General features: G+C 38.5%; 7 protein-coding genes across 11 annotated transcripts; 4 read left to right on the top strand and 3 right to left on the bottom strand.

Moving 5' to 3' along the window:
• Positions 1–41,632: 41,632 nt before the first annotated feature.
• LOC115430768 (DM7 family protein GE17491-like) lies at positions 41,633–51,629 on the bottom strand. Of its 2 annotated transcripts, none has more exons than XR_003936981.1 (2): positions 51,142–51,629; positions 41,633–43,128 (listed from the first exon to the last, which is right to left on the bottom strand). XR_003936981.1 is itself a non-coding variant. In XM_030150960.1 (2 exons), the coding sequence occupies exons 1-2, from the start codon at positions 51,552–51,554 to the stop codon at positions 43,015–43,017; spliced, it is 414 nt and encodes a 137-aa protein (XP_030006820.1). In that variant the 5' UTR covers positions 51,555–51,629; the 3' UTR covers positions 41,633–43,014. The 2 variants fall into 2 exon arrangements, 1 of the variants encoding a protein (XP_030006820.1); XM_030150960.1 differs by having other exon boundaries at positions 51,255–51,629.
• A 4,287-nt stretch (positions 51,630–55,916) lies between these two features.
• On the top strand, positions 55,917–80,613 carry mkln1 (muskelin 1, intracellular mediator containing kelch motifs). 2 transcript variants are annotated; one of them, XM_030148774.1, is made up of 18 exons: positions 55,917–56,037; positions 57,059–57,128; positions 59,806–59,948; positions 61,020–61,108; positions 61,207–61,316; positions 62,463–62,655; positions 62,781–62,858; positions 63,132–63,197; positions 65,525–65,637; positions 66,005–66,217; positions 68,542–68,763; positions 68,856–68,985; positions 72,141–72,288; positions 72,932–73,046; positions 74,396–74,535; positions 75,698–75,800; positions 76,237–76,291; positions 79,305–80,613. In XM_030148774.1, exons 1-18 carry the CDS (start codon positions 55,958–55,960, stop codon positions 79,424–79,426), a joined length of 2,190 nt encoding a protein of 729 aa, XP_030004634.1. In that variant the 5' UTR covers positions 55,917–55,957; the 3' UTR covers positions 79,427–80,613. The 2 variants fall into 2 exon arrangements, with proteins under 2 accessions (XP_030004634.1, XP_030004633.1); XM_030148773.1 differs by having other exon boundaries at positions 62,781–62,897.
• Positions 80,614–83,764: 3,151 nt separating this feature from the next.
• Positions 83,765–115,050, bottom strand: podxl (podocalyxin-like). The gene is made up of 8 exons (XM_030148775.1): positions 114,539–115,050; positions 94,872–95,558; positions 91,076–91,293; positions 90,947–90,970; positions 87,727–87,859; positions 87,562–87,605; positions 87,349–87,468; positions 83,765–85,868 (listed from the first exon to the last, which is right to left on the bottom strand). The coding sequence occupies exons 1-8, from the start codon at positions 114,579–114,581 to the stop codon at positions 85,674–85,676; spliced, it is 1,464 nt and encodes a 487-aa protein (XP_030004635.1). The 5' UTR covers positions 114,582–115,050; the 3' UTR covers positions 83,765–85,673.
• A 14,305-nt stretch (positions 115,051–129,355) lies between these two features.
• Positions 129,356–141,263, top strand: LOC115430532 (histidine ammonia-lyase-like). Its single transcript, XM_030150605.1, has 20 exons — positions 129,356–129,504; positions 129,592–129,640; positions 130,648–130,675; positions 130,784–130,858; positions 130,936–131,008; positions 131,089–131,155; positions 132,251–132,288; positions 132,532–132,657; positions 133,391–133,530; positions 133,772–133,819; positions 134,230–134,377; positions 135,060–135,155; positions 135,282–135,340; positions 135,457–135,537; positions 137,042–137,107; positions 137,632–137,797; positions 138,729–138,863; positions 138,953–139,061; positions 140,833–140,902; positions 141,179–141,263. Exons 1-20 carry the CDS (start codon positions 129,408–129,410, stop codon positions 141,233–141,235), a joined length of 1,728 nt encoding a protein of 575 aa, XP_030006465.1. The 5' UTR covers positions 129,356–129,407; the 3' UTR covers positions 141,236–141,263.
• A 20-nt stretch (positions 141,264–141,283) lies between these two features.
• Positions 141,284–145,575, bottom strand: nfyba (nuclear transcription factor Y, beta a). Of its 2 annotated transcripts, none has more exons than XM_030150606.1 (7): positions 145,478–145,575; positions 143,600–143,684; positions 143,388–143,518; positions 142,844–143,041; positions 142,140–142,218; positions 141,912–141,991; positions 141,284–141,835 (listed from the first exon to the last, which is right to left on the bottom strand). In XM_030150606.1, exons 2-7 carry the CDS (start codon positions 143,682–143,684, stop codon positions 141,803–141,805), a joined length of 606 nt encoding a protein of 201 aa, XP_030006466.1. In that variant the 5' UTR covers positions 145,478–145,575; the 3' UTR covers positions 141,284–141,802. The 2 variants fall into 2 exon arrangements, with proteins under 2 accessions (XP_030006466.1, XP_030006467.1); XM_030150607.1 differs by lacking the exon at positions 145,478–145,575 and adding an exon at positions 145,176–145,441.
• A 477-nt stretch (positions 145,576–146,052) lies between these two features.
• On the top strand, positions 146,053–161,015 carry LOC115429045 (thioredoxin reductase 1, cytoplasmic-like). Its single transcript, XM_030148280.1, has 15 exons — positions 146,053–146,211; positions 146,568–146,690; positions 147,162–147,234; positions 147,340–147,456; positions 149,650–149,792; positions 150,542–150,657; positions 150,754–150,979; positions 151,469–151,508; positions 153,188–153,285; positions 153,379–153,455; positions 153,551–153,707; positions 153,824–153,931; positions 154,017–154,112; positions 156,429–156,563; positions 159,101–161,015. Exons 2-15 carry the CDS (start codon positions 146,601–146,603, stop codon positions 159,164–159,166), a joined length of 1,542 nt encoding a protein of 513 aa, XP_030004140.1. The 5' UTR covers positions 146,053–146,211; positions 146,568–146,600; the 3' UTR covers positions 159,167–161,015.
• Positions 161,016–162,592: 1,577 nt separating this feature from the next.
• On the top strand, positions 162,593–258,952 carry chst11 (carbohydrate (chondroitin 4) sulfotransferase 11). Of its 2 annotated transcripts, none has more exons than XM_030150513.1 (4): positions 162,593–162,761; positions 227,565–227,650; positions 251,858–252,087; positions 252,231–258,952. In XM_030150513.1, exons 1-4 carry the CDS (start codon positions 162,659–162,661, stop codon positions 252,853–252,855), a joined length of 1,044 nt encoding a protein of 347 aa, XP_030006373.1. In that variant the 5' UTR covers positions 162,593–162,658; the 3' UTR covers positions 252,856–258,952. The 2 variants fall into 2 exon arrangements, with proteins under 2 accessions (XP_030006373.1, XP_030006371.1); XM_030150511.1 differs by having other exon boundaries at positions 162,593–162,776.
• The last annotated feature ends 5,482 nt before the right edge of the window (positions 258,953–264,434 follow it).

Below are 264,434 nucleotides of genomic sequence, written 5' to 3'. Positions count from 1 at the left end.
TGCTGTAGGTGGTGAATCACTGACTAGTCACCACAGAACCGCTGTTATCAATTAAATCAATAATGCCCAGCTCATCCCCATGAACACTAACACTGTACTCCTGGAGGAGTTTTTCTCTTTTACTTCTTGGGAGCGGAGAGTGAAAGTTGGCACAAGACCAGTCATTTATGGCTTGGATTTCAGCCAGACCTACAGGTGCCTGCAATAAGATATGCATGTGGTAGTGGAGAATATGTGAGTGTATGCATGTGTGCGTTTCACGTGCTGCTTTATACAGTGGTTTTACAAGCAGTAAGGTCCTTTATCAAATGACAACCCCCCATAAATGGTGTGCGACTTGATGAAAAAGAGGTTAGATTAACAGTAATGCCTTACAGAATGAGCACACATAGATAAGTCATACTGTATAATAATCTGAATGACACTTTATTGCCTTGCATAGGACGCTCACCACTGCACACATTTTGTTTAAGTTAACCATGAGACTGTTACTTTGGCCATGCACAGTGTGGTATAATAATGAAGTAATAATACTGCACTACTATACTCAAGTATGTTTTGGAAGAATTTGTACTTAACTGAGTATTTTTTATTCTGTATGACATGGTTGAACACACATTAATTGTCTCGCCTCAGGAAGTTTGACGGCATCAATGGTTCATTAACAAATGTGTGAGTATTGCCGAGATACAGATTTTATGACATTTGTTACAGACAATACAGTTTCTTGACTTTAGGGGGACCCCGCGAGCAAAAGTTCCACGGCGTTGCATTTACTTGTACTTTTGATTTCATTACTTGAGTACATTTAATTGTAGATTACCTGATATACTTAAGTACAGTAAACACTAGATACTTAAAGACTTTAACTTGAGTAGTATTTCCGTTGGTGACTTGAACTTCTACCAAAGTAATTTTTTGGTAGGGTACCTGTACTTCTACTCAAGTGGGACTTTCCAGTAGGGGTGTGCGATATGACCATATTAGATCGTGAAAGATTAGAATGTATCAACAATCCGACAAAGCAGAGACATCTTGGAATATCTATAATATGATGTAGTGAGAGCGATACAGTATTCAACGGCTCTGGATGTAGTTATATGCTGACGCACAGACACATCACGTCAGTTCACGTCCACGTCACGTGGATTTCACGTTGTGTAATGGGAGTCATGGCTGACAGCAAAACAGATAAGTTGCTTTTCCCCAAACGACAAAGCACAAACAACACTAATGTGCATAATTTGCACAGATATGGTTCACACATCGGATGGCAACACTATGAACCTGTTCAATCACCTGGCAACGTGATATCATGACTCTTGTAAATATACACAACACTTTTAATTGGTGTGTTGTCTGTACGCATTGTAAACTTTCTGTGTGTATGTTCACGCTGTTCTCAGCCCCCTGTCCAACCTGAATCAATGCGTGCCCAAACAGTATGAGAGCCAAACTGCTAGAAGACCAGCCACACCACAGCCAGAGGCAACAGGTAGAGTTAAACAAAAGCAAACAACTTTAACGCAAGCATTTAGTAAAGGCACTCTGTATGAGAAGAGTAGCAAACGGTGGAAAGATGTAACAGAAGCAGTGACTTTTACCTGGAAAAAGATGTCCAATTTAGTCTCAAAGATCAATGTAAAGAATCATGATAAAATCAACATCACGATTAAAAAAAAAAAAAAAATTGCAATATGATATTTTTTGCCATATTGCCCACCCCTACTTTCCAGTACTTGATATGACACTGGCCATGCAACACTCTTATGGCTTAAAAACATGTTGTCAATATGTACATACCATAGACCCACACTGTGATGTACAGTACATGAATCACTGCAGATAAATGCAAATCTCTCCAGCAGACGATGACTACAGGGGGCTATGTTAGTATTAGCCAGTGTCTTGATTTATGGATAAATGTCAGGCCCTGACACAGACCACTGCTGTTTATCTCATCAGAAACATTACCATGAAGCACCTCTTGCTGTAGTAGTGTGTATAGCCTTGGGCTCGTGTGTGTGTTAATGTGCGTCACTGGTGTAGTTCAGACGGAGGTCATGCAGTGTAAAGGCCCGGAGGAGGCAGACATGAACCCCAGAGTGCAGAGTTATGGTAATGGGAGCGGCGCTGAAGCTGGCAGCAGAGCGCATCAATCTCAGCTAAAGAGCATGACCATACTTTAAGTCAGTGAGGCTTCTGTATTACACCGCACCACACGTTTTTTTCACAACTGACACGTGGCTGGTAAACACACTACATAAACAGAGATGCACTTAAGTGGGATATTTTAGAATGTACTGCAGTGTGTGTTCTATGTTTCATGCACTAAGTAGATTTTCTTAACTCAACACTTATGTAGCTTGTAATTAACTGCTGCTACGACAAACAACGACACACCAGAGAAGATGACATACATGTGAATATCAGTTGTGTAATGCTTTGTACTTTTTATGGATCGTTTTCTTGGGGTGACTTTCATTTTTTTCTGTAGATGTCAGCTGATTGACAGGAGGCAGAGATTAAAGTAGAGCAGCACTGATATGAAAACACTTAACTCTGGTACGATAAAATCAGGATAAAAACGAAGACAAATGAAGGCTTCAGTTCTGAGAGAGGAGCCACAAGAAAGTCATCAGACAAATGAGCTAAAATGTTATTATTATTAATATTACGATTATGATGACGAAACTGATAGGTGAAGGTTGCTCAACAGGATGTTTTGTCAAGTTTGAAGCTGAAGTTGGTCACTGAAACCATAACAAAACAAGCTCAAAGGACCGTGAATTTCAGCAAAGATGATGATGCTCATTCTAATGATCACTCGTCAAAGTATTATGTACTCAGTGAATCGGACAACTGCTCCAACTACAAGTTAGGGGTGAATGGCCGCACAATGCTTGCCCTAAAAGAGGGTAAAGCCACACAGTCCTTTCATTTTTAGCACACAAACAAGTCTGACGTAATCCTCCTCACCCTATTTTCCACCCTGGAAAAGAGAAAGGACAAAACAAAACCTCTCCTTCTTGAGAATTTCAAACATCTGGCTTTGTTTGGGCTCAGTTCCGGGAACAGATCACAACTCTAGTCCGCTCTGAGCACCACAGCGGCCGGCTGCCCTGGACGACAGACCTTCCTCCCTGGACACAGATAAACAATCTTAACAGGCCAATTTGACGCTGGAGTAAAAATAGAAACTTGTGGATCTGAATTTCACTGGAAAACAGGCATTAAAGGTGGAGGGGGAAGGGGAAGCTTTTTACTTGTTATTCAGCGTGGATGCGTGATGCCAGTAAGTCAGGCAGAGAGGGTGAAGGAGGGGGAGAGCAAAAGCTGGAGGTCAGGGCTTATATCAGATGGATGGATAGATGAGATGATGTGATATAGGGTGACCCTGCAGGTAGGGTTGGGTCGTCATGACAACAGGCTGACTCATTCAGTGCGCAATATGGCCTGATATGGGGCTTGAAGCTTCAGCCTTCTGCGACTTGGGTTTAGGAGACAGCATGGTGGTGGTGGGGGTGGGGGGGGTGGGGTAAAAGGGAAATGAGTCATGACACAATCCTGACACATCACCCACTTACAGTAAATGAGATATTTTACAATTTTTTCATTTTGACCAAAAACACCGCCTACTAATTTCCCCCTACCAAAAAAACCCACGACAACACACAAATGTAACACATACACTCAGATAAGACACCCCTGAGACTGTTCTGGATTATACTGCAGTTGTTTTTAAGTCTGACACACTTTTCCTAAAATCTACAAAGCAATGACTCACAACACACACACACACACATACACACACACATGTACTTGGATTACAACGAGCAGCTTTCATTGGTGCCAAAAGCATCTCGTCACGTAACACAAACATTCTGGCCTCTTCGCCGGGCAGACACACAGCAGCAGCAGCAGCATGATGAATACATTAGACTACACTTAACACACACACACACAAGTTAGTCAGCAAAAGCTCTAACCACAAGCCAACTTATAAATCTTCAACTGCCCTGCTGCTTCCTTCTTGGCTTTGTGTCAAGACAGATTCCCAAAATGAGCGGCGTGTTACGGTAAGAGCAGTTACGTTCCTGGAATCTCCGGTCTGCCGACACAACGCAACTATGACTTTACAAAATCTACTCATCTGAAGCCAAATATTGCCCCATTTCATTCAGAGGGTTGCTGTGACATCTGATTGTGCTGTGGACATGTGGGTGGTTTATTTGAAAGTGTAGGTGAATTGAATATGAGTGAAAGATTCACGTCAAGGTCTGCTGGCAAGCATGTAAACACTCTGTGTGCAAATGAAGAGTCCTCTTTCAAAAGGAGTTGGCAGCGGTTCAGCGTTCAATATCTCTTTTACAGAGAATCGGATGTGTGAATGTGTGTTTCTGTGTGTACAGCGAACAGTCAGAGGGCTGATTTAGAAGACATCACTGCTCTGCTGTAATTACACTCTTCATGGTCATTTGACTCAATTTTACTAAATCAACCAATAAGATATGGAAGTTTTTGTTAAGTTGTCACTGGAGTAAAGTGTGATGGATTAGTTGAAATTATTGGGTTATTTGTTCAAACAAAAACAGCTGCATATGAGCATCTGCCCAAACTGCCAAGACTGGCCCGAGTTTATTTCATTACTTAATAAAGTGTTTCATGTATGAGGTCATTTTTTTTTTTTTTTTTATCGCTTTGCAATTTCCTGTGCTTTCTTTTGATTATGATGATTTTCAGCCTCCAAGTACAAAGACCCAACTAAAAAATACATCAGATTTATTAGATTTTCAAATTAAACCCCCTTTCACCACATTATGCGAGTTGTATGGTACACTACTTCAGTGTTTTGGTTGACTCTCACTGCTTTCATCAGTTGTTTCCAGCAGCATGAGGCAGCAGTTTTCAGGGATAAATCACTGACTAGGTGATAATGCCACCCCAGGATCAAAAAATAAATGAGCAATTTGTAATTTGTCATATTGGAACATTTGTGCAATAAAGGTCCAGATACTTCATTCAGTTGTCAAGTGAACATATGCACTAAAAACCAAGTAGTGCCAGGGACAACAAACCCCGCCCCTCGCACGTATTGGAGCTTATTTTGGCATCAGTCCAGCTGATGTCATCATGTCTATGCGTGTGGTGATGTCAGCATATTAATTGCCTCTATATATGTGCCAAGTTTGAAGGAAATTGAAACAAAATTTACATTTTTATAGACATGTGAAATTTCCCCCATTGTAAGTAAAATTTGGTAAATAAATATAATAAAAATTCATTAAAAATTTGAACTTTGACCCAAATTTCCCCAAAATGTAACTGCATCTATTCTGGGTCACTGGCAATCTATAAACCCAATTTGATATGAATTCAACCAATAGTTTTGCAGCTAAAGACATCTGAAATTTCATCCTTTGTAAGTAAATGAAAAAAAAAAGATTTTAAAAATTCATTTAAAAAAAAAAAATTAAGTTTGACCTACTTTTCCCAAAATGTAACTGCATCAATTCTGGGTCGATAAACTGAATTTGGTATGAATTCAATGGATAGTTCTGTTGCAAGAGTGTTAACAAACAAACAAATCGAACCTAAAACAATACCACTTGCCTCACCTTTGGGGGGGGGGGCAGCGTAATAAATGCTCAAGTGAACAACAGCAGATACAAACTGCTCTTATGTTTAGAGCTTTTTCTGACTCAGAGTTGTCAATATGGACTATATATTTTTTCAAGTGGATTGAACTGTTTAAGCGTTTCCTGTCTAAAATATATTCTGAAGTTGTGAAGATGAACAAAACAATGTCCACACAGCCTCTTTAGTTTTAAAAACCAGATCAGGCCCTTTATAGAGGATACCAAAGGTATCTGGTGAAACATGTCTGCACAGAGAACAGCCCAGTGTCCTGAGGTATGAATACATAAGGTCCACACATTTCTTCCTCGCTGTCTGTCCTTCACTCTCCACAGAAGTGCAGGTTTCCATCGAAGCTCAGCAGCATTTGTTCAGTAACAGCTAAGGACTCTCATGAGCCCCAATGTCAACTCTCTCTGCCTTGTAAGAATCGATTGGCTCAACAGGAGCAGAACATTCCCAGGCCATTTCCCTCCAGAAAAAAAATCAATAACCACTGACTGTCATGCGTGTCGAAGTAAAAATCTGTCATTCTTATGTTAGCAGGTTACAACACTGAATCACTGGGAGGAGATGATACCAATCAGGCTGCAATAACACGTGTACTGTTCTCTTTCAAGGCCCTTCACTTCAGAAGACAGAAAGGGCCTGCACCTGCACCTGCACTTATTTATTAATAATTAACATTGACAGCCTGGCAGGGATGTTTGGGACTGAGATGTGATATGATGATCTGTAGATCTAAGTATATCTCAACTTTAAAGCTTTCCAATCTCAACAGCAGAGCCCTGCATAGAATTTGTGAAAAAATATTGCTTTAACAGCACTTATTTTTACTGTGTTTTCAATCCTTTATTTAAATAATCTTTCTTATGCACATCATACATACACAAATGAACTAGCAGTGCCTATCAGGTATATAGCAATAAGGCAAGAAAGAAACTAAAGATCACATATAACTGAGGTCAAAAAACAGAGAACTCTCTATTCATTATAAGAACAAAATCACAGAGCAAATATAAACTCAGTTTCAGCAGTAATCCATCTGTCAGTAATTGATAGTACTTAAAATAGAGGCACTTTCCTGATCTCATTCTAAGCATCATGTGGCCTCTTGCACGCCACTGTGGTCCGCTACAGACTGACATGATGAGGAGGATTTAATGTCTAAAACAAGCAAGGTCTTAAAATCTGCTTGAAGGTTAAGGTAGGCTGTTTCAATTCAGGTGTGTCTTAATTAACCAATGTTTAAAACTACCTTCCTGCAACGCCACAGGCAACAGGCCTGAGTCTAATCCCAGACAAACAGTGTGGACATGATAAGATGGTAAATTAGTTCAGTGCTTTTCTGCATTGTTCATGTTTCATACAGATGAGTGTGACACCTTCAGTGCAAGATATAACACGTACAATAATTAATACAATGGTATGATGAGTTTGCACTTTGTACAATGTATGATCAATCACTCATGCTGAGCATAAGTTGTTGCTTCAGGATTTAAGTAAAAATACATGAAAACGTATGAGAAAAGCAGCACTTGGACTGTGAAACTGAGCCTTTTTGGTCTATTTACAGTCTTGTTAACCTCAGTTTTAAGGCCGTTTCTATTCAGTGTTTTTTTGGTGGGATCCTGATACGTAGATGTTCTTAATTTTTTTTATTTTTTTTTTTTACATTAAAATTGTAACAAAAAGAGCAAAAATGTTGCTCCCTTGTGCTATTTTTTTAAAGTTATGACAAGACAAGGACAACAAAGCAGATTAAACCAAACACTCACTTTAACACTAACACTTGGCTGATTTATCCTGAAACTTGGAACAATTACTGTGACCTTTAATGGTAATAACTACACTTAAAGAAAAAGACCAAACAAGGCAACAGTAATGAGAAACTATTGTGGGTGTGATGCCAGTCACAGTACCCTCTGTACTTCTCTTGCTGAGTCACATTTTACAGTCAGATGTCCAGATACATACACACATAGTTTAGACTGACACACTAATATCATGCACTGAGATGTTGATTTCACTTTCTAATGCCATGCCTTCGCTCTGCATACAGGAGTATTATAATAAATGAGGAAGTCATGTCAAACGTCACAGCTCCGTGTCTAATTTAAGATGTGAGGGTGTGTCAGTAAAACAAAAGACCTTCTCTTCTTGCACGGAAACAGGAACTATGAGTTTACTAACCCGCGTCATGCTGTGAACTCTGTAGACAACAATGGCAGCGAGGCAGTGATGACGGAATGATAGGCTCCGAGGGAGGTCATGATAGGCAGGCCAGTTTCAGTAAGACCATTTTCTATTATTTAACTGAACAATTATGGACTGGGCAGTTAACATGAACAAAAAGAGAATTAAAGCACTAAACGGTGCACTACATTTCCCATCAAGCCTCTGGAAAGGGAAGCAGCTTCCCCCAAATGTAAGGCTGATTAACCCTTTCATGCATTGTGGTCACTACAGTGGACAGTTATTCTCCAGCTGTTCTTTTGTATATTCATGGATTTTATTGTTTTAGTTCCATATCAGCCAACACAGTGGATCATCCCATACACTGACATTCATAACATTACTGTAACTTTGCTGTTCTTCATATACCTGATCTGCACTAACATGTTTGAGTGTACATTAATTACTTGTTATTATTATTAGACCGTAATTAACAGTTTTTAAACTTTTTTTTTTTTTGCATATTATCTCCATAAAGTGAGCAATAACTAGCATTAGAGTATGTTAAAATGACAAAACATCAGATTAGCAGCATTAAAAAAAAAAGATAGTTTTCACACAGTATGTCAGTAAATACATGTTTCGTTGTCAGGTCCGGCATCGAAATGTGATTCAACAAAACTCATTATAAAGACAGTAGAATATCAAGGGGAGCCTTGAAGTTTCCCTTGGCAAAGCAAATTTGTTCAGCACAAAAAGGCAGCCAGACTACCATTCTGCTGTTATGATGCTAGACAAGACAGGTTAAAAAAAAAAAAAAGTTATTCCATAGTTTTCACACAGTATGTCAGTAAATACATGTTTCTTTGCTTCAAAAATTAAATGCATGGTGTCCAGCTAAGTGGACATTTTTGCAACTCCATGAAAAATAGGTTCATTAAAAAAATTTCAATGGCATTGTTTTGTTCATGCCAAAAGAGGAATAAAAACACTCAGGAAAAAAATCTTGATTAAGGTTCTCATAACTCATGCATGAAAGGGTTAAACCTGAATAATAAATTAACCATCCGATCAGATTTTACTAAGTTCATTATAACATAGTACTTATAGAGCATGTTAAATAGTTTTGTTAAACAGTGTTTTTAACTTAAAGTACTGTTGTCTAAATCAAATAGCTCATTCACACGTTATTAAATGTCACAATGATGTGGCATAAAATGTTCTTATGCGGGTAGTCCATTAAACACCAACATGAATATAACATACAACACTTTAAAAACAAAAATGATGTGCGTTATCAGTGCACAGAGGACAAAGCCTTTGACTTTAATAATGAAATGCTACAACTCGCTAAAAAAACAGTTACAACGTGACAAGAAAATGTATTTCTCTGTATTTTCAACACATATTATTCACATCATTCAGTCAGAATATCGCATCATCTTAGTAATACCACAGTTTGTGTTGTCGTTCAGTATGATTCAGTAGAATTAAGATGTTGTGAGACCTGAAAGAGTCCTGTTCCTGACCTTTGCCATCTGAGGCCACTCCCCAGTCACACCCATGTTCAACTGGGTTAAACATACATTACAAGGTTATTTTACATAATCATTACAAAAATCTACAACATTGTTCTTCCAGTGACCTCAGTAATAACTCAGACATTTTGATCAAAGCCCCCACTGTGACCACACACACACACACACACACACACACACACACACACACACACACACACACACAGATCAAACTACAGGATGAGATCACAGCTCTTGCTCCTCAGTTGCGTTTGTGCTTCCACTGAGAGTTGCAGAGTCAGAGCTTCTCTCACAGTATGTTAACGCCCGCAACGGCACATAAACACACCCCACTGTGACACGGGCCCTCCGCCACCACTTCCAACTCAAACAAAGTGCTTGGCGTGGCTGCTGCCAGCTCCCACTCCGGTAGGAAATGACGGAAGACAAGCCTGCATCACAACTCTGGCTCCTGCCTAAGGGCGCTACTTTGACGCCTGTTAATGGTCAGGTGTCAAATTTTACTGGAATTGGTGAAACCATGTTTTTTGCGCTGATCTCTTTCCTTGGAGAAGCTGAGCAGGTAGAGACAATGAAATTGAGATCAGACCATTAGACAAGTACTGAACTGAGTCAGTCACTAAAGGAAATCCCCTGATGGGTTTTCAACTGAAAAAGACAAAATCATTGTCTCAGTTAAAGTTTCAATGTATCATCCAAGATCCAAGATATGAAATGATCACTGATGATGAACAACTGAATCATCAGCAACAAAACAGTGTGAAAATATGCACAGTCACTGGAGGAAGGAGGTGCATACAGACAAAGTCACTACACACAAATCATGCCAGTTAATATGGTAGCTAATACTGAAAGTGTATAATAATAATATATAACATATAACTCATCCACCTGCTGCTATGGGGTAAAATGTAACAAGAGAAAAACCTACAATGTCAGGGGACAGACATACAGGACAGATTTAACGGTCATCTGAGGATATAATGAAAAACAAGTGGTTCCAGGCACAACAAACCCCACCCCTCGTACATACTGTAACTTATTCTGGCATCAATTCAGCTGATGTCATCATGTCTATGCGTGTGGTGATGTCAATTATATCAATTGCTTCTATATATGAGCCAAGTTGGAAGTAAGTTGAAACAAAATTGATGTTTTTATAGACATTTGAAATTTCGCCCATTATAAGTAAATGGGAGAAGAAAAAAGATCTACAAGATTCATAAAAAGTTTGAACTCTGACCTACTTCTCCCAAAATGTAATAACATCTATTCTGGGTCACTGGCAATATCTAAACCCAATTTGGTATGAATTCAACCAATAGTTTTGCCGCTAAAGACATGAAATTTTACCCATTAAAAGTAAAGGGGGAAAAAAAGACTTTGAAAATTCATAAAAAGTTTGAACTTTGACCTACTTTTCCCAAAATGTAATAACATCTGTTCTAGGTCACTGGCAATCTCTAAACCCAATTTGGTATGAATTCAACCAATAATTTGCTGCTACAGACATTTGAAATTTCGCCCAGTACAAGTAAATGGGGGAAAAAAAGATTTTAAAAATTCATTAAAAAAATTTGAACTTTGACCTACTACCAATCTATAAACCCAATTTGATATGAATTCAATGAATAGTTTTGCTGCTAGAGTGTTAACAAACAAAACAAACCACCCCCCTACCCCCCGAATTAACTCAGAACAGATCTGCCTGAAGCTGCAGTCCCTTTGATGACCACTACATGCTAACTTAAAAAAAAAAAAAAAAAACTACACTGTTGAGACAGGAAATACTGCATGTCCAACTTTTCCAACAAAATAGTCACTATATTTCCTCTACACACAAGTTAAAGTATTCTCATGCAATTTCAACACTTTATGTGTCGTGGTGCCAAATATTCTACCTCTGTTAAGAAGATGTTAAGCCAATAACCAAATATTTGTGGCAGCATCATTCTGACTGACAAACTATGTATCGACAGGAAAAAAGTCATCTCAGCCTCCACCATGTTCATATGAAATCTATCAAACTAATACACAGAATCTAACATGACTAAAGGATGTCACAGAAAAGTCAATTCATTCAACACTTTGGTTTATTCTGGAAATCATTCAGTTGTACTTTTTTTTAGCCTTTTTCTTTACTATGCAAGAACATTAGACTAAGACAGTGAAACTAACATACTAGGTATTATTATTATTATGAGTATAGTAATCACTAGAACAGTAAAACCAAAAGCATGTGCAAAAATTTAAAACATTTGGAAAGTACATTTTGGAAAGTCCAGCTTATTAAAAACACACTCCAAATTTCAGAACACTAAGTACTTTTGCATTAATCAGTACTTTTGCATTAATCAGCCTTATCAGCCTTATTCATCAGCCATACAAATATCTGAGTTACACAGGAAAGAAGTGAGCTTTCTGAGGTTTACTGGACATGACGTTTGACCTTGACAGTAATTACCTGGTGTTTACTTAAAAGGTTACCAAATCTGTACTCTAAATAAATGTTAAAGTTCATTTAAGTGCAGTTTATGTTAGCTTTTCTCACTGCCTCCTGTCTTAAAAACTTCACCGACTCAATTTCAAGTGGAAAAAAAAACCCACTGGAGGATGTTCCGCTCCCTTTTGACATTTGGCAACTCATCAGTACTCCCAGCCTTTCATTTTCCCTCTTCACCTCTGCCTGAATGACAGCCACTTTGTGTTTTTATCTGCTGTTTTGCTCTGTGACAGCCAGGCATTACTTAATGCTACTGTTTACAGCAGGAGGAGGAGAGGGTCAGAACCCAGAAGCTCCCGTTACCATCCACCGCTCAAATGGGAAAGCATTCAGACAGGTAAACAAACCAGGGCAGGTACGGGGCAGTCGTGAGCACTCATACACACACCCACTTCCATATCTACACAAGCCAGTAGACACAGAAACATCACTGGTATCTGATCTGCATTATATAAACACACAAAAATAAGTGTTCTACTCACCGTCTCCTGTGGCATGGTGTGTGTAGGTGAGTGTTTTAGCCTCTGTCCTCTTCCCTAGTCTCCTCCCATTTTCCCTCCTGACTAATATCTCAGAGTAAATCCTTCCTTTTCCTTAGAAACCGCCACAATGACACCACCCGTTTCATCAGAGGAATGAGTTTCTTCTCTTCTGCTGGTACTTTGTCCGGTCTTACACCATCCTCTACCCTCTGTGTAGTTCCTGACTCTCTCTCTCTACATCCAGTCGCTGACAGAGCTACACACTCCTCTCCCTCTCGCTCTCTCTTTTTTAGTGTGTGTGTCCTGTCCTACAAAGCAAAGTGGGTGTGTCTCCTTGAAACAAGCCAAAAAATGTGAGTAAAGAGGAGGAAGAACACACCCACGTGTGAGCAGACCATGGATCTGCTCTGAGCGTGTGAGCATAAGTCTGACTGGAAGACTGGCATCCTGGCATAGGGTATTTTTAAAGGAGAACCACTTTCCATCTTTCCCTCTTTCTCTGTCAGCACTTCCTTGACTCCAGGATGGCAGACACACTTGATGCTCAATGACAACTGAGTGTGTATGATTGTGTGAGTGTTATGCCAAGTGTTCCGTTTTCCCAGAGAGCTGGACGAGATCCCAGCAAAGTCACAAGAATGACATGGAATACCAGGAGAAGGTGGAAAAAGTGAATGTTGCACTCATGTACATAATGTTACTGTACATTGACTGAACTGACAACCCTGATCATGTGACTGCCTTTCTCTGTCTGCTAAGCTACACAGCAGGACCACACACAAACCATCACTGTACTGTAGTCAAACAGGGGGAAAAAGCCCAGTTCCTCCTCTAAATTGCGCTCCGTTAGCCTCCAACATATGAACTGAATGGTAAACAGTCGGAGAATGAGAGCAGCCAGGGAACTCTATAAAAAGAGCCCCCGTCTCCATGGCAATGCCAAAGGCAAAGAGCGGTTCTGTCCGACTGGCCCCCCTCGCCTCCACCTCTTCTCTGTGCACACAGGGCATTGTGGGAAAGCGGACGCAGTTCACATGCCCTCCCTGTGGGGTATCAGACTTGTTCACAGTCACACTCCCAGCCACACAGATGAGGAGACACACTGCTGATTGAGTGTCACTACTAGGAGGAGATATTTATCCTCTTGGCAACCTACCAACGTGGAGGTTAAAGGTCAAGGACGGTCCAGATACCAAGCCCCCAGGACCGGAGCAAATTTGGCATACTTTTATGACAGTTTATGGGGTCATCACATGGGGCCAACTGACCCAAAAAAAAGGCTTTTCACATTCACAAACATGGGTAAAAAAGTTAAAAAAAAAAAAAAAATCATTGAATATTTTTTTTTATAAGTGTCAAAAATTCTCTGTCTTTATTTGTCAGAATTTGATTCATCTGGGCCAATAACATTTGAAACCCTAGATGAGCCTAGATTTATTTTTATTCCATTCATGTGTGCAACATCTTTTGCCAATGAGCAACTGCCATGGTGTTAAGTAGTCTTAAATCTTAGCAGAGATCCTGTTGTCAACCCCAGGGATCAGCTGTGGTATTTAGGAGTAATTTGTCATGTGTTTGTGATTTAGTGACCTTTGATGAAGCTGTTTTCTAAAAGATGTGGGTTAAGTAAATAGCCGAATATCAAGTACTGATAAAATGTATTTGTGAGTCATACCTGTCACTAGTTGGAAAAGAAACAGAGCTGATAACTACAGCCCTCAGCAATTCCAAATGAGCTCCCAGGCAAACTAAGATTTTTTGTGTTTTTGGGTGAACTGTCCCTTTCCAGTGGGTAGCGGCGGTATCTGGGTCACAGCAGTAAACATAAATACAGCTGCTCAGAGAAGGTGAGCGCAGAAGAATGGGAGCTGTGTCTCCAATTAGAGAGCATGATCCATAGCCACAAACACATGCACACAGCTGGGTCGGACATTTCCGAGCGTGTGTGAGGGAGACACACACATTTACACGCAGATACACACTCGCACAGAAGGACTGCACACGTGCGACCTGTGGGTTGAGTAGGTTTCTCACTAATGAGGCCGAACTCTGGTTTACCCCCCGCAGAGATTCACCTTCTGACGGAATGAGGCCTCTGTTTATACACATGCACAAACAGACACACTCATACTCTGGTATATTACACCCTTATAATACAAGATAAACACAACCACACGCATGCATACATACAACAACAACAATGCAGCTTGTACCTGTCAGCCTGTGAATATGTGTGATATCCGACTGCTCCTATTCCATTGTTCAGACTCATTTTTGGGTTGTGGTTAAAATGAGGGAGCAGGAAATGCATTTTTGTCAATAATCACTTTCATAACAATCTGTCTCTGTACATGTGGAAAATGAGATAAAGGTTTTATAGATGTTGTGTTGTTGCAGTGTGGGGTAAAAGTACAACCACTCTGCAACAACAGGCCACACCCAGTAAATCCATTCACAAACACTGGTCAGATTCCAGGAACACCAGTAAAATGTGCTGAGTCAAAAGCATTTGTAGACTATGTAATTGGAAAACAAACTGAAGCAAATAAATAGTAGTCAAGTGTGGATGTGTGCTTCCAGAAAAATGAGAGTGAGATGGCTGGAGAGATTTAGTGTGTGTGTAAGACAAATACTGTGCGAGGAGGTCAGTGTCTTTTATTGATTCTAACCCATGGTAACCTCTTCTGTTCAGGTGTATACTATTCCACAAATGAGCGTCTGAAAAAACAAAATGTGTTTTTGGAGTTTAGTATTCAAGACAAGCTAACCATCAACAGGGAACAGTGACAACAACAAAATAGAAAGCAAACAGAACCTGAAACCTTTATAGATTAAAAAAAAAGAAAAAGTTAAACCACAAAGTATTTTCAGCGTCCAAAAGCTACAGCTGATATTTTTCAGAGCAGCAACAAACACATCATACAGCACTCACTGTTTAACAGTGTTTTGCAGATCTCAATTTCCAGTTTCAATTTGTCTCCTTGTTAACGTTCAGTTTGCCAGCTAGTCAAAGCTGCCAAATAATTTAATTGAACATGATCTAGTCCGCTTGATAATGCTACATGACTTTATTGGCCCCACATCACACACTGCATGTGTCATGCATACAGTATATGCAGCAACAAATAAATCCTTAAAAAAGCACTGTCAAAACAGTATGACAGTGCAAGATATCACAGAGAATGTTAAGCTTGTGCAGCTCCCTTTGGAGCTCTAAAGTCACCTTTGTATGATTTGTTGTCTCGCTTTCTTTCATCTCTGCTCTTTCTCTTCACTCTCACTATCCTTATAGTCCCTTGGACAGCAGTTTGCAAAGAAAAACTCAAGAAATCCACTGTGCACTTCATGGTCTGGGCAGAAAGATAGTGTCAGACAGATACCAGCTGCTAAACCTAGTGGAGCCATTTATGAGCTAAACAACTTATGTCCCACAGGACTGCAAACCCAAAACAAAGCTAAAAGAGAATGGTGTTAAGAAGCACAACTTCAGATCAGGGCTAATTTACTCTATCAGAAGGCTGTTTTGTTTTTGTTTTTTTGTTTTTTTACAGTTAACAAGCTTCTCTACATATAACAGCACAAGCCTTTATTTTACAACAGCTCTTGTACTGATACTTGTGTAAACCTGGACGTGTGTGTATAAAACATTACACAAACTGCATGAAAAAAAAACTCCTACTTACACATGCTTATTAGAAAAACTGGAGGCTGTGATTAAAGACAAATGAAAACCATGTCAGAGTCAGTTCACTATAGTCTCTAAACAGTGAATACTTGTGGGTCTATCAGAGAGAAACCAACTGGAGGACCATGTGCAGTGGCATTCATACTGTAATAATACCATTAGAAGTGTTCACATTATGCTCTGACTCAACAAGACGCAAAAAAAATAAAAGACCAGGTGTAGAGAAAGTCTTCAGGATGTATGTGTGAAAGAGGAAGAGAAAGCAGGAGAAAGAAAGTCAGAGATGAAGAGATATCCAAACCAGTTGTTACAACCCATAAATCATAAATATCACTACAGAACCACAGAGCTCTACACTATAACACACACATAAAACAAAACAAAACAAAACAAAACACACACACACACACACACACACACACACATACACACACACACAAAAAAAAAACATGCCTGTGGTTTACCCACACACACACTGTGGCTGTTGTGTGAACATGAGTATATTTATGTGTGGGTGTTGGTGCACAATACAACGACAGTGAATTAGAGATCAGGAATGCAGAGAAATGCCCAGAGGTTAAAACGAACAACTCGAATGAAAAACAACAGAGACCATTTGCATGAACACATCGACCACACAACATACCCATCATCATACATCATAGCCATCTCTGTGTCCTGTTTGTGCATGTGTGCATTTGTTGAACTTTCACCTAATTCATCACTGAATTTTTTATCTGTGGCCACAGTGTACCCACAACTGCAAACTAACATCGTTCTTCACTTCTTACTTCCATCTCTGTCTCATTATATTATAATATACATATTGCATATACTATATGTGCATTGCCTGTGAAAAGTCATTTAGTGTGAAACACGTGCATATTCTTCTTGTTTATGTGCTACAAATTACATCATTTAACAGTACACAAATTCATTTTGACCAAAGTTTCCAGATATATTGTACAGACAATACAATACATTTTGGATGAGATACATGTTACTATGACTCTGCTTCACAGGTTTCTGTTCACATCAGGTTTGGAAAACATGCTAACTCATATTATACATGTAAGGACACTATGGGATGAAAAACATATATGGCATTTGCATATCTTTGCAAAACTGTAAGAAAGAGCCATGTCTTATTATTGCAATATTAAGTACCATAATGCGCTACTACAAATAATTCAGGTAAAATACAGTTTGTCACCTTTTTAACTGCATCAGATTTGTCTTATTTGGATGTTCAGAGACTCATAGTGAATGTGGAAACATTGGTATTTTCTTTAAAATTGATTTGCCAGTAAAACCTGTGTAGTCTGATAAATAACAGTGGTTATAGACACTTATGCAGATGCTTTATGTTCACTTAATGATACAATTGGCCTAAAAAGTAACCTTTTCTTTAGTTCTCAGTGTTTTGTTATATTAACCTTTTTAAATGTGCAGAAAATTAATTTGGATTCATCATAAAAATAGTTTTTAAGGCTTAAGTAGTTCTGCTGCTGTTTTACTGGTTTTGCTTAATTGGCATGACTATTAACTCACTGTGGCTAATGTGAGGAGAAATATACTGCTGTGAAACTGACACTACAGATCACTTACTTTATGACTCTGACGTTGTTTTGATCATACTAAAAAGAAAAATAGAAAGCAGCTGTTATCTGACAGCTTCAACTGAAGGCTTTGAAGCTATCCAACATTATTATATTTATATAGGTATATTCTGGTAAAATGAAGTCCTTTGGTTCTGTATTGTAACTTATGCTATAATACATTTGCATTAAGTACTTGAGTAAATGGTTGAGTGTGGACACTCAGATGCTCCACTAACTGAAAGCCACAGAAACTGAAATTTCCATTTATGACACTGTGCCATGAAGTTAATGACTTCCGTTCCTTTCATCAGATATGATCATTAACACACATAATGAAACCACACTTTACAAAAGCACAACAGTCGTCATTGTCTTCATTTCCTGTTATCACTCATGTCCCCTTTCTGTTGACTTTGTATATTCTGCTTGTGTGTCCACCAACATACGTGATTGTCAGGTCACAGTAGGAAAAAACCTTCTCCACACCTAGATGGAAATGTAAGGCCATACAATGCATTTAAGAGTCAAAGTTCACAGTGAGAAGGAGCGGCATGGTGTATAAAGGCCAGAGACACACATGCGTACTGCTATTCACAGCAGGTAGGGTCACGTAATTCGCCCACACACACACATTCTTCTCGTTCCACAGCCAGGTAAACAATTTAGCTCGAAAGGAAGAAGATACCTAAAAAGGCATTAATCACAGCACATGCAAACACACACCTACAAGTTTCAACTTTAAACTTAATATGCTTTGTGCTTATAACCTGGATTTCCCCAGAACAGAAGATTAAAAATTCCTCACAGATTCATCACTTACTCACATAACAAGTACACACCCACTGATACACACCAGTGGCTTTAGTTCATTACCCTAACCTTAACCTTAAATCCACATCTGAACCCTCAATTAGACATTTATAATCATAAAGCAGAGTACTGCAAAAAGAAAAACAACATGTCTTCACACAGAAACTCACACAAAACAGAAGAGATCCAAACCTTTTTGCCAGTTGTGTGTCAGATATGAGCCCTGTAGGTATCTTCAACATACATTAACATCCAGCAAAGCCTGTATTGAGAGAGAGAAAGAGAGAGAGACCACATGGTTACATAAGACATCGCTGTGAGACGGACAGCATCTCTACTGCCTGCTCTCTGTGATCAACAGCCCCTGAGCCTCTCAGTCCCAGAGGAAAAAATAAACAACCATAGACAGAGATGTTACATAAACCACTGAACATAAATAAAAACACACAAGTCAAAATAAAGCCATGAATTACGGACCTGCTGTGCACACATTCACACATTCACAGAATATTTCACCTGCCTCTCGTCTTATACTGGTGATTTGTATCTCCTTTCTCGGAGTGCTGCTCTCTTTCAAGTTCCATCTCATCTTGGAGGAATGTGATGATCAGTTTTGACCTTTACCCTCTTTACTGCTAGCTGTTTACATTGCTCATAAAAGCACTGTAATGTACCTGGTTGTTTCAGATAAGAACACACACTGATGATGGAAATGAAATGAGATAAAGAGTTAGAAGACAGTATGATGGTGGCTTTTGAACAGCAGGGGAGGACTGACTGGCAGGTTAGGAGCCGAACTTCAGAAAGGATCAATCACTTGAAATAGAATTATTTATTTTTATTCATTTATCATCGACTGACTAACCAGCAATCCCTGGGCTCCATACTAGCACATCCACTAGGGAAAAACAGTTTAATCGTTTGCACTAATATGCTGAGAAGAACCAATAGGTTAAATTAGATAAATGAAGGGAGGATAGAAGTGATTGTGATAAATATCACATGACAAAAAAAAACAATTTCTATTTTAAAATATTTTAAAAAATGACTGAAAATTATCATCAGAATGCTGAAAATAAAGAGATATGAATTCATGCCCAAAATGTCAGTTGTGCCAATGAATGGATTGTAGTAATATGAACTGATTATATTCTGACAGTCTGCGTATGTAACCACTAGAGGGAGTAGTGAGTCACTCTGCAGGTCTCCCAGCTCATCCAGGCCTTTGACCAGTGTCAGAAAAAGACAAGATGGGATGAGAACCACCAAGTAACAACTTCTAGAGTCAAACAAAATGACAAAGCAATTAAAATAAAAATAAAAGCACTATTGTTGTTTTGATCACTGGACACAGCTCTAAATAAAAACAATGGAGTTTGATTATGAGGCTAATGAAGGTATAAAGTTATTATGTGATGTTAGTATCTTCGCTAAATTCATCATGTGTTGGTCCATGGTTCAAACAAAAACTGTGACAGTTCTGACCTTTTTTGGATGATTCCATACAGATCTTCATTGACAACGCAAACTGCACAGAAAACAGTGTGGATTTGTGGTTTTTGTGTGTCTGTTTTCAGTCTAAAAACAGACCTATGATGTAAACTATCAGCTGACCATCGGCTTGACTGACTGTCAACATAACAGGCTTAACACCATGTACAGATGTGTAAAAGCTATGATATTTATACTTTATTCAGTGTGTGATAGACTCTGTGGGTACATAGTGTTGATTTATTAGTGGTTTTGAGTGAATGTCAACACTACATAGACCATCTTTAATATTCAAAATCTAAATAGCTACATATGTAGAAAAAAAAAAAAAAAAGCATGAATTTGAAAATTAAAACTGTAAGTATCATTCTTTAAAAGCAACACATCATTATAGTTGAACAAGAGCAATTCTACATAAACGTACCGTCAGTGTGATGTGTTATGTCACTTGCACACTCAAAAAAGTCATTTTTCTGTTATAAATCACTTACATACTCAAGAAAGCAGTTTCCTTGTGATAAATGAGCTGTCCTGACATTTAAGACAGGATAGTTCATTTGGCTTCTCCATTCAGTGGTCAAATATTCACATGAGACTTCCAGAGCAGAATTTACACAGCAATTTATTACCAGTATGCCTTAGAGCTCTAACAGAGATGACTTAAATAATGTCACAACTTCACAAAGGCTGTTTTGAGCTACAGGACACATGACCGAGTACGAATCCACAAAACAAGAGTAATATTGGTGTCTGTAGTTTACAACAAAGATAATGTGGTGGTTTATAGTCACATCACTCTCATGTATGGAAACAGACACAGATACTGGTTTTGTCTGCAGATTAATTGACATAGAAGGTAATAAAGAACAGACCAAAAACCAAAAAGACAGCAAAAACATAGATATTTTTTAGCGTTCACTGTCAATAATATAACCTGATATTTTCTATCTACTGGTTTTTGAAGCATAATTGAAACAGCAGTTAATCACCGCAGTTTTACATTTGCCTCCAAGCTCAGACACTGACAACTCAAGTAATTTTCTCATACTTCACAAAGGTTCTAAATAAAAATACTGCAGCAGACAAAAAAAATTGAAGTGGGAAATGAATGGATTCATAGTCTCATCACTCTCCTGTCAGCTCAGAGACAGACAGGTAGACGAAGCCATCGGGTTTTCCATCAGTGATGTACTAATGGATGCGCTTCGGTCTGCTTCAGATACTGTGAGACAGACTGGCAGAACATATCAGCAGGGCAACGTCACATTCACATGACAGATACAGCCTGATTTATCTGCCTAGATTTCTCCTGATTAGTGTGTGAGGGCAGTTATATTAATGTCAAACGCCTGCCTATGTCAGTCAAATACCCATCACACGCACACACTTTTACTGTCAAGTGATCTTAACCCATAAAGACCCAAACATCTACAGGCAACCAACAGCATCTACTGATCTGAACTGTTTAATATCTGTTGACCCACTAATCCTATCAATACATGTAAATAGTTGGTATAAAATGCAGTTTATCATCTTTTCATGGTCATCAGATATGACCCATTTGGATGTTCAGAGGCTCCATAGTGAACGTGGAAACACCATCATCTTCTACAACATTGATTCACCAGTAAAACCCATGGGAGTTGGATCAGTGACAGTAGATGGAGACACATGGTTTATGTTCACTTCATGAAATCTTTGCTGAAAATGTCACTTTTTCTACAATTTTCTCTGTTTTAATATAATACCCCCTGAATTTACTGAGTTTTCATGAACATCTAAATTAAGTATAGGAAATTAGATATAGGAAAACACAGTATTTACAGTGAAAAATGTAAAATACACTCCAGACCCAAAAACAATAATGTTCAGTGTGGAAGCAACAGGAGTGGACCTTAGTAGTAAACAAAGTGTTGTTTTGAAGTTTGGGACACTACTGGCCAGACGCCTTATTCTGTTAAACTGGAAGAACAAAAATCCTCCAACTCATCAGGCGCTGTTGAAAGATATTATGCAACACTTACATTTGGAGAAAATCCAAATTTCACTAAAATATAACGTAAAGGTATTTTATTGAGTTTGGCAGCCCTTTATAGATTACTTCAATATTAAGAGAGTAGGCAGACCCCCCCCCCCACCCCTTTTTTTTTTTTCTGTGTGTGTGTGTGTATATACATGTGAGTGCAAGTGTAGTATTCCTGTTCTGACATCACATATATCGGATACTGTATATGACTTTTTTTTATATTGTCATTGTTATAATAAAAAGAGTTTAAAAAAAAAAGTAAAATACAGTTGATAATATTGTAATAAATCATGATAAATCACATAAAGGGAAAAATTCATTTGGGAACTGACACAAAATTAGCACTGGGTCTTTATGGGTTAAGGAACAGTCATGGAGGTAAAGTCACTTCGACCACATGGAGTTCATCTGTGGATTCACGGAAACATCACCCCCATGTGGACAAAGCAAAAGGAACATACAGGTAATTTTAGTTTCCACATGTACACACCTTCAAAGCCACACCCCTAGTTTTACAGTAGGGGTCCATTTTATATAAATATAACCTAATTCTAAGAGCAAACATGCTGTAGTTTCCTTCTCCTGGAGCTAGAGGCCAGCACTGTGTGGTTTCCTCATGCAGCTTTAAGTATCGTGCTTACAAGCGCTTTCAGTTTTGTTTCCCGATCTGATTTAATTTAATTTGAATCAAAACCCTTTCACTTACAAAGCTGCTTCTCTTACCATCACATCTTAGTCATATATCTACTATGAGTGGGCTGACAGACTTTTATGGCCGTATGTCTAAGTTATTGTGAGCAAGTAATTTGTGCACAGAGCTCAAAGGGCCTGAGTGTTTAGTGTGCAATTCCCCTTAGTGGTGCAATCTGAGGAGTGCTTAGGGGAATTGGGGTAAGCACAGTTTGAGCATCTGCATAATGAAAACACAGTGTGGGTACTTACAGTCCAAATGGTTGAATCTACATAACATGCAATAAATGTAAGGTACAGATTTAAAACAACATCACTGTATAAACAAAGGTAATACACTCCATTATAGTTTTACAGTTTCTTACAGATCTTATTTTTGAAGTATTTCATCGTGCTGCATCAGCCAAGTCCTGAAACTGCAATGGTCTACAATGTTTTACAAATGATCTGCCTCAGAGATTAAATGTGCTAAATCTTACACGTTTTAATAAGATGAACTGGAAAACAAGCACATGTGAGAAATTATAAATATTCTGCTTGCCTCAAAAGCCACAAAATGAAAGAATTACTGAAAAGCAGACTGCAAATCTGTAAAGGTAAAAGAGAGGCCAAGTAGCATCTGTATCAAAAATGATTAAATATACAATACGTTATATGTATGTAACAATAATATTATTTCTAATTCTTAGTTTTTGTGGTTTTGTTACATGTCATTCACTCTTTTTTTTATATTTATCCATTGAAAACACATATATATGCTTATATCTAATAAATATCAGTATAAAACCACTCAAGGGTACATACAGTAAAGTTTTCCTGTGCAGGTCTAATGCTCTAAAATACTGTTTCACTCTCAAAATGCTCACTCGACATAGAAACAGACAGCCCCCTTTTAAGATTACTGGCCTGGGAATGAACCACTTTCTATTTGTTTATTTGTGAAATGTCACCTATCTAGTTGCTGCCCTCAGTCAGTCCTTTAGAAGCATCCTAACACCGTGTCTACATGACACAGATAGGACAGAGTTGTGGACAGCAGCAGCTCATTTGCATTTAAAGCTACAGACACTGAAACAGGGTTGAAAAGCAAGAATGTGGAGATACAATGAATAATCTGGCACACATTTTAAGATTAATTTGTGAAATCAAAGTTAATATATCCACTGTGATGTTAATGACTAAGCAACTAAAGCAACAACAAAACTGTATTCCAGTTGTAATATGTGTATTCAGAGCTCTCCATTCAGACTGACTGAAGTAGCTGAATTTAATAATACTGACGTGGTAATGCCTTTAAGTCTATGAATAAAGTCTGAACAAAATGATGGGGGATCTGAAATACAATGGGTCAGCTTTTACTTTAAAGTCCAGAACTTTACTTTAGCCTCAGTGTCTAATTGATATAAATCACTCATTGGGCTATTGACAAGTGAAATATTAAAATGGGTAAATATTCACCCATCTCGGCCCACCGCTGCTCGCTGGGATCCCACACTGAAGCACTGAGCCTGCAGACTGTGACTGACAGACAGCCGCTGAAGTGGGGCCAGGATGCAGAGTGGCACAGGGGCGGCGTTGTTTCTGCTGCCCTTGGACTCTGAGCAGAGACACATTATCCACTGAATTTGACACATGACGACTACGGCCGGGCTTCGGGAACTGTCACTGCCTCGCCGACTCTGGAGTATTAATGTAATATAACAACTGCAGTGTTTACACGACCGCAGCCTGGAGGGCAAAGCCAGCGCGGCTCCTACTGGCTGGAGGGAAATGCCAATCACAGTCAGTGCCAAATAAGACAGTACTGCGTCCTTAATGATGTAACCGGGGGGCTACGACAATACTGCGTTACTGCCAGTCACCTCAGCAGCATCACTGTGTGTGTGGTTAGATCTGTGGTTTTGCTGCATGCAGAATACTGTACGTTTTGTTCCAGAGCGGCGTCTGAGAGGGGACACTGCATTCAGCCAAAGAATGTGCTTTTTGGCATCAGCTTGAACTTTCAACTGCTGTGTACACACACACACACACACACACACACACACACACACACACACACACACACACACACACACACACACACACACACACTGGGCTCATTCTGAAGTCCCTGCCTCTTCACCTTTGTGGTATTGTAAGTAGTGCTGGCAGGCAAATCCGGACATCTCAGTATTTCATACATACAAACACCCGTATCAGTCCCTCTTCAGATGCTCATCTGCTGTTGCCCATTCATCATTTATTACTGGATTTTCCTTTATTCATTTTTTTTTGTTTCTTACTTTAACCCTTCAGTGCATTTCAATAAATAAAACTGAATTGCAGTATGTCTTTACCGCATTAAAATGGACTGACTTATGCCAATATGGCAGCCTGTGACCATCCACCATAAAGAAGCCCAGTGATGTCATAAACCGGCACAGCTTTTAATCAGGTAAATTATCACTGAACAATATTTGAGTACAACAATATTACCACTCTCATTAAATGTTTTTTTTTTGTTCTCCTAAAAGCATCAAGATGAAAATGACAAATATGAGCAGTCTTCACTAGTTTTCATATCTACATGTAGACATCTTCCATATTGACATCAAGCAGAGTGAGGACACATATTCGCAGTTTCAGAACTGTGACTACAAGTACAATTTCATGAGTACTTCACAGGTAGATGATTCCTATGAAATGAATATGGATGTGTGTGCAGTTCTAGATTATTGGATTACTTCTTCTGGGGTAAAAACCTTAGAGGTGGCAAAGCATAAAACCCACTATATGCTCAGAGTTGACTCATAACACAACAGATAAACTCTAAATGTCGTCAGAGATATTCCTGTAGAGATGTTTGACTGCTGATGAATGTTCCTCCTACTGATAGGTGCTAAATACTAGAAATGACTGGTTTGAAATCATTTATAGATGTCAGACAGTTTGATGAAGTAGCAGATTTCTGTATAATAGTGATGTCTGATTCACTTTTTAAAAGAGGGGAATTCAGAGAACGTACATCTCAGCCAAAACCCCGCCCACCCAAGCCCCAATGAACAAAGCAAAATGGCTCCAAGATTTAAGCTATTTCTCCTTGGCTTATGCCTTACCCCTCTATCAAGTTTCAAGAAAACCGACACATTATTTTTTACATAATCCTGCACACAGAGAGACTGATAGGCAGAGAGACTATAACAAAAACATAACCACTTTGGCTAAAACAATAATCACTGTGACCCGCTGTTGGCTGCACTCTTACATAGTTCTATCTGGAAAGCTTAATTAAAGGGAAAAAAAGGCCAGATACTGCATCATATTTGGTTACAAATCAGAAAAAGAGAATTCAGAGATGCATAACCTTCTGCATATTTAATAAAACTATTTCCTTTATTAATACTGTGCATAAAAAGTGTACTTCTGTATTGCTCTAGTGTTTTGCAGGCAGGATATTTTTTTTTTTAAATTTCTTTCCCAAATTGTATTTACCACAGTGGAAGGTTTTATGTGGTTCTTTTTCACATCCACTACTTTTAACTGGATGATGAATCAGAGCACAGATGTTGTTCTCCATGTTCTCTTCTATATTAAACTTCAGTGATGCTGTGATGCGGTTTCAGATCAGTCTGATCAGCTGTGGTTTCCAATCACTGATTTTAGATTTCCAGTAAAAGGGCGTGTGATAAAAAAATCTGTGTAAGATGGTCTGTGTGACCTCAACTCTCACTGACCAGACCACAAATAAGAACCTTGGAATGGACTTTAAGATGGTTGACCAGAACGATTTTAGGTCACACCAAGATGAAGGAGCAAGGAATGAGGAGCAATGACGTACTTTAACTGTGACAACCAGGAAAAGATTCGGAGCAAACTGAGACGGATAATGTCTGCCCTTGAATCTCCGTCTCTTTCGCTTTAAATTAAGAAACATCACTAGTCTCATAATGACAGGACCTAATATCACCTATAGGTGCTGTTTTTTAATTGAATGACAGTTTAGGGGGCGCTACACACGCATTTATTCCTCTCCCACACTCACATCCTGTCTTGATTAGCATGAAAAAATCATGCAAAGGTAGAGATATGAAACTGTGCTGCTTCATTTACTTTATTTATCTGAATGAACAAATGCAAAACACCAAAAAAGGTTACAATAAAGACAATAATTTTGGATTGCTCTCCACAGTGAAAACACTCGATAACTACTATCATCTGAAAAAAAAAAAGTCGTCATAATGTTGCAACTTCCTGCTTCATGCACTTCACCAAAAGAGGTGAAAGCAGATTGCAAATATGTATGACTCACTCTGCAGAACATTTATTTACCTCCTTACTTGTGGTACACGAAAATAAATCACATCAAAATTGAAGGTCTCTTCCAAACTCACATATGCACTTTGACCTCGAACTCCTGCTCCCATCACTCCCAGTTCCACCAGCCTGAGAGGCAACAGGGGCAGAAACCCCCTCTCCAGTGCAGGACAAGACACTTTGATCTTAAAATAACAGGCTCACAAACAGCCACTAAACAGACTTTGTGATCTCAGTGTACTTACGGCTATGTTTTTACCCAGCATGCAGCAGACGGAGCGCGAGCAACAGGAATAACTCTTCCAACAGCCTGTGATGTTCTCCTTGTTTTCTCCAGTCTTGTCCTCTATCAATCTGCTTTTCTCACCACTTTTCACATTACACTGCTCGCTCTGCCTCATGCGATCATGAATGAAAAGAGGAACATGACTCACAGATGTCAGTCCCACTCACAGACCACAAATATACACAAAAGGAGTTCTTAGTAATCCAGAGTGCTTACGTATACATGCATACTGTATGTGTGTTGATGCATTGAAGTGCTGCATTCACCCCTGCACGACTGGATCAGTAGCTGGGTTTCCGTTACCCTCAGAAATGTACACAATGTAAACTGCACAATAGAAAACTAGCAATGGAAACCAAAATGTCGCAAAAACTGTCAAAGATCGCAAAAAAGTTTTTACGCTCTCATGAGGTGGTTTTTGAGACATTTCAATATACAAGTATAATGTACAAGTGTTGTGGAAATATATTTTGTGCATTTTCACACGTCTGTGCACGGCTCAGGCCAAACTTTTCACCTATGACCCTGTACTCAGAACAGGTGGTTCTAGTTTGTTTCAGGCAATAGACACTGGCTTTAGTGGAGGAATTGCTTCCTGAGTGCATGACAAGACTGGTGCCTCGAGAGGTTCAATAACATCCCACAGTTCATTAAACTTTGCCTGGGTCACTCGGAAATTCTGGATCCACAACTCGTTGGTGAATTCCTGATGTACAATTCTCTTCCAGAAATCCATTCTGCATGGCTGCTGCCATAAATAAGAACTTTGCCTTTGGGCAATTATATGTACGTTCCTTTCTTCTTCTACTTAAGACAGTCATTGCAATAGCAGTAGAGGAACTGACACTACAGTGACAACACCATGGAAGTTTGGTATGACACTCAGTGCATTCGTTTTCCTTAAAACAATGTGTTACGAGAACTATACAGTATTTTACGAGAATTACGACGAGTTGCGGGACAGGACTTTACTAGAATCTCACATCAGAAGCCAAATACTCTTCAATGGAAAAACCTACAAGTAGTGTCGAAATTGAAGAAATATCGCTTTTATTTTGTGGAAAACTGTAATGGAAACCCAGCTATTCATAGCAAAGATGCTGAGGAAAGGGATGGGATCTGAGGTCACAGTTTACTTCGCTGCTGTCCTCTCCCTCAACTTCCCACACCTAATCAGCAACATCAGTTTCACGGACCAGCCTTTTGTCAGATCTGCCTTTGAGAATTCTGTTTTTCATCTGCCTGTGACGACGTGGAGGTTTCCAGCCCCGGCTTCATCGAGCTCTGTCAACGTTTGTGTTTCCAGTCCGTGTTCCTGTCTGTCCTTTTACCTGAGTGTGTTGCATTTGGGTCCTCTAAATACACTACCCGTTACAACCATGCTTTATAACAAACACACACACACACACTTTCACATTTCAAGACAAACAGCAAATGGAGGGAAGGAAAGGAAGGGAAAATATAATTACCTGCTCTGTCTGATTGATGCCCCCTCAACCCCTTATCATCGATAATACAAAAAACACTTTAATTGCAAAGTCAACTCAAGTTTGTGAATTCTGAAAAAAACTAAAGTGTATGGTGGAAAGTCCTACACATTGTCATCTGTAACTACAAATCTACACAACTGTAGTAGAACTGCAGTCATATCCTATTGGTTCAAGTTGAGAACCAATAACCTGTAGTCATACTGATCTGATTGTTCCTGGTGGACTCCTCCCATCATGTGGTGTTCAGTGGGTGTGTCCAGCATCATAACCAAACAACACCTAAATACCACAGGAGCATAACTGATCTAACAGTCCACGTCAAAGCAGGGGTCATATCTTGATCACTTTATGACTGATGAAAGTCTGGTCTTATCTTTCTCATAAGACAACTTGACCTGAAATGAAAATCAAGCTGAACTTTCTACCCCCTGTTGTCTTCCTATGTCCATTTGCATCTTAATTCCTATAAATTACCTTCAGTGTGATTTCTGTCAACTCCTGTAGAGCTTCATCACCTCTGCACTTGGAGAATGTCAGTGCTGAATACAGACCATTCAGGGGATAAGTTCTTTAACTTTTAATTATGTTGTACTTCACAGCAAAAAAATATTTAAAGATGATCGCCCATGATATTATGTGGTTGCTCTATTCTTTCTTTTAAGAAAAATGTTGATATTTTACAAATTAAACTATCAATATAATGATTATGTGTCAAATTATTACATAAGTACTGAATAAAGGTTTTACATTCATGCCTCTGGTCTTCAGTAATTACTGAGCTGGCAATTACCTTGGAAAGCATGATTTTGTTACCCTGCAGTTTTCATGTAAATCATTTTTATACAGCTCTTTCATCTAATTTTGGCTGAACTTGTCCAACAAAAACTATGTGGGCAAAAGTATTGGGACACATTGAATTTAGGTGTTTCATTGCTGAATTGCATGGCTGCACTACAAATTGATTATTAATAATGTCAAAATACAATTAATAAAATGTCATTGCATTTTTATTTTGGCTTTAAGATTAATTTTCTTTATATTGCAGACCCTCCTTACTCCTTTTTTTACTCAATATTGATTTTTTTCCTAGCTGTTTTTAATGTTCTACTTCTAGACTTCTGAAATATTTGCCACAGTCTGACCATAAAAATCACTTTAAACCATAAGTAACCATCTGGTTCCTTCAACTTTCACTCAGGGAAAAAAAAACGTTTTCACTGACATTTATCTTATTGGTTATTAATGACATTTTTATTATGATAATCTTTCAAATCAGTGAGAAAGGGAAGTCGTCCAAGCTGTGAGTATACTTTTGAACACATGGTGTATTTCCATCAACAGACAACTTGTGTATTTCATGTCATAGGGGCGTGAGATGATTTGATTAATGATGATTTGATTCAATGTCAGTCCGTGCATCTCTGTCTGCATGAGTCTTTGTGCGTGTTGCTTCAGTACTGACTGAGACTGAAACACCTCATGTGATGTCTCAGTCTTGATCCTCGCTGAGTGAAACATTATCTGCAACCACTGTCCCACGAATCAAAACCAGAACCTATTTACATATTAGAGATAAGAGATACTACAGACAGTAAAGGCCTGTGGATGACACATTAGTGGAAAAAGAAAAAAAAGAGAGGTTAATAATGAGGTGTTATTTTTGACACATCAGCCACTCAGGTACTTTTCTGTCTCAGCAGCATCAGTGAACAGAGAGCCAGATGTCTGCTCCGCTGGTGTGGTTTAACCAGTAATTACCAGCTCAGCGAGAAGGGGTGAGCCCGGTCAGCCGTTAGAAATACTTTGAGGGCAGGTTTCTAACTGACTGCAATGAGAGACACACTTTCAGATTAAAACACTCTGCAGTGTTATCACAAAGGCCTATTGTGTCAGTCATTTCTCTCAGTCCCTTATAGGCTTCAGCATCCTACAAAAGTAATAGGATTTCAATAAAACCATTGATATATTACACAGGCACATTGCAGTTATAAAATAAAGAAAATACATTAATGGATCTTCTGTAATTCTCAAATAAAACCTAAGTGAGTTAATCCGAAATTTCAAAATTAAGATTGATTATGCTACTCAACTAATTGACCAAAGCAATATAAGGCTCTATATTTGGCCAGTTTACAACTGTCAGTTCTCCAATGCTTATAGGCAATTTTGAAAGTGTACACTCTCTGTGTGTTGTGATTACATTTACAAAGATTGCAACTCCAGCAAAAAGTTAACCACATGAAGCAACGGTGATTTGAGGATCAGAACTTTTCCCCTGAGCATGAGACATGTTTACAGAGATTTGCAACAGTAGTCACTTTTCCATTGATCCTCAAATTGTGCAAATATAACTTGCGCATAATAATTTGCCTAACGTGAAAAACGACAATTTCGCCAAAACTCTCATTTTTTTAATGAAAAGTTTTTGTGCTTGCAGGAGGTGGTTTTTCAGGTGTAGATAAATTGATATATCATGCAAAACTGCAATGGAAAGACCTTTTTGTGCAACTAGAGTCACATGAAAAAATAAAACCCGGATGTTGATGGATGTTACAACAAGCAAAAAAGAAGAAGACACACGAGGAAACCAAATCATTTCTGAATTTAGTGCGGGATAGAGGGGTAACGAGCATTCTAGATTCAAAACAATAGATATTTATGTTCGTTGCCATGTTTATGGAATGACTTCTTTTGACATCTAATAAATAAATAAATAATAAATTAACAAATCATCACATTTGTGATTTAATGGATTACGCACATCTGTTTTTGTTCTCGATGTTTAGTAAATATCAGTAAAGTTTTGCACATATGTCCAATGGAAAAGCAACAAGTATTTAAACCCCAGAAAATGTACTCACTTCACAACCAATGAATACAATAAGAGTTTCCTTATTTGATCTATAATTTAAAATATATTATCTAATTTGTGGCAGATTCCTGTGAAGCTCAACAGTTATATTGCTAAGATTTTTGCAGTTTTTTGGCCATACTCTCATCATCCCCATTTGTCACTAGAAAAAAATCTAAAATGTTGGTAAAATAAAGGTCTTCCTGACGTCAAAATACTGCTGCAGATTGCCTATAGAGAGGCTGGTTCAGAGGGGTCTAAGGCTGCAAAGTTCAAGTCTAGAATCACCAATGACTTGGGGGGGGGACAAAAATTTAATCAAGACAAGATTTTGCTTCCGCAGTAGGCTATGTAGGATGCAATGAATCAAATATGCATTAACCACAAAATCCCTACTGTTTTATATATATTCCAAGTATAACAGCACACTCGATAAAAAATGTTCAAATAAATAATCTTTATTTACTCAGAGCCTCTATTTGCTAGTCCGTGAGCCAGTACAGCTGCAAAGACAACCACTGTATTTATCTGGTAGCATGTTCGTATGGCCAATCTAACACGCCATCGAGTGTTACTGTTTTTTAAGTTTTTTGTCTTTATGTTTTTAGCACATTAGTTTGACAGCTACAGTTGAGTTACACAGGAAAGACAAACGGACGGAGAGGGGGAATTCAGGTTATTTCCTGTTAAATGGCTACATCAGTGTGAAGTGATCTGAACTGTCAAGTTGGTTTTACATCAAGCTGAAGATAACACACCAGACTACAAGTTTAGCAAAGACTGACTCATGCACAATAAATCAGCTAACTCATATGATTTTGCAGTTTTAACATATGAACGGGATTAATAATAATTAATAATAATAATAATAATAATAATAATAATAATAATAATAATAATAATAATAATAATAATAATAATTTAAAATACGAACAGGATTTTATGAACTTATTTTTAATGCTAGAGAAATTTGTAAATAAAAAAACATGCAGTTATTGACTTTCCCCTTGGGAATTAATAAAGTTTATGCCTGTAAATTTTGCCAGTAACATTCTAAATATCCTTGCTCTGAATACTTTCATTCTCTGTAAAGTTCACAACAAATTTCCTTCAGTGTTTAACATTACAATCAGAAGTCTTTATTACAATCAGAAGTCTTTATTTACAGTATTGTACAGGAAGCTCTTTTAGAAGTAGTTCTTTAGCAAGTGTCTTTTAGAGTATATTTACTAACCTTAATGTCAACCTTGTTACTAACCCACTGTTTTGTTTTTGTTTTTTGTCTTCTTGTGCTGTATGCAAAGCTCTGGATTAATAAAGTCTAAAACTATAAAGTCATATAGTGGGCCATGGGCAATAACTTTGTGCAATTATTTTGCACAGTCTGAATCGCTCTTGCACTTTATATGACCTTTTTAACATATTTTTAAATATTTTTTATATCTTTGCACTTTTTAATTGCCATGTGTATATTTAATTCTGTTTGTCTTTTTATTCTCCTCTGCAACGAGAAGTACTGCGTCCTTATTCTGTTGCATTTTATACTGTGTATGATTGCGTAATGACAATAAAGACTTATCTATCTATCTATCTATCTATCTATCTATCTATCTATCTATCTATCTATCTATCTATCTATCTATCTATCTATCTATCTATCTATCTATCTATCTATCTATCTATCTATCTATCATAGTTGTGCCTTAGGTTGCCCATTACATTACAGGAAAGCATCTAATACAGTTGCAAGAAGGAAATGAGGCAGAGGGGAAAAGTGGACGACAAAACAATTCATTCAACAGTTGATCCGTGACACTTCACATACACCTGCATTAAAAACTTTGTCGTTTTTTCCGGAAACTTGTTGTGGTCACTGGTGGGAAGGCCAGTAATGAGTCAGTGCTGTTCACAATATGTGCACGTACCAATTATTCAGAATACTTTTGAAACCTATTTCTCCGGTACAACTAAATTCACAAGCCTCCTTCCAAGCTCCAGCAGCTTTTTTTTTTTTTTTACTTATTCTGAAACTGCAAGACACACTATTAATATTTAAAGAAATAGAAAACGGACGTAGATAGAGCTTCACAGACAACACCTGCCATATAATAGTGAGCCTGATGGATGGTCAAGCCTAGGCTGAGAGCAAAATGAGGTCAGGTCAATTAGACAGATAACAACTCAGATAAAGTTACCCGGTCAACTCAACAACTCTAATGATTAGTGCACTGACAAATCTGTGACAGGGTTCAAGGTTGGTAGTGTTATGTTCATGAAGAAAGTATGAGCAGGTTAGCACAGCAGCCAACAGGACTCCTATACAAGCACATTAACACACACACACACACGCCTTCATCTTGGACAAACACAGAAGCTGTTGCCTTGCCACTGATTTCAGTCTCAGTTTTTTGTTTCAGTTGGAAGTTTAGTGTTGCAACATTGACCAACACTGCCTGAATCCTATCATTGAGCCTGTTTACATGCACACCAACACTCTGATCCTTAACGATTTCTGAAGTTGTCAGATTACGTAAGTGATCATGTAAACAGGATAATCTGATGTGTTTTATCAGATAACAGCAGTAATCTGATTATGCGAAATCCAATTAACACACCTGGATTTCTCCCCAATACTCTAATATCCTCCAGCATATATACAGGTTAATCTCAGTTATTTCATTCTTTTACGTCTGCGCATGTTAAACACAATTAAAAATGTAGCGAACAGAAGTGACGTATCAAACGTTATGTGGAAGACAAGAACAGGAAGTTTAACTCTACCACCATTATGTAGTATGAACATACGCACTCTGAAATAAATCCGATAATGGACTGGAGCGTCTAAACCAGGGTTTATTGATTATCATATTTCTTCAGTGCGTGTAAATGCGTCTGATTATTACAATTATTCGATTACTTGCAGTTATTGAACTTTTCTGGTTTTGTAACCAGGCTCAGTGTAGAAACCTGTAAAGGACTGAATCAGATGCTGCTCATGCTACAAGCAAAGCAGTAAAAGTGGTCTTCTTCCTTTTCGAGATATTTTTTGTAAAAAAAAAAAATCAGGTAGAAAGAACATGTACTTGAAGTAGATGAATGGAAGTATAAACATATCACAGCACTATCTCTGTAACCTCTTGAACCATCCAGTCAGGCTCCAGCTTTGGAGGAATTTTTACAAATGAATAAGAGGCTCACAGATCATGACAGTGTCAATTTCCAGTAGACCTGAAAATCACCAGAGCGAGATGGTCCATCTGTCAAATTTCTGTTTTCTCATTATTTCATCCTGCCTGCTGTTGACTGTTTTCGTATCAGAAATGAGTTATGTTACGCTCTACTTCCTGTCAATCGCCTGATATCTACAGCATGAAATGGAAGATTTTTGTGGGATGTAATCCTTTAAAACATGAGGGAAAAAAAGAAAATTGGATATTTGCACTTTAATGGCAAAAACAATTTAAGACTTGCCAACATTTGGACAAATATAAAACATTGCTTCAAGGCACAAAAAAATTAAATTACCAGTTTGCTTCAGTGGCTTATCTCAAAATAACACTTAAACAGAAAAGGAGAGATTACATTTTGTTTAATTTTTCATTCATGACATAACTACTTATTTTACATCATTGGGTAATGGTCCTGTGAGGCACTGAGCCACTTAACTAGAGCTCAGACCCGGGATTCTGGACTTGTGTTAAAAGATTTTACTAATACTGTATTTTCATTTCTGAATACAGAATATGTCACAAACTGTACAATATTTGTAAAGCACTACACCTGGACTGTATAATGCAGGGGTGTCAAACTCATTTTAGTTCAGGGTCCATATTCAACTAAATTGGATCTGAAGTGGGCCGGACCAGAAAAATAATAACATAATAACCTATAATAACCTATAATGACAACTCCAAATTTTTGTCTTTGTTTTAGTGTGAAAAACCCCCATTAAATTATGAAAATACTTACTTTTATGAACTATCCAAAAAAAAAAAAAACCTGAAAAAACTGAAATTTTAATTAAAAAATGTAAGAAAATTTAGTGCAATTTTAACAATATTCTGCCTCCACTTCTCATTTGTCCATGTGCATTATGGATCAGATCTACAAAGACACTAAACACTGAGGAAAAGGCAGAAAAGAGTTCAAATTGTGCTGAATTTTCTTTAGACATTTCAGGTTGTTCATATTTGTTCAGGTTATTCACATTTTATTGTTACAGGATAGTTTGTAAATGTCAATATTTTCATAACTTAATGTTATTTTTTGCACTAAAACAAAGAAAAAAATTGAAGTTGTTAGTTCTAGATTTTTTTTTGGCTGAATTCAAGATTCTTTTTTTACTTAATTGAAGATTTTTTTTTTTTTTTTGGCTGAATTCAAGATTTTTTTTACTTAATTGAAGATTTTTTTGGCTTCATTCAAGTTTTTTTTTTTTTTACTTAATTGAAGTTTTTTTTTTTTTTGGCTTAGTTCAAGATTTTTTGCTACATTTCAGAATTTTTTTTTTGTCTTAATTCAAGATTTTTTCCTTAATTCAAGTAAAAAAATTTTTGTTGATTCAATTCAAGACTGTGGAATTTTTGCACTTGGCAAAAACATCCCAGGGGCCGAACTGGACCCTTTGGCGGGCTGCATTTGGCCCCCGAGCCGCATGTTTGACACCCCTGGTATAATGTGCTTAGCATAATATGACATTAATTCTAAAACGTGGAATTTCAAAAAAGTCTACAGACAGATAATCAGTCCCTCCAGAAAAGTGCGGGCAAAACTTTTTGATTATGTGATGGAATACGGAGGGCTTTATGTGACTTCATGAAATTGCAGTAATTTGCAAAAAAAATACGCCAAGGTGCGAAAATATGTGGGAACTGGAAAAACATGCATTTCAATGAAAAAAACAGATTCTTCTCCCACACTCTGTTCTAATTAGGCTACTACTAAATGAAAAATGTCTAATTCCATCCTATGATAAGCAAACATACAAGAAGTAAGCATACACTACATCCCAGAAAGTGCAGGTTATGTATTAGTTCTTTATTTTCTAAACATGGCTCAAATATGGCTTTAACATTCCTGAGTCACAAACGTCAAAAATAAAATAATGCTTCCTGCTTCACAAAAGTGAGGTAAAAAAGATTGTCTGTTTTAAGGCAATTGTAGCCTTTATGCTCATGTGATTGTCGCTCATGTGATTGTTGCTGCAGCAGAAACTGTGCTGGATCCTTGCTGGAAAAGTGGCTCCAGCGTCGATTTCCTCTTATGTTCCAACATACAGCTGCAAGGGGTGCAAAATAGTATGAACCTGATTTCGTGTAGGGCATCGGGGCACTGGTTTTCTCAGTCTTTTGCAGATATTTCTGTCAGCAAATGAGCTGCACATTTCATCATCTTGCAATATTTTTTCTGAGGTTCGTGGTTAGTTTACCTCCAGGTGACGCAGGAGCTGATGACGTAGCGTGTCGCATATTACATCACTACCCGTGTCAAGTTACAATAAAATATTTTTTAAACTTTATTCGGAAAAATGTGAGGATTATGAAATCATGCAAGCCCAGCATATTCTGCGTATGTTGCATGAAGATATGTTATTATTGCGATGAATGTGCGCCCTTTTTGCAAAAATCCAGACCCTTGCATAATGTGTACGATTTGCTTGATTATGCATTGAATTGTGCGATCAGATAATCACCTTTTTCTGGGCCGGGACTGGATTATATACAGAAGCCCCAGAAAGCCTTAAAAAACTTTGGTATGTGATCAGTGAGTAACGTTTATAGCAATAAATGAGGCACTACCTTGAACTACATCCATGCTTGGATGGATTTTGCTTGGGTTCCTGAAAAATCTGCCTGACTGAACAGCTTTAATACACACAGATGGTCATGTTTGTTTGGCTCATTTTCTTTAATACCATCCAACAATACGTTCAGTCTTCTTGGATTGTAAGCCAAATGTAGAAGCACACATTTGTTTACATTGTGTCTCATCTCACTTACTGGCTAAGCTGACAGACCCTTCTTTGCTTTTATTCAATACTTTAATCTATTACTGCAGAAAAGCTGTCACTCTGAAGCTCTCTGATTTCAGATTTCTTGAACTTCTTGTTGTCATAAAACATTATTTCCAGTCAGTTAGTTCTTAGCAGAGCAGCATGAATAGAGTACCTTCTCCAGTGTACACTTTAATGATACTTCACACGCATACGTGGTCTGTGGACAGTGGGGTCAAGGATAGCGGTCCACTCATAAACTCGAGGACAGTGAAAGTAACACGTGTGAACGAGAAAGTAAAGCCACTTTAAACGGTCAAACTTCAGCCTCTAGTGTCGTGTACAGTCTCTTCTGCTTCTGCCTTAGTTTAAGGCGTGTTTACATTTCACAGGAGAAAACAGTCAGACAGACAATAAAGCAGTTTATTAGGAAATGGTTTCTGTGTGCTTCACGGGCGCCTGACCCCACCCCATCCCCCCGGTTGGTTGCTATGGAAACACGCCATAAGAGCCAGTGCTTCTAAGTCTCTGAGTGGACTGAGTCACTGAGAAAACCTGTGGATCCAGGCCAATCACAGGCTGCCAGAGGGACGGAAGGCCAGTTTAGAGCCAGTCAGATTTCACACAATCTGAGAGATAAGACATTAACGTCTCATACATTTTGCTTTCCTATTGACTAAGCATTTCCGGGATATATTCATCTATTAACTCCACCTTTTTTTTGTTTGTTTAGCTTTTGGTTTTTTTTTTTTTCAGTTACCACTCTCCTCACGCCACTTCATGCAGTGTCACCATGACTCAGGTTAAACGGTCCTGACAGAAGGTTATTACAGCTCACAGGTCATTGCCACCTATAACTAAGTGCAATGAGGAAGTGATATAAAATACACGGCTCTTAGACACACACTGCCTGTGACACATGAAATGTCACACTAGGACATACGAGACAACTATGTTATTTATTTATTACAGACTGTTCAACTTAACTCTCAGGCTCCTTTGTAATGTTGTAATAAGAATGGCAGAATCTCAAGTACAATATGGTGTTTTTGTGTTATCCCTTTAAATACGTATGTTGTATTTTTAGATTTATCACATATTTTGCAGCCAGCTACTGCAACTCATTTCTTGCTGCAGATCCATTGATCACAGGAAGCCATTTGCAGCTTGTATTATTTGTGTTATCAATATTCTCCTTCTATTTGTCAAAATATGTTCTCATGATGTACTGGCAGAGTTCTTGTGGCTACCTCTAGAGGAAATAAGAATAACTGTGTAAAAAAAAAAAATAAAAAAAAAAAAGAACAAGAAAAATAATACTGGTATTATTATGATCATTATTACAGCAACAGATGTTAAAATTCTTTTTTTCAGTTAAACATTTCATTGGGGGCTGCTTTAATGTTTTAATATTTTAATGATTTATTGTCTTGAACACTTCTCACTACACATATCAGTAATACTACTGTAGTAAACAAGTGATAAGCAGGTGATTCACCAACAGAATCCCACTAACAACATGTTAGAAGACTTACTGGCAATTATTTATTATTATTCCTAATGTCCATGTACGCTGTGAAGAGATACCTTGTTTAACATACATTTGAGAAATATGAAGGAAATTCCAGTTATCAAAATTTTGTCTAAATTTATATAAGAACGCAGCATTCTGCAAAATACTACTTAAATTCTTTCAACTTGCAAGTTGCATTTCCTGCCCATATCTATGTGGACATATCTGTTCATGTCAGCCCAGTCCAGAGAAACACAACAAGGGAGCAGCCTCTGAAAAAGGCAATGTTTAAAGGTTGACCATTCAAAACTGCATGCAGCAACGTTTTCACAATAGGGTCTGATGTTGTTTCTTTGATGCACATCAAATTTGGCTTCACCGCTCTGACCTTTAAAATGTTTGATATATAACATGAGTGGGAGAGGCTTTGCTTTATAGTCAATGTAGAGCAACAATTTAGGGCAGACAGACTCTCCTGTCACATTGCACAGTTACACAACTGCTTAAGGGTAAGACAGTGGTGCATATGGACTGCAGTCCATCTCTGCATCTTTAAACTGTCATAATAACTTTTTTTTCCAAACAGATATACTTGTTAACATTGTCAATCAATCAGTCAATCAGTCAATCAGTCAATCAATCAATCAATCAATCAATCAATCAATCAATCACATTTTATTTACATAGGGCCAAATTATAACAAAAGTTATTTCATGACACTTTACATATAGAGCTGGTCAAAACCAGACTCTCTTCTTTTGTCTGGCCAAAAGAAGTGAAATACTGTTGTACTGTCTTCATTCTGAGTTCAACATAAACCTCCATCTTTAGTTTTACTAAACCTAATTTGAGCAGATGAATCGACTGATTGAAAAACAAACTCCAAATATCTGACTTTTGCTATTCTACTGGAAACTTCGATAAGAAAAAATCAGCTGAAAGCAAGCGGTGAGTAAGAGGTTAAGGATATAGTATGATATGCACTTAATGCTGGATTTATCAAGCGTAAGCATATCAAGCATTTGGCAGCACAAGGAGATCCTGCCGACATGACAGATGCAGCACAGGTCATAAAGATAAGCCTGCTTCAAATAATGGCTTTTACTGCCTCGCTGCATAGTCCAATACTGTATATCTAGCTCCTCTTCTGAGGCCCCGAGGGCTCGGAAGAACTGAGCTCAGTTACTGCAGGTGTACAGGCACACACAAGCATCAGTCGCTAATGCAAATAAACTCCCACCGTTTCCGGGGAAAACACTTAAGCGAAGGAGCAGGCAAATATGTCATCTTTTTCCTCATTTTTCCAAGCATGAGTAAGCACATGCACAAGCCACACACAAGCTAATATATCCCTACATAAGCCCACTGCATCCATTAGAATCATATATTTTAACAGTGCTCAGTGAAAGTGCCCCTCAGGGAGTAGCAGAGAGGAGTGTTTATGTATTACTTGCGTTTCTTCCTCATAAATATGAAATGAGCTTAATTAGGGTGAACATGCTGCGTGGGATCGCTCCTTGACATGGCCCTAATTGAAATGAACAGCAGCTTGGCCTCCCCTGCCGAGGCCTGCCTAATGTCATTAGAGGGGATCTGAGAGTACGGTTCTGTGTGTGTGTGTGTGTGTGTGTGTGTGTGTGTGTGTGTGTGTGTGTGTGTGTGTGTGTGGTTCTTCAGACCCTCCCACACACATTCACCGCAATATTTAATCACACACTAATACTTATTCACACCTACAACAACAGCAAGGACACTCACTGAATGAAGCTGCACATTCAGTACATACTGTGTAGGAGGAACTGTATAAAATATTTAAAAGGAACAAAAGGAGTGAGACGTGTGCTCTCAGCACCTTGGACAGACGCTCTACCTATAATCCATCACTCATCTAACACCTCATTGAATTGATGTGAGCCATAATGAGCCCCAGCGACAAGCACAAATTCAGTCAAACTGTTACTTGCACATTGTTCCCATCTAGTGGAGGTCGGGCAGACTGCACAAACAGGTACACTGAAAACGCACGTACACGACAGGATGTGTTTATGCTCTGGGTGCAGGCAGTGTTAACACTATCATTAATGCACTTGCATGAGCCTGAAGGCTAACAAGACCTGAAAACCACATGCTTTATGTGTTTGATTTCCCAAGCCCAGGGGCAGCCACAGACACAGACACACACACTCACACATATGCACACACACTGTAAGCGGCACTGTTATGTAACCAATAACCACGTGTTGCCGTGGGAACGGGAAAAAGAGCATAGTGGAGCGACAGAGATCAGACAGAGACAGACAGGCTAAGCGAGACAGTATCAGATCAATAGTATGACACTGCAATATTTTGTGAAATGAACCCACACCGTCTGCCCACCCTCATCTAAAAGCATCACACACATTAAATATGATCATTTGTTTGACATGTTCATATAGGCTAAAGGCAGAAAGAGAGATCTAAACCTGACTCACCATGAATCTTAGATGTAGATGTTTCGGATTGAAAAATGAAAATGTACAGTAACATTTGTAAATTCCAACTTGCTTTTTGCCAACAGGTAACATTAAAATTTTTTTAAATCATCTCGACAAAGTGATGATGATGTTGTCGTTCTTCCACTAACAAGAAAAGGCCAAGGAATACTAATTTATCTAAATGTATTTAAAACTGTGATATATTTACTAATGTGTAACTTGTCAGGAGTCTGTGTTGAGAAAGCACTAAACTAATAGTAACTCTGCTTCAAAATTATGCTGCACAGATACAATATTAATAATTTTATGTTAAAACAGCCCATATTAATATCATGGTATTAAAAGTCTTGTTAGGAGAAAGTGTTAGTTTAAGATTAATAATAGGCTAACATTGACTATACCATTGTATTCTAACAAAACAAAACATTTCAGTATTTTTAATCCTTTTGTGTATATTTTATAACGGTTCACAGTGAACAAAGTTAGTCTCTGTTCATGTCTACTTTCTGGCACCACAAGGATGCTGGATGCATTGAGTTGGTGTGTGTGAGTGAGTCCGTCTGTAGAGTCAAGCTTTTTTTGTTTCACTGTAAAAGGTTTTGTTATTCTACACTGGCCCACATATGACTGTGACAGTCAGAACTAACTTTTGCTTTTGGTGATGGCCAAGAACTGGTCTGTTCTGTGAGTATCATCCCTGTTTCTGATTCCATTGTTCAGCATTTAGGAAAGGGCAGCAGATTTTTTTTTTAAATTTTTTTGGGAAAGTCGTGCTCTGCTGTTACATCAGGGAGAGGTAGAGGAAAGGCTATAAACGGCAAGTGTTCCAGGGCCATTTTCAACAATCTAGGCCAGTCACACTGACGTAAAAGCCAGCAAAGAAGAGGGGAGCTGTTGCACTGCTTATCAATGTGTAGAGGTGGTTGTGGTTGATGATAGATGAAGGAAACGCATGTGTATAAAAACACAACAAAGTCAGCAGCGTCACCAAGTCCTGCCCACATCAAGAGGCTTTCTCAGAAATCAAGAGGCTTGTTTATGCTGTTTTGTGGATGCACTAGAACATGGGACATTATAAAATCACCACATAACTCTGTCATTTCTTCCTGCAGAGTGTGTTGGTAGTGCTGGTCACTGGGGTAACTGGTTCTGCGGAAAGAGTGTTCCCTCCTTCGTCTGCTGGACAAAGGCAGACTACAGACCAAAGAAACTCTCCCAGCCAGGACCCAGAAAAGGATGTACAAACAGACCGGATAAATCCACAAGCAAATACAACCATGTCAATAGCAGGGGCCTGAAAATGGGTAGCATCGATTGGTTTGTCTGTTTTTGTTCCTGGTTCCTTCTTCTTTATTCATCACTCTGACCTCGCAACTGTTTCTATAACCCACCCTGCCTCTTCACATTTTTTCACTCATCTCTCTCACTCCCTTCAGGGCCAGTGTCGCCATCGCTTCTGTTGCCTTGGGGATGTATCTCACTTTGGTGGACTTGCAGGGTGATGGGTGTGAGAGTGTGTCAAGGGAAGAGGAGGAGGAGGAAGAGGAGAAGGAGGTGGTGGTGGTGGCGGGAGCTGGCCGAGCATGCCAAGCTGTAAACAGAAGATGATAGGCTGGTCAGAGTTGTGTTGCCATGGACTTGTGTGACACAGAGCAGGAGGCCAGACTTCCTGTGGCTCCCATGACCCCAGATACGCGCTGGACACAAGTTTGGCTCAAGAAATTCCCTGGGTTTGCTGACCTTCAGAGCTGGTTACACTGGTTAAGGAAAAGGTCAGTGCGGTCTCCGGGCCGATGGAAACAAGCACTTCCCCTTTTCAGCAATGTGGTTTTGGGTGTCATGCTCAGACGTCAAGTAGCATGGGATACATGACGCATGCTAAGCGCTGTCTCTCCCTCCCTGCATCTCTCTTCCCATCTGTGGCTGAACAAGACACTAGAGAATGGCTAACATAGCAGCGCTGGTTCATGTGACACTCCCCTGTGCCTTTGGCCTACTTAACAGAGCTGAAGCAGTTTGCACCTCCCATAGCACGATCTCCTGTTGAACTCCTTTCCACTGACTAAAATGTCATAAATGTAAACTTTATCACTCCATATTAAGATATCTACTTCACAGCTTAACAGCAGAACATGTCTAAATCACTGTGTTAGCAGATTAGCTCAGTAATCTATGCTATATGGTAATATCTAGCTAATATGTGCTAACATTAATCTGAAACACTGCTAAAACTATGTCCTAAATAACACCTCTCGACTTTATTTCCCCATCACTGTTAAAACTCAGTTGTAAATTCAACAATCTCTCATTTTATCTGTTATTTTACATAATAAAATCACTGAAGAAACAACCGAACATGTTTAAGTAGTCAGTAAACATCTTCAGTTAGCCACACACAGCAAAATCTAGCTTAAATAGGCTAACAAAACTAGCATTAGCAAACCTCAGTATGGTCATACTGGACCCATAGAAAACACTAAATGCATAAAATCAAGCAAGGGTGGGTTTTATTGCTTATAAATAAAAGTATTCTGTGTTTAAATATTTTCACTTCTAATTTCAAGAATAACAAATAAAAAGAAATCTGGGTGAAAGAAGTATTCTTTTTTTTTTTTTTTTTTTTTTTTTAATAAAAAATGCTATTTATTTTACCCCAAGCAAAAAAGATTACCTTATTGTAAACTTTATTATTCTTTAAATAATCTTTTAATTTATGTTGTTTTTAATTTAATAATTGTTTTAATTATTAATATAAATAGCAGAACCCTATTCATAATAAATTCCTGATATATCATCTGCTGTTGCATGTTTATCAAAATGAAATATTAAAAATTACATGCAAAAATTGACAAAGCCTTTTTAGATGTTAAACTAACAGTATCCAGTTAATACAGTATTTTCTCCATCTATCTCTTTAATACATTTCCCTGGAAAAAAGTTTGCTCTTCAGTCTAATATTTTATCTCAATACTCACAGTAGCAGTAATTTTGTCTTAATAATTCATTGCAATTTCACCAAATATCTTCTTTTTCCTTGTAATTTGTTTTTGAGTAACTCCTTTCTCTTATGTGATTTCTGTCATTCTTTTACTTTTTTCTACTTAGTATTTACTCCCTCAGCTTGTTTTTTTCTTAACAATCTCATTTACTACTCACTCCTCTTGCATTTCTCTGTGTTCACTATCTTGTCCACCCAATATCTCCCAGTCACTGTCAGGCTCTTTTGTCAACTTACTCATGTAAACATCTCCATTAGACTAAACCAAACCTCTATACTCCTACTAAATACTTTTCCACTACCTCTTCTGAAACTGCATCCTTTCAGATTATATCGTGTAAACTGACTCTTGTGTTCAAGTATCTCCTCTCCTCTCTGACTCCCTCCATTCTTCTCCTGTGACTACTTCCTGGTGGCGAACTGCTCTTGGTCATGCTCTGCAATGCGAACGGCTTGTTCTGGATTTGAGTCAAAGCAAACAAGGAGCGCGTGCATGTATGTTTTTTATGTGTACACGAAGAAAGAAAGGGGAGAGCAGCAAGGGAAAAACACACAGCTATCAAGATCTTGCTGTATCTCCTAACTAAACCATGGATACGACCCAGACTATCACTTTTTCTTCTTTCTCTTGTAACATTTCCATGTTGATATCTCACCCCCACAGCCCATTCTCTTCCCCCTTCTTAAAGTTTAATTGCCGTGACCAGCAGACATATGGACAGTGGGCTGCAGCCAGAAAATATTACATCTTTATTTAAGTCAGTCGTCAGGTCCCTGTGGAATAACAGCTTTGCTAAATTACAACGTAGAGTAAGTAGTAGCAGAAATGCTAAATAAACTTGGAGAAATACTGCAGTGTTAACTCATTTTTTTCCCTTAATCCCATTATGTATGTCTGCCTCTGCCTTTCCCTCCTCCTCTCCTCTCTAATAAAGATGTGGGCAGTTTTCTCCTCCATTACCCCGTGCCCTGCTGAGGTTTCATTTCACGTCCTCCCCAGGCCAGTTGTGTGCCAAACAGTTCTGTGCCAGGCCAGACTCCCTCTGCCAAGTCACCCTCCATCCTGCAGGCTGCTTAACAATGCAATCTGCCTCACCCCTGACCAAAGCCCATTCACAGTTTTAACACAACATCTTGAAAAAGGCACGCAACTTTTTTATAAGTTCATACCATAGAAAGTAAAGTCATGTCTTGAAAAAAGGACTTTTTACGTAGTGATTTGCCAGCTGAGTGAATGAAAAATTGTGTGTAAGGTTTTAGATACAGATTTGAACTGAAACTCAAACTACTATATTATTGATATTCATGATCATTTCTGTGCTTTCCTGATATTACTGTCACCAATACAAAAACATTACCTCATTACTGACATTTTAGTACATGACAAACTATCATCTCAAGATACATATTTTATCATAATGTAGATCTCAGGATAGTCACGGTTCCCTTGGGGTTAATTCTGCTGATTTATATAACTGATCTGTTATTGTAGGGGATAGTTTCTTATTATTCATGCTTTACATTTACTGTAACTTTCTATTTCAGCCTCTCAATAAGTTTTACTTAAGTATCAAGGCATTAAAAAAATTACCTTTAGACAGAGTATATAAGTTAACTTCCTTGAAACTTATTGAGAACATTTATTCTCCCAAGGTAAGGGGAGAATAGAGTAAGGAACTTTTTCTAAATTTGGACACAAGCTGCCTTCTGTCAGTGCCATATTATAACTGGATGAAATAAATAGGAAAAAATGATGCTTACTATATAAAAATGCTTATGCTCCTCACTGTTCTAAGTTTTGAGCCCAGAGAGCAGGCACACTACAGACATCTGCTGCTTGTGTTGATGGAATTCTGGTCAGCCTCACACACACATGAATCACTGGGTCAAAATAAAATACTCTTTCTGGCTACTACGATGGTATGTTACTGCCCACATAAATTCAGTTCTGAAAATAAATAGCACTTCTGCAGGATGTTAAAAACTTTTTAAGATGTATCCACCATTTTACAGGTGTCTATTTCTCAGTCAGAGGGTCTTTTGGAACTGTAGGCATTATGTGATGAAACTGTAAATTGCAGTACTGCGGTTTGGCCCATTTTGCTGTGCAGCCCAACTCCAATCCAGGCTTGGCCCACACCCACAGGCAAACATCAACTATGTTAACAATGGCCAAAAAATATCTCACGGACATGATTCTATTAACTTAAGTGAACATTTTCATATTCAAGAGAGAAACCAAATTCAGTTTTTTCACCACAGCTCAAAGGGTCGTAAAAACAACGTTCTATAACACAACACATCAAGCTAAAAATTCTGTACTTTGAAATGTGTTGTGCATATTTACATTCCTATGAGTTGTTTATCATTGTCCTTTTAGTACCAGTTCTTAACTTTTGACGACAGTCATGGAAAAAATTATTAGACCACCCCTTGTTTTCGTCAATTTCTTGTTCATTTTAATGCCTGGTACAACTAAACGTACATTTGTTTTGACAAATATAATGATAACAAAAATAGCTCGTAAGAGTTTCATTTCAGAGCTGATATCTATCCATTTTTCATGGTTTTCTTGATAATAACCAAAATCACTTCAGTTCTTATATCAATAGTTATGGAATTGTATTAATTCCATGTTTTCTTTTCTGTCTGTTTTAGTCACATGATACACACAGGAGTTAGTACTTGATTGTATACTCATTGTTTTTGATGACTTTTGATGGTCTAATCATTTTTTCTATGACTGTAAATATATCTCAAAACCTAAAAGATTACAATTCAATTCATGGAGCACATTCATTTTGATTATAATGACCCTAAGGTTTTTGCTCACAAGTCAAAGTTTTACATTTTTACTAGTTAAGACACTTTGGATAGCATAAGCAGTGATTCTTCTGTATTTGTGGCACTTAGGGGTGTAACGAATATTACACCTTCCCGGAAATCCTAGAAGGGCTTTACAGTGTTATGCTAAACAGTTCCCACTTTCATTGTTGCTGTCAGCCTGAGAAGGTGAGCACTGTCTAAACCTAATCATTGGGTAAACTGATTTTCAGCTGATTTCCTGTCACTTCTTTTTTGGATAATATATTGTGTCAGGGGCTCATTTAGCCTTTCATGATCTGTTTACTGAACCTTCTTCCCATGTCCACTTCCCATCCCTTACAAACCCTTGCATTTGCTAAAGAAATATTTGAAGAGTGTCCATTACTGAAGCTGTTATGAAAGTCTTCTAACGCCCAAGAAAGTTCGAGTCTGCTCCAGTCTGGGAGGGCGGTCAGCCATAGAGATGATGAGGTGAACAGCAACAGGGGAAGTTGGCTCAGAGCTAGAACAGGCAACGCTTTGGACAAACAAAGCCTGTGTCACTACTTTTATAGTGAGTGGAGGGTAAACACATTTCATAATCAAATGCGTACTTGCCCAACCTATGCGGACACTGACTCATTTTTACTGCTTGTTTGCATTTGTTTGTGGGTCTGGCAGCAGAGGTGTGGTGGTGATCCTGCAGTCGACGGCAGTGATGAAAAAAGTGATCGCTCATTAGTTTCTTTGTTCCTGTCTCTTTCTTTTATCTGTCTGTGGTTTTCCTGCCCCTTCCTTTGCCTTCTCTCTCCCCCTCTGCAGCAGTGTAATGTCTGCAGCTCTCGTCCCTCCGCTGCCTCCTGCGTCACTTCCCTTCATGGTCGGCTGTCATGTAAACACAAGCACACCCCTGCTCACAGGCGTGTTCTCACATGCAGACACAAACACATACACACACACACACACAAAAACATACACCCAGTCACATGGGAGCTGCTAATTATGACCACATAAACCCAGCGGAAATACAACTTTCACAGCTGGCTGTTTCAGCTACGCACACATTGAGGCACATAATTCACCGACCAAAAAATGCACCATTTACTTCAATTATTCAGCAAAGGCTCACCAGAGAAAAAAAAGTAATAGGCTCATTTCTCAGATTAGCCTCCGATGCACAGGCTACAAATAGCAAGAATTCTTCTCTTGCACTGCAAGTGACGAGAAAGGAGTGAGAGCCAGTGCCAGAGATTTTGTGAAAAAGAACAGATGGAGGAAGGTTTAGCTGCATAATTTGGGACAGAGAAAGAACAAGTAAAATTGGTTTCAACTCTGGCTATTTGCACAAGGTAGTGAAGGAACTGAGGGACGAAAACCACACATGTTCATTTATATCCGAATGAAACGGATCTATTTGTTGTAACAAAGCAAGAATAAACATCTGACAGACGTCATGCACAGTCTGTGACGCAGATGGGAAAGTCTGTCCTCACTAAGCACAAGCATGCAGCCACAAAAACACAGATAAACAGGAACACGCATAAACAGGCTGCACAGGCCATGTCATCACCACTGGACTCCTATGACACACTGTAGCCATTTCAAACATGTCACTAGTATGAACCTCGGCTCACTGATGGAATTCTGTGCATATACTGTAGGTCTGCCAAGTAATGCTCTCAAGGGCGGAAATAACAGCTTACAGCTCAGAAAGTTTGCTTCAAAAGGGTGATGGATTTGTTCACAGCTAATAAGGCCAAACACAGCAGGATTAATGCTGGTTAATGGTTAATGCTGCTGGATTATTGCAAATTTCATTATCATGCAAGTGCTGGAGGACAGCAGAGCTCATGTTCTGCCTTGACCACAGTTGTCAGGCACATTTGTTGATTTGTTTACTAGGAAATGAAAGAATTTTTAGCAATTCAAAGCAAAATCTTTGGTCGGATTTAAGGGTGGTTGCAGAGGCGGAAGTGTGATTTCAAACCTGTAAGTTTCTACAGAACAAGGAACCAGCACTGACATGACACACTCACAGATACAAACCTTCATGTTTCTTCACCTAATTCATACTGAGAAGCCATGATATTCAGAGGCTTGTTATTGGCTCATTATACATTCCACAGACAGCTTCTTACATAATATTTGTCCTGGATTCTTAATCTCATATCTCATATGGTACGGTTCAGAAACAGTTTATATGCATACATATCCATAACTACCATACAGAGCACAAGAATGAGAGAAACTGTTAATCTTTCATTGAGAGCTGAATCTTTAATATGCCAATAATGTGGATGTTGAATGGCCCTTCGACAGCTCTTTGGCTTTAACATGATCTACAGAATAAGAGGTTGACCTCCTCTACTGTTACTGTGGCTATGTTTCATGATTGATTAATCAGTCAATAATTTTATGATGAATGGATAAAAAAATGTAGTCAGTTAAAACAATTCACCTTTCTAAAGTGAGGGCTGTACTGAAATTGAATTGAATATTGATTTAACTGTCGGCAATTTAATGACTAAAAGATCAAATATTTGGTGAATTGTTTAAAAAATACACAAACAAATGCAACATATTATTCAGGGGGAAAAAGGAAAAACAGCAAATGTATTATTATTTCATTAGATTTTAATCAGATGCTAAGGATAACTAATTTAATAAACAACTAAAATAGTTAGATACTTAGAAAGTGGATTTTGTGCCACTGAAATAGTTTATTAAATAATGATTTTAGACCTGTGCGGTTCTTCATTATGATTTAGAGATTTTGACACTAACATCTAAATAGTCAGACAATATTTCTATCAAGATGCAGTGGATATAACCAAGTCATAAAGAGACTTTTTTTTTTCTCTACATCATGTGGATCAGGTTCCTAGATGTGTGGACAGACTTCTGCGTCAACCGGTGCTTCCTCCCAGTGGCTGCTGGGAAGCCTCTACGGAAGAACTACTTATATTAACAGGTTGAATTATTTCCCCTCACTGCTTAAGACCGAAACTGTGGTCAGAATTAGGCACAGATGTGACCGACCTGTTATGAATCAGCAATTTTTTTTTAGTGTGTGTGTGTGTGTGTGTGTGTGTGTGTGTGTGTGTGTGTGTGTGTTTGCGCAATAGTCGGAGCAGCAGGCAGGTGGTTTTCTTGTTTTCACCACTGACGAGTATTGAGATGTTGAATCGCTGACGGCACCTCAAAGGCATGTATCTAAACATCCCGCAGGAAAATGTGAAGGCTTAACTTAAGCGTAAAAATATAAAACTTCCTCACTCCATTTAACGCAGTAGTTTTTCTTTCTTTTTTTTTTTTTTTTAACCTTTATCCCTACTTTACAGCATGACCTTTAAAATAAGAAACTGCATTAACATTTGAAGACACAATATTAAAACGGTATTAAACCTATTAGCCTAATTGTAAATGTTTGTATTTGCTGCTGTCAGGTTAAGTTGTGTCACACAAATGCATCAACAACTTCACTTGTTCTTGGAACATGAAGCTACGCAGCTTCAGGATGGGCTTGTGAAAGAGGGGCGGGATGTTCCTTGTGAAGCCTGGAGCGCCGTGCTGAAGATCAAAACACTGTTTTCAAGCTCCAGAGCGAGGCCTTATTCCCACTTGTTTACTTCAACTTCGATTTCTATGTGCGCAACACCACCTGGAATGCGGACACTGGCGAACACAGAGTGCAAGAAAACACACATGGCACATGACCAAGAATTTCTCCTTCAATAACACATTGCGTTAACTTCAAGAACACACTTTCATAAAGAAAAGCTGAAAGATGCGGCTCCTCACCAGAATACAGCAAACACCCAGGCACAACACAAGCGCGCAAACGCACCTGCGGCAGCACACGCAGCGCCGATCCCACATCAGCCATCAGAGCATTTAGAAATAACTTCACTCACGCTGAATCCGCTCTTCCTCCTCCTCCTCTTCCTCCTCCTCCCCCTCCTCCTCCTCCTCGGGACCAAAGACGCGCACTCACAGGCGACATTTTCCTCCTCTTTAAAAGTGCGTGTCATAGCTGGCAGGTGCAACTGCAAATAGAGAGGTCCTGTCCGATGAGGCGCAGTGAGTCCGGCTCGGTCCGCCCCGGCCAGGATCGGCTCGGCTCGGCTCGGCTCGGCCCGTCCCCGCTGTCCCTTTCCCTGCAGGGCTGCCGGCTGTCGGCGGACGGCTGCGTAGATCTTTAGTCTCCTCTCCATCAGGCAAAAGCTCAGCGCACTCTGGGTCTATGTTCCTGCCTTTTCATTATATCATGTCCATGTGACACGCTCAGGCCTCTGTCAATGGAAACTTAAAGGGACCTCCCACGTGATGGCGCTCCGTGCGCGCTCACGTCTGGAAGTGCGCGTCCGGGAAATAAGATGCTGCGCTCTCAGTCCTAAAATCACTCCGGGTGGTTTTAATGATTTCTTACCGGACTGATGACCGTGACGGTAACTGCTGATGGTTGTAATCATGAAGATTCTGTCTGATGATGAGGATTATTCAAGTGGTGGTGACAAAGATAACTGGGATGTTAATTACAGTGATGGCTGTGGGATGGTGTGAGGATAATGAATATGTAGTGATGGTGCTGATGAAAGTAGTTATGATGATGATTACTTTGAACATAAAATATACTGTAACTGATCATTCAAGGGTCAAGGACAATGAGGACGATGGTCCTGATGCAGATGAAGCTGATGATGATGATGCCAGTTCTTTCTATCACAGTGAGATCACGCAGTAGCCTATGTGATATCATCAAATGGTGAGTAACACTGTGTTTGGGAAACCTGACCTCATATCAGAGACAAAGAAAAACAAAGCCCTCCCCTCACTTCACAGGTTTATATCCTTCCCAAAGTATGTGAGTAATATCACACTTACTTAAATTTAAAAAATAAAAGAAATTGAGGGTGATACACTTTCTGCATTTGTCCTTGCTGTCAACTTTATCTTGTTTACATTCACACCATCTGCCCACGAGACCTGGTAGAAATTAAGACATTTGTTCCATCTTTATAAAAACACATCCGTATGTGTTAAGATCTAATAATAATAGTAATAATACCAAGTATTTCTTAAAAAGGATAAAGCCCATGGTCTTAGTAGAAGCTGCGCAAGCAAAAGGCTCAGTGCACACAAGGAAAACCAACTGAGAGGTGAATGTAGGATTTACATAAATCAGAACAGAAACAAAACCCAAAATGTCTGGTTCTTCCCGAGTATTAAAAACATTATTGTTTGCAATTGAGTTATATTAACTTTAAATAGAGAAAATATATCAGTATTTTAATCACAGGTTTTGCTGAGGTGCTTAAAAATCATTAAATGTTATTTAAAGTGTGGACATCATTAGGAGCACTGACAGCTTTGTTCAGATATTGTACTCTGATAATGATCCATTTAGGTCTATTGTCATTTTACTGTGTTATAGGTTTAAAATGCATAGTTTATTGTAAGTGATGCGCTACCGATTAACGACAACAGCAATACTTGAAGCTATTCTCGGTAAAAACAAAGGATCCAATATGGATCCATGCTGTACTCAAGCAAAACCTAATAGCTTACAGGGTACACTGTGGAAAGAAGTACAGATTTGTATTGTACTGACCATAGTCACTCATGTCAATGTTGCTCAATAATGCAACCATTCTCACTTATGCTCCCACTGTCTGGGTTTACATCCATACAAATGAAACTTGACCAGTGTCCTCCTATTTGCAGTAAGTGGAAGCAAGGCTCTGTGAAGTGCTGGACATGCACTTAGAAGAAACACCATTATCATGCACTTCACATCATCAAGCCTGGAAAAGGTCCACTTGCAGATGATTCATCAAAACACTTTCTCTGGGAGTTTATAAAAATAGATGAATCATATCCAAACTAAAGCTTAGGTGTGCTGGAAAGTCTTTCTCTTTACTAGTCATTTAACTTGCTAAAATTTTATTTTACATTTTATTAAAATCATAGTCATGTATGAATCAATTTCCAGTATTCTGCTATGATTTTCCTCATGGTTTTACACGTCTACTTATCTCATAGGTATATTTTTAAATAATTGTTTGATGTATGTGCAAATTGAAGATGGACACCCCAATAACCCACCCTATACCCTCGAAAGATTTGGACTTGAATCTGTCCTCCTCAGTCAGAATAACGGAGGGTCTGGCAGCCAGGACCGTGTGAACATACCAGAGGTCCGGGGGTTTCTGAGGCTTGCAGACCCCCTGTGGTTTGAATTAGAGCGGATTACAATTCTCACCAACAAAAGACACATCTCCACTCCCCGCCACCTTTTTTGTGCTATTTGCTCCTCTCATTCCCCCCATCAGAGCCAACTGGATGAACAAGTGGCAAATAATAGTGGCTCTTTTTGTTCTGTCAGCCAAATGAAAGGTATAAAACAGACAGTGACCACCTGCTCGGAAAGATTCTATTAAAAGGAAACTAACAATTGCCCGTCCACTTTAAATTACATGAATCAGTTATTAAAAATGAGGTATGATAATTCTATGTCAACATTAATAGAAATGGATGAATGTATGAGGGATGGAGGACAAGGAAGAGCATTAAAATAAGTTACACTAAAGGAAGCCCAGTTTCCTGGAATACAGCCATGTTCATATTACTCATCACTAGATGACTCAGTCACTCTGTAAACTACCAAGGACTTGTCATATCATAAAACAATGACATCACACAGACAGTTGCTTACTTTAAAAGATTAGGGTCCAATTTGAGCTATATTTTTACCAGACAGCAATCATTATTTCATTTTAGGTAGGTAAACTATGTGACAAAAATAATTCAGTACATAAAATACTGTTACTCAGGTATGACAGGTGACAATTCAAAGGGAAAAAAAGTGTCTTTGTAACATTTTGACCATAATATGCAGTTGGAAGAGCTTCCATAGGCCTTGGCATTGTCAATACTGTGAAATTAATCAAAATTTCCAATGATCTGTAGAAAAAAATAGTGGTAGAGGCAGGTTTCTAGTCAGTTCAGGACTACGGAGTTGTAGTTTACATTCATGTATACTCAATGGCAGTCAAACTGTCTGGACCCTGAATACCATTCGGTTTTGAGATTTATCACCATCGATGCCTATGGTTATGTATCATTCCATTTTATATGATAAGGTAGGATGGCTGTGTCTTCAAGGCAGGCATGATAGACACTGGCATCTCTCTATATATAAAGCTCTTATTGGAAAAGTGCCTCATGACTTATCAGATCTGCTTCATCATGCTTGTGGATTTTGTCTGACCTGCTCAAATGATCCGCTCTTGGTTGATGTTCTACAGGTTCAGTCTGAACTTTGTGAATCTGCTTTTATTTTTAGCACACCTGCTTCATGGAAAACAAAACAGCATCTTCTTAAAATGAATATGTCTGTACCTTTTAGTCCTTTAAAAACTCTGATGTATTTTATTTTATTGGATGTTTTATTTATTTATTAATGCATTTCAACTGGATTTTACACTGCTAATTTATATTATTTCTTGTTTGTGAGAATTATTGCTTGTTTTATTTTTGGCGCGCTATTGTTGCAAATGGGGGCTACCCCTCAATGATTTCTGGAGTATAAATAAAGGTTGATGATAAACTTTTCTGGATAGTGGAAAGTGGGTGTTTCAGTGATGATGGTGCAGAGACACTTAAAGCCAAGGTTGCATTCACACTGCAGGTCTGAATCCTCAATTCAGATTTTTTTTTGCTGAAATTGGATTTTTTTTTTTTTGCATGTCACATTAAAATTTAAATGCAACTGCCATCAGATAATACATATGGGAACAGTTTACAGCCCTGAACTGACCCGCATGTACAGAAGAAGATCTGACATCACACACCGCATACTGTGTTTATGGAAGTAAATATGGAATTGTACTGTCACATCTGTCACAGTTCACTGATGTAAGTCAGATGAAATGTGACATGATGGTTCAGAGTGAAGCTGCATTGCAAAATATCACATATGTATCTGAGTTAGGACCACATACGAAAGTGGTCTCGGTCTGATGTGAAAAAATGATTGGATTTGTGCTGTTCAGACTGTCATAACAAATCAGGTATAAGTCACACATGGGCAAAAATGTCAGATTTGGGCCACTTTTGCCTGCAGTGTGGACATAGCCTAACCTTCCCCCATTGGTGCTCAGTTGAGATGTGGTGATTGAGAAGGCCACAGCATTTGATTATTATTAATTATCAGTTTCCTATCCATCAAACCTCACTGTCTTCAGACGTCTATGGATGGTATGGCTCTATACGCTACCTAATCTACATTCTATATTCGACAGATTCATATGTAGGATAAAATGTTAGTGTGTCTACTGTAGTTCATCAATACACAAATGCTGAGCTTCTATAATAACTAAAAAAAAAAAAAAAAAAAAAGCAATGTTTTCAAAGGTAAGTTTCTACCCATTTTTTAATTAAGCGCTTTTTTTCATTCAAACATCTTTATATACTCGACATTGTAAAGTAAAGTTGTATTATACAGAATTACAACTTGCTCCAGACAAACCCAAATGGGTGTACTGTCTCTTTAAGAGCTGTCAGTACTCCGCTACATTCTGCTAGCCTCCCGCTGCTTGTTATTTTCTGCAACAAGATGGCTGTCGTTCCCGAAAGCAGGGTCCTTACTTTCAGCGTTTTTAAATGGAGCTCGTACTCCTCTACTTATTTACCTGAGTGAGTATTGCACGCAGTATCCGCCTGAACTATTGCACTTGGTTTTGTAGTAACAGGTGGTCTTTTACCGCCTCGGTGCAGCTGTGTTTCCTAATTTGGCCTGGTTGGCCTAGCTCGTCTGCGATCCCAGCCAGCTACTGTTAGCTTTATCAATAGCGAGAGGAGCGTTTGATTTTGTAGCCGGCGCTGCATGGTTCACAGGATGCTCTGATTTGATTCAAGTGGTTTTTGAAAATGTCATCACTGGAATTGAGGAGGGATGTAACAATTTGTCAAATGTATATTTAATTGAAGCATATAATTAATTGACAGTGGTGTAACTGGCATTCGGTCTGTTGTAATGTAGTATCTCCCTGTTTACCTCAACGACACAGTACCTTATCTCTGTTTCTTCTCTAAACAGTTAATTGGACGTAGAGTATTTGCTTTTAAATATTAATAAGTAGTTGAATTCGGTAAATTTCAATCAAGTTAACTTTTTCTCTCCTCAAATCGATTCACCAATGTTCTTTCCGGTACATTGTTGTGTAAAAAACGAACGTCCACAGTGGCTAACTTAAAGCCAAAGAGGGTACTAGCTACTGTTATCTAACCAAAGAGCTCTGCCTTAGCTACAGTGGCTTATCAGCTTGTTTACTGACTGCTTTAAACACGTGTTATGAAACGAACGGTCACACACAATGACTCAATTCCCTCACCCTTAGTGTTCACAAGTGAAATGAATACATTTATAAGTAAAACTGTGTGAGAGCATTCGCCTGTTGCTGTATGAGCAGTCCACATACAGTTTAGCTGAAGCTAACGATACCTAGCTAAAAACATTAGCTATGCTACAGCGTCAGTAAATTACTAGTGTCATTGTACCAGCTGAGACAGTCTGGCCGTCATATTGCTTTAATAATTAATCTGTAGAATATTCACGTACTCATATTTTGTTTGTGATTGCCGTTTGATATACATAGCGGTATGTTTTGACAGGATCACATTACACAGGTATTAATTATTTTTGTGTGTTTGCTAGGAACATCTTGGTGGACAAACCCAATGATCAGTCTTCCAGGTGGTCTTCTGAGAGCAACTACCCTCCACAGGTAAGTCCACTGCTCTTCAGACAACCTGTTCTCACTATACCAGCTGCAGGTTGGGATCACAGTGAGGAGTCTGCCATAATTGCTGGCTGTGCCTTGGTTTGTACAATAAAATTATCTGGAGGCTAGAGCATTTAGACAGTATCATAAAAGGTGTAGTGTCATTCGTGTAAACAGTAGTTGTACAGTATGACAGTCCTCCGTGCAAGTATCCATATGCATAACTTTGATAGTACACACTTCTTCATCACATGTATGCAGACCCTCACAATTGGGCAGAAGAAGATGATGATGATGATGATGATGAAGGTTGCACCACACATTTGTATTTGTAATCATTATGTGGAAAATAGAGTTCAGGATGAATACAGTACTCATTGACATCAGATTCTAAGGAGGATCCGTTGGTGCATTCTTACTAAAAGTTATATCTGTGTTGTAGCAACTTAAGATGTGGCTTATGGAACATCATCATATCTTGTAGTTCTTCAGACACAACAGTATGTAACCTTTTGAGTTTATTTTATGTGTATTATTCAGACACGACAAGACACATGCTCACGTGAGGGAGTGATCCTCTGGATGCTTATTTATTTTAATTGATGACATGTTTTATTGATGATTTAATGGCTACTACTTAATTCCTTGGAGTACTTTCCATGAAATGAAAGTTTTTCGTTCAAAAATGTAAACAAATGATCCACTTATTTTGAGTCTTTGAGTACCTAGAAAAGTGCTATATGAAACTGATATTATTATTATTATATTATATTATCTTATTATTATTTTGTTTTTGATGTACCCATGAAGAGCAGCCTAGTTTTTGTTTTTGACTGAACTGACATGCATATGAAAGTAGTTTATAGTGGTATATGGAAGTGGTATTTTATTTGTTTATTTTTTCCTATGTTAGACTGTCAGAATTCAATTGTTAAAGCAGTGATATTCAGACAGTTTATTTTCATGCAATGTTTGCTTGTGTCTTACAAAAAAAAAATGTTTTGGAACTTGAATGAAATGATTTCTCTTTTCTTTTGGGCTTTGAAAACTTTTCCATTTGCTTTAAAACCAAATGTCACCACACCAGTGCTGTGGGTTTGGCTCTATAACTAAATCCTGCAACTAGATGTCTGTGAGATAGGCACTGTCAGGTAGCTATCTGAAGTCAGTATGTTTTTTTCTCATTGTGTCTCCTGAACTCAGTGACTGACTATAACAGCATCGTGGCAGCGGAGGTTGAGGTTGAATCTGAAAGATAGTGTTGTATGGCAGAAGGAAATGAAACCCTTCAAAACAATGGTTAACCACTCACCAGTTGACTTGAACACACAAGTAACAACATTTTCACAATGTTTACATAAAATCAAACAGTAGTGAGGCATAGTAGGGCTATACAGGGACAAGATTAGTCAAACATTATGTAAATCACAAGTGGCTCAAGCTACTGTTAAGTTTGTAATTCAGTTTTGTTCTGATTGAAGAGATGTCTTTGAAAGAGCTGTTGTCTTTGAAAGTGTCAAACATAGTTCTCTGAAGGAATCTAATAGGCCTTGACTGAATCCGAGTTCGGGGCTGCATGGTTTGGTCAAAAAAAGTAATTGCATGATCTGTTTTCTTGTTCAGTAACGAAACCGTACAGATGAATGTTTCTGATGCAAATTAATTGTCTTGCCACACTCTGTAGTTTGGATATGTACATGTAGACATTAGCTCATCCCTGCATGTAGTACACTTATTCATGCAATTAAATAACAGCATTTTTTGGTTGCATAAACAACAATGTAAATGCTGACTTTGTGAATGCAAGTGCATGGATGTGTAACATTTCACTTACTGGTAGCCAGAAGTTAGAGCTTACTTAGGGAAGGTACTTGCATGTAAAATCAGTGTCTTTCACAATGAAAGAATGCATGGAAACAGCTCACATCTCAAAGGGAAACTCCCATTGTGTGTTTCATTTATATCAAATGGTACAGTAATACAATAGCTTTGTAGCCTTCTTCACATCATGTCACTGCCCAGACATGAAAATCAGATGGCTTGTTGTCACCGGTGGATTAATAGGAGTCAGTGCTCTATTACAGGCAAGTGTCTGTAAAGGCTGTCCTTGAACTTAAAGTATGAGTCACTGCAAGAGCTTGATTAGGGGATCAGACTATATTTTTGCATAATGATTCATTATGAACCAGCTCTCATCTAGACAGAAGCGCCAGAAGTCATTAGAGCTGCTTTGACAAAGATGTTGAGCATGTGAATTGATCAGATGCATTGAATACTGATAGAGCAGGACCAGATTTTATTTGTGGGTGTCAACAGTCCTGCTGTTTAAACAGTGCACCTCATTTCCATTGACACCTTTAGTCAGTGTTGTTCTGTGGTTTCCTCTCACCCTGGCCTGTTGACCACTGCAGATTTGTCATTAGTTGTCCCAGCTTGTTGAAGCAGCAGTGACATGTGGATGTGGCTCATAGATTGTATTGAAGCCACTTACCTGAAGTAGTGGATTGACCCTGCTGCAGACATTTAGATAATGAGCAAATCTTTTTACAGTGGTTGACCTGCGACAAGCAGGCAATCTCTCCTCAGTCCTCCACACACAGACATACTAATAGCATCATTTTTCTCTTCTGCTCTCTCTGTTTCATGTTTTTGCTGTCCTTCTGCTACTCTGTTACTTTAGTTCTTAATCTTGAAATTGGAAAGGCCGGCAATTGTCCAGAGTATTACCTTCGGAAAGTATGAGAAGACTCATGTCTGCAACCTGAAGAAATTTAAAGTGTTCGGTGGGATGAGCGAAGAGAACATGACAGAGCTTTTGTCCAGGTGAGATGTAGCTGCTGACAGCTTGTGTGTATGAAGTAGCACTGCAGGATTTGGTGAAAAAGTAATGTAGTGATGATTATTATGATTGCAATAAATATGTTATCATGAGTTTCCTTCCTTGATTATCATGGAAAAAAAATATCACTGATTATTTTCCAACTTAAACATAAAAACTTCATGTAAGACAAGAAACAAAAGAGCAACTTCTATTTTGCATGTTTTATACAGTGCCTTTCTCTTCTCAGTGTCACAGAATCCAAAATATCAATGAATGGAGGTTATAGTTCATCTGGTCATTGACAACCATTTCATTAAATCCAAATACTGTAAAATCATGTATAATCATGTAAAATTTCTTGTGACCCTACACAGGATGATAAACAGACGTGCACATCTTTATTTAATTAAGACATGTTTTCATTGAATCACAGCCTTTTGTGTCATGTAATTACACAGACTGACCCTGCAGTTTAATAAATCCTGCAGCACAGATTGAATACACAGTGAATACAAGGAACTTCTTAGTTTTTCTTGAATCTTTTAAAAATTTTGGAAATGACACACTACAGATCTGTGTTTTGTTTTTCTGCTTTACAAAAGACAAAACCTCAAGCATTATTAGTGAACATTTGTAATGCAGTTTTAGGACTATGAACATTTTTGCATTGCTGTTTTTTGGTTGCATTTTGTTTACTAAAATATTGTTGGATTGAAAACGTTCGTTAGTAAATTAAAGCACAGTGAACGTATGTATTCCAGTACTTCCTCAGAATATTTCATGCTTAAAATGTAAGAAAAAATATATATACCAGGTGTACTTTCAATTGTTAAAAAAAAAAAAACATGATAAGCACTCAGCGTAGGAAACATTTTCACTTATCCTCTTTCTCTATGTAACTAGACAGCCTGTTTGTTAAAGATGAGGACAAATGGCAGCTGCTACAGTGACAAATTAAGTTTGCTTAATATAAAAAATTTTACCAGCATATGGATACAGTTGGCACCTCAGCTTGGTAATACACTATGTGAGACATTTTAATGTCCTATATTTTCTTTTCTCCCCTTTTCTAGTGGCCTTAAGAATGACTACAACAAGGAAACGTTCACCTTAAAGCACAAGATTGATGAGCAGATGTTTCCCTGCAGATTTGTCAAAATAGGTAAGAACTTGTTTACAATGACAAATGACTGATTTGTGGTGTTTACGTCTCTGTTTGGATGCCTTTTATTTATTGTATTTGTTCCTTTTATTCCGCAGTGCCTCTGATGTCTTGGGGTCCTAGTTTTAACTTCAGCATCTGGTACATTGAGCTGCATGGTATTGAAGACCCTGATGTGGTTCAGCCCTGCCTTAACTGGTACAGCAAGGTAAAAACTGGCTGCCTGAAGAGTTCATTGAATGTGTCATTAGGTGGATTAATCAGGTGGGAGGAGAACTTCACTTCTACAACAAATACCTCTGATGCGTTCACTCAGACAAATGTGGTAAAGACTGAGGCAAGGATTTGATCACAGCTCCAGTTTGTTTCTGCTGCTCTTTGCACAGTGTAAATATGGAATTTATTAGCTTCACACTGGTAGCTTATATTCACACAGTGTAAAATGAACCCCACATCTCACATTACAGATGTTTTCATTAACTTGTCATCCAGTTTTTTTTTTGTTTTTTTTTTTTAATGTTAGTATCTTTTCACTCCCTTTGTTCGTGATGAACTTAGTATGAACTCCTCCAGTATTCTCAGCTGATCATTAGGCTACACTTTCCAGAGCAAGAAAAGTAAACATCAAAGCTTGTTATGGCAGTAACTAATCATTATTTTGATTCCAGATTAATCTGCCAATTACTGTGATGAGTAATTAATCCACCCACAATGATGTAAATAAATTCCTTTATAATTTAGCAGCAACCCAGAATACAAAGATATTCAGCCTAAATGTGATAAAGAAAAGCATCAAATTGTCATATGTGAGAACTGCAATGTTCAGAATGTAGGGAATTTTATTGGAAAAAGATAAATGAGTTATTGATTACCAAAATTATTGCAAATAACACATGAAACAAAGAGTCTCATGGAGTCAGTGAAAGAGTGCCAGCAGGCCTATGACTGTTCTTTAAAATATTGATTACCCTACAGGACCTCTTTTCAGCTGTAATCCCCTGAATATTAAGGTTGTTCTTGAAAAAAACAACCATCGTATTTTATTAAGTTTTATCAGTGTTTCTTATGAATACAAATCCAGTTTATGAGGAGTTTAGTCAGTAATCGTATAATTGTTCTCAATATGTTAACAGTTCGACTGCCTGGATTCATGTTCACCTGAGATGTAATATATTAGAAGTATATATCTGAAGAAGTAATTGTGTGCAGTGAGCTAATTTATAACATATGCTGACTAAATATATATGTATTTTTCGACTTCATCATAATAACAGGCCTGTTGTGTCTGGCTGTGGTTTTATGTTTTGTGCTGATTTGAGCCTTTGTCTGTTTCCTCACCATCGTGTTTTTGCAGTATAGAGAACAGGAAGCCATTCGCCTTTGCCTCAAACATTTTCGGCAACACAACTACACAGAGGCCTTCGAGTCACTGCAGAAGAAGACTCGGATAGCGCTGGAGCACCCCATGCTCACTCACCTGCATGACCGGCTGGTGCTCCAAGGAGATTTTGATGCCTGTGAGGAACTCATCGATAAAGCTGTGAGAGGTATCGTACTAAGCAAAATGCAATCTCATCCTGTTTAAAATGGGAGGTTTATACAAGGATTTGAGCTTTTCTTCCTTGTTCTAATGGTAGTTTCACCGTATCCCATCCACTTTTCTCCTGGTCAGATGGCTTGTTTAACCAGTATATCAGCCAGCAGGAGTACAAGCCCAGGTGGAGTCAGATCATCCCGAAATGCAACAAAGGTACAAGCGCCCAAGAAATCAACCGAGACGACATGAACAGTGAGACCAACTATTTATGCGGGAAATCCTCCCTTACTCATACATTTTCGTACAGTGTATAAGCTCTGTGGCCTTGTAGCTAAAATGAAGCCGCCTCCCTTCTTGTTTGTTGCTTCCCTTTTCCCTCCATTTCACCCGTTCCATGTTGTCCTCTCTTTCTCTTTCCACTTTTCTCTGCATCATCCCCCATCTCCACACTCATCCCCTCTTTCGTCCTCCCTCTCCTTTTTGCAGGTGACGGTGACGACAACAGGCCAGGCATGAGGGGAGGACATCAAATGGTCATTGACGTCCAGACTGGTGAGACCCATGCAACCAGTGTTATGACTCTGCTGTTTTACTGACACTATGACTCACATCCTCCCACACAGACTCAGAACACGACGCTCTATTGCCGTTTAATCAAATTAACCCTCCCGCCCACGTCCTCTCCGCCTTCAGCCTTTTTCCTCCAAAACAAAACTGTCCTGAGGGCCTTTCTCTTCTGTAGCACATAAATCAGAGCTTTTGTTTTGACAGAGACACACAACTATTGTTTTTTTTATTTTCTGTATCTGGTGAGGTTGGCAGTGTACTTTCCCGCCGGCCATCCGAAAGACAAAAGCCTGTATTGTATGAGTGTGAGAGTGATGCAGTGTCTGCAGCTTGTGTCGGAGCGGAGAGAAGGTATTGCATCCCTATGGTCTGTGTCTCAGGCCGTACACACTGGCGCCAGTGTCTTTGGAAAACTGTAGTAGAAGGAGATACAAAAATTAGACCACCTTCTATTTGACCTCCTTGCAAGTTAATCTTTTTAGTTTTAATATCCCGTCTTTTGTTGATGCTTTTACTTTTGCTCCCGATCCCATTTAAACTGTCAGTAATGCATTTCTTTTTGGACTCAGGGTTAGATATGAGAGACGTATGTCTTATGTTAAAATTTTTAAACTTCTGCAATATATTTTGTATAATGTAAAAAGTGATTAGAATAAAACTTTCCTGTAATTAGCCACTTAGACTGACTGTTGCTCAGGTCTGACAGTGCACAACTAAATTAAAGTTCTAAATGACCTTACAAGTGAGTAACCATTCTACTTCAGTTCTCCGCACATGTTGTTTTTGGACCAGAAAGAAAACGTATTTTCATTGACCCCGGGAATAAGCCCTCTTTATATAAACATTTCACACTGCAGGATTCAGAGGGATTAAGACAGACTTCTGAAAGATACTGTACTGTATATTAGATCATCTCTTTGCACTGGTCAGTTTTTTCATGTGCTAACCTTTTTTTTTCTTTAAAGAGGGGGGATTTAAAGTTTCTAAGACTCTTGATCACTTCAGTTAATCTGTCTTTAACTTGTAAAAATAGATTTTTGAGGAGCTGATTTTTGTATAGAGACAGTAATTATTTGCCTTGACTCCATGCAGAAACAGTAAAAGAGTCTGGTTTAGACCAGCTGTAAATGTAAAGTATCATGAGATAACTTTTGTTGCGATGTGACACTATATAAATAAATTAGATTTTTTTTTTAAAACTCTGCCTTTTCAGGGTATTTCCTGTCCCATCCCAGCCTATCAGTACAGTCCTCTTTAATCTAATTTTAAAAATGCACTAAATACATTTTTATATAACATATTTTGCTCATGTAAATCTATTAGGAATCATTTAATTCCTTGAATACTTTACAACTCACTTGCTGTTTTGGGATTTTAGCTGTAATTGCACAAATTATTTCCTCCTACACAAGTCTCTGATACAGTCACAACTTCCCACAACTCCCATCTGCTTGAGCCACAGTGGTCTGTATCTGACCCAGACAGTGATGTTTCCACAGCAGACAAGAGTAAGCTTGTGCTGTAAAGAAGCTTCTCTTTTGCCCTTTGTTGAAGCATTTTATTTGTAATTAATAGCACAGTGAGGGCTTTATTGGACTGGGACTTTTTTTTTTTCACCAAGTGTCAACAGGTGCAACACACCTTTTAAAAGTGACTTTTTTCCGACCATTGTTGGACACAGGACGTGATAATTGAAAATATCACTGTCAGCTGTATGACTTCAGTGCAAAGCTATTTTATCTGTAAACAGCTGACGACTTTGTAGTTGTGTTATGTCAACAAAATGAGGTAAGAATCTAATAAATCAAAAAACTGGATCATGTGTTCACTCATGGACGGTATGAAAGGGTTCTGATCAGAGGCCAAAAAGGAACTGGGACATGTCACAGAAATCCAGTCCAGTAATCCCTGTCAGCTAAGTATATGCAGGCAATCTGGCATCATTAGCTTCGTTACTGACTAACAACCTAAAGCTCTTTGTAAAAACCTCAACTGTTTACATTCATCTTTACCATGATGTGCATATGTGTTTACATTGTGTACTTAAAGTTTGTGTGTGTTCTGCATGTTGGATCTTACCGTATGAAGCACCTTGTGTTTTAAAAACATATTCATAAAAAGTGTCTCACTGTAAATCCACTTAACCCAAGACTTTAAGGGTTTGTAACCACATAACCTTAATCTGTTTGTTCACTCAGTCAATAAGAAGAGCAGACGGTTTTATGTGTTACTGTTGATGTTTTTCAAAACCTCTGAAGAGAGGAGCTTTACAATCAAGTACATGAAGTTTTCCTACTGCTTTTGTCTTGCAGAGACTGTGTACCTATTTGGGGGCTGGGATGGCACACAGGACCTGGCAGACTTTTGGGCTTACAGCGTTCAGGAGAACCAGTGGGCCTGTATCTCAAGAGATACTGAAAAAGAGGTGAGAACAAACACATAGATTTACATTTTGTGTCAATGGAAAGAGGTGTAAAAGTGTTTGCTTGTTCCTGGATGATCTTTTCACTTTTGAGCACTGTTAATAAATATGTATTTTTTAAATATTGTGTTAAGGAAACCAGGCAAACACAATAGTCTTTCACTCACACTACAATCTGTTTTCATTTAATAACGACAACTTTTAGTCACAATGAGTGCTTTGTTCTATGATTCATGGTCGATATGCTTTAGATCCTTTATATTCTATGCACTTTAACATTATTACAGCAAAAATATATATATATATATGTGTTTTATTAAGACACTAAATAAATTCAAACCTGCATGTCTGTCTCCCTATATAACATCAGAGTGGTCCAAGTGCTCGTTCTTGTCACAAGATGTGCATCGACTCCCAGCGGCGTCAGATCTACACACTGGGGCGTTATCTCGACTCCAGCGTCAGAAACAGCAAATCTCTGAAGAGCGACTTCTACCGTTATGACATAGATGCAAACACCTGGACACTACTCAGTGAGGACACGTCAGCTGACGGAGGGCCGAAGTTGGTGTTTGACCACCAGGTAAGTGGGATGCCCCTCACTTTGTCTTTCACGCTAACACAGCAGGTGTTTTTCCAGAGTTGGCATCTCTGACATAGCATCTTCCTTTGTAGGTGATCAGTCATCATAAAGCAACTCTTACAAATTTTTTGTGCTTGGCTCATAAAATACTTGAAGCCAAGGTTTAGGTCACTATCATTGAATTGGGTGCAGAAAGTAATAGAAGGACTCGGCACAGTTCCACCAGCCACAAAGTGTACACCCCCACCCACAGTCAGTCTCAGATTTACTGACATCATCTCCCGGATTTGATGTCAAGGTTCACTATTAATAGTCTTCCACAGTATAACTGTAAAGGCTGTTAAAAGACAGAAAATGGTCGTAACTGCATACTGTCAAATGTGTTGCATTTCGTCGTCTGACAAGATTTCTATGATAGATTTGGGCCCAATCCCAATTCACCCCTTAGCCCTCCCCCTTACCCCTACCCCTTGGCCTTTGCACCTGACACTACCCCTTGAAACGAAGCGGCAAGGGGTAGGGGTTGAAACATTCCCCTATGAAATGGGACAACCCTTCCAGACCTGTTACATCATCAGCAGTCATCGATGCTGCTATTAACAGATACGAAAACTTTGTTTCTGAAAGTATTCCCTATGCCGTCAGTAGCTGTAACTATCTCTATTACATGGGCTTTGGTCATCTTTTTGTGGCTATCAACTATAAACTGCAGAAATGCGATCTATAATACATTGAAACAGCATTAATTAGTCGATCAAATGATTTAGTTGTATACAAGGAAAATACGTACATTTGTGTGTTTCTTTCATCACACTTGCATCACACTTTTTTGCTGTGTTTGCCTCCATCTGGCTGATGATTCAAACACAATTATGGGAAATTTCTCCTACCCCTCTGTTCGTAGTGTGGTCCTGGTAAATCTCCATTTCCAGGGCTTTACATCCCTCCACCTTAGCCCTTCCCCTCCGTGTAATTTAGAATCGGGACAATACTACCCCTTCATGTGTATGCCCAAAATGGAGGCACTGCAAAAATCAAAATCTTTCCAAGTATTTTTTTTTTTTGCTTAATTCAAGCAAAAAAATCAGCCAATGGAACAAGTGAAAATGATCTTGGTAAGATTTCTTGAAATAAGATTTTCAAGCTCTGTTGTCTAAAAATAAGTTCTTATATCTCACTGAAAAGTTACTCTTTAGGTGATTATGTCTTATTTTAAGTGTGATGAGATATTTTGACTAGAAATGAGAAAAATACTCTTGGTAAGATTTAGATTTTTGCAGTAGGGGTGGGGGTAGGGGTAAGGGAGAGGACCAAGGCGTGAATTGGGATTCAGCCTTGAACTTACTCTTTCCGTGAGTGAGAAAATCAGAATGAAGACGCAAAGAAAGCAAAAACGTTGGAATCACTGAGTTGTTGATTCCTACCAGACTAATATTATCATAGGACTTTTGTTTGGGGAAGTATAGTAATTTAAATTGATGGCAATTCGGGGTGGATTTTTCAGTTTGCAAATTAAAACCATTGGAGATTCACGTAGGATTATGATCCTAAACATCACCACAATTATATAACAAATTACAAGAGGTCTTAAGATCATATTACTTCTGTGTGAGTAGAGCTTTGCAAACACTGTTTTGAATAATAATTAGATTCTGACGACAACAAACCAAAAGTTCACTGACCTCATTAAAAGCTGTTAAAACAGCTTCAGGATCTGTGATTATGCAAATATGGTTAATTTCAAGGTTAACTGATGACTATTAGATGATTCCTGCTCTTCCATAGTCCATTTTCAGAGCAGTGTCAGCTTCAGGTGTTCACAATGCATGGTCTGATTACATGAAGACGTCATAAACTCCAATTCGACATAAGAAGAACCCAGGGCTCTGTATACAAAGTCTGAAGGACAGATATTAAAACACACCGATGATTAAGTAGAAAGAGACCATTACACTGAGAATTACATTTGAATTTTCATTATATATTTGTGATTGTTTGCTGAAGTCGTTTTAACCTTCTTTATCCAGAACATCAGATAACTGTTCTAAGTGGATTTTCTGTGAATGTAAGATTATTGACATTCGGAAAAGTATAACATTGAATACTCATTAAACGGTCATTATACGGTCATTAAATGTAAGGATTTTACTTTTTTATGCAGGTTGCATGTAATGTAAAGTACAAATTTCCCTAGTAATGGCATACTATTCTATATAAATAGCGGAAACCAGAAGTCATCATGCTGGCTTTTGCCTCTAACCTCCGTCTGAACTTCCTGTTTGCCCTGTGTCTTTTTTCTACTTTTTCCCCTGCTTATCATGTAGATGTGCATGGACTCAGAGAAGCACATGATCTACACATTTGGTGGTCGCATCCTGACATGTAACGGCAGCGTGGAGGACAGTCGGACCTCAGAGCCTCAGTTCAGCGGACTCTATGCCTACCATTGTCAGGCTGGGACATGGAGCCTCCTGCGGGAAGACTCGTGTAACGCTGGGCCAGAAGACGTCCAGTCCCGTATTGGACACTGCATGCTGTTCCACACCGTGAGTCTGGATGTGGATACTGGGTCGAAGCCTTTTACCTTATGCCCTTATTTCTTTTTTTTTTTTTAACTGTCTTTTTTTTGTGTCCACAGAGAAACCGCTGTCTCTACGTGTTTGGAGGTCAGAGGTCAAAGACGTATCTCAATGATTTCTTCAGCTATGATGTTGATGGAGATCATGTAGAGATTATATCTGATGGCACCAAGAAGGACTCGGGCATGGGTAAGATCTGGCATGGAGTTGTTTTTGATGCAGTAGGAAGTTATTTAATATGGCGTTGATTAATTTTTCAAACTTGTATCAACACCAGCACAAAAAACTGGTTTAAATTGTTCCATACAAAATAAACAGGGAAGTTTTGATGCACAGGGAAGTTGGTTTGTAAAACTTTAACTCAGCCTGCATTTCCTTGAAGAGTGTTTCCTTGTTTGGTTTTTCCTTGTTCATATTTATGGAAAACTCAGATAAAGCTTTTTAATACATAACAGCTAAATGACCATTGCTGTGGTGAGCTTTGGAAAAATTAAAAACTATATTATAGTATTTATAATAACGGTAACAATGACCTTTGGTTTGATCCAACGTCGATTGAAACTTGGTTGACTACTTTTCTCATAGACCTTGTTTGTGTGACTGTGGCATGTAGGGGTCTCGTGCTCTTTTCACCATCAGACATATGCTAAGCTTCATTTAAAAAAAAACAAAAAAACAAGTGGTGCCAGGCACAACAAACCCCACCCCTCACATGTATTGTAGCATATTTTGGCATCGATTCAGCTGATGTCGTCATGTTTATGCGTGTGGTGATGTCAGCATATCAATTGCCTCTATATATGTGACAAGTTTGAAGTAAATTGAAACAACAATGATGTTTTTATAGACGTGAAATTTCACCCATTACAAGTAAATGAGGAAAAAAAAAAGATTTAAAAAAATTCATCGAAAATTTGAACTTTGACGTATTGTTCCCAAAATGTAATCAGATCTGTTCTTGGTCACTGGCAATTTACAAACCCAGTTTGGTATGAATTCAACCAATAGTTTTGCTGCTAGAGTGTTAACAAACAAACAAACCGAAACAAAAACAATACCCCTTGCCTCCCCTTCAAGGGGCGGGGTAAAAAGAAAATAAAAAAATCACAAATCCAAACTAAACTTATATACATCAGGGTTAAAAGTCATTATTGGTTTTTAACATCATGGTTTCAGTTTTAAAATTGATCAAAATATAAAATCAGAAACTAATTGAAGTTTTAAGTCCCCCCTTAGTTTATTGTGGGGGAATTTAATTATACAGTCTTATACATTTTTTTAAGTGCTTTTCTGCTCTACCTCATTTTTCACATCCTTTTGTTAATTTTCAAACCCACTGCCGACACAGTTCAAGTCACTAGGGGACACAAGTTTTCTTCCAAAGCCGGTCTGTATGGGTAAACAGGCTTTGAACTGGGGTTTTTGCCCTCTAGCCTCATCGTAATGGCACACACCTAACTGTAGGTTTTGAGGTCATCTGACATCCTGAGTTTTTAAAGCTCTGACTGATTGAGCTCGACCTTAAATACTGTATAAATGGTTCTGTGTGGTGACTGCTCACCCAGTTGGAGCCAGAGACAGAGAATGTGGACACAGCGATAACGTGATGAAGAGAGACTGAAATATTCAAATGGGTGTGCAAGTGAAACAGAGTAAGAAAGAACAGAATGTGTTCTGGCAGGAAGGAAGCAGCAAGCCCAAACAGTTCTCTCTTTCTCATAATCGGTCTCACATGCTGGTGTGTGTTCTGGCTCCGGTCAGGCTCAGCTCTGCAGCAGCAACACCATTCAGACTGCTGTTCATGAGCAGCCAGAGCCGCAGTTTAGTCCAAGTTAATTTATATTACACCTCAGCTGAGCAGATGTTGTCAGTGTTGCCCAGGGATTAACTGACTGATGATGAATCACAATTTAAAGTTTACTTGAATTATTCCAGAAACTTAATTTTGTCCTTACTGAGAAACAGTTTAACATCACGCCTGAACAGGCAGTACCTAACATGCAAGTCAAACAAAACTTACAAATACAGAACAAAAGATAGATTCTTACATTTTTATACCAATAAGCATGTCATCAACTTTATAAAACTTTTCTAACCCACTAAATTGAGGTTAAAATTGAGATAAATATTTTTTGTCATAATCAATAAGTAATTTCCTGTTGAAGTACCGGTATATTACTTGTCAGGGCCTTAAACAATAATTGAAGTAGTAAAATAAATATGACAACTATCTAAATATATGTCTATATAACATGTGATTTTTGTCTGGTTAATGCTGTAATATTTCTGATCAGTGTTTGCTGTCTTATTGTGTTTTTATGCTCGTATAGGATGAACCATTTTCATGTAATTTTTTGATAATATATCAAATGCTCTAAGAGGTGAATACTCTTCAGTATGGAGGCTGAAGGAGCTATAAACTGTCACTAAAGTTCTGTCAAATACTTTAAACTGCACTATAAATATGCACAGTGAAAAAGTGGTAGTTAAGTAAAAGAGATAAAACATTTACAGTCAACACAAACTAGTTGCTAATCCTAGTCTGTCAAACCCAACTGGTAAAGACACTGTTTACCTCAACAGCTCTAATGCTGACTTGGTTGAGTGCCATGTAGCTTATCATGAATTTCATGCTTCTTGTGCCGCTTCCTCTGCACTATTCATGGAGAGAAATGCTTTATGAAGCGCTGCACTTGGACCCATAAACCTGTTGGTTTTGTGCTGAGCTACAGTATCTATCACAGATTATGCATTTGATTTATCTGTTAGTAAACAGATTGCGGTTCTGAGTTCAGTTATCTGCTCTGGTGATCTTCAACTTTATTCACATGAAATACATATCAAACAGCAGCAGCTTTTCATGCTTGGAAATGGTTTAGACTTCACCAAACCTGCATGAATAATAAATCCTGTTTTGAAGTTTACAGCTGCTGTAATGCACCACTGTTGCAAATACGGTTTGTGTCTGATGCCCACAGCAGATCACAGACTTGCCACAATCACAGTAAAACAAGTGTGTGTCAGTATCTTTTCACTACACCGACTCAATTTGCATGCAGTTCACTCTGCCTCTGCTGGGCCTTGTTGCCATGGTGGCGTGTTGCTATGTTATCAAGTAGTTTTCTTTGATAGCCTCTAATACTGCTGCTCTCGCTGGTTTATTTTTCTATTTATTTCAGTGAAAAAAGTTCTGTTATTAATGGAGCTTGTCAACTGCTGACCTGAATAAATTCTAACATTGTCATTTTCATCTCAGCTTAGTCAGGTCAGCTGGAATAGCAAATACTATTATTTCTGAGTTGACCTCCCCATGTTTGACACTGTTGATTTATCTGCTTCTGCAGTGCCAATGACGGGCTTCACCCAAAGGGCCACTATTGACCCAGAACTCAATGAGATCCACGTCTTGTCAGGCCTCAGTAAAGACAAGGACAAACGCGAGGAGAACGTCCGCAACTCCTTCTGGATCTACGACATCGCCCGGAACAACTGGTAGGAAGCCACATGAAGTATAAACAATTTCTCTGCAGCAGAGATGTTTCTGTGATTATCACTGCAGCTACACACAGTCAGCAGTGTGACGACGGGCAGGAAACACTTTCACACACCAGCTCTTTCTAGTCACCACAACAGATAGCAGAGAGCGTACATGCAAACAAGCTCAACACTTTTGATACAAATATTTAAAAAAAAACAGGGCAACATAATTAGAGCCACCTCTTGGCCTCTGCACATAGATCTGGTAATCCCTCAGTACTCCACCAGAGATCTACCCGTTCCCACTGTGAATTTGTATACGTGTTTGTGTGTGTGTACACGCATGTATGTGCACGCATCTTCCTCTGTTTGGATCAGTGCTTGTGAAAGGAGAGCCTGTCAGTCTGCAGCCCTTACTGTTCCAGGACATTGATTTCAGCTGCTGTTCTTGTACTAAATGTCCAGTGAAATCAGTCAGTGAGACACTTCAACCATTATGTGGACGTGTGCTTGTTCCTTTCTACAAAGTCTGAGTGTCTCTGTTTGTGCATAACAAAGTTGTTGTACAGCTAAGTCCTGAGGTCCTTGGGGGGGTTCAGGAAGGGGTCCAGTTTTGGCTGATTTAAATGTCCCATTTTCTCTTTGTGCTTCTGCTTAGGTCATGTGTTTATAAGAACGACCAGGCAGTGAAAGAAAACCCGAGCAAGGCTCTGCAGGAGGAGGAGCCATGTCCACGCTTTGCACATCAGTTGGTCTATGACGAGATGCACAAAGTAACAATGTTTACCCACACACACTTATTTAGTACACTTTCCACACAATTTTCACAACAAATCATGATACTCACACACTTTTTGGAATGTGAGCTGCAGTCCAGTTTTATCAGGGTTTCATTAAACCCTGCCCTGGGGTTATATAGATATACCAGAAATTCCATCTATCCTTCTCTGTCTGTCTGAGATTTTTGTCCAGTCCATTTCTTGGACATGATTCACCTGATTTTTTTTCAAATTTCACACGTTCTTTACATATGCCCTTCTCTCAATTTTTGCATTTTTTTTTACAAAGTTTTTGGGAAGATTGAAAGTTCAGACTCAAATTTTTCTTCAAACTCTTCAGAGTTTGAAAGTGTTTTCAGAAATGTGCCATGATTTTAGTCTGAAGTAATGGTACATAGTGATACATTGTCTTCAATCTAATAAAACAGATGAATAGTCAAGTTTTGAAATGCACAAAAGTCCCAGAATAGCAATTTTCCAAAGTTCTAAGTTAAAGTACCAGGATGTCTGAATCATTTTCAGTTTGGTAGTTTTTACCTTTTGCATTGATTATATATTTTGGTTAATATTGCTTTGACAGTGCCAGTGTGTCCTGACATTATCATCTTTACGTCCTATGTTTCCCTGGAACTGACAGTGATTGGTTTATTGATGGGCCAGTCATTTTTAATTTCTTCCATTTTCATAACTTCCATAATATCCCACGTCTTCACCTTGTACATGAACTAAACCATGGTTCAGTTTGATCTAGTGTAAAGGACAGTTATTTAGTGTAATCTAGTTTATAATTATCTTTAATTTTAAATTCAGAATTAATCCCTAGGTAGGCAGGGTATCAGGAGCAGGAGGGGTAAAGGGTTGTGTGAAGGGGTGGGGGTATTTGTTAGCACCGCGTACTGTTGCACTTGCTGCTGGATTTAAGTTGCTTGTATTATTGGAGAACTAGTTTAGATGAAGGATATAACTTCGTTTTGACTGATGGCATATGGTGATGTAAAATATCATCTTAATCACTGACAAAAAATGCACAGCCCAATATACCACTGAGTAAAGACACTGCAGTGTGCTATTTATTTGTGAATGTATTTATTTAATCAGTGTGGAGGTTTTATTCTGCATCAGTTTAAAATAATGCTTGACCTGTCCTGACAATGCCAGTACCTGTTGTGTATATAATCAAACCTGAACATTAATATTGGCGATTGATTACAGTTTATTTTTCTATCTATTTTATATTTCTTATATAAAACCACTGCATATATTTTTGGTTTATAGGTTTTGTTTCATGTGTGTAAACAGAGCATTGAACATTGATAATATGTTACTTGTACGTATGTTGGCAGGTGCATTACCTGTTTGGTGGAAACCCGGGGAAGTCTTGCTCTCCAAAGATGCGTCTGGATGACTTCTGGTCCCTTAAACTGTGTCGGCCCTCTAAGGAGTACCTGCTCCGCCACTGCAGATACCTCATCAGGAAATACAGGTCTGCAACTCCACCACTGCTGTGTTACAAAAAAACTGTCGTGGTGTCCCAGAGATACTTCTGTACTGATGCTTATGTGCTTATTAAGCAGTTGTATCATCCACTAGTCACTATTTCCACTAAATATTTAGTACTTATGAAATGGTCACACAATCAAACTAATTTCAGATATAGGATGCATTGCTGCTCATTCTAGTTGTTAATGACAGTTTTCTTCTTGTCAAACGTGTCACTTTTAAGAGAAATGCTCATGATTTCATTCAGACATGAGACAACATTTATGTAAATGTTTCAGTTCCTGCTGATCATACATGATCTGATTGCATTCAGATGAGGAAGAAGGAGCACAGTTCACAATGTTATCATCAGGTGGAAGGAGTGTGTATTTGTTGACTCTGTCTGCACACTATTTTAGTTAATTTGCCGTTAAAGATTTTATCAAAGAACATCATGTGCATGATTGGGGGTCTGTTGTTTGCTTGTTGATTGCTACAGACATAACACTTCCTTCTGATTTATTTTATTCTGATAAATCACAATAATTTTAATATGTCACTCAGTACATAGAATATTTTAATAAATCCAATCCAACTTTATTTATAAAGCACTTTAAAACAACCACAGTTGACCAAAGTCCTGTACAGTTTAAAAGCACAGTAAATAAAATTAATCAAAAGCATTAAAAATGGTGCAGTTGGTGTGAAAATATAAGAAATTTAAAAAATAAAATATAAGAATTTTTTATTTATTCACGTTTTTCAACTAATTGAACAGGCTTCATGTGCAAGAGAATTACCACAAACTTCATAGAGCACAATGTGACGCATGTTTGTTTTTCCCTCCCTTTTTCTCTGCATGTTTTTTTTTTTTTTCCCTTTTGCTGATGTGGCATTTCCAAAATAAAAACAAAAGTCAGTCTTACTCTATAGGAACATCTACAGTTTGATGTAGGTACAAAGAGGAGATGAGGAGATTGATTGTTGTCTCTTTTCACAAAATCTGATTAGTTACGGAAGTTTTCCAGCTATTTCAATAGAGGATAAGATACGAACCAAGTGGTTTGTTTTTTCTTAGCTTCTGTTGCCATCTAGTGGGGAATTGTAGTAAGTGTTGCACCACGGTGTCCCAGTGATGTTGACTGTCCTTGTTTTTGGTCGACAAGGTTTGAAGAGAAAGCGCAGTCAGAACCACTGAGTGCACTTAAGTACCTGCAGAACGACCTGTCCCTGACGGTGGATCACACGGACCCAGATGAGACCAAGGAGGTAAAGGATATCTGTCATTCTTTAAGTTTTGCATTTCACTTTTCTTTTTTTTTTTTTTGCTACTTTTTAATGAACAGATAAAATAAGTGAGTTAAGAAATACAGAGTAGACAGACGAAAAGAAGTTTGGCAAGAAAACTGTTGAAGGAAAGAGAAAAAGAAACAGGATATGCAGCATTTTCACCCACTCACCAAAGACTAAACGGTAACAAAAACACTGAATATCTGTGTTGTTTTTTTTCTTTGATTTTATGTAGAAACCCCATTCGAGCCATAGCTGTATTTTCTAACTGCAGTTGTGTGATGAGAAAGTGGACTGTGTTCTCATTTGTATGCTGAGGGTTTCAGCAGCCACTGCAGCAGGCGTTTCTTCTGCTGTGGCTGTTTGTTCACCATCCACCAGCTTTTAAAACTCATATGTTTGTGTTGTGCTTCAGTTTCAGCTCCTGCCCTCGGCACTCTTCAAGTCCAGCTCTGATTTCATCCCTTTGGGTAAGAAGCTGTGGACGCCACTTGTGTACATAGTTTAATCAATGATTAAAGAAACCAATCTGATACATTTGTAGCTGTCATAATGGGATGGGTGATGGTCATTTTATTCAGTCAGTAATTATTGATTTGATAATTATTGAAATATAAGATAATATTCATTTTTCTTGGAGTCAAAATGGATTTTGTGCAATGCTGAAAAATGAAGAGAGTAATTTGTGGGAATAATAGGTAGATGTGGAATATCTACACTATATGGACAAAAGTACAAAAAATGCAATAACCAAGGCACTCTTATAATTTGAAAATGCCTTTGTTAATTATGTCACGTCTCAGTGGACCTCACTGATCCCTAACGCGTTTCAGCCTGCTGGCCTTCATCAGGGGGACAAATGAGAGGGCTTGAAGACATTTTCAAATTATAAGAGTGCCTTGGTTTTTGTATTTGGTGTGCATTGATGGTCCCTTCACCAAAGAGCACCTCTCTTACCGTTTTTCATTACTGCCTGGAGGTCCATGAAGCGTTCCTCTTTACCGTTTGTTGAAGATATGGACAAAAGTATTGGGCAACTTGCACATGACACCTACAGAATCTTCAAAGGGGTCATATTTAACTGAACCCACTTTCATTAATCTTTGGTTCATTTATTTGTGTATGTGGACCCTAATAGTTCATAAAGTTTGAATTTGAACCCTCCAGGTGCTGCAAAGCTATCTTTACATTCATGCCGGAAAAAATCGAGTGGATTTCTGCAACCCATTTTGATTCCTGCTTAATTTGTTGTGTCTATAGCTAGTTACATCACAACATTTGCACATATAAGGTCAAGACTTCCGACGAACATTTTTCCGAGTACGACATAATTGATTGTCAGCAGCAAATATGTCCAAACTTTGAGCCAATTACCTAAAATGTTCAGTTGTTGGTTGTATTAATGAACACAAGTGGCTGAACGGGACATAGAGCACGGTCAACAACCTGGAGGGGGTGGGGTGTGAAGTGGCTCATTTGCATTTAAAGGGCCAGCACTCAAAACGACCTTTCTGGTGTCATTACTCATAAATAGGGTTGACGATGGACCTGTGGAGTTGAATTAATGAAGAATTCAGACCCAAGCATAGCATTTACAGTTTATGTAGACCACAGTGAAATGTTTTAAAATGCATAATTCCATTTAAAAAGCAAAATATCACTCCTTTAACAGCATTCCTTCCGATGAATCCATGGGTATTAGTTTAGAGTTCATCCTCCTCTGCTGCTCCAACAGCTTCTACTCTTAAGATTTTGGAGTGCGTCTGTGGGAATTTTTACCTCTTCATCCAGAGGAGCATCTGTGAGGTCAGATACTAAAGTTGGATCAGAGAGTCTGGTGTGCAGCCTCTGTTCTGGTTCATCCCAGCGGTGTCGGATGGGGTTGAGGTCAGGACTCTGTGAAGGCCAGTCAGGTTCTTTTACATCAAACTTATCCAACCATGTCTTAATGGATCTTGCTTTGTGCACTTGGGCACAGTCATGCTGGAACATGACTGAACTTTTCCCCCAAAGTTTGAAGCACGGGATTGTCTAAAATGTCTGATGCATCTAGATTTCCCTTCATTAGAGCTAAGAGGCCTCAGCCAACCCCATAGCACTAACCCACTGAACTTTACAGTTGGCACAATCCACTCAGGCAGGTTACGTTTTCCTGGCATTTGCCAAACCCAGACATGTCCATCAGAGGGCCTCATAGAGAAACATGACTCATCACTCCACAGAACACCGTCCACTGGCAGCGTGTTTACACCCCTCCAGCAGACACTTGACATTGTGCTGGGTGATGCCAGGCTTTCATACAGCTGCTAGGCCATGGCCGTCCACGCTGTGAAGTTCCTGGCACTGATGTTAATGCCAGAGGTGGTTTGGAAATCTTCACTTTTTGAGCCAACAGAGGTTTGATGACTTTTCCACACTATGTACCTCAATACTCATCGACCCCACTGTGTAAATTCTCGCCATCTGGATTCTCAACACTTCCACTTTACTATAATGCTACTTGAATAACACGTGGAATGTCTGGGAGGGGAGAAACTTCACACATTCACTTGTTGCAGTGGTGCATCTTATTACATTTCATTTTATTTTTCTCATCACCAAATACATGGTATGGAGCACAAACGTAAAAACGGAAAAAAGAACGATATACATTCAACAATAACAAATTTAATTGAAAAAGAGGTAAAACATGCTTGAAGTCAGTCAGCTTCATTTTCACAAAGGCTCAAGACAGACTTCCTGGATACATGCTTAACATACTAAGAGATGTGGCCTAATACTTTAGTCTATATAGTGTATCTCCTTTTAGTCTGGCTGGTTATGTTTGACTAGAAACAAAATGAAGTTAATTCACAGTATTTAATGAACTTTAACTCATAAAATACTGAGTAGTATACAGAATATGTAAATGTACATATGAGGATGTCAAACCCAGACATGAAGGAGCTTTGGTACTTTATAACTCCTTTGTACTTTAGAAAACAGGGAGAAGAAAAGAGTTATAAAGTCAGGATCCCCAGAGTTCTATAATAATCATACTACTCATTGTTACTCTAGGCAGTTGGTGTGTGTGAAGTCTGGCATGTTGTGTAAATGTGAAGGTTAGGGGTAGAGGGAACACACAGTTCTTTCTTTCTTTTTCAGTTCCTTTCAGACTGTTTATAATTGACCACAGTTCAGATGTAATACACAGTGCATAGTAACATCAGTGAGTGTACTATCTGGTATCATTAATTGAGCTGTTTAGAGGAGAAGTTCAGTCATTTTTCTTCACTTTTGCTATTTTCAACAAATCCACTGGAAAGAACAGCTATGAATTCATCCAATAAACTGTATTGTTCATGTGTCTGAAACAAAAGGATACATAAAAATACATCAGACTTGTCCCAGTAGTTGTAAGTTTACTTCTGTGCCATATCCATTTCTGCTCTCCATCACCTTCTAGTCTTTCTCGATTTTAATGTCTCTTTTCTCCTCTTGTAGGTTTCTCTGACGTTGACCAGACGTACGCTCAGCGAACACAGCTCTTCGACACGCTCGTCAACTTCTTCCCCGACAGCATGACTCCACCCAAGGGCAACCTGGTAGACCTTATCACCCTCTAGCACCTCCCACTCACGAACTCACCACTGACTCACCCACTGGACTGACTGAACACCAACGCACATGCCCGATAGGATGAGGGAGGCAGAGAGTTATTTTTCTATTCCTGAACCTGCTTTTGGGATTAAATGTTATCTGGCACAGCCCTGCCTCTGTCACACTGACATCCTGGATCGGTAAATGTGAGGGTCGTAAACGCACACAACCAATGCTGTGTTACTTGGTTAGAAAACAAACAGCGACCCGAGGTGCGTCTTCTTTCACTATGGTATCACTTTTCTCCCCCTAAACACAAGACCCCTCTGAACTCTGCCAAATGTTGCTAATGTTTTTCAGTTTCCCCCTTTTTTCCCCTAAAAGGTTGAAGCCAAAACAAAGGAGTGCATGCATTTATAGTTATTTTTCCTGTTTTCTTTTCCCTTATGATTTATGTAGAAGTTACAGTTTGAACCCACAACCACAGGCACTTATGAACAATTTAGGCGCAAAAAACCATGAGATGATGGCCTTTAGTTCCAGGTTGCTGGTTTTTCTTTTTTCCTTTTTTTTTTTTTAAAGTAAAACAGCATGACGCCCCTTCGACCTTTTAGCTAATTTTCACAATTTTTTCATGTTAAGCTTTTATTATAATGATTTGGTTTGCTTGCTCGACACACATGCCCCTATTTATGAACTTGACAGCCGCAAAGATGCAGAAAAAGACAATTTTAATAGTATTGTAGGAACAATAGATGAACGTTTAATATATATATATATACACATATATCTATATATCTGTTTAGGTTGGTTTTGGTCATCCCCTGTGAATCTGGCTGGTAAATTTATATTTGACAACCAAACAAGGCGAAGTTTATCCTTGATAACTAATGAATTGTAACTTATAAGTGGATGAGTGGTGTACAGAATATGTAAATGTACATAGAAGGATTTTGAAGAGATGTGAAGGTGCTACAGCATCTTACTGCTACTTTATTCTCCCTCATTTTCTAAAGTCAGGGTCTACACAGCTCTATAACTTTACTACTCATTACTCCAGACAGTTAGTGTGTGGAAGTGTGAAGTTTGAGGTGTTTTTTCATGGGCTGTTTGTCCAAGTTTGTTGACAGGAGGATCCTTCAGCCTGATGGGTTAACTGCTGAAATCATCCTTGTTCCCAATAATTCCATCTAAGTAGTTTGATAAAGTAAACAGCAGAGTTCATTTCGTGTCACAGAAGTGGTTATTTAAAGGAAATTGGAAAAATTTGCCTATTTATTGTTTGATGGTCACATGATACTTGACTTACCTCGACAGGAAGAGAAATAAACTGCTGATTTGCAGGCCAGCTGCAGTAAATGTAGAGGAACCAGATAAAATGACACTAACACTAAAATGACTTTTCCAGTTTTAGTCAATCTTTCACTTCCTGCCAAAGTGTGTCGTGGGGAAACAAAAAGTTATTTATGAATTATCAGAAATTGAGGAGGACGGTGTTTGTGTAAAAGTCAGCTGAAACTTGTCAAAATGCGCACATGGAGGTCAGAGGTCAGTTTCAGCTGCAGTAAAGTAGCTCTGACGGCGTCATTCAAGATCACCTCAGAAGAACAGGACTGTTTACCTCTTCTGTCACCAAATCGTTTGAAGGATTTGCGCTTGACATTCATCGGTGCTTACTCCTCACTTTAAGTCCCGCCTTGTCCGTTTAATCATCTCTTTTGTCTTCCATGACTCTCAGACGCTAAATATAATCAATCATTAACATCCCACCAATGAAAATCTAATGTACATTGATTACATGAAAGCAATGATTGTCTCTCCTTCACTTATAACAACTGTGATGCATCCAAGCACTACGTGACTCGTCCTCCCTGGCATTTTTACTGCGACTGTTATCCAGAGTTTGTACATAATCTGTGTGTGATATACAGGATCGATAACTATTTCTATTTATGAGCCTGAAGAACCCTGAGAAAGAAAGTCAGGTCTGTTCAACTAGGGGGCAGATGAAGGAAAACAGTTGGTTTATTATGTGATTTAAGACTCGTGTTCACTTGGATAGAAAATCTGCTCATGGGTTTTACCACAACTGAGGTTCTGGAAGTAGGTTTCTCCGATGGATCTGGCCAAAGTGTGTTGTGATTGTTTCCATTTAAAGGACCAGGCTGGTGTTAAGCTTAATTGGCTTAAAAGTTTTGTTGAGTAAATGTGAAGTGCAGTTAATGGATGGAACATTTGCAGAACTGCAGGTTGCTTTTTCTATTTTGTGACAGCGAGCCACAGAGTTAAGAGTCTTTAGTTTTCATGGCATTATCCTGAGAAACTTCTAAATGCACATAAACCCTACTAAGATATATATATTCATTCATTCATTCATTCATTATCTGAACCCGCTTTATCCTCACTAGGGTCACGGGGGTCGCTTGGAGCCTATCCCAACTACTTACAGGCAAAGGCGGGGTACACCCTGGACATTTCGCCAATTCATCGCAGGACTGACATATAGAGACAAACAATCACTCTCACATTCACACCTATGAGCAAATTAGATTAACCAATTAACCTATCAGTGCATGTCTTTGGATGGTGGGAGGAAGCTGGAGTACCCGGAGAGAATATACACACACACACACACTGATATGCATTAGAGTAGCATAGATATAACTGATCTTTTTTGGCATCCATTTTTATTTGCATAAACGGATTTCTTGGAGGGGAAAAAAAGGGGGTGACATTTACCATCATGTGAGAAAGCCAAATGTTTTTGATTTGGAAAACTGACTGATTGTTAAAATAATAGGGCCATTGAAATGCAGTGTTAACAGTAGCTCAAATAACTTTAGTAAAGTTAGTAACATGCATATGATTATATTTTAAGCTTTAAGCATCCCATTGGACACTGGTCATATTAAACTAAGCCGTGAAAAAACTACTTATGTAACAGTAAAGTGAAAAGTCCACAAATGAAGCCAACATACAGAGCAAAAACACTGGTTTGGTCCTTTAAATGTTCACACTAAATACCTGCTATATGTTCTACAAACCCTGCTCGAATGACTTTGTCTAATGTTTGACAGTGAATGCACTTATTGTGAAATCTGTATGTGGTGAATTCAGGCCTCGTTGGTCACATTTGATACTTGATTTATCGTTGTTCTGAATCCATAAATGCGTATTTATAGTAGCGTAAAGACAACTATGGAGCCTGTAATGTACCGCAACAATGTTATTTTACTGTGCTAATATGCTCATAATGAATTGAGCAAATTACGACAGCTTTTATACATTAATAACATATCAAATCAGTTCATTTCAGTAATGAATTAATCAAATCACATGAACTCAAGTCCATCTATAGGTTTGACGTGATGAAACCTACAGATGAAAGGAGCAGGTTTTATTCTTTCGTTCGAGATTGTTCATTGATTTTTAAGCGGAGCGCCACCTCTTTTACATGCAGCTTAATTGTCATGTCATTTTGAGGCACACTTCAGGTTCCATAGTTGGCTCCATTATGTGCACTATTGTAAAAAGTATGAAATGCCATGTATGTGATTGAGGGTCTGACTGTAACTGGCCCCACTGCACACAAAGAAGCAGCTTCACCATCGCTTCAAGTGGAGGTTTTTTGCATCACCTAGTCATGTCTGGTGAAAAACCTTCAACATGTTCTGTGGCAGAGCACCGCTGCTTCATAGTATTCAGATTATCTGTCATATCTGTGTGTTTGTGCGACTGTGTGGAGAGGGAGAGAGGCGGCATGTGTCATATGTGTGTGTGATGCTCACGTTCTTGTTTCCCTGATAGCAACTAAATGAACACAGATCTGTGATTGCTGAAAGAATAATGCATAATGGAACTGCTACATGAGGGATTATTTATAGTACTGACATTTGCAGCTCATCATGCTTGTGGTAAGGTTTACTTTATATTGTGCCAGGAAAAAAAAAAGAACAATTGAAAGCACCTTTGTAAAAAAAAAAAAAAACAACAAAAAAAAAAAAACGCAATGCCAAATACTACTATTCTTCTTTTGTTTCCTTTTTTTGCTATTTTAGGGTAAATATCTTCTACATGATGTTTGCTGGACAAAATGTGTTTAGTTTTCTTTTTCCATCTTGCCCTTCTCTCGACCCCTTGGAGGGACTCAGGAGTTTTAAGGCTGGTACTCAGATCAGATCAGTGAGCACTACTCTGTGGATACAGTGAATGTGTAGAAAGCCTGTAGTATTGCATTGTATGTAATGTATATAATGAATAAAGATTGTATTTTGTTCAGGTTTTCTTAATGACTGCGTCAGTGATATTTCTGCCCCCTGGTGGACGTGTCTGAGTATTACAGTAATGAACAGTGGATGACAGAAAACTGCAAAGTGGAAAAACACTTCCTTTTATTTGCAAAGTTGAACAAGAACAACATGAACAACATGACCGCCTCGATTAAACCACGAGATGATCAACAATTTACAGCTTCCAGTGTATCAGACCCCTGCTGTTTGCTTATCAGCAAACAAATATAAATATATGAAATACTGGTAACGTACTTTGGTGAAAATGGCACAGCTATAAGAAAAAAAAGTGAAACACACAGAGAAAACAAAATAAAAAACAAAGACGGGAAAGAAGTGCCAAAGGTGGTGGGTTTACTTGTGTATATAGGTTGAAGTGAAGGTAAATATGCATATATTAACTGGTTTAAAGGGAACAAAATAGACTGAACACAATAACAAAAGCGAATGTGCTGAAGTTATGCTGTGATTTTATGTCATGTCATTTAAAGGTCACATGACTCCACCGTCAGCAACTGTGATAAAAGTATTTACAAAGTTTGTTTCAGAAGTGCACAGTATCAACATTAACCAGAGTCTTCACTGAAAAAGTATCAGTCAGGTTTTGACCACTTGTCTGAAGTGATGCAGTATTTTCTCATTTATTCCCAATGCATCACTGTAACGTATCCCTAAACGACTCATCTTAGCAGCCAATAAAAGACAAATGCAAAGATGAGAATGTTTCTGTTTGGGTCTTTCACCTTATTTTTGTCCATCATTACTTCATGTGTTAACACTGTCCTGTAGTTAAAAGACAAACTATACAATGGCAGCACATTCAAAGAGAAACTCCAGGTTAAACTAATTTGGGGACAAAACCTATGTACTCTAAGTAGCCATGGAGTTAACAGGTGGACTTCCTGTTGACTCCACTTTCTCAATTAACTTGGCTTATACAACTGTAGAATAAATAATAGAAATTATGGCCCAAACAATAAAAAAGTGGCAAAATGTCAAGTTAAAAATATTTAAATAATGGGACTTGACTTTTGGACGATTTCATTAAACTCCTTGAATTATATAATTCTTCCCTTTATCAAAAGTTACTGTTATGTAATGGCAAGTTGAGAGATTTGGAATAAACTGAGTGAGCATATTATTTGTCCACTCAGACTTTCCATACATGTTTGAGTTCCATTAACAGTTTTATTTTTCCTATCCCCATCTGCTTTTCCCTTATTCACCCTCTACCTTTAGCCTCTGCCAGTGTCTTTGTGATTCCGTTGTGAGTGGGGTTAGTGCTCTGTTGGACCAGTTCACAGACTGGCAGGCCCTTCAGAGCTGACATTAGTGGAAAATCACCAGGATGTTTTGAAGAATCCTGAGGTCATCTATCTAAGTTAGTAAATCTAGAACCGCCGAGGCAGCTGACGTTGGACTCTGAACTTATTCCTGTGAGGCTTCCAGAGCCAGATAAATCAAATATGGATGTAACAAAAACACAAAAATACTCTATTTACATGTGCTTGTGTACAAATCAACTCATTCTGTGAGTATAGAATAAGAGAAGGCAGGTTCTAATCCTCCACACACAATGCCCTGGGACTCTCTTGAGTTTTGGATTGTGCACAGTAGGAAGTCATAGTAGCAAAGCGTTTATAGAAGAATACTTTAAAGGCACAACAGTGATGGATTTATTTCCAAACTCTGTTCATGAGTTTCCTAAGGCCTCTATAATGATTTCATCCTCCATCCATAAGGTGATTGGTTTCTGAATCTTGTGTTTGTCACACCAGTGTGCGGTACAAATACATCAGAGCAGGTGATCATTAGTGGTAGATTGTTCTAGAAAGTGTATTTTTCTGGGGACACAGCGTTGGATCTGGAGACAAAACTGCATGAGGAGGGCTGTCACAGAGCAGCAAATGTGGACTATTTCACTTGTTTGGGCGTGGCTGCAGTAGCTGGGTGTCGCTGCTGTCTTCTCCTTCTTCTGCTGTTCCTACAGGTGGGTGTCCTCCTCGTCGGGCATGTCGTCTTTTAGCAGGTTGTCGATGGGGACGATCCAGCTGTCGTTGAACTCGCCGTTCAGAGCCATCTTCTTCTCCTGCATCTCCGGCTGCACCTCCATCACCTCCAGTGTGGGGTTGTCATGGTAACCATTCTCCACCGTGTGCAGCTCTTCTGTCAGGTGTTGCTGTGGAGATTCAAGACTTTACATTTAGTCTTTAGTGAAGAAATAGAATAATATGACTAATGGCTTAAGATTTCAAAAGTAGGCTTTGAAAACTTCAGTTTTATTTTCAAAGTGAAACGTGTTTTATTATCATTGAATTGTACATTGAAATAATGTTTTTATTTCCTTATGTGATGAAGGTCCAGAGGAAAACGGAATGTTATAAAAACTATAGAAAATGTTACGCTCCATTATTTAAGAAGAGGAAAGCTCGTACAGTTTGATAGAGACATTTGTTAAGACTATGGTTTTTTTGTTTTTTTATGTGATGCATTTATACTGTGCAGGCCACATCAAAATCCAGCAAACAATGCAGTTTTAGACTTTTTGTGAAGAAAGAAAATCTTTATTGTCATTTGTCAGTATATTGTAAATACACCCTGTAACTGATCCTCTGTTTTTATCACTAGATGAACATGCAGGAACAAACACACTGCAGACCAGGAGCAGGGGGCTGCAATTTCAGAAAGCCAGGGAGCTAATGAGGAGGTGGGAGTGGGGTTAAATGCCTTAGGGCACATCAGCCAAAAATTCCTTTGCTGGGGAATCTAACTGGCAACTTTTCTGTTAGAATTTGCTTTTCCAGCCTTCTAGGCTACAGCTGCCCTCATTAGTATCTCCTCAACATGCTATATTTTTTTTTAAATATAAAGTTTTTGGGAAAAGAAAAAAAAAAAATCTAATGTTAAAGTCCACTTAAAGTGTTGTTTTCAACCTACTTATGTTGAGTCATTTCATTTTTTGCCTGATGGAGGGCAGCAGAGTGACAGTAACACTGAATCATTCTGATTTATACTAATAATCAAGTCAATTTGAGTAAATGAGAATTATTGTTTAAAGCAATTTATTATCCTAGCAAGTGGTGCCAGGCACAACAAACCCCGCCCCTCGCACATATTGTAGCTTATTTTGGCATCGATCCAGCTGATGTCATCATGTCTATGCATGTGCTCATGTCTGCATAAACAGAAACAGCACAGACAAATTTTGTTTGAACTTTAACCTACTTTTCCCAAAATATAATCACATCTATTCCTGGTCACTGGTAATCTAAAAACCCAATTTTGTATGAATTTTTGCTGCTAAAGTGTTAACAAACAAAGACACAAACCGAACCAAAAACAATAGCCCTTGCCTCCCCTTTGGGGGGGTGGGGGGGTGGGGTAAATATTATCCGAGACAGTGTGATTCTACCACTACTTCTGCCAATGAATTCTAATCATTTCTCACATAAGACTCTGATCTAAACCTATGCTGTAATGTTTCTGTAGGACTGTAAAATGTTTTATTTCCCCAGACAACAAAAGAAAAAACAAGCACAGGTGGGGTCTACACACACACACACACACACACGCACACACACACACACACACACACACACACAGGTGGAATATTCCTGCCTCCATTGGATGTTTTGATGCTGTTTGTTGTTTCTTCTTACCTGGTTCTCATGGTACGGTTTGCGATGGTGGGAGGCACAAACAGCAAGAATGACGATCATGATCAGCAGAGCTCCACAGGAGGCCAGGATGGCGATGAGGGTTTTATTATCTGTTGGTTTCTTCAAAAGGAAAAGACGAGGTGGAATCATTTTCAGTCACATTGTAGGCTGTAGTTGTCAAAGTAAACTCACCCTCCACATATCCATCCTTACCTTGGTGATGTCCTCAAAATACTGACTGACCAGGGTGGTTTTCACTGTAACATAGATGTGGTTTGCATTTATTTGTTTGCAGATTGTTTATATTTGCAAAAGTAACTGTGTAACCTTAAAAATTGACTTTTTTTTTTTTAAGAAAAAGAAAAAGTGGTGACATACCTTTGCCGTTTATCTCTGCAGAGTCGACCTGTAATGTGCCGTTGTGATGCCGGTACACCAAGGCGCAGTTTCCGTCTTGTAAATTCCCCATCAGTCGCCTGCACAGCTCCACCAGATCCTTCTGCTCCTCACTCTGAAGACAGAACAATACTTTGATGAACATTTATACAAATCTGAAATCACACACAATTCTAACTTTTCCTAAATGAGTGTATGAGTTTTTACTCTGGTGACACAGTGTGAACAGGAAGGTCAAAGGTCACAGCTGAGCTTATATCTTCCTGTGCTGTGATGTGTGGATTATTTCTAGAGCATCATGAAATGCTACAGCTGTACAGAGAACCAGAGAGAGGAGAGTATGTGATGAGGTGTGGGAACGAAGGAAACCAGTGAAAGGCAGGAAGAGTTCCCACTAAGACACTTTTTCCACCCAGCAACTGGAATCCTCTTTTTAATGACAGACTTTCCTGTATGCTGGAAACAGCACCACTCAGATCCACTCCACACCTGGGAAGCGCCCGGATTTTTATGATTTCATTTTTACAAAAATACTCCAGTCTCACTTGATAGTTTTACAGACAGCTTTAGTGTGATAAATCCACTCTTAAGTTCACAGAGAGTACAGTATTATGAAATTCACTGTCTGCTTCAGAGATAAAATGTGTTAAATTGTACACAGTTTGTTTTGAAAAACTGAAGAACATGAGAAAAGTACTATTTGGCTAATGTTTCCAAAATATAGGAAGAAGGGTTATTACACAGACTTGGGTTTGTGTATATATTTCAGGGTTCATACAGGTGCTTGAAATCCTTGAAAAAGCTTGAACTTCAATGTTGTGTTTTCAAGGTCTGAAAAGTGCTTAAATTTCAGTTTAAATCCTTGAAAGTGCTTGCAATTATATATTTTATGTATTTTTAATATTAATTCTGCCAACGTCAAGTCAAAGCTACTTACAGAGAGGTGATACATTTAGAAAAATAAAACTTTAAGCCAAAAAAGTAAGTTTCCAGGGACAGTTTTATGTTAATCTTTGTCTCGTTGTGAGTATGTCTGAAGAACGCCAAGTGGCTTCCCTGTTTTTTTTTTGGATAAAACTTTGTGTTCTCCTTAAATTAATAAAAGTTTTTATCATTATGAAACTTAACTTTCGATGTTTATAGCATAACACAATTTACATTATTGTGGTAAAAAGTGACAGAAATTATCCTGAGTATATGTATTCATGTAGACATGTATTTTACCCCAGTGATAAGGTGCTGTGCTGGAAAATTTTGAAAAAGACCCTTTAAAGTGCTTGAATTTGACCTTGAAAAATGTGTATGAACCCTGATATTTATTTAGTACATTTATAATTCTTACAAAAGAAATATTCTGGAAGTTAATGTACAATGTTTAACCCTTGCATGCATAGTGGTCACTACAGTGGACAGCTGTTCAAAGGTGTTCTCTTATATATTCATGGATTTTTGTTGTTTTAGTTCCATATCAGCTGACACAGTGGACGCTTATACATCATCCCATACACTGCAGTTCATACCATTACTGTAACTTTGCTATTCTTGATAAACCTGATCTGCACTAACATGTTCGACTGTAAATCAATTGCTTATTATTGTTAGACTGCAATTAACATTTTTTTTTTTTTTTAACAAAAAGGTTTTTTTTGCATGTTATCTCCATGAAGTGACTAGTGACTAGTATTAGAGTATGTTAAAATGTGTAAAAACATCAAAATAGCAGCATTAAAAATGTTTTTATTTTGTAGTTTTCACACAATATATCAGTAAATATATGTTTCTTTGCTTCAGATACTTCCAGCTGAGTGGACATTTTTGCAAGTCCATTTAAAATAGGTTCAGAGGAAAAGTGTCAATCGTATTTTTTTTTTTTTTTTATGCTTAAAGAGGAATAAAAACATTCAGGAAAACAAAAAATCTTGACTAAGGTTCTTGTAATTCATGCATGAAAGGGTTAAGATCTAGAGTTATTTCTGTTGGGACTTTCAAATGAATTTTCCTCTACATTTAACCCTTCCTAAAAGATGTAGCACCATGTATTTTTATGATTATGATTATTTTCCTGTATTTGATTTACTGACCCTGTAGATTTTGTAGAAGTTCAGAGCAAATTCCAAAATTATTATATCAGAACAGAGAAAACTGAAGAAAAAAATTACTTTTTTTGCAAAATATATCATTAACTGAACTTAAAAACAAGCATCTACACCCACTGTCAATTACCAAACTACATGGGTTTATATAACTGAATCGATTTTGCAGAACATGACTGTTTCCATGTTCGCTGTGAAGCCTCTGAACATCCAAATGGGTCAGATCTGATGATGGAGAAAAGCTGAGAACCTGCATTTTACCTTTTAATCTACATTGTTTAAATGTATTTATAGGATTAGGGGTTCAGAAGTGGCTAAATATTGTAGATCAGTAGATGTTTTTGGTTTCTGGTGGCTGTTCATGTCTCTGTGGGTTAAAGTGTGGGCAGTGCTTTAACCTCCTGAGACCCAGTAATGCATTTTTGTCCTCTGTAGGGGACAAGAGTTTCAACAGCTTTATTGAAAGAAAAAAAACAAAAAACAAAAACACAGTCCATTGCAAAGGACATTCCATAAAAGATTTATAAATGCATTTGAAAAAACTGTTGCATCGTGGTGTTTCAAATAAGGCAATTACTCAAAGTAAAAAGGCCAAAACTTGCACTTTTCTGGCTCTCAGGAGCTTATAGTAGAATTAACATCTTATAGAACGTTTTGATCCAGTTTTGTGTCTTAAAAACTATCGCCAACCTTCACTTTTGACTCTATACTCAGGTCAGTTTTGCTCCACCTGCTGTGGAAGTGGAAGTCAGCAAATATCTGTTAACTCCTGTCTGTGTGCTCCCAGGTTTATGGGGACAGTGTGGACATGCTGATCTTTAGCACATCATGGTTTTGTTTTGACCCTGACGATGGAGCTAGTCGAACAGTGAGCAGGTATTAGATTCCAAAGGGGAATGGGGTTTTCTGTGAGAAGTGAGAAAAGGAAAGGGACAGGGTGGGAGCCTGCCTCCTGTGGACAGGACAATAGCCCAGGGTTGATGAGAATTTGAGCAGGAAATTTGTTTATTATTGCATGAATTGTTTGTGTGAATAGAAACAGACTGATGCCTGTAACAGATACAGATACAGACGCAAGAAACAGAAAAGAAAATAAAGTCAAACCTTACCTCCTGTCCATTGTTGAGAGAATACTGTAAAAACAAGAGGAAAACGGTTATGAGGACAGTTCAGAAAAAGGCATCACTGATGTCCAAGTATCTACAACATTTTCTCAGGTCAAAGTTATCACATCTTACTGAAAATGTCTTTTGCTGAGATGGGGGGATGTTGACGGTGGTGGGGGCGATTTGTGAGGTCTTGGCTGCCACTGTGGTGCTGATGGACTCTGCTCCAGACCGTCCTCCCATGGCTGATACATGGGGGTGGGTCGTCATCTGTGTGTTTGTGGTTGGCTGTGTGCTTCCTGCTGTTGCCTGGTTGTGACTCGTAGCCACAACAGTGGTTTTCTCTGTGGCTTTAACCAGGAACAAATGGATAACAAAGAGGTAAATCTTACCATCCTCCTGAAACCCAGTGTAAAGGTGATTTGATATTTAACTAATGAAGGGGTGTCAAACTCATTTCTTCAGGTATATTGGATCTCAAGTGGGCCGGACCAGTAAAGTAATAGCATCATAACCTATAATTACTTTTTCTCTTTGTTTTAGTGCAATAAAAACATTAAATCATGAACATATTTACATTTACAAACTATCCTTTCACAAAAAAACATGTTAATAACCTGAAAAAACAATATTACCAATATTATGCCTCAACTTATCATTTGTACAAGGCAGTGGCAGCTGCTCGTCTTTCAGAGTGGGGAAGCTCATTGTCGGCTTACATAAAAAAAATGTCAGGTTATTTAAACATAAATTCAGCCCTCCGTTCCTTTTTAAGAAAATGGTCAGTGACCTTATCGTACCAACTAAACAAGAAAACGTTGAAATTATGTTAAATTGAAACAAGGAAGTACAATGAGTGCGTTTTATTTACAGTGCAAGAAATGAACAAGTAATTTCGTAGTGGTTTCTCTCTCGATTTCACAGCAGAATGCACGACGGTATTAAACTGAACTGTGTCAGTGAAGGAGTAGATCTCAAAATAGCTGTCAATCAAATGGGATTCAGCCTTTTGACTGATCCTCCAATCAGCACGTGGAAGCCCAGCGTCCAGCCCAGCCGAGCTCCGCCCATAGCTCCATTCACCCCCAGAGACGCCGAGTGTCCGGGGGCGGGACAACATCGTGGCATTTATCCAATTACCGTCCAGTTTTGAGGCAATGAAAAAAACTGTTCCAGTTTGTCCAATTGAAGTGCATGGACGCTGAGGATCTACGGGCAAATGCACTGAGCAGAGATCAAATGAGAAAACAGCGCAATGGGAATGTATGAGAAGTGAACAACATCGAGTCTGTTGATTTGTGATAAAGCTGATTCTGAACGAACTCGCCTGTGAGATGAACGTGTTCTAACACATTTGTAGTCAATGAAATGTCAACACAATCGTACATTTTTAACCATTTAATTTTCATAATTTTAGGGGAAGCCGAGCTTCCCTTGCAGTCTATGAGAAATCGTCACTGGTACAAGTGCATTACACACAATGTTACCCAGACATTTGGTAACAGGTATAATATTGCTAAAAATTTGGAGTTTAGAACTAAAATAAGAACAATTTCTCATTCAGTTTCTCATTTGCCCAGGTCATTGTTGTTCTTGGTAGTTCTTCAAGGTTCAGCTGGACTAGTTTTGCTTCAAAAGAACAAAACTAGTCCAGCTGAACCCAGAACCTAGAAAAATGGAGGTGTCACTGTTTATAGGTTATGTTATCATTTTACTTTAGATCATATTGGTCTGTATGTGGAACCTGAACTACAGTCAGTTTGATACCCTTGATTGTTAATATCTTCAGTGTAATTTTTGCACTTCACAAATTCATCCCACAGGCCAGAGTGGACCTTTTGGTGGGCTGGTTTTGGCCCCCAGACCTCATGTTTGACACCCCTGATCTAATCATATCTTGAAATTTAAATAAAGTTTAATTTAAATAAAGTTCATCTGGGTGGTTCTTTCCATTTTTATTCATGAACAGTTAATTAACATCTTGGGAGAGGAGAAAATCATCTTGAGTTCACTCATCATGTACAACAACTACAGGACTACATAGAGGTAGAGCACACATGTTAGTACACTAGTAGTCAACAGCAACTATACATGACAGAAGGAATAAAACAAAATGAAAATAAGTAAAATAATAAAAATGACAATAATTTAAATTCAATGTGAATTGCAAAAGTACTCCTAACAAGATTAGTCGGTAACTGGTGTTTATATTGTCGAAAAACTGGGCACATTTAAAGACCCAAACATTCACCATTGTCCAAAAGCATCTACTGATCTAAAATGTTAAATACCTGTTGATCTACTAATTCTGTCAATGCATGTAAAAAAATTGGTGTAAAATACAGTTTGTCATTTTTTAATGGTAATAAGATATGACTCATTTGGCTTTGTAGTGAACATAGAAACACCGTCATCTTCTACAACATTGATTCAGCAGTAAAACCCATGGAGTTTGACAAATAACAGTGGATGGAGATGTTTGTTTAATGTTCAGTTAACGATATATTTTCTTGAAAAAGTCACTTTTTCTTCATTATTTTCTGAACTGATCAAATAACCTTTGAATTTACTCTGAGCTTTTATGAATATCTGCTTGATTTTCACTGAAAAATGCAAAGTTCAAAGGATAATTTTACAATAAATGGTGATAAATGACTTGGAGAAAGACATAAACAAAAATTATTTGGAAGTTGGGACAGAGATAGCTGTGGGTCTCGAAAGATTAACTTTGATTTGCAAGTAAAACTGGAGTATCTGATTTTTTTGGACAGTATTTAGTTGATTTGGACAAAGATTCTACACAGTAGATATTAAACATCCCCTTTCCTATGAGGTGTTGTCCATCAGAGTGTGACTGTTCACTGCTGATGTTCAACTTTAACCCATACACTGCAAATCATTTGGTTCTTACCAAAAAAAACAACAACTTAGATTTAGAAGTGTTAGATAATTTACCTTGTTTTAAGAGTTAATTTCTTATTTTGAGGGTTCATACATTTGTAGACAGGCTTACTTCTGGATTTAATAATCTTAATTCCAGAAGTTTTGTCATGTGAAATTATCTTTCTGCATGGACAGATATTTCACTTGTTTTCAGTACCTTTTCCTCAAATTTCATACTTTTATCTTGTTTTTAGACACCTTTTTTACAGTGTAAAGACCCAGTCTTACTTTTGTAGCAGTTCCCATATGATTTTTTTCTAAATTAAACCTTTCTGAAGTGACTTATCACTATCTATTTTAATATTATCCTCTGTGTTTTGCCTTGTTTTAATAAAAATCAGGTATTTTCCTATATTTAATTCACTGATCATGTAAATGTTTATAAAAGCTCAGATTAAAATTGTGGGTCATTATATCAAAAACAGAGGAAACTGTAGAAAAGACTGACTTTTTCAGCAAATGATATCATTGACTGAACAAAAGCCAAGCATTTCCATCCACTGTCACTGATCCAACTCCATGGGTTTTACTGGTGAATCAATGTAGAAGATGAAGGTGTTTCCATGGTAACTGCGGAGCCTCTGAACGTCCAAATGGGTCCTATCTGATGACCATGAAAAGATGATAAACTGCATTTTACACCAATTATTTACATGGATTAATAGGATTAGTGGCTCAATGGTCTAATTCTAATTAAACTCTAATTCATGAAAAATTGTAGTGTTAAATATCATTAGATTTTGTTTTTCATTAGATTTTTTTTTCTTTTTTGTGTATTTTGTTCATTTGCTTGGGGAGGTATTTATGTAAGCCTTTTTGGCTTCTAACCTCTACAGCACAATGGTGTTACTTGCATAATTCTTTTTTTCTTATTGTTGTTTGTGATGTGCAAATAAATGAATGACAAAATTAAATAAATAGGTATTAAACAGTTTAATCGATAGATACTTCTTGTTGCTGGTGGATGTTTGGGTCCACTCCATACCTTGTTTGTGTCTGTCCTGCTTTGTCATGGAACTGATAGTAGTATCGGTCACCAGTTGACCCACTGTTGTAGCTGGACCTGATGAGGCCTTTGTGGCTTTAGTCGTCTCCACATTCCCAGTGGGTGCTGGACTGGTCGTAGGTGCGTCGGCCTTAGACGTGGTACCAGGTGCAGGCGGCTGTGAGGCCTGTGTCGTGATAGCCTGTGGTAGTACCCCTGAGCTGCTGCTGCTGCTGCTGCCGCTGCCGCTGCTGCTGCCGCCGCCGCCGCTGCTGGTGCTGCTGCTGCTGCCAGATGGGGCTGCAGTTGTGGGCATGGTCTTACCAGGAGTGGGTGTAACAGCTGCAGTGTTTGCACCTGCCTGAGTGGGTGGGGGTGTTGTACCACTACTGGGCAGTGTTGTTGGCTTGTCTGTGGCGGCGGTGGTGGCCTGTGGTTGGGTGGGCTGTGTTACGTCTGCAGGCTTGGTAGTAGCTGGTCTCTTGACTGTTGTGGCCGGTGGGACGACATTAGTAGCAGAAACGATGACTGAGGTGACCGTTGTAGGTTCATTTTTTTTGACAGGTCCAGTTGTCTCCCTAGTAGGTGTGTCTGTCTTGGCAATAGTTGGCACAGTCCCTGATACACCACCAGCAGGCAGCCCAGTAGCATCCTGTCCTTCAGTGGAATGCACATGAATTAGAAGGCCTGTAGAGGAAAACACATGAAGGATTAAAGACAGCACCCTGCAAAAACAAAACCTTTTATGGATAAAGATCTGTAAAAACACGCACCACATGATTCCTGAACAGTTTTTACCCCACAGCCATAACCACACTGAACAATGAACTCAACCATTAAAGTACAGACATGTATTTTTGCACTGTTTTGTTCATTGCACTGCACACATTTGCACTGATGTGTGTGTGATGTATTGCTGTGTGATAAATGAAGGAGGTTGATGTGTGAGGAAATAATGAGTGGATGTTGATGTGATGCATATTTTGTTTTTATTATATATTTTTATAGTTATTATTACTATTTATTACTATTACTATTTATGTGTCCAAATCCTGATAGTGCACCTAAATTTCATTGTACATATTGTATAATAACAATAAAGTATCTTATCTTATCTCATTTATTTCGAGCAAGTAAGTATTTTTCAACACCTGATCACATGGACAACATCAGGTCATTTCAGTCAAACAGTGACATGTTATTAACCTTAAAAAGTTGGTTCATGACCTGGAGTAACACTGGTTTTCACTGGGGTCGGGTTGATTGTCCTTTTACTGATTTACAGCCAAATATTTACTGTACTTTAAAAAAAAAAGATTATAATTATTTAACCTTTATTTAACCAGGGAAAAAATCCCATTGAGATTAAGAACATCCTTTTCAAGGGAGTCGCAGTTCCAATATACAAAAATTTACAGGATAAGTTAAACTATGAAAAACAAGTGCGAGATATTGAGTTTGAGTTTGGATTTGAAAGGATTTAAGGAGATCAATTCAGTCAATTCCTGCTATTAAACCAAAAATTCCACGTAGTCCTTAGCAGACAATTTTCTTTATGTCTCCTTTGGCTCAGGACAGGTTGGTTTATTAGTTGTTGGGGTTTTTTTTGGCTAAAAACCACTGTGCCTGGAAAACAATATAAGCAAGAGTGATGGTAGACAACAAAACCACAGGGTGTATAAAAAAACATACATTTTGAAAAATTATCCCCAGCTCCGCATTTGATGGTTTTTGGAATTTTCTGTTATGGATGTCAGTAGGTAGGGGACTGGTGGATGTTTGTCCAAATTTACAGACCCAGGTTTTCATGCATGAGTTAACCCTAACCCTAACCTGTCCTCAGTGACATTTTCAGGCCTAAATAAGTTGAATTAACTTTGAAAGGCAGGAACAGCTGCAATGGGTAAAGAAATGAAATTGCCATGGTGGCCAAAGTGTTAATGCCATAACCTGGCAATTTGGTGGAAAACCAGACAGATGCCCATGTCCCCTCCCATGACCTTTGATTGGATTTAAATCCCACCGCTACTTCACACAAACCAGTTTTAACTTTGACTGCACAATTTGCCCCTGCTCACTCATGCATGAAAACGTGGGTCTGTAAATTTGGACAAATATCCACCAATCCCCTACCTACTGATGTCCATAAAAGAAAATTCCAAAAATTATCAAATGCGGAACTGGGAATAATTTTTCAAAATGCGTTGTTGTTTTTTTTTTTATACACCCTGTATAAAAATATTAGCCACACTGTAAAAAAAAATCATGTAGTTTTTTCAGAAAAAAACTGGCAGCTGTGGTTACCAGAACAACACTGTAAAAAACACATCCAACTGTAAACATATTTACGGAGTAACATGTAGATTTAACATTTTAAACACGTATATTTAACATTGGATTTAAATGGTAAATGAACTGCACTTATTTAGCACATTTTCTACACCTTCATGGTCTCTAAAGCACTTTCCAAAACCACCAGGTCCAACTGGAAACAATCTAGGTTTCAGTGTCTTCCGTGGACACTTTAACATAATGACAGTTGGAGCCAGGATTCAAACCACCAACCCTTTGGTTATTGGATGAGCTGCTCTACCAACTCTACCAACCCATTAATGTACAAGTTTAAAATGCTAAACTGTTAAATGTTTACTTTTTTTTATAACTTATTTTATTACAAAAAAAAAAAGGAAATAGGCCGTTATTTCAACATTATGGTCTTGCAATTTAAACAGCACCACTTTGTTTTTAAATTCACAGTTTTATTTTCTAAAAACAATAGAAATATGTCATTTCTACATACAAATGTGGTTTTGTTCACATACTCTTCCTGTAAAAACTACAGCTATATTTGATTTAATCGTTAACACAAAAATCTTTTCAAATAAACAACTTTGCATTGTATTGTCATTTACAGATTTTTTAAGTTGCAGTTTTACAACTTCTTCAGTCATGTTCTACAGTGCATAGATCCATAACACTGAACTTAAAGCTCCCTTTCTACAGTCCAATTTTCATTCTTCTGTGAGTTCGTCACTGCACTAGACACAAGTAAGAGGACAGAACATTTGTTTATTTCTGATTTTGTCTGCGTTCCAGTTGCAACATGGACCCCAGCTCCTGGATTCGCTGCTGTTTTGACAGCCTCTGCTCTCCTTCTTCATCACCGTGTCTGCATTCACGGTGACCTGAACAGGATGTCACGCACAATAAACTTGGAAGCACCACACCCTCCATCATGGCCTTTTTCTCGTGCCCTTTGAACAATCCTCGTTTGACTCCAGGACCAGAATACAATGGCACCCGCCTCGCCCACGCAGCCCCCCCACTCCTGCACACACGGACATCCACCCACCGACAGCACATCCACACCAGCGTACATTCAAGGAAACACACGAACTCATAGAGGACCATATTCCCTCCTGGTGATGTCATATGTTTATTATCTTCCTTATAGTGCTTACGTAAACCTGCCAGACATCTTGATTTTTTTTTTTTACTTCTCATGCTAAATTGCATAAAAATATCTTTTTCTTTTTGTCACATTTCTCCACTCGTCTTTATCAGAATGCACAACGATGGCTGAAAAACAAAACCTCATATCTGCAAAATGCATCTTTTTGAAAAATCTATTTTAAAAATTGCTGTTTTCTTGCAGAATACTATTTGGTGATGTAACTGTTTTTAACTCTATTACTTTTTACAGTAATATCCTGCATGAAAACAACAATATATTTAACATTTTCTCAAAAAACTGCATTTTTCAGATGTTTTGTTCTTGGGACATTCTTGGGCCATTTATTTACGTTTATTTTGTTATTTATTGTATTTTTATTTATTTAACCTTTATTTAAACTCGGAGATATATTGAGGATGCAACCTCATTCATCATGTAACCGAGACAGAACAAGACATTTGAAAGATCCAATGGACAAATCAGAAATACCGAAAAGTAACAGAGAAAACAGAACTCTACTTAAAAACAGGAGCAGCTGGAGGTAAAATAAGATGGAATTATGGATTTAAAACACAAAATATTTGAAACATACAATGTCATATTAGAAGTACCAAAAAGTAAAAGTGATAACGATGAACTAAAAACAAAGACATCAACTTAAAAACAGGAGCAGTTGGTGGTAAAATAGAAGTGATTAAGGATTTAAATTGTCCTAATGATAAACATGTGGTAAGTTTCAGATGGAGCAAGGCAGCAGGCGACCACTTGTGCAGTCAGTCAGGGTTCACATACACCCCTCAAGATTTTATCCTTCAGACACATTTTTATATATATATATATAAAAAAAAAAAAAGGTATTTGTAGCCACAGTTGGAGGTACAGTTGTCAGTGTGAATTGCACATGATGACTCTTCGTTGTTCAAGTCATGAGCTTTTCATCCTCCTCTGTGACTCCTGCTGTCAGTGCATGCAGCATTAGCACAGTGTCAGGAGGCAGTAGATAAGAGTGTGTTCTGGTCAAGTGGAGGCTGGTAGAGCCGAGCCTGTCCTGTCTCTGTATAGCACACACACATCACTTATCAGCCTGAAACCTGCTGTTCTGAACACTGTTAGCCAGAGAGGATGGCTGTCAAAGCTCTCCAGTCAGAGGGCTGTCTTTGATTCAGATGAGTGTTCAGTCTACACAACATACGGTCACACTGCTATGACTGTTTTGACACCATGCAAGAGTTTTTTTCATCTGCCTAAAAAGCAGGCACAGTATTTGCTTTGCTACAAAAGAAAAGAGATTTAGTGGTTTAGTGACAGAGCTGTAGAGCGTCTTAACCCATAAAGACCCAAACATCCAAAAGCATCTACTGAGCTAAACTGTTTAATACCTGATCCACTAATCCTATCAATACATGTCGATAAATAGTGTAAAACACAGTTTATGGGTCAATATATAATTGAGGGACTTTTTGAGTTCCCTTTACTGGGTAACATAGTTGACAGGTATAGTTGACATTTTTGCTGTTTTCAGGCCTAAAATCAACATAACCATAACACCACATGGCATTTTTACAGAAAGATTCTTCTAAATATCATATATATAATTAAGTAACATTTAAACTGAAAGTTATTTATAAATGTATTGTAATAACACCGTTGACATAAGAGTGAGATAAATACACGCTTGACTCACACACTACCTACACACTTCCTTCAGAGGTGTTTTTTTGTAATGGGTAACAGTTGAAAGTGATTTCTCAGGCACAGATACAATTTATTATTTTCATTTAAAATTTTATATATTGCCAAAAAAGATCTGATTATCTCAAGATTATCTCAACTTAATAAAAACAAAAAACAAAATTTTTGAGTAAGCTCATTTTATTATTGTTTAGCTAATTAGAAGGTGGTTGTTATTTAGTTGACATTTTAGTATATCTAGTCATTTATTCATTATTTATTAATCATTTATTAATAAGTGATTGTTTCTGTAATTAAACAATTATGGAATTTTTTAAGACATGATCACAATGAACATAAAAAAGTTTTCTTTATTATGTATTTTTTAAAAACTTTTTATAAACATGTATACAAGATATATCCCATGGAATTGTATATTGACCCTTATCATCTTTCATGGTCATCAGATATGACCCATTTGGACGTTCAGGGGCTCTGTAGTGAACATGGAAACACTATCAACTTCTAAAACATTGATTCACCAGTAAAACCCATGGAGTCTGACAAATGACAGTGGGTGGAGATGCTTGTTTTTACGATCAGTTACTGATATATTTTGTTGAAAATGTCACTTTTTCTTCAGTTTTCTCTCTTTCTGATATAATAACCCTCAGCTTTAATCTGAGCTTTTATGAACATCTACATGATCAGTGAATTCAATGTAGAAAAATACTTGATTTTCACAAAAAAAAAAAAAAAAAGCAAAATACAGAGGATAATATTATAATAAATGGTGACAAATCACTTAAGAATGGTTAAATGGAGATAAACATTGATCTGGGAACTGACACAAAACTAGCACTGGGTGTTTATGGGTTAAGTAAAAGACAGGAGTGAAATATATGTGAGGTCAGTGAACGTGGCTGAAGATCGCTGTCTCCTCCAGGTGTGGCGTCTTGTTTGGTGTGACCCCGCTGACCTGAGCTGTCACTGATGCATCTGTTTTTTAGCGGGCGACAGCACCCGTTGATCCCACTGCTATCAGTACCGTGGCTGTTTTTACCTCACCCACACATTCCTCACCACACACCCTCCCAGAAAAACACACACACACACACACTCACACATGGCACCACCTGTACTCTGTCAAATTAACCCACACTGACTCCCACTAAACTCAATACACCCTGTTTACTTCACCTTCAACTTTCTACAGCACTTGCAACGGAAACTGCATAAATAACATTAATCTTATTACTTAAGAGGTATTGGACTGATGTATTTTAACTCCACACACTTCTATCAAAAGCAAGTAGCTACGTTAATAACAAAAGATAAATGTTGTGCTACTCACCTACATTTTTTTTTTTTTACATTTGTTCTAATGATCAAAAATAATACATAATATTAGCACATAGTTTCCAAAGCAGCAGCATTATAATACATATGTTATGCATTCCCATGTGGATAAAATCTGTCGTAATAGGCCAGAAGTAGGACTACTCCTGTTGGATTCACAAAGCAGGATAAGTGATTTCACTGACTGATACCTGAATGTGAAGAAATATTTATCTAAATGAGTTAATGTTATTTCTACACCGCAATATTGGTCTGAGACATTTCCCAATGGAGCAACTTTTGATGTAACCTCCATTATTTTCTCCTCCCCCAGTCCCAGAGAAAAGGAAACCAACATTAACAAAATTATTAAAACTGCAAGAAAAAAGAAGTAAATTAGCTATTATGCAGAAGTTGTTTTACATTTCTAAATCATTATTAAACTATTATTTTATTTGATAAATTAATTATGCTACAGAAATTCAGATATATAAATGCAATAATGGACTGAGAAGTAGTAACATAGCTGTTAAAAATCTAAATATACTCAATAGAGCACAGTCTATTTTTGCAAGTTATATCCTAAAAGGTGCATGTGTATATTTTACTGTCACAAATATTTAACCTCATCTCAATCTTAATTTTGAGAAGTTGCACAGTGATGCAAGATAAAGAAAAATAGATAATTTGCTTCAAATACATTAAAACTGAAGTAATGAAGTAATGTAAGGAGTAGAAAGTATACATTTTTCTTTTGAAATTTACAAAATAAATGAAAAAGTTGTCAGAGTCCTGAAACTTTACCCGAGTACTACCTCGGAATTGTGCAATAACCTTTTACTTATGTGTGTAATGTAGAACATACTTATTATTCTCTTGGTTTTAGATTTATTTATTTATGACACGACCTCATCAGTATTTTAGAACTTGTTTTTTCTCAGGTGTTTTTTTTAGTGTTGACCCGGCATCGTAATTTCGTTCTGCAATGCATCTTGGATTGAATTTTGCCAAATGACAATAAAGTGATCTGATTCTGATTCTGATTCTGAGTACAGTAACAAAGTATTTCTATTTTTGTTGCTTCATCTGTTGAGTATATTGTAAAATAGTACTTGAGTAACAACTTGCGTGTAGTGCAGACCCACAACCTAAACCAAGACTGGGGCATGTCGAGACTGAGACAAGACCAGGACTTTAAGGCTGAGACCAAAACCAGACATGGGCATTATGGAAAATATCAGCTCATCATCAGTTAATTTTCTTGCCAAAACGCTGAAATAACAGTTATCTTCAAGGTGATTACATTTCTAAAAGTATGAGTGAGTTTCTGGGCAGGAACTGAATCAGTAAGTGGCAAAACATTTAATGACTACAGGAAATGTTTCAAAGGTAACAGCTCTGATGTTTACATTACATTTACATTTATGCATTTGGCAGATGCTTTTTTCCAAAGCAACTTACAAGGGAAAAAACAAAAAGAAAAGAAAAATACAAGACCAGGTTAAAGGCATAAAACAGCTGTACAATTTAAACAGTGTCGTACAGAAGAATAAAAAAAGCCAAATGATAGCCTTAAATACAAGAACAGAATTTAAAAAAAGATATAAAAAGAGCTGTACAATTAAAAACAGTGAAATAAAAATACCAAGTAAAACAACAGAATAAACATATTAATGCACTTAAAATGGAATGTTTGAAAGTGCTAGGACAGGAGGTGCTCTCTGAAGAGCTGGGTCTTAAAGAGCTGATGTTAAAATAAATAAATTAGTTGGTGTATTCCTGCAGTTGTGGTCTTGGTATAAAATCCTGAATCATCTTTGTAATTCAAAAAGACTAGACTAAGATGTTCATAAAGAGGCCATTCTCAGGTACTAGGACTAGTTCAAGCATGTAGTAACATTTGCCTTTTTCCATTAAAGAATGCATTTAATGGAACTACAGATAAAACAGACTGTAGAGCTGTCGTACCGTCGTCTGGTTATTTTGTTTTTCTCGATGCGACCTGCTCTCAGAGTCAGGACCAAGGGCCAGACAGCAGAGGGTGTGAGAACCGACCCCCCGTCCTTTCCCTGGCTCCTCTTTCAACTTGGCACACTTCAGAGAAAGGAAGCAGCTCTGTTGATTTAGGCCCGGTGACTTCTAATTTTGCAATTGGTATTACCTGAATGGACTAATGCTGGTCATGTGCCAGTTGTTTTTCTGTTGTTTTCATTCTTACACCCTGTTTCATATGTAACCAGCTGTTCATCAAAGCTGTTTATGTCAGAGTCAGCTCTGAACCATAAGTGAAGCCTGTAGGCGCCGTCATATTGAACTGGAGAAACTTAACTGCAGTTCTTCCTGTGTTTATCCTATACTATGAAACCAGCAACATGTCACTTCCTGTATGAGACAGAATTAGCCTGAGAATCAGCGACAAGTCCAGACGTAAATATGACAATTGAAAAATATCGGATGAGCTGTGCCCACAACCACGTGGGATGTCTGAATGTATTATTTTTATTCTATTGTTTTATTTGGTATTGATTTATTGTTCTTATTTTTTGTCTTTTAATTGTACAGCTTTTTTTGTTTTTTAAGTATTCTTGTATTCTATTCTTTTATTTAGGTTTTATTTATTCTTTTGTGCAGCCCTTTTTTGAACAGTTGTTCTATGTCTTTTAATCTATTCTTTTATTTTAATCTTTTTTTTTTTTAATTTATTCTTCTGTACAGCACTTTGGTCCACTGTGGTTGTTTTAAAGTGCTTTACAAATAATGTTGGACTGGATTGGAATAACCTTTTAAGCACTAATCCTGTCAATACAGTGAGATAATTCAGGTAAAATGCTGTTTATCATCTTTTCAGCAGCATCACCTGTCTTTTTCAGATGCATCCATACTATCTGTAGTGAACATGGAAACACCGTCATCTTCTCCAAGATTCACCAATAAAACCCATGCAGTTTGACAAATGACAGTGGATGGAGACACTTGTTTTTGTGTAGAATTAATAATATGTTTTGCTGAAAAAGTAATATTTCTTTCAATAACAACTGAATTTACTCTGAGCATTTATTAACAACTACATGATCAGTAAATTAAATATGGGAGAATATGTCATTTTCACTTGAAAAATAACAGTGGAGAAAAATCCATTTGGAAGTCACCACAAAAAACAGTCCTGGGTCTTTCTGGGTTAAAGTCTAATGTTGTTCTGTCTGCTGGATGCATAAATACGTTGTGTAATGTATAAAATCTACAAAGAAATGTGACTGTGCAAAAAAAAAAAAGTACTATTGTATATGATATACAACTACAGTCTAGTAAAAGAAATCCATAATTACACTTTTAGTAAATAAATACAACCTGTTGTAACTTAATTTGTTTTGGTCAGACATGAATAACCAACAGAGGAACAGGTGTCAAACATGGGGCCCGGGGGCCAAAATCGGCCCTCCAGTGGGTCCAATCTGGCCCCAAGGATGAACTTGTGAAATGCAACAATTACACTGAAGATATTAACAAGGATGTTAAAATCATTTTAGGTCAGTTCAATCTAAAGTGACTCAGACCAGTAAAATACAATCATAAAAACCTTTAAATAATGAAAACCACATATTTTTCTCTTTGTTTTAGTGTAAGAAAAGTAAAATTACACAAAAATATTTACTTTTACAGACTAGCCTTTAACAAAAAATATGAACAACCTGAAATGTCTTGTGGAATTTTACCAATACTCTGCCTGTGACTACATGTTTTGTGTATTTGTAGATCCACTGTGATCTGTACGTTATAATGCACACGTGTAAAATAAATAAAGCAAAATATTGTTAAAACTGGACTTATTTTTCTCAAGTTGTTCATATTTGTTCGTACTATATTCCATTACACTTCATAGGTGTAAACATTTTTGTTGTGAAATTTTACTTTTTTCGCTCAAAAACATGGAAAAAACTTTGAAGTTGACATTATTTATAAGTTCTTATATTATTATTTGTATTATTTTACTAGTCCGGCCTACTTTATATCACATTAGGTTGTATGTGGCCCCTGAACTAAAGTGAGTTTGACACCCCTGATCAGGAAACAGAAAAACTAAAGGATGATTTTTTTTTTAAAAAGCGTCAGTTTGCATTGACAGTGCTCCCCTCTCTGTCCTCCCCTGCTGTTTGGTTCCAGTGGGTGTCGACCCCACCCTGCTCACTGTGAGAAACACTGTCAGAGTGGAAAGGGTGGAGACTTGCTAAAGGCCCCACACAGACTGAAGCAGAGGAATGAAAATGGCTTATGTTAACTCAGTGCAGCTCATACAAGGATTCTTTAGAACAAACTCCTGAGAAACCTGGGAACCTGCTGCAGGAACCTGAACACAACAGCATCAGTGAGGTCGACGGGATATTTTAGGTTAAAGGGGTCATATTTTACTAAACCCATTTTTATTAGTCTTTGGTTCATTTATTTGTGTATTTGGACCCTAATAGTTCATAAAGTTTGAATTTGGACCCTCCAGGTGCTGCAATGCTATCTTTATATTCATTCTGGCAGAAATCGAGTGGATTTCTACAACCTGTTTTAATTCCTTCTTAATTTGTTATGTCTATTACTAGTTACGTCACGACATTTGCACATATAAGGTCAAGACTTCTGACGAACATTGCTCCGAGTACGACATAATTGTTTGTCAGCAGCAGCAGTTGTAGTTCACACTGAAAACATGTCCAAACTTTGAGCCAATTACCTAAAATGTTCAGCTGTTGATGGAACGGGACAGAGCAGCACGGTCAACAACCTGGAGGGGGCGGGGCCTGAAGTGGCTCGTTTGCATTTAAAGGGCCAGCGCTCAAAACGACCTTCCTGGTGTCATTACTCAGAAATAGGGTTGAAGATGGACCTGTGGAGTTGAATTAATAAAGAATTCAGACCCAAGCAGAGCATTTACAGTTTATGTAGACCACAGGGAAGTGTTTTAAAATGCATAATTCTGTTTTTAAAAAGCAAAATATCACACTTTTAACATCTGGCTGATGTTCCATCTGTTACTCAGTCAGTTTTAGATCCATCATCTGCCTTTAGCAGAACCATAGTCGTATTCAAACAGGAAATGACCAAACAAAATGTGTTACAGATGATGACACAGAGCCAGCAGATATGAACACACCTCAGCTCTATACAGTGTTAATTTATTGTGATACTGAAACATTCATTTAAATAAACATGAAACTGTCCAAACATTAGATGTATGTTGTCTGTTTATAATGGGGTATTTTAATTACTTTATGAAGTCAATAATCAAGCCATTTTAACTCAGTTAGTTGATTAATTGGGATTTAATTGTCAGTGCCCTACATCCAAGACAAAATAACAATAAAATATCACATCAGCTACACTTTCCATATTTTTTCACATGTTACTTATCATATATGCCATATGCAATTTTTCTGCATCGGTATGAAGTAAAACATAAAGCTTGTCCCAATTCTGATAAAAATGAGTCGACTCCACCTGCTGTTAATCAACAAATCAAATATTTGTATCACTTGTATGTGTGCATACAAGAAAAGAAAAAAAAAATCAGATGGGATTATGTTCCTGAAGAGATCTAAATCATGAAAATGAATCACATTCCATAGTGAGCTTATATGGGCTATGAAGCCTTTTGCATTATTCCTTTCACCTGTTGAACCAATGTTTATCAAATGATTATGAATGTTAATAAAACAATTCCACTACTACTAACATTTGAAAGAAGATGAATGAATTATTGCAATATTTTCCCTCTCATGCCTTCTCCTTCACTCTGGCAGACACACTGAATGTCAACATGAAAATAAATAGACTACAATATATACTATCTACTCTATAAAAAAGTCAAATACTGTTTTTAACTTTGCTTTAAAGGTAGAATCAAATCCCCATTTCAGTACCATGGATAGCAGCACAAAGACCCACAAACACTAACTTTAGAAAAAAAATTATACCGGCATTGATCAAAGCCTGTGATGTAAGGTCTGACAGTGAAATTTTAATGTTGTTGGTGTTTCAAACTGTTCTCACATTGTAGCGCTTTCCTTAGAAAAATATTTTGTGGTCTACTGGGGATTTCACATTCATCACTGCTGGGGGAAAGGTTACATACTGTCGCTGTCAGACATAAAAAATAATAACAACTCCATTTCTCCTGGAAAATTACATCCAGACCTCAGGTGTGTGGACCAGTTTGACAAATACGTCAAGGTTTGTTGCAAAATCTATAAAAGTCTATTGATTGTCCAAAGGTGTGATCTTCAACATCCATATCTACTGAGACTGAACAAATAATAAATAGCTGATTAGTCAGAAATTCATCGATGCAACCTACCAATATGGGGAATTTAACTGTATAATGTGTCAGCATAGACCTATACAACAGTAAATCTACAGCATTAATGTGTGTCTGACCGTGCACAGCAGCCCAGCTGACCCCCGGACCCCACCTCTAAACTGATGCTCGTCTGAGCGTGAACATGCACCGTGTGCGCCAAACAGAGGAGAGTAAATAAATAAATGTAGCTGTTGCTCCAATGCATCGGTGGGACAAAGGTGCCCTGTTAGCTTAGTGACAGCCCACACAAAGACCTCGCAGGCCCCACGTGTGGCCATGCAATGATGAGCCCCTCCCTCACCACGGACCCATGCTGCAGCTACAGCATTTTAAGAGTTCAGTGGTCCATCCTCATCCCATTGAGAAAGGCAATTCAGCTCCCTGTGGGACCAAGGGTGGTTGGTGTGCGGGTGTGGAAGGAGTGAGGGGGGGACGGGAGGGGTCTTTGCTTTACAATTTGAGCTCCAGTGAAGAGAGGTGAGGAGCTGTGAATGTAAAAACACTCGGCGGGGATAAAAGAGAGACAAGTGAAAGGGAGGAGAGAAAGAAAGAGGGGGTGAGGGGGGAGAAAGTAAAGAGGGGTTGTAGACGCTATAAATCTAACGGCCTTATGGAAATGACTGACCACACACACACATACACACACTTACACATACACACACACACACACACACACACACATACAAGAGACCCTTGCACACATTATCTGCAAACAACACACTCCCTGTCCTTGGAAACCAGACTGGTATGTGTGTTTATAAGAGCTGTGGGGTGTGTTAATGTGAAAAGTTCAATGTTAGAACCCCATCCCTCTCCCCACTTGCAAACTTGAACAGGAACAGGGCAGCAGGACCTCCAAATAACACATATTTTCTCATTTAACTGGTGTTTTTGCTGCACTTGACGAAACAACAGCCGCTCTCTGTTTTTCTTAAATCTGAGAAGTGAGAGGAGTTTGCACAAAGTGATGAGGCGGATGAAAAGAGTGCTGAGACAGTAAGGAGCGCACAAACACTGAGCGGACAGTGAAGATGAAGGGAGGTGAGGAATGGGGAGATGCCGGACCAAAGAGAAAAGGAGGAGGAGGAGGTGAGTGAAGGTCCACAGCGGTACCAGCCACAGGCCTGATTAATGAACACCTGGGTGTGCAGCGTGGCATGCTGGGTGAAGGGAGGGAGTGTGGGGTTACAGCGGAGGTGAAGGAAAGCTGCGTTTTATCTGCACTATCGGACAGTGATGAAACGCTCAGCTTTACAGAGAGCAGAGGTTCCTCCCTGAAATGAAAACGCCATCCACATGCCAGCCATGCCTCGCTTTTAAAAACAAGATCCGCAGCATCTGGAGAGCTAATAAATCCGGGAAAAAAAAGGTCTTTCAAGGACCTAAAGGGGTCCTTGAGGGACATTAGGGATTTGGAGTTTCACAACTGAACCTTGCATTTAGTTATTGAAGTCCATTAAATTATAGTTACTATGACTGGAAATAGTTTCAGTGCTGTTTTTTCTCGGACAGATCTTTTATTAGAGTTTGCTTCAGGGGGAAAACTTTTTGACAGCGACGATGATGAGTGTTCAAGACAGTAAGCACACAAATGATTAATTATCTATACCACAGATTTACACTGATGCACTATGGATAAACATTCTACAAAAAAAAAAAAAACAACTCAATATATGATGCATTGTAAAAACACAAACCAACTTTAACATTTAGGGTTTTTTTTCTGTTTTTTAAAATATGAAAAAAACAAAAAGTTCTCTTATTTTAATTCACATTACATGACTTCATTAATGCTTTGACCACGCACACTGAAGTATAGATACCCTCCTCAGAGGTCACTTCAGACTCGTTGTTACATTTATTTCTATTGAACCCATTCAACATAAGTGGGTGGAAACTTGAACTACACATTCAACTTAAATGTTACACATAAGAAGTTACATAAGTTATTGTCCTGCTAGTGATGATGGATTAGTCATTGTTGGTGTAACAAAAAAAAAAAAAACAAAGAAAGTTTTACTGTGTGACATATTATTGAAATCATTCCAGTTAAACAAATATCATTGGTCTCAGTGTGTTCAAGGCTCAGGTACACAACGTAATGTCAAAGGAACTAACATGAACCAAAGTTTAATATGAGCTGTCATTAAACCAAGAAAATAAATCATATACCAATGTCCTTGAGCCCTGAAAGTTTTGTATGTTCTGTATTAATGTGTAACATGAAATTGTTGAGAATTCTGTTAAAAACAAAGCAAACAAAGGTCTCTGCTCGAAACAAAGATACTATTGCGATGCAAAGCTATTTTAGAAATCCTGAAGGAAATCTGCACTTTTCTCCACAAGCTAGCTCAATACAAAGTGTCCCTACAGCCGAGTGGGACAAGGTGGCTCAAGGCCGTCTGCTGCCGCCACACCCTCCTTGGGAACTGGGATGTTGATAAAGTTTTTTCCCATCTATTGTTCTCCGTTCTCTCCCATGTGTGGTGGCCAGTGCAGATACCAGACGAGTGCCAAGCAGGCAGCGTCAGCCGCTGGTGTCCGGACAGGCCAGGAACCCTGACTGGGTGTTATCTTGTAGGAAATGGACAAGTCATGAACCCGTAAACGCAGATGAGATGGTCTACGTAGGGGTTAGGAAGTCCTGGACAGGACTGATAACTGATGATGCTCCTTCTTCCTTCTCCAGATACACCTCCAAGTGCTTTTTTAAGTTCAGTTCTAGAGTGCATTTTTCTGTGATTTAAGTATTTTGACTATTTTTTTCCACAGCTGACTGTTAAACCTGAAGATAAGTACCCATCCATCTATAGTTAGGAAGTACAGTCCAGCTTGAAATCACCAAAATATACCATCACAGTACTTTTTTCCCATCTGCAACTAACAAGAACATTAATCGAAAAGAAAACTCCAATTTAAACTGAAAAATTTGACTTGAACAATTAACTTTTATGATGAATATTTATTTATTCTCACCCAAGAAGCACAAGGTGCCACTGGAACAAAAGCAATAAAGAGCCACTACAAAAAATTTTGAAAGCTCTTGAACACAACCTTCTCATTAACAACCATAAACTGACTGATTGCTTGATGTTGATGTTTTATATGTGCAGTCATGGCCAAAGGTTTTGGGAATGACACAAGTTTTGTTTTCACAAAATTTGCTTCCACATGTTTCTGAAGTGCATTGAAGAATAAGTAGAAGCATTATATAAGTTTTAAAGAAATGTAATGACAAATAAGTCACATTTATGCAAAGAATCCATTTGTATTATTCCAAAAACATTTGGCCATGGCTGTAACAAACAGTACAAACAATGAGAATGATGGGTTTGCTCTTCAAAAATTCATTCATTCATTCACTTTCTGTAGCACTTAACTCTCAAGACAGTCATAGAGGTGCTGTGCTCATCCACCAATTCTATAAATGGATTCTTTGCTTAAATGTGATTTACAGTATTTGTCATTGATTTTCTTTGAAACCTATACAGTATCTTCTAATTGTTCTTCAATGTACTACAGAAACACCTGGAAATGACAAAACATAAGCAGCAAAGTTTGCAAAAATAAAACTAGCGTCATTCCAAAATCTTTTGGTCATGACTGTACACTCTGGATATGGCATCATTTCCTCTCAGGGCTCTCTTCAAGATCTATTGAATGAAAATTATAAATGCATACAATGGACACACCTGAGCCTTTTTAACAGTGTGTTAACAGAAAAGCAAAACTTATGTTGCATGTCTAACTTCCATAATTTTTCTCAGCTGTTTAACTTTAAATAAATGTTCATACATGAAATAAACTTATATCATCTGAACAACACAGTAACCACATCCTGCTCAGGTCACTGTCCCCCATTAAACAACTGCACAAAAATGAACCCATATGTGGAATCAAATAGTGTTAAAACATGAACAACCAACAGCAATAAATGATTTCAAATGTAAAACGTAAAAGTGAAAGGATTTATTAAATCTACAGGGTGGGGAAGCAAAATTGACAATATTTTGAGGCAGGGATTGAAAGACAGTGTATGACCAATTAGTTCATTGAAAGTCATGAGAATTTATAATTTTTAAGAAAATTTACATAATAGAAAATGTTTTTATTCTATGTGTCCTCCTTCTTTCTCAATAACTGCCTTCACACGCTTCCTGAAACTTGTGCAAGTGTTCCTCAAATATTCAGGTGACAACTTCTCCCATTCTTCTTTAATAGTATCTTCCAGACTTCCTCGTAATAGTTTTGCTCATAGTCATTCTCTTCTTTACATTATAAACAGTCTTTATGGACACTCCAACTATTTTTGAAATCTCCTTTGGTGTGACGAGTGCATTCAGCAAATCACACACTCTTTGACGTTTGCTTTCCTGATTACTCATATGGGCAAAAGTTTCTGAAAAGGTATGGATAATAGTGTTAGGTATGATTATGAAATCAATATATGTTTGGTTTCAAAGCAATTGACGTAGTGCCTGCTGAGAAAAAACAACTGAATGTTCATTGTAAATTTTGCTTCCCCACCCTGTCAGTATTTAAACTTGAGAAACATATCCTTGGCTCCAGAGCACAAACATCAACTTTGTACACAGGAAAAATTACTGAGCATTTTTTCTGGAGTCAAAAGTATTTTCCTCAAAAAGAATACATTTTGCTCTATTTTGAGTAAATTTGGCTTTAAATTGAGTTTGGAGAGCTCTACCCAAAGAGTAACGTTTATTCTTTTTAGAGAGGGACCAAATATTATCTGGGTAGAGTAACATTTTCTTCAATTAGAGTAAATTTTACTCTGACAAATTTCCTGTGTACCCTGATGACTGCAGTTCAGGAAGTATCAAACATCTCACAAAACACTGGTAGAAAACTGAAGTTACTGTGCATGGACGACTAGAACAGACTAGAAACTAACACTGAGAAGTTCATGTTCAATAATAGCTGGGACATAATTAATTCAGTAAGGTGTAACCCATGACTGTATTTCCAAATATGTGATAACACAGTTAAATGTACACACACACACACACACACACACAGGCATGGTCACATATGCAATAGTGCGGTCGGCTTTTATTTTTATAAAAGTGCTGACAGCCTTCAGAGTGAGTTTTCAGCCTGTGTTGTGCATTTTTCTCACACGGTGAAAAATAAAGGCGAGTGGGGCAGGTGCAAATTAAAGACAAAGACTTTCTTGGCCTCTCGGTGAGGGAGGAGGACAGGGGTGCACTTCATTATTCAGCCTCTTCTGTTGGATGGACGCTGCTTATTGGACGACTGTGCGTGTGTTTTATTGGAGGGGCTGGGAAACATTTGGGACCCGTCAACTGAGGAGTGGAGGGGCAGATGTTTCGACTGAGTACTATTACAAACGATTATGTCCTCTCAAGGCAGATTTATTTGAGCTTGTTATTTTAAGTATGCGTCAGTGCTTTAGTTTTTTCTGTATATTGTGTGTAGATACATTCACAGCCATTTGCAACAGATGTATATTTTTATTTATCACACACCATAAAGAATGTGGTGTTCCAAACTTTATCACAGTATCTGCCAAACATAAATTTAAATAATGTTAATATGCTGAAGTACATTAGATTAACTTAAGTGGACTTACACTTCAGCACTGGGCATTTCAAGTACTGCCCTTGACATTTTCTTAACATTGCCTAACAGATTAAGAAACAAACGCATTATGGTTACACTTGACCAAATATAAAGTTAAAATCTAATATGCTAATATGCAATCTAATTAGACAATTTTTTGTCAAATTCCTGCAAAATGGTGCAAATTTTTTACCTTTTCATAGCTGTAACAGTCATTTAAATGTCAAAATCTTATTACAATAAACTACTTATAAGATATAAAACTGTCACACAACCAAACCTTATCAGTAAAGTTGCTTAACCCATAAAGCCCCAGTGCTACTTTTGTGACAGTTTCCAAATGAATTTTCCTCTAGATTTAAACTTTCTTAAATGATTTATCACAATTCAATCTAATATTATCCTCTGTATTTTGTGTTTGTTCAGTAAAAATCATGTATTTTCCTGTATTTAATTCACTGATCATGTAGATATTCATGGAAGTTCAGATTAAAGTGGAAAGTTAATATGTTAAAAAAAACAAAGAAAACTGAATAAAAAATGACTTTTTAAGAAAATATACTATTAACTGAACATAAACTAAGTGTGTCAATCCACTGTCATTGATCCAACTTTATGGGTTTTACTGGTGAATCAATGTCGGAGCCTCTGAACATCCAAATGGGTCATATCTGATGATCATGAAAAGATAAAAAACTGCATTTTACTCCACTAATTTACATATTTTCATAGGATTAGTGGATCAGAAGTTGTTTAACTTCTTCTATCGGTGGATGATTCTGACCACCAGTTGCTGTTTGGGTCTTTATGAGTTAAACTGGTCTCAAACACCTCAACCAACTTCCACAGAAAAGGAAAAAAAAAACTAATGTGACAATGTAATAAATCATGGACTAGTTAGTTTCATCAAGAGTAGTTTTACTTCTTAAACTAAATATTTCTGGGTCATATAGAGTGTTTTGCAACTTTCATCGTGAGGTTTTCATTCATTATTTCACCCGTGCACCATCCACTGTGGACACCTGTTGCTGCACTACCACTGATGCTCCCTTTGTCTTTAAGTGTCTGTTTCTGTATTTTACCCATCACCTCTGTGTGCCTGTAGTCATACTTGTATCAGAAACAACTCACTATAACTCATCTCAAACTGATATTATGCCAAAACCACAGAGAAAACCTGTTGCTCCATCAGAAAACACCCGTGTTAGACCCCCGTGAGAAGCATCCCAGGTGTATTTGTGAAGTTAAAGTTTTACTCACTCAGTGAAAGTAGCAGCCACGTGATCCTCAGAGTCGTTCTCATCCTGTTTCTGCTCGTTTCTTCTCGCAGATGTATGTATCATTCATGCAGCGCAGCGCTACAATCCGTTAGTTTGTATTAGTAGATGAGGATGATGAAGCGGACTCTGACGCCGTCCTGTCACGCCTTTCTCCTTGAATTTGTTTCTCAAGTCAATGATCAGGCCCAAAGTATTGTTCAATTTTTTCTTCTTCTATGGAACTGAAAGCCAAGAATGCTTTTGTTTGTCTCGGCTGCTTCTTTTCTCTGCAGACTTGGGGATTTGGGGGAAGAGTGTTTCTGTGGTCTCCTTGGCTGCACCGTTGTGGCTCAAGGTCTCTCTCTCTCCCTCTCTCTCTCTCTCTCTCTCTCTGTCTCCCACAGTGGCCTGGTGCTGGTATTGTGCTCTGTCAGTCCTCACTCTGCAGCTAAGTGTTCAGCTGTTACCAGCCAGTGCAGCAGACCAGGAGTACTGCCCATTCCCCCAGACTGTCCCTGCCTCCCTTATCATGAGAAAGCAGGGGCAGCCCAATAACAGGGCCGAGGGCAGCCAGGACGTTTTGAATAACAAAGGAAGCCGAGAGACAATGTGTTCCTCTGGTTGTGATTCATTCCAAAAATGGTGCATGACTCAAGGACGTGGGGTGAAATCACATCAGCAAGTTCTTTGATCAGAAGTCAGCGTGTTTTCATGTTCACTGTTCACATTGTATCACACATGCAGAGTTAACCGGACATACAGGGGCCTCCTCGGGGTCTGCAGAGAAAAGACACGACTAAAGACACTAAAATAGCTCGATTCTTTTAATATACTTTCTCCTCCTGTCTTATAAAGTAGAGTTTATTTGAGTTTTTAGCTTTTTATAGTAGATATTTGCATCAATCAATTGAAAGGAGCTGTTGTTTAACCCATAAAGACCCAGAGCTACTTTTGTGGTACTTCCAAAATAGTTTTTTCTCTATATTTAACTTTTCTTAAGTGATTTATCACCATTTATTATTATATTATCCTCTGTATTTTGTGTTTTACAGCAAAAATCAGGTATTTTCCTATGTTTAATTCACTGATCATGTAGATGTTCATAAAAGCTCAGATTGTAGCTGAGGGTTGTTATATCAGAAAGTGAGAAAACTGTAGAAAAAGTGACTTTTTAAGCAAAATATATCACTAACTTAACATAAACCAAGCATCTCCATCCACTGTCATTGATCCAGCTTCATGGGTTTTACTGGTGAATCAATGTTGTAGAAGATGGCGGTGTTTCCACGGTAACTACGGAGCCTCTGAATGTCCAAATGGGTCATATCTGATGACCATGAAAAGATGATAAACTGCATTTTAAATCAATTTACTTGTATTGATAGGATTAGTGAATCAACAGGTTTTAAACAGTTTAGATCAGTAGATGGTTTTGGTCACCAGTGGATGTTTGGGTCTTTATGGGTTAACTGAATGTTGTTGTTGCATGTGAACTGTTTTTACAAAATGCAGCAGGTTACACTAAAAGACTTTATATTTAAGTTGAAACTGAATGTGGCAGACTTTGTGGCTTTGTGAGCAATACACAATGTTGACTTTCAGCTGTATCACATTGTATTTTCATGTTTTTATTTTCTGCAATGGAAATATATCGGTTCACAACGTATAACTTTATAAATTTAGATGCAGTTCATCTTGAAATCACTGTTGCATACCATCAATTTGCTTTTTTTTTTTTTTTTTTTGCTTCCAACAGCAACTAACAAGTGTATTAATAACAAAAGGAGCTTCAGTTTAATAAGACTCAGACCATCATCTGGGGCTTAAGTGACTATTTTTCAAAAATATTTGATACTTTTTAACTAGTAATCCACACATATACTTTAGAAATGTAAAGTAAAGTAAAGTGCAGTCCGTCAGCTTTTCAGTGATATTACATAGCTCTTATTTGGACATGTAGAGGCTCCATAGTGAATGTGTTGTGCACCTCTGATTCATTATAATTTCTTACTTTGCACTGATGTATGACTCTAATTTGCTTCAGAAAGGCACAATATTAGAGCAGATTTTTTTGGAAATCCAAAACATCTAAATTCAAATGATTAGATAAGAAATAAAACTTGCTTTAGATTTGGTCTGAGTTAGAAAGCAAAAATTTGTATTTTATTTTTAGTATTTTTCATTAAAATTGTGACTTTAATTGAACTTGATAAAATCGAAGTAGTCCTGAATCTAATTATGTTTTTGACTCCTGATTCTGACAGATACTATGGAAAATAGTACAGGTCAGGCACCACAAAAACAGTTCTTGGTCTCTGGGTGTTAAACTGAAAAAAATAACCCCAAAAATCAGTGTGCGAACTGTAACAGTTTGTTTCATTATGTAATAATTCCTGTCATTAAGAGTATGTAATTTTTAGTGACATCTTGTGGTGAAGTTGCAACTGAATTCCCTTCGCCTCACCTTACCCTACAGTGGACGCTGAAGAAATGACAGTCTTTGTCAGGGTCAGTGTTTGTTTAACTCTGGTCCACATTTAAACACAGTCGGTGCATCTTCATGTTGGATATAACCCACTGTGAAACAGGAGAGAGAGTCCCTTTGGAGCAACTGTTGAAACATGGTGGTACAACATGGCAGACTTTATAGATATAAGTAGGTCTGTAAGACAAAAACACATGAATTCTTTTATTCAGGTAATTATACATAGATGAAAACATATTTATGAACATCATATTCAGTTTCTGCAATAAGATCCTTCTAAATCTGAGATATACAGACATACATTATTGCCCATAAAGTTGAAATAATTTTGATTTCACACACATTTCTCTTTTTTATTCCTATTTTTACACATCCGTAATCACTTTTGACCTGAGTCCCAGTTACACTTTATCTATCAAGAAGAAATCACGCTGTCACAATAATTTCTAAAGAAGAGGAAAAATATTTTATTACAAGCATAAATGTTTATTTGTTTGGTCAAGGTCTAAAGTAATTCAATGTGGTCAAATCTAAAACCTTTAAATTAACATATATGCTATACTGTATAAGATGGAGACTGTTAGTTTAATTTGACATTACTTATTATTTTTTTAAAAGGTGACAAATATCCTCTCCCCTTATACATGTGTGTGTTCAGCATTATCTTCAACTTGTGACAGTCCTTTGGGTTCATCAACATGAGACTCACTGAACTAAAAAAAGTCCTGGTTTCCTGCTGTTCTTCTCTGTGCAGTGTGATGAGACTAAAGGCTTTGTTACTGCACACACAGCATTAACACACACACACGCAGTACACAGTACTTGTGTGTTTTCATGTGTGTTTTAAATGATGAATATTCATCAGTCCGTTTCCCATTTACTTACAATGATGGTTTAATTTACTCGAGAAATGGCCGATCAGTCCAGCTGGCTTTGAGTTTGACTTTTGGATTAAAATCTTGCAGCTCGGCCAGATCCTTGCCCTGCAGGAACTACTGGGTTGACTCAGTCACTTGTAACCATGACAACGGATATTCACAAACTTCCCAGGAATTGCTTTTAGGGCATTTCAGCTCTGTCTCCATTCATCTGGCTCCAAATCTGTTCTGAGTTTCATTGAATGTAAAATGAAACAACAACAAACATCACCAACAGTGATTTTTTAAAGACTTTGTTAAATTGTCAGGGTATGTAGGGCAGGCTCCAGTGGACGTGGATGGGAAGTCTGGGAGAAAAACAGGAGTGATACTATCAGGGGTGTGGAGGTTTTCCTGGGTGTTTCCTGCCACTGGAACAGTTAGCAGTCATTAATAAAAAGCTTTCGAGACCGAGCTTCAAAGACTTGATCGTAGCATCTGGAGTCACGCTTGGCCTGCAGATCTACAGACGTTACACTAAGTGATGCCAGAGCTGCTGTGCAATTATGTGTTAACATGTCATCAGAATGATCCATGCTTGTGTCTTCACTGGCCCTGTGTGTGGTGGTCTGTGACTGTTCATCAGCACACATCCATTTGTTGTTTGTGTTTTTGAACATTTTGGTCTTATTACATTGTTCAACCTTCAGTTACACTGCTGCCTAAAATCTTTGTGAATGCTGATATTTAATGTGAATGTTATCAGGTGCTGACAGTTGTGTCATGTGACATTCAGAGGGAGGAAGTCACATGGACATAAATATACTGCTTTGCTATGTGTTTATGAATTTATGATTTTAATTCTTAGATGTCTCTGTGAAAAGTCACCATCATAAGAAAATAATACATTTATTTATTTAGCACATTATTAACCCAGCTGTTTGTCCTACCATTTAAGCGACACTGACAGTAATGAAATATACAGTATTGTCTGACTCCCCTAAGAGCAGAGGATGACTTGGACCAACTTTTTTTTTCCTAGCCCTTCAGTCTTACCATCAGATCATATCATTATTTATGACTGTAGGTGAATACTGGAGAATAGACTGATGCTCTGTTTGTCTGTTTAACAACTGTCTGGCACAGTATCTACTTTACAGATGATGTTGCACCAGAAGTGATCTATGGACCCATTTTTCTTAGCATCACTTTTCCTAAAATGAGAAATCTACCATTTTGGGGCTGAGTAATATGTTTGTGAGATAATCCCTGTCTGTGCTGTAGACCTAATGGACCATGTCATCAACACAATGCAGAGCGACGTGTACGGAGGACACTGCATTAAATATACTCCACTAATATAGCTTCCATCTCTGTCACACTGACCTGTAGACAGGTATGACAGTATTTGTTCATGGCTCCATGAACCTCTACACACTTTGACTGGACAAAGTGTTAGTACAGATACTACACCCCTCCTCTAATATAACTGTGTAAGTGGTTGAGGCGAGGTGAAGGAGTCATGTCAGACACATTTACACTCTTACAGTGAGATTAGCACCAATCTGTGTGTGTGTCTGCGTGTGTGCGTGTGCGTGTGTGCATGCATGGCTGACCACAGCCGTCCTAATTCCTTCAGCTGGTCGGTGGAATGCCATGTTAGCTTTAACACTTGTTGAGTGGTTTGATCCCTGAGCTTCTTGTACATTTCACTCTCCATTACCTCCATGTGGCCTGGATGAGGCACCTCATCAGGCCAGCTGAATCCAGAGCAGACTTACACATGAGTGGTTCAGTCATGCCAGTTGACCGGGAGCCCTAGGAGCAACGACAGATGGAGTTCGTGGGGAAGGATGTGTCAAAGCGCTTCCTGAATGTGACTGAGTTTGTTTCTCTTGTCAGTGCTCTGCCTTTCAGCTGTGACTCATAAGGAGGAAGGATGTTCTTCATGTACTTTGATGTTAACTTTAGCCACTAATAGACTGCTGATTATCACTACTTTGTGTTCTTGAACACTTCAAAAACAATTTGAAATCCAGCTGAGCAAGTGAATTTATAGCTTCATCTGGGGAGAAGACACTGCAGTTACCGAGGCTTATTTCACTGTCTTGCTCTAATTTTTACCGTCTTATGAAAACATGCAACCTGTGTTGTGTTGGTTGGCTCATAACTGTTTTATTGTTTTTGTTTTTGTTTTTTTTTTTGGTTTACCCAAAATTGAAGTCACTGCTCAGCCACTATCAAGTCAGTTAACATTTTTCACATGTTCTGTGGTCATCAAAAGGAAAAGAAATTTAAAAACTCAATTTTGTGTTATATTACTGTTACAATGACCAGTAAAATCTGATTGTAATCAACAGAACATCAGAGATAATTCATCAGTCACCTTTTTTTTCAGTGGATATGAATTCTTGATATGGCAGTATTAAAACCACTTCAGAACCTGTAGAAGATTTACAGAAAAAGTACACATCAGTCAGCTGGATAATCTAAGAACCATCCACTTTGAGCTAAATATTACAACAGGTCCTTCCTGATGTTGACAGTTGAACATTTAGGCACATTTAGAAGAAGAGGAACAAGTACTGAACAACAGTGGGAAACATCTACTCCTACTTTATTGCTGTTAAAGAAAGAACACAACATGTTAACCACTAAAAAGAAAAAGTAAATGTTTGGTTTAGGGTGGATTCTCCATCGTGTGTGGGATGTCAGAGCTGCCTAATATCGAAATTCACACCATACCAGCTTCAGTCACCCTGTACTGATGTGTCTGTGTGTGTCTGTGTGCATTTGTGTGTGTGTGCGTCTGTGTGTGTCTGTGTGTGCTGTGTGTTGGCATCAAGCCGTGCCCTCTCATGTCCGGCGTTTAGAATTCCTCAGCCGTGAGCTCAGGCCAGGGCTTCGGTGGTTTTGTCTGCTCTCTGGTCCCAACTCCACTCCCCCTGCTTCATTAGCCTTCTACAATGAGCCAAGCATTTAAGGAATGTGAGAGTGCATTCTTCATCATACCCCCCCGACACCCCTCTGGTAACCTCCTCAGCACCTTCTAAGTCTCCTTCACACACTCACTGTCCCCCCCACTGCGCAGACACACACTCCTCCACATCTCACATAGCAGCTTCCTTACACAGCTCCTCTACCCCCCTCAAACCTCCCACCTGAGAACTTCTCTCCCAGAACATCAGAGCTTACTGAAATTCTCCTGAGACCACCGTACCAATCGCAGAAAGATAACATTCAGATCCTCCCCATAATGCAGTGCATATTTCTATCAGCTCTGAGCAGATTTACTGCAGTTTCCTCAAACCTTTGGGGGAAAATGTGAATGTTTTCTTGTTCTTGTTTTTGTGGAGTTGTGACATTACTCAAACCCCTCATTTATTATTCAATGTGTTGTACATTCAAGCTAAAAAGACCTGTCAATGCTGCTGATGCTCTCATGCACACACACACACACACACGCACACGCACGCACGCACGCACACACACACACACACACACACACACACACACACATATATACATATATACTATATATATATATATATATATATATATATATATATATATATATATATATATATATATATAAGAGATAATCTTTTGCTTGTAGATTTTATTTTGGGCCTAGTATTTGGTTTGCTTTGGATCTCTGGTCTAGACTGAGGAAATTCTACATGTAGAATCTGTAACCTCTTTAACATCATCACTAAAAACACATTTGAACAGTTACTTTGAGGTGATGTCATTCTTTTTATCCTATTTAAACCATTCATTCTATTGTTTTCTAAAGCTGCAGGACCTTCCCTCCGCAGCGCTCTACTCTCGGTCTGAATCAGAAGAGTACATGTGACAATAGATGAGCAGTTGTACAAGCCTCTGATGAGACACAGAAAAACCTGCATGAGACGTACATTTTCTAGTCAGATCACTTGAATTATATTATCCTGAAATGGAATTATGGTATTTTTGGCTACTGATGCTGAAAACCATCAGGCACTGTAGCTTTAAGTTTCCTGTAGAATGTTGATGTCTGTTACTTTTACTCTTTTTTTTTTCTCTATTTTATTTCAAGACATGATGTTGACCTTTTATTACTTTTACCAGCTTCATTCTCTTTGTATTCACTGAACTGTTACTTATAACTTTCTTGTGTCTCCATCTTCTTTTTACTTCATCTCCTAACTTGTTTTTAACTATCATCTCTGTCTCTGTATGAAGTTCTTATTCTTATTCTTATTCTTATTCTTATTCTTATTCTTATTCTTATTATTATTATTATTATTAATATTATTATTATATTAATTGATCAGCACCATATAAAGTCATGCTGTATCAACTTCAGTCTGTGCAATTAAAGGCAATTTAAGTGATACTGTTTTCTGTGGAAGAGGAGGATGGAGAAAAGTCAGCATGTGAATATCTTATATTTGTATGTACTGTTAGCTGCTATAAGGAGAATGAGTTAGATTCAGAGTTAACATAGTTGTTCCCATCAAATCACACTACTGGGCATATAAGGACTGGGCATACTGAGATGAGACTGATTTCATGGTGTAGAGACTGATGTGAGAAAAGTAAATCTGTCATGAGAGAAATGCTGCTGGATGTTTTCCTCTACCCCTGTTCCATGGGTTAGTGTTGGAGGAGGCATGACATGAGAGTACTGATATGATGCAGAACACGTTACACCTTCTTATCAGCTGCCTGGCACCAAGTGGAACTGCATCTGGACTCTGAGGATGATGTATGTTCTGTACGTGTATGTGGAGGTTTCATGTCAGGGAGTTCTGCTGCAAGGTAATGCTTCTTTCCTCTCCTCTGTTGTTAACCCTCCTTCCTTCATTTCACGCTGCCACACAATTGTCTTTCGCTCTCCAGATGGACAGAGGATGAGGGGTTAAAGGTCAGGGGGAAGAGGGAGGAGGCACAGGATAACCCAAGACAGAAGTGGAGGAGAGGTGTGTGTCTCTGGAGGAACATTCTCCAGACACGAGGTCTGAGAGGAAGCTATCAGGCCGAGGAGCCTCAGAGGAATCAGCGACTGCAGGGGTTGAGCTGACAAACAGATACTTCTATCTGCCTGTGATAGGGTCTTATCAGGAGGTGCTGCTCTGTGGCCTCATCCCTGACCGACACAGCGAACTGTCCACCAGGCAAAGGCCCTGTTTAGAGAATGGCGAATCACCTCTTCACTGGCACATATTCACAACAGTGTGTTACTATATTACCAAAAGGACATTTTTTCTAATCTTTGCACTGTCATTGTCATGATATATAAAGAAAACATGCTGCTGAATTGTCAAATAACACTCTTGACTAGAAACAGAGTGGGTTATTTGCATGGCCAAATGTACTTATGTTACAAAATATTTTTTTAGACTTGGCTTTTTGAATTAATGATTTGATTATTGGATTAAAAAAAAAATCATCTTCAGATACAAACAAGTGGTTCCAGGCACACCAAACCACACCCCTTGCACATATTGTAGCTTATTTTGGCATCGATCCAGTTAATGTCATCATGTCTATGTGTGATGTCAGCATATCAATTGCCTCTATATATGTGCCAAGGTTGAAGTAAATTGAAACAAAATTGATGTATTTATAGACATTTGAAATTGTGCGCATTGTAAGTAAATGGGAGAAGAAAAAACACTGTAAAAATTCATAAAAAATTTGAACGTTGACCTACTTTTCACAAAATGTAACCACATCAATTCTGAGTCACTGGCAATCTCCAAACCCAATTTGGTATGAATTAAAGTAATATTTCTGCTGCTACAGACATTTAAAATTTTGCTCTTTATAAGTAAATGGGTGATTTTTTTTTTTAATTCATAAAAAATTGGAACTTTGACCAGCTCTTCCCAAAATGTAATCAGATCTATTTTGAGCCACTGGCAATCTGTAACCCCAATTCTGTATGAACTGAAACAATAGTTTTGCTGCTAGAGTGTTAACAGTCAAAGAAACAAACAAACACACCAAGCCAAAAACAATAGCCCTTGCCCACCCTTCAGGGGCAGGGTAGTAACAATGACAAAGGGTGTTAATGAGCATATTCCTCTGCACACTGCTCAAACATCACACATTTACATGTGACAAATAAAGCGACAAATTAAAGGTTGAAAAAAATACTTTGCGTTGTACTTTTCACCACAGTTCAGTGATAACATGACAATAGTGTGGCAACACACAAGGTGAGGCATTTTATACAGAAAGGCAATTTAATGTGGTTGACATAAGTAAAAGGAACATCTAGAGGGAAAAACAAAGATCATGATATTAAAAAATATATAAAATTAGAAGAGAGTATTGGATGCGTTTTACATTTGTTAATAATAATAATTAAAATAATTTATTTGTACAGCGCTTTCAATCAAAGTGCTATACAGATATAAAATCAATCACAATAAAACATAAAAACTAAAAACATTAACAGTTAAAATAAATCAAGACATATAACACAGAGTAAACAAGTGGGTCTTGAGCTTTGCTTTAAAAACATCCACAGAGCATGCCTGCCTTATGTCCAGAGGAAGACTGTTCCAAAGTGTTGGCGCAAGGAAAGAAAAGGCTCGCTCACCAACAGTCTTTTTTTTTTTACTTTAGGCACAGTCAGGTTGTTAAATTATTGTTTTAATAAAGTGATAATAATGAGGTCAAATGGGTAAATGTTTCCCAGAACTATCAAGTACTCTCTCCACAATGCCCTCAAGATTACATAATAATTCTAAAATGTTGAAATTGGTTTTAATTACATTCTGATGCTGAAATTCTTCCTCCTTTATGTGAAAGCTTGAAGATAATACTATGCAAATGACAGGTTACTGATATACTGACTTGATACCTAGAAACACTTTAGTTACCGTATATTAACTCGAAGCAGAATGGTATAAAGTCTGTTTCACTCGTCTGCTGTGCTACATTACAGTAGTTTCTGTTCATTTTGCAGCAGAGGCCTGAAGGAATCAAACCTTTTCTGCTGAGTCCATTTGACACCATGTACACTTTGTATTTACATGTTTTCTGTTTCTGGATAACCTAAGTTAAATGAAGGCCATTAACTATATATAGACTGCATGTTACTAGCAGGTGTAAACAGGGAATTTGAACTTCATGTTTTGAGTCAGTATTACTCTGATGATTATCAACACTTAGGTCATTCAGAGTGTGTGCAGAAAATTGTGAGTGATATTAAGACAAAGTGACATAAATCCAAAGTGTGGTATTTAGTTTGCTGTTATTTATAGAGCATCTTAAATTAAACAACGGGATGGGCGGAGGGGAGGATGACCGGACATATGGGTAAAACTAGAAAAGGAGGAAAAGGAAAGGGAGGAGGGTGGTACGAGTTGAGAAAAAAGCTCCTTGGACAGAAGATTATGTGCAGCCAGTTTATTGTGTGTCTATCAGTCTGTCTGTTAAGGGATGTACTATGAGCTTGCGGGCAGACGCTGAAAAGTGCTGTTTATTCACAGAGAGGGAGCGGCTCAGGAAACAGCCAACAGGAGCTTCCCGGGGAAAAATGCTTGGGGCGATCCCAGCCATTCTATAGGAGGAAATGAGCCACGTGGGCGTGGGCCTAACGGCGGCCACTTCCAGCCATGGGGCCCTGAGGTGGGGCCAGCCACAGGAAATATGACATTTTACATTTACATTACGTGTACATTGAGGTATTTGCCTTATCAAGAGTGACTGAGTAGAAAAAAGTGAATGTTAGAGATGACAAGGAATGACAGCACCTGTGTTCAGATGAGGAAAGATCAAGTTAAAAGGCAAAATACAGATTATATTTATTTTATTATTTATTTTACCTTTACCTATATAGAGTAAGGAATTTACACCAGGCCTCATATAAAACAAAAATACACTGTTCCACTAGGAAGGTTTGTATGTTTAAGTTAATTAATAGATTTTACTTACACAAGAAAGCACCATTTTATTTATAATGTCCAAACTGAAGCACAGTTTACTGCATGAAGTCTGAATTAAAATCTGTAACAAAAACAAAGCCAGCAGCCAACCGTTAACTTAAATCAAGCATAAATTCCATTAATCCATAAATTGAAATGATAAAATAGTAATTAATTCAGTGTGTACAAAAGTCAGTTGTCGTGTTAACCCTTTCATGCATAGGTCACTCCAGTGGACAGTTCTTCTCCAGCTGGTCTCTTGTATATTCATGGGTTTTGATGTTTTAGTTCCATATCAGCCAACAGAGTGAACACTTACGCACCATCCCATACACTGACATTCAGACCATTACTGTAACTTTGCTGTTCTTGATAAACCTGATCTGCAGTAACATGTTTAAGTGTAAATCAATTGTTATTTGTTAGACAAGAATTTTTTTTTTTTGCATATTATCTCCGTGAAGTGAGTAATTATTAGCATTAGAATATGTTAAAATGTGAGAAGACATCAGATTAGCAGCATTAAAAATGTTTTTATTTCATTGTTTTCTTATCACTTTCTGATATTGGGTTTTAAACATATGTTTCTATACTTCAAAAATTAAATGCACGGATATTTTTGTAACTCCATAGGAAAAAAAAACTCGATCACATTGTTTTTTGTCATGCCTAAGGAGTAATAAAAACACTGAAGAAAAAAATCTTGACTAAGGTTCTCACAATTCATGCATGAAAGGGTTAAATTCCAGATATAGATGAAATGCTATTCAGAACAATGAATACTTTGGTCTCTGTCAGAAAGAAAGTTTATTGTGACAGGTCATTAAACTAAGTGAACTAGGTAAATAGTTTCATTATACAGTACATAGATCAGACTGGTTCTATGCTAAAGAACAGTCTAACATATTTATCAGACATATTTACATTCAGCTCCTACTTTACTCTCCCTCCTCTGTATAAATTCAGTGGTGTAACTCAGTCCACAACTTCAAGAACGCATGCACATATCATCCTGAAAATAGGGAATGGTGTGATCACACAGCTGAGGGATTTAAGGAACAACAGTAACAAAAATCATGAAAACATGCTTAAAATTGGTGGCTGTGGTTCAGGAGGTAGAGCAGGTCGTCCAATACCCAGAGAGTTGGTGGTTCAAAATCTGCTCCGTCCCAGTGATGTGCCACTTTAAAATACAGTTTGACAATTACGAAACCAAAATTTGCATATGCTGCCTGTTTAAGAATAATATATCACTTATTGTTTATAATGTCTCACTAAGAACACAAAATCTATACTGTGGAATTTTCAGTGCCGGTCTGTCTGTCCTTCACTTTTACATGTATGTTCATATTTGGGTTTACCATCCCATAATGTAGGCTGGCACAGACTAACTACATCCAGTGGTGTTTGGATGAACCCCTTGAGGTTTAATGTGGTCTTCACAGTTCCAATGACACCCAAATTGTCAATACACAGAGATCTGCAAATGTCATCTATTTATTCAGACCAAGGAGTTTGTCAACCCGTAAAGACCCAAACATCCACCGTCGACCAAATGCATCTACTGATCTAAACTGTTGATCCACTTATCCTATCAACACATGTAAATAATTGGTGTAAAATACAGTTTGTCATCTTTTCATGGTCATCAGATATGACCCATTTGGACGATCAGAGGCTCCGTAGTTACCATGGAAACACTGTCATCTTCTACAACATTGATTCACCACTAAAACCCATGGAGTTGGATCAGTGACAGTGGATGGAGACCCAAGTTTGGTTTATGTCCAGTTAATGCTATATTTTACTGAAAAAGCCACCTTTTCTTAATTTTTTTTCTATTTTGACACAATAACCTTTGACTTTACTCTGAGCTTTTATGGACATCTTCATGATCAATCTCTTAACCCTTTCATGCACGGTGGTCACTACAGTGGACAGTTATTCTCCAGCTGTTCTCTTGTATATTCATGGATTTTGTTGTTTTAGATTCATATCAGCCAGCAAAGTGGACACTTATGTGCCATCCCATAATAATACACTGACATTGAAAACATTACTGTAGTTTTGCTGTTCTTGATAAACCTGATCTAACATGTTCGAGTGTTAATATATTCCTTGTTATTGTTATTAGATTGTAATTAACAACAAAAGTTTTTTTGTTTTTTTTGTTTTTTTGCATATTATGTCCATGAAGTGAGTAATGACTACACTACAAACACTACAAACAAAAAGTTAAGGATATTTCTTTTTTTTTTTTTTTTGTCTTTGTTTTTGTTATTTTTGCCAATTGTAAATTAAACTATGTCTGGTCATTAAAAAAAAAAAGTGTTTCAATTCAATTCACACAAAAAAACTAAAAAGTGTTGTGCAAGAATCCTAACTGAAAAAATAGCCCAAAAATTTTAAAAAATTCCATATCTTTATGTTTGTAGTGTACATTAAAATGCGAGAAAACATCAAATTAGCAGCATTTAATGTTTTTATTTCATAGTTTTCACACAGTATATCTGTAAATACATGTTTCTTTGCTTCAAAAATTAATCACATGGTGTCCAGCTGAGTGGACATCTTTGCAACTCCATGAAAAATAGCTTCATAAAAAATAAAAAAAAATAAAAAATTTAAAATCACATTGTTTTTTTTAAAGCCCAAAAAGGAATAAAGAAAAAAATCTTGATTAATGTTCTCATAATTCATGCATGAAAGGGTTAAACACAGGAAAATAGATAAGTTTCACTGGAAAAAATGCAAAATTCAGAGGATAATATTGCAATAAATGGTGATAAATCACTTAGGAAAGGCTAGAGAGGAAAAATTCATTTAGGAACTGTCACAAAAGTCACGCTGGGTCCTTATGGGTTAAAAGCAAATATTTGATTCCCTTGGAAGTTGGAAGAGGCCTGAGATGAAAACATGGTTTCTCTAGTCACAGACAAACATCTTTGTCAGAATCCAGTTTTCACAGAAGATAATATTTTCATTATTTGGATACGTAGAGAGAATAACTGGCAACGTCTCTGTTTGCTCCCTCACAGATGTGTTATAACTGTTCGTCTTCTTACCTTTAAGGAAAAATAATGTAAAAAGAATGTAAACAGAGCATCTACAAAGTACAAACACTTTGTCTGAGAGTCGTCTTTTACAGAACTGACATCAGCCTTAATTACCTGAGGAGCGTGTCTGAGCAAAACGTCTCTGAAAACCTAGTATAATCTGCAAGTTTGGCTTCACACACACAAAAAAAAAAAAAACACAAGCACACACATATTGGCAGAATTGACTCAGTAATGGTTGGGGACAGCACGTCTGGTTCTAACTAACCTTTGCACATGTTAATCAGTCAGAGGGTCTGAGGGAACTTCATGAATCATTGTCACATTTGTCATATCTATACGATCAGTCTGTCCAGTGGTCATTTTGTGAGTCCACCTTGTTCTGTCCACTCCCTCCTCAGTCTACAACATGCGCTGTGTGTCTGTGAATGTGCGGGGTCAGTGGTTCAGGGTGCCCACCAGCGGACCCTCTGTCTCTATTCAGGGGCTGGGGTCCGAGGCCCTGCAACGCTACCGTCTGGTCAGGAAAATAGAGGATGGAAAGGAGAAGATGGAGTTCAGCATGCGGAGGTGTGGCGGTGGGGAGCTCCTACACCCCCAGGACAGGGCAGAGGACGTTTTAGAGGACAATGATTTCATACAGTTGGGTAAGGGTCTCTGATTGATCAACATGCATGTAATAACTTTAAGGCCATTTAGTGATCATACTTTTTTTTTTTTTGCTATTTCTGAAGTCTTTGCAGGTGATGATGGCACAAATGATCCTTCACTGACACCAGCAGGGTATCCCTCCAAGACATTCATATTCAATATAACATATATAACCCATTATCCTGGTGATTCTTCAATAATAGAGGTCAAGTCTTTCAATAATTCAGAACCAGAGTAATTCTCATATGTCTGAGGACCAGCCTTAATGATGGGAAAATACTATTGTGCATGTTGACGATATAACGAAATCAAGGTTGGAAATCAGACACATTTTATATATACATTTTTTTATAGAATGTCCTTTGCAGTGGAAGTAAAGCTATGAAACTGTTGTCCCCCACAGAGGACAGATGCATTGGTGGGTCTCAGGAGGTCAACCCTATAATACCAAACCTATCAAATTTGATATGAGTTTTGAAGCCCTCTGCATGATTGGTGTGATATTTTATTTTCTTGAAAACAAGCTGTATGCAATTAGATACATGCAATAAACTGATAATCCACCAGGGGGGAGGAATTTGTTCACCAGGGGCCTTTCCAGTGACACTACAAGATTGACATTAATGAGGAAGGAGGCAGAACTTAGCCAATTTTGAAAAGGAATTATCAATTTGTTAGACAAGTTTGTGTTATATTATGTTTTTGTTTGTTCAGAAATGATAATATTTGAGCACTGAGACCCGATGGATCAAATATGATGCAAAATTAAAACTCATGCATGGAAATTGATATTTGAAAAAAAATTTTTGGGTTGTTCAGAAGGACAAATAAAGGCTCCAGTTCCAAAGAACTGGAATTTTTTGTCAATTTTTTAATGGTTCAGGCTTTACAGGGTTAAGATGTATCTTGGACCATCTTTCTACCTTTGTGTGCTGTGTATCTATAGGAATAATCACCGAAAAATATAATACTGTAATAATAATGAGCCTTGTGAACACATGGGCTTACTTCCTATGGATACAATTGTATTTAGCTTCAAAAATGCATTCGTCAGTTTACTTTAATAAATACCTGTGATGTGTGTTTGATGCTGACTCTTGCACTCTAAAGCTAATTGTGTCCTTAACATGTCCTGAAAGACTAACCTCCTATCGAGAACCCAGAGAGGTGGGTCTGCTCCTGTTGTCTGTATGCCCCAAGATAATCTTAATTTAAATCACAGTTATTATTCTGTATATATAATTATGTCTTTGTGGGGTTTTTTTCCACCACCAGTATATTTCTCTGGATGGAAACAGTCTCACCACAGCTGATCTGGTCAGCCTGGGTCAGGGCTTGTTCAAAATAAAGGTGAGAAAATGTTGTAATTTGTGAGAGAAGAAGGAAGTGAAGAATAACTTGCAGTTTGGTCTTTGTTTTCCTCTCAGTTAACACCTGAGGCTGAGGGCCGAGTAAAAGCAAGCAGAGAAGTTATTGATGCTACAATAAGAGAAAACAGAGGTATTTGTTTTTAATCCTGATTCCAAATCCTGACGTACAGGTGTTCAGATACTTCATCTATGGGTGATGTTTTCCTGCAGTTGTATATGGAATCAACACTGGTTTTGGAAAGTTTGCGCAGACTCTCATACCAAAAGAACAACTGATGTAAGTAGAGGTTGTAAATCATCTACAGGTATAAACACATTGGGAGAAAACACCCAACGGCCACCTGATTAAACACAGTTTATCCTGGAGGTGTGCATTCTTATATAATTCTGTGTAATTTGTGTGTTTCTCTATCACTTCCTTCTGCCACTGAAGGAAAAACATCTGATCTTGACTGAATGAAGAATGCTGATTCCATGTCTGAAATCAGGATCAAGTAATCAGGATGACTTCAACATGTAAATGTAAACAAAAAAACAAAACTAAAGAAAAAAAGACTCATCTGCCAATCATTTGCAAATGGCTTTTATTGTATATTAACAAAATGAAGATAAAATGTGATAAATTGATCAAATTGAATTATAAATATGATCCTCAGAGTCCAAAAGCTTGGTTCTAAATTGTTCATAAATGTTTCAGACACTGTGTCTTTTCAGACACTGTTTGGGTTGAGGTCCCTCTGTAACTGGTTTTTATTTCAGAAATACCTTGATGAGATCGTTCACCATGCTTATCACTTACATCACCCAGACTGAGGAGGAAAAAAATCAAGATGCTTGTGTGGAGGAAAATTATTTTGACATTCTGCAACCCATCTGGTCATGTGCTTTTATTATGTCCTTAAGTAGTTGATCATCATTTGGGGTTCTATTGTTACCCAGAAAATGTTGCACTGCTGACAAAAAGAATCCAAAGCTGTTATATATCTGAGCTTTGAGCTGAATATGAGATCACCAAAGAGTTTTCACATCTGGAGTCCAGTGAAAATTCCAGCTTTCAGCTTTGCATTACTTTGTTCTGAAACAATTTTTTTTTCCTTTTAAGTCTTGAAACCCATCTGAATTTTGATCACTTAGACTTAGAATTGATCAAACTAAAATGCTGGTGGATATGCTGCCAATGAAAGTAGACTGATTTGTGAAAAGCTGGAGAGAAATTACCATTTGAGTTTTAATTTCAGATTTTGGTATGATTGTACCTGATTTAAGTAAAATCATGTCATTTTTCTCTCCATAGCAGAGCCATTGTTGATCAGTCATCTTGTTTAATTGTCCACTCTATGTGCTGACAGTGGACGCTTTCTTTCTCTTGCAGACAGCTACAGACAAACCTTGTCCGCTCTACTTGTGCTGGTAGGAAGGCACAGACACATATAAGCTAACCAAGCTCAGAGTTGGGAATTTCAATAAGTCACTGAAGGGCAGAGCTATAGAGTATATAGGGCAATATATCAGTTTACATATTCACTCAGAGAGACTCAGGTTGACATTATGAAGACAACATTCACGTCACCTAAACCAGCACTGTTAAAAATTAAAGTTTCCAAAGAGTCAATGTATTGTTTCCTGAACACTTGAACATATGTGTTAATGAAGGAGTGGGCGCCCCCTTGAGTGTTGAGAGGACACGCATGCTGCTGGCTCTGAGAATCAATGTCTTGGCCAAAGGTCACAGTGGAATCTCATTAGAAACCCTCGACGCCATAATCAAGGCATTCAATGGTAAAATCATTTTCTCGTTTAACATAAACCCCTGTATTAAGCATGTATATGCATAGTCGAATGCTTACTACATCAGTTTTTAACATACACTGTAATGTTAGTACATTTAATGATATTCTTCAGTGTTAACTTTAACTTCAATGCTGTAATGTATTTACAAAGAACTATATCTTCTCTCATGTGACATCCATGTGGGTGTTTTGTATTGTTTAACATATTTAATAGAAAAACTTTGTGGATTATCAAATTATTCCAGTGTTGTGCACACTTTTATGAATAGTGTTATTATTAAGAGCCATGTTAAATACTAGTTTAACCAAAAGCTTCCCCTGCTGTTAGTGTTATCTGAGTCAGTAATTCAATTCAATTCCATTCAATTAAAAAAACTTTAACTGTCCCCAGGTGCCAATTTAAAGGCACATGTGAGCAGCATGATTGCACAACACTTTTATACAACCCAAAGAAATCTAATAAGATAAAGTACAAAAATACAATAAATGACATGTCATGACATGAATAAAAGAATAAGGGGGGTAAAGTGCAGACAGAAAAAGACATAATGTAAACATGAGTTGTGCATGATGTGTGAATACATCTTTAAGCGCCATAAGTAGAGTCTGGCCACAAATGCCCTCATATAACCTTACAGTTATATTATAACAAGTACAGTGTGTGTCTGTGTGTGTGTGTGTGTGTGTGTGTGTGTGTATGTGTGTGTCTGTGTGTGGCCCAGCATCCTGTTTGTCCTGGGTACCAGAGAAGGGCACGGTGGGGGCGAGTGGAGACTTAGCCCCCTTGGCCCACCTCGCCCTGGGCCTGATGGGGGAGGGCAGGATGTGGTCACCACGGAGCGGCTGGGCTGATGCCAAAGCGGTGAGTTCCCCACAGTCCACACATTAAAGGCCACTTTCTAATACAACACGTTTTTTTTTTTGTATTTTTTTTTTCTTTTATGATGATAATTTATCTTAAAGTGAGATTTCAAGATCGAGATTTATAAATAGTTTCACCTATTAAAAGTACAAACTAATTAGCAATAACTTTTAAACCATGTTTTAAAAGTTTATTTCCAGAGGTGATTGATCATGTCGATGTTGTGTGTGATTTTTTTCAGGTGCTGGAGGGTCATGGGCTCACACCTCTCATGCTAAAACCAAAGGAGGTATTAGGCTTTATTCTTAATGAGAAATTGTTAATTACAACTGTGATCTAATTTAGTGGTTTAGGGTATTGGCTGCGTGTCATCAGATGCATTAACACTGCACCTTTTTAACTTTAAGAAATTTCAGAGATCTTATAATATTGTGACATAATAAAAGGGAAAACATTGAGATTTGCTGAACTAGCACTAGCAACAGTTTGATGATCATACTTCCTACTGACTGAGTACATGAATAAAGTGGTTGTGGTAATCCTAAAAAAGTGTTTTATCATTTTAGTATAATCTGTTATTCTTGCAGGAACTTTGTTTAATGATGTTGCCTTTTTTAAATACATGTTTTAGTAAAAATAATGTTAACCTAAAAATAATCAAGCTGCAGAACTAAAACCTGATCTATGTTTGTTGAACAGGGAATTGCTCTGATCAATGGGACTCAGCTGATCTCGTCTCTGGGTGCAGAAGCCGTGGAGAGAGCTCTGGCCGTGGCCAAGCAGGCTGACATTATTGCTGCCTTGACTTTGGAGGCTCTAAGAGGGACCACAAAGGCCTTCAACAGTGGTACCTACACCAGACCTGAGCGTTTAATGATAGCCATTTTAATCAACCCTCAAGGACCCAAACAGCTACTAGCAACCAAAACCATCTACTCATCTAAAATGTTTAATACCTACTGATCCAACAATCATATCAGTTATGTAAATGGTGGAAAATACGGTTTGTCATCTTTTCATGGTCATCAGATATGACCCATTTGGACGTTCAGAGGCTCCGTAGTGAACATGGAAACACCTTCATCTTCTACAACACTGATTCACCAGTAAAACCCATGGAGTTGGATCAATGACAGTGGATGGAGACACTTGATTTTATGTTCAGTTATTGCTATTTTGCTGATTTGGAAACAGTCACAGAAGTAGTGCTGGGTCTTTATGGGTTAAATGCCCATCCTTTTTCTATTTACTGCATCTAATCTAACATCTAATGATCAAACATTACTGAGAAAGTGAAGGCTGTCACTGTTTCCTGAAATAAATCATTTAGCCCATAGATGGGACAAAATCATTCTTTGTAATGTCTCGAGTTAGACTAAAATCTACACTACAGAGTCTCAAGTCAAGACCAAGTCCTGATTATTGGGTTTTGAGTCCAACATAACAAACTAATATGAGATTCATATTGTGTGGGAATACACAAGCAAACATAACTTGGCTGTGTGTGTCTCTGTGTGTGTGTTCTGCAGCTGTCCATGCAGTGAGACCCCACCCTGGGCAGGTGGAGGTGGCTGCCAGGCTTCGCTCTGTCTTACACTCTGACGTGTTCCCGTCCCAGATCTCAGGTACAGAAGCGTCAACACGACTTCTACTGATAACATATACAATTTCACTTACTGTTAATATAGGCCTTTCTTTCTATAGTGATCATTTATGTCATTATTTTGACTCTTTTTGTGCATTTCCTGCAGAGAGTCATGAACTGTGCACACGTGTTCAGGATGCCTACACTTTGCGCTGCATCCCACAGGTATAATTTGTGTGTATTTGTGATACCAATAGTGTGCATTTATTTATTATAGCTGTGTAAACTGTTAATTATTATACCTTGGAGGTGTTGTGCCTTAATGTCTCTGTTTGTTGCAGGTTCATGGAGTGGTAAATGATACGATCGCTTTTGTCCAGAAGCTGATTTGCACTGAGCTGAACAGCGCCACAGACAACCCTGTATCCTCAATCACCTTCTTCTCTGCTCAGCTCTGTTTTGACCATGTCGTATGAGGTTTTATTTTTCTAATTTATGCTTAACTCTTTAATGTTACATATGTTTTTACTGATCCTTAATACTGATCTCTACATTTTGATATTTAAGGGCCAAATTAAAAAGTACCTTAAAGCAAGCTCCACTGATACAATTTTCAAAAGTCTACATTTTTTATTTAACATAAGATGTTAGAAAGCGTCTTCTTACAGCTGCTTTTATGCTGGACCACTCATTTGCATTTTGGGCCATAAAGTTTGTTTGTGTACAGATGTAAAGTAACTTATTGCCTTCTAGTGGAATCACCAAAAAATACAAACCCTATAAACTGGCTGGACTGCAGTAACATTTCCCTGTGGATTTCCATTTTTATACTAAGAGACACTAATAACACAATAATTTGGCATAATATTACATAAAATACTGCATCTATTTACCTTTGTTTTCATATATTTTGATAACTGCTTTAGCTGAACGTGTACGTTAAAGCAGTGGGACATTTATTTACATGTAATTTATGATATACACTCTTGGCCATAAAGTTGGAATCAAGGTTATTATCGTTAACGAAAACTAACAAAATGACGAAAACTAGAATTGTAAAAACATTTTCGTTAACTGAAATAAATAAAAACTATAATTAAAAGAAAAACCGATAACTAACTGAAACTGTATTGAGTGCTTACAAAACTAACTAAAATATAAAAAAAATTCTGGATAAAATTCCCTTCGTTTTCGTCTTTGTCAATATCGGATTGATATAAAATCGATTTATTTCCCCCAAGCAATTTTATCTGCTGGCACCATATGATATTTATCAGTCCGTCACTTGTGGTCACTTGTGGTTTAGTCGTCTTCTTGTCCCCACTCTACCTGGAAACATGGAGACTAAAGTTGTGAGAAAGCTGCAGAGTCCTGTCTGGGATTTATTTGAATACGACAGTGAAGAAGAGAAAACATATAAAGAAATTAAAACAAAGCATTTAGAAAATAACGAAAACTAATTAAAAACTAGCAAACCTGCTCTAAAAAAAATAATTAAAACTAACTGAATTAGAGAAAAAAAAGTCAGAACTAAATAACACTAAACTATAATGAAAAATCCAAAACTATTATAACCTTGGTTGGAATCAGATATTTTTTCCTCTTCTCATGAAATGATTGTGACAATGTGATTTATTGTTGATAAATAAAGTGTAACTGGGACTCAGTATGTGATCATTGTACCTGGTCAAAAGTGATTACTGATGTGTAGAAATAGGAATATAAAGAAGAATGTGTCTGAAAACAAAGTTATTCCAACTTTATGTTCAATAGTGTATTCCATAAACTCCTTAGTGTCTTGAGCATGAAACGAAAGTTTTAGGGACCAGGAAAGGACAGCCTTAACTTCATTTTACCATAGGGTGGCAGTGTTTCACAAACTACAAAACAAACACTTAAGTTTTCGATCCCTTAACTCACATCCAGCTTGTATTTGCAGAAAGTGGAGAGACTATTTCTGGTGGGAATTTCCATGGAGAGTATCCCGCCAAGGTAGAGACACACTGGACTAACTACTGAGTCCTGCTGACTTATGGTCCTCTTTCGTCTCCCACCTCTCATCTGTTCCTGCTCCATCTGGGTGATGGTGTTTGGGTTGGCACTCAGTATGTGGAAAGGAGAGGACAAACATGGCAGTCATCAGACAAACTCTCGTAAATTCTGTCTTCTTCTGGCTGAGTCTGCTCTTAGATGCTCTTAGGCTGAGAAATTTATGCCATCTCTGCGGTTAAAGGGTACTAATGAAATCCCATGCGTACCCCCCATTTACTTTATTTTGTCTTTATTTATTGGGCTTTTAGCATTTGTACTGCATCTCAATTTAGTGAACTATATGGGCCAATACATTAGGGAAAATTATGCACTTTCTACAAATTAAATTACTACAATTCATTGTGTGAGTCATTTTTTAATGACATGTGAAGTGACCTGGTCATTGAGGTCATCAGACCTGATAGAGATTAGGTGACGAGGTCTGATAAGGCTGGGGTTGACCAGGTTGTGTGTGTCCGTTGCAGGCCTTGGACTACCTGGCCATAGGTGTGCATGAGCTGTGTAATATAAGTGAGAGGAGGATTGAGAGGCTGGTGAACCCGGCCCTCAGTGAACTGCCTGCTTTCCTCGTCCGGGACGGAGGCCTGAACTGTGGCTTCATGATCCCCCACTGCACTGCCGCCGCCTTGGGTACGCCTGCATGTTTAAGATAAGACAAGATAACATATGACTTTATTGATCCCATCGTGGGGAAACTGCAGTGTTTATAGCAGCAAAATACAGAAAACAAAGTGCAGGAGACAATACTAATGAAAGGAAATGACAAGGGAGAGCTGCTCCAACTTACTGTCACTCACTTGGTGCCATCTTGAGTCATTTGGATCCTTTGACGTATATTTTCCTGCCTCCTTCTTACACATCTCCTATCTCTTCTACAACCACCTATACATCTATAAACCTATACACATAAATCTTTACGTAGATATTATCAGGGATGCAACGCACCCTGGCTTTCCACTTTTTGAACTTTTACCCTCTGGCAGACGTTTCCGGACACTAAAGGCCAGCACAAACCATCTAAAAAACAGTTTTTATCCCAGGGCCATACCTGCACTGAATACTGCTGGACATTAATTAATTGTGTGGAATGCTGAATGTTATCCAGAGTATATGATGCTTTATGTGTCTTTTATACTTCTAGTAACACTCTTTTTTTTATGCTGCTTTTTAGATATTTATGCCGTCAGGGGTTTCTTTTTATATTTTAGTTTTTATACTCTTATATACATTATTTAGAGTTTTTATGGCCCCTAGGATGATTGCACTTTTTAGTTTTGTTGTACCTGTACAGTGACAATAAAGACATTCTAATTCTAATTCTTTACATTTCCTGTACTTTCAGTAGAGAGCAAGAGATTACTGATTACTTTCTTGGATAATCAAAAAATCCTCATATTTCCTAAAGACCAAAGAGACAGTCTAAATGTCAAACGTTCTGCAGTGAGTCTCATCTCAGGGAACAAAGATATTTACTAGAAAAATCACTTCGTTGATTATTAAATTCGCTGCTGTTAGTTCATTTTCTCTTGTTCACATTGGCTGTCCTGTCATCACTCGACAGCCTCTGAGAGTAAGGCTCTGTGCCACCCATCGTCCATCGACTCCTTGTCCACCAGTGCAGGGACAGAGGACCATGTGTCAATGGGTGGGTGGGCTGCTCGTAAAGCCCTCAGAGTAGTGGAGCACGTGGAGCAAGGTGACATGTTACAGAGTTTAGACAATGCTAACCTCAGACATACAGCATGTTCCCCTCATACAGCGTGATCTTCTGGTTCTGTCCTTCAGTGCTGGCGATAGAACTGCTGGCAGCCTGTCAGGCTCTGGAGTTCCTCCGCCCCCTGAAGACCACCACGCCTCTGGAGAAGGTCTACGAGCTGCTGCGCTCTGTGGTCAGGTGAGACATGCCTGACATTTACCCATCCCTGTCATTTCCACAATTAAAGTAAAACATACACAGATCAGCCATAACATTCTGACCACTGACAGGAGCAGTAGTAACAAGTGGTGCCAGGCACAACCAAACCCCGCCCCTCACACGTATTGCAGTTTATTTTGGCATCAGTCCAGTTGATGTCATCCTTGTCTATTGGTGAGGTGATGTCAGCATATCAACTGCCTCTATATATGTGCCAAGTTTAAAGTAAATTGAAACAAAATTAATGTTTTTATAAACGTGAAATTTTGCCCGTTAGAAGTAAAACAAAGAAGAAAAAAGATTTTGAAAATTCATAAGAAATTTGAATGTTGACCTACTTTTCCCAAAATGTAATGACATCTATTCTGGGTCACTGGTAATCTATAAACCCAATGTGGTATGAATTCAACCAATGGTTTTGCTGCTAGAGTGTTAACAAACAAACAAACAAACTGAACCAAAAACAATGCCCCTTGCCTACCCTATGGGGGGTGGGGTAGAAATATTGATTATTTCATTCCAATGGTATCTTTCACTGGGTTGGGTATATTAGGTAGCAAGTGAACATTTAGTCCTTGAAGCTGATGTTAGAAACAGAAAAATAAGTAACATGGGGAACTGAGTGACTTTGACCAGGTCCATATTGTATCGGTGATGACTGGGTCAGAGCATCTCCACAGCTGCAGGTCTGGTTGGGTGTTCCTGGTCTGTAGTGGTTAGTACCAACCAAAAAATGGATTAAGGAAGGACATCCCTGTCTCAGGACCACTGATCATCTGTGGGAGGTGTTGGACTAAACAACCTGATCCATGAAGGTCCACCTCTCCACTTCCAGGACTTCAGAGATCTGCTGCTAATGTCTTGGTCCAGAAACCACAGCACACCTTCAGAGGTCTGGTGGAGTCTAGGCCTCGGGTCAGAGCTGGTTTTGTGGAACCTGCACAATATTAGACAGGTGGTAGTAATGTTCTGCTCACAGATGCTCAACTGTTGTTCTTTAGATGATTTTTGGTCAGTATTAACCACTATATACTGGGTATGAACAAGATCTGGAGATGCTCTGACCCAGTGATTTCACCCTGGTTAAAGATGCTCAGATCCTACTCTTGCCCATTTTTCTGTTTTCAACAAATCAAATTCAAAGGTAAATATTCAGTTGCTCTGAATATATTCCACCCACTGGCAGGTTCCATCATAATTAGAGTATTAAAATTAATACCAGTGAGTGAAAGCTTGCTGCAAAACAAATCTACCCACGGGTACAAATAAAGTCACCTTGAACCTTGATACCATGTTGCCTGTCAGTGGTCAGAATGATCAGTGAATTTATCTTCCATTCTGAGACCAGTCCTGAGTTTTATATTATCGTAACAGTGGTCACTGGAACCACAAGATCATGTATGAAGTCAAATTATTGCAGAGAAATTTCAAGGTTTGTCCCATTTAGTCCCATTTGAAAAACTAATTATTGTAAGAGTTAACACTTTCTGCACATGGACTACTGCAGCTTTAATTATATTAAAGCAAAGGCTAAAACCAAATTAGACTGAAAAAAAGTTAAAATTCTTTTAATCTTCCGGTTGTCTGAAGATAGTTGCTCACCCTGCTCTCCTAGTAAGTCCCCATGTTCCTGTGACTTTCTTTACTCTTAAGTAAATTCCAAAGATAGGAAATAGGAAAAGTATCTTCCTGGCTGTCACATTAGTTTAAGTTCTAAAAGTTGTGTCCTGACTTGTCCTGGTCTCTGCAGACCCCTCGACAGTGACCGAGTGATGAGTCCTGACATAGAAGCTGCTCACACACTCGTCCAGCAGCAGAAGGTAAGTCCCTCCCCGATGTAGAACACCCCACATGGTCAACTTACTTGAGTGTCATGTGATGCTGTTGTGATCACTTTGCTTTGTGTGTTTGTTTGTTATCAAGATAACTCTAAAAGTTATGGACGGATTTGGATGACGTTTTCAGGAAATGTTGATATTGGCACAAGAAACAAATGATTAAATTTTGGTGGTGATCAGGGGACGGGACAGATCTGACTTGGTGGAGGTCTGCGCTCTCCGAGTGCTTTTCTAGTTGTTTGTGTGTTCTGTTTCCAGGTGTGGACGACAGTTCAGCCGTACATGGAAGAGTACAGGAGGAAGCTGCAAAAGTGAATGTATTCTGCAAATGCATACAACAGATGACAGATGAAATGTCTGGGATTCCAACATCATTTTGAGTTTTTATTCAAAGGGTCAAGATAATATTAAAGCACATGGTAAATTGTGTGAAGTTACAAAAGAGCTGCATGATCTATGGTGACACTTCTCTCGGTTCCAACAGAGAAGACGTTCAAAAATAACATTTCAACACAACACTTCCCCTGACCCACCCCACCCTCTACCCCAAAATAAACATAAAATGCATAAAAGCAAACATATTAACACGCACAAGAAAGATTTTGACCACTAAATTATGCAATAAGACTAGCCTTTAAAATAAAGCCTCAAATTTCCCAGCTGGTTTGGATGTCCACCAAAACATTTGGTACCTCACAACTAGAAACTACACTTTCTACTGAACAGGTAGTGATTCCTCTGTACACGAGGGTCTATGCAGACACCACCCCCTCCCTCCCTATCCATCCATCTACCCCTTTTTCCTGTGGTAGGGTCAGAGGTCATCCGGCGAGCGTGGGCCCAATGTGTAGCCGCTGTGTTCAGGCTCAGCGTAAGGCCTCGTCATGAAAACTGGATCTGCTGTACGGTAGGAATCTGAAACACAGTCAGTTAGGATTAGTTAAATAAAAAACACAGGCCTGTCCAGTGAAAAGAGCCATGTCCTTTTTACCTGTTGATATGAGGTGGTGTATACCATGACGTTCTGGGACTGTCCATCTGCTGTGATTATCCCCGCTGGAAGTGGATTTGCTAAAGCGGGAGAAAAATAATTTTAATTAGACTCTGATCTAATCATTAAGGGAAAAGTAAGAACGGACAATAACCTAAAACTTGAATTAAAAACTGACCAATCAATAGGGATGAAATCTTTAAACTCCTTATCAACATTTCTACTTACTGAAGCTATCGTCTGTGAGCTCATCTCCGAGGCTTTCTCCTACTGCCACCCCAGGTATCCCCTTCTCCCCCTTCATTGCCTGAAAAACAACAACGCAGCAAAAAATAGATAAAAATAGCAACAACAGCATCTGGAACTAAAGAAAATAGCAGTACCTGGGAATAAAATAAACAATGTCAATTCAGCCTTTTTGATTAGAGGGGAAAAAAAAAGAAAAAGGAGTCAAATTTCTACTGTGAGTTTGGATGTTAGTGTAATAATGTGTTGATATTGTGAAGTCACTGTTTATGATCAGTGAATATTACTAATATTATTGAAAGACTATAATTAAATCAGAATCCAATACTAATATGAATGCTACTTGATGACTGAAAAACTGTCAGGTTAAGATACATCTGACCGAAATGAAGTAACGAATTTGGCTTTATTTGTTGAAATACTATATAATCACACAACTATTTAATTAATAGCTGTTGTCCATTTTTCTGCATCACTTTGTGTTTCCTTTCTTCATCCATATGTATTCTTTTATAACGCACAGAGCCATTTGTTTATCACGCTTGGTGAATAAAGAATAAATACTGCTAATAAAATATTTGACTCCGTTTTGTAGTATTATGATGTCTCTAACATGGAGAGTAAAGGTGTCCACAGTCATAAGGTGACTACTTGTAATGCTGATTAGACATCGGTTGGTATCTCACCTCTCTGAACTTCTGCAGGTAAAGCTTCAGTGGCTCCACATACATGTCGAAGCCCAGTGTGGACATGGCGAACAGGATGTCCTCACCGTTGATGGTCTTCCTCTTCTCCTGGTGGCAGCGCTCGCTGGCTTCTGACGTGATGAAGCTAATGAACTCACTCACACACTCCTGTACGCACTCCTTTGCATCTTTCGCAATCTGTAGAAAACAAACACAGAGACGTTACACAGAGAAAGAAAGTTATCTCAGGATAAATAACACACATTTACTGTTAATAAAACATGCATGTTAGTTATTACCTCCGCCAAGGAGGTTATGTTTTTGCCAGGGTTTGTTTGTTTGTTTGTCTGTTTGTTTGTTTGTCTGTCTGTTAGTGTGCAACATAACTCAAAAAGTTATGGACAGATTTTGATGAAATTTTCAGGGTTTGTTGGAAATGGGATAAGGAAGAAATGATTAAATTTTGGTGGTGATCGGGGGGGGGCACTGATCAGCCTTGGCGGAGGTCTGCGCTCTCCAAGTACTTCTAGTTTAGATCTCTTGCCTTTCCAGTCTGTGGGACAGCATTCTTCATGATGCGAGCTACATTGGCAATAGGCAGATAGATATCCTGCTCCCTGTAGTTCTCTTTGACACCACCATCTTCATGATCATTCAGGCTCTCATCTGCATCATCTACAGGAGACAAACACATGAGTTCTTTGCAGATAAAACCTTAACACACCACTGACCCCTGTTAATTTTGCTGCTGCTCACCATCCTGAGACTGGAGGACATAATGGCCATACTCTCCGGTGATGCCCAGCTGAGAGGCGTCGGTGGTCGAACTGTCTCCGTCCATCTGCAGCAGAAACACACACAAAACACCACTGAAACTTGACTTGAGAGTTGTTGATGTTCCCTCTGAGAAAACAGAGATACTACGCAAGAGAAACAGAACCACTGACAGCATTTCCTCTGTAGCTGCACTTGCAAGTTAACATTTGGAAAGTGTGTGACAGACTGATCTAGATCATCTGAAGCAATAGGAGCAAATCAGGTGCAAAATTCAGCCTTGCATGTTTGTGGACGACGCACAGATGGGTTATAATGACAGTACTAATTTATCCTTGATAACCCCCCCCCCCCCAGCATCGTAAAAACAATACTTAGCATATCTAAAAATTGCTAGAGTTAAGTACTATTTTATTTTACTTAAAATTGTCAATGTAGTGCCTCCAGATAACAATATCACTAACTAAACAACTACAATAAGTTCCTAGGTCACATACTTAATTTCTGGTTATATTTTTTTGTGTTTCCTGAAAAAAAAAATGACGTAAGCAACTATTTTAGGTAAGTGAGGATATGAAAGTATATCTGTCTTATTTTTGCCATCCGCTCTGAACTACCAACAGTACAGTTTTAAATGTGTAATATTTGCATCTGAAACTTCAAACTCACCGAAACCAAACAAAAGTGCACGAAAAACATAATTTGTACAGAATTATTGTTGGTAAAGCATGTATTCTTACAAAGCATGTCCTCGCAGAAGCTAAGAGACATGGGAATAATTAGGCTACATATGACACCCAAGGCAGGATTTTCCACAGACATATGGGTGCACTTACTGAGATAGTCATACATGAAATACCGGAAGTACTTCGGATTGTTTTGATCATCTAGTTCCGTTCCACAGGGAATGAAAATTAAAAAAATGTAAATAGAGCTGCAAATGTGCTATCTGATGAATGACATACACAAATGAAATAACTGTTTCAGATGTGTGTTTTCTTTAAACATACCACATACTCTGACCTCCCTCTCTGTAAGCTGACTGGCTTGGCTTGGCACGGATCGGCTCTAGTCTAGCGCCAAAGCTGTAATCGGGTCATAATGCGTTTTCCTTTCTCTTTCTCATATACTACCTTTATAGCAACAACAGCAAAAAAAATACAGCGTTTAAAAATATGAGCTGCCTCCATGTTTTTTGCAGTTTATCATGATGTAATGTGTTCATTTGTTTGAGGGGGACGTAACCTAAGCGGAATTGTACAATTTGTCACGGTGCAGGGATGTTTAGCTCCTTCATTGTGTAGGTGCTATTATAGCTCTATCTGTTAAATGCAATAACATAAGTGTTTAGGTGATAACAGTTATGTTTTTGTAATATTTAAGACAGCTACAGCCTTTAAACATGTACGTGTATCCAGCTGCTTCATGCTAACCACCAAATGTCAACCGCAGGTATGACAGATATTAAGCTAGCAAGCTAATGATAAAGACACCGCTGGACACACCGCTATAAAACGACCTCAGCAAATTTGAGAGAAGCTGTCCAGAGGGATGTTACCTTCTGTAGTTAACCTATTCACACACACAGGGGCCCTCGGATCAATTATTCTCATTGTAAATCCGCTACAAGTCGCGCGTGCACTGGATGCTTTGGCCTGTTCTTTGTCGCGAGGAGCACAACAGGACGAGCTCGGCCTGAAATGTTTAACAGTCATTTTTAAAGTTTCAGACGCAGAATACTTCCTGATGAGCAGCCCTCATTCACTCAGACAACAAATAAAAAATCAGACAGAGACGGACATTTCCATTCGAGCTAACGAGAAATCGGTTAGCAATCATTGGCCGGAGCCAGGCACAAACCTGCAATGAAGCCCTGGTTGGTTACCTTCCTCAGACGGCTGTTTGGTTGGACAGAAAATGGCTGCGAAAGGACCAGTCCCAGCGCGGAGCCGCGGAGGCACTACCACCACCCACCGATAGGGGGTCGAGCTGCGTTTACGTACCCGACACAAGCTCCGACCTCACATACTCCCAAGAACAATAAAACACTACAATTGATTCGTCAGCCGTATTAAGTGTATTTATAATATTAAGCAAGTGTTAAAATTTTGCTGTATTTTTATGTTCAAAACTGGACGTAAAGACAGAGTAGAAATGCTTGGTTATAGAGCAAGAATTAATGTATTTTCAAAACAGCGTACACAGTAAGATATGGCATCTGTTGATAATTAAACGATTATTGTTAATTCCGATTTATGCTTATAAATTATGACATTTATATACTGTCACACTGTCACGTTGTATGGCTGTAAAGTTGTAGGTGTTTCATAAATACTACATTTATGTCAGCCCATGAACGCATATTGCGTTGCCCACAAACCCACCTTCTTCTGCTACTTTTCATCATCTGTTCATTCTGTTCTTTCGTGGCATTCAGTGCCTCAGGACCGCGAGTGACCGATTTTCACTCTTATGTCAAATATTTACGTAACTTAAAAGTAAACTACAGAAGAGCGTTACCGTAACTCGTTTCTGGGCGTGCGCATTGATCCTGTTTTTTTTTTCTGGGTTCCTTGGGTCTGCAGAAAGTTCATGTGTGTTTCACAAACTGTTTACAGGTTAGCTTTCAAGACATTTAGAAAATTAAAAATGTTTAAATCACACAGTTTCTATCAGATGCAGTTGCAGTTAAAATATAGTTTTACTTGTACATTTTAATTGCTGTTTACTTCCCATTGTGGCAGGAAATACTTTAAACACATTTTGGAATGTGTGTTTGGGTGTGTAAAATATAGGCTGAACAGACTCAGTTGTTTTAATAAAACTGTACACGTCCTTACAGCCTGTGTCATCCTGCAGTCAGACAGAGCACAGGGTCCAAAGTTCTCCACTGTGTGTGTGTGTGTGTGTGTGTGTGTGTGTGTGTGTGTGTGTGTGTGTGTGCTTCCAGGTCAACAGTTTCTCTTGTCTGCAGAAGTGAAACATGGACCCACCAGCTGGACCATCTCTGGGGGGCTTTGACTTTGACCTATTGGTCATTGGAGGGGGATCAGGAGGACTGGCAGTGGCAAAGGTTAGTTCACCTCCTAGTCATTGTGGAATCTGTCACAAACTATTTGTCAAAGATTTGAAAGCTGGAAAACCAATAAATGTCTAATTTCTGAAACACTGCACTCTATTTGCATGAACACTTTCCATGGGTTTAGGTAGCTCTTCATGCAGCCATGTCTGTCTTTTATTTTACTTTATTCCCACCAGAGAATACTCCAAAAGCCTCATCTCATAATTACTGTTAATCTGGTCGATGAGCGCACACTTAGCTAAAGCACAGCTCAGATAATTATCATATTAATGGGCTTTATGGTAATGGGATGATCTGTGAGCTGCTCTAGAGGAAAAGTGGAAATGAGATGAAGAGGGCAGGAGCTGGTATTGTCGAGAAGGACAAATGCTTAACCCGTTTAAATATTTAATTGCCCCTCTCTCTATTGCTCTCTGCTTCTGACTCTCATTTAATCTATTTTTTCCACTCTGGCTCCTTTAGGAAGCTGCGGGGTTGAGAAGAAAGGTGCTGATCCTTGACCTTGCAGCTCCTTCTACTAGAGGCACTCAGAGGGGTGAGTGTATAATTCACAAAGTCTGAGGAGTTGTGGTGATTATCTCTTATCTGTTCTCCACATTTTGCCTTTACTCTTGCCTTTCTTCTTTAATGTTTTCTCCAGAACTCGGTGGTTCCACTTTCAACAAAGACACAATCAGAAAGTTTCTTCAACAGGCATCACTACTGGGAAAAGCCATTCAAGACTCTAATAAATATGGATGGAGATTCATAGATGATGGTAATTTACATCCTATTACTATTCAGTATCTAGATATTGTGTATTTAAAAACACTGCAAGTACATTTTTGAGTTAAAAACAAAAACTTCCAGTTTGTATTCAAAGATTTTTACATTAAGAGAAGTGGATTATAACCAGACATGCGCACATTTCCTGAAAGAAATGTAATCCGTGTGCTGGCTTCTTGTCAGATTTGTGGACTTGTGGCTAGATGTGATGTAAAACCAAGAAATAGTACCAAAGAAGGACTGTTTATAAGTAAAGTCATTGGCTGATATTGTGTGTACCTGCGCTCTCATTGGCTGATATTGTGTGTACCTGCACTCTCATTGGCTGATGTTTTGTGTACCTGCGCTCTCATTGGCTGATGTTTTGTGTACCTGCGCTCTCATTGGCTAAATAATGAGTATTAATAACTATAACTATAACTACAACTATATATATATATATATATATATATATATATATATATATATATATATATATATATTGCCTGACATAGTGGTGGATAAATATCGAAAGCGGTAGTGATAGATGTAGCAATCCCAAGTGATAGCAACATCAGAAAGAAAGAGCACGAGAAGATTGAGAAATACCAAGGGCTGAAAGAGGAGCTAGAGAAAATGTGGGGTGTGAAGGCAACAGTGGCATCAGTAGTGATCGGGGCACTAGGGGCAGTGACCCCCAAGCTGAGAGGATGGCTCCAGCAGATACCAGTACGGGAAGAAAGAAAACCCCTCAAAATATCTTTAATGCATTTGTGAATTTTTGAACATTTTTCCCCCAATTTTTGGAGACATGGTTTTGTGCAGTTTGTTTTGTTGCTTACCTAATTTGCCACCTCTGTCTATGAGTTGTGTTTTTGTGTGTGTGTATGTGATTTGTAAATTTAGGTTTTGAAAAACAGTATCAGTAATTCAGCTGATCCTTATTTTTTCTCTTTCCTGTTGTGCTGTTATACAGTTATAGCAAACATTTTTTGTAATAAATAACTTTTACATACAAATGCAATGTAAAACAACATAACTTTCATCCAAATATATGCAGCACTTTACTTATAAACAGTCCTTCTTTGGTACTATTTGTTGCTTTTACATCGCACCTAGCCACAAGTCCACAAATCCAGCAAGAGGCAAACACATGGATTATATTTCCATCAGGAAAGGTCCGCATGTGTAGTTGAAGAGAGTCATGTGTTTTTCAAACATCTGAAGTGTTTGCTCCTGGAGGATTCTGTTGGGTATCTGTAAATTGACTTGAGTCTGGTTTCGACCGGCTGTATATGCAAAGTGTCACAAGATAACTTTTGTCATGATTTGGTGCTATATAAATAAAATTTGATTGATTAATTGATAAAGTGAGAATATATAAATATATTGATAAAATGAGAATATATAATATAGTTGTGTTTCTGTTTTTGGAGTCAAACTGTGGAATGCCATGAGCTGAAATTGTATAGGCACTGATGAGTTTCAAAAAAGTACAATATAAAACACTTAGGGATTATAACATAAAATGATTTAAGTGTACAGTATATATTTAATTTGTGTTATTTATGTATGTTTATTTCTCTAGCATTAATGGTATTCTGTGTAATTAAATGGACAGATACAGGATAAGCAAATATAAGCCTTTGATTTCTGCCTGTTTGTTTTTGGGTTTCTTATTGTAAGACAAATGTCTGTGAAATATTTTTTTTGTTATGACTATCTAAAATGCAACCAAAATATTTACTGAATAATGCCTACATTAGGTTTGGTGGTTAAGTAAAGTTCTAATGATCACACATATGCACTCTGTATTTAGATACAATATAGATATATGTGAAATATGGACAGCAGTAAAAACAAAGTTTATGGCATTAATTTTCTGATATTTTATACCAGGTTTCATTCAACACATGTCAGATGTTTCTGTTTGAGCTGCTTCTTATCATGGGGTCAGGGATGACAGTAAATATAAACTTTTAACGTTAGAACTCATTCAGTTCAGTTTTTGTCCCTTTTAAGACTGTGCACATATTCCCTGTGTTTTCTTGTTGTATCTGAAGAAAAGAAAATGAAAAATAAGTATGTATGTTCATTTCACCCCTGCAAAAACAACAAAGCTAAAGGATGCCTAAGACTTTTGCACAGTACTGTATACCAACATAGACCATTAAAGTAAATTCTACATTCTGTTGTTTGTCTTTAGTGTCTCATGGCTGGAGCGACCTGGTGGAGGCTGTGCAGGGGAAGGTGAAGGCTCGCAGTTTGGAGTTGAAGAGGGAGCTAAAGAGCTGTGGAGTCTTTTACCTTGAAGCTCGTGGAGAGATTGTAGCGCCTCACACAGTCGAGGTAAACAAGTCATTTGGACAAAACCCTCACGATCAAGGTTGGCCATGAGCTGATATCACAGTATTTGTCAGTTAGAAGGTCTTTGCTGTGAAATATTTTATCCTCATTTACTGATGAGATGTTTCTAAATTACATCTACAATGTGTAACATTAGAGTAAATTGATAGTTTTTGGTATTTGCGAAGCAGAGAGTTTTTCACTAGTCTTTACTTTGGTAGTTAATGAAAAATATCCTCCTGAGACCCAATAATTAAACGTTTTGCCTTTTTTTTTTTTCATAACATTGGAAACGGCATGATATCACTTTTTTTTTTTAGATGCATTTTTTGTTTGTTTTTTTAATGGACGACCCTTTGCAGTTAAGAGCATTTTTTAAGTAAAACTGTGAAACTCTTGTCCCCTACAGAGGATAAAAATGCTGGTCTTAGGAGGATATAAACCAAAATGTAGTTTAGGCAAAGTGTAGTTGAAGAGTTAAGCCTCAAATTTGGAATAGGGTGAGAGAATTACCCGAACAATCATTTTAAAGACTCCCTTAAGAGAAAAGTATATCAGCACTGGGTTCATAAACATGGATTTAATGCACACTGTTTTTGCAAATTACTGCAGTACAGTACACTTGGGCTAAATCCAAATGTCTGGGCTTCACCACGCTGAACCTCCCACTAGAAGTGCCAGACATCACTGGTACTGTCTGGAAAAGATTCAGAAGCAACCTAAGCTTTTTCTTGTGTTTTCTGTCAAATTAGGTGACAGACATAAATGGAAGGAAGCAGAGTTTGACAGCAGAGACCCTGGTCATTGCAACAGGAGACAGGCCTTACCACCTGGGCATACCTGGAGACAAAGAGCACTGCCTGAGCAGGTGGATGAACTGTTCTGCAATGAACAAAACATCACACACTGTTAAGGTTATGCTGTTGTTTCATTTTAAACCTGTTTTTATTTTCCCTCTGTTTAGTGATGACCTTCTCTCGCTGCTTCACCCTCCTGGTCGGACACTGGTGGTTGGTGGGTCTGCAGAGGGGCTGGAGTGTGCTGGCTTCCTTTGTGGCCTCGGATATCCAGTGACCGTCATGCTGCAACCTGACCTCCTTGAGGGGTTAGATCAGAAAATGGCACAGAAGATAGAAAACCACATGTTGGTGGCTGGAGTTGACTTCATTTGTAACTGTTCACTCACTAAGGTGACAGAGGAGGATCATTTATGGCAGCAACAACGAAGAATCTTAGGGTTTACACAATGTCTGTGTCTGTTTTTTTTTTTTTTTTTTATAAAGTTTATTCGATAGGGACAATGCAAATTACACGGTATAACTTCTACCTGTTACAAACAAGCTGTAGTAACTGATGATTCACATAAGGAGATTATAGCTATTGCTAGTTTTCATCTCCAGTCCCTAGTCAGGCTTTTAGCAGAGAAAAAAGAAAGAAGAAAAGAGAGAGAAGTAAAAAAAAAAAACATTGAAGGCTGCATAAAATGACAATGTACAATCACAGACGTTAAAAAAAAAAAGATAGATAGATAGATAGACAGACAGACATGCACATACACACAAACAGGAATACAGCATGTAAATATTTAAAGTCACATAAAATGTACATAAAATTACAGTAAAATCAGAATTGTTAAAAATGCTCATATCTTTGATTTTGCTTTTTGATTTTGCTGTTAGGTGGAGCAGAAAGAACTTTCCACTGAGGACAGAGTTGCAGGTATGACAGCTCTTGGTGTATTATATTTGGAATATTATAGACAGTAAATACCTTACAGCAAAGGAAGATCATCACAAGTGCTTCATCTGCATGATGATAAGAAGGTTATATATTCTAAGTGCACTCCAGTGCTTTAATCACTTGAACTGCAATTACATTTTTGGCTCATAACTAGAGCCAGGAGGTAGTTACAGATAGATGACAAAGTAAAGGAAATGCCAACATAAAATATCTCAGAAAGATGGTGGTCCAACACTAAAACAGCTTCATTACACCTTGGCAAGGATTCTCCAAATCTGTGAACATCATTTGATAACAATGTCTGACACATTGGTCCAACAGCTGGCAGAGCTATTCACTGATTTGAGATCTGGTGACTGTAGAGGCATACAATTCACCTCTTTTTCGTACACATTCAGTAACAATTTCTGCCATATGGACAGGGCATTGTTATTCTGGAATAAACCATTCCCATCAGCTTTATCCTTTCATTTGTTGCCCATGTGTAGGTTTGACTGATGACTGGAGGCACTTATTTGCATGAAACTAAGCAGATAAAAAAACAGTATGATGTTTTTAAGAAATGCAGCTGTATTTGATCAGTAAAGATCCCCATTTTAATGATATGAGAACGAGGAGGACCCCAAACCGAAACAAGGCTGAAGAGGTGAGAATAACCAGACTGGCCGAAACACTTAAATTGTAGAAAAATAGAAGAACCGTCTTGCCTGATAAACAGAAGACATTTGAAGAAAGCTATCAGACACAGTGTCACAGAGAACCCAGAATGTTTTACGGCACCATCATGCTAGAGTCTAAAGTGAAACAAAACTCACAGTCCTCCTATGAACTTGCCATTATCAGATTCTCAGTTGGTAATAGCATGAAAACTAAATCACTCATGGAATAATCTGGTTTTAATCTGGGACATAGATGCAGATGCAATAGGAAACCTCTGTAAATCAGAGACAGACTTTCTTATCTGGCAACGACCTGGTTAAAATAGTAGTAGTTATTTCTTTTAACCCTTAAAGACCCAGAACTACTTTTTTGTTACCTCCGCCAAGGAGGTTATGTTTCATTTGGGTTTGTTTGTCTGTTTGTCAGCAAGATAACTCAAAAAGTTATGGACGGATTTTGATGAAATTTTCGGGAAATGTTGATACTGACACAAGGACCAAATGATTCAATTTTGGTGGTGATCAAGGGGGGAATGACACTGATCTGCCTTGGCGGAGATTTGTGCTCTCTGAGTGCTTTTGTAGTTCTATATTTAATTCACTGATCATGCAGATGTTCATTAAATCTCAGCGTAAATTCAAAGGTTATTTGATCAAAACAGGGAAACTGACAAATGATAGTGGATGGAGACACATGCTTTTTTTGCTCAGCTAATGATATATTTTGCTGAAAAGTCACTTTTTCTTCAAACTCCATGGGTTTTACTGGTGAATCCATATTGTAGAAGATGACAGTGTTTCCATGTTCACTATGGAGGCTCTGACCATGAAAAGATGAATATCTGGATTTTACCTGAATTATTTACATGTATTGATAGGATTAGCGGATCAACAATCATTAAACATTTTAGATCAGTAGATGATCTTGATCACCGGTGGATGTTTGGGTCTTTGTAAGTTAAATCAGCTGGTAAATGTGTATGTTTCTCTGCAATGAAGGCATTTCTGCAGCAGCTCCACAGCAGGTTTCCAGGGGGAGGCTCTCAGTGACCGTTGTCTCTAAGGAAGGCCAAACAAAGCAGGACGATTTTGATACAGTACGCCACAGTTTGATCATTTCAAAGTGGTATATATAAAAGCTAATGTTATGGCTTAAGGTATTTGTCTGTGTTGTGTGTATGTGGTTACAGGTTCTACTCACTGTTGGGAGGAAAGCCTGCACCAGTGGTATCGGTCTGGAGCGTGTGGGGGTGCAATTCAACCAGGAGTAGGTTAAATCTGCCCATATTTATTTTTTTTAAGTGTGTTCATGAGTTCATGAGTGGCAAATATAGTTTAACTGCCTGTTTTGTGTTTGTGCAGCACTGGCAGAATCCTAGTTAATGAAAAGGATCAGACCAGTGTTGATTATATTTATGCCATTGGATCAGTGCAGCATGGACGCCCCTCCACCACAGGCCTCTCAGTGCATGCTGGGACACTGCTTGCATGTCGACTCTATGGAGGAGAAAACACTTTGGTACACCTTGGCTTTTTTATGTGTCCACGGCATTTTAAAGCTTGTACATGAGCCAAATGTTGCATGAGGCAATTACATTAGAATTGATTTTAGGTAATATAATTTTTTATTCACAGTGTGATTACACCAATGTGCCTGCTGTCGTGCTTACTCCTCTGGAATACGCTGCCTGTGGTTTGTCTGAGGAGAAAGCCAATCTAATGTTCGGGAAAGACAATATAGAGGTGCACAAGTATAAATACCAACAGAGAAATACATGCATATTTAAACAAAAAGGAGACTAAAATCTGAATGTTCGCTCTTTTTCAGGTGTATCACAACTACTATTGGCCCCTTGAATGGACTCTACCTGCCAGAAATAAAAATTCCTGCTACGTTAAAGTCATCTGCTACATCCCAGAAAATGTATGAATCATTTGAAATTCATTTAGCAAACATCTATTTAAGCTGTATTTATTCATATTTTTTATAACAAACTCAGATAAATGTTAAGTTTCCATCAGGTTTATTTCTTTCAGCTTGTTTTTTGTTTTAGTGCCTGAAACTTTAGCTTTGTCATCATGTTTTCAGTGGCAGCAGATAGTTGTATTAAAAATGTTCATGTTACTTATTGCACATTAACTAGATGATTTCCTCTGTGATCAAATGACAAAGTAAAGCTAAAAGAATGATACATTTTGGAAATTGAATTAATCTGGTAACAGAAAGACAATGCTGAATCAATGCAAAAGGTTAAATTGCTTTTACCACCTCTTTTAACATTTTAAATTGCATTTATGGAAATGTTCCAAAATGAATTAGCATGTGGATCGACCACAACTCCACACATTATGGTGTTGAGTTGAAAAGTCTAGACGTCTTGAGTTGGAGTATGCAGACAGTTGAAGCAGCTATAAAAGAATAGAAGGTTTACTTTCCCTCGGGGGATATTTAGTCATAATGCCACAAGTTGTGCAATAGCTCACACCTTATTAATCCACCCACTGTTTTGTTATATTTTTAGCTCTTTCCACTACTGGCTTGGCACTGCTACAGATAAATGCATTTCAGAGTGCATCTTGTGCCAAGCTGATAAATGTGTTAATATAACTCTTCTGCACTGATTAGTTACACTGATTGTTTCAGTGTGAATAATAATGTGATCCCTCATGTTTTAATTGTACTTAATTTCCTGTCTGCAGTTTTTGGATCTGTTCAGACTCAGTAATGTTTGGGATGAGGGTTGATATATGGTATCATGTTTTAGTGTTATTTCTGCCAGCTTTTCAGGATGTGCAGACAATACTTTTAAGACTGATTTTATTGATTTTCATTGTAAATTGATATGTTTGTCTAAGTTGAACTATGTCAAAGTTTTGTGAGCTTTGTATTGACCAGGAAGCCTTTTGATATTTATTATCTCTTTCACAACAGAGACCTGACCAATAGGGCAACATGGGAGAGGGTAATGTGATAACATAACCTGATCCTACCTCTAACCCAGTGGTTCCCAACCTTTTGTGGCTCATGACCCCATTTTAACATCACAGATTTCTGGTGACCCCAGACATTCAAAACAGAGACTTTTTTTTTGCTAAAATTAATTTGTTTTTGATCATGTAATAGTTTGCTATACTATGCTGCAAATAAACGTTAATTTTAGATGACATTTAGTCTATATAATGTATATTATTATGGACAGAGGCAGAAAAGCCAGGTGTAGATTACTGCACAAAGTGAGGATTTTATTTTCCTTGGTCAGGATATGTACAGTCAGTCCAGCTTGGATTACAAGGCTGACAGTTAATACTGAACAAACAAGAACTCAAACTATGAATTATGAAAGAGCTGCAGCATCTGAAACTGACCACAAAGAACATTTGAAAGATAAACAGTACCACAGTGCTTCAGTTTCAGCTTCACAGTTTGTCATGTCTTTTATGGATTGTGATTGTCTCTTTCAACTAACCATATATTTTGTATTAGTAAGTTGTTTTTTTTTTGTTTTTTTTTTAGCAATTACTAGAAATTCCAGGTGACCCCATGTGGGGACCCGACCCCACGGTTGAAAAACACTACTCTAACCCTAACATCTCAATCACACAAAGCACAAGATGACATAACACAACAGATATAAAAGATGAAACTACATTTCCCCTTAAGTCATTTTTGACTGATTTTATCATTTTCCAAGTTTATGAAGCATAACATAAAACTAGAAGCACTCGGAGAGCGCAGACCTCCGCCAAGGCTGATCAGTGGCCCCCCACCCCCGTGGGCCCCCCCACGCCAAGGAGGTTATGTTTTTGCCAGGGTTTGTTTGTTTGTTTGTCTGTCTGTCTGTTTGTCTGTCCGTTAGTGTGCAACATAACTCAAAAAGTTATGGACAGATTTTGATGAAATTTTCAGGGTTTGTTGGAAATGGGCCCCCCTGTGGGCCCCCCCACCCCTGATCACCACCAAAATTTAATCATTTCTTCCTTATCCCATTTCCAACAAACCCTGAAAATTTCATCAAAATCTGTCCATAACTTTTTGAGTTATGTTGCACACTAACGGACAGACAAACAGACAGACAGACAGACAAACAAACTAACCGTGGCAAAAACATAACCTCCTTGGCGGAGGTAAATATTGTTTCCCCAAACTCTGACAATGAGTATGACTATGGAAAGGTACTTTATTTTAAAGCCCTATTCCACTCTTGTCCAGTTTAAACTGACTACAGCCATGTCTCCACAGGATCGTGTTGTTGGTCTCCACATCATGGGCCCTAATGCTGGTGACGTCCTCCAAGGATTTGCTACAGCCATGAAATGTGGTCTTACCAAACGACAGCTGGATGCCACTGTGGGCATTTCCCCCAGCTCAGCCCAGGTCAGCATCCTTTTTCTGTCATTATTTCATAAAAATGTGTGGATATTAAACCAAAAAAGTGTACCATCTGTTTTTGACACCTATTGATTTCGTCCCCAGCAATGTCATTAATTTATTGTCATTTCCTTGATGTCCTGCCACACTTGAGTTTCAGCACTGTGCTGAGAGCTCAGTTTTGAGCTATTACCATGTTGAGCCCTTGAAAAAGCTCTGCTGTCTGGGGTCAGTGCCAGAGCAGCTGATCCAGATGAATCTGCTCTGAATACTGGCTGGCTGAATTATTCATGGACAATATTTAATGAACCCTGTAGCTCTCAGTCCATCTCTGTGCCTGCTGACCCCCAGACGTTGAGCGGGTTAATACTTGACATTTTCAAAACTTAATTAATAAAGCATTCACTGGAGTGTTAAACAGAGGTCACTTGTCCTGGTGATGTGAGCCGAGGAGGGGCTGTGGGACACTGTGTACTGCCTATTCGTAGATCCACAGAAGAGCTGATTGATTAGATTGATTAATTGCTCTGCGGGAAGGAGGATGCTGTAATTATGCACCTTTTATTGACAGTGTGCTGTACAGGCCAGAGGTCAGCGATTTTATCTTTTAGGTTAAATCCTATGTTACCCCCGCGACCCGGCCCCGGATAAAGCGGTAGATAATGGATGGATGGAAGGTTTAAATCCTGCTGTATACAGGAATATCAAATTAACCGTGTCATGGAAAATGACTTCAGCTTTGACATAGCCAAACTGCCATTGTCAACACCAATACAGAAGCAATTTTACAGGTGTTTCTTCTTTTTGGCTCTAATTTAGTATTAATGTTTTACTAATTTATTTATTGTATATTTTGCCGTTTTTTTTATTTGTTGCAGCTGGTCTCCAGGTAATTTGGCTGAGTCATTTGACCATGAATAATTACACTTTAAAATGCTGATTTACTGCTTTCAGAGCTGACAAATGTTACTGGACATACCATTGAACTTGTAATTAGTTTGTGTCAATATGCAGCTATATGCAGAATCACGCTAATTAATGATCTACTCAAAGCTGCTCTCATGAATATCTTTGTATTAATCATGGATCAAGTAATTCTGGGTCACACAAAAGTAGCTGTTTGTGGTGACTAAACACAACACATAGAATTATACAGGAACACTGGAGTATATCCTCAGCAGCTGCCCTGAAGGCCACTACCACTGGCTCCATGACGCAGGTGTTAAAGGTAGTAGCTAAGACCATCTGCAGCACAATTGACCAGGCCAAACATCCTGGATCAGCAAGACCCAGCACCATATTTATAACCCAAACCCCACACCAAAAATCCATCTGGACCTCTTGGGGACAGCATAGGACTGGCAGATGAGAGTGGACCTAAGGAAGCAGCTGAGATTTCCTGAAAACATCACGGAGACCACTCTCAGACCAGACCATTTTGCTAGTCATCATGTTGGAGCTGATGGTACCTTGGGAGGAGAGAAGGAAGGAAACCAAGGAGCATAAAAGCGGGAAATATGTAGAACTTTTGGAGGACTGCCAGAGACAGAGGTGGTGTGCCCAGTGCATGCCAGTTGAAGTGGGATGGAGGGGCCATGAAGGGCAGTCAGGCCTACAACCTCCTGGACATCGCTAGAGCGAGCCAACCAAAGAGCTTGTGAAGCTGCAGATAAAGCCTCAGGATTGCTGTGGGTCATGAGGGACAAAGCATTGTGAAATACTGCTTCAACACAAGCTGGAAATTGATCATTCCTTGTCAGCTCACCAGGATGAGGGGTTATGAAGTTGTAAGACCTAAAACCCCAATGACCCCTGGTACTATCACTGATGATGTGTCCATGCACATCAGTAGATATATGGAACAACACGAATCTCTGTATACAGTCATGGAAAAAATTATTAGACCACCACTTGTTTTCTTCAATTTCCAGTTCATTTTAATGCCCAGTACAACTAAAGGTACATTTGTTTGGACAAATATAATGATAACAACAAAAATAGCTCATATGAGTTTAATTTCAGAGCTGATATCTATCCATTTTCCATGGTTTTCTTGATAATAACCAAAATCACTTCAGTTCTTACATCAATATCTGTGGCATTGTACTGGCAAAAACAGTGCTTTTAGGCATTCCATGTTTTCTTTTCTGTCGGTTTTAGTCACATGATACACACAGGAGTTCGTACTTGATTGCATAACCATTACTTCTGATGACTTTTGATGGTCTAATAATTTTTTCCGCAATTCTATTTTCTGTCTACTCTTACAGCAAACCATTTTGATTTCCTCATCCTGACTCTGATCTCATCAATCTCTTGTCCAACTTGAATAATGTAACTCTTTTTAACATATAAATTCACTGTAAGGTTGTTGCCACCAAACCACAGAAGCAACGTTAGAGGTTGCTGAAAGTTAGATTCCACTTTTTATCAGATCAATCACATTTTCACAGTCACCTATTTCAGAGTTCCACATTGTTGACAGAAACAGTCAACTACTACAGCACCCACTGATAAAATATTGATCTGTCTCTGCTTCGTAGGTGTTAACTTCATTGACCCAAACTCAGCGTATGTCGGAGGCCTCGATGCTGAGGGGAAACTGCTGAGGTTAGATCCCCGCTGTCAGTCACAAGGACAGCAGGGAAATGCACGAGGACAACACCATGAGATGCAGGCGGTGTGACGGCAAACTCCCCGTCCAATGATGTTTTCGCCTAAAACCTGACAGGCAGGCGAGAACTGATGCACTGCCGCCGACAAAGATCTTATTTTGTGTTTCTGTCTGTGCTGCTTTTTGAGTTTGTTTGAAAATTTTATTAACTGTTGGCTCGAAGCATAACTTTGAAATACATAGTACAAGTGATGCATTTTTATGGCTCTCAACTTTAAAGAAGATAAGACGCTCCCTAAGGTTCTGCTTTAGAAAACCTCTGTAAGCTTTAATATAGCTGAGTTTTGAAAGGCTGCAGGAGAGTGATAAGACTGAAGGATTTGATGCATTTACATGGAGTAAAAGCTCAGGTTTATAGTGTGTGTTTTTATTGCGATGGCGTGAGCCTCAGGGGTTTTACAGCCTTAATTTCATGTAATGAACTAGACAGGGATTATGGAATTACCCAAATTAATAGTGTTTATCAGTGAATGTGCTTCTTTTAATTGATGCATATGGTGCTTTTATTGAGGCATTACATTCTCTGATGCACTCCCTTGTTTTCTTTTCCTCTTTTATTTTCTCTTTCTACTTTGTTTCAGCACCATCTAAAAACAACTACTGAATATTCATGCAGGTCATTAAGTGAAGTATCTCCAACAACTGAATGCTGTGACCAGAGTACAGATATTCTTTACGGCACGCCTCTGACCCCTCAAGTTTTCCCCAATGGGAGAGCTCTGCGCAGTGCATGTAAATTAAACATTCTACATCTGTGAGCATATAACATGGGCGTTCCCTACTTAAGGACATCATTTTAATTCTCTTCATGTGTGGCAGCTCTCTACAAGGCCAGAGATTCCCATCCACTCAATGCTAATGCCTGTTGTACAGTGCATTGTGCCTACTGAACATTGTAAGAGAAATACATGCAAGTGTTTCAAGGTTATCCTACAAACCACCACCTAATTGTCTCCTTGACAGCAGAACTTGTGTAAGTAAGACAGATACCTTAATTAGAAAAAGTGCACAGAAGTCTGTCTTGGCGTGTGCTTGGAAATGCCATTAGAGCAGAATCTGATCAACGCAAAGCAGCTTCGGTGACTTTGTCCAGGTCTTACAGCAAGGTTAAGATGTTGCATTGAGGTCCATCAATCATTGCCATTACCTTGGACAGTGTTCAGGGTTTTCACCTCACCCTCCTGCATTGCAAGCTGAAGTTCCACTGGGTGGCACTGTAGCTGTATGTAGAACAGGCAAATGGAGCCCTGATCACAGCACTCTGTCTCAAAATAAAGGATGACGTGGGTTTTTTATAACTACAACTACTGGACACTAGTATTATTAACACTACACATTTAACTATTACTTGTATCTCTACCAGTGATGCTGTTAGCTCTGTCACTTGAGTTCGTACTACTGAAAACACAGATTCCACTGCTGTTACTATTACCACTGATGGAATGATGAAATGATGGTTTTAGATCCTCATGTTAGTAAAAGATTACTTTTGCTGTTTGGATTACTGTTACTACAGTTACCATACTTAACAGAACTGTTTCATCACCACTATTACTTGTCGCAAACTGATAGTGCACTTACTATACACATTACAACACACTGTGAGGATGCTGCAGAAAGTTTTACATTAGCATAAAATTGGATGACCCCCATTGTTTTAGTCCCATCAGGAGAATCCATAACCAGTGCTCCGGTTGCAGATGGTTTAGTCTGAGTTAAGTTTGTGCTGCTTTGTAATATAACAACATGACAAAGAAATATACTGCAGTATTTGGGGATTTTAGGCAAATGTCTAAGGCCACATTTGGCTTTGCTGTTTTAACAGGGTTGAAATGAGTATACATTTTTATTTCTTATTCCATTTTCTTCAGAAACAACAAGAAAATACAGGGAATATGTGCACAGCCTTAAAAGACACAAAAACGGAAGCAAAAGGGTTCTAAATGGTTAAGTCAGTATTTAGTGTGTCCCATGACCCCATGACAAAGAGCAGCACAAACATGTTACATCTGATATGTGCTGAATGAAACATCAGAAAATTCATGCAATAAATCTCATATTATTTGAACAAAAGTATTAAAGGAATAAGTGCAAAGGGAAGTCACACTAAATATGACCACTTTGGTTTATAGAAGCAGTTTTTTTCCCTAAAACTGTTGTTTTTACTGCTGTACATAATCAGATTGTATCTTGAAATTTTGTATCAGAAACTGAGACAAGCGTATGTGTGGTCATGATAACTTTACAAAACCAACAAAGCCAAAAGTGGCCTATGGTTTTTACACAGCAATGATGGTACAAGTCATTCTGATCAGAGAGATTTTCTATAACATCAAAGTTTCAGTTGAAATTGTTCCCATTTTTAGCTGTATAGTGTTTGGCAAATTAACATGCCAAACAATGCATCATGTTTAACCCATAAGGACCCAGTGTGACTTTTGTATCAGTTCCAAAATGAATATTTCTCTCGTTTTAACCTTTTCTAACTTATTAATCACCATTTATTATAATATTATCCTCTAAATTTAGCATTTCTTCCAGTAAAAATCTCCCATTTTCCTATGTTTAATTGACTGATCATGAAAAGCTCAGAGTTAAGTCAGAGCTTATTATATCAAAACAGAAAAATACCGAAGAAAAAGTGACTTTGTCAGTAAAATATATCATTAACTAAACATAAACCCAGTGTGTCCATCCACTGTCGATGATCCAACTCCATGGGTTTTACCGATGAGTCAATGTTGTAGAAGATGACAGTGCTTCTACGTTCACTACAGAGCCTCTGAACGTCCAAATGGGTCATATCTGATGAAAATATAACAAACTGCATTTTACACCAATTATTTACATATATTGATAGGATTGGTGGAACAACAGTTTAGATCAGTATGCTTTTGGTTGACGGTGGATGTTTGGGTTTTTATGGGTTAAAATGGTAAAAGTTATAAAATTACTCCAGGAGTAAATGTAATCCAGTAAAAAGTATAATGAAAGATGAAGTAGGTCCTGAATTAAGTAAAGCAACTTAAATCTGTTTCATATATTTGAATCATTCTCACTTCTTTCTCCTCTATGAGCAGCTGCTCATACATGTTGGATTTGACTTCTGTATCCCATTTGTATCCCTCAACACATGTGACCATCAGTGCAGGTTTCTCCTCATGATCTGCATTACTCAACACCTTATAATATGATATATAGGAGCGCACATCTGGACGCGCTCATTTCCTCAGAGCGGGTGTTCCATGCCGGTGCGCCCTGCTCTCCCCCCTCCTCGGCAGAGCAGTGGTACGGTCCGTGTTGGATGCGTTCAGCTCATTGACCGGTGGACAATCCTCATCAGTACCACCAGAGCCCCGGAGCTTCCAACAAACCGGCCCTTCTTCCCCACAAAGCGAACAGCACCCTCCAGCCCTTCCGTCCCGCCATGAAACAGACTCTGAGCGAACTGATGAGGATGAGCAGGATATGCCGGATGGTTTTTGCCACTTGTTTGGGATCCTTTATTCTGGTCATCTTTTATTTCCAAAGTATGTTCCAACCAGGTAGGATCTTTTCTCTCCTCTCTCCTGTTCGAGTGTGTGTTAGTTGTGCTGATGTATGGCATGTTGTCTGGCAGCCTCCTGGCATGTTGACACATCGATTTGCCCAGACTGTACAGTAATGCAGCAGATAAATAATAGATACTCCTGCCGTGTGAACGCGTAAATCATCCTGCAGGACTACACCGTCTTCAATCAATCTTTTATGCGCCTCGTTGAAAACACACCGGATGGATTGTCTTGTCTTGTCTTGTTGCGCTTTTGTCCTGCTCCTATGGTCCAGCGAGTTTTTTTTAGGGGAGTGTGTGTTTGTTGTGTTTCCTTGGATGTGAGCAAACAGGCGCTGACAAGTGGTACGAAAAAACAAAAAAAAGGGGAGGCTTTTTGTCTCCAGAAACGTGGCTCATCGGTGATGGGAATCCGTGCACTGGTGGCAGGTGAGATTTATGAGGAAAGTGAGCTCTGGAAACCTCAGCCGTAAACGATCCAAATGTGATTCATCTACTGTCTCACAATTTGGAGTCTGAATCTGAAGGTGAGCAGCCTTTGGGAAGCGTTTAGAACCGATGTCCGCTCTGATCTGTGCGCACCCGGAGACGCGCGTTTAATCATTTATTTGACAATAAAGAAACAGCCCTGGGTGTCATGACGGGGGTGTTAAATGACCTTACACTGTACCAGGTGTCTGTACATGCTTTCTCAAAAACACTGGTTAATTAACTAACGGTCCTGACTGTAATCCCCACGTGCGTGAACGCTTCCTTCAGATGCGCAAAGGAGCGCACCGCCGACTGTGGCACGGCGCTGACCTACAGTAACAACAGGTTTACTGTAAAGTAGAAAGGGAAAAAATGCTGTCTGGGTATTTACTTTCCATTAACAGAAAGCGAATCACGCCGAGGCAAAATAATCCCGTAATGCAGCTTTTGGAGCCAGTGAGTCTGTGGTGCAGCTCGGTGGATGTCTGTCAGTTGTGCACGGGGTTGTGTTATTTATTATTTTTTTATCAGTCTTATGGAGTGCATCAAGTTGGATGATCAATACATATTGTTTGATGCACCTATTATAAAAGGCTGATGCACAGAGAAACATGCAGGAACCAGAAGGGAATGTAAAGCTGATAAAAATCTAACCCTATGAAACCTTATACAACACCTATTATAACTGAATTATGTGTAAAAAGCAGAAATGCAGTGTAAGATTCCACAGAAAGAAGCATCATCATCAATACCAGTGTGCAGCTGAGGCCGTTTTGCCGTCACATCTCTGGTTGTGGAGGTTTTCCTTCTGTAGAAACACCAGGCCTGTGTGAGTCACCAGTGGCTGCTGGCAGCGGTGGTCAGCTGAAGTCTCTAATCCAAAATCACCATGATAAAATTATACATGCCTGTCAGCACCCACCAAACAGATCAATAACTGGACCACATTCCTTGTTGGCTCTGGCTTTACTCCCTCATGAACCCAACAAACCCAATGCCCAGTGTGTAAACACAAGTGTAAAAAACTGCAAATTCAACATCTATTTCTTTGATGGTTTGAATTCTCAGTCTTTTTCTGCAAACTGGGCGAAGACTTCTTATTTTCAGAGTATTAACACCACTTTAACATTATTCTGTGGAGCTGTGTAGAGCAGGTATCATTATGGCTTATATCAGTCACAGTTTTTGTGCGGAAATGTTTTGAAGTTCACTCACAAAAATAAAAAAAAATTATAATAATGTTATTGTTTTCAAAGTTGTCACCAAACAAGCATGTCCCTTACAGTTGGGGGTTAAGGTTTGTAGGCATAATGGTCCGTTGTGATACATTTTCCTTTATGAAAAAAATTGCAGTTCTGGCAATGTGGATATTGGATTTCGCCGTATTGCAGTTTTGCTAATATTTTGATTAAGTGCTTCAGTAGTCAGTATGCAGTACTACTGAGGTCCAATGTACTGAGGAGCAACAGAACTGCATGGTTTAACACTGCTGTTATGAGCCACGCAGGGTTGTTTTTTTGTTTTGTTTTGTTACTTGGGTGAACTCACCCTTTAAGCTATTAATAAGATCCTGTGTGAATAACATCCCCTATTTGAGAGGTTCCAGTAGTCTGATATGATTTAGTTAAGAATGATCTAAGTACACCCTGTAGCGGGGAACATTGCACAAAGTGAGACCTCTTCCCGATCATTAAATTAGCTGCTAGGGAGGGAATTGATTGTGACAATTGAACCAAGACTCTATTAAATCCTAGTCAAGGACCCCTGGATCCTGCTCTCAGAGTTGTGCCAATCTCTGCAGGCGTTGCATCAGCTTCTGCCTGACACACACAGGTCACAAAGTGGATGTTTCATTTAGTTGTGGTGATGACAGGGTGCTGCATCCAGGATGCCCTGATTGAAGAGGAGATATCTGAAGCAGGCTGTTTGGACAGGAGCTGGCATATGCTTATGAGTTTAATGCTGCAGTGTGTGTTTATGTGTGTTTATACAGGTGAAACGGATATGTGTGTGCTTTCAGTGGGACTTCCTTAACAGCCCCTCTTCTTATCACTCTCTTTGTCTGTTTACGCTTTATCTAAATGACTTCATTACTCTTTTACAATCTCTTATCTGTATATTTTCCCATTTTCCATGTGCCCATTCCCTCTCTCTCTTTCTCTCTCACACATAGGGAGGTTGTATTGTTGTCCTTCAGATAAAAGTCCAGGCAGTGTCTCCCCGGTTCAGGCATGTTTAGCAGCTTAGGGAATCCAGTCTGGCTCCCCAATGTAAACTCTCACCTCTCTTCCAGGATCTGTTGGGTCATGACCTCTTGTAAAAAAGACACAGAGAGGGAGGCGTAGCGGTGTCACACTACAGCCTTAACTAACACACACTAGCCATAACTAAAGCTTACAGTGTTGTAGTGAAGTCAAATAAGAGCCAGTTTTGGAGTGCATACACTGGCAAAAAATACTGATAAAGAAATGTCGAATTTCACTTCATTAAGGCTTAGCTTTGTACTGTGATGGTATTTTTGATTTGGTCCCACTGTGACTCACAAGCTCCTCCATCTGGTGAGGAAACCAGTGAATGAACAGACCTGGACAGACTGTAAGTACACTGGCATTAGCCCGCAGCTCTGTATTCAACAGCAGTTTGAGAGCACGCCAAATTAGATTTATTTTGGAGTGTACTGCCAGCCTTAGTCGAGGCAGTCATGGCGTGGCAGCCGCAAAAAACATTTTTTTAAGCCAAATCTCATGCTCAGTGGCCAGCTAAAGTGTTTGTACCAGCATGTTAAAAGAATATGCCAACTATTTGTTAAATTGCGCTGTCTGTGAGGTGGCAGCTAGGATTATCTTGACAGGGAGAAGAGTTTTGTTTTTTATAGAACTACGGGCCAAAATTCGATCTTTGCAACTGAGGAAATGTCAAGAGAATGTTTTTTATAGCGTTTAAAAGTGACTTCATCGGCATTGTCTTTCCTGAAGTAACTTTACATTTGGACAATCAGAAAAAGCTTTTTTTTTATTTAAACTACTTTCTACTGAAAAAAAATAGCACTAAACAGTGAACATGGGTGTTAAGTTTACTTTGCATGAATGAATGACACGTAACAAAATCACATTTTTAGAGGTGTTTGGTGCCTTAAAAGAATAATCTATTTGTGCAACTCACCGTGATTAACTGCAGGACTGGGAAAGAGGAAATTTGCCTCATAGAACTTCTACTGTTGCGTTAGTAATTGTATATGTTCTATATGGCTTGCAGAAGGTAGCAGCTGTTTGTGAATCCGGTGTGTTGCACCTGAGTAATGGAACTAAGTGAGCTAATGACTGCCAGTTTCTGAAGATCTCTTAAACAACTCCAGGGTGAAATGAAATATCCCATGTGTGGAGAAAGGAAAAAGTAATCTGACAAAATGACTGCTGGCGTCACAGAAAAGCTCACATTAGGATATCACTCAACTTATTAAAGATGCTCACTGACAGCAGCGGTCTGAAATATTGAGTCATGAAACTCAGGCTACATGAGCTTTTTCTGAAATTAATATGTAGAGTTTCTGGTAGGAAATCAGCATAATACATGTCACTGCAGACGCACAGACTCACAAATATACAGAACAGCCTCACAGTGAAACGTGGGTCATTCATGGCCAAATGGATTTTGTCACTCCTGTGGTGACACTTCAGCCCAAAGGGTTGGTTTGTTTAGTCTAGCTGCTGCTCTCTGACAGCCACGAACGAGGACCTGTGTCCTTCTACCTCTGTCTGTCTCGGAATTCGGTTTGAGCCTAAGGTTGCTTTGCGGCTGTGACAGATTTAGTCTGCCTCATCAGTCTGGCTTTCTCTGCTGGTCCTTTAAAGGCATTGTAGCTCAGTGCAGCTAATAAGGCAGTTTGCTCAGTGGCAGCTTGTTTGGTTTCTTTATGAAGTGCCTCTGGGATATTTTGGAGTCTGCATGTGTGTGCTGAGACTGTGGCTCTGTTCGACCACTGTACTGTGTCCATTTTTTTTTCTGGTGTTGTAGCTGTAAGTTGTAACCTGCTTGTGCACTCAGGCCTCACAGTTGCACGCTCACATTTCACATTTCCCACAAAGACTTTTTGCAGCTGAATGCACCCAGAGCAGACCTAAGAGATCTCCATTGAGATCTCAACATTTTCTTTTTACTATGTGTGTGCCTTTTTGTTTGAGGGAGAGATTTCCATAACGACGGACATGAAACAAAGTCACGCTGGTTCGTGCAAGAAACAGGGCCATACAGAAAAGTCTTGGGAAAGAATGAAAAATCCTGACTGGAATTTGTACGGGAAACTCAAAATTCCTCACCTTCACTGGTCCATGGCAGTAGAGTCAGCTGTAACTCTACAGTACAGGAAGAACCTGCTAAGTCGCTGGGGTCACTGACCTCAAACACTGGACCCTGTAATGGCAGAAATGGACTCCAACCATGTAACCTAAAAGCCTCCAGATCTGACTTTCATATCACCGTCTTCTTCTTTCTCTTTTTTCTAAGTTAATGTGTTCATTATATTTATGATATACTATTTATTCAAGTATTATGACTATGAATGACTGAAGAAGTACAAAAAATGCTTATGTTTTATTTTAAAAGTTCAAGTTCAAGATCAAATGACTTCATTTATCTAGACACATGTCCAGCATGTGTAGAAGATTTAAGTCTTCACTTTATAAATGATACATTTAATTGACTAAATGTCCTTAAAATATAATTCTATTATTCAAGTTACTGTTTCAAACCAACATTACTTGAATACATTAAGTACATGAGAAGATGACAAAATAGCTTATATGTCCATCCATCCATCCACTGTCAGAACCCCTTAGTCCTCATGAGGGTTGCGGGGGTGTCGTAGCCTATGGGCGAAGGCGGGGTACAACCTGGACATGTCACCAGTTCATCACAGGGCTGATATACAGACAAACAACCACCACACCCACAGGCAATTCAGACAGATTTAGATCGACCCATTAACATATTAAGGGCATGTCTTTGGACCTTCTTGCTGTGGGGTAATAGTGTTTATCAATGCACCACCATCACAAGACAATAGATTCCAGGGGTTAGGTCTGTACCTAATACCTCCGCTACCTCCCTCTATAATAATAATAATAATAATAATAATAATAATAATAATAATAATAATAATAATAAGGTTTATTTATATTGCACTTTTTGCAGGTAGATCCATCTGCCCTCCTCTGTCTCCTTCTCACTTGTCTCCACTTCTGCACCTTCACTCTTCTGGAACCCTTTTCCTAACCAGTGGTCTCTTTTCAAGAGTTCCTTTATGTAGCTTTATTGTTAATCCTCCCCTTGTAAGTCATTTTAGAAAAAAGCATCTGCCAAATGCATAAATGTATAATTATTTTCATTGTCTATTAATCTGTAGATTATTTTCTTGATTTACTGACTGGTAGTTTGGACAATAAAATGTCAGAAAATGGTGAAAAAATGTCTAGTAGTGTTTGCCAGAGCTTAAGATGAAGTCTTCAAATGTCTTGTTTGTTCCACAACCCACACAGAGAAGGAAAGAAACCAGAAAATATTCACATTTAAGAATTTGGACTCAGACAATTTTGACTCTCCTAAAAACTTGCTCTTACTGATTATTAATGATCAAAGTAGTTGTTGATTCTGTTTCTCAGAGAGCATTGGATAGTTGGTTCATTTAATAGTCAAGAAATAATCAATTATTTGGTTAATTATTGCAGCTCCACTGTCATAATCACATATCCAAGCTAATTCCTACTTTATATTTATGTCAAGAAAGGGGAAAAAAGTTGACTTTCAGAGGCATAATGTGGCACTGAGGAGAATTAAAGCAGTGGGCAGTGTGATCAGACATGTGTTATGGTATTCCAAGCACAAGGTGCCACATCACACCTGAAAGTGGAACAATAAAATTGAATTGTCCTAATTTTGTGACAAACAGTCCACAAAGAGGGTGTCCTTATCTGGGTCTCTTTTTTTCTGTCGAAGGCTGCCACTGTTGAGATGGTTTATAATTGTTTGACATCAGAATCCAAGAGCACATAAAAACTTCAGTCCTCTGCATAATGTTGCTGTACCTTATTGTTCTAATGGCCTCATTACTCCCTACCGTTATACATGAATGTATTGACAACGATCCCTCTTCTTGTATGATTTCTTTCTTTGAAGGTTTTTGAAGTTCTTTCGGTTCTCAAGTTTACTTTGTATCAATTGACTATACCCCTGTTCCGTTTTTATTATCATGAGACACTATTGAGAGAGATGACCCATAGAGATAGCTTCACTCTGTGCATGTGTCTGCAGTCATTGTCCACTAACCTCACACACTGCTCTGCCACTGTGTGTGTATTGTGAGAGCGTATACCGGATGTCCTGTTTGTGTGATTCTAATGCTACTGCTGTTTTCCTGCACAGCTCTGCTGCTAAATCCCGGATCAAACATTGCTGTACACTGGGGGGGAGGGGTGGATGTGTCTGTGTTAGAGCATCTACATTCAGTACCAGTACACCCAGATCAGCAACCACACGTAACTCAACCTGTTCCTCAGGAATCATTGGACAGTAGATGCATCACTGGACCAGAACAAAATGATCATAGTATTGCAGGTGCACATATTATGTAAATTGAACATGCCTGACATGCCTGAGTAAGTGCCTCAGTCTCTGTCACAACAGCTACGTTTGACCTAACATTTCTGTGACACTTCACATGAAGTGAACACTGTCATTTCAAAGTAAAGGTCACAGCTGCAAAGGTTAAATACAAACATGGACAAACACTGAATGCACGTCTTGTACCACACTCACACATCAGGAAATATCATTGCCATAGAGGTTTAGAACAGGGTTCAATATACCATATAGTTATACTGTACATAGAGCACATTTAGTATATTGTATATTTTTATGACTTCAAGATGTTGAACTCCAGAAAATGTGAGCAATTAAGAATTATGAGTCGCAGTTCATTGGTTTAATGTCATTTTGTGTGTGCCTGTGGCATGACCTCATGAAACAGGCAATGTAATTCTCCAAATGAGGGTGAGCGTGATTATAATGAATTAAAGAAACCCCTCACCACCACACAGTCATATTTACTGGGGCTGGGTTTAGAAATGTTTGTTACTTTTTGTTCACTTGGTATAGTAGTGTATTTTAGTATAAATAGCCCCTTTTTATGAACCCTGGCCACAAAGCACTAATATACTTAAACCTAATAAATGAAAGGACAGGGTGAACCCCACCCTCACCCTCACTCCCCCTTCCCCACATTTCAAAAACATGTTTTGCTCATAAGTCACATGGACATTTGCTATCACTGTGCAGAATGATATAATCTTCTCACTAGTCTGGTAAAGGGGAACATTTTATTTCTAATGTTATTTCTATGACACAATATCATAAACAACAAACAATCAAAAGAGAGTTTTATGTGCTTTATGTGTCTCTAATGACGTATGGAGTGGAATCGTCACCACTGAAAGCACTCATTTCATTCATATACTTCTCATATTTAATCACATCACTGACCAAAACAAGTGTTTATATACTGACAGTGTTTGTCAGTAGATATATTTTTCAGACTCAAAATCCCAAACATCAAACAAACAAAAAAAATCACACATCAGACTTTAAATCATGCTGTGTGCTCCTAGTGTTAAGCCCTATCCTGAAACTCATGCTGGTTAATTCAGAGCAGAGTGACAGTGCCGCTCTGTGGTCTAAGACGACTGAGGTCAGGCGGCAGCCGGAGGCTGATGCTGAGGACTCCTCATTTACCAGACTGAGTTGATGACCATCTGTATGAGCGTCTGGACTTCATTAAGGAGACGATGAAAGAGCTGCCACTGCAGAATCGCAACAAAGAATCATATGGACATGCACACTTTCTGGGGCTCTGTTAAACCTAAAAATATCCTGTGAATGAAGTTAACCTTGACCAGGAAAATACCCTAATTTTGTAGCCTTGTGAGGGCATTTTTGCCTCAATTGTACAGAAATAGAATTCACACCCACACAAAGACAGACAGATTTGTAACCATTAAGTCATTAACAGACAGTGAGACATTCCCATAGCGCAGAACAACAGACAGACTGAGGGGAAACTGTTGACACACACTGTCTGCTTTTCTCAGAAAATATGTGTGTGCGTGTGTGTCTTCAGCCCTGTCCACCTCCAGTTACGCATCCCTGATAACTTCTTCTGCACATCATCAGCTAAGTCTCCCTGCCTGAGGGGATTTACATACACGAGACACACATGCACCCACTTCCCCCTTCTCTCACAGCAGACACATACCGGCAGAGTGGCACATGGGAAAAGTGCTGCCACCCCTCCCTCTCCTCCCTAAAAACCACTGTCTGTCTGGAGAACAGAACTCTGTACCAAGGCCAAGAGTCTGTGATCGTAACTGAACTACAAGCAGTGCCATTAAATTGCATGCAGACGTGTGTCTGTGTTGAAACACGTTAACATGCTTTCAGGGCTAAATGGGTGAAAGGTGCAGCATGTTGTGGTGTAGACATCTTTATTTAACAGATGAAGGCTTCCCAGATGTTTTGGGGGTTTCTCTCAGTCCCAGAGCATAATTCAGTCAGTCTCCCCATGAATCAGATGTGGGGATGTTAATGATAGGAAATGTCAGCGTCAGTACAGTTGTCTACACCTCAACATCTGCTTACCAAGCATCATAAAATACAGCTCAGGTTGATGGCGCTGTTTAATACAAGTTTAATGTGTATCCTTCTATTAATTATCCCTAAAAAATTAGTTCATCACTGCAAAAAAATCCTCATCTGGTATATACTGTATCTAACTACACTCAGGTGCAGTGTCAGAGTTAGATATTAACTGGATATTTCTTTTTGTGACCCCACTGTTTTAAAGTGTGTCAGAGTATGGGTGCATGTGGGTAAATCCTGCACAGCAGTAAAGTGAATCATGGCTACCATCTGTCAGACTTCCATGTTCCACACTGACATCTGGCCTGTCTGTGGTCATCTGTGTGTGCACACGCAGGGGGAAAAGGGTGTTTTCTACTGGAAGGAAAAGGGCCAGTGCTTAATGGAGACTCCAAACAAAAGTGGATGTTGAGATTTTTAAAGCCAACAGCTTCAAAGACTGTGCAGCTGCCTCATGAAAGCTGAGGATTTCAGAATAAGAGTCAGTAAACAGTACAGGAGAAAAACAGAAGCTGAAGAGGTTCATCTTCATGTGGACTTGTCTGCAAAAATAATCTGATAATTAATTTTGATTTGTCATTTCCTGTCGCCAGAATAGGTTTTGTTACCAGAAAATCTTTAGCCTACAGAAGTTTATGAAAGGTTCTGAAAGTGGAAATAACACTTTTTCTCCTCTCAGCTCTCAAAAACATTACAAAAAAGTGCCATGTTGTCTCATTCTAGTAGCATTTTAGTTTTTCTAACGAAGCGTAAAGCTTCCTTACAAATTCCCATTCAGTGTAGTACACATGCCAGATGTATTATGTACAACTAGTAAGCAAAATTATATGTGGCTCCAAATTTCGAGTACATTTGACATTAATTTCACAATATAGGGACATGTACCATGTGAGCACAGTTTTGATGTGTACTGTCACAGTGTCTGTTCTTAGACAGCAGAAGAGAGGACATGCAACAAAGATGCTGACTTGGATCTGAATACTTACTATAATACATGTTTTAAAATCATAGATATAAGGCTTTATCATTTTAACACAGAGAGGGCCTAAATATAGCAGTTTAAATAATCATGTTCCTCAGTGCTTGGATTGTGATTGGAAATTGTTTTACAAATATTTAATTGATAGAATCATCAGAAATCCATCAATACTTTGGAACTTAGAGGCCTTTGTGGCCCTTTGGGTTGTGGCTCCAGGACAATTTCCAGCTTTTCCCAGATGGTAATTCAGCCTTAACTGAATTAGTTTCCATTACTTTGATAATATATACGAAGAATAAATCACTCATAAAAAGAACAAATCTCAGCAAATTAGAAGCAGGGAGCAAATGCTGCAGTCGGAAAAAAGAAAATTACTTTTCCTCCCCATAGCTAAATAATTAGAATTTAACCAAATAAGGTGAAATATAAGATCTCAGTTGGGCAGAATCAGACATTTGATACAGATGCACTTTTTACTATAGATTAAATGTCTGTGTGATTGTGGAAAAAAACAAACAAAAAAAAAACAACTCACAGCTTCAACTGAGTCACTTCAGGTTGTAGTGGGGGCTTATGCTTTGTTTATGGTAAGTGTTGGCATGTTGATAAGTGTGCGGGCCCAGTGAAATGGTTTCTCCTGGTCATTATGCACGGCCGCCCCCTCTCAGCTGCCCTCAGTGGCAGGCGGAGATGGGAATGTAATCACACCGCCGCCGCCAATAAATATTGATTTGGTTGTTAGGTTTTAGCGTTGCACAGTAAGTCTGTAGTGTGACAGTCGTGTGTTAGCCACATTTGGGCATTAATAACAACAGAGCGGGATGGAGCTGGGGCATTTTTAGTCGATGACAGAACGGCTTTCAGGCCCAATCTCACAGTCATTGTTTACCTCTGGAGTGCAAGGAGCCAGGGAAGTGTGTGAGGGTGTTTGTGTTGGTTTTCAGGACGTCTGCTAAGGCATACAGCTTACCCAAAATGTGACCTGTTTCCCTCCAGGCATATAGCAACAAGTGTGTGTGTGTGTGTGTGTGTGTGTGCGTGTGTGTGTGTGTGTGTGTGTGTGTGTGTGTGTGTGTGTGTGTGTGTGTGTGTGTGTGTGTGTGTGTGTGCGTGCGTGACTTTTATCTCTCACAAAGCCAACACATCGATTTAGGAATTAGAAGATAGTAACTGTGTGTAGGGAGGCACTGAGCTCCTCAAAAGTCAACGCAAAAAAGAGTGAATGGTGTGTATGTGTGAGAAAAGAAAGAGGGTGACAGTGTGTGTTAGTGTCCTCGGCTGCCAGATGTAGACTGCATGGCGTAAGAAGTGAATCATGGCTTTAATTAAGTGGAGGAGGGCTGAGCCATGTCTCATTAAACGCCTGGTGGAGGAACACTTAAACTTCTCTACAGCAGCTACTGGGACACTTTGAACAACTGGGAGATGTTTTCCACTTCTCCTCCTCTTCTTCTTGTTCTCCCTGGATTTCAACTCAGTCTGTTCACTCAACAAAATGAATAATCCACTCCCGAATACTCTTTAAACACAGCTAAATGTAACATCTTTGGTTTTCTGACCATTTGAGAGGGGATTTTGCGATTAAGCATTGCAATTAAAGTTGTCAGTCTACCTGCTCATTTGATGTGCTTCATTTTATTCAACTTCACCCAGAGATTTCCTGAATTTCCAGATAATAATGTCAAGTAATGAATTTAATTTGAGCTCTGTTTTTTTCTTAAAGTAGAAATGTATTAATTGTGCACATATAGGTGATCTGACTAACCTCAGGCAGTCTGTAAAAACACTTATTAAAATCTTTAGTGACTCTGGAGGACCTTTGTCAAGATGCAGAAAGTAACCCAGATTATGTCATACTGATATCATCAAAGTTCACTAAAGGGTAGAAGATAAAACCATGTAAAAGAAAAAAAAAAAAAAAAAGAGAGATAAAGTTATGCTACAACCTGGCAATGTGGAGTCTGAAAAGCACATTTTCTGGCTGGGAGGATTGAAGGTGTTGGTTAATGCATTGAAGGATGCACTGTTTTTGGATTAAGATTAAGGATTGTATCTAAATATCTCGGCCCTGCAACTGCTGTGAAAGTTTTAAAGTACTACATTGCTGGACTGCCCTTTAAAAAGTAAGAAGTGTGACTTCTCCCTGGTTTATTTTGGTCTTATCTCTGCTACTGTGCGATATACAGTAAGTCATATACTGAGTATTGAATGAGGCAGACAAATAAAACCAGACAAAAAAATCTTTCCAAAAGGGTATCAGGGACAGTTTTAAGATTGTTTTGATAAGTAGCTTCGATTAGAAACTATTTTCCTGTGCTCATCCTGCTTATATCAGTCTTGACAGTTTTCAGTTTCAATGTATTTTCTGCAGCAAGAGTGAAATTACTTTTCTTTCAAGATTGCTGACATAGCAATTCAAATCTGTGGAGATTACACCATTATGTGCAGTTCTACCTGATTAATTGTGCAGCCAAACACTCTGTCCCTCATCATTCACACCTCCTCTACAATTCCCCACTTCACTTCCCCCTTCGTTCTCATTCCCTTCATGCATCTCTCTTTCCCATTATCCATCCATCTGGGCTCAGTGTCGGGGGAGTTTTTCCAGCCACGGTTAGTCTGCCAGCGTGGCCGGTTTGGCCGATGGAGCGGTGGATGCTGCCACTGGTCTGTTGCAGTCTCACTGGTGTGGCATGGCAGCACACAGTCTGCTCAGCTGGCCCATCCAACCAAGACTCAAAGACTCCACTTATGTTCCTCCAAAGGGGTCAGGGCGGACATGTTGGCAGAGACGAGCAAACAAAACCTCCTCACTGACTCAGCAAGAAGTGGGTATACACATGCACACACATCAGCTTGAGAAACCTTGACGATGGAGCTGAAGTGTGGTTTGACAAGGCAGTCTTTATGCACAGATGAGTCTATTATCTGCCCCTGGAAGCATGCATGTAGTAATCTGCCTGAATGAGGGTGACATTGACTTTGTAGCCTGTGACATAGTCGACTGTTTTAAGTGTAGTAGTAGTAGTAGTAGTGGTAGTAGTGGTAGTAGTAGTAGTAGTAGTGGTAGTAGTGGTAGTAGTAGTGGTTTTATTTCGAGCACATAGAACAGAGGTGTGAAACTCATTTTAGTTCAGGGGTCACATTCAGCCTAATCTGATCTCAAGTGGGCTGAACCACTAAGATGATAACAGTGAAAAAAGTTAAATTCCATTATGATCAGGTTTACATCTACAAAGCTTCCTTAAAAATCTGAATAACATGAACAACTTGAACTGTCATAAGAAAAACAAGTGCAATTTTAACAATATTATGCCTCGGTTTATCAGTTTATCATTTACACATGTACATTACAATCATACAAATCGCTTAGTAACAGGTAAAATTGCAATTACTTTCTTAAGACATTTCTGTTTGCTCATATTTGTTTAGGTTAGTCAAATTTTAGAAACATTTTCATGTAACTTTACTTTTTTGCACCAAAAAAATCAAAGAGAAAATTTGGGGTCGTCAGTATTTATAGGTTATTATGATAATATTTTACTGGTTCTGACCCACTTGAAATCTAATTGGACTGTATGTGTCTGTATGTGAAACCTGAATTAAAATGATTTTCACACCATTGATTGTTAATATCTTCAGTGTAATTTTTGCATTTCACAAATTCATCCCGCGGGCCAGATTGAACCGTTTGGCGGGCCGGATTTGGCCCCCGGGCCGTATGTTTGACACCTGTGACATAGAATCATCAGATAACAAAGAATCATACAACATGGTCAAACAAAATTTTTCTGCGTTCGTAAAGGAGTGGGAAGAAGTATAACTTATTGACTCCCACCCCCTGCTTTACAAACCAACAATCAAACCAGATCCACTTCTTTTGCTTTGCCAACACACATTTTCCTCTGTACACTTTTACAACACAAAACATCCACACAAACCATTCACACACTCTTTTTTGATCACCTCAAACACAATCAGATTTGCGTAATCAACCGTTTTTAATATAGACTATTATATTTATATGCGCTTTAAATATTTACTCCAAATACAATGATCAATAAATGTATCATGATAACCAGGCAATCACAATAATATCTTATTTTATGCATACTTCGGTGTTAAAACTACACATTCACTTATTCAGATAATGCTCTATATTTTGTCATTATAGTGGATTTATACATCCTTTTAAATGCACAAATTGAAGAAGACATTTTTAAGTTTTGCTCCAGATTATTCCACAGATGTACCCCTCTGACAGAGATACACTGGCTTTTTATGTTTCTAACCAGTGTCTAACCAGAAAAGAGGTGCAAACATACTATCTGATCATTCCATTTTGATATTCCATGTGCATAAGTGGACATTTGGAGTTGAAAAAATGCTCACGCTCATTTGTCCTTTGGCGTGTCTGAGCACAGAGCATTTCATTCAGTCTTTGTAGTGCTCTACACTAATGTCTCATATGGACAAACAGTTGACTGAAAGCGCAATAGACGATTAACCAGAATTGTCACTCTGCGACAGCACCACTAGTAAAGTATTGTAATGGCCCCAAATGTTGCCAAGTATTAGCCAGTGCCAGTCGAATCACTAAAGTTGCTGCTTAGGAAACACTTTGTTTTACAAATTGCAAAACAGACTCATGGATTATTGGACAAAATCAACCTTTTAAATTTTTTCATGTCACTTTGCTGAATATATGGACATTTAAATGAATACTAATGGAAAATAAACTGAACGGAATTTCTTGGGTGGTAAAACATGTAAACTGTCATAAACCCTGTTGCGGTGCCTCTTCCAACTGGGCGCACTTGTTCAGAAATTCCCATTTAAAATAACATCTGCCTTTTCTAACCATTAATGTTTTTACCAGTGATACCTAATTCTAGACTTAAGAGGAAAACCAAGCAAAGAGCCTATGACAAACTGCCCTGTATTGCCTGCATTCTGGTTGGCCACTAGCAGAGTTAAAAATGACCATAAAATTTGACCAGATATGTCAGTGCTGCCCTGTTTGATGGACAGAAAACCTTCCCACACACCTTTACCCGAGCCCCTTTTTCTCTTCCTCTGTTACTCTCATTCGTTCAGTTCTACCTCCCCTCCAAACCACGGTGAACGTAGCGTCTGGTCGGGTCACGCTAGGACACGCCGTGACTAAACATGACCGAGGGGAGAGCGAGAGAGACTTAAAAAGAGGGCTAAGAGAAAACGGAAAGATGGGATAGAGACAGAGGAAGTGGAGGAGGGTAGAGGAAGCTATGACAGCAGCAGAGAGGATGGAGATCACGCAAAGACAAAATGCACAGACTTTGAAGCTTATGGGCAATATTCAAGCATAGCAGGAGTCCACTTCCTTTAGATTTCTCACTCATTAAAATCAACTGTAGTAGAGCTTGAATGAAGAAACTGTCGGTGTAGCTTCCTTCCAGCCTTAGATTTTACTTCGTCCGAGGTCAGATGATTGGCAGCTTTTGCTTTATTCCTACGGTATTGTTAAAGCTAGTTATTTGGTGAATTCCAACTGCATTATTCATAAACCCTGTTGCTTCTTTTTATGAAGAGGATATTAACAATTCCTTTCAGGCTTGCTCTAGATGTGTTTGTTTCCTTTCGGCTTTATTGATCGCAGATAAATGTGATGGAGGTGATTTCCTGCAGCTTTCAGTTCTTTCTCTTTCTTCAACGTGAAGAAACTCTAAAGTCTAAAAGTTCAAAGATTTATGAAACAATAAGTGAGAAACTTGCACAATATCTGGCACAATAATGCGTGACTTGTTAAAAAATAACTAGCTGTTTTCACTCTGTTAGACAACACCTTGCATCTACACCTCTTTTTGATGAGCAGCAACATTTAGAGCTATAGCTTTAAAACATGTTTCTTTCAAGAGATCTATTGCTAATTGACAGTTTAAGGAAACGGTCTGACATGTGTTTATTGCCTTCTTTGGCAACACGAAGATGAGAAGATGCCACTCATGGATGTATGTCAAGTACTGAGCTGGAGTCAGGAGGCAATTAGTGTAGTTTAGCAAAAAGGCTGGAACACCGGAGAAGCAACCACCTCCACATGCTCCATGGTTAAAAATATGGGAACAGCTCATGTGAAGGTCATTAAATCACTAGGTTTAACTGGTACAGAAGCAAAGTGTAAAAACGACTTTTAGCTGTTTTTCTGATTCAGCTCCTCTGTATACTAAAGCTAATGGGTTCCATGCTTAAACCTTCTAACTTCGAGTAATTGGAATAAATAAATTTTCCAAAATATCGAACTGTACTTTTAAACTAACTACAAGAGATTGCGGTAGTCAGGTCCCCCCAGCCTCGTGTGTGGTGAGATAATTATTCTTCAGATGCGTTTTTAAGTATTTTTGATTGCATTTATGCTTTTATTAGGCAGATATACTGGAGCAGTGGAGGCAAGGGAAAGGAAATGACTTGCAACAAAGGTCCCCCAGGCTGGATTTGAACCATGAACGTTGCAATTATGGGGCATGTGCTGTAACCATTAGCTATGGGCTCCTCCATCCATTCCAAATTACACTGGTAGATCTCAGTGGAAAATGCGGCGTGGATGCTGCTAAAGGCTGCCAGTCTCTTTTGTGAAGCTCTTTCTTCACGGTAATTTTACTAATGTCTCAAAATGAGTGTATTTATGTCTTGCTGATGTGAAAAATACTACACATAGTACCTTTAAAAGACACAGCAGGTTCATTGTGAGTCTGAGAGTCCGGCTCCAGCCAGACAAGAACAGAAGAACATTATAATACCACAGGGTTAATGACAGCTGTCTGCTCTTCAGATCTCCACTGTTGTTTGCTCAGAGTCTATTCTTTTCTTCTTTTCCTGTCTGTCATTGATATGAAATGTCGGCACAGGTTATCTGACCCGATCCTTAGCTTATGGTGTCAGAGCAATTAAAGCGTACTATTAATTGTGTACCATACATAAGCAGCTGTACAGTGTTCAATGTAATTCTTCAAATGCTGACTGAAAACAGGGTTCTTCTGTCATAAATCAGTGGTTAAACACTGGGATTTGTAGGTGAAAGAGATATCACTTTCCCCATATCTTCTCTTCATGCACCTCTGACTTCCTGCACATTCTTCTCATCCTCACTTTGATCCTAATCCCTTTTTTTTCCTTCCCTTTTCCCCCACGTCCTCTTCCTTCTCCTAGCCTCTACCCCAGTTCCTCATTTCATAGCTCAGGTGCTTTTTCCAGGCAGCCCGAAAGAACCTCAAAGTAATCTGTCACCATCCGCCCGAGAAGACCCATCTGTCCTCATCTTGTGTGCGTGTGTGAGAATTTTGTATATGTACCCGAAGGTTATCCGTCTGTGTGCTTCATGAATCACCGCTGATGGTGATTAGAAGATATTTATGAGGACTAGCTGGGCATCTGTTACATGCTGATAGAAGCAGAGGGAGATGGAGACAGCATCCATGTTGGAAGAGGAACAAAGAATGTAGGGAAGGAGGGGGAAACAAATGCACAATGCCTTTACACCTTCCTCCTACTACCAGCTTGCTTTACAGGCGGGATGTGGTTGCTATGGTGATGGGGAAGGCTGCAATGGGAGCAGACTGACATCCCAGTTGGCTGGGGTCCGCCCAACACGGTAGTGGAACGCAAGTGTGACTTCTGACAACGAGCTTCAGATGTCTTTCTTTGTTAGACACTATTTCCACCTCTGGTTGTTCGTGCGGGGGTTTGAATAAATCTGTGGGGTAAGATAATGAAGGTGATGAATAAATTATGGCCACGGAATGAAACAGGTCTGTATTTGCCATCACTGTCACGTGAAAATCCCCATAATGTCAACTTTTCAGAGTCTAAGAGCAACAGCCTTGTTTACTGCATGACCACGGAGCATTTTTGAGTTTATCCAAATGGGCTGGGAAGGGTTTCATTAGCCTGAGCATGTATGTATAATTATCTCAACCCATAGAGTACAGTATAATCCTTTAATTGGGGTTTAAATAAAAAAAATACCCAATTTGGGGTCATAGGGTTGCCACGTGGCATTGACAGTATCCAGTAATAACTCTAAAATGAAATGAAGTTTGCATCAAATCACTAAAGACAACACAAAAAGACAATACAAAAATGTCTGCAATAGTGTGTTTTTCTTGTATCTACTGCATCTGCTGCAGAAGACAGGCTATTATAATCTTTATTTTTTAATTTTTTGGGGGGTAATTTAACCCTTTATCAGGCAATTGACTATTTTTGGTCATTTCTGCAACCATTAAATACAGGGGCAATCCTGTGCACCAGTGAGGTCAAGAAGCGTGTTGATTTTTATAAAACTATACAGCAATTCAGTGAGATTTTACAAACATTTTGAAGCTGTAAATAGTAGGCCTGTAATGGGACACAAAATTTTCAGTTCGGTACGTTTTCGGTTTTCAAAGCCATGGTTCGTTTTTTTTTTTGGTTCGGTACGGGAAGAAAGAAAACCCCTCAAAATGTCTATTAATGCATTTATGAATTTTTTAACATTTTTCCCCCAATTTTTGGAGACAGTAGAATATAGAAAAACAGGAATAATATAATTCTGCTGCTACAAATCAAATATAAAATAAAATAAATTATTAATATTACTAAATGTATTTTAAACATTAGTATTGCACTTTTCCCTGAAAGTTTTGAACAAACAAGAAAAATTTAATCCCAGTTCTGTCAGTTCACATTCTGCATAAAATAACATAAAAATTCCACATGAAGTGCAACATTAACAAGAGGGTAAACTGGTATTCTGTTTAAATAAACTGAAGAGAAACACTGACAACACAATGAACCAAATTATTTATTTTAGGACAGAGAACAAACTGTGTTGTGTGCCTGTGCGCATGGGGGATTTTTTTTTTTTTTTTTTGTCAGAGCCGGGGGGTAGGGGGGGTGCGCAGTTACATACCTGGGGGTGTGGTCCATAACTAACGTAACGAACGCTGTCGTGAAACGAAAGTGAAACTTTACATACTTTCAACGTTCTATTTATTCCTCTATTATACAGTGTGCATGATAGACAGATAGGCAGACAGACAGACAGACAGAGCTAGTGTGTTTTAGATCTACCGTAGCTCATAGGGGCCAAACAGCGTCCGTCTTATTAATGTCTCTTTCCTTGTTGTTGTCTTTCACCTGAACCTGAACTGATCCAAACTGGACTGTACTGATGGCGGAGGGTCTTCAGTCTCTTCCTTCCAGGTTCACATCATATTTGTTGTTTTTTTAAGCTTATATCAGCTGCTATTTCATATTTTGGGTCAATGTGTGCGTCCTTCCATATATCCGTGTGAAACTTGCGCGGATTTAAAGTTCCGCATCGAACAACGTCTTTCGTTCTTTTTTCTTTTTCTCATCATACTGTGCCATTTCGGTACAGCTGTGTATCGAACCGAACAGGTGTGTACCAAAACAGTTCAGTTCGGTACGTGTACTGTTACAGGCCTAGTAATTCAGTGAGATTTTATAAACATTTTGAAGCTGTAAATAGTGAATATGGGGGATTTTTGTCAGTTTATGACCTTTTAATAGTCTTTTTATCGCATATGTTTACTTTTTAGCAAGTGCTGCTCAGATGTTTTATGGCAAGAGGAGGGAGACTGACACACTAAGGTTGAAATTTTGAATTTCAGAGTGTTTCAATGCGTGCCCTATAAAGGGTTAAGTACATTTTAAGAAGCTTTATTATCTTCTCATTTCCTTCTGATGCATAATCAAACATTTGCTTTTTGTCTTCTTAAATTTGCATGATGTACAGTACAACTTAGCACTGCTCTGTCAGGAATACTGTTCTACCACATGTTTAGTTACTACCGATGAGCATCAAGACCCCTAACGCTGATCTTTCACATTAAAAGCAGGCAGTTCAAAGGCCATATTCCCTCCCTCGTGTTTGCTTTTAACATGAACCATCTAAAGGAGAAGTTGAGGTTTATTGAGCGTAGCTTCAAAGTGACATTTGCGCACCCACTGAAGTAGGCGGAGTTAACTGGTTGATCAATCTCAACATCGCTCTGGGGGCTTCCCACTGTCTCCCCTCAACTGTTGTTTTTACTTTGCCACAGCATTTTGTTTAATAAAATAGTTACGGGAGAGAGAAAATGAAACTTGCTTAATTAACAAGCTGATTAACAGTTATAAAACATCATACTCATTAGCTCTGTAATGGGACAGTAAGTTCATTCAGTTTTTTCACGGCCGTTGCCTCATAACTACTCTACTCCTGTAATGTGAGCCTTTTTTTTTTAGAAACAGGTTTTACTGCAGAAAACTACAAAGTATCTCCATTCTTAAGAAACAGTAGCCTTCTGTGTTAGGTCAGTCCAGCTCCTCACTAACATTAGGTTCAGTACAGTCAACGACTTACTCTTTGCCAGTGGTGTGGATTTGTATGAAGGTTAAAACTGCACAAAAAATACTATTGCTGATCATTTTTTCTTCCAAAAGTAGACTGGACAATTGACCCAAAAAGAATGGAAGGGATCAATTTTTGCTTCTGTTTCTGTGAGTATGGGACATTCCCCAGCTACTAACGACCTTTATATGACACTTTGTGCTGGACATTCATGTACACAGTAATACATATGGCATGACTGTGTCTTTCAGATCCCTCATTTTGTCTTTTCCTCTCTCTTTCGCAGTCCTTTGCATCTACCTGTCTTTCACCATTTCCCCATGTCCACCTCTATCTCTCTCATTCTGATTTGCTCTGACTTAGACACATGTTTTCTGTCCCCGTGGCGTCCGTTATCGATCCCGTACATCCTCTTTCCAAGTCCTAGCCGTGGTCAGCTGTAGATCTGCCTGAGTCAACACAGACACCTTAGGTGCCTCTGCGAACCGCTGCACTGTTTCTCTCAGGGTCCAGCAGCTCATTGAATCATACTCAGTCACTGACACACACACACACACACACAAACATGCAGGGCCATAATTTCCCTTGCTGTCTATTTTAAGAGGACTCGCAGTCCTCGAAAAAAAAAACACACACACTATAATTTAGCAGCACATAACTGCAGTGTTGCAAGAGCAGGCGGCATTAAAGGTATCTGAGTGCACTGAGAGAACACCAGACGGACAGACAGACAGACAGAAACAGCAGGACAACATATGACTCAGTACTTCAATCCTTTATTTATCTCTCAGTCAGACTAATGCCGTGTTTCAAATGTTAAATCTTTACATCCTCTCTAAGTTGCACTATAAAAAATATAAAAACACCATCCACTAAAATAGCTACAATCGTGGCTCAGTGCTAACATGGGGAGAGACATATTTGTCTGAGGTTTTTGGCTGCTGTCTTGTTATTGTGTGTCCTTTGCTCAGGATGGCAACAGCAATAAACAAACGGAGACCGAGGTGGACAGCATGTCCAATATTGTGACTTCCTGTTTCTGTGTGGGCACTGGCAGGAAACAAAAAAATAGAAGAAAGGTCCATAAAGCTGGCAGTCTGTAAATTAACACGTCATTCCTTGTGTTTTCTGTGAAAGTGTGGAGATAACACAGAAAAAGAAGTGGGAATAGTAACAAGCAGCACTGTTAAAGTTGTGAAGCCATCTGTTGGGTGTTGATGGATAAAAACTGTTCGGTGCAGCGTGATGTGGAGGTCAGAACAAGTAGAAAACAATGAATTTACCAACTGCCTGTGGCTTGTGATGCTTTTTAAAGTAAATAATTTAATATTCACCACTGTTTCAGTTCAGAGTGAACAGAAATAGCCTGGCTCTCCCTAAAGGAAAAAAGAAAATGTATAGTGCTTTCAAGTTTGACTTTTTGGGAGGTGTGGTGTTTGTACAGAATAATAAACAAACCAAGATGTAGATGTTGTTGATTATAATCCAGTACTTTTATTACTTTGAAATAAATCCATCCATGTAATTGAAACATGGATGCAGACAGCTCCAGAGCCTCCAGTCTTTTTGTGAAAAACGCAGCAGCTGCTTTATCTTCCTGTTCATCACATAGACATGAGAGTGACATCCATCTCCACAGCTATAACTCAAAGCAGGAAAACTTATAAATTGGAGAACTAATCTTGTCAAGCAGTCAACATCCACCAGCTTCTGCTTTAAATTGCTGGATACACTATGATAAACTATATAATTAATCAGCATCTGAAATCAAGTAAAAGAAGGAAAAGTTGTGTAGACATTTGACCCATGAGGCTAAAATGTGAAGCATCATGTGTTTCATTTGAATATATAAAAGCTAATTGAGGACAGTTTCTTTCTGAAATGTAACCAGCCAGGTCAGAAATATAGCTATAAGCTTGATAATGATCCAGCTCATTAGCGCTTCTCCTCTACCTCCAACATGCATCATTTCCTGTGCATGCATTACATTAGCATATTTGCCACAAATGTGATACTAAGCAAGGATATAGAGGTTACAAAAGAGTGCTGATAGGCCATGAATGCATTACATGGATTAGCATCAGCGAGAGAAAAAGAACAAAATGAGGTGTTATTTTAACACCTCACTGATTAAGAGTTTAAGGATTAACAATAAACACATATTCTTATAATGAAACACTTCAGTTGGTGTTTCTTCATTTAATTTTACAGAACTTATAAGTGAAAAGAACATTAAAAAACTGCAAGCAAAGGGAAAAGCAGTTTGATCTCAAGCTGTATTTGTTAAAATTAATAGTTTTGCTTTGATTTGATATTGACTGATTAAAGATTTTTACCTGCAGTGTTTTTTCCTTTTATTGCAGTACCGGAGTTTTGCCCTTAAGTCTGGTTTATTTGATTGCAGATTAAAGAAATAAATGAACCACTCATAGTAAAAATGGCTCCTACACTTAAAATAATACCGAACTGTTGCATGTGCTACAAAGAAAAATGTACAACAAATGGGCACCTGTATTCATTTTTTTGCCAAAGACTTTCTCCGCCAAGGAGCTCCACTTGTACAGAGATGTGTTTGTTGAAAGAGTTTTTATCTATCAACCTTATCAAGGTGATTATATCATCCTGTGACTCAGCTGAAGTAACTCTTCAACGTCTGCACTTTTTTTTTTAACCAAACTGCACTTTATGAAGGTGAATGATGTGCATGGACGGTGAGTGGAGAAGAATTCCTATAATAATGAAGGGGGAATGGGGAAGAAAGCCAAAAAGGTAATAGGTTCATTTCATTTGGAGGCATAATGAGGAATTGATTCCCTTAAATGTAAGCGGAGATGAAAGCAAAGTGGCAAGTCGCTGCTGAGGAAGCGCCAACCTCTAAAAGAACTAATGAAGAAGAAAATGACAACATGCACTCCTGAACGAGAAGGGGAACACTGTGCGATAAACAACCTATTAAAAGAATTACTCTCCTGATGTGTCCATATTGCTGACACACACACACACTCACACTCCTACAACTGAGTGTATCGAGACTTTTCTAACCGGCTTGGAAAACAATTTAAAGGTAATGAGGAAAAGTGTGGAAATAAATAATGTGACTCATCTTATCTCTATAAAGCAGTGAGCTTGGTGCCATATTCGCTCTCATTCAAATGCATGGACACACATTCAACACACACTCCTGCGAGCTGTACACACTCATCTAAGATCCTTTATACCCATTGTAGGCTGCACAGACACACACACACACACACACACACACACACACACACACTTAAGCACAAACACCCAGCATTTGGACGTGTACACACTCAAAAACCCAGTTCTACACACATAATTTACAGATGTACACACACTGACTTTAAACCTATTTTCAACATATACACACATGACTCTCCAAGACTGAAAACCACTTTAACCAGTGCACAAATACACACTTGCACACAATCCGATGACAAACATGCCCACTTTGAAGTTATTTTCAGCCATACACACACACACACACGTGCACGTTGCTCTCATTCCATACACATTTTTTTGACTATCAGTGCCACGAAGCCATTTAGCTGCACACACACACCCATATGCGCAACATCCATAGGGACACACACTTATTTCATATCCATTTTCAACCATGCACACACACTTTAAATCTATTTTCAGCCACATACACACACTCATACATCATCCAAAACCATATGCAGGCATTTTAAGCCCATTTTCAACATGCAGAAATGCACGCTATCAAATCCCTGCCACACACACACTCAAACAGCTATTTTTTGTGGATGTGTGTGTTTGCTTGCAGCAGGCCCAGAGCCACAGACAGCAGCAGTATCTGAGTTAAAATGTGCGGACACACACACACTTCCCCTCTGCTCCCTGCTGATTAAGGCTTTTATAATTACAGCCCTCAGAGTGCCCGACTTGTTCGCACTTCAAAGACATCGGATGAGGAAAGGAGCCACGAAGTTACACCAGAACTGTCCTATCATTTATCTCAAATCAATCTGTCATCAGTGCGTTTCCTGCTTTTTTCGTCTTTTTCCCAAACTTAACGTGCATTTACAGTCAAATCCTCTTTGATAGAGGCTAATAAATAAATACAGGAATCAAGGAATAAAACACACACATGCACATGCCCTTCAAGCAAGATTAAGCCGGAAAATGTTTGGAAGTGTGTAATCATGAAGGTGTTTTTTCTAGTGTCATTTATCGCATTTTGTACAGGACAATTTTGGCTGCAGCTTTTTATCCACAGGTGATAAAAACCCACACTTATCTCTCTGGAGGGTAGCTCTTCGCAGCGCTGTCAAAACTAACATGACACAGTATTGAGAGTCGATTTGAGAAACGAACAGTGGCTTTGGAGGTTGCTCTGCTCAGCTGGTCTCGGTGCCCATCTGTTGCAGAAATTCCAGTTAGTGCTCATATGACAGATAATGCAAATACGTCTTATCCAACTGTGACTCTAATTCTGCTGGTTTTACTGGTCAAATAGTCCACAAATCTCCAAATATTTGGATTTGCTGTAATTTCAAGCTGTGAATTTATCCTTAATAAAACCTTGCAGATGTCCCACAGTGATGCCAACTGACAGATGTAGAGGACAGTACTGGAGCCGACACTGACATAAAGAAGGACTAGCTTAAACTATTCAGTATAGGGAATGTGTTTCAATACCAACTTTGCTTCACTTCCATACATCCATCAGCCATAATAGTCTGTATCCTTGCACATCCATAATATAAAGTCTACACTGTGAGTTCCATGTGCAGTTTTAACTATGCACCACCTACACAGTAGGCTAATCTGCCTACATGGTGTCTTAGCTGATGTTTCTGTGCAAAAACAAATATCCCCATACCTTTCATCATCCTCAGACTGTAATTCATACATATTCATATACAGATTCATACATATACATAATAATTCATGAACAGTATAGGCATATTTTTGTAGTTGATATGTGACCATATTATATATTGTATTAACCCATAAGGACTCAGTATGACTTTTGTGTCAGTTCCCAAATCAATTTCTCTGTCTTTTTAACCTTTCTTAAGTGATTTATCACCATTTATTAAAATATTATCCACTGCATTTTGCATTTTATCCAGTGAAAATCACCTATTTTCCTATTTTTAATTGACTAATCATGTAAATGTTTATAAAAGCTCAGAGTAAATTCAAGGTTATTGTATCAAAACAGAAACAAAATGAAGAAAAGGTGACTTTTTCAGTAAAATATATCATTAACTGAACATAAATCCAGTGTGTCCATCCACTGTCACTGATCCAACTCCATGGGTTTTACTGGTGAATCAATGTTGTAGAAGATGATGGTGTTTCCATGGTAACTACAGAGCCTCTGAACGTCCAAATGGGTCATATCTGATGATTATGAAAAGATGAAAAACTGTATTTTACACCAATTATTTACATGTATTGATAGAATTAGTGGATCAACAGTTTAGATCAGTAGATGGTTTTGGTCACCAGTGGATGTTTGCGTCTTTATGGGTTAAGTGTCATCACATGTGCATCCAGGACCACACACAATAATTGAACAGTGACAGCCCACTTCATCTCTTCTTTATAAGGAATGAAAAGTCTGGTTCTGTAAACCTGAAAACAGAGTATCATCTCAGTATAAAAATACAATACTAGAAAAAAAACTGAAGCTAAAATTTCCCTTTTGGCTTTAAAATTGGGTTTAACAGTGCTGAACCATGACCTCACACTGGGGTACACACCGAAATGTGAATTTCACATGCCATTACACCCTTAATGAAGAGAGGCATCAAGAATGTTTCAGTTTGATGTAATGACATAATTCAGTCACTGTAAGCATTAGATACAGAAGACTTACCAAGGGTGATGGATCAAAATAATGGAAGTTTAGACTGAGAGGGGAAGAATTATTACAACCTACAACCACCAATAACGTCCTCTGCGTACACAGGTCTATATGAAACCAAAATATCCAGACAAATCCTTTAAAGCCTTGTAAGTGTTGGTGCTAAATCATAGTGCAATGAAAGGCTGTAGGGTAAACAGGGTGTCCTGGATGGGACTGTTTAATAGTAATCTACTGTTTGAACAGCACATGAGTATATTGGGGCTACTGTTTTCAATAGATGGAGGTGTGAAAGCTGTTTATTATGTTATATATATTATAGATATTATATATCCCTGTTGTGCATAATATTTATAAATCATTCACACAATACATTCTTTTTCATTTCCCATACCTGGATTCAATCCTGTTCAGTCCTCCGTATTCAATCTGCTGCAGTACTGTGTCTCTGAGTCCATAAAACACATCCAGTTGTCATTCTATCACTTTCCATATAATGATGAAGCAGAGAGGAAATAGATGAAGTTTATTTGTGCTGTTAAATTCAGGGGAAGGTAAATTAAATAACAATTTCAGTCAATACACAACTGAGCATGAAGTGAAGCAGTGCACTGCTGTAAATGGACCCGGAGCAAAGCTGTATTATAGACACTGAAAATCCCAATCTGCTGCTGGGGAAAACTCATAATACTAAAGCCAAACCCACAAATACAGTGGTCCCAAACTGGTACCTGATTCTATAGAGAAGTTACATTAAAATATGTTGACCTGTGGGGATCCACAGGTTCTAGATGTGGTAGTTTTTATGCTGTTGTGTATTCGTGCACGCTGTACCACATTTGTCCAGCAGTCACCACCAAAGCATTCTAGTCATAGCAACAGGATTGTAAGGCTATTGTATTCCAAAAAGACTAATATCTCCCAAAATATTGGTCCTATCCACTTGTTGTTTTCACTAGTCTGTTCCTTGACCAAAAATACATAAGTATGCCAAACTGCAGCAATAAGCTCTTTCCAGATTTTGTGTGAATCCCTGGACACACACACACACACACAGAGGCCACATGGCTTTTAGAATATAGATGTGCATAACAATTTCATTACAATGTCCACTGTAATCAGCTGTGTTTTATGGCACCATCATGTCAGACTTGTGAACTGGTTGCACTGTCAGTCTGTACTGGAACAGGTGTCCATCCTCTGTGGCTCTTCCTCAGGTTTCCACCATTTGTTTCCATTTATTTTTGATGGAAGATATTTTCCTCACAGACAGGGTCAACAGACAGAGGCCTATATAAATAAAATCGCCTCAGACTGAATTGGTTTTACTCACCAGTATTCCCTGTCCACCTTACTTCTTATGACTAATTCCACAACCGCTGTGTACTTTCAGCCCCTCTGCCCTCAAAGTCTCACACAAACACACAACAAACACTAACGTACTGTTTACACATGTTGCTGTTCAGTGGTGCAGCACAAATGTGTGATCGATTTCCGTGAGCGTGTATTTACGCTGCAGGTCAAATCAAACTATCATCTGGTTCATGGGCAATTCAGCCGGACGCTCGATCAGTGTCAATGGCGTGTGGAGACATTTAGTAACCGATTGGAAGCCCCACCTCTTCCAAACCTTCTGAGCTGAGCAGCTGAGCTAATGTTACTATAAAATCAATCCCATTTCTCTCGCTGTCAGCACAATCACCACAAGGCCTTTTGTGTGTGTGTGTTAGATTATATAGAACTGGTCTGGAACCCACCTTTTCTTTCTTCATTTTATGCCTCAGCATCCTCAGTGGCACATGCAACAAATAGAGCTGACACAGGAAGTTAGCTCCCACAGCTCCTGCTGAGGCTGAAATGAAATATAAACTGAAGGCATGGTTCGCTCGCTTAAAGCTTACTGTGAGTTTTATCAGTATATTTTTAAGGGAACTTGGTGTTGCTAAACTGGAACTTAGTATTATCTCAGAAATTTCACCCTCAACATTTGCATGAATGGACTCATTTAACTCTTGAGGTTTTAATACAGCTGATGTTGTGCGGTGTTTAAGGCAGTGATAGGGTGATATAATAATTTATTAGTAAGTCATTTATAGTGTTATTAATTTTAGAATTGAGGGAGCTGTGATTTTTATACACTGTAAATGTTGGTGTTAACACAAGCTAATAGTTTTGGGATACTACGTTATGCTACACACTAATTAACTGACTATTCAGTCATTAACCATATTTGTTATTATTTTTTAACCCTCAAAGACCTAGAAATATTTTTGTGGCAACTTCCAAGTATTTTTTCCCTCTACATTTAAGCATTGCTGATTGATTTATCACTATATGTCATAATGTTATCCTCTGCATTTTGCATTATTCAATGAAAATAAGGTATTTTAATTACAGTAAGGTAAATAATGATCATATGAGTTAATTCAAAGGTTATGTCAAAACAAAGAAAATTGAAGAAAAAGGGAGTTTTTCAGCAAAATATATCATCAATTGAAAGCAAAACTTGTCTATAACCAAGGTGCAATTTGTTGGGCAGATCAACCCCCCCTCTGGGTTTTACATCCCTCCTTCTGCTCAATGATTTTCATCCTCGGGGTGAGGGGGCACGACACACGACACAATCAACCGACTGGAATAACAGGCAGGTTGTGACAGTTTTCTTACACCTAACGTTAATTGTTTTATTTTAAGACAAACACTTTTATAGACTATAGCAAAGGCCATATTTCAGACGTGTGCTAATTAGTAGGTCCACACAAAGAAAATCTAGCACCCTACAGTAGTCACTCTGTTAGCATCACAGCCGGCACCAGTGGCAACCTGCCGGCTTGTTTGTCTTACCATGTATAGAACTGACGCTTTTCTTCCAGTTATTTAGGGAAAAAACAGACCACATAATTCTTGTTTCCCTGAATCCTGACAACAGGGGCAGCAGGTGCCAAGATTCCATGCACCACAACAGCTACATCTCTCAAAAAAAGAAAGTTTTATTTTAAGAGAAAACCTCCAACTACCATCACTTGAACACACCATCCTGAATGACATTTCATCTGCATTAGAACAAAACAATAAAATGACTAAATGTCCCCAGTACTGGATCATCTTAAGCAATGATGCTGAATACCTCAACAATAGGAAAGCATCTTCAGCAGTTTGACCATGTATGTTTATCAAACACCTGTATGTTAGTGGTGCTGCATCTTTCTGTCATGTGAGTTTATAATATGTCTGCGATGCTGGATTGACCACCACGCTCATGCTACTGTGATCTATGAAGGTTTTTCAGCCTACGGCCAGAGACCAGTGATAGATAGTACAGCTGGTACCATCTCTAGCAGTGCATTTTAAATCACTACAGTCTGTTGTGGATATGATGGTTGTAAAACATGTTCTGTTATGCAATGATTCTCAGCTCATTCCTCCATCTTTATAACATTTCTTTTCACTCTCTGTGCGACCTTTGGGTGTTTTATCTAAATCGATAGTCCCTCCTCCTCTCTCAGTATCTGTTTCACCTTCTATTTTCTCTCTGAACTGCTCAGGCCTCTGCTCTCTCTCTATATTTAGTCCCTAAGGCCAGTTATGGCTCCAGAGGGGGCTGATCTAGCTCAGAGCTGCCCTCACGGGGACTGAGCTCTCCCACAAAACCCTTAATCGCATGAGCCGCACCCCCAAGAGGAACAGGATGAATGAACGCTGGCGACGGGAGAAAAAGAAAAGACTGCATGTCGGGAAAAGGGGGCAGTATGCAGGCGAGCCGAAAAGCACATTTGAAAGAACAAGTGTGTGAAAATAGAGTGTGAGAGCAAAGCAGAGAAAGAGCCTGTAAAAAAAGCTCATTAGCTTTGTGTAGAAATCTCATTTTCAGATGCCGAAGGAACAAAGAGAGAAGAAAGAAACCTGGCAGACAGAGGAGCAAGCTTTATCATCAGAAAACACAAATACTTATTTATATATTTGTCAGGACCTTTAGAGATTCCACACACTTATTTTCTGTTTGCCTCATTGGAGTTAGATGGTAGAACAGTGTGGATCGGAGTAAAGGTGCAATCACACCACAAGTTGGACCAGCAGAGTAAAACTGCACACCTGTGACCGACAAAGGCGCTAAAAATGTTGTGCCCAATATGAACTAGAGCTGCTCTCATTACAGCGTATTTATTTCCTTTTAATTTATTCCACCCTGGTGTTCTGTTCTCATGGTTGGTTATGATTTTCTTTGTGACAGAGGTATCAAATAGGGGGATAAAAAACTGTCAAGACTTGTGTAAGGTGAGACTTCAACAGGTAGTGATGGATTACTCTTTGTAAAAAAAAGAAGAGAGCACAATAGAAACAGATCAGAGTGTCTTTAATGTGCGGCTTCATGTTACAACCCTTGTTGTAGTATATAGTGCCACGCACTTATACGTGTGTCAGTGTTACAGCCTATTAGGGATGTAACGATTACCGGTATAATGATAAACCACGGTAAAATTGCAGACGGTTAGTATTACCGTTTAAATTCTAATTATCATGATAACCATGCTTGATTACCGCACTTTTAGGGGAAAAAACGCCTATGTAAAGATATGTTTTTATGTCAAATATTTGAGTATAGTTTCAATTTATTACAATTTTAATTTTCTATACCTAATATTTGGCACAGAAAAATCACTTTTAAAGTCTCTGAAAAGGTTGGTTAAACATCTTTGTGTTATTTATGCAATAAAGCATATACATTTTTCAAGTCGGATTTTATATATTTTTTGTGTTTTTTGTCCTTTTATGTTGATATAGTATTTTAAAGTGAAAAAAATAATAGACAGATGATATAAATGAAGTTGTGCTGAAAAAAACAGATCCCAAACATGTGTATAGTAAACATTTCTTTATATAGTATATAAAGGCAAAATCAAAAGTACTGAAAAATGGACAAAATAGGCTCAGACCACTAAGGGTTAATATTTGAATGTTTCTGCCAGCAGAAGGTACATTGTGCCTATTATTTTATTTGTTGTTGTTTTTTTTTTAAATACAACTTGTTTAAATTATTTCAGTGTGTGTATCAGTACTTTTTGAACATTTTGAGCACAATTTCAACAATACCACGATAATAATAATAACCATGATAATTTTGGTCACAATAACCGTGATATGAAATTTTCATATCGTTACATCCCTACAGCCTATGAGGTAGAGTAATACAGAAGTTGCGACAGTTATGAAGTGAGCTACCGTTGTACTGATTTGAAGGCTGCCTATGTCGGGCTTGTTATGTGTTAATAAAGACCTGGTTCTGAAGGTAAAGTCAAGCACCTGTCTATGTGCATTCTTATGAAGAAACCACAACTATTACACTTGTTATTTAGAGTTTTATGTGACCAAGCTACCCATTCAGAATTCAGAAGAAAAAGAGGCAGATTCAGCAAATTACTAAAATTAACCTACTTATGTAAGTATATAATTATATATACTAAATCTATCAATACAAATATGTAAATAGTGAAAAAATGTGAAAATTACATGAATTAACTTTGCCTCAAATATGTAGATTGCATGAATTAATAAAGTCAAATGTTAATTTAAAGAATATATTTTGAGGTTCAGTTTTTGTCTGATAAATCCATCTTCTTGCAGCACATTGTCCATCAGAGAAGATTATAATGCTTATGGTGTAACATAGTTAATACACTTTGCTAACTTCTAATAGCACGTATTTGGCCATCACAGCTGCCATAATTCCAACAGGATGCAGAAGTATTTGCCATGATTTACTTTGCTAGGGATCTGAACTTGCAGGAAACATTTCAAAAATAATTTTACAGTTTTAAAGCCTTTCTGTCTTGTCGTCTATCAAAAACAACTGAAAGAAAGTCACCTATACAGTTAGAAATCCACCAGTGAAGAGGTCTGGCAAAACCAAAGATGGAGGGAATTCTAGTTTTAGACATATCAGTTTCTGCATGGAAGCTAAAAATAATTTTCCTTTCTGACATCTGGTTTCAGGCCTGATCTCTCTGTGGCTTGCTTGGCCTTCTGGGAAGTGTAGGAAACCACTAACTGGAGGAGAAGCATGTGGCAGGTTGAGAGAATGTGGGCTCCTCAAAAGAGTAAATTATAACATTTGATTGCAAAAATAACTTAAGGAATGCAATGAATCCCAGACTGATGATATCTTCAAGGAGGTGTTTTTTTTTTTTTATATTAACCCTGTTTAGTCCTGCAGTATTTCAGATTAAAGTCAGATTTGCCTGATGCTCACATAGAAGGTCATTTGTCAGTAGGGATGAAGGGCAGCATCTGTCTTTGGCTTCTATGGGGTGTTTGGCTGACGACACCAGTTAAAGTTGCTGCAGCTTCATTAGGCACCTTCAGTACACTGTTACAGACACATTACTGCATAGGTTTTTGCACCACTAGCACTAGCAAACTAAAATAAGTAAATTCCTCAATGTTTCCTTACAGAGTGTAGTATGTACCTCATACTGCATACAACTGTTTTTCTTTCTTAAATGTTATAAGCCTATGATTATGCAAAAATACTAAGTACAGTTTTGCTCTACAGGTTATGAGAGCAATTTTAATGAGAAAGAGCTGCCATAAGAAATGTTTGCTTTGGTTGGCTAAATAACCAAAATGACTATAAGCTATGCACATTTGTTTAGCAGCAGATCAGTGTTGGCTCATTACTGGATGATGACATGATCTGAATCTGAAGTTTGACTGTTTGTGCACATAGCTGGTGAATTATGAGATAAACTACATAATTACACCTTGATGAATTACTGCAACTACAACTTTGCATAAAATGTTCCAGAAGCCATGAGATATTAAAAGTCAAATTGCCATAATAGTACTTAAAAATGTCCCCCCCAAACTCAGTTGTCCTCCACTAATTCTTGAACATGGAGGGACTTTTGTTGGAAAAACCTGATCTGTTTTTTTATTACTCCAAAACAGTAGGCCTATGTTTTCTGGTCCTGCCCCTCTACCCAGACTTACTGGAAGGAAGTATCTAAGATCATCTCCAAAGTTTGGGGTTTTAAATCAACACATCATTCAGTTCCCTCTTTCTTGGCCATGAACCTGATGGTCTGAGTAAGAATGACGCTGACCTCCTCAAGGTCTTGCTGTCTTACTGGCTTAAGAGAGAATGTCCACCGATGACTGTCTTTACCAATATTGTAAAACATCTCCATTTACAACAGGGATGTCCAACTCTGGTCGTCAAGGGTTGTTTCCCTCTTCTAACACACCTGAAGGTGGTTATCAGGCTTCTGCAGAGCTTGATGGTAGGCTTATCATTTGAATCAGGTGTGTTGGAAGAGGGATACATCTAAAACACAGGTGTCAAACTCCGGTCCTCGAGGGTCGGTATCCTGCATGTTTTAGATGTTTCCCTCTTCCAGCACACCTGACGGTCGTTATCAGGCTTCTGCAGAGTTGGATGATAGGCTTATCATTTGAATCAGGTGTGTTGGAAGAGGGAAACATCTAAAACATGCAGGATACTGGCCCTTGAGGATCTGAGTTTGACACCCCTGATCTTAAACATGCAGGATACCGGCCCTCGAGGACGAGGACTGGACACCCCTGATTTACTAGAACAGATGAACTACACAGTACGACTTCAGAAAGAAGTGGGTGAAAGAATGTTGGGAAAATTGGCACATTTCCATAACCTGTGAGACAAATTTGTAAACCATTAAGTGTGAAAATTGTGTTGTTTGCCTAAACAATGCGATCTTTTTAACCCCTTGACCTTACGACCTGTTTGTTCTTGGTTTTTTTTGTTATGTGTATGTTAAAAAACTCTCATAAATAAAGAGTATAATTTTTTTTTTTTTTTTTTAAATGTCCCCCCAAATGGATATTTCTCATTCTCTCTCCCCGTTGAACACATAACCCATGCCTTTTTTTGTGGGTGCCCCCTGCAGTGCTTTTGTGTTTTATGAGGTCATGCTCATTTCCCCACATTTCATGACTCTGCATTAAACGGAGTGTTCACACACCCCTCAGATCAAACCGTATAGCTGCTGTGTTTATGACCCACCCCCTATGGAGGAGTGCATTGTCTAATGCAGACCTCCCATGGTACTTTGGGACACTAAACAAGTCAAAGCCATCTGCCACATGGGGGGTCTTTAACAGCATTGCTAACGTGGCGCATTAAGAGATGCATCATGGGTTTTAGGGTAATTTGGAGCTCCTTCACTAAGACCATGACCTTTGACCCGACTGCGGAGCAAATTATGTCATATCAAAACGTTGAAGATTTGTATTTGAGGTTAGAATCATCTGTCACCTGGTCTATCCATCAAACCCCCGATGATAGCCTGTAAAATGCTCTGTAGGGACCATCTAATATACTGTCATATTATAAGTAATGGGTTGAAAAAGCCATTAACTTCAATCATACTTAATGGAGAGTTTTATATTTGTGCCAGCCGTCATTTTTCAAGTGGGGAATTTCTTCTCATGGCCCACAGGCTGAAATCAGTTGAGGATCAGGCTGAGTCAGTCTGCCCTTCAAACATCATGTTCAAACTTCAGCCTGTGACTGATCTTGGCCCAGTGTCCCAGCTTTTAAAAGACCCCACTGACCTGAGTGACAGTGGACAGGACTATACACTTCCACAGCTCATGTGTTCTGGGCTCTGTGGTGTGTTTTTAGTCATACTACTACCAACATTTCTCCCCCATTCTTCCCCAGCCTGATTTTCAGTTTTTATAATTGTATTTATTTATTTATTGTTTTTATTTTACAGTAGGCGGGCTAGGGCTATTTATTGTTAAGTATTTTTTAGTGTTGCTGTGATTGTTGTTGTTATTTGGTTGTTATTTATTTTTTAATATTGGGCGGAGAGAGAGCCAGGGCAAACTGTGTTTCATTGCCATGGTACTTGTACCTGAGCGTACATGACAAATAAACTTGAAACTTGAAACCCATTTCAACAGTTTACATTTCAGATGGATTGTACAGGTTGTGTATTTAGAAGAAGTGTCAAAGCTTTCCTACTCAGCTAACAGTTGTTTTAAGTGGCCCATTTATCAGTGTAATTATGGTATTTTACAGAGAGCGTTGCACTAACCCCAAGGTCAGTGAGTCGATTCCAGTCCGTTTATTGCAATAATTTAACATCTGTTTGCACTAAAGTTTGCCGCTGAAGAAGAAATGATGAGAAAGAACTGCCCTCAGCTTGGGGTCCAGCTTCTAAACTAAACTCTGATATGCATCGAGTGTGACTTACTCAGTGGTTCATACGAGTAATAGAGTATAAAAACATTTTTGATCTGAATTCCTGTGGGACCAATGATGCTTACACAGTCTAATGGTAGCACTGCAGCAGTATGTTGGAAAATGTCAACTTTACATCATGCAGATATTGTCAAAACATTGTAATAAAATATCTAAACAAAATAAATTTTTTTTAAAAGTAATTGAACTAAGCTTTCAGAAATCAGAGAAACCTAGAGGAAAACTTCTTACAGTTTGGTCATTTGTGAAGTGAAGTGAAGTCGTAGTTTATTCGGTTGTTAATTACTTTAAACAGCGAACAAAAACAACATATCCTTTGTTCCATATACAATGCGACCAAAATGGTTTAGGCTGAAGTACAGACTTATTTTGCCTAACACTATTTACAATTAACACAGTGTTTCCACATGAAAATAAAACAAACAAAAAATCAATGTAATCGTTGCTAAATATACAACAGAAGAGAGTACATATTTAATTTTAATTCAGGTAAATCATATCCTTATCTCAACTACCAATATTGATCCTAGTCTTTTAAACAAGTATTGTCTTTAGTCAATCCTAAGCTCTATATTTTTGAATAATAGTTTATTTGTACATCTTTTTAAAATGTTTCAGTTGTTTTAGACTGTTTGAATCGATTTTCCAGGCTATTCCAAAGATTAACCCCTCTAATGGAAATACATCTACTTTTTTTTTTATTATTATCTTGCCTTAGCTTTTTTAAAAATGCTGGTTCCTCTGAGGCTGTACTGACTTTTCCTACATTCAAACATCTCCTGGATTGTGATTCAGATTCATGATTTTACGATACTTCAGAATACTGCTAACTATTCTATTCTTGTTTTGTTGTCAGTGGTCTTGTGCAGATTGTGTAGACCTCTAAAGCCCAGACACTACTGCTCTTTCAAATATACTGTATAATCAAGTTATTTAGCTTTCCTACAACTTTCAAATACTGTTCAGATTGTAATGCTTTAAACATATGATATTAGCGCCTTTGCACAAATCCATGTTCACCAAGCAGTCTTTGTGTAAAGCCTGTTTGGTTGACGTCACCGCGGCGTTAACGTGCTGTTGACACAACGCCTTGATCTACGTCACTAACTGAGGTACAGTGAGTCTTTCAACAGGCTGAAGAGAGCGAGAGGGAGCGGAAAGCCTGTGTCAGCAAGAAAAAAAGCAGGGTGTAAAATAACTGATGACATTCTGACAAAGCAGGAGTGTGTGTGGGTGTGTGTGCATGTGTGTGTGCACGCACGTGTGTGTGTGTGTGTGTGACTTGTACAAGGCCGTGAAGCGGACAGTATTTCTCCCTGTCAGAATCCAATGACGTTCCAAAGTCAGTTGCTCAGGTGAAGACATGGCTGACATATTGTTATGCTCGTGCGCTGCAGCTGCTTTCTCCATACGTCACCTGAAGGCCTCTTTAAACATCGTCACTGTCACTAGTTTTTTCTCATCTCCTCATTCAGTGTTTGTGTAGAAGTGCAGACTTCACTGGTGTGGCATCCTCCTGTTAGAGCTGAAAAACCATGACATAATGTTGACTGCTGTCTGTCTGTCTGTGTATTTCTCTTCTGATTTTGTTCTTTTATCCTTGTAAGAGGCCGTTTGAAACTTCTAACGAGTAAACGTTTTTTCCAAGCGAGGTATTTTTAGCGGAGTTTAAAATGGACTTCATCTTAAGGATTGGAATTAAGATTTACTAAAGTTTTTGCCAGACTCTGTGTTTAGACCAGACAGCAAAGTTTGGCACATTCTCATTTTGCTGTTGATGCAACAAATGAAAACCAGCTTAATCACTGGAACTGCAGGTTTGTTTACAACAGAAGTGATATGTGAAACACAGTCAGACTCGATTTGCAAGTTCGAGTCACAAGGTAGATTTAAAAATGCATGAGACAAGAGAAATTCAAAATAACAAACATTCATCACTGGTCCTCTTTATTCTGAGGCTATCTATTTATCTATTTATCTATCTATCTATCTATCTATCTATCTATCTATCTATCTATCTATCTATCTATCTATCTATCTATCTATCTATCTATCTATCTATCTATCTATCTATCTATCTATCTATCTATCTATCTATGTAGGGGACTCAGGTCAGTTGTTTCCATTAAAATCCTTCTGCACACTCTACAGTTCTTTAGTGCACCCCCTGTTCCACCACTGTTCATGAGTTAGCTACCATCGCACAATGCAAATTTCAACACAAACTGAAATGTCAGCATGTGCCAGTCTTACATTATGAATATTTAAGAAATAAAATACTTATCATCATGTAGCATTAGTTCCTGCTTAACCAGTAAAGTCTATTAATTTGTAAACTAAAGGCTTCAGAGTGTTTAGCACTGATTACCAGTGTTTAGATGAAGTTGTTGTGTAGGACCTGGACTCCATAAGGGCATTAACCCACATGATTTTTTAATTATCACTGTGACCACTGTGTCGATCAACCACATTAAGGCAGAGTGCAGGGGTCAAAGGTTAGAGCGAGGGAGAATGAGGCTTATTTTTTCAAGTCATTAGATCTGTTGTCTTGTACCTTTTGTGTACATTTGTCAGCAACATTGACTTTTGAACATTGACTTTACCTTTTCAGATAATATCCATGGATACAGAGTTTGTTGTGTCTAATATTAGCCTCAGAGACAGGCACATTACAGCTGTGCTGAACCAATCCCATTAATCTTTCATTACTTAATTCATCCCATTTAGGTCTTATTTATTTGTCTGTCAGCAGGATGTTTGAAAAAAAAAAACTGATGAATGGATTTCCATGAAAACTGGATAACTGTTAGGCTTTGGGCCAAAGAACAATTGATTAAATGTTGGTGCTGTTCCAGGTCTAGTGTTTCCTCTAGAAGACAATGATCAATCAGTCTCACCATCATTATGAACCTGACAGACACAGATGCATCCATTCCAGTTGTCTTGCAGAAACACTAATACCAGTGGTCTATGCTGTTGATCTATGATAAGGTTTATGATAAGGTGTGGTTTTGAAAATGGTAAAAATGTCATGAAATTCACCGTGATAAAACATCCCTCTCAACATATCTCTCAAGGTGGTTTTAATCTAAAACAAGCTGCTACTGGAAGGTTGAAGACACACACTGAGAGAATGATGAACTCACAGTGAAATGTTGCATTTAATTAATGAGTAAACTGTTTCTTTACAGAAATGTGACGCTGAGTTTGGGTTTGCAGCAGCACCCTCAGGCAGAGCAGCAAAACCTGCCTGCAGAGAAATCCAATTATCTGAGCCAATGGCGGAAAGTCACACACCACAGCATCTCCACCTTTGTGTCCTTCTCTCCCACCATCTGTCTGTACATCAGTGGGTTTTCAGCAGCCTGTTATAAAGCTGTATCTCCACTGAGCTCCATTTGAGCTTAGAGAGCGCTTTAGTCATCCATCTACAAGGTGTGTGTTCGTGTGTGTACATATAACTATGCATCTGTTGGTATTATAGCTTTTTATCACTCTCATGCTTACAATAAAACTGTGCTTTTAATTATTAGTTTTGATGATAATTTATCCATCATGGATGTCAACACTGTCTCCTGGGAACTGCATCCAGTAGTAACCAGTCAATCAGTTTTTCTTCTGCCCGGCTAAAAAAACAAACAAAAAAAACACCTTCAGCTTTGATTACACTGGGTTACAAAAAAATGTTTTTTGCAAGTTGTCTAGGTTTTTTCAACTGAATTAGGACCATTTTGCACCGCTAAATCCAAAAATGACATCTGTTTTTCTCAATCAGGTCAGGTTTTTTTGCTAATTTGATTTTGAAAAATTTGATCTTCTCACAAAATTGATTACATTTTTGTGACTTTATCAGTTGATTTTTTATATAGTTCTGACCCAAAATAGGTTTTAAGAGAAAAAAAAATCATTTTCTAACAGGATTCCTGTTAGGTACAATGGTGTATTCACCGCAGATGTAGCAGAATATGTCAGGCTTATTTTTGCAAGATCTTCTAGTCGAAGCCATTTCATTCACCTGTAATATTAAAAAAAACATTAATCATAAATTGGCAAAAGTAAAATCTTCAGAACTCATTTATTGCAAGAAATATGAAATAATTTTGTATCATATGATGTGAAAATGCCCATAAATGTAAGCAAAAATGTTAAAAAGCCAATATGTAGCATAGTTCAGAAAGTTGACCTGATTGAGCAAAATTAATGTGATTTTTGGATTCAGCACACCAAAATTATCCTAAATCAGCTCAAAAAACTTAAATAATAAATTTGTTGTTGACCAGTGTTATTTATGGTGCATTGTCTGTGTCACAATATTTACCTAATGCAACATCACAGTAAATGTCACAACATCTATGTCCGTTCAGGTCTGCTTTCAGTTTTGGCCATGATATTGTGTGGATGTTGGGAGTCGGACCATCCTAAGGATTCTCAATGGGGCTCAGGTCTGGATTCTGTGGTGGCCAGTCCATGTGTGTACATCATGTCTGAACCACTCTTTCACATTCTGATCCTGATCCACTGATGTTCAGACCTGGTCATTCTGTACATCCAGGTCATCAGCTGACCTCATTTCATGGACACATAACGTTACTGAACTGAAACAACTCCAGATCAAATCACTGCCCCCAGAGGCTTGTGTTTCAGACACTAGGAATGATGGGTAAGATAAGATAAGATAAGATAAGATAAGATAAGATAAGATAAGATAAGATAAGATAAGATAAGATAAGATAAGATAAGATAAGATAAGATAAGATAAGATAAGATATTCCTTTATTAGTTCCACAAGGGGAAATTCCAAATTACAGCAGCTAGAGTGGAGCACAGCACACAAGAGCAAAAAAGAGCATTCAGTCAGCACAACAGACAGATACACAATGTACAAATGTAACCAACAAATCAAGAAAAGCTATAAATACTATTTACAGCTGTGTACATGCTGAACATGCCACATGGTAATCATTTCATCCTCCTCTCTTCTCTCTCTGATGCGTCCATCACTGTGGAACAGGGTCAGACCACATGATCTTGTCCCACTGAAACACAATTCAATCTTTACACTTTATATGCTTTAAGAAGTGAGAAGATACTCAGTGCATCAGTTAGAGTTAAAGAAGTAAATCATATTAATCACTGCAGTAGTGATTCAATGGAAGAATCCAAACTATTTTCTGAATTAAATCTAGGTGGGGAATTTTTTTGGACGAGCGGTGACTGTATATAATCAACTAGTTTTGTCAGAAGCATAATGACAAACATAAAGACCTTGATGTTTTTTTTTGTTTTTTTTAAGAAAATATAATGAAATGTATATTTTCCAACATCTTGATTAACAACATAAACCCAAGCAGTATCATTATTCACTAGCGCAGTGCAATTTGACAAGCGGTGCAGTGGAGATTTTCATTTAACAAATCCAACTTTCAGTTCCCACATCATTTCATCTTCTTTTATCCACAGGAGAGAATGTCGACATCGGGGAAACTTACAGATTTTCAGTAATGAGGACTTTCAGAAAATCATTTAAATGCCTTATTAGAGTCTTTTCTGCAAGAGGAAATTTCTGGGGAAAATGCTCTCGTGTGTTTTTGATTCATGTTACGCCAAGAAAAATGTCCAATTTAATGATATTGAATACTGGCACAAAATATCATGTAAAAAGCCAAACGTGCTGTATGCCCGCCATGTTGTAGGTGTATGTGCTTGCTTTCAAAGTCCCTCCTTTGCCTTGGATATTTTACAGCACTACAGATTTGAAGTAATCTCTGAGGACGTCCAGCATCTTACATCAAATCAGCCACACGCAGACAAGCTGGACTGAATTTATTCAGCAAGAAAAAAAAAAAAAATGATAAGAGGGCTGTGCATGTGTTTGTATTAGACACAGTGTGGTGCTTATTGCTGCAGGGAGACTCAGATTTGGACAAAGAGCTAAACCCAAAAACATCATATTACAGGCAGGAAATTAACAGATTAAGAAATAAACTAAAAGAATGATGAAGTCTAAAACCCCTCTAGTGACGCATTAATAATACACAAACAAAACACAAAATGAAGTAATGGCTTTCCTGAAGGAGGGGTGAGGGGGGGGGACTACGGTGAGAAGGGTCTGTCCTCTGAGGACGTGATATGCTGACGAACTTTAAGGTTCTTTATGTGCATTTACTGTATATGTTAGTGAAAGTGCATCCAATGGAAATGTCATGACATACTGTATGTCTGTCCAAAAGGAAGTGAAGAATGGATGACAGTCATGAAAGTTGACAGAAACAAGGAACTATCATGACCTATGAATGAGGTTGCACATTTTCTAGCAAAAGCTTTCTAACAATTGCCCAAAACTGGAATAGTGCATATTTATTTTATGGTCACAGCATTTAGTGACAAATAGTTCACTGCCAGTGTTTATATAAGCAGTACATGACCACAAAGTGCACATTAGAGCTGAAACGATTAATCAAATCAAATCGATTTTAAAAATGATTCAACTACAATTTTCCTGAACCAAAGTTTCATTTCCTGAATTTCTCTGCCTCTAAACATTAGTTCCACTTTTGTGTTTCACACGGACACTTATTGTCACGCATATGATGCAGAATCAACACAAACAACAACATGGGGTGTAGCTCAGAACAGACAAGGACAGAAAGACAGAAAACATCTACATGTTCACTCTTCACTGTAACCACCACTTACTCCTGTAAACATTTAAGCTTCCACACATTCTAAGTTGTATGTTAGGTCCATCTAAAGTTATTAGTAAGTTGTATACAAATTTGTTGAAGACTGCGGTGCACATATTGTTTACACATGTCATGTGACTTGTTTGTTGTTTTCTATACATATACAGAGAGATTTTTATTCTGTTGTTATTGTTGTTATTTCTATATAGATATGTTTTTAATATATATCCTTTAACTTATACTTTTTTGTGGTTGTTTCAACTGGTTCTGGAAAAAAAGGACAACTACTCAAATAATTGTTTAATCAAATCGAATCCAATAAAATCATCAATAGACCAATCAGTTACAAAAATAATCAATAGCTGCAGCTTTAGTGCCCATAGTATTCAACCACTGACCCATGTATGGGCTGCTTGGTGTGTTCTGTGTTCAACTGTTGAACCAAAAACTGCTGCTGTTGTTGCCTTTAGACAAGATTGTGTTTGCTCGGGGTCACACACACCATCACAGTAGACCTCACACAGCCCAGATGTAGATTTGACACACTCCTCACCCCTCCAACAACCTTCAGATAATGTGTACACCAGGCTGTTGTGTTTGTTTGAGGTTATCAGGGGGTGATGTGTCCCACAGTGAGGTCATTTTATATTCTTACTGAAGTAAACGTGTGTTTGTGTGTGTGTGTTTGTGTGTGTGTGTGTGTTTGTGTGTGTGTGTGTGTTTGTGTGTGTGTGTGTGTGAGTGTGTGTTTTCCCGTGCTAAGCTGTTTGCAGATCACTGTTCTGTGTAATGTTTTAACCAGCTACCATTGTCAGCCTTACTGTCACGCACCGGCTGCTATCACATCTAGTACTTTAATGAAAGCGGTTCGCTCAGTGTGTGTACGTAATTCTCTGTTGTCTGTTTCATCCAGTCGATGTCTTTGTTTGCGACTGATCTGCGTTACAGCGACAACTAATTTGTTGCTTTGAATCTCCTTTCCTTTGGGCTCAGCTGTGTGTATATTGTGAATGTGTCTATTCCACGCATGGTGACCTTTCTCATCCCACAGAATAATCTGACCCAATGAACTGATTCAGCACAAGCAGGGCAGGAGTTTAGCGACAGAATACGACTGCAGGAAGACACGTCTGCCTGCTGTGTTGTGTAACGAAGCCATGCTGTTTGCAGGCACTGGTGTGTAAGAACAAGGCCTCCTGCTGCGTTTGTGGTCACGGCCTGCAGGAGTACAATCATGTATCATTTTGCAACGGTTAAAAATTCCACAATTAATTTTATAAGTGGTTTAGAAACGTCACACAAGCAGCATTCAGCGGGCGCTTTCATCTAAAGTCTCAGTAACAGAAAGGCCTGTATTTTTAGCATAGGTGGCCCCAGTGGGAAAAAACACCAGAACAATGTAGAGGAGCTTCAGATAGATGGAATGTGTTTGAAGCATCGCACACGTATTGATATTAAATTTGCCATCTGCAGAGAAAAGGAGTCTGTGTTGTGTAGGACATCAATTCCAAAAAAATTAAATATTGAAAAGCCAGAGCTTAGATTAATACGACAGCAGCCCTGCACATGAACGGCCGGTCAAAAACCTTCGAGATACAATTTCAGCTCCTCCAAGTGATGAAACACGCTGAAATTAAATCTAAACTATAAAGGTGCCAAAACGATTTGTAACCCGTTGCCCCAAACGTCTTTTCAATGCCAGAAAAAGAAGCTGTGCGGGAACATTCCAAAACAGAGAATAATGTGGTTTTCGCACAGTGATTACTGAGGTGTAGATCTTTGAACTGTTCTTACCTTTCCTCTTTTATTTTTTACAACCAAAGGAGGCTCTCAGGAACTCATGTAAACCTGTCTATGTGATCCAGGCCTTTCATGTCACATGTTCTGGATGAAGGTTACGGGTTTAAAGAAGCACTTGTTTTTGATCATATCTCTGCCTTAACTTCATTCCACCTCCACCGCCTTCCACTACTCTGAATCCCATTGTTCTATCTGTTTGAGTTTTTCTAACAATAGCTCTACACGTTGTCCTCGTCCTTCCTTTAACTTCCTCTGATAGTGCCTTGGCATTTTGCCTCTCAGCTAAAATAACCACAAAGATTCTGTTCTCCAAAAAGCCAGATTTTTTTTATGGAGGTTTTTCATAGATATGTCTCAAGTATTACATTCATGGCTCTGAGCACAGGCCGTCTTGGTCTGAAAGTGTTAGAAATCTAAAAGTTTTAGAATACCTAAAATGTAGATGGCTCTACGGACACTCTGTCATGAATAAACTGTTGAGCTGAATTGAATGTTCACAAATGTAATTATAATATTCAGTCATTTTCTGAACATGCTTTATCCTCACTAGGGTCACGGGGGTCGCTGGAGCCTATCCGAGCTACTTATGGGTGAAGGCGGGGTACACACTGGACATGTCGCCCGTTCATAGCAGGGCTGACTAGAGTAATAGAGTAACAGTAATAGTAATCATTATTATTATCTATATTATAAAAACCAGGTGGCCTCTGTGTGCATGCGTGTATGTGTGTCTCAGCATTTACATAAAATCACCAAAGAACTGACTGCTGCAGTTTGGCACACTTTTGTATTTTTGGTCAAGGAACAAACTAGTGAAAACAGAGACTTGATAGGACCAATATTTTGGGAGATATTAGTCATTTTGGAGTACAATAGCCTTACAATCACATTGCTATGGCCAGAACACTTTGGCGGTGACTGCTGGACAAATGCGGTACAGCATGCATGAATACACAACAGCATAAAAACTACCACATCTGGAACCTGTGGATCCCAATGGGTCAACGCGCTAGTTATTATTATTATTAGGCGGAGGTTATGTTTTCATTGAGGTTTGTCTGTTTGTCTGTTAGCAAGATAACTCAAAAAGTTATGGATGGATTTGGATGAAATTTTCAGGAAATGTTGATACTGGCACAAGGAACAAATGATAACATTTTGGTGGTGATCGTGGGGGGGGGGGGGGGGGGGGCACAATGATGGACTGATCTGCCTTGGTGGAGGTCTGTGCTCTCCAAGTGCTCATTATTATTATTATTATTATTATTATTATTATTATTATTATATAAAGTCTATTGATATTTCTTTCTGTTGACAGCATCTTCTAACCATCAAAATAAAAATGTAAACTAAATTAGAAATAAAGGTTAGAAAATTGTTTCCAGAGTCAGTAAAATCTAATCTTGTAATTAAAGCTGCAGTATGTAGGAATTATGTTCTAAGTAATTGTAAAATTGCCTTGACTGTCACCAGACATTAAGGAATCATGTTCATTTCAAATACTGATCTCACTGACAGAAGTAGTCCAGCCAGAATATGTACAGTTGAAAAGCTCAGTGTCAGCCCTGAAATGATGTTTATGTTGACATTGTGTGTTTTGGTCTGAGGCTCCGCCCATCACCTGTCTGCTAATCACAGAGTCAGAAGCCTTTCAGCATCCAGGTTGCCAGATCCCCGTGGGCTGCAGCTGGAACATTTCTGATCACAAATGTCTGACGTTATTAAACCTAAAAGGACTCTTATTATTCCCAAATACATCGTGACAAAGTGAGAAATAAAACAAGGAGATGTATAGGAGATGATTTAGAAACATGGAGACGGCTGAAAGAGAAGAAGGATTTGAAGACTGACGCCGGCCCTGCCTTAGTCTGACCACCGGTAAGAGCCACTCAGAGCCGGGGTCGCGGCCTCTTCACCTGGTCCCTTCTTCCGGGGCCGGGCAGCAGTCTCTTCTCCTGGCCCCGGTGAAGAGACTGCCGGTCCGGGACTGGTGAACAGACCAGGTACTGCTGTAGGACTTGTCTCTTGCCATGGTAGCTCCTTGTAGTTCAGTGTTTTCTGTGGAAGTGACCTGTTCATTTAGCGGTGTGTAATCCGAACGGGGGGGGGGGGGGGGTGTTCGGTCCGTGGTTCGGTCGGGGGGGGGTCTCGGTAGCTCGGTGTCCATGGTTCTGTCGGGGGGTTCGGTTGGTAGTTCGGCGTCTGTGGTTCGGTGTGTGTGTGGGGGATCAGTAGTCCGGAAAGTGGGGGGGGGTTCCGGTAGTTCGGCGTCCATGGTTCGGTCGGGGGGGGCTCGGTAGTCCGGTGTCCGTGGTTCGGTGGTGGGGGTGTCGGTAGTTCGGCGTTCGTGGTGGTGGGGGGGTGGGTTAGAGCTCCTGAATCTTCGTAAATTTTCATTTGAGTGTGCAGGACGTTTGTTCTGGCCTGTTATATATTAGACTTATGTAGAGTAAGTCTGGTGATGATTTTTTTGTATGAAATTTATGGTGTGGTGGCAAGGATTAGAGGAAACGCTAGTAGTGGATGCTCATGCGGGATCTGGCAACCCCTAGCCTGGGCGGAGGAGGAGAGGATACCACGTTCTACAGTATTTTGAATGTAATTGCAGTACCAGTTTTGGCCACAATCCCACATACTGCAGCTTTAATAATTCAACCTAATGAAGCCAAAGGCATCGATTGACAGTCAAGTGAGGCTACAGGTGAACGAATGACTCACCCTCATTGTTGTAGATGTAACTTAATTTCATAACTTAGAAGCTTCTTCCACTTTATTAATGACAATAGCTGGCACGTTGTTGACATTTACATGCCACCAAATGTGATCACGAACCAGACTAGAATGACGGTGAGAAAAGTTACACATGAAGTCTATAAAAGACCAACCATTTTCACCTATGATTGATTTGTTTACACTGCTGATGTCAAACGGATATGTTTATTCAATGTCTTTCATAAGGTGTGTTTTGCTTAATATTATATTGTAGATAACATCCTATCACACACAGTCACTACATATAAAAGAACTATTCACACACACTTCAGCAGTCAGAACATGCTTCTACTTGCACAGTTTGTAGCATGGACAAAAATAATTGAATTTTCTCAGCGGAGCCTTATTGTAAAAACGCCAAATCTTGGTGTTTTTTGCAGCTTCCTTTAGCAGCTTAAGGTGATACTGTGGCAGACAGTAATGTGTGCGGCTTTGAAAAAGTAAAAAAAAAAAAAAAAACACTGAAAACTATCAACAGTCAAATCCAACTAACTCAGTTGTCCATGTTTCTCTGAGGATTATTCCCTCAGACACACCATTAAATGTTTTTATACATGATTTTATGCTAATAAATTCAAATCCGTTGGGAGCAGCTTTTAGCAGAGTGAACCTCTTTCTCTCCATGCTGCGTTTGTCTGCTGTGCACCTGGTTTATATTGTGTATACTGTGCATTGGGATGAGCTGCAGGTTTTCAGTCCACTCAGAGAGAAATAAACCTCTATCCAATGGCTGTGTTTTTGTTGGGTTAAGCTGCACTGCCCAGGCTTCAAACACAGTGATTCATATTAAAATAGTCAGTGTTGACAGAAGGGACAGTTAGAGATATTTCCCCAAAGTCATCAGGACCATTTGTTGAGATTTATAATAGATGTACTGTTAGTTGCAGTTCGTCATTTTTACTCTCTGCATAAAGGCTCTCTCTCTGTCTGTCTTATTCTCAGTGGCTTCTTGTGGTTCCAGAGGAAAAAACATTCTATAACACCCAAACAGTGAAAAAAAACTGATATTTTAAGTTCATTTTATGCTTAGTGGCATGTAACCGGCTTTATGTAAACAAAGGTTTTTACGGCAAGACATTTCCCAAGGCAGTTTAAGAGCAGAAATGTTGCAGGAGAATAAATCATTTATGAGGAATATGACCAGTAAAGTCAGAATCAAAGAGAAAGAATCTGTCAGAAAACACTGACTTCACTAGGCCGAATGGAGACAAAAAACATGTTTTAAGACATGAAGCCGACATTGAGATTCCTAAGAGTCTCAAACTTTGGACTCTCATGTCTTCTTGTCTTTTGCGATGTAACGGTCCAGCAAAAGGCAAAGAAAATACTGAGAAAATATTGAGGGAGAAATATTTTAACTGTAATTCCCACATTTCTGACCATTTTATGTGATGAAGTGATGTTTTTTTAATGTTTTAAGGGACCTTAGTCAGTCTTAGTCAGCTATGAAAGGATGTCATAAAGGAATCAAATTTTCTTTTGCTTTTTTTATCAGTTGTTTTGGTTTCAGCTGTTCTGTTTTGGGTCAGGTCTAGAATTTTGGACCACTAAAGATCTCTACTGAGGATGTGTAATGAAGCAGGTTTTTGCATCTGACTGTCTTTGCATCTGACATCTGATTGGTTTGGTTTACTTTTTAAGAAACTTAACCCCAGTTAGACTCTTGCAGAGAGGTAACCACCAGATTGATTATCTATCAGTTTGAGTGTGTGTGAATGTTCGTCAGTGTGTCTGGGCTTCAAAGGGAGCAATAACCTTACATGTCAAGGCACAGTTTGGCCCGGAAACTTCCCTGAATGCATCGCTCCCTCGCCTGCAGCTGCTGGGGCATGGCTCCACCTGGGCCTCATTCTTCTTCTGAGCTTATTGCAGGCAGGGCTGCACTCACTCCTTATGTTCAGCTGGAATTGATAACTCACATCTTTAAGAATCTCTTCACGTCCACTCGCCTGTGTCTCTCCTCTGCCTCTGCTTGAGTCTGATGGAGCTACAGTGTCTGACTCATATTTCATAGGTGGCACTTTCTGGTCTCACTAAATAAACCAAGGACGCTGTAATATTCCTGACTATTTCTTACATCTATTATCAGACCCCTGTGGTTTTTCCATCCTTGGCCTATGTACTTTAGGCTGGTGATTTTGGGAACTGAAGATTTGCTAAAATTGCACTTCCTGATAAATTCACTACGTGGGTGAAAAGCTTGATAGTAATGTAAATGTATTAGCAGCTTTATTTCTGTGATTCCCCCCGGCTTTATGCCTTCAACCTCACAGCAAAGTTTGGGGAGAGTTTTTCTAAATGCAAGAAAAAAAATACATTCTCTGGAGTTTTCGTAGAGAATTTATTCATTAATATTCTCTGAGTGAGGAGAAACTATTTCAGCTGGAGACAGAAGGTGACCTTCTGTTGAATATAGGAAAAGAATTCATTTCACACACAGTCTATAGTAACCTAACATAGTTGACCACTACTTAGAGGAAAATAGTGTAGGTGCCAGAGTTAGAAGTGCCATGTATGCCCATGAATGTCACTACTATTTTGTTGCTAGTGTGTAGGAGTAACTACAGTGGCCTCAAAAACGGAGGAGACACTCATCTGAGCCAGTGTCTGCTGGTTTGTCCATTCTGTTCTGGAACATGGCAAACTCTGTGGAAGAGGGTCCAGTCCCTCTGTAGCTAAAACTAGTCCTATTTTAAGGTGATTATACACTAAGAAATGCACAAGCGTGAACATTATACTCCATTTCTGCAATTTTACACACTGAACCTCTAAAGGCATTTCTAACTATTTTTAGGCTACATATATAAATGTGTTCTTAATCTGTCTTGCCTGGTTAAGTCAAGGTTAAATAAAAATAACCCTTTAAATCTGGCAGCACCTTTAATGTACAGTGCACAAAGCATACACAAATGTAGTCCTTCTCTTTGTTCTTGTGTGTGTACTTTTCTGGGTATTGGTGGTATTGAACACAGAGTCTCCAGTGTTGTTTAAAGTAGACAGTGACCTTCATCAAGACCAGTTAAGTTAATCCCTCATATCGCAAATCATTAGTGTAAAATCACGGGTCAGTGGGTCAGTTTGCAGTACAGAGGAGACTCTGACCACTGTGACCCCCTTCTCTAATTACTGAATCTTCTGTTTGAAGAGCACTACAGTCCCATCAGTACTGAATTTAATGATGCAATCTGAAGAAAAACTCAACATTGTACTGATTAAAAAATCCAGAAACAGGCGCAAGCAAGATGACTTTAATAAACGTTTTCCCCCCTGGCTGAAATTCCTGCAATCAGTAGTGTTCTGTCTGCTCAGATCATGTGGTTATGTGTTTATCACTTTGAATACACTCAGTGTTTGACAGAAATGACTTTTTCCTACTGCACAATAAACCATTTACACTTAAAAAGGTCTCCTAAGTTGTTGCTAATGATAACATCAATGTTTAATAAGCATTTAATATTTAATTGGTTATACAGCCATGAGATAATGTAAATAATTTCAACTTATAATTCCAACAATATGTCTTTTTATTAATCGTATGACTTATCGGTGAAGTGTTAATTACAGATTTATGAATCATTAATATGGGCATTAATGGTTTCCCTGTACAATGTGCAACTATTCTGCAGCGGCGCCTTTTGATATATACAGTAGACATCTTAGTTGTTCAATGTCCTTTTGAGTGTCACCCTGCAAACAGATTTTAAACATGACTGCACTCATTTTAGACAGCCAGCCCCTACATGTCCTCATCATTACTGCTCAATATCTCCCCTTTCCTTGAAGGAATCTTACGGCTAAAAACCCTCATGAATTACTCACGACCCCTCGTCAACTGAGAGCATTTCTCCAGCTTTAGATGTTTTATGCATAAGACCCTGGAGTGCAGGCAGAGAGGACCGAGGAAGACAAAGATAATTTCACTCTGTAGTTTGCTGAGAATTAAGCGCTTTTGCTGCTGTCGTGGTTCATGTGATTCCTCCTCCCAGCATGCCTTCTGTGTCCACCTGCCAGTCTGTGATGATTTGCAGATGACAGCTCGACTTGTCAGCGCGCCGTCAAGCCTCGGGGATCAGATACCTCTGTCTGATTCTCTGCATGTATTTTTTTTTCCTCCACTTGGTTTACTTCCATTCATCCATTCATGCTCTTTATTACAGGGTGGAGTGGGTGGGGTGTTGAGGGGTGCTGTGTGTTGGAGTTCGCGTGCGACTCCCACAGGGCGTGTGTGATGAGGTTCAGTGGGTTCATTTTGATCGCCCTTGTCCTTCCATCTGTATCTAGGCAGAAGTCTCTCTCTCTCTCTCTCTCCATCCTCATGACTCCCCCCTGCAGCGTTTGCGTCCCGTGGTCTTGTGGTTTTGCAGCGTCTGCCCCGTTGCCCCCAGTTGGACCTACTCATGTGACCGTGTCTCTCCACGCTTGACCACCTCCTGACTGAATCATCCCATGCTTGAACGCATTTCCCCACCGTTTCCATCCCGTCAGATTGTATGTATGTGTGTGTGCATGCCCCATGGGAGAGGCGGACTATAAACAGGCATCACTTGTTGACTTCCAGCCATCCATCAAAGCCTTGAGCTCCATTAAACCCTCGTGGCCTCAGTCTCCTTCCACCTACTAAAACCATTATCACAGTGCAAACTTTTCTTATGATAGAGATTGCTCATAAAAATGCCCCAGTAAAACTTTATTTTGTTTGCATGTTTTATTTGTTCACTTGCTTTTTAACTAACAGATCTGGAAACAGACTTCCACATCTAAAGCCAGTCATGTACGCTGACTTTTCCTACTCATAAATGTGCCACTAAATGCAGCACACACTTGATAGCATTAAACAGGACTGTTATTGATGCTTTTTTCTAAAAATAATTAAAAGGAAACACTGAATATCATTGAATATCTGTCATGAAAGTCTACGGATTCATACCGCAAAAACACCAAACCAGACCTTATCTATCTGAGTCATGTTTTTCTTTCCACGCTGACATACATACTGTTTGACCACATGAGTGATATGATAAAGGAGGCAAAAAGAGTTAAAGGAACATCTGTGGTCTTGGTTGCCAGTAATACCACCGGGTTTGAATTCCTTTCCTTTTTAGTGAAGGGAATGTTGAGTCAGGCAGTAGGAGGGCAGCAGTGACTCAGGGGTCCTGGGACAGTGGAAATTGGCTGTGGATGTGGAAGTGGGGAGATGATGTCATAACCAGATGCAGACAGATGTTTAAATTGTCAGATCACGTCATCTTCAGACGGGGAATTCTTGCATCCAGTGGTAATACTGTAAAGAGATAGTTCCTATAGAAGAAAACTGGGACTATTTCTGAAAAGAGCTTTTTAACATGTTATCATTCAGTTAAAATCTCAGAAATCAGCCCCACAGATAAACACAGTTATTAAGCAGAACTGTTGAACTGATTAGAGCTGGGCAACAAGGCTATGAGATGAAATTTAGATTTTTGACTTATTTTTATCAAAGTTACAGACAGTTTTCAATTTTAATTGATTGTTTTTGGGCTGCATGAAATGAAGACAAAACCTGATTCAAAATCCTCTTTCCTCATTAAAACTATATGTCATATACATCTAGATAATTACATTCACAGTAAATATATAACAAGAAGTAAACAGATTGCATTCAGAATTTCTGCTGAGCAAGAAAAGTCTTGAGACAAATGATCTCAATTTCTCGATTTCCAGACATTAATAAATAACAGTCAGCAAAGACAAAATAACTACATTGTCACCCCAATATCTGATTTATTCACTAAAATATCTGCTATATAGTTCATTTTTTATGTTTTCTAAAGCAAAAAACACTCAAGATCACTGTTTTAATAAATAAAATTATTTAAGATTTCATACGTAACTCAGATAAATTGGGTAAGGACAAAAGGAAAAATGTTGAAAGATGTACACAAACACAAGGTTTTGTGTTCTCCAGTGTGGTCATTCTGAGCAACTGACCGCCGTCATTCACATAAACTCACAACATATCAATAAGCACCATGTGATTATAGTATTTTTCCTCCCACATCATCATTAATCTAATTAATGAATCCTTGAAACTGCAAACGTATAATTCATTATTCCTCATAAACAACATTTATCCCAGAACATAACATAATAATAACTGCATTTATTAAACATGTTTTACAGAATCTATGATTTATATAACCACTTGTGTGAAAACCTTCTCAAATATTATCTGAAGCCAAGTACGTCTCATGGCTGTATTGCTCTCTGAAATCTGCAGGAGATGAAATGATATGATGCACATGAAAAGATAAGGTATGAGGATTATAAAATTCCACAAAGGCAGGCAGGTTTGGCTCAGGTTTCATGTGCATTATCAATGTAGCACGTCTACTGAACATCCCATACATGCTACCGCAGTGCGTCTGCAAGGAATAATGCATCAGTAATGGAATCCCTCATGTTAAATGAATGAGAGCGGTGCAGAGCTTGTCTGAGTGAAACTCTGCTGCCTGCTCACTGACTTTCTTCTTCACCTCGCCTCACTTGGACCTGCCGCTGTGTTTTATGCCCCACTGTGCTCAGTGACAGGTCTGATGTGTTAAAGGAGGCCTGAAAAACCCAGTCCAACAGCTCTTGTAGTACAATGTAGATGTTTTATACACTGTCAGGTGTTATCTTTGTCTCTGTGGCATTCTGTGCGTCTTCTCTTCTATTATCACACATCCTCCGAGCTAGAATCCGTTCATTCAGCAGCTGCAGTGAAAGCACTGGCGTTTGTCTTTGTGACACGGGTGTGCGAAAATATGGACAGCTTTTATGCTGATTATATGTGAAAGAGTGCACTGGTACAGGGTTACAGTAGCATGTTGTTTCTTTGTGCAAGCAGCCAAGTGCAGCCATGGGTGAAGTTCAGAAGTGCATAGCCACAAAAAGGAAAGAAAATCCCCCAGAATAATCATATTATTCAAAGTCAATTGATTACTGAAATACTTTCCTTGACTTTCTGGTCCGTCTGTCAAAAATTGCCAGAAAACCTAAAAAATAAACAGTACTGTGCAAAAGTCTTGGGATAGCTCTAGGTTTGTTTGTTTCTGCTGGGTTAAAATGAGCACACATATTTATTTCTCATTTTCTTCAGATACAACAAGAAAATACAGAAAATATGTTCCTATCTGACATGTATTGAATGAAACCTGGTATAAAAAATTAGAAAATGAATGCAATAAATCTCATATTATCTGAGCAAAAGCACTGAAGACATGTTGAGGGGGGACACACTTCTTAATACACCTTAATCTTAATACAGAGACTGAGAAATGCATATGTGTGATCATTACAACTTTACTAAACTACCAAAGCTAACGTTGGTCCTAAGACTTTAGCACAGTCCTGTCCATGATTTTCATATTCACTTGATGTTTTGTTGACCTGGGTAAAAAACTATACTTAAAACAGATCACTGCTATAGTTTTGAGACATGTTGCTTAAAAATTCTCATACCTGCCTCAGAGGTGGCAGACAGCTGCACATATTTTTGGTGCAAAATCTCAAATTCTGATGAAGACTAATCAGTTGCATGTGTCAAAACTGGCAGATTTATCAATAGTGAAAACAACTGCTGATTGCTGTCCAGCAAAAATAAACAAGTCGAGGCTAACGTTTACACATGACAATACATTGTTCTGTTTTGCACAATGAATGTACTGTGTGATGAACGTCTGTATGTTTTGCATGATTGGTAAAGAAAAAAAGACAAGATGGAACGGATGCAGAGGTGAAATTGTTTGCCCAACAAATAATCAAGTTTCACCCGAGACTACTTTCCCCGCTGGCAGATGTAATTCACCTTCTGTTTACTCTAATCATCACACACCTAGAGTCGGTGGATTTTTTTTTCAGTTCAGCATCATGCTCAATACACACTGTCAGCAGCATAACATAAAGCACTGTATAGGCAACCATATAACATATCATACAATAAATAATCTACTGACAGTTTTTTGGAGATATGGAGGATGATATGTAGCCTGCACAGACACCGAAACAAAGAAGAAGCACAATCGACATTTTTCTGCGTAAAGAGAGCAGCTCCAACCACAGAAAATGTGCTGATGTGTGTGTTTTACTGTACTCCCACATACACGTAGATAAAGGAACAATAAAGCTTTTAAAGAGTGCAACATTTTAGGAGACAAATCTCCCCTCTGCCAGAACAGAACAGTTCAGTGTGAGTTTTATCATATTGTGAGAGTGCAGCACTTTTGATTGACACGTTTTGCCTCCTGCCACACTTAGCTGTCAGTCAGCGACATGTTGGATTATGATGCACAACAATGATAAGTCTGAATAGAGTAAAATTGCACATCCTGTAGCTCCTCCTGACTCTGAGCCTGAGGTGAGGACGGCAGAAGCTGTAATTGCTTGTTTATTATCGTCATGTTCGTAATTATCATTAAGGAGATTAGACTGAGCACTTTAACCAGGAAGAGAGTACACAGCCAGTCATCATGGAGATTTGATTGGTTTTATGCACACATACACACAGACTGAAGAAATCAGCTCACAACTTCTTATTGAGCTTTGTTTAATGAAGTTGTGCCAACAATGCTAATCACCTGTATCTCTGTTTCTCTACTCTGCTTGTATTGTTCATTTAAATCCCAATTAGGCTGCAGCACTTCAGCTTTTTGTGGGATGATGACAAACCACACACATTCACACATTCAGCCATAAGGAAGTACAGTATGCCAGTGTGTGTGTGTGTGTGTGTGTGTGAGAGAGAGAGAGCTGATGTGTGGGAGGCACAGTGGGAAGTGGATCCCAACCCACTCCCACTGTGAAGGTAAGATTAGCGACAAATTAATCCTCCTCCAGCGGTCCCTAATCCTTTGCTGATAGATGGCGACAGATGTTGTTCGTGATTGCTAGACCAAACTGAGCATGTGCAAGGCTGAGCCTGCTGTTTTTAAGGTGCCTTGTGAGTAATCAAACACTGAGGAAATGTAGTGCAGGGTAGTGTTTGGTGAGTGCAGGGCTAGTTTTTTATGAGGTATCTTTAATGCTTGAGTTGAATCAGCAGCACCACCTTAAAAAACAGACATTACTGGGTTCAGAAAATGGATGTTTACTGTGTAGTTTCATTAATTTCTCCCAACCTGTTCTCATGTGTGTCAGGTCAAAGCCTACATTCATGAGAAAGAAAAGAAAAGAAAAGAAAAGAAAAGAAAAGAAAAGAAAAGAAAACACAGTAGCTGCCTACAAATTCACAACAACACAAGCACATTTCAGGTGTAACTTGTTGCTCTTTTTTGGTCTCTTTCTAGTCCCAGAAATAAATGGCTCCACTTTAGCTAGCTGCTCGCTGGCTGTTTTTGTAATTGCTCTCAAATGGACTGTGGGTTTATCAAAGTGCTTTTGCTGAAAACAGCACCCTGTTGCTGCTGGAAAAGACTTTGATAAAAGTCTTGAGATTTAACGGTAATGTTGTGAGATCAGAACAGCGAGCTGAGCCATGCTAATGCTCTGTGCAGGAGAGCTAATGTAAATGGATCACAGATATGGTTTTAGATATTTGACCTGACAAGTGAGATTTTCAAATGCAGCGTCCAATCAGCAAATCCTTCACAATGAGAAAAGAAATCTAAAACAGGAGCAAATTGAAAGATAGATGATGTATAGCACACTTAACACACACACACACACACACACACACTTTATTCTGTATTCTCTGACATTTGTGATGATTTATGATGGATGTTTACTAGAATTGTTACTTGGCAGCAACGGCTTTGAGCAGTGCTTTTGTTTGGATGCCACTGTTTTTTTTGTTTTGTTTGTTTTTTTGTCTTTTTCAAAGCCAAGAGTACTTCCTGTGTTTTAAGCCAACTGCAAAATCTGGTTGTTTCTGACCTCCCCAGTCGTGATGCTGCTTAATTTAGAGCTGTGCTTCTTGAAGTATTGTGGGGGTTTTAGGTTTTAGTAGGAAGCACTTTAAGCATTTCCTCTGGATCCTCGAGGATGACAGAGAGGCCAGTTTGAGGTACTGAGCTGGAGGCCTCCCAGCCTCTCTGCACCTGTTTTCAAAAGGACTAATAAAGTTGAAATCGAAGCGTTTCTGACTGTTTTCTGCAGTGGGATGACAGCGTCAAAGAGGAAGGTGGAGAGGCGGAGGGCTGTCAACATGACAGTATCCCCGCTAAGGCTGATGAAAGCTCAGTATGAACGCTAAATAGAGTGTTTGCTGTGAGGATGTTTGTGCAGTGCACAGAGCATCTCCTCAGGCTACATACTGGAAACAGGCTGGTGTTTGGGCTGGCACGGACACCACATAGAGCACTGCAGGGGAGAGGATGACAAACAGAGGAGTTTAAAAGTTATATCATAGTAATGACAAAGATGGAAATTGGAAACTCCCATGATATGTCACCAAATTAGAAACTAAACTGAATATGAAGCAATTAAATTTTATATACTGCAGGTAACAGATTTGGTCAGTCCCTCTCAAGTCGCTTTCAGCATAACTATAAAACACCACAAATGAAGCATAATGTTTACGATATGCTTGACTGTCTTTACAGTTGTGTTTCACTAATATGCAAATACATACATGCAGGTGTTCAGTGCAGACATAAACATAACTCAGTAATTTCCCCCTGGGATTAATAAAGTATTCTGAATCAGATTATGATTTTGAAAAACACATACTCTGACGGCCAGTCTGATCTTGCTCAGCATTTACTGCATCAATGAACCTGACAGTTTGTGCTTTTCATTTTCATTTTTGATTAAGGAGTAAATAACTGTGATGTTTGACACTGGCATGTGATCACTGTTGGACTACAACCGTTCACTTCTAGCAGCTGGAAGTAAAAAGGCAGAGCTGCAGCATTTCAACACTCACATTTCTCTTGTATAGACACAATGGTTTGCATCATTAAATGTGCACTACAGGCTGTTGAATAAAAAATGCACATATTCGTAGGAATTAATCTAACCTTGAGTGGATTCAAAGCTGGCAGTCTGTAAATTCAGCCTTATATTTATTGTAGTTCTTGAGTCTGTTAGTCCATCATCATGAGTGCATGTTTACTTTACTGAGGCTCACAGTCAATACCTGTCAGCACAGAGGAAATGAAAAAGTCCTTTCTCATGACCTTGCAAACCTTTAGGAATCTGGGCAGCAGTTGCAGGTAAGAGGATGGTGATGGGTAGTGGATGCCATGGATACGGCTCCGTTCCCACCAACCCAAGAGGCAGGTGTTGGCGGGGGAATTTTGGGGTGACCTTGCATTGTTTTGGCCGTGTAGGTGTACAGTGGAAACACACTAAGCTCTGTGAGCGTTGTTATAGAAGCCCCAGCATTGCCGGAGTGTGTGGGATGAACAGTTAGTTAGTAAGGCAGTACTAAGCACACAACAAACCACAGACAGGATTACTGGCAGATTAAACACTGAAGTCCATGTCTGCTTGCTGTCTGTGTGTTTAAACATACCTGAAGGCACTGCATCAGAGCACAGCAACAAAGCTTGTGTAGATGGATTTAAATTAATTGCTCATCAGTGCCTATGTGTGTCTGTGGGAGGTAGAGTAAGTTATGCACCATGTGAGGACAAAGGGATTTAGAAAGATGAGCTATTCTCACCCCTCTCTGCCTCTGAAGGTAGCTACATTGTCACAAACCTTCACAGAAGTTTGTTTCCCTCCAGAAATGGTCAAAAACACCACATAGAATGAATAAAGAGGGGCTATATGTAAATGTTGCACAGAGTTGGTGACCTTTGCCCATTGAGCCTTTGCAGACAGTTAACTGAAACAATGCATCTGAATCAAGGTTGCATGAGCAACTGTGTTTTTATTGTTACTAAACTGGATCTCCCTCATTAAAAACACTTGAAGATTCATTCCAATAACACTGAAACTCATAGTCTGAGAGGCTGAAACTGATTGAGTTATTTTCTTACCTAATCTGTGTTTTGGCCCGTTTTTTTCTCAAAGTGTTTTTTTTTTTTTTTTTTTTTTGTATTTATGCAGAAACTGTACAAGTTAAATATGTTACAGACATGAGTCAGTACAAACAAGAACAATCCCCACCCCCCACTCCTCACCCATGCTCCAACAGAGCCCCACCCCAATGAAAATATCACTGTACCATTTAGTAGATTGGCTTTGATTCTGCATACAATCACATATATTGTATGCATTGTTTGCCTGTTGAAATTGTATACAAAAAAAACCTGAAAAAAAAGCAGGTAAATTAAAGTAGTGGTGTTTTGGCCTCTTTTTTGATGCAACACAATTCTTTTCTGTTTTGAGAATTTTGTGCCTTTTTTGAAAGTAGACGAAAGATGAAAAACAAGGACAGAGAGAGAGAGAAATGATACACAAGGAGGGCTGGCCTGACCAAACTGTCATAAAAAAACAATTTTCTTAAATTAAGAAATGAAAAATGTGTGCAGTGTCTAAGTAATATGCTTGTAGTATTGCAGTACAATGGAATCTTGTTACTCTGCGAGGTTTGAAGGCCTGTGCATTCACTGGGAGGCACTGGAACATTTTTTAAGTGAATGAATCATAAATCTAATATTAACTACTATAAACATGTCCTGTATACAGTCACACATATTCTGCAGTATAATACCTGCCATTATCAGAGGAACGGCCAGGTGAGCAGAGGAAATATGCACCTCATGTGATAATTATATCTAATTTGACTGGTGGTGGGTAAAGTTGAACCAGGTTATGTTTTTGGGTAATTATCCTTTTACCAGAGTCATTTACATCACTATGTAACAATGCATTGAGCATTTTTAGAAACTGTTTTGTCTGAAATGCGTAGGAACACTGAATAGATGAAGAAACCAATAGGGCAGGGTTGGAATGAGATCTGAGATATGTGCTGAGTTAGAGTTTGCAGTCTGTGGTCATTAGGATGCACTGAAATAGTTAAATAAAATGTTACAAAAGCAATGCATAAAAGAGTTATTAACATGCAAAACTGAATTAGTGTTGTAAGATCTGCCTATAAAGTTTCTTCATCATTTGCCCTTTAATTGGCTTATTAACTCTTGTAATGGCTGAATTGTAGCTATTCGACGTACTAATCATTAATACGGTAGATTTTAAGGCTTATTGTACTTTAGTCCCCTGCAAGGCCAGTCAGGAAGTCAATTTGGTGAGTTCTCTTGGGTAATTTAAAAAGCTAGACACAAAGACAAAGCACATCTTAAAGTAGTTCTTTTTAATAGCTAATGACTAATTTATAAAGCAATCTTAAAAGGATATATTTTCAAACATTACTACACTTGCAGCACACAGATCCCCATGAAGTACCATGACTTCTTCAACATCGATAAGCCAGGAACATGCTAACTAAACAGACAAACATCCTGACCATCCCTTTAGGGAAGGACAGACAACAGGAAGGACTGAGTCTGTTGGTGTTCACACAGACAAGGTTTCAGGCTGATTTATTTTGGCGTCCGTCACCATTAGCGGCAGGCTCTCTGGTGTTAGCGGATAAATATCACCACAGCTCTGTGACCCGTCAGCGCCACACGGCACAAGCACACACACACTCACACCAGGGCTGAATCCTCATTACCTCGAGCACCACCTCCAGCCTGTGTCCACAGCAATCACTAATCACCACTGCTCTGCTGAATCAGCCTGCTGGGAGTCGAAGTGTGTGTGTGTGTGTGTGTGTGTGTGTGTAGGTGTGTGGGTGTGTGGATGGATGTACTTTTTTTGTGCAAGTGAGCCTAAAAAAGCAAATATTCCATGATTGCATTATTGCACAGAGACCTCTCGTCCTCTGAGAAAGCAGTAATTGCCTGTTTGCATCATGCACAGTAGGACAGAGTGCTGAAGTGCATTATTAAAGACTCGCTTTAGAATCGTTTTCAATCACTCTTTATGTTTGTGTGTGCATGATTAATCGTACATGTATGGGAGTGTGTGTGTGTGTGCGTGTGTGTGTGTGAATGTGAAGGACGTAAAGGCATCCCTCTCTCTCTATCCTCCCCTTGGCGTTTGAAGGTCACCACTGTCTGCTGGGGCTCGTTACACTAACAAGCACTCAGCTCGTTCCCCAGGGCTCCATCTGTGGATCAGGTTTGGGCCAATAGACGGATTACAGTTCATATACAGAGATATTGGCAATATCTGCGGTCAGTGTGAACCTTCACTCATTCCATTCTTCAATTTTTAACCAGGAGTTCAGAAAAAAAAAAATTGAACACCATGCTGAGAAATGTGAATCTTCTTCTGTACTTTGATGTTCCTCTGCGGTGAGAGATAAGACTAAGAGAAGATGAAGGCTTATTGATTTTTGAAGGGTAATTTGGCCTCTGTAGATGTAATAGTTGAAAATCCTGACAGCCATCCTGTTGACATTCTCATTGTGCTAATAGTTGTTGTTTGCTGGCCAGAAAGCAGAGACAGATGAACATGTTTGTAGGTAACAGATTTGTAAATTTGCATTTCAGTGTGCAAGCAGGTGTGTAGATAAGCGAGTGTACATTCAGAGGTTATCAGCTTCATAAAGCAAATGTGCACATTTGAATTTTGTTGGACTCCATAAATGAAAAATATCACCAGAATGCAAATATATAGAATTGTCACAGAGAAAATAAAATCCACACTGAGCTACAGTAAACACAAAACTGGTTATTAGTAATAGCATTTCTGCATATTTACTGCATATTATTTGTGAATTGCGATGTAACAATATGAAAATTTCATATCACGGTTATTGTGACCAAAATTATCACGGTTATCATTTTTATCGCAGTATAATTGAAATTGTGCTCAAAATGTTCAAAAAGTACTAATACACACACTGAAATAATTTAACCCAGTTGTATTTTGAAAAAAAAAACAAAAAACAAATAAAGTAATTGGCACAATGCACTTTCTCTTGGCAGAAACATTCAAGTATTAAACCCTTAGTGGTCTGAGCCTATTTTGGCCATTTTTCAGTACTTTTGATTTTGCCTTTATATACAATATAAACAAATGTTTACTATACCCATGTTTGGGTTTTTTTTTTTCAGAACAACTTCATTTATATCAATTGTCTATTATTTTTTCACTTTAACATACTATAAAAACATAAAAGGCCAGAAAATACAAAAAATATATAAAATCCAATTTGAAAAATGTATATAATTTATTGCATAAATAACACAAAGATGCTTAATGAACCTTTTCAAAGACTTTAAAAGTGAATATTGGTTCCAGATATTAGGTATATACAATTAAAATTGTAATAAATTAAAACTATACTCAAATATTTGGCATAAAAGCAGATCTTTACATAGGCGTTTTCTCTGGAAAAGTGCGATAATCAAACACGGTTATCATGGTAATTAGAATTTAAACGGTAATACTAACTGTTGGCAATTTTAGTTTATTGTTATACTGGTAATCGTTACATCCCTATTTGTGAATCATAAATATAGGGCAAAAAAATGCAATATTTCCTATCAAGGAGTGAGATTTTAATCAAAATTCCAGTTTTTTCTTTTTTTTTTACCTTCTTAATATTATTAATAAGTTAATCAATAATTAATCATTTGTTAATAATTAAAAATAAATAAAAATCTTATCTTGTCTACTGGAAAGAGAATGGATCAAGAGCCGGTTTAAGCCAGCAGAGAGTATACTGTAACAAAAAGGATGGAAAAGGGAGATAACTGTTATGGTTTCTGATGCTTGAACTTTTAATATTATGCTAAATATTGAAATACAAGGCGAAGACTGCCCACCAGTAAAATGATTCAAGAAAATGAAATCACAGTTACGCTTCCCAGCACAGAATTAAATGCAGTCATATAGCCCTTCACACTCTGCCATTAGCAAAACTCTAGCAATTACATCCTGAGTCTTGATGCAAATTTACTGGAATCAGCCCACAACTGTTCATGTAAACTTCTGAATTAAATTCCCATAGAGATGCAATTGTCACTAAAACTTTCTTGCAATGAAATACTTGAATTATTATTGTTTCTAATGTGTCAACAAGTCTTAATAAGTACCCTTTTTCGCCCCTTCACTTTATTTGTGGTATGTGCCATAAACTTGTGTTATATTTGACTGTAAGGTTTACAAGGTGGAGATGTACCACACAGATGTACCCACAAGTGTGAGTGGTATTTTCATCATCAGCCTGTCTGATGGCACTAACACATGTTCATCCATGAACATGAGACACATGACGTGTGGAAGAAACTGCCATTAAATCCTTGGCTCTCTCATTCGTTTGCTTTCCTGTCGATCCTGCGCCATCCTTCAGCGCTTTTCCATCCAGAGTAATTGGAGAGAGTTGTTGGCGGGGGCGGAGTGTTGCGCTGGCTGCTCCCACTGTGCCGCTGCCAGCAGCTACTGCTCTGTATCGAGTTGTGTAAAGAGCTGAGATGCAGCCAAACAAACGCTGAACTGTGGCTTTGCCCTTGGCATATAGTCACTGCTCTCATTATTTATCCCTGTAGCTTTCTGCCTCCTACTCAGAGCAGTTGGTCTTTTAAAGTGATGCATCCCAAAGTTGTGTCCTTGGGGAGGGGACCCATGGGTCCGCAGCAAAACAAAGGGAAATGCATTCTACTCTTAACTCTCTTCTAATCATAGGGTTCTGTCTCACTGTCATCAGAGAAAGACAAGGCTAATCTTCTCAGTGGGATATCGAGGAACAGTCACGCCTACAAATCTATCCCAAACGGGCATAAAACAGTGTAGACACAGAGTGTTATATAGACTGTTCTTCACCAGTGTTAAGATACTGAAAAAATAGGAAATAGGTAGAATAAGTAATTTATAATACAACATATGCATAACACCAAAATCTTGCTAAGCTTATGCTGTATTGGAGTCATTTGAGTGTCTGTAGTCTCAGGATATTTTGGTTCTGCTGACTGTGAATGCATGTACGGTTTGGTAACAGGTGTTTGAGAAGACGCTGCTATATGTGTTAATACCTGTCTGCAATGATTCACACTCACAGTACCCATGGCACCTTCATGACTCTCCTCACTAAATCTGCTTGTCACTCATAAACTCTGGTTGTTTGAACAGGGATACTGACTGCTGCAGCTACTCTGTGAAGCGGTTTTCCAAACACGGTATAGGTTTAGTTTGATATGAGAGAGTACAATATGGGACATAGAAAATGTTCCTTTAGCTAGTATCATCAAGTAGAGGAAAACCTATAGATCCAGCACTCTGAAATGGTATCAAACCAGTATATTTATTTGCAAATTCAACTGTCTCACATGTAGTAAAGCGGCTAGTCAAGAACATAATTTATTTTGTCATATTCTTTCCAGTAATTAACCCTTTCATGCATAGTGGTCACTACAGTGGACAGTTATTCTCCAGCTGTTCTCTTGTATATTCATGGGTTTTGTTGTTGTAGTTCCATATCAGCCAACACAGTGGACACTTATGCATCATGTTACTTTGCTGTTCTTGATAAACCTGATCTGCAGTAACACGTTTGAGTGTAAATCAATTGTTATTCGACTTTTTCTTTAACAAAATGGGTTTTTTTTTGTATATTATCTCCATAAAGTGAGTAATAACTAGTATTAGAGTATGTGTAAATATGAGAAAACATCAGATTAGCAGCATTAGAAGTGTTTTTATTTCATAGTTTTCACAATATATAAGTAAATACACATTTCTTGGCTTCAAAAATTAAACGCATCGTATCCATTTGAGTGGACATTTTTGCAACTCCATGAAAAATAGGTTCATAAAAAGCTGTCAATTGCATTTTTTTTTCATGCCTAAAAAGGAATAAAAACGGGCGTAAAAATCATGATTAAGGGTCTCATAATTCATGAATGAAAGGGTTAATTTTCCTGACAGCCGTCCGTGTATTTTTCTGTACATTTCTGGTGCCAGAGTGCTCAGCTCTTACCGGTGTCTACTCTGTCTTTTACAGTCATGCGGAGGAACCCCTTCGTGGTGGACGGCTGCTGTAGGAAAGGGTCTCGCAACGCCCTGCAGGAGCTCTACAACCCCTCACAGGTGGGAAGCTCACTGTGCCTCCTTTATGCATCCCTGTACATCTGTCTCCACTCAGTTATATACTCTTCCTCGTCCAGCTGTCAGAGATCAGACCCAACAACCTCCTTCTCTGTCTCAGTGACCACCATAGGCCTTTTTCACAGCAGACCTTTTGATCATAATCGCATTAATGATTGATCTGTTTCAATAACATGTCTATGACCCAGAAAGCCAGTGAACCAGCAAACACCAACCAAAATGTTGGAACAGATACACTGCTCTATCTGCTGCTTTGGCAAATCTGTTGCTGTTTGGTTTCACTATGCACCTCCTCACCTCATTCTGTCATTGTATTGCACTACTACTGCTTCTGTAAATAGACTGAAAATATACACTTTATTTATTCCTATTCTTATTCCATTTTACCTCTTTTTTTAATGTATGGCATTTAACAAGGTGAGATAGAAACAATATCTCAATTCTCTGCATATCCTGTACATTTAGTGAATTTACAATAAAGAATCTTTGAATTTTTGGAATGCAGCCTCTGTTAATCAGAGTAATTATACATGTTCAAGTCCAAATATCTGCTGTGAAAAAAAAATCTGATATGGGTCCTGTCAAATAATCCAAAGTTTATTGTAAATGTAGCATTTTCCAATTAAGACAGAAATGTCATATGATTTGGGTCATAGAAGCTATCTGTAGTCATGGTTACAGCACTTTTTGAAATATCCATATACAGTTTCTGTTACATGAGTCAGGTTTTGGCATTGTCCAGTTGGTGACTAGCTTACAATTAGCAAGGCTGTGGTGGAGATCTGAGGCCAAACGAAAAACCCTCACCTCTGGTCAGACAGAGAAATGCACCCATTGTTGAATTTTAGAAAAGACTTGGAAATGAACAGGGGTTAACACGAATAAAAGTCTGTAGCTGCAACAGATGGAAAACTTTGATACTAGTCAATAGGTCACTGTTCATTTTTATTAGTTGTGTAAACAGCTATGTAGCAGTATTGTCTTTTACTGAACAAGAGCAAAAAATTGACTTTTTTTTTTTTTAAAGAATATATTTATTCAGTTTTCGTTTTTTCAAAACAACAAAACAAAACAGCTCAGCACCACAGTCAAAACTAAAACAGAGATTCATAGTCAGCATGGAGACAGATACTCATCACATTCATATCTATACAATACAGCAAAAAGTTCATTCGAGAGCAGATGAAAGCCCGAGACAGAATTGAGGACACATTTCCCTCAGTATAGTCCAGGAAGGGTTTCCAAATGTGATTGAATATGTCGATCCAAGTGTGTCAGGCATGTCAAAAAGTCAAGTGGAATGTGCTCCAATATCAGCTTCCTCCATCCAGAAATAGAAGGGGGTTTATCAGAGTTATGTTCTAAAAATTGACTATTTTAATAATGGATTAGATTTCTATAGTGCTTTTGAAGGCACCCAAAGCACTTTACATTATTGATCCACTATTCATTCACTCTCACACTCTGGTGGTGGTAAACCAATTGCCAACTGCCAATTCGTGCTAAACTGCCCCTCCAACCACCACCAAACATTCATAGGCATTCATTCACCAGTTTGAGCAACACTGGAGGCAAGGAGAGTGACACAACGGCACATGACTAGGACAGAGCAGGATTCGAACCACCAACCCTTCAATTATTGGACAACCCGCTCTTCCTCCTGATCCATGGCCGCCCCCTTTTGTAATGTATGACATGACGTCAGTGTTTGTATGTCAGCCTTCAAGCTATAAACCCACAAGCCCAGCTCCCGCCACACTGATCGCTCCATGAAAACTCCAGAGGACAGAATTAGCATAATGGGCATCTGTCTTCAGTCCGGTAGTGGGGGATCTTTACAGGCCTGAGGCAATAAAACCATCTTCATTTCCACAACAAGAGCAGACAACAAGGGACAAAAGCAGTTTTGCTGAGGTCCAGCAACGTACCTTTTTCAAGGACGGACAGAAGAGAGCACATTGCTAAAACAAGTGTGGAGCATCAGCAGGCAGCGGTCGTCACTTGTCTCCATGAATAGCAGGACAATGATTGCGCTGTCGGTCTGTTCTCTTCAGTGAAGCATCACTTCATTTAGATTTTAGAACTTCACATTTTGATAGACCTTCATGACTCTGAGAACACGACACCTCCTATAACTACAAGATTGCCAGCATGAAATTAAAGCATATTATGGGTTGCAGTTTTATGCCTTTTCTGCTTTATTGGGCAGTTTACAGTGAAGAAAGACAGACGGAGGACAGCAGCAGGACATAGAGTACGAAACACAGGTTCTAGTTTGCAGTGATTTCATGCACCTCCACCTGCTGAGCTGGGAGGATATAGACTAGTGTTAATGACTGGAATTAAAGCTGCAAGATACAATTTAAAAGTAAAAAAAAACAACACAGTTTTAACAAAAACACAGCAGCAAAAAGTGACCCATTGACATAAAAAAGTCTTACTGTATTGGTGGTATTGCAAATGTAGGCCTGTGAGAAGCTGTATCTTTCTTTAATTACTGCTGACTGCTTTCCAGAACAGCATACGTTTTCAGGGTATATTTTTACCGTCTAGGCAGGCATTAGTTTTAAGGGGACAACGCAGCTCTGTAAGTGTGGATGTGGCAGCCAAACACATTAATATGCTGTATTGTTAGAAAATCACATGTGGGGGAAAACAGTGTGCAGTAAGAATAACACTAATGGAGGTAACCATGTATAGAACTTTTGCATATGTTATCAATAATTTGTCATTTTAGTTTTAGATGATAAATTGAACATAGTAATTTTATAAACTTAATACACAATTTAAAGTTAGATCTTCTTTGTTAGCTATGTTTTTATATAACAATCTTTATCAGTACAGGGACTAACAGCTGTAACAAAATGCCATATAACCCCAAAAATTTTTTCACCTAAATATTGCAAAGTAAATATTTAAGGAAGCTAAAACACAAATCCATTTAAACTAGACTAATATTTGATGAGCAGTCTGAGTTGTTATTCTGCTATTCTCTTACTTTCCCTTATGCAAAAAGCAGTTCTTTAAAAATGTATTCTACCTGGCATAGACCTCAGAGTGTCCTTGAATGCATCAGCGTAGAGAGTTTTCCAAACAGTTCCTGCTTGCAATGATAACTGAATTTTGACAGAAGCAGACTTAATGTATACTGTGTTACTGTGATGGATTACCAATCTCAGGTAAGCGAACTGAAACCAATGACTGCCTTGAAGGTAGGAAATCAATTCAGCAACTTAATGCTCTAAAAAGAAAGCTCGGCAACACTGTAAATTATACACTATTTAAATTTTACGGGCATGCAAAACCATGTTGTCTTTGAAAATGATGTACAGCGCTAGGAAACAATGAGACAGGAGACTTGAGCATGTTGGAGAAGAGAAACAACAGTGTTTGTGCTGGGTTTGCTTGTTGTGTTTGAGCTCACTATCTGTAGTTTCATGCAGTGACTGACTAGAGAAGCGAGTCAGGAGGACACTGCTGGAGGTGATACTATCACAGTGACAGATTGGAGAGATGCTGCTCCTCTCCTGCTCTCTCATCACCATCCTCTTCACTATCTATCACCTACTGTCTGCTTCTTTCTTCTGCACCCTTCACCGCCTGTCTTTTATTCCCTTTCTATATCCTCTTTTCTGATCGTACACCTTCCTTTCAGCCCGCTTTCTGACATTCTCTCTCCTGGTTTCTTTCACTCTATCGGCCATTTATCATTGAGCACCTTTTAAAAGTTCACCTAGGGCTTTAAGTGGTTTTTTGGACAGCTATGTTTAGACCAGTTGCACGTGGACTTACTGTGGGTTAATTTTCCGTGGAGGATTTTTCCACACATTCTCACTCATGTGAAGTCCCATTGATATATTTGTGTGTGCACAGGGGGGTGTTACTGCAGTCAGAGTAAACTTAAGCAGGGTGCTTGGGGTCAGCGGTCAAGAGACTGCTGTCCTTGACAAGCTGCTGGGATTGTACACCTTCAGCGTGAGGACATTTTTGGAATATTTTTACCAGGACGTTTTCCCTTCTGCTGTGGTTGACTTTAACTTTCAGACTTGGGTTTAGGTTAGAGGTGTGCAAAGGTACAACTCGAATGAATACATTGAATATTTTACATCCAATTAATGGTTTTCTCACAAATATAAGCCACACACTGAAAAAATCTAGGAGTACAAGGGTAAAATTTGCAGCTTGATGAAGACTGAAGGCAGGCAAGGGAGCTACAAGGTGTCTTTGAGCTCTCCTAATGCTCACAGAGATCCTCTTCTTTGCTATTTTTACCCTCCCATCTGTATACATTGCACTCTATTACAGTAAATCTGACACTGCTTTCATTAATCAGAATTAAAATCAGATCAGGTTCACTTGCCAAGTGCAATAAACCTCTATGGGACAACTTGATGTGGCCACACACATGGTCAGACATCCTCTAAATCCAGCAAAGGACAGTATATATTTACTTGGTGACAAATTTTCCTCTTCGTGGAAATGCTTTCTGTTCCTACCGGTAATCACAGGCTGGCCCACAGAGGCATGGAGACAGCATTAAACCCAGCCAAGGCCTGGCTCATAGTTAGATGCTGAATCATTCAAGTACATGTTCACACACTGTGGTTATAAATCCGCCTTAGAGACTCCGATGTCCTCACAAAGATAGAATTGTTGTAGCTTAAGGTCAGAATAAGGATTAGGTTTAAATAACAGGGATTAAAATTACATTTCAGCAAATATTTACTGTTAAAGGCCCTGCCCAGCCACGCAGGTGTTTTCACTCACTTTAACCAATGCCCCATCCACGCTACTGCAAAATAGTTTTGCAAAATAGCAATTTTTGTCTGCATTTGGGTCTCCCTTTCACATGTAAGCGGAATTTTACACCGTGAAAACAGATATTTTCAAAACAAGTGCATCTGTATGGACAGGGAAAGTCAGAAGATAAGAAAACAACAGCATTACACCGTGTTTTGTACATGTCTTTTGTTGCTTTGTGTAATGAACCTGCACCTGAAACATCAAATCCAGCTGTATAAATCATGGTAGGACTGGAGGTAGATCAAAGTCAGCATGGATACCTAGGGGAGACAGATGTACTACTGCTGTGGCAAAATCTGCATAATGTAAAAAAAAATACACTTGACTTCAACAACCTGAACCAACGCTTAAAGTAACTTATTGCTTCACTTGTCATTGCTACAAAAATTCAGTACATACTAAAGCCTCTGTCTTTTGTCTAACGTCATTGATCCACAGTTTAAAGTCCACCAAAAAGTATTTATTCTGTTTATAGCTTTCTTTGTGTCATACTGTGGACAGAGATATTTTGTAAAACGGAAGGGGAATATTCCCATTCAAGAAAATGTCCATATTAGTGGTGACCGGGCATAAGTAGCTTCTTCTCTGATCAATATCAGATGGTGTAATGGTTGGGATTAGATGATGTCACCAAACTATATTGACCAATGATAATGATGTAAACTGTGCTGTCCTATTAGGTACATCAGGAGAGTGAGGGAGCTGATGATCTAATAGAAATCTACACAGTCCATGAACACAGGTCTAATTGCATTATAGCATAGACACAAATCTGTGGATGGATATGATGGATGGAACAGCCTTTAAGATGATATTTCCCACTCCTTAAAAATATATATTATATAGAGGCTTGTTTTGTGTTTGTTTTGGCATATTTATGTGTTCTTGGTTCACTTAAAATCAGTCAGTCTTTTATTGTAATTCCAAAATATGTCTCTATGTAGTGTATGTGAAGTAAAAAATTACAGTGAACTCAATAGTTTTGATCAGCACATGACAAATGAGGCTATAAAACTACATACAACCAGATGGGGCAAATCAAAGGCCTTTTCAAAACTCAAGCCTTCACAATTAGCAGCTCCTGTAACCATAGATAACATCCAGTAAAGCAAGTAGTTTCACTGCATATTGAATAGTATGAGGATCCTTTGGTCAAGTGTGCATTCAGTGCTGCTACCACTTGCAGAAGCGGAAACTGAACTATTCATCCATATTTGTAGCTATTGCAGCCATCACTGCAGTAATATCCTACATTTCAATTGTCCATTAAATGGTAAATGGACTGTATTTATATGGTGCTTTTCTGCTTTAGTGATATTCAAAGCATTTGCACCTCAGTCGCACACAAACACCAGTGGAAACAGCCACTGGGAACAACTCAGGGTTCTATGTCTTACCTGAGGACATTTATTGACACAAGGAGCCAGAAACTGAACCCCCAAGAGTCCAGTTTGGATGCGACCAGCTCTAAATCCTGTACCACAACCACCCATGTAACATTTACTTTAATTCTTTTGATCATGTGGTCATATCTATCCATTTTGAAGACATATCTCTGCTGTCAGCTTAGTATTACAGCTGCTTTCTCATGCAATGTCCTGTTGCCGCATATAATGATAGAGGTTTATCCTGGGTAGTTTTTACCACAATGTTTGTTGTTTTTCTTGTCCCAGACAGTGCCTTGTGAAAGAGACAAAACAGAGAAACAGGGATTTAAAATGATACCAGGTTAACGACCTGCTCATCTGAGTTAGAGTAGTAGTGAGATCACATTATGAAGGAAAACAGGATTAATCATCACCGCAGACAGTGATTTTTTAATGTGAACCATCTGCAGGATACTTTTGAGGTTAGTTTACTTTTAACAGTCTAATTGCCAACAGCACCTGAAATTTTATATCGATAAACTTTTCTATATATGCTGGCTGAAAAGGAGCAGGAAGAAGCTAAAGCCTTTTACCCTGCCCCCTGAAGGGGAGGCAAGGGGTATTGTTTTTGGTTCGGTTTGTATGTTTATTTGTTTGTTTGTTAACACTCTAGCAGCAAAACTGTTGAATTCATACCAAATTTGGTTTATAGATTGCCAGTGACCCAGAATAAATCTCATTACATTTTGGGAACACTAGGTCAAAGTTCAAATTTTCTATGAATTTTGAACATCTTTTTTTCCCCATTTACTTATAATGGGTGAAATTTCAAATGTCTGTAGCAGCAAAACTATTGGGTGAATTCATACCAAATTGGGTTATAAATTGACAGTAATGCAGGATAGATGTCATTATATTTTGGGAAAAGTAGGTCAAAGTTTAAATCTTTTAGGAATTTTCAAATGCTTTTATTTTCTCCCATTTTCAAATGTCTATAAAAACATAAATTTTATTTCAATTTACTTCAAACTTTGCACATATATAGAGGCAATTGATCTGCTGACATCAGCACACACATACACATGATGACATCAGCTGGATCGATGCCAAAATAAGCTACAATATGTGTGAGGGGTGGGGTTTGTTGTGCCTGGCACCACTTGTTTACATCTGCCCTGCAGTTTCAAGGCCGTGTCATTTATTTATTTCTGTACAATGCAAGCATGTACATACTTCACTTAATACAATATGTCAAGCATCAGGCACAATAATTCAAGCATTCTGAACAATATGTCCAATATCCAGATTGACAATATCTATGGAAAAAAATAGAAGACATTATCCAACATACATTCCTTAATCTATCAGAATTACAAAGTATACAGTGCATTAGGACCTGTGAATGATGAAGAAAACTACAATCATTCTTGTTTTCTGCGGTCTATCCTCCCATTTCCTGTGTTTTTCTGAGTTCAAATTGCAGTGGCAGCATGTCCAAGATACCGTATTTAGGTTCTCTGATTTCCCCTCCAGCTCCTTCCGAGGGATCCCAAGGCGTTCTGAAACCAAATGGTGTGAGATTTAATTTCCCCAGTGTGTTTTAGGTCTGCCACAGGGCCTATAGTCTCACAGGGATTTGTCCGGTTGCCCAAAACATCTTAACTGCGAATGTTGAAAGTGAAGAAGTTCTCCAGACTTGATGATCTTGATGTTTAGAAAGTACAGGCAGAGGATCCAGTGTATGGTGCCAAGAGCAATAAAAAAAAAAAAAAAAAAAAAAAAAAAACAGTATCTTAATTGCTAATTTTTTGACATAAAAGTTCGTGGAATGTTAATGATGTTGCTGAGACGGGTAATTTTAATGCCTCAGGGAAGGAGACAGTCTGTGCCACTAGATAATACCTGAATTGTTACACCAGCTTTAGATACAGTCTTAACCTCAAAATCCCTCCAGTTTAGTCGAGTGTGTGCCTATTTTGTCAAAGAACTGGCGCTGTCGTTCAGATTATACAGCAGCACAGCAGCAGAGATTGGCGTAGACCTGAGAGGAACGTCACACCTTTCACCCACAGTAAAGAAGCCAATGTTGCTCTGCTGTAAAAACCATCAGACCAGATCGCTGCCATGCTGTGGGTTTAAGACGAGTGTGTGTGTGTGTGTGTGTGTGTCAGTGTGTGTACATGTGGGAAGCTCGGTAAGTCATTCTCGGTTTAAAGACAAAGGGATTTAGAGGAGGAGGCTTTACTCTTTTTGTCTCTATCTCTGGAGGCTGCATATGAGCAGGGCTGAAGAAAGGAGGTGAAAAGGAGAGAGAGACAAAGGGATTAAGAGAAGACGAGCCTCTGTTTTGCTCTGTGAGAAGATAAACCGTGCAAAGAGAAGAGAAAGAAGGCCACAGAGAACATGGATAAATGCAATATTTTAGACTCATTATGATCAAAGGGATCATGACATAAAACACTTGCTTTCTTGAGATCAGGAACAAATCACATTATGGGATGCAATACAATAAACTGTACATCGCGCCAGTGTGTAGTGGTGGCTCGACTTGTGTCGCATTTGTTTTGCTGAAAAGTACCCAAGTTGAATGAAATTAATTTTTCTCTGGAATTTATGTCCACCCTGTTAAAAATGTATTATTTTGTGTGAAGTCAGAGAACGAATGAGAGAATGATTAAGCTTTAGCATCCCTCTAAGTCATTAAGAAGTTTAAGTTGTGAAATGTTGAAAAAATACTGAAAAATGTGGATAATCTCTCCATCAGTATAAAAGGTGTTGTGGCATAATTACTCTCACTCTGCCGATGGCTTCATCCCAGTGCAATTTGCCGCCACAACAACCCTCAACATTAGACAGGAATGCTGGGCCTCTGCTAGAATCCTCACCCAACCTCTGGCTCATTTTTTGTTGTGATAACCGATAACAGTCTTAAGTGAAACTGTTTGGGCTGCACTTAATTGGCACCTTTGTTCTTCGATTTTCTGTTGATGGGGTTAAGGTTTCTGCAGGTAGCGCTCTTATCTTCATCTCTGTAAAGCTCGGTTTACGCTCAACACAAGGACTCCTCAGCTGCAGATTTCACCTGTTGATGCCACCAACACAACACCAGATGGAAAGATTACTCATCACTTTAGATAAGACAGGTCAAAATACTACATTACCCATGATCCTTGACCGCAGTTCCCATAGGAAAGCACCCATGTAAGTGTGAATTGATGTTAACAATAAACATGCTGAAAATTCAGACACAAATTTATAGCAATTTAAGCCATAGTTTGTGTTTTAACCTTCCTCCAAATAAGAAACTCCATGCTCCATTAGCAACATATAAAACGGAATCACTCCTTGAAATTGTATTTAACTTCTACACTGGTGTTTGAAAGCTACTGGCTTGTACTTATTTACTGGATAAATGATTTTTTGTTAATCTTTTGTACTGGTGACTTAACTCTGAGATTCATATTGATCCAAGCCATAAAGACCCTCCAAATGTTAGTTCTGTGATGCTTTCTATGGGGATGATTAATTGGTAACATCTACTTCTTTTGTCTTATCCTAAACAGAATTGCATCACTGTGCAGTAGCTTTGCTTACATTTATTGATTCACTGAAATATATATATATATATATATATATATATATATATATATATATATATATATATATATATATATATATATATATAGCAAAGGTTGCAGGAAGCAGAAGATGTAGAAAGTAAAGTAAATAAGACAAAGAGAAGACTTCCTCCCACTTCCCTAAGTTTGCCATGTCTCTGTGGTCTTTTAATAGTCTCTATTTGCACCAAAAACACTGCAGTTGTAGCTGTTTAATGCCAGAGATACACTTTAAGTCATAACAGAAGCATCATAACCTAATTAAAAAAAAAAAAAAAAAATCAGACCTCTTTATTTAATTGCTGCTTCTGTGTGTCCATAGACAAAAACATAACACTTCCTGTGCAAGTGCATCAAAAACACCACATTTGCCGAACATAACATTTGGTAACACAGAGTTGGCTGAGACAGAATAAAACTGAGCAAAGAAAAACAGTCCAAATGCTCTTTGCTGCAGTTTGTGGGCATCAATGACTGAATTGATGCAGCCTTAAAAAACTGAGATTAGGAGAAAATGAGCGATAAAAGAACTCTTCATCTCACCGTTTCCTTCTTCTCCCTTTACTGTGTCTTTTCTCTCTGCTGATTTCTCCTCCCTGAGGGCTGAAATATGCCATGCAATGAGAAAAAGGCTAAAGTGCTCATGAGAGGAGAGAGAAACTTTGATGGCTCTGAGGGAAAGTCAGTGCAGTTTGTCATTATCTTGTCTGTGCTGCTGTGCTGCTATAATTATACCCTCGCTTTTCTCTTTGAGATATAATGACACATATACACATTTTACACAAGCACCAGTGTGTGCAAACGTACATACACACACACCGCCTCTCAGTTTAGGCATGAATATACACAAGCCATTTTTAACACATGTAGGAATAGTAAACAAATATGTCTGCTGTGCTGTGTGCATTCCCAATAATAATGTGCATAATGCATTCTTTCCCTGCTGTCAACAGTCCAACGTAATGAAGGAACTTAATGTCTGAATCCAGCGTGGAGCAGTACAAATGTTTTTCCCACATTTTACCATAGAGACACAGGTGAGCTCACTTTCCCTTGGGAAGCTGGTGAGTCCTGGAGCTCAGGTGACAGGTTTAAAGTTGCCGTGGGACAGCAAGAGTCAGACTTACCCAGGTGTCAGTTATCCTTCAGATGTAACCTGAAGTCTGCAGAGGTTACTCACCTTTCCTTTTTCAGAGTTAAGATGTTCATATGTGTTCCGTGTGTGCATCTTTCAGCATCAGCCATGAACTTGAAGATACATGCTAACACTATTCATTGTAGCTTTTATAGGAGTTGCATTTTGTTACATCATGTGGTTATAAGTGGAAAAGTTTTCAGACTTCTCATCTGTGGTTCATTCAGGGACATAGCAGTATCAGAAAGTGGGTAAAGCATGAAGGTGTTTGCATTTTTATTCCTAATTTGTCCCTGTATGTCCTCTTCAGGATCATTTAAACTGTATAATGTCTATTACTGTTGTAAGTCAAACCCCAAAAAGCTGACAAAGGAATCCTGCAAGAATGAATATCACACCCCTTATTAATTTCACTGGTCAGAAGTGACAGTTGGCTGTACTTTTCAGGATACAGTAGTAGGTCAGAGTATAATATTCTGTGAAGCAATGAGAGAATGGGTTTCCTCAAAAGGGCTGTCTCTGAGCTCCCAGTCCTATTTTAACTGTCTGCACATTAAAATACATTCATTTTTCACATTCCTTCCAGTGTAAGATTTATATATCTATTATATAAATGTACATAAGCCTATGTAATTACAGTTAGGTGCAAAACTCTTAGTCTACCTTTAGCTTTGTTGTTTTTGCAGGGATGAAATGATCAAAATATTTATTTCTCATTCTCTGTTCTTCAAACAACAAGAAAATACAGGAAAATTTGTGCACAGCCTTAAAGGGGTCATATTTTGCTAAACCCACTTTTATTAGTCTTTGGTTCATTTATTTGTGTATTTGGACACTAATAGTTCAAAAGTTTGAATTTGAACCCTCCACATGCTACAAAGCTATCTTTAGATTCCTTTGGGCAAAAATCGAGAGGATTTCTACAACCTGTTTTAATTCCCTCTCAATTTCTTACATCTATATCTAGTTACGTCATGACATTTGGACATATAAGGTCAAGACTTCTGAAGAATATTTCTCGGGGTACACCATAATTGTTTGTCAGCAGCAGCAGTTGTAGTCCATACTGAAAATATGTCCAAACTTCGAGCAGATTACCTAAAATGTTCAGTTGTTGTTTGAACGGGACAGAGCAGCACAGCCAACCACCTGGAGGGGGCGGGGCCTGAAGTGGCTCATGTGCATTTAAAGGGCCAGCGCTCAAAACAACCTTTCTGGTGTCATTACTCAGAAATAGGGTTGAAGATGGACCTGTGGAGTTGAATTAATGACGAATTCAGACCCAAGCATAGCATTTATAGTTTATGTAGACCACAGGGAAATGTTTTAAAATGCTAAATTCCATTTTTTTTTTTTTTTTAAAAAAAGCAAAATATCACTCCTTTAAAGGACACACAAAAAACTGAATTAAATGGGTTCTAAAGGTAAAAATTTCTATTTATTTTGACCCCTGACCCCATGACAAGAAGCACCTCAAACAGTTAGAAACATCTGACATGTGTTGAATGAAACCTGGTATAAAACATCACAACATTAATGCAATAAATCTCATATTGTCTAAACAAAAGGATTAAAGACATGTTAAGTGCAAAGGGAGGTCACACTAAACACGATCACTCTAGTTTATAGAAGCTGTTTTTTACCTGACACTTTTGTTTTACATGCTGTATATACTTCACATATATCCAGATTTTATCTTAATACAGAGACTGAGAAATACACGTCTGGTCATTAGAACTTTACTAAACCATCAAACATAATGTTGGCGTAGGACTTTTGCACAGTAGTAACACTTTATCATATACCGTGAAAAATTAATAAACTAGTGCTTTTGTCATTTGCTTTTATTTAAAAATTGCAGACCAGAGTTACATAAATAATATTTTCCAACTCCATGTTCCTCTCTCTCTTCTTCATTTATCTCCAAAAGACTAAGGCTTTAATTTCACAATCAAACCTATGGAAACCATAGGTTGTTTTTCTGAGCTGGCACCTACCACTTAACCTCAAACAGCAATATACCATTAATGTCCTTGAATGGGCTACTTTTCAATATAAGTAATCATTTCAAGAGGTTCACTCCACCAGTTTTACACATTAAGATCAGTTTACTCGTCATGAGCTTATGTGAAGTGCCTCTGTGGCTCTGAGGACATTTTGTAAAGTGATAACCCAGATGATGTCGTCACAGCAACTACAAATTTATCACAGAAAGCCTTTGTTAGAGACTGAAGGTGTGACGTTTAAGAGCCATGGGCATTTACTGGAGAGGCTGTAATTCACTCGAGTGCTGCTTTAAAACCCATGTCCCCTCTTTGTTACCAAAGTAAAGGCCAGGCCTGGGCTGTTGACTGGCAGTATTTTAGCAGGTGTATTTTTAATACTTTAGTTCTGACCATTTTTCCTCCTTGAGTTATATTCCTCGGTTAGACCCTCACAAAGCACTAAAAGTGTCTATTAAAGCCTCAGCCGGTGAAATTCTTATGACGGTCTCTTAACAGCTGCTTCAGGCAAGGTGAGGTCTCCAGGCTTGACAGCAGTGTTTGTAGATAACCATCCCTGATCGACGCTGGGTAAAATATCTACAGTCCCCTCATATTCTTGCTCAGTCACACTCAATAGCTTATATCTGATGTTTGTTAGAAGTGACATTTTCATAAGGTTAGCATATGATTAAATCTCTAAAAGCCAAAATTGAAACATCTCATTATGCATGTGTCTGTTTGTTTGGCTGTATTGACCCTAGCAGGGGAGCCGGGTGCTTTTGGCCCCTGGCATATACACAGTGCCCATTCACTGGCTCCCTGTAGTGCCCTTACATAACAGGCATGAGCACAGAAATCATGAATCAGTAGATTCACCGCTTTAAAACTTTTTTCCTTGCATCTTTTGAAAAACATTCTGGGGGTACATAGAGGGTAGAAAAGCTTGCTTGTGACTGAAGTTGCAGTTGTGCCATGGTTTTTGCCCGTTCTTTCACCTTCTCATATTCATTTACCTATATATCAGCTGCCGAAATGTTTGCTTGAAATTCTTTTAATTTTTATTCAGTAACATTTAATACTTTTTCATACTATCCAACGATTTGCACGTATATGATACGATTTGTATCTACCTACCCTACCATTCCAGGTGAGATCTTCTCTGGACAACTGTGGATGTTTTTGCAGCACCTGCATAAATATGAAACATGGTTTTCAAAAAAAAACAAAAAACGAGCATGTGTTCTGGACTGTTTCCCTGGGTAAACAAAAAGTAAAGTAACATTTCCTCAGGTCTCTTCCTCTGTTGCAGTGGATGCAGGTGGTCAGCAGGGCCCGTCTCCCTCTGCTGGTATAATTCCTCATAAGTGACAGTATGGAAAGTGAAGGTGCCGCAGGGCTCAGTGGAAAGGATGAGTCCTCCTCATAAAGTGTCAGCATTGTCGAGGTTTAATAGAGGCGCAATAGAGAAGGGCCTCGCCTTGTTGCTTTTTACAGACTCAGGTGAGGCAAAAAGCATTACGCAGATGAACATGGGGTGTGTGTTTGGTACAGTTGTGGGACACTGGCAGCTTTATTCATGCCTGCTCTGTGAATGCCAGTCTGTAAGTAGAGAGGGCCAGAGACAGACTGCCTTCAGTACGCAGTGTATGTCTATGAGAAAGAGAGGTGCCTTGATGAATCCTGCTAATCTTTGTTTAGTTAACTTCACAGCTAGCAAACAGAGAGACTAGCTGGAACACAAACAAGAGGCAGGCCTTGTAGGGAGATGAGGATTTAAGGAGGTGAAATGAGAGAAAAAAGCACCACTCCAATATTAATGGCATCGAACTAAAGTGATAAAAGTGATAAAAGTCTGCTGCAGCACTTTACTTTCACCTTTCTCACTTTGGAACATCGGGGGTATAAATTCACCAATTTTCCCAGACAGTAATTTCTCTTCCCCCTGTTTCCAGCCACTTTTATGTCTACCACTGCCAGAAGAGTGTAAATACTTGAGAAAGAAGCCTTGTAGAAAATAAACAGGACGGCACTATTAATTGTTGAAAGAGATTTTTTTTAAAAAGTTGTTTCTGGCTATGTCTCTAAAAAAAAAAGGGGGGGGGGGCAGTAATAGCTGTACTACCAAATTATTCTCAGTCATCCTCCATATCTGACAACTGTGGTGCCGATACAGATAATGGGGCCAGCAGTCGTCCAACTCTGACTGTAGATAGCCACAATCTGCCCAGAGGAGAAAAGCCAACTCTGACAGCATGGGCTGCAAACCATAATGTGTTCTCATCTCAACATTGTGTTCCAATAAATACCAAACAATAAATTATTAAGAGAAAACCTTTTGCAAAAATCGAAGAACACTATATTATCCTGAGTTACCTTGTTAAATATATTCTACCAACATTGCTTTAGGTTACATTATCTACCTTCAGAGTTCTACTACAGTATCTATACAACTATTCACTATCCTTGCATGTTTTCCCCTTTTATTTCTTTCTGAAACTGAATTATGATCAATACCAAAAAAACCTTAAAAAAAAAAAAAAAAAAAAAAGAACTCTTCAATGTCAACGTGACAACAAATTTGCCCAAAGTCAATTAAGTTAAATCACATAATGTAAAATAAGTGATTGGAACAATATTCACCCCCTTTAACTCCAGTGTTTTTCAACCTTGGGGTCGGGACCCCATGTGGGGTCACCTGGAATTCAAATGCGGTCGTCTGAAATTTCTAGTAATTGATAAAAATAAAAACTTACTAATAAAAAAAAAACAAAAACACAATGACATGAGAGAGACAATCACAATCCATAAAAGACATGACAAACTGTGAAGCTGAAACTGGAGCACTGTGGTTCTGTTTATCTGTCAAATGTTCATTGTGGTCGGTTTCAGATGCTGCAGCTCTTTCATAATTCATAGTTTGAGTTCTTGTTTGTTCAGTATTAATTGTCAGCCTTGTAAATCCAAACTGGACTGACTGTACATATCCTGACCAAGGAAAATAAAATTCTCACTTTGTGCAGTAATCTACACCTGACTTTTCTGTCTCCATCCATAATAATGTACATTATATAGACTAAATGTTGTCTAAAATTAATATTTATTTGCAACATAAAATAGCAAACTATTACATGATCAAAACCAAATTAATTTTAGCAAAAAAAAAAAAAAAAACCTCTGTTTTGAATGTCTGGTGTTGCAAGTTTTTGATGTTAAAATGGGGTCATGAGCCAAAAAAGGTTGGGAACCACTGAATTAGTAGATGAACCTCTGGCTGAGTCTGTGTTTCAGGTCTCAGTCAGACTTGCTGTAGTTTTACTTCTATTTCTTCTTCATAAAACTTCTCAAGCTCTGTCAGGTTGCATGGGGATTGGATGTGAACAGCTTTTTTCAAGTCCAACCTCAAATTCTCCATGTGATTGAGGCCTGGGCTTTCACTAGTCCACTCCAGAACATTCACCTTGTTGTCTTGAAACCTTTTCTGTGTAGTTCTCAAACTATGCTTCCAGTCATTGTCTTGCTGGAAAATAAATCTTCTCCCAAGTTATAGTCCTGCAGACTGGACCAGTTTGTCCTCCAGGATTTCCCTCTCTTGCTGCATTCATTTTAACTTCTACTTTTAGAAGCCTTCCAGGGTCTGCAGCTCAGACGCATCCACACAGTGTGATGCTAGCCCCATCATGCTCCAGCATCACCTTGGGGCTGATGTGTTTGAAGTGTTTGGTGTCCTCCAACATAGCCTCTAGTCTGATGACCAAACAGCTCCATTTAGGTTTCATCAGAGTCCCAGGGTTCTTTTGTCTTTTAATTGTGGCCATAGATAGTGCATAACCAGTTACTGGACCTTCCAGACACAAGTATCTTTGCACAACAACCTATTGAGACACATTCACTGTACTCAGGTGATGTCCACTTCCCTATTCATAAGATTATCATTTGGCAGGATATCTGTTTAATTAGGTCAGTCACTTTCAATCAAGTGAATATTCATGCAATAACTGATTTACGCAATTTATTTTTTGTTATTTATGTTACTTCTGCTACTTTTTACCATGTCTTGTCAAAAAAGCCAAATTATGTTGACCATGATTCAGTTTATGAAAGCAGTAAAAGGGGAAAAACATTGAAAGGGGTGAATATTTTTTATAGACACTTTAAGCGACTCTATTGTACAGTATTTACCTTGCTATACTTCATACTGTCTTTTCAGCATCATCAATAAAATTGCATCAACAGTATCACAAGGATTATAAAATGGAAGAAAATGAATGTAGGACTCAAATAAATGACACTCAAGGCTCAATAGATCATTTAGTAGAGTGGGCGCTCAGGTAATGAACACAGAATGTTTAAAACATACAGACATTCAACCATCTTCATACTTTGGTGTCACTCCGTTCCCTGTATCCAGAATTAGACAGCTCTCTGATTTATCACTCCAAATGAGATGTTTTGTAATATTCAAGGCTCATCCAGGTTTCACAATACACCCTGAGTGAGGAGACTACTATCTGAGAAAGAATACATTTGTAAAGGGCATCCATGGAAGAGGAAAGAAAAAGGAGGTCAAGGATTTTACATGTACAAATGGCATGAATGACTCAAAGAAAGATGGTATGAACACGTCGTGAACACATCCGATTAACATACTCCCACATTTATCAAAGGGGGATTCTTTGATAGAAGCTGAATCCAAAAGACTAGAGATTTTTTTCTATGATATGACTGTACTGCAGATACTTGCTCTCATTAAAAATTTTTCCCCATGTAGTTCTCTGTAAATTCTCGGTTGTAGCATCACTGTGGAGTATAAAAGCATCTTAAATTGATTTTTTTTCCTGTGTCTGTTCTTTACTTGGGTATTTTATTTTATTTACTGTATCTTCACAAAATAAGGACAGCTTTCAACCTGTTGATGTGGCAAAACCCACTGAAAAGATGACCACTAGGTGTTTAGAACTGTGTATATTTGACAGATGTAATGTAATATAACAAAACAGACAAGAGTGATAGACTTTACTGCAGAGAAATGTGACGTCTTTTTAATTAGATGAAACGGTATAAATGTAATAACACCTTTTATTTTTACTCTTGGTGTAGATTTCAGATCTTGCACTTTTTAGATTAAGAAATTATGAAACAGCTGCAGTCTGATCCCAAGGTCAGCATGTAGTAAACACAGATGAAAAACACATAAATATACATACAGAACATAAAAGAAACATGAAGACAAGGAGTATAAAAGAATACATAAGGATACTGAACACCAGACTAGAAATGCATTACCTAAAACTAGGGCTGGGTGATAAAACGATAACGACATATATATCGCAAAATAACTTTTACTCGATAGAAATATGAGACATGCTCGATACAATTTCATCCATGTTTTGACAGACATAAGAACAGCCAATCATAATTAAGAAGTGCTGCACCAAACCAATCGCACTTGAGCCACAGCAAGTTAGGTTGATGCACACAGCACAGGCGTAAGAGCAGCCGCAGCACACAGGCTAATGTTTGGGCTGGAGCGGGAGGTAATGACTGTTCCCTCAGGAGAAAATTTGACCGAGAACTCAAAGTGATGAAAAGTAGGGTGAGGCATAGAAGTCAGGAGTCAGACGTTCAAAGTGTGTTAAGTTTCATTTTCGGTTTACAGCAGGGGTGTCAAATATGGCCCGCCAAAGGGTCCAGTTCGGCCCCTGGAATGTTTTTGCCAAGTGCGAAAATTCCACAGTCTTGAATTGAATTAAGCAAAAAAAATTTAGCTTGAATTAAGAAAAAAATCTTGAATTAAGCCAAAACAAAAAATATTCAATTAAGCCAAAAAAAAGTCTTCAATTAGGTAAAAAAAATCTTGAATTAAGCAAAAAAAAAAAAAAAACATCTTTAATTAAGGAAATTTAAAATCTTGAATTAAGCCAAAAAAAAAGCTTGAATTAAGTTTTAAAAAATCTTGACTTAAGCAAAAAAAATCTTCAATTAAGAAAAAAAAAAGGTTGAATTAAGCAAAAAAAAAAATCTTCAATTAAGTAAAAAAATCTTGAGTTAAGCAAAAAAAATCTAGAATTAACACCTTAAATATGTTTTCTTTGTTTTAGTGCAAAAAAATAACATTAAATTATGAAAATATTTACATTTGCAAACTATCCTGTAACACTAAAATGTGAATAACCTGAACAAATATGAACAACCTGAAATGTCTAAAGAAAATTAAGCACAATTTTAACAATTTTTCTGCCTGTTCCTCAGTGTTTAGTGTCTTTGTAGATCTGATCCATAATGCACATGTAGAAATGAGAAGTTGAGGAAAAATATTGTCAAAATTGCACTAAATTTTCTTACGTTTTTTAATTTAAATTTCCTTTTTTTCTTTTTTTTCTTTTTTTTTGGATAGTTTATAATAGTAAGTATTTTCATAATTTAATGTTTTTTCACACTAAAACAAAGACAAAAATTTGGAATTGTCATTATTTCTATATTATTATGTTATTACTTTACTGGTTCGGCCCACTGCAGATCAAATTTAGCTGAATATGGCCCCGGAACTAAAATGAGTTTGACGCCCCTGGTTTACAGCATTTATGGCAGTTACAGAACCCCTATGTATATACCCCGGTATTGTTTGGTGAAGATGGTCTGTTTTGTTTTGCCGCGTTTCCATTACAAAAAAGGACCTGGAATCTGGTACCCGGCACTAGTTTTTTGGTATCACCTCCGCCGAGGATCCAAGACTGGGGAACAGATACTCAAACATGACGTGTAAACACTGCAGACCACTGATGGGTCTGAGAGTTGTCTCTGTGACCCGCCATTTTACAAAAAACAGATGCAGAAGTTGACAGTAAATATAGCAGTAGGTTAATCCACACGATGACAGCCTGTAAAACTACACCATGGTCGATCGAGGAGGTTCAGTCTTTGGTGGCCAATGTAAAAATTCAGCATTAGCTTGACGAAACAACACGCAATGAGCGAGTTTATCAGCAACTCTCTGAGCAGATGAGTCGGAAGTAACGCGCCGCATCACTATGACGTCCAGGTACTGTTGGTAGTATCCTGTAATGGAAATGGTCTCCAGGAATAGTACCTAGTATCCGAGTCGAGTCAAGCCGAGTCGAGCCAGTTCCGTGTAGTGGAAACGCGGCATTTGTGTTCACTTTTAAAACTTGAAAGCTTTTTCCTGCTGGTCCGACTTTTACATTAGTTGTAAATATATGTACCTGTTTTATTTATCTGAAACAGTTGTAGAATGTTCTTCAACACATCTGTCATGTTCAATCTCTGACAGAAAATAAATCATATTTCAATCAAAAATAACCTTCTGATGTCTTCACAACTAACTTATGAGTAACGTAAAATTTAAGCTTGACAAAAATAGTGATTTGGTTTATACCGTGATACATCGATATTGTCTGATATGAAAAAAATTATTGTGATATGATTTTTTTTTGCATATAGCCCAGCCCTAGGTAAAACTTCAGCTGCTTGTTGAGTGAAATTATGGAAGTGGGGAGAAAGGAAAATCTAAAATCACTCTGAAACATTTGTACTTTTACTTGAGTTTTCTCAAGTATTTTTTCAGCAAGCATCTGTACTTCTACTTGAGTAAAGAATGTGCGAAGAAGTATCCTGGATATCACGTATGGAGGTCCATATGGTTGACAATATATTTTACCCACTTTGCTTGTTGTTGAGGGGCCAGTCTGTGATGGTACTGATGCTATTCCATGTGTCCTTCCTCCTTTCTTTAGCTCTTTTTGCCTGTGTCTGTTGTTCTTTGCTACCATCAGCACATCAGAAGGAGGCTATTCGTTATTGCTATACATTGTGTCCAGACAAATCTGCTCCACACTGATTCTGTGATCATATTTCAAACTCTGAACAGTTTTCAGAGAGAATAATGCAACCGTCATGATGAAGTGAACACCCTCCATGCTTTCCTCTCATCATTTTTACACACGTCTCAACAACAAATGGGAGAAGACAAGAAAAGAACAACATTGCAAAATCGCTCTCGTCTTCAACTTTTCCTGGCAACTGAAAGCAAGACAGTAAAGATTTTCTGTTTGCACAACACAGATAATGACTTTTATAGGCAGATTAGATTGAATTTTGTACATAAGGGTTTTCTGAGACTTGTCTCCCCTTTGAATCCCGTCCCACTTTTGATGGACATGTTTGTGGGTGGGTGCAAAAACTCACACATTCACATCTAAATTAGTGTACAGTATCAGGATGCTGCTAACACTTCATCATACAGAGCAGCTGAGTAGAAAAAGTGCTGAGCCAAAGGTTTGAAGCCCCTATGGGACTTCTACCAATCAGAAAAGATCAGACTAAATTGACCATATCATGTGAAGCTGCTAACTACTTTTATAGCTGTGATTTTATGACTTTTGTGAGCTCTTATTCTACGCTGACCCAGTGGTTCATGTCCACAGAGGATTATGGTGATAATGCACACGCAAATAAGCTCGTAATGGTTCTTACTCTCCCATGGGAACAGCTTGACATGGCCAGAGGTCATTGACCTCCATCATAGCTTCCTCTCACAATGTATCGACATATCGCCTCGTTCATCTCCTCTTCCTCTTCTATCCTTCTCATCTTCACGCTTTCATCGACACGACACAACAGACTCAACTGAGCTGCTTGAAGATGAGATAAAATGGCAGAAAGTAATCCTGTGGAAAGTAGAAAGATAAGGAGGGGGAAAGAGAGGCAGAGCAGGAGATGACAAGATTCTCCCCCTTGTCTCTTTTCCCAAGTTAATTATGCCGTTTGTCCTCTGGGATAGAAGGCCGCATGCTTGATGCGACATTTGTGTGACTCATAGTGTGATGTCTTTGAGTGGTAAAAAAGGAGTGATTTCCATCAACAAAGAGCTGCTACTTGCTCAGTGCAGTTATGCTTTAGTGAGCTTTGATGTTTCTGAATGGGGAGGAGTGGAGAACACAGAAAGAGGGGAGTGGGAGGGTGCAGAGTGAAGTCTATCCTGAGCTCATAATCTATCACGCCTTGTCGACTTGTGCATCCTTCAACATGCTTTAAAGGAATGTTTGAATTAAACAAGGTTTAAGAAGGCAAACAGAAGGATTACTATCTGGTTTTAATACGGGTAACATGATGAAGATTGCAGGATGCATGAAATTATTCCAAGAAATTATGGATGTTTTGGTCAACATTCTTGTTTAAAAACTAAATTTCCCCCAATGACAAAAGGCATAAGCAGTATAAGATCAAGAGTACATTTGTTGTCTTTGAGGAGCACTGTATTGTGCCAACTATGCTACATTCAGACACTGTCTGTTCAGAAAATGTGACATTAAGCTTTTTTCTTGATCTTCCTAGTCCTTTGATATGTTAGCTGTACATTGTCTTCTTCTCTTCTTTTGACTATGAGACCCTCTGGTTATTATGTAGGTAGAAGATTAATGTTGCATGTTATAAAATCAATACGTTGAGTTCAGATATATTTAGGTTATTCATTTTATTTCATTCACAAGATCAAAGGAAGGCCCAGAAAAAGAAAATCGGCTTTTAAGTGTCAGCAAAATGCTCTCATTATGATGAAAAGAAGCCATCCTATATTTTTTACCCCTCTAACAAAATACATGTGCATTCACAATCGTACGTTCTGTCTTAAAGGAGTGATATATGATGTGTGGGATCAAAATTTACAATGTGTCCATAATAATTTCTTATGGCAGCAAAATTGGTATTTTTGTCGACAGGTTTACATAATTTGGGAATATGGTCTATATGTTTGCAGAGGTATTTTGTGGGAACTTACTGAAAGTAAAAAATGAGTCCCAGATGGGCTCTGTAGGTGACTACCGTGTCAAAGATCATATTGGATAAATCCAGTTTGTCCTTATTTACTCTTGAATTTGGATCAATATTGGCTGAGTAAGCATCTGTACATGTTGCAGTATCAGGGTATTATAATTTATTGCTCTGTACTCAAAGCCAAATATGCTTTTTTATCATCTTATCTTCTTTTGAATTTAACCAATATTATCAGTGCTCTCATATTTCTAAATAACATTTTCAGGATATATGATATCACAAGTACGATTCTATGTCCTTGCCGGATTGATTTTTAAACAAATTAAATACAGAAATCATAAGCCTATGATCATGAGTATCCACTAATAGAGGAGATAATAATGCACCATGAAATTGACATTCATTTTCAGGTCATATGTTCGAAAAGGGTAATTCCCTTCTTGAAAAGTTATGTTCAGGTGTAAAACTTGTCATAGAACTGCTTTTGTTGGCTGTCATGAGATAACAAGGTGTGAAAGATGGATTTTCCTCAGTGCACTTGTAGCGAGCCATGCACATGATGAATAGCCCACTTGGAGACAGGGTTGAAGAGTGACTTCAAAGTAAAATACACACAGACATCTTTACTCAAGCTGTCTTCACATTTAGTGCACGATGGTGGTCCCTGATTTGAGGTTATTTCAGCACTTTCAGCCACAGTCGAGGAATGAAAAGCACTGAAAGGCCACACTTGTTGTAAGTGGCTGGTGTAGTAAAGATGCAGGCCACAGTACAATCAATTTAGATTCCTCGAGGAAACCGGGGCACTGCCTGGAGGGGAACTCAGGCCCAGAGGAAAAATAATCAAGAGGCATAAGAAAACATTCTTGCTCTTCAGATGCAGAGCCCCTCTGGCTACTTTACTTCACACTCTTTTCATTCCTCCCCAGCCTCCGCCCTCCCCTCCCGCCATGGTCCACTTCATCACAGTGTCACGGTGGATATGAAATATGCCTCTGATGAATGATTGCTGACTGGATCTGCGCATATTGAACACTCAATATCTGTAATATCCTGCAATATCATTATTTTCCCCCCATACCCATGGACTAATCTCTATCATAGTCTGTGGAGCGGCTCAGATAGGGGAAAAAGATAAAGTCAATAAAGAGATGAGTGTGATAATAAAGCCTGAGATTAATAACACTCTTTCCTGCTGCATGTCTGCCTGTCTATCGCTCTCTTCATCACTCCTCTCTTTCTTTAAGCCTTGGTTCTATGTCACTTGTTTTAGCGTGTATTATTGCACAGCAACAGTTTCTTAACACTGCCAAGGACTTTATCCAGTAATGCAAACAGTCGGAAAAGGTGTAAACAAAAAGTTAGAGAGGAAACAATTAAGAAAGACGCTTATGACCTCAACATCTGGAAAATCTTTGGATCCAATTGACTACTTCCTGAATCTGATTTACATTTCAAAGTCTTCCTCTTTCTCTCTGTTCTTTCCTGACCAGCCTGAGTTTTCTGGAGCCGCCGTCCTCCACGAGGCCAGGAGGGATCAAGTAATGGATGCGTGTCGAGTCTACAGTGCGTCCAGCCGTAAGCGCAGAGTTCTGACCCCAGGAGACCTCAAACACCTTGTGGTGGATGAAGATCACGAGCTCATCTACTGTTACGTCCCCAAAGTGGCCTGCACCAACTGGAAACGAGTTATGATGGTGCTCACAGGCCGGGGGAAATACAGGTGGGTTTGAGATATAACAAGAGCATTCGAAACTCTTCGGATTGATAGTACTTCTGACTGCACAGATTTAATATCTTTTAAATGTGTTAAATCCTTGCTTATTCTGTGTTATTCCTAATGGTTTTCTTGCCCTTCTTCCACAGTGACCCAATGGAAATCCCTTCCAATGAAGCCCATGTTCCTTCTAACCTGAAGACACTGAACCAATATAGCATCCCTGAGATTAACCACCGCCTCAAGAACTACCTCAAGTTCCTCTTCGTTCGTGAACCGTTTGAGAGGCTGGTCTCTGCATACCGCAACAAGTTCACCCTCAAGTACAACTCCTCCTTCCACAAGCGCTTTGGCACCCGCATCGTACGACGCTACCGCAAGAACGCTACACAGGATGCCCTGCTCAACGGCGCAGATGTCAAATTCAAGGAGTTTGCTGAGTACCTGGTGGATCCCGCTACCCAACGTGATGGCCCGCTCAACGAGCACTGGCAGACCGTCTACCAGCTTTGCCATCCATGTCACATTCACTATGACTTGGTGGGCAAATATGAAACACTGGAGGAGGACGCCAATTACATATTGCGCTTGGTAGGCGTTGGCAACACCCTGCGCTTCCCAAGCTACGCCAAATCCACTCGTACCACAGATGCCATGACAGCCCAGTTCTTCAGCAATATCAGCACTCAGCAGCAGCTCCAACTCTACCAGCTTTACAAGTTGGACTTCCTCATGTTCAACTACTCCACACCCAGCTACCTGCGGCTGGACTAATGGAGCGCAGAGCTGGGACTTTGGGAAAGGCTGCCTTGTTAAATAAGACTGAACAAAATGATTGAAGGGCAGAATTATTTTGAAGCAAACTTGATTTAAAACTGTGTCATACCTTGTAAGTGTGGGGTCTTAATTAGACATAAAAACAGATGCTGAAGAGAAAAAGATGTTGCGTGCTTGTCTGAGCTTAAGAGGGATGGTGTCCAATTAAATCTGCGTGACTCTCAGAGCACTGATTGAATGAGAATGTGGGCTAAACAGACCAAACGCATGCAAAGACTAAATGTGTGGGTGAAGCAGGTCTTCAAGGTGTTTTAAAGGGGGAATTTATCCTCAGAGGAAGGACTTAAGAGGGATTCTTCTGATGATGTTCCCTACATGTTTAAACAAACTGCTGACAAATTAGGTTGCTTCAGATTCTGCAAAGCAAACAGCGGCCTCGCACGCGCCCTGACCCCAATGCATTGTGGGAGCAAAGCTTATCTCCCCCTCCCTGTGATCAATAGAGAAACTCCGTCAAATTGTAAAACACATCTCATGTCCTCCATTGCACTGTCAGTGCAGTGTGTTTGTCAGTGGCCATCACCCCTGCCCTCATTAAATTCATATATTTCGGAGGGAAGCTGGTTTACTGCTGCCTAAAGGATGACTTTGGTCAAAAAGCACGATGGCACGGACTTCAGCGAACAACTCAAATTAACAAAGTTCTGTCACTGTGTTTAATCAGTGATGGCAGAAGGGGCCTTTTGTGTTTCACCCTGAGGACCCTTCGAAACTGGAGACTCCTACTACAGCAGTGAAGTACAGAATTATTAAATCCATCATCGCCTGCAACACCAAGCATCCTTAACACTTTGGGCCCTATCGAATGGTCACAAATGCACAGGATGCTGTCACAGGAATGGGCGCACCAAGAGCGATTCATGTGAAAGGAAAGAGACCGTCTGTGTGGTGGGTAGGGGTTAAAGGCACTGAATTTGAACTTTCTGCAATGCCATACCCCATCATGCCTGCTAAAGACTCAGGAGCCACAGTCACAAAACTCCTGCTCTGACAAACCAAACGTGTTTTTCAGTAAATTAATATTATCCTTTTGTCTTCATACTTATTTTTGTTTTTATTGTCTTATAAAGCATTGCTGCGAGCAGCAATAACTAAAGATTATTTAATTTGCTTTATTAATTAAAATAAGAGAGAAACATTTAATGTTTTGTTTTTCTGGGCTGGTGAACAACTTAGGAAATGTTAAAGTTGAACTGTTTTGTTTGTCATTTCATCCATTACTTTCTTCAGAACTTGCCTCCGATACATTACAAGTGCATCACAGATTTCCATTCTGAAGGGCGTATTGTACACTTCATGGCTTTGTCCTTTTGTGTCTGAGATTTGTACAGATTTATGGGTTATTTTTCCTGATGTGAGACATTTTGGTGCCAAAGTGGCTGAGAGAGCCACAGTCAGTGTTCAGTATACATTACCACCATTAAGCAAATTCGTCCGAAGATTCTCTGTCCTCAGCTAAGCATGAGAGTAGACGGCTACTCTCAGGGTACATATCAACAATCTACTGCCCACATCCATCACAGAATCACAGGCTGTATCTATTACTGTAATGTGATTAATGTTAAAGAGATGCTAAGCAATGTCAAGGTTAATAACTGCTCTCTCCATCACGCTGTGAATTGGATTACAGGCTGTTGTGTAAGCATTATACAGGAGGATGAGGGGGGGGTCGCAGAACATTTAAACTGAAAAAAAGTCATCTTGCTTTCTTTTTTACACATACTTGTAAATTCTAAATCTGTCTAGTTTTTTTAAAGCACATTTTGATAAAGCTGCCTCTCTTTGATGCACTAGGTTGAATCAGTAATAATTGTTTTCTAATGCCCACTCCCTCCTGCACATGCAGCATGGAGACTACTCTGTTAACTCTGTTAAAAAAGCCTGTGCATAAACAAGGAGATGCAGTCTGAAAGTTTGGTGTTTCCCAGCAAGGAGGGTGTTTAGAAAGATCTGAATGTGCTGCAGGATTATGGGATATGGTGAGTTTGGTGTTTATGGACTCAACCTGAGTTTGAAAATCAGGATATTATAGGCTCTGTTGCTTCAGTTTTTACCAAATCTATCTTTCTTTCACATGAACCTAGTGTGACTATATTGCCGTGCACAAATACAGTTTTCCAATACAGAAAATGTACAAAAGTCAATGTTGTATTGGATGACCTCTCTTTTTCTTCAAAAATGTGATAGTTTATTGTTTATTTGTCAGTACACCCTGCAGTTTCAGGCCAACTGCTTTGTACATTTAAGTCCAGTGAGGATCTCATGTTTGTAAAACTGAAGTTGGTCACCATATCCTCATAACTGTTAAAAGAGGTGAAGAGAAAAAGAAATAGGAATTGTGAATAGATATTTCCTTGAGGATCCATTGTCGTGGATGTTTTAGCTGCCAACTCCCTCTGTTTTTGAAGTATTACTACTGTTCACGTATGTGCTCGTGTACATGTCTGTGTGTATGTGGGAGAGTTATAATGAGAGAACAGCCTTATTTTCCTTCTTTTTTTTTTATCCCCACACAGACATCTGGCTCTAATAAAGGAGTACAAGCTACTGGTCTGGCCAGTGGTCCCAACCATCATCCTCCTGCAGAAACAATGGCTGTATTCTCAGCTCGGCCTCCTCCTGGGTCAACCACCCCAAAATACACACAAACACTCACACTAAGGTTGCACATTTGCACTCCTGCTGATGCTGATGCCACGCAGTCTCTTACTCAGCAGTAAGCAGAGGCATAGCGGGCAGCACCTCTCCACTTTAACACACTGGCTGAGCCTCGGCTTAAACTGCTCATTTAGCCCCAGAATGGAAGACGAACGATACACAAAGGACCTCTTAGCCTGCAAACAAGCTATTACAGAGGCCTGTCTTCTCCTCGCTCCATTTTCTCCACTCCCACCTCGTTCCAAAAGTGGCCTCGTGTATATAAAAACAGCAGCGAGTCAGTGTCAATGATCCCTACCGTCCCTGCAGGAAAAGGGCAGCACGCTTAAACAAACAGAGCTGCGAAAAAATACCCAGTGGGACCCAGAGAACTCCAAGAGGCCCCAGCTGACTTTCTGCCTCCGATAAAAACAAACGACCACATTTAAAGCACTTTTGTCTCTATTCTTAAAATCCTGAGTCTGAAAAATATATGCCTGCTCACTGCCTAGCTTTCTCGTACCGTGGGAGTGTTTATAATCAAGTCAAGCCAACAAGTATATTTATGATGTTTTCAACGACGTCTGTTATTAGACTGAAGTATATTTTTTCCGTTTTGCTGAAATTACATCGTCACATTTTTTTTCTCAAGGATAAGTGGATGCTTATGTTTTTATGGTTATTTTATTTATGGACACATTCACACATTTTGTATCGACAGTGAAGCATTGGAGGTAATTATCACATGCTACTGATTAAAGAAATATTCAACATCATGGGAATATACTCTATTTGTTAGAGAGCTCTCATAGTGTATTTATATCCCTCTGCTTCAGTCAACAGCAGTTAGCACAGATTAGCATAAAGACATGAATATGGGGAAACATCTGGCCCGGCACTTCTGAAGTTTCCCAATTAGATCAGTTTATCACGTTTGCATGCTGTGTGATCAAGAGTAATGCTAAGCTAAGCTAACAGGCTGCTAACTGTGGGTCCAAATTTGACCAGTAAACATAAAAGTAGATCAGTCTGCAAGACACGTATAGATGACAAAGGATCATAATTCTATTTATTTGGCTCCAGAAATACAAAATATGAACATAAAGATGGGTGACAGATTAAAGGAATCATGAGCCTCCGGACTAGCTCCATTATTCCTTGATCATGTTCTATAAATCTGTGAAATGTACTGGAGTGATGAACACCACTCCAATAAAAGATATTCCCTCATTTGGTGTTTTACTGATCCCATAGAAGGCTATAAGACATGATTCACATCATTACCATTCTCATAAACCCATTCAGTTCCCTATGGATGGAGGAATTGGAGGTGATCACTCCTATCAGGTTTTTCCTTCCAATGTCATCCATTTGTGTCTTTTACTCAGATTATTTATGTAACATGTTATTTATATAGAATCTCACATCATCAGCATAGAGGGACAAAGCCTGGAAAAGTTTACTCACCTCTGTCTGTCCTTGGCTGTTTACTGGCTGATGTTTAATTTTGACATATCGCTCTCAAAGCAGATGTTTTGTTACAGCGCAGACGTGATGTCATTCTTTATGCTGTCGTTTTTGAGCTGTCATGTGTGGATTGTATTTAATAATTACTTTTGTTGCCTAACAAACACATACACGTATCATCATCGAGCGGCACTTTTGTTTCTCCGTGCCTTCCATTCACAGCAACACAGAGCCACTGAACATCATTAGAGCACCTTCTCTGTTCTTAGGTCAGGGTCACATGGGCCTCCTACTACACTGTAACTCACACATACAATCTTCATTCAGCTAACAGTGACTATTATTTCTGCTAGAAGAATTAGTTTACAGTGTCAAACCCTCACTACATTCCCTTCTAACAGAACAGATGGTGGTGCCTCTCACTCATTGTTTCACACATTCTGCTGCTCTAATTTAACATCAATAGAGCTTTGACATATTCATTTTGAGTCAACTGTGTGGGATTATACAGTTGGGACAATGGGTGAATTTGCCAGACGATTATTCAGCACAAATTGAAGGTGTTATCAAGGGTCCAAACTTTCTCTAACTTAATTAGATTTAACCGAGGAGGAAGAATATTTATCGTTACGTGCAGTAAAGCAGCGAAAAAAAACATCAGAAAGATAACAGGAAGGATGTACATGTGGTCTTTTCACACTTTTCACACTTTTACTCTTTTCTCATGCTACAAATGCCTCTGATTTTTAGAAGCATGCAAGCGTAATACATCCACACCCTCCAATATCACACAGTAGGAACCTTACAAAGGCCCATGTGACTGAAGAGACACATACAGAGCAGAGTGGAGCTCCTGGTTGGGATCTCAGCTCATGTTCATATACAAATGTAGATACAGCTAAAACTGTCATTTCAATATATGGAAACAGGTGCATGTTTTAGTGAAAATTGTACCCGTCTTACTCAGCGTCTCTTTTCTGGCCTTTGGATGTGATTGGATTTGGATTTGGAAGTAATTTGTCAACGCAGGAAAGGACTTTATCCATTTATCTGTGTAATCAGAGGTAAAACTGAAAGTGGTCTAATTAGAATTAGTAATTGATCTGTTTACATCACAATGGGTAATTATTTAATTGTTTGTTTTTTTTGTATTTCACCTGATAAACACCTGTTTTGTTTCCTTCTTGTCTAACTTTTCCTCCTCTTTGTGTCAGATTACAAACCGAAGTTGAACCGAACAGGAATATCAAACAGATCTGAGGTTATTTTGTGAATAAAATTCCCCCGCATTAGTTGAGTTCATGGCCTCAGCTGGCCTGCCAGGTTTCTTATGTCTCTGTGTTGCCCTGACAGCTTGCATGTCCTCCTTCAGCATGCAGAGGTCACATGGCCTTTGATCTGCTGCCAGATGTCATGGACGCTGTAACCTGTACAATAAGGTGTGTATGTGTGTGCGTGACCATTTGACGAATGAGTCCTAAATCAGCCGTGTCTGTTACTAAACTTGTACTGCATCATTAGCATTCTTTGCCGTTGTGTGTATCGGAGTGCCTCATGTGGTGTATCATGGGTGCTTAAGTGTGTGTGTGGACACTGTGCTGTAGCCGCTCTGCCTTAGAGGAACATGTCTCCAAGGAAGGCGAGACTATCACGCAAACAGGCGCCACTTATTTATTTATTTATTCTCAGACAACTACCCATACTTCTTCCTTTCTATCACCATGGCAACTCACCTAAACTCTCCGTATCTCTCTTTTCCTCCTGAGATGTTGTCTCACTGTTCTGTTTTACTCAGTTCATTTTCAGAGGTACTCAGTGAAAACCATGAATAATTGACTGTGTACTGTACACTGAGTGTCGATCTTACTGCGACCTGAAAGTTCATCCTGTTTGACGGTTTCACAATAAAATAACACTGAAACTCGCCTCAGACTTTTGCTTTTTTTCGTATGTGGGTGTCATGATTTCTCTCTCAGACAAGTCCACGCAGCACTTAAAGCACACCTTACAAATAAATAAAACTCAAATACTGTCTCATCTGAAGGTTTTGCATTACATCTCTGTTATCATTGCAGTCTCACCACAGACATAATCCATCTATGGCTCCCCAGGGAGAACATCTAAATAGCTAATATTTAGACGATTCAGCCTCCCCATATCTAACTGACCAGGCATGTGAGGGCATTAAAACTGTGTTTTCATGTGTGATATCAGTTTAAAATGTGTGTATGCGGGTATATGATTCATATGACATACTGTAGGTCAGGTGGTGCAACTGGATAATATAATATTTCCTCACAACTGAGAAGCTGCAGTTATGTATTTTTGCTAAAACAGGAAACATATTTACAAAGTATACTCTTATATGTGATTTAGTTTATCTCATTATGTTCAGTCAGCCCCCTTAAAACAGCCAAAATGACATTTACTGTAATAAACAGGCAAATGCCAACTGCCATCTTTTGTTGATATCTTCCAATGAAAAGCTTTTTCTGTCTAAAAATTGAACGACATCCTGCTGATTTTTAGGTCTTGGATGCTTCAACTAGCTGCTAGAATTGGATCACCAGCTGAGGAGAGTAGAATTTTTAACAATGCAATGCCATCTCAGACTTTGAGCGATAACATTGTCCAATCCCTTTAAAGTGAAAGTTTTGAAAAGCATGAGAGAAAAGAAGCTCCTCTTTAATGTTTTCCATAGAGTGTCTGCCTTATAAACCACATTAGGCCATCATACTCCTGTTTCTGATCCACCTGCTAGTTCTAAGCTACATCTCATTAAAACTGCAGCAGCTGTGTTTGTATCTCAGCCTACAACTCTGCCTCCAAAAGACCCCAGTCTCTCTCATTACGCCAACACTGTTCTGTGGTTCCTTTAAAGTGGCTCGCTTAAAAGAAAAGGCCCAGGTCCAAGAGATACCACATGAAATACTCAAAAAAGAAAAAGGCAGAATAAGATTGCTCTCATCCGTGAAACACCACATATTGGACAGTTACTAGTAAAATATACAATCCACTGGCTGACCTGTATGCCCTCCAGAAACTGTGTGTCACAGTTTATAAACTCCAGGCAGGGTTTAACTCTCCAACAAACTCTTGTTTCTCACAGTGAGCTCCAGAGGATGATTTTATACAACTTTTTCTGTCCCATCAAATCATATCAAAATCAAAGCAAAGTTTATTTCTATAGCACTTTACAACAACATAACAAAGCCCAAAGTGCTTTACATCTAAAAGCATGAATAAATTATAAGATAAAAAAACAGGTTAATCAAGTACCATAAATATGTATAAAATAATAGGACACAACACACACTGATAAAAGAGACCACAGATTCAAACCTAATAGTGTCTCAGTGCTAAGGGTTCAAAGCCAGTCTAAATAGGTGAGTCTTTAACCTGGACTTGAACAGGGGCAGGTCAGTGAGGACTCGCAAGTCAGGAGGCAATGAGTTCCACAGTTTTGGAGCAGCAACAGCAAATGAACGATCACCCCACTGTTTATATCGGGATTTGGGGACATCCAAAATCATCTGAGAGGACGATCGGAGGGCTCTGCTGGGGCGATGAACTGTTAAAATCTCAGATAACTAGGGAGGAGTTAGACCATTTAAAGCTTTAAAAACAAACATTAAAATTTTAAAATCAATATGATGGTGGACTGGGAGCCAGTGGAGAGAAGAGAGATCAAAGAGACAACTGAGGAGAACCAGGCCTCCAAAGTCTTTCACTGCTGTGTCAGAGCATTAAGAGGAGTTACAGAAGGAGATCGCATTAATAAACAGTGTTATACAAGTTACTTACAAACCGTAACACATTACAGATTACTTGTTGCTGTGATTTGAAAGAAATTCCTTACCCTACAATTACCTTACTTAACTTACCATCTCAGAATTGTAATGTGTCACATGATTCCTGAATTACTTTTGAGGTACATATAGACTCTTGTCATAAATGGCACACGTGCAGTAGTTCAACATTTTTCATGTTCAAACAAAGGTGAAGCCCCATGGACGCCGGTAGATTAATTTGCAATTGATAAAGAATTCTAACTAGTCATAGAAACATTAGCTTACCTTGTGATTGCTGATCACAGGGTCATGCTAACTAGCTTCTGTAAAGCAGGGTTAGGGTTAGTAATGAACATACGTCCATGTGGACAATGTACTGTCTTCTGCCATCTTCATCCACTGGCTGAACACCAACAGGAAATACAACTTTTCTGCTGCATTTTTGATTCCTTAAGGTCTCACGGTTGTAATGCAAGCGCTACTGAACATGTACCGAATAAAATATTACTGAAAATTGATTAGTAATGCCTTACACAACTGCATTACAGCAAATAATAATCTTTTACTGTAATGCATTACTTTTGTAACATGTTACTCCCAACACTGTTAATAAATAAGAGCCAAACTTATTTTCAGATGTCTGTGTAGGCTCTCATTTGCCCAGGTCATCATTCTTCTTGGTAGTTCTCAGTTCAGCTGGACTGGTTTAGCTCTTTTGAAAACATTTCGTCTCTCATCCAAGAGACTTCTTCAGTTCTGAGAGAGATGAAATGTTTTCTGAAGAGGTGAACCAGTCCAGCTGAACCGAGAATAACTACCAAGAAGTTATGTTCAGATGCTTTTATACACATATGTGATTTTATTTCATAGTAGCGATATAACAGGAAATGAGATTAGTGACAGAAGGAGTGACAGAACATATCTGTGTCCAACTTGAGCCAAAACAGTGACAGTATGGCCTTATGTCTGGGAGCCTTCAGGCCAGCCCGTGGAAGCTCACACCAGTTGAACTAAAGTAAGTAGAAGCACAATATAAAACCTGGTGGAAAAAGAGCTGAATATACAGAGGAGTTTGAACAACTTACTGTATATTGCAGATTTTTACTTTTAGCGAGAGTTGGGATCATATTAGTCCATACATATTTTGTGTTTTCCTCTGCTGTCTTTCACATTTAAGTTTCCTCTGAAGTCATTATTTATTTTAGAAAATCGGTTTCCTTGGCGCTTTGACCTCGTTTACACTTGACTGTAAAAATGAGACCATTAGACAATGAGTGAACAGAACCAAGGTAATACTTTACAGCTCAGTTATAACATCGTTATAGTGCAGTAATACTTTGTAAATGTGACAATAACGTGGTAATGCTATGGAATTAACCAACAATAACCATGTGATAACACAAGTAAGAACCAGTGAAACTGCTTGAAAGTGGTAGTTACCATAGTTTAACGTCTATGCTAAAATGGTATTAAGTGTTAAATGTTGATGTTAAATCTGGTTGGGATATTTTCAATAGGTACCCAGTCAGGACAAAATCATATTGTGGCATCAATGAAACCATCGACATCTTCTAAGATGGGAAAATCTATTTTTGTTTCCATTGGCCATTATGCCTGTTGTCACAAATTTGCATCATACCCAAATTTCTATTTGTTTTATGAGCTATAGTCAAATTAACAATCCCCTCTTAGTTTAGCACCTTCTTGATGGCTCATCTTTCTCTTTGCTTTCAAGGTATTACTGTAGAGTATATGTTTGATGATGTTACAAAAAAAGTGGGAGTACCTGTTTCTGTTGAATTTCATGGTAAAATTTGACTGAACCAAATATCAAGAGCCGGTGAGGACTTAGAATGAGCATAAGAGAATCAGGCAGGTTCTGCAGGGAAAAGGAGAGACCATCAGGGCAAATGAGTGGAGAACATAAAGAACTGTCCTGCAATGGGACATTTATTGGAAACTTTAACATTGTAGATTATATACCTGCTCTCAGAACAGCAATGCACAATCCAGGCCAGTTCAGCCTTTTTCAATATTTTAGATCTTACTGATTGTTTTATTTTCATCACTATTAACCATACTTGCCAGCTTAAGCTAATTTGCCAAAGTTTGTCTGCTGTAGCCTGCTACAGCTCGGGCTTAGAGATACCTTAAAACATTAACTTGACTGTGACTCCAGAAAGCCATGGACTACATGGTTGACCCTCTCAGCCTAAGGATTCAACACCTATAACATGAAGGTGAGGGAAGTTTTACTTAAGTTGTCACTGTGCTCAAAGTGTAAATGTTGACATTTGAGTAGAACTTTGTAGAGGGAGTAGGGGGTTCCAAAATGTCACAATCAATACTTCTGTAATGCTATGGTCCTACATGGTTAAATTCTATTTTGTGACCCTTTCAAATGAAGAATTAAACACGATCAACATGAAGGTAATCAGTGCACAAAGTGTAACATTTGACATTTGTGTACAACTTCCCACTGGATTCCAGGTCTCACAAATGTCACAGTCAATATCTCTGCAATGTCACGAAACTGAAACTATTCTGATGTGACTCCGTCTTAATGTTTGCATTTACTGTTAAACCAGCATTAAGAGACAACCGTTAACAGGAATCCAAAGATACATAAATCTAATGGATTCCAAGTCGAGTGGTTAAACTGTTGATAAAAACACAAGAGCTATCCTTGTCTTAATGATTATGACATCTTGTCTTGTGGTTCAACAGACTGGATTTCTTAGCTGTGATGGCAGTATTAATGACATGAGTGGTGAGTTTGGTGATTTCCATGGTTTTAGCCATAGACCGTAAAGCTGCCATAAGTGGGCCTCACCTGTCACAACACCTCAAACTGTCGCTTCCTTTTCTTAATAGTAGATCTTATCAGGTGGCGTTGTAATTTGCTTGTCTATGGACAGGATGTTAAACTTCATTAGAGAGGTCGTCTGATTGTTATGGAAGTTGAAACCCATAGTTTTCACAAAATAGTTGGTAAAAATAGTTATTCAGGGAACTGAACCATATCTCCCATAGGTCTCCAGTCAAACAGATGGGACTGTGGTCTCCCTTTGAAGACCCCCATCCAATCACATGGTTACACTGAAAGACTGGAGTCATCAGCAAAATCTAAAACATTAAAAAAAAAAAAAAAAAAAAGGCAGAATCAGCTTGGATTTCTTCTCTAACTACTTTTTTTCCCTCCATCTTGAGTGAGGTTTTTTTCTTTTATTTTGTATTTTTTTTAATGTTGTGTTGCATCACATTTTCTCTTTACTAATTTCGTCATGACTGCTGCTCTCTTTCTGTCAGTGTCTGAGCCCTGCAGCAGCATTTTTTTTTTTCTAATTAGAACCTGATCAGTCCTCTTATGCTCATACTAAGTCCTGAGTGGCTCTTGCTTGGATTACTCTAGTATTACCATGAACCAAATAGAAAGACCTACTTTTACATTTTAGAGACTTGATTCATTAATTTCACTGAAAAGCCCAAAAGTATTTCCAAGGAAAAGTTCATAGCATTAAACCTGTAATGCCTATGATAATTGCACTTTTTTATTTTATCCAAGAATTTTTAATGGTTATTACTGGAGATTTTACTTTGGTGATTATATTTCATTACTGC

Source organism: Sphaeramia orbicularis, chromosome 12 (genome assembly GCF_902148855.1).
Source record: "Sphaeramia orbicularis chromosome 12, fSphaOr1.1, whole genome shotgun sequence".
In the NCBI taxonomy this organism is placed as follows: Eukaryota; Metazoa; Chordata; class Actinopteri; order Kurtiformes; family Apogonidae; genus Sphaeramia; species Sphaeramia orbicularis.
The sequence above is the reverse complement of the archived record's forward strand: the minus strand, read 5'-3'. Positions and strand labels throughout refer to the sequence as shown.

What these genes read in the sequence shown, in the direction of transcription:
- chst11 (XM_030150511.1), top strand. Translation starts at nt 162,659, where the DNA reads ATGAAACAGACTCTGAGCGAACTGATGAGGATGAGCAGGATATGCCGG. An exon ending in CCAAAGTATGTTCCAACCAG is followed by an intron (nt 162,777 to 227,564) that starts GTAGGATCTTTT and finishes TGTCTTTTACAG; the next exon opens with TCATGCGGAGGAACCCCTTC. An exon ending in ACAGGCCGGGGGAAATACAG is followed by an intron (nt 252,088 to 252,230) that starts GTGGGTTTGAGA and finishes CTTCTTCCACAG; the next exon opens with TGACCCAATGGAAATCCCTT.
- nfyba (XM_030150606.1), bottom strand. Translation starts at nt 143,684, where the DNA reads ATGGACGGAGACAGTTCGACCACCGACGCCTCTCAGCTGGGCATCACC. An exon ending in CTGTCCCACAGACTGGAAAG is followed by an intron (nt 143,042 to 143,387) that starts GCAAGAGATCTA and finishes TGTTTTCTACAG; the next exon opens with ATTGCGAAAGATGCAAAGGA. An exon ending in ACCTGCAGAAGTTCAGAGAG is followed by an intron (nt 142,219 to 142,843) that starts GTGAGATACCAA and finishes GTTGTTTTTCAG; the next exon opens with GCAATGAAGGGGGAGAAGGG.
- LOC115430768 (XM_030150960.1), bottom strand. Translation starts at nt 51,554, where the DNA reads ATGGAGAGGAGACTAAAGATCTACGCAGCCGTCCGCCGACAGCCGGCA. An exon ending in GGAGGAAGAGCGGATTCAGC is followed by an intron (nt 43,129 to 51,254) that starts GTGAGTGAAGTT and finishes TTCTGTTTACAG; the next exon opens with CTTGGCATGCTCGGCCAGCT.
- podxl (XM_030148775.1), bottom strand. Translation starts at nt 114,581, where the DNA reads ATGAGAACGACTCTGAGGATCACGTGGCTGCTACTTTCACTGA. An exon ending in GTGGCTGCTACTTTCACTGA is followed by an intron (nt 95,559 to 114,538) that starts GTGAGTAAAACT and finishes TTTCCTCTACAG; the next exon opens with GCCTTCTAATTCATGTGCAT. An exon ending in CTCAGCAAAAGACATTTTCA is followed by an intron (nt 90,971 to 91,075) that starts GTAAGATGTGAT and finishes TTGTTTTTACAG; the next exon opens with TATTCTCTCAACAATGGACA.
- mkln1 (XM_030148773.1), top strand. Translation starts at nt 55,958, where the DNA reads ATGGCTGTCGTTCCCGAAAGCAGGGTCCTTACTTTCAGCGTTTTTAAA. An exon ending in TCTATGACGAGATGCACAAA is followed by an intron (nt 73,047 to 74,395) that starts GTAACAATGTTT and finishes GTATGTTGGCAG; the next exon opens with GTGCATTACCTGTTTGGTGG. An exon ending in ACCCAGATGAGACCAAGGAG is followed by an intron (nt 75,801 to 76,236) that starts GTAAAGGATATC and finishes GTTGTGCTTCAG; the next exon opens with TTTCAGCTCCTGCCCTCGGC.
- LOC115429045 (XM_030148280.1), top strand. Translation starts at nt 146,601, where the DNA reads ATGGACCCACCAGCTGGACCATCTCTGGGGGGCTTTGACTTTGACCTA. An exon ending in GTAACTGTTCACTCACTAAG is followed by an intron (nt 150,980 to 151,468) that starts GTGACAGAGGAG and finishes TTTTGCTGTTAG; the next exon opens with GTGGAGCAGAAAGAACTTTC. An exon ending in GGGGTGCAATTCAACCAGGA is followed by an intron (nt 153,456 to 153,550) that starts GTAGGTTAAATC and finishes GTGTTTGTGCAG; the next exon opens with CACTGGCAGAATCCTAGTTA.
- LOC115430532 (XM_030150605.1), top strand. Translation starts at nt 129,408, where the DNA reads ATGGAGTTCAGCATGCGGAGGTGTGGCGGTGGGGAGCTCCTACACCCC. An exon ending in TGTCCGCTCTACTTGTGCTG is followed by an intron (nt 132,289 to 132,531) that starts GTAGGAAGGCAC and finishes GTGTTAATGAAG; the next exon opens with GAGTGGGCGCCCCCTTGAGT. An exon ending in TCATGCTAAAACCAAAGGAG is followed by an intron (nt 133,820 to 134,229) that starts GTATTAGGCTTT and finishes TTTGTTGAACAG; the next exon opens with GGAATTGCTCTGATCAATGG.